General features: G+C 40.1%; 11 protein-coding genes, 2 long non-coding RNA genes and 1 pseudogene across 35 annotated transcripts; 11 read left to right on the forward strand and 3 right to left on the reverse strand.

Moving 5' to 3' along the window:
* The first annotated feature begins 258 nt into the window (after positions 1-258).
* On the forward strand, positions 259-6702 carry ttc8 (tetratricopeptide repeat domain 8). Of its 2 annotated transcripts, XM_077556459.1 has the most exons (15): positions 259-450; positions 681-704; positions 836-956; positions 1028-1091; positions 1166-1325; positions 1412-1501; positions 1583-1627; positions 1713-1798; positions 2463-2550; positions 2736-2846; positions 2910-3049; positions 3137-3311; positions 3385-3507; positions 6080-6163; positions 6239-6702. In XM_077556459.1, exons 1-15 carry the CDS (start codon positions 337-339, stop codon positions 6353-6355), a joined length of 1542 nt encoding a protein of 513 aa, XP_077412585.1. In that variant the 5' UTR covers positions 259-336; the 3' UTR covers positions 6356-6702. The 2 variants fall into 2 exon arrangements, with proteins under 2 accessions (XP_077412585.1, XP_077412595.1); XM_077556469.1 differs by lacking the exon at positions 681-704.
* A 34-nt stretch (positions 6703-6736) lies between these two features.
* Positions 6737-14907, reverse strand: LOC144045010 (uncharacterized). Its single transcript, XM_077559813.1, has 12 exons — positions 14765-14907; positions 14593-14691; positions 14146-14409; positions 13897-14060; positions 12309-12448; positions 12065-12221; positions 10895-11111; positions 10689-10805; positions 8953-9204; positions 7665-7828; positions 7423-7559; positions 6737-6885 (listed from the first exon to the last, which is right to left on the reverse strand). The coding sequence occupies exons 1-12, from the start codon at positions 14874-14876 to the stop codon at positions 6744-6746; spliced, it is 1965 nt and encodes a 654-aa protein (XP_077415939.1). The 5' UTR covers positions 14877-14907; the 3' UTR covers positions 6737-6743.
* Positions 14908-15606: 699 nt separating this feature from the next.
* nek9 (NIMA related kinase 9) lies at positions 15607-27177 on the forward strand. The gene is made up of 24 exons (XM_077556487.1): positions 15607-15753; positions 16327-16535; positions 18462-18639; positions 18712-18767; positions 18841-18911; positions 18988-19093; positions 19648-19779; positions 19863-19973; positions 20093-20157; positions 20244-20294; positions 20376-20568; positions 21536-21680; positions 21763-21963; positions 22771-22817; positions 22893-23054; positions 23191-23299; positions 23370-23531; positions 23607-23774; positions 24136-24195; positions 24281-24468; positions 24606-24761; positions 25190-25294; positions 25365-25418; positions 25854-27177. The coding sequence occupies exons 2-24, from the start codon at positions 16350-16352 to the stop codon at positions 26034-26036; spliced, it is 2889 nt and encodes a 962-aa protein (XP_077412613.1). The 5' UTR covers positions 15607-15753; positions 16327-16349; the 3' UTR covers positions 26037-27177.
* Positions 27178-27245: 68 nt separating this feature from the next.
* acyp1 (acylphosphatase 1, erythrocyte (common) type) lies at positions 27246-29045 on the forward strand. Its single transcript, XM_077556500.1, has 3 exons — positions 27246-27435; positions 27603-27684; positions 28142-29045. Exons 2-3 carry the CDS (start codon positions 27604-27606, stop codon positions 28355-28357), a joined length of 297 nt encoding a protein of 98 aa, XP_077412626.1. The 5' UTR covers positions 27246-27435; position 27603; the 3' UTR covers positions 28358-29045.
* Positions 29046-29349: 304 nt separating this feature from the next.
* mlh3 (mutL homolog 3 (E. coli)) lies at positions 29350-36111 on the forward strand. 4 transcript variants are annotated; one of them, XR_013291066.1, is made up of 12 exons: positions 29350-31755; positions 33409-33510; positions 33611-33690; positions 33805-33909; positions 33972-34041; positions 34105-34173; positions 34267-34375; positions 35100-35259; positions 35363-35386; positions 35461-35539; positions 35625-35805; positions 35887-36111. XR_013291066.1 is itself a non-coding variant. In XM_077556521.1 (12 exons), exons 1-12 carry the CDS (start codon positions 29541-29543, stop codon positions 35956-35958), a joined length of 3237 nt encoding a protein of 1078 aa, XP_077412647.1. In that variant the 5' UTR covers positions 29350-29540; the 3' UTR covers positions 35959-36111. The 4 variants fall into 4 exon arrangements, 3 of the variants coding, with proteins under 3 accessions (XP_077412647.1, XP_077412638.1, XP_077412656.1); XM_077556521.1 differs by having other exon boundaries at positions 35654-35805; XM_077556512.1 differs by having other exon boundaries at positions 33972-34173; positions 35654-35805.
* A 473-nt stretch (positions 36112-36584) lies between these two features.
* On the forward strand, positions 36585-39790 carry fosaa (v-fos FBJ murine osteosarcoma viral oncogene homolog Aa). Of its 3 annotated transcripts, none has more exons than XM_077556550.1 (4): positions 36585-37271; positions 37870-38085; positions 38340-38447; positions 38517-39790. In XM_077556550.1, the coding sequence occupies exons 1-4, from the start codon at positions 37116-37118 to the stop codon at positions 39201-39203; spliced, it is 1167 nt and encodes a 388-aa protein (XP_077412676.1). In that variant the 5' UTR covers positions 36585-37115; the 3' UTR covers positions 39204-39790. The 3 variants fall into 3 exon arrangements, with proteins under 3 accessions (XP_077412676.1, XP_077412686.1, XP_077412695.1); XM_077556560.1 differs by lacking the exon at positions 36585-37271 and adding an exon at positions 37278-37646; XM_077556569.1 differs by lacking the exon at positions 36585-37271 and adding an exon at positions 37278-37463 and having other exon boundaries at positions 37540-38085.
* An 898-nt stretch (positions 39791-40688) lies between these two features.
* Positions 40689-47075, forward strand: LOC144043227 (jun dimerization protein 2-like; annotated as a pseudogene). The gene is made up of 4 exons (XR_013291068.1): positions 40689-40816; positions 43470-43687; positions 45336-45440; positions 45583-47075. The product of XR_013291068.1 is annotated as a jun dimerization protein 2-like (transcript).
* Positions 47076-47518: 443 nt separating this feature from the next.
* flvcr2a (FLVCR choline and putative heme transporter 2a) lies at positions 47519-68065 on the forward strand. Of its 6 annotated transcripts, XM_077556696.1 has the most exons (12): positions 51812-51870; positions 53617-54266; positions 57076-57217; positions 59047-59187; positions 59286-59353; positions 59543-59646; positions 63161-63271; positions 63908-64013; positions 64091-64202; positions 64422-64486; positions 65813-65931; positions 67126-68065. In XM_077556696.1, the coding sequence occupies exons 2-11, from the start codon at positions 53652-53654 to the stop codon at positions 65885-65887; spliced, it is 1539 nt and encodes a 512-aa protein (XP_077412822.1). In that variant the 5' UTR covers positions 51812-51870; positions 53617-53651; the 3' UTR covers positions 65888-65931; positions 67126-68065. The 6 variants fall into 6 exon arrangements, with proteins under 6 accessions (XP_077412801.1, XP_077412792.1, XP_077412822.1 ...); XM_077556687.1 differs by having other exon boundaries at positions 65813-68065; XM_077556703.1 differs by lacking the exon at positions 65813-65931.
* Positions 67792-69445, reverse strand: erg28 (ergosterol biosynthesis 28 homolog). 2 transcript variants are annotated; one of them, XM_077556779.1, is made up of 5 exons: positions 69263-69445; positions 68995-69141; positions 68693-68783; positions 68495-68613; positions 67792-68413 (listed from the first exon to the last, which is right to left on the reverse strand). In XM_077556779.1, the coding sequence occupies exons 2-5, from the start codon at positions 69125-69127 to the stop codon at positions 68325-68327; spliced, it is 432 nt and encodes a 143-aa protein (XP_077412905.1). In that variant the 5' UTR covers positions 69128-69141; positions 69263-69445; the 3' UTR covers positions 67792-68324. The 2 variants fall into 2 exon arrangements, with proteins under 2 accessions (XP_077412905.1, XP_077412896.1); XM_077556770.1 differs by having other exon boundaries at positions 69226-69445.
* On the forward strand, positions 69007-121696 carry ttll5 (tubulin tyrosine ligase-like family, member 5). 6 transcript variants are annotated; one of them, XM_077556605.1, is made up of 31 exons: positions 69007-69160; positions 70260-70378; positions 71048-71154; positions 71370-71452; positions 72136-72242; positions 72957-73087; positions 73246-73328; positions 74725-74794; positions 74898-74982; positions 76268-76369; positions 76757-76848; positions 76939-77046; positions 85070-85151; positions 85348-85409; positions 87868-87959; positions 88904-88996; positions 89086-89177; positions 89608-89670; positions 90233-90460; positions 90553-90849; positions 92060-92177; positions 92591-92737; positions 92823-92911; positions 93002-93150; positions 93421-93945; positions 95052-95242; positions 98418-98548; positions 104444-104642; positions 108353-108534; positions 113441-113523; positions 120172-121696. In XM_077556605.1, exons 2-31 carry the CDS (start codon positions 70320-70322, stop codon positions 120219-120221), a joined length of 3900 nt encoding a protein of 1299 aa, XP_077412731.1. In that variant the 5' UTR covers positions 69007-69160; positions 70260-70319; the 3' UTR covers positions 120222-121696. The 6 variants fall into 6 exon arrangements, with proteins under 6 accessions (XP_077412731.1, XP_077412721.1, XP_077412739.1 ...); XM_077556595.1 differs by lacking the exon at positions 69007-69160 and adding an exon at positions 69804-69915; XM_077556613.1 differs by lacking the exon at positions 69007-69160 and adding an exon at positions 69804-69915 and having other exon boundaries at positions 120175-121696.
* An 84-nt stretch (positions 121697-121780) lies between these two features.
* tgfb3 (transforming growth factor, beta 3) lies at positions 121781-141355 on the reverse strand. The gene is made up of 7 exons (XM_077556715.1): positions 141010-141355; positions 133400-133563; positions 130484-130613; positions 130302-130409; positions 127069-127225; positions 124399-124552; positions 121781-122979 (listed from the first exon to the last, which is right to left on the reverse strand). The coding sequence occupies exons 1-7, from the start codon at positions 141353-141355 to the stop codon at positions 122821-122823; spliced, it is 1218 nt and encodes a 405-aa protein (XP_077412841.1). The 3' UTR covers positions 121781-122820.
* ift43 (intraflagellar transport 43 homolog (Chlamydomonas)) lies at positions 133395-159406 on the forward strand. Of its 5 annotated transcripts, none has more exons than XR_013291078.1 (10): positions 141697-142780; positions 143417-143515; positions 146662-146732; positions 148601-148636; positions 150240-150286; positions 154833-154905; positions 155503-155578; positions 156645-156777; positions 156911-157049; positions 158485-159406. XR_013291078.1 is itself a non-coding variant. In XM_077556757.1 (10 exons), exons 1-9 carry the CDS (start codon positions 142736-142738, stop codon positions 157007-157009), a joined length of 609 nt encoding a protein of 202 aa, XP_077412883.1. In that variant the 5' UTR covers positions 141697-142735; the 3' UTR covers positions 157010-157049; positions 158485-159406. The 5 variants fall into 5 exon arrangements, 4 of the variants coding, with proteins under 4 accessions (XP_077412866.1, XP_077412883.1, XP_077412852.1 ...); XM_077556757.1 differs by having other exon boundaries at positions 156715-156777; XM_077556740.1 differs by lacking the exons at positions 141697-142780; positions 158485-159406 and adding an exon at positions 133395-133532 and having other exon boundaries at positions 156911-157172.
* Positions 159407-164472: 5066 nt separating this feature from the next.
* Positions 164473-172761, forward strand: LOC144054853 (uncharacterized). Its single transcript, XR_013294728.1, has 4 exons — positions 164473-164536; positions 170862-171037; positions 171616-171805; positions 172630-172761. It is a non-coding gene; the product is annotated as an uncharacterized LOC144054853 (long non-coding RNA).
* Positions 172762-178694: 5933 nt separating this feature from the next.
* LOC144049072 (uncharacterized) lies at positions 178695-191081 on the forward strand. The gene is made up of 5 exons (XR_013293476.1): positions 178695-178881; positions 180414-180599; positions 181763-182040; positions 190857-190917; positions 191013-191081. It is a non-coding gene; the product is annotated as an uncharacterized LOC144049072 (long non-coding RNA).
* The last annotated feature ends 12561 nt before the right edge of the window (positions 191082-203642 follow it).

A 203642-nucleotide genomic window follows, 5' to 3' on the forward strand; every position in this document is an offset into this window, starting at 1 on the left:
AAAAAATCTAAATAAAACAGTATAGCTAAAACTTGCCCTCTTCATTTGCACAACAAGGAAAACATAAATAGCGTAAAGGAAAAGAGGAAACATGCATACACAATAAATACATTATCAATTTTAATTTACATTTACATAAATAACGTAAAAAAACTACGTGTGAATACCCCCCAAAAATCTGTCTCCATCTTTAAAGGAAGTTACGTCATGAAGACCCGCCCCAATCTCCCGTCTCCTAGCAACAAAGGAAGCTTTGGCTCCGCCATAATCCTCTCCCTACTAAACTTGTCCTAAAAGAAGCGCTTTGCTGATTTCCACCCCTGACCGACCGAAGCAATGGAGGTGACAATGGACCCTCTGTTTCTGGCGTGGAGTTACTTCAGGAGGCGGAAGCTGCAACAGTGTTCGGAAGTTTGTTCCAAAATATTACAAGATAGCCCGTATGACCAGGTAATGTGTTGCAGTAAGCGGGCTAGCACAATCTGTTAGCTTGATTCTGCTATTCTTTTGTAGCAAATGCGACTAATTAGTCCCAGTCAGTCGACATTGTGTGGGAAATTGCTCACCATCACACTTGTTCACGTTTCACTTTTTTTTTGCTCGCTCTTATTTTTTCTCTCCCCCCTCTTTATTCATGCTTGTCCTCAACACTCTGCTAACCTCTTTGCATGCTCTCTTAGGACTCATCTTTGTCTGTTTCTGAGGTAACAATAACAATAACTGTCTATCTTATCATCGTCATCACCAACATCCCTTTTCTATTGCAGCATAAGTCTAATCAGTGTTTGTTAAAGGAGCTATTAAGTGGTGTTCATGTTTGTTCTCCTTCTCTTAGGCTGCATGGAGCCTAAAAACACGGGCTCTTACAGAGATGGTGTACATTGATGAAATTGAGTTTGATCAAGAGGGGATTGCTGAGATGATGCTGGATGAAAATGCCATTGCTCAGGTTGCACGTGCGTATAAGTCTTTCAGTGCCTGTGTTGTTGACAGTCAACTATTCTTCACTAACGTGGCTCTCTTCTAGGCCCTGGAACTTCCCTGAGACTGCCTGGGACAAGCCAGGGGGGCGGTCCCACACCTGCTGTCAGGTACAAACTAGGCAGCATAAATCAAATTCCTATAAATGAATTTCATGGGTTTAAGTGTTTCCCACTAATTCTAGGCCTATGACTCAGTCCGGACGTCCCATTACGGGATTTGTGAGGCCCAACACGCAGTCGGGGCGTCCTGGCACGATGGAGCAAGCCATTAAGACAGCGCGCACTGCAAGTACGGCCCGGCCCGTCACCAGCGCCTCGGGTCGATTCATTCGTCTGGGAACAGTGGGTTAACGTTGCTGACTCATGTGATATGTGAGAGGGTGGCAGGTCTTGAAATGGTAATATTTGCTTTTTCCTGTTTCCTTCAGGCTTCTATGTTAACCAATCCAGAGGGACCGTTTATAAACCTGTCAAGGCTAAATATGTCAAAGTATTCCCAAAAGCCCAATCTGTCTAGGGTAAGACATGTATTTTGCACATTTGCCTAAAAGCCTTTTTTTTGTGTGCATTGCTTGAGTAACCTTAATTCCCCTTCTCAGACACTTTTTGAGTACATCTTTCATCATGAAAATGATGTAAAAAACGTAAGTGGGGAATTACTGCTAATAAACTGGCAACAAAGTTGTTGTGTTGTGATATTTCTCATGACTTTTTTTTTTTCATTCTCAGGCGCTAGATTTGGCTGCTCAAGCAACAGAGCAGGCCCAGTTCAAAGACTGGTGGTGGAAAGTCCAACTCGGGAAATGTTACTACAGGCAAGTGACCCCAAAACACAGTCAGTCTCGGATGTATTTCAAATTTTGAAGCAGTTCTTCTCATAGGAAATCTTATTTTCCTTTTAGCTTTTCCCTTCAGAAATCATGTACTTAATAATCTGTTCCAGGGACAACATTTTGCCTTCATAAAACCCGTATTTAACTGTACTGGCAATGTTTTAATGCAGTCCTTCTCAAATAGAGGGGCAGGCCCCAATGAGGCGCACATGTGACCTCAGGGAACATGTTATGTTGTTATTTGTAATTGCACATTCCACTACAGTAGGGGGCAGCGGCGCTCACATTGTCGGAGAGTGCAAAAGGAGTATTAACTCCACTGCAGAAGTGTAATAACAACAACTACATAGCCAAATGATTCTATTTATAGTAACACCGGAGATTTTGGGGGCTGGGGGGGTGGCGCGAGACAAAAAATTTTTTAGAAGCACTGCTTTAATGACGGGATGGGTATGATGGGTATTCTGATGCTGGAGTAACTTTCGTCTTAGCCGTCTTTGTTGAGGCTGCAGCTTCTTTTGTATGTTTTGGGCAATTCAAAACGTGGGACTTTAGAGGCGTATCTTCACCCATAATGTCCTTTAACTTCTGAATTGTACATCCTGGCATTCTCGCCTTGTAAGTTTGATGTATCTCACCTCTGCAGGCTTGGTTTGTACCGAGAAGCTGAAAAGCAGTTCCGGTCAGCTCTCACCCACCAAGAGATGGTGGATACGTACCTCTATCTTGCTAAGGTAAATAAAAATGATGTGTAACCTTCAGCCAAGGGTAACTAATGAGTGCAAGTAGTATTATGAAGTATTTTTTTTTAATTGTTCAATTTTTTTTTGTACTTAGGTTTAAAGGAGGTGAATCAGTGATTGTACTTTTACTAGAGTACAGTATTTGTAGTTCTCAGATGTTCTGTTCCACCCATCAGCTGTATCAGCGGCTGGATCAACCAATCTCAGCCCTCAACCTCTTCAAACATGGCTTGGACCACTTTCCTGGCGAGGTCACCCTCCTGACGGGAATCGCTCGCATATACGAGGTAAGGTGTGTGTCGCCGTCAACCTCGGGGTCCACCGGTCTTCATGAGCCGTAATTGTCACAGGAGATGAACAACATGGCATCAGCCATGGAGTACTACAAAGACGTCCTAAAGCAGGACAACACACACGTGGAGGCCATCGCTTGTATAGGCAGCAATCACTTCTACTCGGATCAACCTGAGATTGCGCTGCGCTTCTACAGGTCGGAGGACGAAACCTCTCAGCATCGTGTCGTGCACATTTTATGATGATGATGATGATTGAGGTGACCCACTTCTTTGCTTGCTAGGCGGCTTCTCCAGATGGGGGTGTATAATTGCCAACTATACAACAACCTGGGCCTGTGTTGCTTTTATGCGCAGCAGTATGACATGACGCTGTCGTCTTTCGAGAGAGCGCTGGCCCTGGTGGCCAACGACGAAGAGCAAGCAGACGTGTGGTACAACATCGGACAAGTTGCTGTGGTGAGTAAGGCCAAATGAAATTAATGTCTTATCGCTTGAAACGTGGCAAAACACAAAGTGCTCATGTGTACAGGGTATAGGAGAGCTGACTTTGGCCTACCAGTGTTTTAAACTGACGATGGCTTTTAGTAATGATCATGCTGAAGCCTACAATAACCTTGCCGTGCTGGAGCTCCGCAAAGGTCATGTTGAACAGGTAAACCCAGTCATGGGGCCCGCCACATCTGTACATTGCAATGATTTTGAATATGAAAGGGAAAGTCAGCTCAAACGTTTTCTTTTCAATATGATGTTCTAAACGGCCCCACTAGTCTAAACTAGTGATGTGCTTCTCGGGTCGAATCCCTGAAAGCATGTGCCGACTAATGTAGATGAGTGGTTCATGAACGGCGAGTCGATCCGCGTGTTGATGACGTACGTGGTGACGTTTGAAGTCCCCGCGAAGCGGACGTACCACGTGAACTGATTCAGGAAATGATTCGCTAGGTTTGAGCGTAGTTCGAAATAAAAGCGGCAAAGAAACGCTTCATCAGTACCATGTGAAAGAGTTTTTTCAAAAGCAGGTGAAATTCTCTGCAAAAAAAGAAACCGCCTGAGTCCAAAAAGTTTGGAAAAAATAACCCTTGTTTTTAAATAAAAATGAATAAGCACTTTATTTTACCTCCTTATTTCACATTTTCACTTGTTGCATAAGCACAAACATAGACAAAGTAACACAGAACAATTCATGTTAAAACACTCTTCAAATATAAATTTTTTTGTATTCAGTGCATGATTTACACCCCATCATTTTATTGCATGCACCAAGCATGTTATACATTTTTCTGTCCACATGATGGCGTAGTCGAGGAAATGAATCATCTTGAAGCCCCGACGTGTGTGTGAAGTATTGCCTGCAGGGCTTGGCTGCTTTATGGGGCTTCATTTTGCCATCACTACGACTCTAAACACTGTATTCTGATTAGTACTGCGTTTGTGGAATATGAATTAAGCAGCAAATTCCACACTTTTTTTAATGCATCTCGGGGGCGACCATTTTGCCACTTGTTGTCAACTGGAAATGATATCACTGTTGCTCAAGGATCAGCCTGCCCAGGTCCAGGCTCAGCTTGCGAACGTCACATGGCCAAACTCCGAAAACAAGTGAGCCGTGATTGGTCGTTACCTGAGGAACTTTGATGTCATTTTTAGTCGACAGCAAGTGGCAAAATGGCCGCCGCCTGAGATGGATAAAAACGGGTGGATTTTGCTGCTTAATTCATATCCCGTAAACGCAATATTAATCAGAAAACCTTGTTTAGTCTAGTGGGGCTGCATTATTGTAAAGACAATGTTTTAAATTGACTCTTATTTTTTATCATCTACTAAAATGTGTGAATTTGAGAGAAGTTTTGAATTTCCTTACCTAAAGTAGTCTATCTCAACACTTTTCATGAAATTGAGAAGAACATTATTCGATATTCAATATTGTTTCAACATTTTAGTACTCCCATCTTGTTGCTGCTGTCACTTATGCACATTTGGTGTCAATGTGAAAAAGTTTGACCTATTTTGGACACAAACAGTAGATTGCTTTAAATCAAAAGAAAACTTTATGAATCCGTTTTTATGAGATGTTTGGAAATTCTCTGAGCCCTGCGTTCGGCTATTGCTAAGTCTGCCCTGATCTGGACCCATTGACAATTTCCAAACCTTACTTTTTAAACATATTTTACAATGCAAAAATCTCACAGCGCACCACCAAAGAGAAATGTCCAAAAAAGTGGATGCGCAGGTGAATTATGTACCTTCTGCCATCTATAAAGAATGTTTCTCTTTTAGCTCACATCCCGTAGCTTCATAATGGAGATGTGAATACATGTTTATGGGAATCTCAGACAGCTTTGTGAAATTAAATCTTTTTCATAGCATCAATTAACCCTGGAGAACCCAAGAACCCTTTTCTTCTTTGGAAAATTATTAATTATACATTAAATGACTGCTATAAGTTCACTGAACACCAAAACATATGTTTTTTTCAATTCATTCCCTAATTTAGGATTAGGGCGAAATTTGACCCTTTGAGATTTAGGGGTATCATTTCGAAAAATCAGAATAACAAAAACTGTCAGTAAACTATTTAGAATTTAAGAAAATAATCAATCAAATACACAGCTACATTGAACAATATAATTTTTTTGTTTTATTTGTTGCATTTTAGCCATCTTGTCACCACTACTCTGGCTCATGTAAGTGCAATATTCATCCACTAGATGGCCCCATGCAGGGGTCAGAAGTGGCACTCTGGACTTTTGAAGTTAAATTTGGGTGAATTTTAGGTGAACTGATGAATACACACACGCTCGCACGCACGCACACACACACGCACATACACATACTCACCCACATACAAAAAAAAAATATATATATATATATGTGTGTGTATATGTATATATATATATATATGTGTGTGTATATGTGTATATATATATGTATATGTATTTAAAAAAAAACAACCATTTATTAAATTTTTTTTAATTGATTTGTTGTTGTTTTTTTTGTTGTTTTTAAAAAAGGAGAGCAATGATGATGTCAAATCGAATGAACAATACTGAGCTCTCCTGTAGAAAAAAAAAAAAAGAAGTTAAATTTGTAAAAAAAAAAAAAAAAAAAAGGTCTTTGTTATTTGAGTAGCAGAATTTATAGGGGCCAAATTTGACCCCGTGGGTTATCCAGGGTTAAGATGCTAAAATTGATGTGACTTTATTTTTTCAACCTTCCGCATTTAGTCGAAAGCGTTCCTGCAGACGGCGGCCACCTTATCACCTCACATGTATGAGCCTCACTACAATCTATCCATTCTCTGTGAAAAGGTAATTTATATCCACCTTTTAGTTAAATTGTAAAATGAAAGAACTTAGTAGCTAATCTTTTCTTTGCGTGTGCAGATTGGAGACCTTCAGAGCAGCTACATGGCGGCTCGAAAGTCTGAAGACGCTTTCCCCGAGCATGTCGACACTCAGCAAGTCCTGGTGCAACTTCGCCAGCATTTTGCAGCACTGTGAACTCTTGGCTTGGTTGGACTACTCCACCGAAAGGGTTGTCAAAAACGCTCTTCCTATAATGTTTGGAAACAGAATTTATTGTGTGTAATATGGCAGACGATTCAATTAACTGCCGGCTGTTCACGGACTGTTTTTGCTGCTGTAAATTCTAACTTTATGATGTTTAGAGACATTTGCAAGCGAGGCTGTAAATGCTGGTCTGTGTATAACCATAATGGCTAAATTATATGCGTACGTATTTTTAAACCTGTTAAGCAAATGTGTATGTAGTAAAGAAATGTATTTTATTGATTGTTTATAAAGAGATGGCATTTTGTAGCTTGCACATAAATTGTAACAATTTTTGACTTTCTGTGTTCTTGACAAATTTGAATGTATCAAAAATACCCTAACTGGGTGACATTTCACAAATCCATTCGAGGTTGTAAGTGCATGGGGCATCATTCCAGCCCTTGAAGGGATTGTTTCTGGGGTAGGTGGCTGCACAGTCCTCCTCGCCCTCGTTATTGGGCTCGCCATCATTCCAGTAGCTGAAAAAAAATGACCATATTGTTTAGCATTAAAGCCTATAATTTAATAGCTAGGCATTTTTCATTTTACACTTAAAGTTTATGTTTAGGGATGAATAACTAACAGTAAGAAAATATTAATAAAACAATTTTAATTTGAGCACCTATTAAAAGTCAATGGCTTTCAACTTAAGTCATTCACACATGCCATATTGTATTTTTAGTATGTACATTAATGTGAAATGGGCTGCGATTATACTGCGCTATATTTCACCTCTGCTGTATTCAAATTACATTGTTGCCTTCACACAGTCACACAATTCAATTATATACTCACTGCCACAGTGATGGCACAATATCACACCGTTTTTGTAAAAACAGTATGCCTGACTCGTAGCTTGTGTTTTCAGCGCTACATGTCATCAGGCACGTGCACAGTTAACCCCCTAGAAGTGCTTCAGCGCCAGCCTTTTTACCCCAGATAAGAATGTGCCCTTTGCCCGGAGCCTTTTTTTTTCTTCTTCATTCATCAATATTCAAAAAAAGCAAAAGTATTACCCTTCATTCAGTCTCGTTCCGTCCAGCCACTTCCAGACTCCTTCGCTGTCCACATCTCGCAATCCGATCCAGAAGCCGCTCTGGCTTATGGATGTCCATGGGTCTTGATGAAGATTTATCAGCTGATTTATTCTCAGCTGACAAGCGGATGGCATTTAAAAATACATTTCTGTTACTCCCACAAGTAACAAATGTTGCCCCGATGCACTGATTCGATAAAAGCTGCGGTAGATTTGTCTCACCTGCTTTTCTGAGCTGTCCACCACAGCCAGGTCGCTGCTGTGCTTTTTGCAAAACTCCCTTGCATCCTGCCACGATCTGCGAGAGTATGTTTTAGAGAAGCTAAAGAAGTAACATGCCGAGTTGAAAAAAGTCCATCCTGGCAAACAGTGTCTGCAGCCCTCCTCTGTAGAAAGACACATTTGTGGTGATTAACTCATTCACTGCCATTGACGGCTGTAGACGTCGAAAATTCATTTCATACATTTTTTTCCACTTTTGTTAACGAGTATCAAAACCTGTAAAAAAAAATTATTGTACATATAGAACAGATGTAAAATTTTAGATTAATCTTGACTTTAAATAATTAAGTAATCAAACCAAAAAGAAAATATTATTAAAAAATTAGGGGCGTCAGACGATTACATTTTTTAATTGTAATTAATCGCATGACTTCAATAGTTAACTCACGATTAATCACAAATTTTATATCTGTTCTAAACGTACAATACATTTTTTTCTAGGTTGTCATACTCTTGTTAACAAAAGTGGGAAAAAAAAGTATGAAATTAATTTTTGACGTGACAGAAGAGGAACAAAGGCTGCTCAGGTGAATATTTCTACATGTGCAACACAACAAGCGTCCTGGGACACTTTATTAGGTACACTTGCGCAATGCAATGTGGCCTTAAATATATATATATAATTTTTTTTTTTTTTGTCCACAACAACATTTCCCATTTCAATTGAGGCAAATTAACTCATTCACTGCCATTGACGGGTATGGACGTCAAATATTCATTTGAACTATTTCCATTAGTTTCACATTTTTTTCCACTTTTATTAACAAGAGTATGAAAATCTAAAAAAAAAAAAATTGTACATTTAGAACATATTAAATTTGTGATTAATCTTGAGTTAACTAGTGAAGTCATGTAATTAATTACAATTTTAAAAAAAAGAATCGCCTGATGCCCCTAATTAAAAAAAAAGAAGAAGAAAAGATTATTAAAAATTAGGGGTGTCAGACGATTAAATGTTTTAATTGTAATTAATCGCATGACTTCACTAGTTGACTCACGATTAATCACAAATTTTATATCTGTTCGTAATGTACAATCTAAAAAAAAATCTAGGTTTTCATACTCTTGTTAACAAAAGTGGGAAAAAAAATCTGAAACTAATAGAAATAGTTCAAATGAATTTTTGACGTATATCGCCGTCAATGGCAGTGAATGAGTTAAGAAGATTTTAATGGACCACTATAGCAAGCCATGTACTGTGTAAAAAAAACAAAAAAACAAAACGTACTTATCATTGGTATGTGTGATTTTAAGACACTAATGTCCACTCGGATTTTGTCTGCCTGCTTTTTGAAGTCGCCGCTTCTTTTCGTCTGGTATTCCAGCTGCCACTTGATGACTTGATGCTGCCTGTTCTCTTGCGCCAAACGCATTTCGACCTCAGTTCGTCGTTTTGAGGCGTCGTCGTAGGCTGTGTTGAGTGCGGCCACCTCACGGCTGATGCTCAACATTGCCTGAGACTCGTCTGTGAGGTTGTTGTCTATCGCCAAGGAAAATGTGCAGTCAAACACAAAATACAGTAGCCATTAAATGCATCAGAAATAGTATAAGAATAATAATATCAAGTATAAAGAGTATGAAGTTATCTTACTGAAGAACTTATCAAGGCAACTTTTAATGACCTCTGCCAAGCAGAATTTTTATTCCCGTAATATTTTGGTGTCATATTTTATCTTTTCAAAATATATTGTGTAGAATAAAATGGCAAAACAATGCCTGCAATAGGGACAAATTCAGGTTTTAATGGAAGAAACTTGACAGCAATGCAGGAATACTCTGTAAAATAAATATTGCATTAAATGTTCTATTCTTCTAATTCTAATTTGTAGTTCCTGATTGTTAATATGCCACAATTGCAAGCAGGCCTACCTTGAAATAAAGCCTGGTATTGGTATTGACGTGGCAACTCAATGAATATGATTGAATAAATACATGAACAGCGTGCTATAAAAAACAACAACAACATACTGTTGTGTTCACTTTATTTGGAAATTAGGGTTGTCGCAGGCGATTAAATTTTGGATTCATAATTAATGGCATTATTTAAATAATTAACTCACGATTAATCACAATTTTATACCAGTTCTAAATGTACAATAAAATATTTTAAGTTTCCATACTCTAGTTAACATGAAAGTGGAAAACAATGTTAAACTAAAATAAATATGGCTGCATCTTTTAGTCATTGATAAAGTAATTTCATAATTCATAAAATTGAGTTAAAATGAAAAAGATTTAATGTTAAAAAAACGAATGTGATATTGATTTGCATTGGTCATTTTTCTGCCACTAGATAGCATAATTGCATTGTTGATGTTGGGGCTTTTTTTTTCATATTAAGAGCTAATCTATTTTACTTCTTTCTGTCCCCTTTCATTTCTTTTACAAAAAAAAACAACAAAACAAAAATGTTGCTTTATATTGTCTTTTTTTGTTACAAATGAATGAAATCAATTGAATTGAATTGAATCTTTAACATGAAGTGAATTGAATCTTTAACACGAAGTAGCTTGCAAAATTCTGCACATTTTAAAAATTGTAAAATACAAATTGACCGCAGTCTCCGCAAATATATGCATTATTATTACTATTATTATCTCCACAGATATATGCATTATTATTACACTTCTTACTTACTTATTGGAATCCCTTACTTATTGGAACTTTAAATTAACTCAAAACTAATGCACAAATTTTGACACCCCTATTGGAAATACTTTTCAAGTTCCTATATTGACCAACAAAAATAATTAATTTTAATTCAAATATTCTCTGTAAAATTACAAAAATGAAAGTATCATTTCATTCCAGTTAATTCAAAACAATAACATATGTTATTAAGACTTAAAGTGCTAAGGGGCCTATGCAGTCTGATAATGAAACCTTTATTGCATTACATTTTACTGCTCTGCTTTTACTTTCCTCCCCCTTTATTGTGAACTTAACAGGTTGATAGGGACTCACAATAGACTCCCAGGCCAATATCCACTGCTAGCAGGACAGCGGCAAGCACAGCCAGCGTGATTTCCAGCACTCTGTGAGAAGTCCAGTTGGATGCGGGTCTCACCATTGACAAGGATACTCCACGGAGAAGCAAAGAAAGCGTTAAAGAAATCAAATCGCTAACACAGAAATGGACATTTTTATATGTCGTGTATCCATTAGTATACCTCGAGGTTTCTCCTGGTTCGAGTGCAGCGATTGCTCGTCCACACTCAGGTCCTCCTGGTGTATCAGTTTGTTATAGGCGCTCTCCTCCATGTTGACTGCTCTCATGAGAGTCACAGGAAGGGAGTATTCGGGAAGACATTGCCCCGTGTGTGCAACATTGCAAACAGAAAAGGTTCGTTTGTTAAATATTGACATTGGACACAGCGAAAGGGACTTCTAACTGGAATCCGAAATCTTGCGTTATAGCTACACAATTGACGTTGATGTGTTAGTAATCGAATGAAATCGCAAAATCCTGCAATATAGTTCAATCAAGAGGTCCCAAAAACAAAAAAAAAACAAAAAGAGAGCAATGATGATGACATGTCAAATCGGTAAAATTACCGAATGAACAATACTGAGCTCTCCAGAAAAAAAAAGAAAAAAAAGAGGTCCCAGGTTCAAGACATAACTTGGACCCCTTTGTGTGGAGTTTGCAAGTCACCCACGTGTTTGACCACCTCAGTTACCTCCTGGAAAATAGCAGCGTGGGACTCGGTGGGTGACATTTGAATTCCGTTCGAACTGTTACATTTAGAGCTACTGCACTATTTGAATTGAGAAACACTGCTAATTATGCTATTCTTTTGGTTTGACCCTCCCACGACATGTCATTTTCCAACGGCAAATAAAATTGAAAGTATTGTTTTGTCTGAAATTTAAATGTATAATAAACGTTACAGCTTCACCCCGGCTATGAGGGGCTCCACTCCTCTCGATGTGGCTGCTTCCTCGGTTATGGACAACAATGGTCTGGCTCTCGCACTGGAAGAACCTGATCTGGACAAGGTGGAACTTTCTTTTCTAATACATATCCATCATAATATAGTAAAAAAAAAAAAAAAAAAAAACGCACACACACAGCATATATAACAATTTATAGAACAGAAAACCATTTCCAGCATAAACAGTTATACAGTACAGGTCAACCATTTTGCATGACCTAGCAGGAAAAAAAAGCAAATGTCACTTAAAATGGGTTTGGTTGGCATAGATGGCTTTATTGCATTTCCTTTTGGAGGAAAAGCACTAAGAGAAAATGGATGGTTAACATTTTGGGCCTTTTATTCACTTATGTTTATTGGACATTTTGCATGAGCATGATTTGTAAGCAGGTTGAGTTCATTCTACTCGGGGGGCTTTGCCACCATCTCGCAAATCCAGTTGAAGAGGTGGTCCTGGCAGTTGCCATTGTACCATGTTTTTCTGGTGTCAGCAAAGTAATAAAAAGCTACGCAGTCCCCAGTCTGAAGTCCAATAGTGCTGGGCTGGTTATTCCTCCAGTACCTTGAAATCAGATCATCACATCAATTAACATACGAAATTGCATTGTTGCATGGAATAAACACATTCTCAAGTCAGCAAGGTTCTCACCCTGTTTCATTCAAAGTCCTGTTGTTTATCCATGTCCATGTTCCCCATGACTCAGTGCCTCGTAGACCCATCCAGAACCCGTTCTGCCACCACAAAAGCGAACCGGAGCTCACTTTTGGAAGGTTTTCACTTAGAAGTATCTGGAAAAAAGAAAATTGGAGTTGAATTGAATTGAATTTAATTGTACAATTGCAGGGTGTTTGTAATGTAAAATAGGATGGTACTTGGTCAACCTTATTTATTTTTAATTTTTATTTATTTCTGTTTTATTTTTATTTTTATTAGTTGGCTAAAATGACTTATTAAAAGACTTAAAGATCCTTAAAATTATCTACGATTCTCTTTCTTATTTACTCTGTTAATGTCAGAGCTGTAGAGCTGTTTGTAATAGTTTGGCTCTTTCATTTACTCCACTAGTCTAAACATGGTATTCTGATTAATATTTTGTTTATTTTAAATGAATTAAGCAACCAAATCCACATGTTTTTATCTATCTCGGGGTGGCCATTTTGCATCTTGCTTTCGACTGGAAATGACATCAAAGTTGCTCAGGGCTTAGGTAACGACCAATCACAGCTCACATGTTTGATCGTGACATTCGCAAGCTGAGCCGTGATTGGTCGTTACTTAAGCCCTGAGCAGTGTTGGGCAGTAACTAGTTACTAGTAACGCGTAACTGTAACTTAGTTACTTTTTACAATAACTAATACTCTAACGCATTACTTTTTTTAAACACAGTAACTCAGTTACAGTTACAATATGGTGCATTAGTCAGTTACTTGATAAATTATTTCAATCAATCGCGAGTTAACTACTGAAGTCATGCAATTAATTACAATTAAAACTTTAATCCGCTTGATGCCCCAAATTTTTAATAATATTTTCTTTCTTTTTTTAATTCATTCACTGCCGTTGACGGCTACAAACGTCAAAAAATATTTTTAACTATTTCTATTAGTTAAACATTTTGTTTACAAGAGTATGAAAACCTAGATTTTTTTTATTTTACATTTAGAACAGATATACAATTTGTGATTAATCGTGAATTAACTAGTGAAGTCATGCGTTTATTACAATTTAAAAAATAATAATTGCCTCTTGCCCCTAATTTTTCATCTTTTTTTTTAATGAATTTATGGCAGTGAATGAGTTAATAGTGAATGAGTTAATAGTAATGCATTACACTTTTTTCTTTAAGTAATCATCTGAGTAATTGAGTTACTTTTAAAATAAAGTAACTAGTAACTTAACTAGTTACTATTTTTTTGTAACGAGCACAACACTGGCCCTGAGCAATTTTGAGGTCATTTTCAGTCGACGGAAAGTAGCAAAATGGCCACCCCTGAGATAGATCAAAACATGTGGATTTTGCTGAGTTCTGTGTTAGCAGAACTAGCAGGGGGAGTACATACATTTATTGTAGAGACATTTTTGGGGTTGAGTTTAAAACGGATCTCTAGAATAGCTCTAAAAATAAAAAGAAAGCTTACCATTGATGGGACATTCTGATTTTCTATAGGAATGCTGAAGAAGTCATTATTTGAATATAAATTGTAATGTTAATCGTGATCATTTTTCTTCTTCTGACCTGTTCCTGCAAGTTCTCGATTACTAGAAGGTCTCCGCCTCGACCAATGCAGTCTGCTCTGCTGTCTGGCCAGTTCTTTTTAGCGTTGGGCTCAGGGAGGGAAAAATAATAGCAGGTTGATTGAAGAAAGGTCCATCCTGATGGACACCTATCACAGTTTTGCTCTGTTGCAACAACAGATAAGTCACAGGTTGACCATTAATTAATACAAAGATTCCAAGATTTACTCGACCACAATCTTAGATTTACCAATAATAGCTTTTGTAGCCTCTAGCGTTTTCTTTTCTGTTTGAAGTACTTCAATCTGGCTCTGAAGAGTGTCGCCCAGTCTCATATGCTGCTTTAGTTGCAGCTTCATTTGAACGTGGCTCGTCTGCTCCTTGACTAATGCTGCCTCCGCTTCCTTCTGTGCTTTGACGATGTCACTGTGGTTGCGGAGATAATTACGCTCGATGATAAGGGACGAGAGAGCCGAATGAGGAGTCAGACGGTGATCTTCGTTGGCGTTGGCACCTGAGACTCCAAAAAATCAGATAGGATCAGAAGAGGCTAATTTAGACTGATTGCTTATTCTTTTGGATTTTAAAGAGGTTTGTATTTAGGTTATCATCTGTTTGTTATTGTCACGCACTCTTTTGCCTCATCTCTATCTGACAAACTGATTCCACCTGCTGCATCAAGTGCTATTTTACTCACAGAAAATGGCGAGGACAACAGAAACTATGAAAAGAACAGCATTGAGCAGGCCCAAAAGCGGAAGAGTCACCCTGTGGTGCGGAATCCAAGATCCAGCTCCTGCAATAAACACACACAACTTCATATGAAAATTGCAAAAATAACCAAGAACATCTTGAGAGCTATACTGTACCTTGTTGAAATTTCTGAGAGCGTGAAAGCCCATGTGTGTGAAACTCTTCCAAATTTTTATGATCCGCCGGAGTTTCCGCACTTTGGTCTAGCTGTGACTGAGTGTTCTCCATTGTACTTCAGTGAAAGTGGTGCATATTGATCTGGTCAACTAGTGATAAGGTTTGCGAGTGTATGCGTATGTGTGTGTTAAAGGAACAGTCGGAAGCCGTTTTTGCTCCGGTGTTATAAAAACATAATTTACACCTAATCATGAAAAAATATATATTGTGTAACCAGGTTTCTATAACACACTTAGAGTGGCCCTCGATTAATTTTTAAAATAAATGTTGATTGTAGTGGAGCAGTTTTGAGTTGTAATAACTGTGCTCACCACTAGATGGCAGATATCACTCAAGAGCACCTCCAAATTCAAGACTGTAGTTCTCCATCAGAGAAGAAGAGAGGCCAGGACTAAATCAGGTCAGCAAAATTGCCTTTCAGGTAAAAATAGGAATCCGATTACATGCTCAAAGAAATTAAGCACAAACCTGTCAAAAGTACACAAACAAAAACATGTTTTTATTAATTTTTTTCCACAAGAACCGTTGACAGCTCATTTGAAGTGCATGAGGTGGGGTATTAGTACAGGTGTGTCCTCCAAAAGCATGAATATATTAAACACTTAATAGTGTTACAAATGAATGGATGAAATTCATTGCAATTCAAGACATCATCTATTAGTACAGTGTGCACAACATTTCAGAACATTTCTTTGTACTAATTTTGGTCAACATTTTTGTAAAATTTGCATATTAAAAATGTAGATTTTAGCCGTTCACAGTAAAGTCAAAGGTAGGTGGGACTATTTGTCTGCCCACGGGAATATTTCAGTCTATACTCTTATTTATTTATTTAATTATATTTACTGATGCTTAATAATTGAATTGAATCAGTACTACATTTGCCAGAGTATTTATTTCACAGAATACTTCTACTCAAGTACATAGGGTGAGTAAAGTAATGTACTTTGTCACTTCTCATACCCTCAAATGTAACTTCCGGTTTTGCGAGTAAAGTTGCGTTGTCGCCTCGAGACGAGTGTGAGGCACGCGTCAAACAGCTTTAGCCAAGTGTGAGCTTCAGACACATTGCTTTTCGTTCAGTGTCGAGTAAAAAGACATTGCCACGATTTAAATGTGGTGGCGCTGTCAGTCACGAACCAAGCTATACAAACAGAACTACCTTTACAGGAAATACGTTCCTCTTACTTTCGTCGTAAAATAAACCACACAAAAGTGAACGCGAAGCTTTTATTTTGAAAGTTAAAATGAAGTAGGTCGAACTTACTATTTAATATGTGATGCTTGACGCTTGTGCAACTTCAACGTATTTTTTCCTTCTCGGTTGTTTTCCCCACCAGTATTGTGCATTTTACAAGTATATTAGCTTCCCGATTATACTTGCGTGCACTTAAAGATTTCTTTTAACTGTTAGGCCGCATGTGTGACTGGTGACGCTTTGAGGAAAGGAGTCTTCCGAAAGAGTTTTTGAGTCAGGCCTGTTTGTGTTCTCACCCATCAGCGCAGCTGGTGGCTAACACAGAAATGTCACTGGCTGAGTATGAGAGACATTTCGACTCGCTCAGTTCCGATTTGGCCGGCGGGTCTGGGCTGAGCGAGCGGTCAGCGTCGGCCACGTTTAATGGCGAAGAGGAGAAGTTGCATTACATTCCCATCCGGATCCTCGGGAGGGGGGCGTTCGGTGAAGCGACGCTGTACAGAAGAACCGAGGTGAGCTCATCCCCTCCGCTCCACTTCACTTCAATCTTCTTTCAGAAGAAATGTTAACTGGACAGAGGGATGGCACCTAGTCACCACGTTGCTAGGCAACAATAATCACCTTTTTGTTTTCTAAGACCCTATGGTATATCCTTCTGATTAGCAGGGAAAAAAACAATAAACATTTTCATGTGTCTGTACTTTATATGTACTTTATATGTACTTTATAAAGGCAACTTTAGTTTCTACTCCACTATATTCCCTAAATAAAATGTATACGTTTACACTTTACCAAACTATCCTTGTGACTTGGTTAGTCTAGGGTCAGACCAATTAATCAGCCGATATTCGCTGTTTTGAAATCGGCAAAAATCAGCCGATATATTTTTGGTCTATCTATCTATTTATTTATTTATTTATTTATTTATTTATTTATGACACATTAACACATTACAAGTTAGATAGTGATATTGAACCACCCCCCAACAACTTGGCAATCCATCTATCTGCCGTATACTGCTCCCTGGTGGCTAAAGTGGGCACACCAGAAAGAGTAGCACAATAGCTTCTTCTATTTAATAACTGTATTATCATTTTTTTTATATATATATATATATATATATATATATATATATATATATATATATATAAAGTGTAGTATTAGGGAGTTCATTTTTCCTCATTCAAATACACATAACAACAATTTTAGTTGTTTTTCTGGGGAATGCTGCAAAAGATTAATGTCATTTCTATCCATTGATAGAGGCTAATTATTTGTCCTCTTTTGCGTGTTCCAAAAGATTCAAGATAGCCTTCTTGTGAGAAAAACTCCTTGCAAGGATGATTTATTACAGAGAATCTCCGGTCACACAACACTGAACATCACGTAAAAGGTGGAATTCCAGGGTGCGCGTGTGCCCCCTCTTTTGCGGAATACAGCTTTTAAAGAATCCAAATCAGTAAGAGAACACCTATTTCTCCTCCCATCATGAATAAGTAAAACAGATTTGTTCTCACACAATATGTTACATAATATTATTTTTGTACACAGTTCGCAGCTGTGTTCATCTTTTTAGACAAAATATACTCTCAGGGTACTTTTCGTACTTTTTTCCCAAAACAATATCTCACAAAAAAATTTAACTGGATTTAGAGTGGCCGTGAGTGATGGTGCGAACAGAGAATGTGGGTGTGTTTGTGTGCTCTCTCATAGCAGAATCTGTTCTCACAAAGAGAATGTGTGTGCGCAAAACACTGAGAAGGAATTTTTAGACAAAAACAAGGTTAAGGTCAAATTATACTGAGTTCAACACTATTTCACCTACTCTACACATCTATAAAACATTTCAACATGGTTAATATATGAAATAAAGAATTAAAAATGTTAATAATGTATAACACCATCCAATGGGAAAAGATGATTTGAGATATGTCTTGTGTTACAAGCATGGTCACAGAATGAATTAAGATTATCGCAAGACACCACTGTAATTTACAAGACTGCCATTATGTACACTAGGGTTGAACAATTAATCAAATTCTAATTAACATCAGTATAACATAACGTAAGTACTAGTTTTCAAAATCACAAAGGCTGCAATTTGGGTGGGAAATGCTTCATTTTGGTCAGCTAGTAGGCTTTTTTATTATTATTTGTATCCATTTAGAAAAATTCAGTGCTTAAGAAGGGCAGTCTGCATGTTGTTTACATGTCATTGTTTCATGAAACATGAAAAATTGAAGTTTTATAGCCACAGATATTTTTGCATTAACATTGTAATCTAATTTATGAATTACTGCATCAATCGATGCATCAAAGGGAACTACTTAAAGAAAATGATCATTATCATGCTCAGTGTGACTTTTACGGATAAATAAAGCAAGCAACTGCAAAGAAAATAATTTCTCATTGCTGCTAACTCCCTCTTTGTTTCCCAGGACAACTCCCTAGTTGTATGGAAGGAAGTGGACCTGAACCCGCTCTCTGACCGTGAGCGCAGAGATGTCATGAATGAAATAAGCATACTGTCCATCCTGGAGCACAACAACATCATCGCCTACTTTAATCACTTCATGGATAAAAACACTCTGCTCATTGAACTGGAATACTGCAATGGTAAGAGATGCCAGTCTGCTAATTGATTGACACAGAGTCTGACTGGAGGCTTAAATAACATTGTCGCCACAGGTGGGAATCTTTACGACAAAATCGTCCAACAGAAGGGGAAACTTTTTAATGAGGAGGTAAGAGCAGCTCAAATGCAAATAATCCCCGCACACGCGCACATTTTTATCTCTAGCCATATATTTTCCGCAGGTGGTTATTTGGTACCTGTACCAGATTGCTTCAGCCGTGGCCCATATTCACAAGGCTGGCGTTTTACACAGGTGAGATGCTCATATGACAGTGGCTCCGTCTGTCTTGAGTTGTTTCAGGTCCATCGTCACACTTGTTTCCCCGCAGGGATATCAAAACTCTCAACATTTTCCTGACCAAGACTGACCTCATCAAGCTCGGCGATTATGGGCTCGCAAAGAAACTCGGCTCAGAGTTCTCGATGGCAGAAACGGTACGAGTACTTGCTTATCATGGTTTAGCAGGAAAAAGGGTACTATTGTAAGGTATAGTACCAGGTTTTGTCAGGGTGGCATAATGGCGAACCCTCTTTTATTACATTCTTATTTAGTATGTTACATTGTGTTTTTACCCAATATAGTGTCTATATTCAATACTAAAAAAAATTGCCAACTGTGGCTTTGGTGCCTTGCATAACTTTTGTGTAATTCTTTTTTTCTTTTTTTCTGGAGAGCTCAGTATTGTTCATTCGGTAATTTTACCATCACCGTCATCATCATTGCTCTCCTTTTTTAAAAACATTTTTTTTATATATATATATTTTTTGTATTTTATTTTTTTTTTGTATGTGGGTGAATATGTGTATGTGCATGCGTGCGTGCATTCATTAGTTCACCTAAAACCTATAAAAAATAAAAATCCCATACCGTTTCCCTAAACCGAACACTTCCAGCCAGAGTCGTGAAGGCTGTCAGGAAACCCGAGAAAGGACCAAAGAAAGGAAAGTGAAAGTGACTTTTGTGTAATTCTAATATTCTTTATGTCCAGTGCGTGGGAACTCCATATTATATGTCGCCTGAATTGTGCCAGGGAGCGAAGTACAACTTCAAATCTGACATCTGGGCCATGGGTTGTGTGCTTTCTGAAGTCTTAACCCTTACAAGAACATTTGATGCCACGGTAGGACTCATTTGAATTTCTTTCAATGCTTTACCAATATCGGCGTGTTCTTTGTTGACCAGATGTGGTTTGTGTCCACGCAGAATGCTCTGAACTTGTGTGTAAAAATAGTCCAAGGAAACTGGACTATGGATGTGAACCGCGATGTTTATGGAGCTGGATTGATCAAGCTGGTCTATGAGTGTCTCGATCAAGTGAGTGTTTTCCTTAAAAAGGGGGGGGGGGGGAGTGGCGTTATTGTAAATTAGCAGGGCAAAAAGTCTGCCTCACTTTATTGGTTGTTGTTATAAACTATTTTAATTTTCTTTGGCAGGATCCTGCAAAGAGACCAACAGCGGAGCAAATTTTAGACCAGCCAGTCCTCTCCTGTTGCCGACAGTAAGTTAAAGTCATATTTTATGTAAAAAATAAAATAAAATGCAGTAAATTCACAACAGACATCTACCAACCTTCCAATTTGACAGTGAGCTTGCGGAGCGAGTTGCCCTGCTGAATTCAGCAATGAAGAAACCAAAGTAAGCTCATGTCGTCTTCTGTAATCATTTTACGATCATCCTACCCAAATAGCATCCTATGGATTTGTTCTACGTCTTTAGGTTGAGTACAGCGACCGAGACTCCTGTTGCCGTGGTGACCACACGCTCAAGGGAGGTGTATTTCTGGGGCGGAGGCAAGTTCACGCCCCAGAAACTGGACACCTTTAAAGGGGGCAGCAGTGCCCAACACGTGTGCGCTGGAGAAAGTCACTTTGCAGTGGTGACGGTGGAAAAAGAACTCTACACTTGGGCAGTAAGTTTTAAGAATACAGACGCTCCCCAACTTACGAACGAGTTACGTTCCGAGCGATCGTTCGTAAGGTGAATTTGTTCGTAAGTTGCTTCAGTGCTATATTTTGTATTATAATTTATGTTTAAAGAGAATACGTACAATACTGTACTACGTATGTTAGAGAGAGAGAGCGAGAGACACACACAGTATGTACATGTACGTAATAAGATAAATAAAATGAAGTTTAACTTACTTTTGGAAAATGTACTCGATGCTTAAGGATTTAATGGAGGAAGAGGAGGATTTTATATCATGAGAGGTTCTTCGTCGTCGCTGGAATGGGCTTCAAAAGTTACTTCCTCCTCCGTAACTTCAATGTAGGAAGAAGTTGAGGGTCGAGGAGAAGAAGATGAGGGTTGATGAGTATCTTCCTTGGAGGATTTACTAGAAACTGGCCGAAAGAAGCGATCTAACTACGATTGCACAGTTTTCTTCTTTTTTCATCATAAATGATGCGGTAGCACTGTATGGCATCATTCAATTGGTTTGCAACCTTTGTGCAACGTTCAATATTTGGGTCTTGCTGCTCGAAGAGTGCGATGGCTTTATCTATGAGCGACAGGCGTTTCTTCTTCTTCCTCCTCCTCGACACGTTGCTGAGCCTCCAATGCTGGGTGAGCTCTCACAGCGCCAAGCGTCGGTATTAGCGGCGGAAAGAAGCACTACAGTACTCGGAAAAAGGTGCGCAATAAAAAATCTAACTTACAGCATCTCTTTCCGAACATTTTTTGACATGCGCGCAGACATGTTCGTATGTACCGTTGTTCGTAACTCGAATGTTCGTAAGTAGGGGAGCGTCTGTACAGTAAAGCTCCTTTGATGAGGAGATACGTTTCAGACCGACCCATAATGGGTTAAAATTTTCACTAAAGAGAGACCATATACGATATAGCTTACGTGCATAGGTGATGAAAAACGTGCTCCTCAGAATGTTCAAGGCGGTGCCAAGATGGTTGGTCAACTGGGGCATGGAGATCAAGCTTCCTACCGGCAGCCCAAAAGGGTCGAGAAGCTCCAGGGCAAGGCCATCCGACAGGTGGAGTGCGGTACCGACTTCACCGTCTGCATCACTGGTGAGCCCACAACCTCCTGGTTCAGAAAAAAATAATGACAAATGAACATTCTCGCTTGAATCTAACCGGCTCTCTGCTGCAGATGAGGACCAAATGTACACGTTTGGGTCGGACTATTACGGCTGCATCGGTGTGGAGGGCGCCATGGGCATGCAGATCCTGGAGCCGGTGCTTCTGGAGTTTTTCGAGGAGCGGCCAGTCCGTCAGGTTTCTTGTGGAGACAACCATGTGGTGGTGCTCACTCACAGTGGAGACATCTTCTCCTGGGGTTGTGGAGAGTACGGTATGTGGGCTGGCCAAAATGTGTTTTTGTGATGACACGGTTTACATGGGTCATTAAAAATTATTGAAAGTCATTACATGGATTTTAGTCAAATTAAGGCTTTGAATGGCATTGAAAAGCATGAAGTACGATATCCACAGCTAATAAAAATGTACATACAATTGATGTAAAAACATTGTTTTTCATGCTTTATTTTACAGCATTGTGCAAATCACTCACTGTGGTAAAACGCAATTTAGCAATAGTAGATGTAAAAAAAAAAAATGTGTTTGTGAGGACTGCTAATTTACAATGAACAAAATGGCCACCAGTTGTTTAATGTTCCTAATACCACTTGCTCTGAATTTGACAAGAAAACTGTACTGATCCTGTCACCAACGTCCAACATGAAACACTAATGTCACCTAGTGGCAGAAAGTTATCTCAACACAAATCGCAGTATGACTCAATTAACTAACAGATACAACCACATTGGTATTTGGAAACCATGTTGTCCACTTTTATGTTAACTAAGAGTATGAAAAAGATTGCTTATTGTACATTTAGAACATGTGATTAATTTGCAATTAATCGCAAGTTCACTATGGGAATGTAATCGACTGACTGCCCTAATATATAAACGGTACGTGCATGTGTGTAAATGTGTGTATGCAGTATGACTTGAGCATTAAATTAGTTTATAAATAGCATTACATTAGCTGATACTTGCAGAAATCCTGTATTATTAATCCAACCAGTAGGTGGCGACAGAAGCCTCTTAAAAATACATCATTCTTGCCCTTTCTCTTCAATTTCTTCCATCTGCAGGGCGCCTAGGCTTGGAATGCGAGGATGATTTTTCCTCTCCGATGCAAGTGAGACTTGTTCCTGACATGAGTATATCCCTGATTGTATATTACAAACGTTTACATTTAATCATCTTTCCACAGGTGGAGCTCCCCAAAGGTGCCACCATCTCCTCTGTGTCATGTAGCAGTAATGGAACCTTCTTCTTGACGGACACTGGCAAAGTCCTAGCATGCGGGAACAATGAATCCAACAAGCTAGGTCTGAATCAGGAATTCTCTGGTCTCAAAAACCACCCTGGAGAGGTACTGGCTTGCCAACTGGAAAAGAGAAGTCATCTCACAACTTTTTTTTTTTTACCTGTGCAAAATAAATACAAAAATTAAGATGAGGTCACAGGTGGCGCATTTGTATTTTTAATGTTTGACTGTCACATGTCAGGGTTACCAGGGCATCCCATACATCACAACGCTGACTTTGGCAAAGCAGCTGTCACGCTTCAAGATCCGGACTATAGCTCCAGGGAGGAACCATACAGCTGCCATTGACGGTACTGGAAAAAACAACAACACTCATTTGTCTCTAAAAACTGTTAGTCAGCTGTTGAATCAATTTCACAGAACGTGGTCGCCTCCTCACATTCGGGTGTAACAAGTACGGCCAACTCGGCGTCAAAGACTTTAAGAAGCATCAAGGTGTGCAAGTCCTGGTCGGACCATTTGGGGGGAAAACTGTCACCAAAGTTTCATGTGGGGACGGCTTCACGATCGCTGCCACTGAGGGTAAGAGCACATACGGTACATACACACTCGCATTTCCATGTTATTGACATGAAGCGTGTCTTTTTTTTTTTACAGACAATCAGATCTTTGCATGGGGAAATGCAGGAAACGGGCGACTTGGAATGCCCGCTGACAAAGGATTTGGTTCCGAGGTTTGTCCTGCCATGCCAAGGCCCATTTTTGGGTCACTCCACCATGTGCCCGACCTTTCTTGTCGTGGCTGGCATACCATTATCGTCATGGGTTAGTCATTTCACTTCATTGTATGAACTCATACGTTGCCATTGACGTCTATAAACGTCAAAAATTCATTTGAACTATTTCTATTAGTTTAACATTTTTTTTCACTTTTGTTAACAAGAGTAAGGAAACCAAGGGATTTTTTTTTATTATATATATATACATTTAGGACAGATATAAAATTTGTGATTAATCGTGAGTTAACTAGTGAAGTCATGCGATTAATTACGATTAAACATTTTAATCGCCTGACTCCTTGAATTTTTTTTCAAAAAAAAATTAAATGAATTTCTGACAGTGAATGAGTTAATGTCATAACATAATGGCTTTATAGTCTATCTGATAGTTCCTTGTCTCTTTTCAGAAAAAGTGCTCAACTCCAAGACCATTCGCTCAAACAGCAGTGGGTTGTCAATTGGTAGCGGTAAATATAATTTTTTTGTACTTTACGTTCTCTCTTTAACTTTGGGAGGAAGCATATTTATATCCTGTTTGTGTGTCAATTATAGGGATCGGACAGGATGGTTCCATAGCCACCGTGGATCTGGAAATGGAGCCGGGTTCAGAGACGGAGTGCCAAGACCGGGGCCTCGGAGGCACAGTGGAGGTTGATCTTGACGCTTGCAACTTGGAAACGCCAATGATGTCAATGGCAAGTCAGACTGGAGACAGTTCGTGTCCTTTCTGGCTGAAAAAGGTTTGTTTACAATCCGAAAAGGAGCTTCTACATTTTGTGTGAGTCTTCCCTCTGGTTTCCCCCCAAACTCACATTATTGTTCAAGCTTATCAGACAACGGAATATGAAGAACCATTTGCTGATTATGCCCCATAAAGGAACTTGAGGATGCTGAGTTTATCCCGATGCCTGAGGAGTCAGAGCTTCCTCCAGACCAGCTTCTATCTTTCTCAGAGAGCTCCACTCTACCGTATGATGAGCTGAAGGATCTAAAGGCTGTTGCAGCAGCTGTCAGCAGTGAGCACGACCTATCGGTAATGTCCATTTTCTTTATTCTTGATTTCCATGCGTTTTGCATGCACTCAGTGGGCCTTAACCGCTCTCTGTAACCATTTTGGCCAAAATATATTTACAATAGTCTTTTTATTTGACCATTTATGACTGAAGTGTATCTTCTAATTAGTAGATTGACACTTTAGCTTTTCACTATGAAAATATCTGGCCAATAGTTTTCAGACTGGATTCAGGTTCGATTTCCCACCTTCTGTCTGCGGATGTGACGTCATGTGCGCATTGTGTATGTGACAAAGGGTGGGTGCAGTTTAATTTTTCGTCAACAGGTGGCAGTAGTGATTCCAAATGGAATTTTTCTGCGTTCCGACTCAGCGAATCAAGTTGCTTTGTAAAGTTCCGTTGTGCATTTTGAGGCATCGTAATCTCAAGGTCCATTCTGTTGTCACAGACTACACGAATGAGCGATGACAAACTAAACGGCCTCGAGGACGCAGGCACCTGCGGCCAAGCGGAAGCAATCACGTGCTGCAGAGCAAGTAGCGAGGTGGCGCAGGTAATGCACCAGCCCACTCTAAAGTGTGTCAACAAGGTCACTTTGTCAACACAAGAAATTTATTTCACAGCTGAGAGAGATGGTCACTCAGCAAGAGACGAGGATCCAAATGCTGGAGAAGCAGGTGAGACTGGCGTCCTGTCTCTGCCACAAAATAATTTTTTTATCTGAAAGTCATCCGCAAAGCAGTGGAAGGAAATACCATGTTTTTAAGATGGGACCCAGCGGCAGCAGATATAATGAAAAACGCAGAAGCCCCAGAATTGAACCCTGTGGAACGCCGTGCAACAGTTGGGGCAGTGCGGGCAACCAAGGCTAACACAAAAAATTCTGTCAGCCAAATAGGATCTAAACCACTTAAGAGCACTACCACTAATGCCCACCTGGTGCTGTAAACAAGCTAACAAAACGTGACACACATAGTAATTGTTGGGGACTACACCAAGAAAGACTCCTGTTGATAATGTCATACTCACATAACCAGTATCTGGCCCATACATCTGTGGGAAGCGTCCCACCAGATACTGATTGGTTTTCTTTATTCCCACCACTGTTGTAGGTCAGTGACCAGCAAAAAGACAATGCGAGATTGTTGGCAGCATTCAACCGGCTGTCGTTGCTGGAAGCCAGGTGTGACAATAACGGCAATCACTGCGGCGGTCACGTACCCGAGGATAGGGGAGGAGGACGAGCATCTGGATTCACACAGCATGGAGGCAGACCGGCAGGGTCCAGCTTGTGAAGCTCAACCTGCCGATGCACTTCTCAATGGGAGATGTCACTAAACTCTGCATTTTAGGCTGTGAGAATAGGAAGCCCAGACGGCTGCCTCACACACCTTAACAAGCGTCTTGTGTGGTTACATACAGTATTTAACAGAGCACCGACTTGCATCCTTATTTTATTGCATCTGCACAATTGTTCTCATGCAAATGTTGCTCACAGGCTTCCTACAGACTGAAATGTTGACTGGGTTCAACATGAGGCGTCGGACAATCTTAGTGTTATTCCATCCACAATGTGAATATGAAGTCCCGGTTTTCTGGTGATCATTGTTTACTTCTAGTCATGTCAACCTTGGGGCTTAAGTGCTTGCGCGGTGGGGGTTATCATTCGACAGGCTAAACAAAACCTTTTAAAAACTTTTCAGTAGAAATGTGGGGCCTTGAACGAGATTGGTCGAGTGTGTTTGTTTACGATTAGGCAACAAACAAACAAAAAACTCAACCGATTTCCACAAAACTTTGTGGAGGGGGAGTACGTGGGCAGAGAAAGAAAAATGACATGTTGGTGTAGAACCTGGAATAGGACCTTGGTGGAGTACTGCGCTCATTCTTGATTGCTTGTCAATAGTGAAAATGCCTCACTCCTAAACTGTTAATAGTGTTGTACCCTCTGAATGAAAGCTGAAAGTCAGCACTTTCAAAAATACCAAAGCTGTGTGTCACTCTCGGACTGTCGTGTGTGTGTGTGTGTGTGTATATCTATATATATATATATATATATATATATATATATGTGTATGTGTATCTATATATATATATATATATATATCTTCAGAAATTTGGGATTTTTTTTTTAACTTAATCTCTTATGCAAATATGTGCTTCCAAAATGTGCATGTATCCATCGGTGAAACTACTGACGAGGTAGCAGTAGACAGTTTTTCTCTTAATGCCCTTTTTTGTGTGGCTGTCTGTCAGTATAACACAAACACTTGAATAGTTTTTAAAATTTGATTGTTTTCCTTTGCCATCTGCATTGTTCATTTTTGCTTTGTTTGTTAAAGCAACCTTGTCTAAACAAACTCATGGGATATTGTCTATCTTTATTGCAACATTTGGTCAATAAACTGTCCAATGTTATGCGTTTTCATAGCATAATGCAGTGTCTTAAGCTTTTGAAGCCAAAACTAAACTAGCCTCACGTGTGTTACTATAGAATTGAGATGAAACAAATACGCTTTTTTTTTATAATGCTGTAAAGGTTCTGCCCGACGTGACCATGCTCACGTTTGTTGTTGCTTGGAAAGCATACGTCGCTTTAGTTATACGTCACTGATCGTCACTTCCGGAAGTAGAGTTAACCGAAAATTACAGCATCCTTGATCGTCTTTAAAAATCGATTCAAATAACACTCAGGTGAATATTAATGTCGCCACACACCCATTAGAAATGTGCATCCACATAAAGACTTGTTTAGATTTTAGACGATAAAGCATGCTAGCATATCGCTGAAGTGTAGCCCATGTGTTTTGGTTACAAAATCGTCAATGGCACAGCCGCACAACTTGTGTTTCTATGTGCAGCATGTCAGACGGAGAATTAATTTCTGTGGATTATGAAGTATTTGGAAGAGTGCAAGGTGTCTTTTTTCGGAAATACACACAGGTACGTTTTGCGGTATTATAACCATTTTACGAATGGTTATTAACATTCGTTGCACTAACACCCCCCCCCCCCGAATGCTTGAATGTGATTGGTTAATTCACAACCTCATTAATAACAGCCTGTGCAACCACATTATCTCAATTACTTTTACTTACCCTCTCCAAAAGATTTCATTTGTTTTAATTGAGTTGTACAGGTTATAGGTCACATTAATCGTGGAAAAAGTTGTGAAGTTATTTAAATTTGTATTTTTTATATATATATATATATATATATATATATATATATATATATATATATATATATATATATATTACTAGAACCTGACATTTGGACTTTGCAGGGTGTGTAATTGTGTGTAGTTTTTTGTTGTTAATTTGTTTGTTTTTAACATTTGTTTGCTGTGTCATGTTCTTTGACTGTCAAATGATCTGTGTGTGTCTGTTAAACTTTACAGGCCCAGGCCAAGAAGCTTGGCCTTGTAGGTTGGGTCCAAAACACAGCTGTGGGAACTGTGCAAGGGCAGCTCCTGGGCCCACGCAAAAAGGTGACAGAAATGCAACAATGGCTCAAATCCACTGGGAGTCCCAAATCACAGATTGCCAAGGCAGAGTTCAAGAACGAGAAAACAGTTGCCAGCCTCAAACACTCGTCTTTTGACATTGTAAAATGACATGTACATTATTAGCATGCAAGCACTTATTTATTTTGTCTGTCTTTCCTTAATATTTGTTTAAATGCATCACAGTACCTGTTACTTATTGAAAAAGTGCACATATGTAAATTATTCCTTAACCTCTACAAAAACTGTGCTTTCAAAAATAAAACACCAAAATACTTTTTTTTTTTTTTTTAATTCTCAATTTAAACTTAACCCTTCATCTATTTGGCTTTACCATAAATATGAATGGCTCTAGCTCAGGGGTGGCCAAGTTCGCTCCTCGAGAGCCACCATCCAGCCTGTTTTCCATGTCTCCCTCCTTTAGCGCACCTGAATCTAATGATCAGCTCATCAGCAAGCTTTGCAGAAGCCTGATAACGATCCTGATCATGAATCAGGTGTGTTAGTGGGGAGAAACATGGAAAACAGGCTGGATAGTGGCTCTCCGAACTTGGCCACCCCTGCTCTAGATCATAGGTGTCAAACTCCAGTCCTGGAGGGCCGTAATCCTGCAGGTTTTGGAGGTTTCCCTCTTCCAACACAAGCTGATTCCATTTTTTTTTTTTTTAATGGTTTAAATGTAGGTACAAATTTTATTTTCCTTTTATATGCAATATTGGGATTTTTTGAATAATGTAAAAGTGATCATTTGAAAATGCACATTTGCAAAGTTTTGCAAAAATAAAGTGTTGTATATTGATATTTATCTTTTTCCTAATTAGTGTTGTTTTTTTTAAGTGAGAACTAGTTAACAGAATCACTGTCTTCTCTAATAATAATTTAGGCAGATAATTTATGGAAGTTCATCAGTGAGTGTGTAAAACTGGTATATTTTTATATTAATCAGTACCTAACCCGTGCAGTAGGTTGCGCGCTAGGACGATGAGACCATTGGTTCCTTCCACAACACTAGATGGCAGCACGTTTAGTTGTAACTTCCGGTGTCAACGTTCATATTTTTCGGTTCCTTCCACAACACTAGATGGCAGCACGTTTAGTTGTAACTTCCGGTGTCAACGTTCATATTTTTTCGTTGACTTGGCGCGTCGTTTACTTTGTATGTTTTCATTCATTTTAATGGTTTAACTCGTGACAGCGGCGAGAATGTTCAGCAGTCACAATATGAGGACTCTGGAAGCTAAGCGGCGACGTTAAAATGTCACGTTACGAAACAAAATGAACATGTTCAACCGTTATGATTAAATGTCTGTCTGAAGATGTTCGGTTGAAACTTCGCTCGGGTGTTGCCGTCCCTTCTCTTCAACAATGCGTGGAGGAGCTCGTCCTCAACAGCCTGGACGCCGGGGCGACGTGTGTGGGCGTCCGGATGGACCTGGAGGCGTTCAAGGTGCAGGTTATCGACAACGGCGCCGGGATGAGCGCAGAGGACATGGCGTGTGTTGGAAACAGATACTACACCAGCAAATGTCACTCACTGGGTGACCTGGACGATCTCAGGTATTATGGCTTCAGGGGTGAGGCCATCGCAAGTATAGTTGCTTTAGCCTCGCTTGTAGAAATCTCATCCCGGGCTCGAAACACAGGCAGGACGCTTGTTAGGATGTTCAAGAATGGCAAAGAGATGGATGTGTTCGAAAAGGACATTTGTCGACCAACTGCTGGCACCACAGTTATCATCTGCAACTTATTCCACAACATGCCCGTGCGCAGGAAGAGGATGGATCTCGTCCTGGAGGGTGAGCGGGTCAGACACCGGGTGGAGGCCATGTCGCTGATGCACCCCTCCGTGTCCTTCACCTTGAAGAATGACTGCACAGGTGCCATGATAGTGCAGCTCCCCAAAGCCAGAGACACCTACCACAGGTTCATCCAGATCCACAGCCTGGCCCGAGCTCAGAAACTGGGCGAGATCCAGCACACGCGCGCCCAGTTTGAGGTGACGGGTTACCTTGGCAGAGAGGGCCACTACAACGGTAGCTTGCAGTTCTTGTATGTGAATGGCAGACTGCTTCTAAAGACGCGCATACACACGCTGCTGAACTCTCTTCTTCGCAGACTTAGCAGTCCAGCCACGAGGAATGACAGCCCAGAAAAACAGTCTGCCGTCAGGAGCCCCAAGCAGAAACGATGCCAAGACCTCCACGGAATATATGTCATTAATATTAAATGTTCCTATTCCGAGTATGATATATGTCTCGAGCCTGCCAAAACCCTAATCGAGTTCAAAGACTGGGATGGTGTTTTGCTGTGCATAGAAGAGGCCGTAAAAGCTTTTCTGTGCCGGGAGAACTTGGTCCTCTCCCAAGATGACTTGCAAGATACATCGCCAAGGTTGTTTAAATCCGACAGCGTGCCGCAAGAAGACAACATTCCTGACCAGAGTGTCCATGCAGCCTCCATTTGTGTATCGGCGCCGACACTGGCATCGCAATCCGTTCATCGTAAGCGCAAGACTCTCATTCCATCTGATGCGCTTGAAACTGAAAATGAAGGGCATGTTGATGAGACTAAACTGGATCCTGTTAATGACTTTGAAAAAGAGGCAGAGGCAGCAATTAGCAAAGCTGCGGGCATTGAAAAAGAGGTCACGTTATCTCAAACAACCAGAAATGTCCATTTATCCATCAGTCAAGCAAGTCTAACTCCACATGATGCAGAGGGAGAAAAAAAGACTTTTAGAAGAATCAGCGTATCCTGTCCATTCATTCACAAATGTCTGCACGAGGCTCCCCGCGACGCCAGGACACAATTTCATCGGCAGCATTCAAAACATAAAATCTCCCTTGACGCTCACCGTGATGGATCTTCACTAAGAACGCACAGAAGCGTTTCTCACGCCGTCCCCTCAAAGGTTCCCAAAGTGCTACTTAAAGAGTCCGGATCACTTGACGAGTTCAGACGAGTTTATGGAAAAACTGTGGAAACAAAGATGACCGCACCGGACGGTCCGTTTAACGCTCGACCACTTCAGCCAAACTTTGTAGAGGATGCCCAGACTGATGATGTTCTCTCCCACAACCAGCCACCAAAAAGTGATGTCAAAAAGGACAGACAAGATGGCCCCCAAAGCTCAGCTGCTCGCTTAGGGTACACCAAGCAAGAACTCACTTCAAACAAACAATCATTAGCAGGTAAACTTAACCACCTGAAACAAAATGGGAGAATGGACTCAGAACCACCTAGTTGTGCTTCTCCACATGATTCCAGTCTGATTAGCAACAAAGCCTCTCAAGACGGCATTAACGGTGTTTGCGCCGAGCCCAGCGACGAGGGTACGACCGCAACGTCTACTGACTGGCTCCATCACTTTGATACCCAAACGGGGAAAATGGTGTACGTCAACAAAGTGACCGGGCTTAGCAAATACAACGAGCCGGCAACGGAAGAAACGCAGGCCCGCTGCACATCTGATGTCACCAACATGGCCGTCAGTGTCGTCTCTGAAACAGGTGAGTCAATAGCGGTTACAGATAACATTGCACTTGTCCTTGTCTAGAATGATAGACAGACATATTTGGTGGTTATAAAAAGTATGAAAAGAAAAATGCACGGAGCTGTCTCCAATGTCTTACAAATGCAACTATGCCATCTGGTGGCGGAAGAATGACCTCAGCACAAATCAATATCACCCTCGTTTTTTTACAGTACAGTACATCCTTTTTAATTTTAACTCAATTATATGAATTATTATGACATTTCTTTATCAATGACTAAAAGAAGCAGCCATATTTCTATTATTTTATTTTATTTTTTTACTTTGACACCCTCGTTTTTTTACAGTACAGTACATCCTTTTTAATTTTAACTCAATTTTATGAATTATGATGACATTTCTTTATCAATGACTAAAAGAAGCAGCCATATTTATATTATTTTATTTTATTTTTTTACTTTGACACCCTCGTTTTTTTACAGTACAGTACATCCTTTTTAATTTTAACTCAATTTTATGAATTATGATGACATTTCTTTATCAATGACTAAAAGAAGCAGCCATATTTCTATTATTTTATTTTATTTTTTTACTTTGACACCCTCGTTTTTTTACAGTACAGTACATCCTTTTTAATTTTAACTCAATTTTATGAATTATGATGACATTTCTTTATCAATGACTAAAAGAAGCAGCCATATTTATATTATTTTATTTTATTTTTTTACTTTGACACCCTCGTTTTTTTACAGTACAGTACATCCTTTTTAATTTTAACTCAATTATATGAATTATTGTGACATTTCTTTATCAGTGACTAAAAGAAGCAGCCATATTTCTATTATTTTATTTTATTTTTTTACTTTGACACCCTCGTTTTTTTGCAGTACAGTACATCCTTTTTAATTTTAACTCAATTATATGAATTATTATGACATTTCTTTATCAATAACTAAAAGAAGCAGCCATATTTCTATTAGTTTATTTTATTTTTTTACTTTGATGTTAAGAGTATGAAAAATGATTGTACATTTAGAACCTATCAAATTTGTGATTAATCTTGAGTTAACTATTGAAGTCATGCGATTAATTACGACTTTAATCGCCTGACACCCCTAATTAACTCTTTGACTGCCAAAAAAGTTAAATAACGTTTAGTAAAATCCTATGGAGGAGTGCCAAAGACGTTAAAAGACGTTTGTTTCAAAACAGAGGTGAAACTAACTATTTTATATTGTTGATTATTGAATAACGGAATAAGGTAGAAACAAACTTTTTTTTCTGATGAAAGATGAGAGTCCAATCTTTCATTTGGTAGTATGTGTGTTTCCATAGTCCAAACACATAATTTTCTATGGACCTTGAAAGATCAGTCAAAATGCTTAAAATCGGCTGGCACTGGCGACAACCCGTTTCTGAAAACGTCTGGCAGTCAAAGAGTTAAGATCATGATAATAAAAATAATTCATTGTAATGTAATTGCAACACTTCCTTTCGATGAGATGATTGTCAGACAAGAGAGAGAGGCTTTGCAACTTTAAATGTGCATTTTTTTTTCCAGGCAAAACCAGTTCATTCTAGATTTGAGATCAATCGAAATGTATACGTTTCCACTACATCACTCACATTATATTTCTGTGTATTATTTGATGACTTCATTGTACTGTAGGGACGGAGTACAGGTGTTACCCATTCCAGGCAGAGCTAGTACTGCCTTTCTTGCCTAAAACCAGAGGTGAAAGAGTGCTGAGTGCAGGGACGGATGACGCAGGTACCGAACCACTGAAGGATCTGAGAGAAGGACCGTTGCTCGTATTGTAGAACATTAAGTCAGCCTTTGTTTTTTTTTTGTTTGTTTTTTTTGTTCCCAGGTGACAATGCCGAGACCTGCAACTCCCTCTCGTCTTTGTACTCAAACTGGAACAACCCTGTGTTTGTGCGTCCTCCAGAGGTAAACTGGTGCTCCATTATTGCCTTTTTAAAAAAAATATATTTTTTATGTACACCCATTGTAAAAATTCAGGTTTCATGTATGTCTGTTTTTATGACGGCGTTGTGGTAAAAGGTGGGCGTGGACATATCAGGTGGGCAAAGTGGTGGACTTGCTGTAAAGATCCACAACATCCTGTTTCCGTACCGCTTCTCCAAGGCCATGATACACTCGATGAAGGTAAAAGCTCACTGAAAGGGATATCGGAAATAATCGACAAGCAATTTAATTTGCATTTGCAGGTGATCAATCAAGTTGACAACAAGTTTCTTGCGTGCCTGATCAATACGACGGATGATACGGAAAGTGAAGGTATGGACAATGTGTTTATTTATTTATTTTCTTCTCATTTTTATATTGGATTTAAATGTACAGGAAATCTTTTGGTACTATTGGACCAACATGCTGCACACGAGAGAGTGCGTCTTGAAAACCTAATCGCAGGTACGGAACAGAAAAACAAACAAGGCTGCAGTCAATATTAGTGAAGCGATACTCTTCCAATGCCGCGGTCAAAGCGCCACGTACCGTTACCAGATTCCTTTGAAGAGGATCCAAACGCACCCGGCGAGAGACGCCTGTGTTCATCCACTATTTTACCGCCTCTGCACGTCTGTGTGACCGAAGAGGAACAAAGGCTGCTCAGGTGAATATTTCTACATGTGCAACACAACAAGCGTCCTGGGACACTTTATTAGGTACACTTGCACAATGCAATGTGGCCTTAAATATATATATATATATATATTGTCCACAACAACATTTCCCATTTCAATTGAGGCAAATTAACTCATTCACTGTCATTGACGGCTATAGATGTCAAAAATTCATTTGAACTATTTCTATTAGTTTGACATTTTTTGTAGTATGAAAACCTAAAAAAAAAAAAAATTGTACATTTAGAACATATACAATTTGTGATTAATCTTGAGTTAACTAGTGAAGTCATGTAATTAATTAGAATTAAAAAATAATAATCACCTGATGCCCCTAATTAAAAAAAAGAAGAAGAAAAGATTATTAAAAATTAGGGGTGTCAGACAATTAAATGTTTTAATTGTAATTAATCGCATGACTTCAATAGTTAATTCACGATTAATTAAAATGTTTATATCTGTTCTAAATGTACCCCAAAAAAAATACTCTTGTTAACAAAAGTGGGGGAAAAAAATGTGAAACTAATAGAAATAGTTCAAATGAATTTTTGACATCTATATCCGTCAATGGCAGCGAATGAGTTAATGACAAAGTTACATTTGGTGGCACAAAATTTTGCATAGGAAAAATAATTCCTTTCATTTCCAACTCCACTTGGTCAGGTCGACCCCATGTTACACATGATCGTAATTAGATCCTGTACCCTCAACCAGATCTTGTCAGATTCATTTACGGAGATTAGGCCTGGAAGTGACATTCACACAGAGGCAGGATGACCAGGTGCTCGTAGGCAAGGTTCCCGTTTGTTTCGTGGAAAAAGAAAATAACGAGCTTCGGCGGAAGAGGCCATCTGTTATCAAGCGTGTTGTTGAGGTGGGAATTTGAGACACTCTGACTCTGGTGTTTAAAATCAAATCATTCAAGGTGAGCGACTTTCACCGTTTTTTTCTATTTCCTGTCTGCGATCATACATCAGGATTACCTTCAAGAGCAGATGGAGGTAAGATTATTTATTTATTTTTAATCACCAAATCCTTGCACCTGGAAGAAGCCCCACTGTATCGTTTGTGTTAGTTACTGCGCTCCACCGGTAGAGTGAAAGGAACTCTACCGCTCACCGTGCTGAAGGTCCTCGCCTCGCTGGCGTGCCACGGTAAGTTCAAACGACTCCTTTTCTTCATCATCATCATCATCATCATCATCTTCCTCACCATCATCACTTGGCTTCAAAACGTCAGACCCGAAATGCCCTGCGCGTTTCCGACAGGCGCCATCAAATTCAACGACCGCCTGAATCGAGACGAGTGCCACAGCTTGGTCGCGTCCTTGTCGTCCTGCCAGCTGCCCTTCCAGTGCGCCCACGGACGCCCGTCCATCGCCCCACTCGTCGACGTCCTCCATTTGGAGCCCAACCAGAAGGTACCGCGGAATGCGCAAGTGCTCTTAAGTGTGCCCCGCCAGACGCTTTTGACGATGACTAAGCGTTCTTGTCCTCCACAGGAAACTCAGAAACCCAATCTCGGAAGGTTGAGAGGCATGTACAAAGCGTGGGTATTGTATGGGAAGAGATAATTTTGTGGCAACCTCATGATTTGTATTTTTATTGTGCTGAATTGATCTGTCTATATAAATGGTTGACTTTGTCAAACTGTCTCTTATAGGATGTTGCTTATCTGAAAATATATTCATACAGGGTCCACGTGTCTAATAAAATCCGAAACGAGATGTTTTAATTGTATGTATGAATTACCACAAATTACATCACAATATGTTAGAATTATGAAGATGAACCGAATGTGTTTGATAACTGCACTAACCAGATCTGTTGATCCAGCCATTTTCTATAGCGCTTGTCCTCATTAGGGTTGTGGGTGAGTTTGAAGAGGTGACCAATAGCCATATTTGCATACCCTTCTCATAGTTGCAATCAGGAAGTCTGAGAATGTTATGGTGTGCCAACTACAAATATTGTACATGTTCATCATAGTAGTGGTTGTTTAAAAACATATCAACCTTGTGTGTTTTCTGGCATGTCACCACTCACGCTTTGCCTCCAAAAAAAAACATTAAATGTCTGGTAGATTCTACAGAGAATGAACTCGACGGTTTGTCTGTCCTTGTGGAGGAAGAGGACGCTCGTCTCTGCCTGTTGTCCAGTCACGTGACTCCTTCACCCTCACGTTTTTCTCCTCACCTCCGTACAATTATGATGACGTCTCACTTATTTTTCATTCATAACAAAATAACATGGCAAGCCCATTAGCAAAGAAAATGATGCATATGAAGACTGGCAAACGTGCGGATTGAACATTTAAACAAACGCACACAATCAAATCGCTGAGGAAATGTATGGTCACGTGTGTATTAATAACTCACACGCTGTTCCCCATTAAGCTATCATTTACATTTAGAATGGGCATTAATGTATCTTTTAAATCACCAATTTCAAATTTATGATGAAGCAATTAAGACACAGCTCGAACGCCGAAAACAGCTTGTTTTTGCTCTCAGTCAGAACCCCCCCGCACCTCGAACAATGGTACAGTCCGGGTTCATTCATAAAATTGTAGCAGAGCTCTAAAGGAGGGGCTTGCATCCAGCTCGTCCAGTTACCAGGTAGACTTTATACCTGGACGACTGAACCTCGGCAGGCTCCCAGGAAGCTTTTTCTTCCGTGTTTTTCTTTTCTTTAAACATTATAAAGTCGACGCTTTTTGCGTGTCTTGTTCATGATGCTTCGTAAAGATATAACGCTTGACATGGAAGCCGTGTCCCCCACCTGCCGGGCGGACTCTCCCGCCGGGACAAGGTGCCAGGAGATGGCCGAGGAGGCGAACTCTCCTGCCTCCCCCTCATCCTCCTCTTCCTCGGAGGGCAATGCAAAGGTATGAATGTCTATTTTCAAAAAGCATTTAACACCAAGAGCGTGTTAATTCGCTGTTTTTACTTGAGGCACAAATTCTAGATAAATCATTTCATTTCTGGCACATTTTTATATGTTATTTTTTTTCTATGATCGGAGCGGTGCTTAGGGCACAGTGGGTCGTGCTTTTGTCTTTTTTCGTCTTTCTATTTTGGTACGTACTTCCAAGCTGTGGGCCAGATGCGAGCGTGTCGATGCAGAGGTTCATTGAGAAAAATAAATCCATTCAGGAGACTCCACAGCATCCCTGCGTCAGCGCTGACGTCACCAGCAATGATAAAGTCAAATATTGATCGGGACAGAGGGCTATTTCTGTTTGGCTACATGTCAAGGAACGGTTAGTCCTTCACGTTACACAGTCACATACATGGATGTATTCCAACAGATCAATAAATTTCATTATTGATTATTTCTATTTAAGATCCTTCTCTCCAGATTTTTTTCTGACCGACAATGCATTCTACTCTTGCCCAGATTTTCATTTCCTTTTCCATTAGATTGCAAATTGATTGAAAAAAAAATCCCATTATTGAATATTACAATTTATTTTTCCACCTCAGGACATCTGCAGGGACGCTGCGTTTGTTCCAACCGTCACTGCAATCTCCTCTAGCCCTGATTTCCAGTGGATGGTCCAGCCTACAATCATTACATCTGTCTCCCCGTCTCCGGGTTGCGAGCGAGCCAATGAGCCGCAGAGCTCTCGCCAGGCAACACCCATAAGAGAGAGCAGAAATAAGGGAAAGAATGCGGCGAGGAAGGCGAAAGCAGAGCAGGTATCGGGTCAGCTCACAGCATGCGATCCACATTTCCAGCGAGCGGCGTTGTGCACGCTGTTCCTTATAGGCACTCCATTTATATTCAGGTCACAGCAAGTCTGCAACAATGGCCTATTTTTAGACGTGTAACATGCTTGGTGCGGTTCTCCAGAGGCTGCATTAATTGGCAGTGAGATGTATAGCAGACAGCTGGAGATGCGAGGGGCTGGATTCTTGGAGGTTCTCACTCAATTGTTTTTTCCTCGTGCCAGCTGTCTCCGGAGGAGGAGGAGAAGAAGAGGATCAGGAGGGAGAGGAATAAAATGGCTGCTGCCAAGTGCCGCAACCGACGGAGGGAACTGACGGATACGCTGCAAGCTGTAAGTAAACAAGCGACACGTTTGCTCAGCTGTTATTCGCACCCGCTCATGCTCTGTATCCCCGAAAAGGAGACGGACAAACTGGAGGAGGAAAAAGAATCCTTGGAGACAGAAATCGCCAACCTCCTCAAAGAGAAGGAGCGGCTGGAGTTCATCCTGGCCACGCATAAACCGCTGTGCCAAATGTCTGAGGACATGGAGTTCCAGGAGTCCGCCGGATCCCCAGAAATAATCCCGCCCAGTCCGGAGGAGGACCGGCTCCCGGACGACGGCGTTCAGGAGGCTCCTTCGATCCAAGACATGGACATCCCCAGCGATCCGTCCGTGGCCATCTCGGGGAACTCCAACATCCTGTTGTGCGCCAGCGCCGAAATCAACATCTGCGATCTGGAGCCCTCTCTGGACATTAAAGGGGGGCTCCTGGACGCAATGCTGCCCACTTTGGAGGACAAGCCGCGCATGGAGACGGCCCGGTCCGTCCCGGACATCGACTTGAGCGGCTCCCTTGGGGTCTCAGACTGGGAGACCCTGTACAAGTCCGTCTCGAGTGATATGGAGCCCCTCAGTACTCCCGTAGTGACCTCCACTCCGACCTGCAGCAGCTACCTGTCCGTGTTCACCTTCTCCTGCCCCGAGCTGGACTTGCTCACAGAGGGACTGGACAGCCATAGAGGAGGAGGAGGAGGAGGAGGAGGAGGAGGAGGAAAAGCCGAATCTGTCGATCACCTCAACTCCCCAACTTTGCTGGCCTTATGAAGGAAGTTGATGTGTGTCGTTTGTTTCTCTCTTGCAGGTTCCAGATTTTGGAAAGTGAGCAACTCACATAAGCTAATGTGTAAGCGCTAACGCTTTGAGGATGACTACATTCAAGAAAGACACGTGTGATGATGTAGCATGGCGTTCACTTTGACACGAGCGAGCTCTCCATTGAAATGCATGCGGAGAAGTTTCCAGATCATTTTCAAAACTAATATACTGTACAGCATATCTATCAGTATATGATCTGTTACTAGATCTAGGATGTAATGTGGAATTTAACGTGTCTCTATGGTTTTGTGTTTTGGTGTCCGTTAGATGATTGCTATTTATGCTGTAATCACGCACACACACATTCATCCATGCTTACCTCAATGTTATCGACTGTGGTTTTGACCTCATTGTTGAGAAAGTTTTCCATGAAAACATCCAGTGCGTATATACTATATAATATATATCGATCAAGATGTACCTTATGATTTATTTTTCTACCTGTCAGATTTTGTTAAAGGATGAAGGTATTGAGCATTGAGTGCTTATCTATGCTGCTGAATAATAATAATAAAAAATAAAGTGACTGAGTTGAATGGGATTGTGCTATAATGAGTGGTGAACAATCTCAAAAATATGTAGATTTTTTTTTAATACAATATACAAAAATTCATATGTACTGTCTCTAGATATGATTTGTGACTGACTGGCGACCAGTCCATGGTGTAGTCTGCTGTGTGTAACTCAATTTTATACTCCACTACAACACAGGATAATCTGTCAAATGAGTCCTTTAGGTTAATGTTTTCCAGTAATTATTCTTTCTGTCATTATACGTCGTTGGCATAGACAAAGGAGTAAAGATACATCCTTTGTAGTGAATAAATCATTTCCAGCTGCACACCTAATTGTGAGTTACTGCTTTAACGACAACCAATAATAGGCTAGATGGGTACTGATTGACAGAGTCAGTTAAAGTATGATAGCGGACACACACTAGTCTGTAAGCCTAATAATGTAGGCCCTACACTAACATAATGCTGGCCTCTTGACTTCAAAGTCATCAACTAGTGGACATTTAACTTTTAGTGAACGCTGCGACCTTGGACGAACCCAACATTTGCTGGTGTCGCAAATGTTCGTCCCTGCGATATGGCCAGTGGCGACAATTAAATCTGTATCAATTCACAAAAACTCACAATGTACCTCACAGATACTTGTGTATATAAAAAACAAACAAAAACTTTTTAATGTAGACGAGCTGATTTGATGCTGAAATTTACTTAATTAAAAAGTTTTTTTGTTTTTTTTTGCTGTCTAATATATGCCATTTTTAAGCCATGTTGGACAAAATAATTTGTCAGAAACATACTCAAATAAAGTAACTATATCTTGATTAGGGGAGGAGGAGTGTGCATGACTTCCCCTCCAGTATTTTTATTTTTTTTACATCCCTGTTGCTGGCATAAGTCTCCTCATTTCCGCATTCCCGAATCCTCCCAGATGGGGATCACGTTTAGAGTCGGGCTGATGCAACGGTTTCCACTTTTTAAAATCTACACTCGACCCACGGCCGACCAGAGGAAGAAAGGACTTTTTTTTCAAGCTGGGCTACAAGTCAGGTCAGTCGATATGTTGAAGGACGACTAGTTTGTAAAAAAAAAAAAAAAAAGTGGTCCGCATTCGCGTTGCTCGTTTGAAGGCTGCCATTATTACGGTAGTAGCCTAATTTCACTGGTGGTTAATAGCAACACAAACATCTCGTTGTGTTTTAACACCCAAACATGACATTCTTAAGACGATGTGTGTTGGCCCCTTGCACTGATTTTTAAACGCACAGTGTCGACATTGCAACATTTGATTGGTGCTGCTTTCCTCTTACGAAAACACAAAGAAAGTTGCGTAAAAGCATGAAAACCCGCACTCAAGGGGGGGGAAAAAGAAAGAAAAACGAAAACTTCCGCTTTGCTATCAACTCGTCCAGTAAGGACTTGCTCCATGCAGTCAGTGGTCCACTTTCGATCCGCGTGAGAGCATCACTGCATTGTCAGCATTTTCAGATTTACCAAATTAACGTCAGGGTAAATTCAAGTACGACTACATTTACTAGTAATACTACATTTTGGGGGTTTGTTGTGTCTTCTTAGCAAAGATAGAGACTTAAGTCATTGTGGCTTGGTTGACTGTTTTGATGACTTGACTTCGAGTCATGACTCATGATCCGTGGAGAAGTGGTTATATTCTCAATTTTCACCATTTTTTGAAGTAGTCCAGAAAAACGTCCTCTTTTAGAAACGGTGATTATGTAAGAATTAAAAATCCATCATTTGTACTTGCTCACAATAATAAAATCATTGTGTCCTGTTAAGAACCGTTTTTGTAACACAAGCAGCCTGAAATAATGTAAAATGTATTTATCATGAGGCAAACATAAATATATGTCATAAAACAAGTTATACGCTGAATGGACAATGAACAAAATAATGAAAAACAATCTGGTTAGACTTCAGTATGTTTTGTGCTGAATCTTAAAACTATTTGTCCCCATTCTTGTGTTTTAACTTACCGGTACTTAAAAATCAAGTACCAGCCTAGCTACTATAAAACTTAGCTAGAGCATTCCTGTGTAACCAGCAGCGTCAGGTATCCCATGTACGAGTGCAAATCAGTTCACCTGAGCTAAATTTCTGGTTCGTCAATGGCTCGGTCGGGGGAGCATTTGAAGGATTGTTTTCCTCTGCATGACCCGCCCTACTCTGCCTCTGATTGGCTCATCAGTCTTCATGACAAAGGTTAGCCAATCTAATCAGCGTACCAGCCAATTAGATGCAGAGGAGGGTAGGCCATGGCTGAACGGTGTGCATGAGGGGGAATTTAGAAGTGGGTATACTCAATACTGACTGAAAAAGAAGTGGGTATACTCCGTATACCCGCATATACCCTGGACTACACCACTGGTCATGATGACTTGACAGACTTGTGTTCATTTTCTATATTCAGTTCAAAAATAAATCATATTTGCAAATGCAGCAACTTGTAAAAAGAAAATGACTTATTGAGTTGAGTTTTATAGTTTTTATATAACAAGACACTCAGCCTGGCCTTGAGATAGGTCAAAAGTTTACTCAAAGATGCCATACATTATAACTACATGGGTAGAAAATAAAGCAAAAATATAACTCAAACAACTTTTCAAGTCTTGCATGACAAATGAATAGATAATGACATACTGTCCTAAGTCCAATCTTTTTTGCCGCAATCTACCTCTTTTTTAAATTTTATTTATATATATGGGGTGGGGGATCAAACCAGCACTGCTGCAACCACGCATCCAGTTACTAAGAGGAGATTACCTACATTTTTATTTTACCCCCCCCCCCCCTCCTCCAAAAAAACAACATCAACAAAACAATTAAATGTATTAATAATAATAACATGCCTTCTATATGTACTGCAATGAGAATCTGACATTTTTATTAATTTAGCTGTTTAACTTGGTTAGCAACATTCTGTAAAAACTACTTAAATAATTGTTGTACAATTTTGGAGTGGTGATAACAATTCGTCCATTCATCAATTTTCTATTGTGCTTGTCTTTATCAAGGTCGCAGGTGAATTGGACACAACATTGTAGTTCATTTAAAGAGAGTTAATTTGCTGAAATTATTTGTTGTTGTTTTTTTTAAATTGATTTGAAGTTACAAAAAATGTAGCTAACAAGCTATTTCTCCCTGTTTTTGACATGCAGAGGTCACCTATTTCAGAGCCGCTGACCTTGGATGCTCTTTCTTGAGGGCATTATGTGGTTTTGGGAATTTCCTGTGCCTTTGCCAGGTTATTGTGCTCATACGTAACCTTTTCCCATTGTTTATGGATATATTGAAATATCCGCTTTCAGCACAAATAAGTCTGCCGGTAAATGGTGCGCAAACATGCTACTGCAAGTGTCACCTGCCTTCTTCTGTTTTTACATCACATTACAAAACCCATTTTAAAAGGATGCAGCAGACTAATTTGGACTGCCATGTTGCTTCGCCCGCCCCCGACATGAAATCCAGAAAATAGGTTAATAGGAATTTCTTGGTTGAAGCCGTCTTGAGTTCTTCCTTGGAATCAAGCATAATTTGTTGACAAGGTCATTTGTTGAGTTATTGACATAACGTCTTGGAATTTGCAAATTGCATTTGTTCCAGGAAAAAAATCATCAAAGTGACTAACTCAATAAATAGAATGAGGCAACATCTGAGCCTTGTCTGCCATTTTGTATCTCCCCAGCTGCGGTTACGGCCGAGGGTGATACCATGCCAGGACAAATTCCGGATCCCTCGGTGACGGCGGGTTCCCTGCCCAGTCTGGGCCCTCTGGCTGGCATCTCGGCCACCATGCTGACCGACACGCTCAAGTTTGGTGAGCTCCATGAGTTCAAGATGATGCTGTCGCCCCTGCACTTCATGAGCAGCCTGGGAAAAAGGCCTCTTGTCATCAAAACGGAGGTACCGTGTGTCCGAGAGAAAATAAATATTGCTGCCTCGTGTGTTTTTAGGTGGGTTTTGTCTTTAAGACTACTACTACGACGATGATGAAACAACAAATAACATTAACCCTGGAGAACCCAAGAACCCTTTTCTTCTTTGGAAAATTATGAATTATACATTAAATGACTGCTATAAATTCACTGAACGCCAAAATATGTTTTTTAAATTTTAACCCTTGTTTTCTGAACTAGCTCAGAGTTGCTAATTTATCAATATATATATATATAAAACATACTCCTAGGCATTCTGCAACATGATATGAAATAGATTAACAAAAAAACCCACAATTTTACCATCTGATGGTTTGCTGAGAAGATGGTTTTGTTTGGATTGATTTCCAGCTCAACAAAACAGCATGTTGCCAGCCATCTTGTCACCACCACTCTGGCTCATGTAAGTGCAATATTCATCCTAGATGGCCCCATGCAGGGGTCAGAAGTGGCACTCTGGACTTTTAAAGTTAAATTTGTAAAAAAAGAAGGTCTTTGTTATTTGAGTAGCAAAATTTATAGGGGCCAAATTTGACCCCGTGGGTTCTCCAGGGTTGGATGTAAGTCTAACTACTTTTGAAAAAAATACTGCAAGGCATGCTAGGAAGTTCGGTGTGAAGTCTAATATATGATATACATAAAAAATACTACAGTATGTTATTATGTAGGAAGACCCAAGCATGACACTTTTGATTCTAATTTTCATTTGTGAAATGCAGAATATGGTGTTCTATTTGCTTCCTTAACTATTAGGCTTTGCTGCTGTTGTATTTTTATTTCAAAGAAAAAATCAGGTCCACTCATGTGCGTGCATGCATGCCACCTGTATGAATACTAATAATTGTGCAGTATGCCTTACTTGTAAGACTTACCACACAAATGAAGTATATTTGGATTTCAATATCAGAATATTGTCGAAATTTTAATTTTGTTATGACTTTGTTTTGGATTTGTTCATGTGCTCATTGTGTTTTGATGTTGATGTTGTTAAGTTGCTTAAGTAGTTACTATGTGCCTTATGATAATAATGTATGACAGTGATGTATATTCCTTTATTCTGTTTTATAGAATTGTGCATTGCCCTAGCGAGTTACTAAATAATACTTTTGTCAATACGTTGAAGTTCTTCAGGCGAGATTCTCTATTCGCAAAACAACATATCACATCCACCTGGTGGTCATTCTTGCTGTTCAATATAATTCAGGAGTTAGGCGAAATATCAAGTGATTTTTTTTGGGGGGGCCATCTTTGTACAATAAAATAAAATAAAAAATCTTGTAATATATAAAGTTAAACTTTCACTGTCACTTCCATCATGATATCTGCAACAGTGGTATGGGAACGATTGCTCAGGACATGTCGAGAGAGATTCTTAAAAACAATTTGATTTTGATTATTAATTTTACCCATTATTGAGTTGGGGAAATTTATTCCAATGCCAAAATCCCACTAACAAATATTTTGGACAAATTGTATTTTCTGTGCTTTTAGGGGTGTTCAGCTTGATAGGACTCCATTTTTTGCAAGGCTATTGAACCGTAATGTTATTTCAATATGTACTTAAAGAATTAAAATGGTTGTCCCTAACATTTATGCATACCTTTTGCTCTTTTTAGAGAGGTGGTGAGGATGACAGAAGGAAACGAAGGCGAGAGAAAAACAAGGTGGCTGCAGCACGATGCCGAAACAAGAAGAAAGAGAGGACGGATTATCTACAAAAAGTGGGATCTTTTTTTTTTTCAATCTTTTTAAATCTTTATCCTGATCTTACTCAGTAGGGCACAGGTGTACTTCTGGAATGGAATTGGGAAACTACATAGGCTATGAGCACTCCCTAACACCCTCCCTTTCGTCCTCCCGCAGGAGTCGGAAAGATTAGCGACGTTAAACTCGGACCTGAAAACCCAGATTGAGGAGCTGAAACTTGAACGCCAGCAGCTGATCCACATGCTTAACCGCCATCGTCCCACCTGCATCGTCCGGACGGACAGTGTCCAGACGCCCGAGAGCGAGGAGAAGCTGCTGCTGCTGCAGCAGTTGGAGGCCGAGTGAAGTTGCACTGATGTCTTGCACTAATACGAGAGAACAACAAGCACTTGGCGTTGAGCTGTAAAATGGGGGCGCGGGTGGGGGGGGGAGAAAAGCAGCTGAGTCCTCAGGATGTTGCGCCACGGGGTGTGAACTGGACACTGGCGTCGCACTTAAAACAGACTTTATTTTATATTGTTTAAGCTCTCTCCTCTGTGACTTGATGTTACGTCGCCAAGCAAATACAAACAGCAACTTTTTATACGTTAGAGCTGAGAAAAATATTGTAATTGTCAAAAATACAATCACAGAAATGGCTTGTGAAAGTCTGCCACCTAGTGGCTGTCAGCAGCATAGGTGATGATAGTCTGATTAGACATTTATGCTGCATTCCAGACTTTTGGCAAGTAGGACATTAATTACCCCATGCATAGTTTGCGAGGTCCAGCCACAATAAGCATATTTGTTATTTAACAGATATATTTTACGTTCCCCCCTCTCAATTTAAATCTTATGAGTTTTCTCCAGCTATTCCGGCTTGCTCCCACATTCCAAAAAGACGCATTTTAGGTTCCTTAAAAACTAAATTGCATTTGTGTGAATGGCTCACACGACAGACTATGCTTAGGTCAGGATCAGCAGTATAGAAAATAGATAAATGAATGAATAATATATCTACCCCGTGGTTTTGTTTAATGCCATACATTTAGTTGCTTTTCTTGTCCGTCATTTTCTTCCATATTTTGACGCAGGCGTCGGTTCATGTATTTTACGTATCAAATATACAGTACATATGTACTGTTTACATTGTATGTTACTTAGACTAGGGTTTTTACCAACATTTATAATTTTGTATTTTTTTACAATGTGTAAGCAAAATGCAATGTGTACCGTACCTCTTTAAAAATACTTTTTATTTTTTTTATTAACATTTATTCAGCTTTGTAAATGTGTTGAGATGCTTGTGGTAAACACAGCCATCTAGTGGCCGGATAGAGAAAGACCCAATTAAAATGACTGATATTGTTGCACATGAGTTTAAAAAAAGTGCCATCATCATGTAATTAAAAACAAAAGTTTACTAAAGACAAGAATGCAATGTAATTTTAGAATAGTACCTTTATCAACAAATTAGGGGTGGGCAAATTTGGGTGCCAAACTGTCAAGTTAAATTTTTAAGTAGACATATGGGCCGGTTCTTTGTTAAGGAGGTTAAAATTACATCTTAGATATGTAATATTTTATAATTTTACATGTATTTTGCTCTTGTGATCTAGCTGATTACCGTAATTGAAAAAATTCAAACAATAAATAAATACCTGGGCATATTTTATGTGTAAAATCGTTTATTTTACCAAATGTTTTAAAAATGTATCTACAATGAATAAATTACTTTAGATTAACCACAATTTGGTCGAGGAAAAATGGCAGCAAACATTACAGGATTTGATCATTTTAAAGAGCAGAGCAATTAAGTCGAATACGGCCCGCGGGCTACTTTGCCTATCTGTGACGTCATACTGCCTTCTGGTTGTAGCCACACACACACATCCACGTGTATTGTGCATGTCATACTTGACATTTTGTTTACCGCTGTTCAGACTTTCTCTTCAAATGTCAAATGTAGATATTTTGTCAAATGTGTTGTCTAACTGTATTATACTAAGTCCACCACCAGGTAGGGCAACAACACCAGATGAGCGTTTTTGAAGACGCCTGCCTGGTGGGATGCATTTATATAGCACCCCACACTTCTTTACTTTGAGCTCATTGGAGTTTCTTACCTCAGCAGCGCAGTGGGTTGTAACAAGTCAGTGTAGGCTACTTGCCCGAGATTCTCATTTAGCTCAGATGCTCAGTGAGGTTCTGGAAAGTTGTCGTGTACAGGTTGGAGACCAATTGCTCTGCTGCGGGTGACTGTTTTTTGCGCAGATTTTACACATGGGTGATAGTGTCATGAACGCTCAGGAGGTCGATCCTCCCGTGGAATCGAAAGATCCAAATGTGGGAGCGCAGTCGTGCAGCATCCCGAACGGCGAGAGCGGTCCCGCACCCACGACCCGTGTGTACGGGAAGCGCTGGGCGATCGTGTTCCTGTTCAGCGCGTACTCGCTGAGCAACGCGTACCAGTGGATCCAATACGGCATCATCAGCAACATCATTGTCAAGTTTTACCAGGTGGACTATTTCGCCGTGGACTGGCTGTCCATGATCTACATGCTCACCTACATCCCCTTCATCTTCCCCGTCACGTGGCTGCTGGACCAGAAGGGTTTGCGCGTCACGGCGCTTCTGGCCAACGCGCTCAACTGCGTGGGGACGTGGACGAAAGTGGCCAGCGTCCGGCCCGGTCTCTTCTGGGTCACCATGCTGGGCCAGTTTGCGAGCTCCCTGGCTCAGGTGTTCATCCTCGGGATGCCTTCTCGCTTGGCTTCGGTGTGGTTCGGCGCGCATGAGGTCTCCACCGCTTGCTCCATTGGAGTCTTTGGGAATCAGGTGAGCTCTGGTTCGGGCATCCATGCTGTTGGTCACGTCCGTGGTTTTCTGCTTTGTTGAGGACAATCAAGGGAAGGGTAGGTAGCTTAATCTGTGTTGGTCCTTTTTATTTTGAAAAATATCCGATCAAATAATAATAATAATACTGATCATATACCGATTGCCACCAGAGTGCTTTAAAGGTAGGTCATATATGATCATATCATTTGTACATCAGGGCAGCTTTGGCTAAATGGTTAGTTGCCTGCCGCCCGTGGGGACCTGGGTTCAAGACCTTACCCTGCACATACAGCTGTAGAGCCCGTGAAAAAGACAATACCCCAAAACATCCCCTGGTCGCTTAAGTAGCTTTCATTGCATGCCATTACTGTGATGGGTCAAATGTAGAGGTTACATTTCATCTATATGTGCATGCAGGACTAATAAAGATAATTCCTATCAGATGTTTTTCTTCTATTATCAAGGCTGGACTGGCCATTTTTTTCTCTCTGATTAGTTGGTTAGACTCCTAAACTATTTGCAGACACGTCTGTTGTGATCTGCACACATTAATGCATTTAATAATCAGCAACTGTTGAATTTTATTCATTTTATTTCCCTTTTTTTTTTGTCAAAATATTAGATAAATATTGGTCCTGAACTGCTCTAGATTAGGAAAGTGGCACAGTTGTATGTTGTTTATAGTGCATTTTTATATAGTAATGATGGGTTCTATAAATGCAATGTGATGGCATGAATAATGGCATTGACAAAGGTCACAATGGCCTATGAAGAACTGGTCCAACATAGACGTATTTAGGGTCCTGTTGACATACAGTACACGTCCTAACTATGACCCTGATTTGCCTTGCAAGAGGAGGAACCTTGTTGGTGAAGCAAGATACACAAGATACATACACAACTGAAAATTGTCATCATTTTTTGGGGTCGATTATTTAATGTCATCTTGATTGACATCTTTTCTTTTAGTCTTGTTTTTAGTCACTATTACTTTGCCTCTGTAAATCACTGTCGCCTTGTGTATGAATGCTGCTTTACAAATGACCATTGTCAAAGAAGAGCATAAATCATGGTTGTCGCCAGATTTCAAAGTAGCCATACAAACAGTATGAAAGCTAATCATTGGCTAGTGCAAAAACAAAAATACTGTGGTAAAATAAAAGCATAATTTCAAGTAGTCACCGACACAAATCTGTCATACTAAGTCAGGGGTGCTCAAGTTCGGTCCTCGGGAGCCTCTATCCAGCCTGTTTTCCATGTTTCCCTCCCGCAGCACAACTGAATCTAATGATTGCTAATCAGCAAGCTTTGCAGAAGCCTGATAACGATCCTGATCATGAGTCAGGTGTGTTAGTGGAGAGAAACATGGAAAACAGGCTGGATAGCGGCTCTCGAGGACCGAACTTGAGCACCCCTGTACTAGGTCATAAAAAGTTGTCAAACACACAACATATGCACGGGTGCTGCAAAGTAGGCAAGTTCACTCAGGTAAATGCATTGTAGATATAAAAAAATGGAGCGGAAGAAAACCAAAGCGCTGCTCGGAATTTAAAACTGTGAGAAAAAAAAAAATCACTTTTGGCCTTATCGCTTAAATGCTGCAAATTAAAAATAGAATTTCATAGAAACCCTTCGAATTGTCATCACTTTGCTCCCCAAAAGGGTGCCCCAGATGCCGATAGCAATTAAAAATCCATTTGGAGCGCGAGCTAAGAAAACATTGCGATTTGGACCTTAGCAAAACACATGACTGTCAACACAGTCGGAAGGCGGGGCTTGGATGGCAAACAATTTGCTGCTCTGCTTACCAATGGGTCCACAACGTCAGTGTTAGCCAAATAATGAGAACAAGAGTTGTGACCGTGCCTACCTGTTACCGGGGTCCACCTGCAAGCTTAGAAGATTGAAGAGACTGATTCCTTGGGTGTGTTGTTGTTGTTTTGATTGTTTTGGAAATGCGAGGATTTATCCCGACGCAGATTATATGCGAAATAAAATGAAGTTGACAATATTTGACAACTTTTTTTTTTTACATCTTTAGCAGGCTAAAGTGTTGACACAAGAAGAACTGTTTGCGCTTCTCTTTACTTGATGTCGTCTAAAAGACAAACATCCGTAGTCAGTGGGAGCGTTGTTGGTCTCCATAAATGCCAGAACCTGTTTGGGAGGAATCAGTTGTGGCTTCTTCATGACAATTCACAACTCTTCCCACTCAGGGAGACCAAGTTACTCAATCGACCTCCTCATCTACTGTATGAGCAACGCACTGGTGTGGCAGCAATACAGCATCATCACCTTCAAGCACTTTTTGGAAGTACCATGACTGTCAGCTGGCTTCCTTTGATTGACTTCCTCATCTACATCCTTCTCATTGTGCCTGTTGTGTGGCTGCTGGACAACTGGGGTCTCAAGGAAGTTGTTGTGGTGGGCTCCGCCAATCAATTGCATTGTTTTCTGTGACCTTTCTCGGCCATTTGATGTGTTTGGTAAGCCAATGTTTACATCCTTGGCATCCCAACCAGACTTACTTTTTTTTATGGTTTGGTTTGGGCAACAAGGCATTATGGGAAACCACGGGTGTCGGGCTGAAAATAATTTTCAAGTGTGTGTGGGCGAGAGAATGTGAGCTTTATTATACAGTACAGCTGTAAGAACTTAAAAAGTATCAAGATGCATATTTGGGTAGGATGAATTTAATTCCCTCTGAATTCTTCACCTCTCCAAGACATTTTTGACAACTGAATGTTTCTGAATTTGTGGGAACGTTTTTTTTTTTGTCCCAACATGACCCAGTGCACAAAACAATGTCCATAAAATCAACTCTAGCAAAGGGCATGTGAACCAGGACCCTTCGTGCATATTCATGTTGGTGGCTTTCCTTGCGCATTCTTCTCATGTTCTCTAGCATGTTGTTTGTTTAAACACAAAGTACCCCCATGATGAACGTCTTGTTTATATATATATATTTAAAAAATCCACCAGTGTACTCCTATTTATGACAGTGTATACTGTGTTTGAACACTTTGTTTAAAAAACAATACTCCCATGTCAAAGCCTGTTTCTTCACATTAATTTATATGCAGTATACAGAGTGAATAATAATAATAATAATAATTGTGTGCCAATAAAACAATAGTTTTGATTTTATAGCATTCATTCCTGGGGACATGTTATTTATTTATTATTATTATTTTTTTTTAGATGTCTTTTAAGAATCTAGAAATTCAACCCCAGTTACGTATTTTTATTGATTTGTTTTTACTGTGTTTTCATCTGCAAGAGTAAAAGAGTTTCTGAAAATGACTGGTATTGAATGAATTTTAATTTAGGAGAGATTTTTTTGTATTTTTTTTTTTTACCATATTCCACCAGATTGATCAATTGTACCACCGCTGACTGACTCGTTAAAGTTTAAAATTTTTCTGGTATGTAGAATTAGGACTATTGAATAATTTATGTCATGAACGCAACCAACAACGATTACAGCGTTGAAAATATTCCTTTCGGATTGACTGTCAAATGGGAAATGACGTATTAATGTTTGCACAAGGTCGCCATCTTGTGCCCACTCGACGCTAGTGTAGTGTACAGTATATTAGGCTAAATGAAACAATACCGGCGCTCAAGGTAGGCTAACTGTCATTCATTTGATTAGAACATTTTGCAATGTTTTTAGGGCTATGGGGACGTGGTTAATGTGTTTATAGAGCTCGTGCTACTTTTACATTTACGCAACTTCCAGGAAATTTGATCTTACAGTAAGGCAGTTCAAACGGCAAGAGTTGAAGAACAAAATTTGACTGGCATAAAGTTAATGAGCGGTCTACAGTTAATCCTCTCGTGACAAGTAGCTCGGATTTTCATCACAGAGGAATGAGCTCACAACAAAAATAAGCCTCGACTGGCCGGCGAAGCGTCAAACTTGAGGTTGAAACTTTCCTACTTTACTTTGCTAGCTTGGGTGCGAGACCGTAAATGAAGTAGAACTGTAGCGTGTCAACATCATAAGAACTTATTGCATGCCCATCAGACTGACAAAGTGGTCGTAGCTACACAAAACTACTGTAAAATATCATTTATTTCTTCAAATCAAGCACACTTTGTGACTTCACCATCGCATACATTAAAGTAGAAAATACTGTGTGTGTGTGTGTGCGCGCATCTACGTGCCTTAAATACGTGCTCATTTTCCTCCAAATAGCTTCCGGATTAGAATAAAATGAAATGATACATCGATATAATCTGTTACAATAACTTGTTCAATCCATCTCATTAGTTACGAATCCGGTCAGACCAGAGACCACACCCTGCCTGCTCCAGGCTACCCTCCTCGCTTTACGATGGATCTCTGTTCCTCTTACAGCGACGTAACTCGAATTTGTACGTAACGGCCACTGATCTTTCACCAGTAAATAGTCGGTAAATAGTTGAATGAAGAACATTTCTAAGCTATAAAAAGTAAGTAAGTAAATAAATAAATAAAAATGAGAAAGGTCAGAATGGATGGCTGATTATTTTTATTTTATTTATTTGTCTATTCGTGTTTTTTAAAATGTGGTAGCATGTTAGCAATTATGCCTAAAGGTTTCTAGGTTTGACTGACAACTAGTTCAACATGGACCCACCTTCTAGCCCAAAGTAAGCCGCGACAGACTCCACTCACTGCACCCATGACTTGAATGAGGACAAGTGTCATCGAAAGTACTGAGCATTTATTTACCTACAGGCTTTTATATATTTAAAAGCAGAGCACCATCCACCTTAATGAATTTCCAGTAAACTTGAACAAGAATCAAGATACTTTAGCCTTTGACCTTTAACTTGTAACTGCCCATATTCTGATGAACTTGCAGTATGGGTCATTCTCTATCTGCATGTGTCATGTGCTGTGCTCTAGCAACGCAATTAAACTGAATTCCCAGACAATTGAAGTCCTATAGTGTGAGAGTGAAGCAACCGAAAAGGAGGAGCTTGAGCTAACCAATAAAAAACACATAAAGCGAAAACATTCACATGACCAAAGAGGTAGAATCTTTCCAGTGTTTTCCAGTGCTACTCGTTGAAGACTCAACCTATAACCATCCATTTTGTGTAGTCCTTGTCCTCACCGGGTCGTGGGTGAGTTAGCCAATCTCAGCTGACTTTAGGCGAGAAGGTACACCTTCAACATGTCGGCAGCCAATCGCATCTCAACCTAGAATTCCTCATTCAAAGTCAGCAATGGAAATAAGCAGTCAAGTTTGCCCGAGGCTAACTTTTTTTTTTTTTTTTGAAAAAAAGTGCTGTACTGTACCTGTTGATTGGGTGCGGACTGTCAGGTAAATGACCGCTTTGTTTACACATAAGAGGAGAACTGTTTGCTTTTCTCTCCAGCTGAATATCGAGGCCTGAAAGAGGAGGGGAGCAACATGAGCAGTCAGGAGGAACTCTGTCATGACTGGGTGGACAGCCATGATGGATCCTCTCCGTCGAGAAAAAACAGAGCCAGTTACGGAGGGTTCAATCGGCATATCTCTCTGGGCGACGGCAGACTCATATCAGACTCGGCCGTCCGGGAAAGCACGCAATTCTTCCCGCTCATGGAGACCAAACTCTACAAGCGCCGTTGGGTCATGCTCTTCCTCTTTTGCATCTACTCCATGAGCAACGGCATAATGTGGTTGCAATACGGCATCATCAGCAACATCTTCAAGCGCTTTTACGGTATTGACGACATGGCCATCAACTGGCTGTCTATGATTTATTTCTTTACCTACATCCCTCTCATCGGGGTCATCATGTGGCTGCTGGACAACCGAGGCCTCAGGGAACTCATCGTGGTGGGCTCCGCCTTCAATTGCATCGGCGCTTGGATCAAAACCAGCACGGCTCACCCGGACTCGTTTGCCGTGACCTTCCTCGGCCAGTTTGTGTGTTCAGTGGCGACTGTTTACATCCTCGGCATCCCGTCCAAGCTTTCTTCTCTGTGGTTTGGCCAGCAGGAGGTGTCCACGGCCTGTTCCATTGGCGTTCTGGGAAACCAGGTGTGTCCAGGTTGGCCTGCTGGGTTTCAATAGCAATGGCAGCAGGCGGTCTATGGTGCTGTATGTGAGTGTGTGCGTGAGAGAAAGTGAGCTCTTAGTCACTGGAATTTTTCAGTTCCTCCTGAATTTTTTTTATCTTTTTTTACAGCTGTATGCTTCCAACTTTGTGGCAAGGACCTTTTCTATTCCAACATGTCTAAGCTAGTGATGGGAAAATGAAGCTTCATGAAGCACTTGTGATATTTTTTGACTCCCCTAGATGGTTGTTTTGTGGAAAACACTACTTCACCTTTATATTTTTTATGCAGGATCGTGAGTGGTCGGCGGCTACAATGAATACACAGAGACTTGATATGCTTTGCTAGAATAACCGTGTCTTTTATCCCCCGCAAACAGTAATCAACACCTGCGCTATGCTAGAATGATTATCCCTTTCATTCCCCGCAAACAGCAACAGTCACAACTCGATTTGCTAGAATTGACCTTTTATTCCCCGCAAACAGAAATACTCACAACTTGCTTTGCTAGAATGATTGTACATTTTATTCCCCGCAAACAGCAATCAATACACTACAACGTTAAGCAGCATAATATGATCCTCATCAGCGCTTACCTTGACACTAGACCGGAGAGCCCACGGTCCGGGTAGAACGAGCTGCAAAACGGCTGGGCAATCGTACGCGTTCCACAGCTGACTCTGTCCGGACCATGTGCCGCTCCGTCTTTTAATTAGTTAGCGTGGGAAACCGGGCTAGCCAAGCCCTTTCTCAGACACTTTCGAAAGCATGTTTTGCAAAGCAGGGAAAATTGTAGTATAAACAAGGAAGAGTTCCCAGGCTGATCCCGCCCTTTATTTACAAATTGTTGGGCACCTGGATTCACACAACAGTTCAGGACAACAACATATCCTTATATAAGAGGTTACATGAGGACATATCAAACCATGTTTTTTTCCCCTTCAATGGTGCTCTCGATTTAAATATAAAGGCTAGTGCAAAGGAAATTGATTACATTTCCACTGAATCTTTCACCCAAGAGTGCCATCTAGACGAGTCAAAAAATATCACAAGTGCTTCATGAAGCTTCATTTTCCCATCACTACTCTAAGCCCAAAGTATGAAAGAACTTGAGAGCCAATGGGCATTTGACTTTATTCCCTTGATTGACATTATGGAACCAATTAATTAGTTCATTTTTATTTTCAAAGGGACCTATGGTATCATTTGTCATCTTAAACATTGCGCCAAAATGTACATATGCACTAACCGCCCCCACGTAGGGTCATTTCAGTTCCCTTAAATTCTGAAATAAAGTACTAGACTTCATCTGCGTGGTGAAGGTGAAGATTTTGCAGTGAGAAATTTATTATTTATGTTAGGACTGCCCTCTCAAAACAGGCACATTTCAGTCAGACAAAAACAGGTTTTAGCTCATGCAAACCCAACAACGTATAAATACGCTTTTTAATACTCTGTCCTTCACTCCCCAAAGTTTTTTTTTTTTTTTAATGCTAGAGCATACAGAAGGCTTTGATGCAGCTTCTGACCTGAAGAGGTCGCTTAAAGCAATTGGAGTTATTACCAAAAACGGCCAGCAGGGGGTAGCAGAGATGAAGAGATCAACCAGGGCCATGTTGCAACAAGCTCTTTTTCCCAAACCAACAAGTTTGTGAATAATGATGAAACTTAGCTATATTCTAATGCTAATCACTGCAAAACCGGAAACAGATCCAAATATACCTTCTTTTTTTCCGGATGAAAGAAGAGACTCTCATATTTATTTTGGAAGGTTTCATGTTTTTATAGTAATAGAACACAATATTCTCTGGGCCTTGCTGGGAGTGAAGGGGGTTACTTCAGTGAAAATGCCTGGGAGTGAATTAGTTAAGTATGCTGTAATTCTTGAACCTTGGGGTATTGTGGCATGTCACATACATGCTATAAGGGCACTTGGGAAGAGTTTAAAAAAACAAACATTATATGTGTTTATTTTATATTTTGCGTTATAAGGTGTGTTTCCTGACTAAGCAAAGTAGCTGAGACTCAACAGCACGTCTGCTTGTTGCAAATAGATCAGTAGCTTCAAAATGCTATTTTTTTTTTTAAATTCTTACTGATCAATGAATGGATTATGCACATCACTGGCCCTGTTATGTTATTTTCATACACTATGGGACTATTTTAAAATTTATGATGAATTGAATATGACTATTTTCGTGGATATTGACACATACTGTATTTCTGACCATGTATATGTATAGAGATCTTGTTCATATAAATGGAGATCCTCAAAAGATGCCCAAAACCAAATTTTATTTGAAGTAACAAACACTGCATGCCGGTTATTGTCATGCATGTTTTTGTTTTTTGATTTAGTTTCACAGCCTGCAGAGATGGATGAAAGGATGCATTGTTGCATGTGTTTACTTCCGTTCTATAAACAATATGAAACTTTAAAAAAAACAAAAAAAAAACATCAAGTGTATATTTGTACATCCATCTGAAATGTTTTGAGTGGAAAAACTCCCAGCAAGATAAAAGTGCATTGTGTGTATATATATATATATATATAAGGGATCAGAATGCTTCGACGATGTAGCGCAAACAGGTTACATGCCAAAAGAAACTTGGGTGTGGTTGAGAATGAATTCATTATGTTTGGCAATTTCTGAAAAAAACTGCTGAGAGACATAGAGGCCCTTCTCTTCGCATTTTGTTCCGAAGAAATTGCAAAAAATCCGATATAGGTAACAAATGCCTTTTTTAAGTATTATTATTATTATTTTTAATGTGTCGCTTCTCGCCTGCAGATGGGCATTGCTATTGGGTTTCTGATCCCCCCCATCCTCGTGCCGAATGTCGACGATGTGGAGGAGCTGGCGCACTACATTAAGATCATGTTCTACATCAGTGCTGGCGTGGCCACCATCATTTTCATTCTCGTGGTCATCGGTAAGTAGACCTGTCCAGGATTTTTTGCCATTACATTTTAATGGTCATATTGGAAATGACAACAGAATATTGTCCTTAAGAATTTATTTTTATTTTTTTTATACAATAATACTGCTGGATTTGATATGTGGTGCTGCTCAGACAACACTGCCCAGCGTCCAATGTGGCAGTAACTGAATCGTGCACCTATTTGATAGATGTGCTCTGACACAATGCTAAGCGCAAGCAGGGGGGGGCTCAAGTTATGTAATTGTTGTATGAACTCAACTTCCCACTCCCAACTCAGTGAAGATCTGGGAAGTCCATGACAGTCAGCCTCCCCGCTGATCTTGTTTATTTTAACTCATTCACTGCCATTGACGGCTATAGATGTCAAAAATTCGATGGAACTATTTCTATTAGTTTCACATTTTTTTCCCAATTTTGTTAACAAGAGTATGAAAACCTAGAATTTTTTTTTATTGTACATTTAGAAAAATATTTTTTTTAATCGTCTGACACCCCTCATTTTTTAATAATCCTTTATTTTTTTTAATTAGGGGCATCAGGCGATTATTTTTTTTAAAATTGTTATTAATCACATGACTTCAATAGTTAACTCACGATTAATCACAAATTTTATATCTGTTCTAAATGAACAATAAACATTTTTTTCTAGGTTTTCATACTCTTGTTAGCAAAAGTGAGGGAAAAAAAGTGAAACTAATAAAAATAATTCAAATGAATTTTTGACGTCAATGGCAGAGAATGAGTTAATTTAGTAGTAGTATTTCACATAGCTTAGCAGGATGAAGTCATATTTGTGTATCTATCGTGTATATCTACACTGTGTGTAAGTCTGGTAATAGCAGTTCCCTTTTTAACTGTCACCAGTTTATATAGGACTATTAGAAGGTCATACGGGTTTTTATAGACGATAGCAATTGCAAAAACAACAAAGAGGAAGACAATGACACTTTTTAACTACCGGTAAATGCACTCAACAAATATAATAGTGTTTGATTTGTGAGAATAATCGGAGAGAATGGATGGAAAATTAAATTGTCTTTTTGGGTTATTGACAGATAACCATAGTTGTCATCGCCGGTCCGTCATTTTATTATGGTGCAATAATGTTAAAGCATTTTTATGCACCTAAAGCGTTAGTTTCTCATTAGTCTGTCACCTCCGTTTGTACCTCTGTTCCTTGATCGAAGCACAGTTAGCATCCGATTGATTTAATTGATTTAGGTTGGTTATCTCAGTCAAACCGTTCATCTTTGAATGTCCCGCGATTTGATTCGATTCCGATTTTTGGGTCTACCAATCGATTCAGAATCGATTTTCGATTAAGAACGATGTTTGATTCAAAATGATTTGATTGACAATGATTTTTGCTTCATTCTATCGATGTGCAAGGAATTGTAATGATCGACTCCAGTCTGACTCGCTAATGCTAATTAGCGCGCTACTCGCGGCACTTTTATCACTCAAAAGAACGGCTCCACGCTGCAAAAAAAAAAACTTTTATTGGAATAACTTGATTGTGACTTTTTCCTTCTACTCTCCAATGTGGCTACAACTTAACAGTGTATCAGACAGCGTGGAACCACACTGCCCCTAAGTGGCCAAATCGAGTACAACATGAACAGCGCTCCAAATAAAGGCATACACAGACAGGCAAGACAGTATAAAATTATTTAAATAAAATCGATTTTAGGACATTTAAAATCGATTCTGAATCGTACTAAATGAGAATCGCGATTCTTATAGGAATCAATTTTTTTTTTGGCACACCCCTAGTCAAACCTGTAAAAAAGTACATTAAAACGCCTCCATTGTGTTTCTAGTGTTCCAAGAGAAACCAGAGCTCCCTCCAACACAGGCGCAGGCTCAGGCCAGGTGCATCCCTCCAGAGAGCTATTCCTATCTGGCCTCAATTCAAAGGCTGCTGCGCAACAAGCCCTTCATGCTACTGGTGATCAGCTATGGTGAGGTCCTATCTATCTCTTAGACATGCTTGAAAAAAACAACTTTTTGTTTCTCAATCTGTGCCTTGTTTTACATGTGTTTTTTTTTTCCCCCGTAGGACTAAATGTTGGCTGTTTTTATGCTGTGTCCACGCTTCTGAACCGAATGATCATTGAACACTATCCAGTAAGTGTCACGCTACTGCTGCCACATACATTTCATGGTAATCGGGCTTTTAGTTTCTATTCTGTGCTGTTTTTTCGCCAGCAACATGAGCTTGACAGAATCGTTGCTAAGACCACCATCGGAGCCCTTTAGACAATTGAATGCAGAGTGCAAAATGTAACAAATGTCTAAAAAGAATTTTCTTCTTAGGGTGAGGAGATGAATGCGGGTCGGATTGGGCTGACCATCGTCATCGCAGGCATGGTGGGATCGCTCATTTGTGGAATTTGGCTGGACAAGACTAAAACCTACAAGTATGTTCTCTGAAATGTTGTTTACTATTGCAGGTATGTATTTAGTTGTATTACCGAGTAGTCATTACGTTGTTGTTTTTTTCTGATTTTGCAAAACAAAACAAAACACAGACCATTTTTACGTTTGTCATTGTTAAACTTTGTTTAATTAAAAAATGCTTCAAGGTAGCAGTTTCACCTCTTTGGATGGTGCATGCTAGTTTGTTACCCGTTGATACTTTGCTATGATGTGACATAAATGAAAAAAGAAATAAAAATACATTTGAATAAATAATGCTTAAAAGAAATGACTATCATCTTTATATGTGGCATGGACAAATAGGACATTTAAAATTACAATAACATAATATTAAAACATTTGAAATGTTTTTTATTAAAACATTGTCATCTTGTTCGGAAGCGTATTGCATTCACTTGAAAAAAAACCCTGTTTTTCTGACTAATTTTTGGGGTGAGCTTTGTTTTTTGGAGTATTTTTTTTTAATTTTCTGTTTTTCGGAATATTTTTTTCTGTTAAAAAAAAATTACGAAAAACAGGCAGAAAAAAAAATTCTGAAAAACAGAGAAAACAAATATTTTAAAAAACAGGGAAAAAATTATGTAAAAAAAAAAAAAAATATTCAAAAAAATATTCAAAAAAACTGAAAAAAATTATGTAAAAAACAGAGCTGGTGTTCTGTTTTTCGGAGTATTTTTTATTTTATTTTCTGTTTTTCTGCATATTTTTTTCTGTTTTACTGAATATTTTTTTCTGTCAAAAAATATTCAGAAAAACAGGCTGAAAACAAATATTCAGAAAAAAAGGGAAAACAAATATTAAAAAAAAACGGGAAAAAATTATGCAAAAAAAAAAAAAACTGAAAAAAATATAGAAAAAAAAACTGAAAAAAATTATGTTGAAAAACAGAGCTGGTGTTCTGTTTTTCGGCGTATTTTTTATTTTATTTTCTGTTTTTCTGCATATTTTTTTCTGTTTTACTGAATATTTTTTTCTGTCAAAAAAATATTCAGAAAAACAGGCTGAAAACAAATATTCAGAAAAAAAGGGAAAACAAATATTAAAAAAAAACGGGAAAAAATTATGTAAAAAAAAAAACCTAAAAAAAAAATAGAAAAAAACCCTGAAAAAAATTATGTCGAAAAACAGAGCTGGTGTTCTGTTTTTTTGGAGTATTTTTTCTTTCTTTCTGTTTTTCTGAATATTTTTTTCTGTTTTACTGAATATTTTTTTCTGTTTTACTGAATATTTTTTTCTGTCAAAAAATATTCAGAAAAACAGGCTGAAAACAAATATTCAGAAAAGGAGGGAAGACAAATATTTTTAAAAAAACAGGGAAAAAATTATGTAAAAAAAAAAAAAAACTGAAAAAAATATAGAAAAAAACCCTGAAAAAAATATAGAAAAAAAAACCTAAAAAAAATATAGAAAAAAAAACTGAAAAAAATATGGCGAAAAACAGTGCTGGTGTTCTGTTTTTCGGAGTATTTTTTCTTTCTTTCTGTTTTTCTGAATATTTTTTTCTGTTTTACTGAATATTTTTTTCTGTCAAAAAATATTCAGAAAAACAGGCTGAAAACAAATATTCAGAAAAAGAGGGAAAACAAATATTTAAAAAAAAACTGGGAAAAAAAATATGTAAAAAAAAAATATTAAAAAAAAACTGGAAAAAATTATGTTGAAAAACAGAGCTGGTGTTCTGTTTTTCGGAGTATTTTTTATTTTATTTTTTTTAAACTCTGAACTCCAAGTGACTTGTTCCAGACATGCCAATGCTAACATGCCAATATTGTTTGAGAAAGTTTGCACTTAGCAGAAAGATTTCCAAGTAGAAATTAAGTTCATTCTCAGTTGTCGTGTACATTATTGTCATTGCTTTATTACATCAATATTTGCTGCCAAGACGTTTAAATGGACCAAAAAAAATCTGAGAAAAAAAGGATATTATTTTGAGAATTGAAAATGACCTGATAGTATAATTTTGACACCAAAACATTGTCATCTGGTTTAATTGATTAAAGTGCATATGTGGTAGCAAAAGCACATAAAAGTAAGAGGTTGTGTGTTATTTGCTGTCGTCTCCTTCCGTGGATATTTAGAATGATGTGATCGCAGGGAGCTGAACCAAGAGAAGTCCGTGCAAGTAGAATTGTAGACTGACTTTTTGTTCTGATGTCCAACTCTGCTTATCTAAACTGACAGACGAGTCTAGCGTGGTCCTGCCATGCATCCGCCCAGGGGTTGTTCTTTCCTGCACTAAAATTCCGACCTACGTGTGCATTTTAAAAGGCCATCATTTTTGATCGACATTGATCGTTGTATCTGTTTCTGTTAATCTATTCTTTTATCTATCTAATGACTTGATAAAGGCCTTGGATTCCTCACATGCCGGTTGGATCCTCAGCTGTCAAGACACACCAATGTTGTCTTAAAGTCTGTGTGAGAGAATCAGAGGATAACGCTATTTTAACAAAACCAGTATTTTACGCATGGTTGTACAAAAAACTGCTAGACCAGAATAAGCCTGTTTGTGCAGATGGACCTTGCTTTGACAATAGGTCAATTCAGGGTTTGTTTTGACAGTCTTTGTGGGACATTACCTTTAATTAAAGTTAAATCCAAGTGTGTATAAGATTTATTTTCCCTAGTTGGATATATTTTCAAGATACACTAGGCATTAAAAATCAATATAAATAGTAGGAGTGTGCAAAAAAAAAAAAATTCTCATAAGAATTGTGATTCTCATTTAGTACGATTCAGAATCGATTTTAAATGTCCTAAAATCGATTTTATTTAAATTATTTTATACTGTCTTGCCTGTCTGTATATGCCTTTATTTGGAGCGCTGTTCATGTTGTACTCGATTTGGCCACTTAGGGGCAGTGTGGTTCCACGCGGTCTGATACACTGTTAAGTTGTAGCCACATTGGAGAGTAGAAGGAAAAAGTCACAATCAAGTTATTCTAATAAAAGTATTTTTTTTTGCAGCGTGGAGCCGTTCTTTTGAGTTATAAAAGTGCCGTGAGTAGTGCGCTAATTAGCATTAGCGAGTCAGACTGGAGTAGATCATTACAATTCCTTGCACATCTATAAATTGAAGCAAAAATCATTGTCAAACAAATATTGATTTTTATTAATCGAAAATCGATTCTGAATTGGTAGACCCAAAAATCGGAATCAAATCGAATTGCGGGACATTCAAAGATTCCCACCCCTAATAAATAGTGTAAAAATTGCAGGTGTTTGTTGACATGAAACAGTTCACATTATATACACGGCTAACATTTGAAAAAAGACCGAGGTCATCCGGTTTTCTTTCAAGTGGTTTTGTGGAGGTACGCTTGAGGATTGAGGTCTTCTGAGCAGCTTTTGCTTAAAAAATATAAGCCAGCTCACAAGACTCAGATCTACATTTTTGTCAAATCTGATTAAACTGGATTTCTAATAGAAAAAAAAAAGATTAAAAAAAAGATTTGCTTTTCTAAACCCTAAATATTCCCTCTCCCCTCTCATCAGGCAGACCACGTTGGCCGTGTATGTGCTCTCCCTGATCGGGATGCTGGTGTACGCCTCGACACTCAACCTGGGCCACCTGTGGGTGGTGTTTGTCACAGCTGGAGTTTTAGGGTGGGTGATTATTAGACAGCAAGCAAATGTTACACCTCAAGGTCGATTATGTGGGATTGGTCTAAATGTGTGGTCTATTGTGTTTATTTTTAATGTGCTAATATGTCAGGATTGCAACAATAACACATAAACCTATTTTTAATTCCATTCACATTCCGATGCTTTACATATGGCAAACTATCACCATGAGCGGTCGCTTCTGATTCTTTTAATTCAACTAAACCATTAGTTTAGCCAGTATTTGCATTGAATATTCTAGAAAAAAACTATTTTTTTTTGTCTGTGTGTGCCTTTATTTGGAGCGTTGTTCATGTTGTACTCGATTTGGCCACTTAGGGGCAGTGTGGTTCCACGCGGTCTGATACACTGTTAAATTGTAGCCACATTGGAGAGTAGAAGGAAAAAGTCACGATCAAGTTATTCCAATAAAAGTTGTTGTGTTTTTTGCAGTGTGGAGCCGTTTTTTTGAGTGTGTGATTATTTGGATCTGATATCCAAATAATCACATTTTATGCAGATTTCTCGCATAACATTTTATTTATCCTCAGAAAAATGTTCCTGTGTGAACATGTAGCCTTTTCATAATCCTTACTTTTACAGAAGCGTTATAACGTGAGCGTCTACGTGTTTCTGCAGCTTCTTCATGACTGGTTACCTTCCTTTGGGCTTTGAGTTTGCAGTCGAGCTCACCTACCCAGAATCCGAGGGAACTTCATCTGGTCTCCTCAACTGTTCAGCTCAGGTTGGCAGCTCTTTTTTTTTATTTTTTTTTTTTAGTTAGCACATAACAAACAACTCACCAATCTGATTACATTTCAGATCTTTGGAATCATCTTCACCATCGCCCAGGGAAAGATTATTGACAAATGGGGTACTTTGTCAGGAAACATATTCCTGTGTATCTTCCTTTTGATAGGAGCTGTCATGACTGGTAAGGAAATATTTCGAAACACTAACTCACGGAGATTTTAAATCTCCTTTTACAGGCCACTTGGTCGCATATTCCAAGGGATAAGGTTGCCATCTAGTGGTAGAATCGAAAACTGATTCATCTCTTTTTTTTTTTCTGCTTACCCATATATTGTTAAAGAAGTGTATAAGAAAATATATGGAGACGCACATCTCCTCACTTTTTTTGTCTGTATCACAGGATTCATTAAGTCTGACCTGCGGAGGCAAAAAGCCAACCAACAGACCGCCGGGCAATCCGTCAGTGTAAGTAAATCGGCGACGGCGTCTTCACATCCCGGTAGAGGGATTGCTGCGCCTGACGCCATCTTTGTATTTTGCGCTGCTGCACGCATGAATGAATGCAGGCTAAACTGCACTGCTCTCTCGCCATGCTCAGAACAAACATGGCCTTCGCTTTGTCCGGCTACTAGTTTTTAAAAGCTAACATCACGTGCCAATTTTGGTAAAAAAATCTCCAAAAATGCACTTTTTATACTTTTAAGTTGTGGCGACCTCAGCATGAGAGGTCATGCTAACAGGAATGGAGTTTGCCCCTCTGCTACACGATCATGTGTTGCAAACTTTTTTGTTTGTGTTTCACTGTATTATTATAAAACACCACATATTAACTTGAAGTCAAAAGTGGGGTGCAGGCGTCAATGACTTGCACATTTTCGCTATTCAGGGGAATAAATGACTCGATGTAACTCATTTCAAGTATTTCAGTGAAACGGCAAACAAAATCACTTTTGAATTCCTCGCTGTAATTTTCAAAAGCAATTTATCATATGTTGTTGTCATATTCAAAATAACCTCTACCTTTCTTTTTAATGCCCCTTAACCCTGGAGAACCCAAGAACCCTTTTCTTCTTTGGAAAATTATGAATTATACATTAAATGACTGCTATAAGTTCACTGAACACCAAAATAAATGTTTTTTCAATGTTTTTTCAATTTATTCCCTAATTTAGGATTAGGGCGAAATTTGACCCTTTGGGATATAGGGGTATCGTTTCGAAAAATCTGAATAACAAAAACTGTCAATAAACTATTTCGAATTTAAGAAAATAATCAATCAAATACACAGCTACATTGAACAATATAATTTTTTTGTTTTATTTGTTGCATTTTAGCCATCTTGTCACCACCATTCTGGGTCATGTAAGTGCAATATTCATCCACTAGATGGCCCCATGCAGGGGTCAGAAATGGCACTCTGGACTTTTGAAGTTAAATTTGTAAAAAAAAAAGAAAAAAGGTCTTTGTTATTTGAGTAGCAGAATTTATAGGGGCCAAATTTGACCCCGTGGGTTCTCCAGGGTTAAATGCAAACGCACAAAAAAAATCAAAGAACCACCAATCTCGCGCACACACTCACAGCTTGATTTATTTAAGTTTGTGCTTGTTAAACAGTGGATTGAATACACAAAAAACAAACAATACTTATAAGATCAAGTCAACAGGCAGCACGCTATTATTTGGGTGTGCAGGGGATTCTGGGTTTAGATCTTTGCCAGCGCTAGTGGGTTTTGCATGTAGGGTTCTTACGGGCCCCCTCTCAGGTACATGACACCCAAGCTATTATTCCAGCCTGCAGGCTCAGAGTCATCGATTCAGGACCACGGGGGCACATCGTGCAGCAGCCCCTGGCAGCGGCAGTCCTGACATAAACTTACAAGTTCGCTAAAAACCAAAACACACCTGCCAAGGTAGGGACACGCTCTCTTGAATAATGAACTCCCCACCGACACAACACAATTACTTAGGTATCTTAGAGTGTATATCTTTATTTTTTATTTTTACATCCACCCCTATGGACAACTTAGAGTGAACTTAAAGTGCATGGTAAAATATTATACTGTATACATATTATGACTACACAACACAAATAAATTGCAAGAATTCAGTACATGCAAAAGGTAAGAACACTTTCCTATTTTCACTCCATTGCGTTTGTTTCATTAGTTTAGCGATTCCACTCAAAAATCATTAATACATTTAGCTCTTTAAATAATTGGTTATGTATTGTACATCATAAAAAAATTGTAAAACTAACAATTGTACATTTAAAATGTTAATTAGAAATATAATGTGAACACCCATTTTTTTAATGGTTAATTATAATTAAAGTCATCATAAAAATACATTAAAAATGAGAATGACTTAGAGTAATATTTATGTTGAAGTCTGATAAAATTATTAAAATATAAAATATTTTGGATAAGCGCTATAAATATAAAATGTATTGTATTATTTCATTAATGCAATACAGTAAAAAAATATTTCATAATACAATACAGTAAACTATTTTAGATACAAATGTCAATTTTTTTAATTTATTTTTTTATTCATCTACAAATTTGTGAGTTTAAATGACCAAGCCATCTGGCCCTTTTAAAGATCAAATATTGACAATTAGCACAAACGTGTGCACTCCTCCTCATTAAACAGTTTGGTCGTTGTCTTCTGTTTACACTTAGTTAAGATGATGTTAAAATGTGATTTAAAACACCACCTATAGATTAAATAAAGTTTTTTTTTTTTAAACAGAACTAATTAAATTGCTGCACATTATTTCCTGTTGGCGGAAGAACTATTTAAAAAACATTTTTACTGTTCAGGGTGCAAGTATGTTGCAACCGATTGGGAGCAGCATGTTGGCAAAAAAAAATCTATTATAAGTAGCGTGGCTCTGGTTGCTTTGGCTAGAGGCGCCCTTTCCAGTGGCTATCTTTAAAACAGCAGTGCTATAACAACAATACAAGTTGGACTGAGCCCAGTTTGCATTTCACAGATGATGATGATTATATTTTGAGTGTTTCCTATTCATGAATTGTTGGTGTAAAGGGCTCACATCCTTTTTTAATGTATATAATGATTATAGTTCTTTTCTGTTTTACCAGGACATGACCACGGTTCTAGATGAAAGCCTTCCGACCCTTGAAATGCAGAAAGGAAAGTTTTAAAGAAGGAATACATGAAGAAGTAGCCGCGATGCATTCCGCTGTGAAAGCCTTGGCGAGAATGACAATAATGTGAAACTGTTGTGCCATGAGGACAGCAACACACACACACATTCTCACACGGACCCCAAAACAAGCACGAGGAGTCAAGTCATGCACGAGAACAATGCACTTAGAATCTTAACGTCTTTACCATTCATTGTTTGTAGCGTGACCTTTTCATGTTCGCTTACCTCAGACCTTTCAAACTAGTGATCTACTACTATTACTACTACACAACTACTACAGTACTTCTGTCAATGATCAATACTGTAACTACTTTCAAGTTTTATTTTGAAAAACATTTCATTTAAGTAGTTTTTTTTTTTTGAAGATTAACAGGACTGTGATGTGTTTTCCTGTCATGGCAGATGATTTTCTGCCTGTCATTCCAGATCACGTGGTAGTATTACCTCTGAATTCTACTGAATGCAATAACAGTTGATGCTGTGCGTCTTAAGTATACTTTGGAAGGTCAGTTCCCCCCCGGCCCTCAGACCTGGCAGACACAAACTTGATGACTGACATCTGGGTCATTTTGGAAGACAAGGAGGCGAATCGAATCGATCATTTTGCACAAAAACAACTAATATTTTATTAATTTAAAAATATACTTTGCTTGTACACTCATTACAGAGACAGATATAGTTTGTGATGAACATGTTTCACTCTATATGTTGTGGGTTTTATTGTTGTGGTTTCTCTTTTACAGAATATGTGATTGTTTGGAGGTGCTAATTTATCATGTTGTGGAATTTTAGGACAGTTAACAAAGCTGTGAAGATCTGACAATCCTTTGATATATCGAACATGAAATAAATTATTCTTCTAGGGGACCTCATATGCTGTAACTTGACTGGAGTTCAATATTTTGTATGACACTAAAGTCTAACATGAATGAGGGGGCTCAGTGGAGTTACTGTTCCATTGTTAAATGAATAAATCTTGTGTTTTCCAATCTTAGGACATGTTGAGAGCATGGGAATTCACGTGTAGAGTTTGGAAAAAGGTTGATTCACTGTAGGAAATACTGTAAAATGACATCTGGGGAAGAAGCACCCCATAATCAATCCAAACACGTCTGATGGACTCTCAGAAATTCAGTTCCGTTTCTTCTTCTGCGCTCCTACTTCCTCTGCAGTTTCTGGAAAACACTGGAATCCAATCAGCATTGCTATGATTGAGAAACCTGGGAAAAACAAATGGCGCAATTACACCGAGCTACAGGCTCTGTTCAATATTTACAAATGAGCAAAAGAAGAACACTTACTGGCCACAATAAGAGGTGCCATGACCCCGATGGTGAGAGGTGCAGTTTTATAGATGAAGGCCTCTGACAGAAAATGACCCAGCGCTAGGACAAATGTCCACAAAGTGATGTGATACAACCTGCCAACGACACGCAATGTTATAATGTAATGGGAGGTCAATCACGGAAATGCAATACATAATAAACACACTATCTTACGTTCTGTTCTGTATATCAATGGCACAGGCGCAGCGAATGATGGATGACAGCAGCGTCCAAATGCCAAATGTCCGAGCTTGAAGGCCATTGACTGAATACAAGTATAGACAAATATGCTAATTTACAAAGAAATGAGCATTGTACAATTGTACATACTGCCAGGTCAGCGGAAGTCTCATCACTGTGCTTGCAACACCAAATAGTGTTAAAATACTAATTTCCCTCAATAATGTATACATTTTTCACACAGTTTATTTGGGTTAATGAATAATATATAAACAACATCAATCAAAATTGCTCACCAAACTCAGGCGTGCCGGTATAAAGCTTCTCCGACAGGAAGCTGTGATCTCTGAAGCTTTGCACGGTGTTTCCCATCGCGATGACGGACACCATCACGAGCCAGCTCCGCAGGACGTTTAGGAAGCGACTCATCTCTTCTGTAGCTCCTACAGGGTAGAAATATAGGTAATTGCAATCCATACAAGTGCATGTATCTGCTCATGTTGCAAAGAGGCCGCTAGATGTGTTACCTGTCAAGTGTTTTAACTGAACGCAGGGAAATTGTACCTGTTTATCTGACAAAGAAGACTAATGTCACCGTAAATCTCAACCAAAGTGAAATGGCATTAATGGTGACATTTCCGAGCGGCGTTCATCAGACATCAACGTAAAATGTCATACATGAGGCGAAAAAACATTGTGATAATCTCTTTCACGCGAACCAGGTAGCAGCCAATGACTAACCTGACAGAATGGTTCTATCCAATCGTACCACTGAAATGATTGGTCAGATTGAGCCTTTGGGTTTCGCCTACTTTTTTTTTTTAACCAATCGTATTTAAGACATTCAAGAACATGCGTGTGGTTGGTTGTGTTAAACAAAGAGTTGATATGAAGAACAAGATAGTGATCCTCGAAGACATTAATTATTGTTCAGTCGAATCCTCTCGTCGGAACATATTGTTATGAGTTCTTGGTCTACAATCCTATAAAATGGGGTTTCATACTTGTTTTATTTTCAAGTTTGTATAATAAATTCTCATTACACTGCGTTACATCACACAAAAAATATTGGTGGAGGAAAAATTGACAGGAAATCTGAAAGTGCGCATGCGCTGTATAGTGTTGCTAGATAGTTGTTGTAGTAACAAGGAGGAAGATTAGCAACTCTTCCTGCACAACTAAGCTAGTTAGCTTTAAGCAGCCGCCCTGAAATAAAGGCAAGTTTAATATGTTTTTCTCTGTTTTTCCCACTATAACACACTGCATGCATTATCTTACATTTCTGTAATTTTTGCTTAGCTCACAACGTACATAACAATTGAATATGTTTTGTTTTCTTTATTTAGTTGTGTCAATTTCTCGTAGCTTACATTTATTCGGGTATCTGGATTTACAATTTGTAAAGACACGCACTGTTTAAATGGCAGACTATTTTACAAGTAGAGCTACAAACCATCTGTTATATGTTCGTTCTTATTGTTGTCGCACCATTTTTGGATTCAGACATGGGAAATATAAATAAATAATTCAACCATATTGTGTTTGTCTTGGTTTGCCTCAGGAGGGAGCTACAATGGTTGGCACCTGATCCCTGTAGGATTTGAGCTCTCTCTCTGTGGAGATGCCAGCTGTTGCCCGGGATAAGGAGGGCTCCGATTCCTCCTCTGATGACGCACATGAGTGAGTTCTCGGTCGTTTTGTACCTTTTGTTCAAATGTATAACGTCAAACGCATCGAAGCTTAATCCTCTTAGCTCAGACACACATTTTATCCCTGAAACACAATTATCATCAGCTCTAGTTTGCTACAGAACCCTGACTTGCGAGTTTAATTTGTTTGGTGACCACACTTGTATCTTAATTGTGATGTTTATTTAACAATAGCTTTTTACTCCGGTTGTAGGCTACTATGCGAGGGTATATTAAACTTAACAAGTGACTTATTGTCAGTCTGAAATGTTCTGTCTCTTGACTTCAGTCACACAGCTAGCATATAATATTTCACTGATCTTAATCATGATTTGTCCAAAGTAAACAACAGTGAAGAAGATATCTGGTCTATCGTGTATCAAACCTAAATACCTAAGCTTAGGGCAGCAATTATTTACATGCCTCTCAGCCTTATCAGGAGCAGCCATGGCTGATTGAAGTCTTCCACATCAACATGCTGTCTTATCGTATTTTCAGCTTGATAAGCAAGCTGTCTGGTGCACTCGGATAGTGTAAGATCATTTGTTAGTACAGTGGGTTTTGTTTGTGTCCAGCTTTTCCTCGTGATGATATGGAGAAAATCTGACTTCCTTGGTATGGCATATAAATGTTTTTGTTTTTTTTCCCTCCCCATGACCAGAGACCATCCTTGTGTTGCCTGGAGTGGCCTCAGCAGGACAATCCCAATCTTCTTATTTTCCCCTGAAGCCATTGTTTCAAAGGATGGATCTATGTATGGTGGTGGAGGTACTTGGTAGCATTTTAAAAGATACTGCAGGAATTAAGAAAAATAAAATGTGTCTTTGGTTTCTTGGTGTCACTGTCAGTGAATTGAAGTCTCGTCAGATTTACACGTTTTATGTGGCATCATACATGAAGTTATACCTTCAAGCTTGGCTGATAGAGGCCTTTTTTTGTTGTTGTCCGCTGTCCATTAAATGACAATCTGTTTCACTTTCTAGAGCTATTCAACATGGCCTTCAAGATTGTGCGCACAGAGAGTCGCCTGGTGCGGGGGATACTGACCAATCATGGTTTCCATGAGGTAATGTCCTCCACAAAATGAGCCGAATGTAAAAGATTAGCAATTTTTGCTATTTATGTGAACCTCCTTTGTGTAGGATAGAACAGGGATGCCCCCACACACCCAAATAATAACGATGTCAAAGCCTGGGAACGCATGCATGGAAAGAGCCCAAATGACCTCAAGAGCATTAATCTGGTTTCACAAGGCCACACAATCCCCCTCATTGCTCCTTCCAAGCAGTTACGATTAATTCTCTTTTTATTTCATTTCAATGCTTCTTGACTCCCAGAAACCCCATCATCAAAGGCAGACGAGTGTCTCTACCACAGTGAATGGCCAGAGCCAGACTTTAATAAGGCTTTATTGCAAACATCTGTCTCCTCTAGACATTGAACACTCATGTGAACACAAACCTCCGTCTTAATGAATGGTTGGAATCAAGCAAAACAGATTAAGATAATGAGTATGTGAGCAATCATTTTGTCATAATTTCAGTAGAGCAAGGGTGTATTTCTCCAGTATAGGGTGAGGCATTCTCTTACGTACTATCCAGCTACATGCATCCATGAAAACATTGTCATTTATAAGCATTAGTTTTGCTTCTGTGTGAAGTCGGGTGCGCACCGAATCAGATTGAGTCAATCTCAACTCACGAGCCTGCTCAATGAAAAAAAATTCTGTTATTATTTTTTTTTTTTTAGGTTCACTCAAATAGCAACAACTTTAACCTCATGTGGACAGGAGCCCACCTGAAGCCTTACCTACTGCGAAGCCTTCAAGATTTCCAAAAGGTCAACCACTTTCCTAGGTGGGAGAAAACTCAGTCTATTCTTGACATGTTCAAATTGAGTTCAAACGACCATTTTACACAAAAACAAAGGAACCTCCTAACTCAAACACAACACCTTGCGTGAGACCAATTTCAAAATAAACGTTCTTTTGAAAATAATGGCAAGTCAGGGCTCCATTTTGACATTAAAAGTTGACGCGGAGAAAGTAATGTTTTTCATCAACTCGCACACGTGTGACCGGTAAATTAGCTGATATATATAAATATATTTATTCTTGAATATTTTTTTGCTGCTGAAAAACTAAAAGTTTGTCTGGAACCTTGCAAGTGATTTATTTATTTAACAGTCAAAAGGAAACCAACAAAACTTAATTAACTCTACAGATAATTTTTTTTTTTCCCGAACTGGCACATCAATTTAAAGTTAACCACTGTATATGTTATTTTGCTGAGTCATCACCCTTTTCCTTTTATTAAAATGGCTCACGATGATGTTTGAACTCCAAATTTAGTTGGATTTTTTTGAGTCTGGTTTTCACAAATTTTGGTTAAACGCCAACCTTGGAGGTTCCGTTTTATACTGCACATAATTTTCCGGCTATGCATTATACTTTTCAATGTAGACTTTTACCATTTTTATCCATATCATAACTGAAACCCCCACCACAAGCTCCCTCAGGAGTTTCTCACGCTCCCGAAATAGCCATATTTATCTATCATGTCCATTTGCAGATCTTATGAACTGACCCGCAAAGATCGGCTTTATAAAAACATCCAACGAATGCAGGAGGCCTTTGGCTTCAAAAACTTCCACATAGTTCCACAGACCTTTGTGCTTCCATCGGAATACCAGGAATTCTGCAGTAAGTACCTGCTTGTCTAAGTGGAGCACATTTGTGTCCAATACATGCATTGTGATGTACGTTTATTGCAATTGTGCCAAACTCAAGTCAAATCAATACAGCTTTATTTATTATGCTTCCAATTCTGTATTGTCTTCTAATTCCTGTTTGCATCTCAGATTATTATGCTAAGGACAAGGGCCCGTGGATTATTAAACCAGTAGCATCTTCAAGAGGACGAGGTATCTACTTAGTCAGCAATGTGAGTAACGCTTCCATTTGGATTCTTACTGTTGTGATGGCACTGAATTTAACAAAGTCCTCCAAAATAGACACAATTCTGAAGTCCCAAGTTTTTTTTCCCCAAGCAGTGACAGGGAAAACATTCAATCTCGTCTGTCGTTTTTTTGGCTCTTTTAAAAAAAACATTCACAGTGTGGGAATTTGAGAATGATGGCTCTTAATATTTGTGTTTCACATCCAAATATGAAGCTTACATTTGAGCTGAAATTAATACATGTAATCGTTTTCTTATTCCTTTTTAAACGTATCCAAAAATGACTTTTACAGTACACTATGTTCCTTTTGTTGCGTTTTCATGTGATGATGATTCCTCACAGGCAGCGTAGATTCAATTCCCACTCGGGGATGGTGTGAATGTGAATGGTCATCTGTCTCTATAAGAAGTGCACTGAGATTGACTGGCAACCAGTGCAGGTTGTAGTCTGCATTTCTCACAAAGAAAGCTGGGATAGGCTCCAGCACCTCGCAACCCTCAGCTGGAGAAGTGCTTTAGAAAATGGATGGATGGATTTTCAATCTGTAAGTCATCATTCTTCACCGGTGTGAGAATAGTGTAAGCGAGACTAGTAATTAACATTTTGCAGTTAATTGACAAGAGAGGACGGATCCTGTGTGAGTTTTACAGTACTTAACAGTTGGCTGAACAGATGTTATGTGTGACGGCATGCGCTCTATTTGAAGGAGCTATCAACTTGTGTTTGAAACATGAATTAATTTGGTGGAGTAAATCACACACTTCAAGGTCTTTTGCTTTTTGGAGCGGCTCCACAGGCCTCTCACTGTCTGAAAACATTTGCACAATTCTTCTTCTTTTGTGGCATATTTATGAAAAGAATGTCAGAGTGATGTTTGGAGAAAAGGAAGATATACTGTATGTACACTTTTTGGTGTGTGTTTGCTCTGAAATGGAGCCAGATTTGTGGTTAAACACTTTCCGGCCGAGTCTTTAAAGTCAATTTGGTCAGCTAATGCAGTAGCGTAGGTTTTATTCTGAAAAAAAGAAGAAGATTTAATATTATGTTAATGCACTGCACTTAGACATAGTCAATAAAAAAACAAATATACTCATACAAAATGATTCAATTGAAATGTATTGCACATTAAAGTTAAGCAAAAATTTGATCTAAATGAAAACGGGTAGATGAAAAGCAAATGTGTTATTCTTAAAAGTTAAATATAACTGAACTGTACTTGACAAATGTACATTATTGGAGTAAAAAAAATAAATAAAATGTTGGTTATCTCCAGATTGCACCTTTTAATATTTTGTAAGTGTGATGAGAAAAATATTGCCCAAGTTTTGTAAAATATCGTATTATTGAGTTTTTTTTGGTCATGACTTTCACCCCCTACAGCCAAATCAGATCTCTGTGGATGAGAACATTTTGGTGTCCCGCTATATTCATAACCCTCTACTGATAGATGGTGAGTTGTTTCTAATCTTTTCAATTTGTCTGCCACCGGCACATTTTATTAGGTTTGTAGAGAATCCTTATGATTTGCCTTCATTTTCCATTTTGTTCCACAGATTTCAAGTTTGACGTGCGCTTGTACGTGTTGGTCACATCATATGATCCACTCCTCATCTATGTGTATGAGGAAGGCCTCGCTAGGTGAGTGTAATCTGGATTTATGTTGGGTTAACTAAAAAAGAAGCCCATTAAAAAAAAAAAAAATTATTATCGTAATTAATCACATGACTTCAATAGTTAATTCACGATTAATCGCAAATTTTATATCTGTTCTAAATATACAATAAAATATTTTTTTTCTAGGTTTTCATACTCTTGTTAACATAAAAGTGAATTTTTTTTTAAACTAATAGAAACATGGCTGCATATTTTAGTAATTTGATACAATAATTCATAAAAATTGAGTTGAAATTAAAAAGGTGTACTGTAAAAAAAAAGTCACAAAAAATTTTTATATTGATTTGAGTTGGTCATTTTTCTGCCACTAGATGGCATAATTGTATTAAGACGATAGTTCAGTGCATTTTTCCTTTTATATTAAGAGCTATCTAATCTTTAACATGATGTAACTTGTGAAATTCTGCACATTTTTAAAATTGCAAAATGCAACTTGGCCCCAAGTCTCCACAAATGTATGGATTATTATTAAATTTCTTACTACTAAATTTGGATGTGGATGTATCTGCTGTGTTGCGAGTGGAATTCCCCCAATACAGGCTTTTCAAGCAAGGGGCTGTCATTAATTGTGCATTAAAAAAATAAGTGGCGTTAAAGGAACTTTAAATTAACGCACTAATTTTGACACCCCCTAAAATGAATACATAAATGTCATAATTTGATCTTGGTATACAATTAAACAGTATTAGCAACCCTGACTGTTATACCCTTGATGACCAGCAGAGAGCAGGCGAAACATGCCAGCCCAAATCTGGTCTGAGGTGAGAAGTGGGTTTTGGACTTTGTAACAAAGTTCTCTGTTGTTCAACAGTATGTACAAAGATATAATCACACAATGGACTACTGTATTTGCATCATGAAGTGAATGTGGCTAATAGGGGCTATAATTTTGTTTTTTTTCTGAGCAGAGGCAATCACCAAGTATAGTTGTGTTGTTAATCATGTACAGGTAAAAATATTTTGTAGAAGAACCAATGTCATTTTCACATATGTAAGTGCAGCAAACCAGAAGGTAGTTTTTAGCTCGATTAACAACTGTAAGCGATAAATGGGGCTTAAATTCCTGGTCCCACTTTTATCTCTTGACATTCCTTTGGGTTGTGTTGGAATTCAGGTACATGGTGTGTGCCAAGGAATTCTCATTGTTGCACATGTGGCATCTGTGCCTCTGAAACCCTTCCAGAAAACTAATCTCTATACAAAGTCATTTAGAAAAATGTGATGATGATGATTTTTAATCTACACTCAGATTTGCCACCGTCAAGTATGACAGGACTGCAAAGAATATTAAGAACAACTTCATGCATCTCACCAACTACAGCGTGAACAAAAAGAGCAGCTTTTACGTCAGGTAATCTGAACTTCACTATGTGGTCATAAGTAGGAAGGTGCCTCTTAATTATTTCATGAATCAATCAGGGCTGAGTTTGGATCACAGGTGTCAAATTCAGATCTGGCTATCCACGTCATTTTCTGTTTAAGCAAATCATGTGTGTCTAATTCATGTTTCTGGCTAAAATCTGTAGCAAATTATCTCACTTGTAAAGCGATCTTGGGTGAGTTTGGTATGCATGCTGTTGTAGATGCAAATACTCCATTTTTGTTTTTTTTTGTATTTCCAGTTATCGCTATCGAACCATGTGTCCCAATACTTTTGACCACTGTAGGCTATCATTCATCGGTGCATTTAATAGAACCCTTCATTCATTCATTGTGAGTGCATCTCTTCCACTTACAGTTGTGATGACCCTGAGGTTGAGGACTATGGGAACAAGTGGAGTATGAGTGCAGTGTTGCGCTACTTGAAGGAGGATGGAAAGGACACCACACGTGAGTCCCATCTTTTATTGTCTCCATTCTGTAAGTAACTATGCCCTCTAATGTGTCCCTTCTTCTTTTTTTTTTTTCTTCTTCTCCCAGGGTTGATGAGACAGGTAGAGGATGTGATCATCAAAGCCGTGCTCAGTGCGCAGCTGCAGATCTCCACGGCCTGCAAGACATTCGTTCCCCATGAGACCAACTGCTTTGGTATTCAAATCCTTGTTTCAAACTGCAAGTGACAGAAATAGCAAATGCAAAACTGATGTTTGACTTGGCAGAGGTGGAAAAAAGTACTCACACTTTGTGCCTAAGTAGAAATACAGATACGTATGTAAAATAATGATTTTTTTTTACTGCCAGTCACATATTATGCATGACCCTTTTTTTATAACTTGGAACAATGAAAAAAACTGTACAAAATAACTTCGCTCTTTTATTAACTTAGGTCATGCTCATACTGCGAAGTAGAAAAAAAAAGAATCGTATTGGCTCGACTTTTCTGCTCAATCAAAGCAATGTTGTAATTGCTTTCCTAATGCTGCGAACTGACAAAAATGCTAAATTAGCTGATAATGTCAAAAATACACCTGTGTTCTTAAAGTTTTGTGATTTGTATTTGCCACGCATCATTCTTGGAGCTAACAACGTCAACAAATTTGTTAAATAAGGCCACGTTTGGGGAATATAATCACTGTTAAACCCTGGATTATGTTCCTGCATGTCACTGCTGTCTCCCTTTTTATTTTCCGCTTCGTATAGCCCCAAAATCACAACCACAGTTGATTTGACCGCTCTATTTTAACTGGTGTCGTCTTCCGCAGGCGTTGACAAAACTTAGCAAGAAGCTTATTTTGACAAAATAGTAGAAACTCTATAGGTCTGTTTGAAAAACAACTCCTAAAGTAATATTGTGCTCCCTGCCGTTATGATAGCTTTCTTTTCACACAAGATTTCTCAGACACTTAAACACTCCCCACACTATTTGTAAAGGCATTTATTGATTCAGTGATGTTTGGTCACAGAGCAGGCCTGAGATTGAAGTCTTTGCTGCATGCGGAGCCTGTGATTAGCTGGTGCCCGTTCACTTCATTTTTTGTGTGTGTGTGTGAGCAAGGATGACTGGCTGTGATTAGCAGAGTCTCTTTCTGTTCATATGTTTATAATAGTACCTCTCCTCCCCTCACTGCTGACTACTTCTTAAAAAAAAATAAGGGACTTTACAGAGTTGACTTCAATAGACATAATACAGTAATTTTTGGACTATAAACCGCTACTTTTTTCACTTGCATTCGACCCTGCGGCTAATACAAAGGTGCGGCTTATTCATCAGATCACTAGGGGGCGCACTATAAAGGAAGAGCAAAGCAAAACAAGCAAAGTGAGCCCAAATACAGTAGGAGAGACAGAACGACAATTTGCGCCCTCATTATGGAAAATAAAGTAGTTGGAACCTGGTGCGGAAACATTCAAACACCTGCGGCTTACAGTCTGGTGCGCTTTATATGTGTAACAAAATCGAGTATTCCCCAAATTTAGCTATCACGGCTTATAGTCAGGTGCGCCTTATAGTCCAGAAATTACTGTAATCACTTGGAACCTGGTGCGGAAACATTCAAACACCTGCGGCTTACAGTCTGGTGCGCTTTGTATGTGTAACAAACTCGAGTATTCCCCAAATTTAGCTAGCGCGCCTTATAGTCCAGAAATTACTGTAATCACCGCTTCAGCCTGTTTGTGGGTTTTTGTGCCAACATTGACTTTTTACATGTACAAAATCACGCCTGCACCAAGATGTCATCTTCACGCCAGTGTATGTTAAGAAGCCAGGATGTGAAGGATGGCCATGCTGGTAATAACTTGAAAATAGTTTGCTGAGCATCAGCGTGGCTTCGCATCCATGACACACACCAGCCCATGCAACAGGAAAGTTAGCTTTTTCTCGCAGTCGTTGATTTTGCTTTTAAGAACTCTCCCCAATTTTAGAGCCGAGAAGTGTTTGGACTGAACAAAGTAGTAACTGAGATGCAAATCTCGTTCTTTGACTCAGTTTGAACACATTGAAAAAAGGCGAGGATAATATATACTGGTAATCAAACTTTTTAACATTAGTGTACTGTAGAGTGCTTGACTTGTTCAGCATTCAAACAGCAACACAGTAATTGCTCTGCAGACATGTATGGACATACAGCATATGTACTAAAACAAGGAATTTGTTGTGAAGACACCACTTATCCCTTACTTAAGAGTTTAGTGTCATTCTGTTGGATTCAGATTGCCTCAAGCAAGTCAATTAAAGCAGTCTTGTATACAGGATTATGTTTCCTAAAAAAAAGACATTGAAAGTTTGACGGGACCACCCTCATTGGGACTACCTCAATGAGATCATGTTGTGATAATTGAGGGGCCACACTGACAAGTAGGGATCAAGGTGATAATAAATGATAATGGTGCAACAATGAAATAAGGCACGGGTGTCCAAACTCTTTTGTTAAAACGGAAGGACGCAAGGGCCACTAACTTTAAAATTCATTGACTTTAATTTATTAAACACACTAAAATCAACCAAGTAAGCAATGATATATTGCTTATATTCTCTCGTTAATTTAAAAAGGCAAATAGTTAAGTATTTTTCAAGATCTTGGTGTGGCCAACAGTCATTTATCCTACTAGAATAGAAGACAACAGCAAATTCTAGTAAGCTGAACATTTTTAAAACACTAAACTACTTGACGACCATTTATGTGATATCTTCATAAATTGGACCTTGACATTGAGCAGAAAGTGGAAGAAACTATTTTTGCTTCTAAAATTAGAGGATCTTCTTTCCCGGCATTGTTTTGAAAGGTAATTGTGTTATTTTAGTCATAAATAGTTAATTTGTATCTTTGCATGTTTAGAAAAGCTCTATAGTAGTGGCACCTATTTTTTGACACCCTCTCTTTTCACTCTAACTCCACCCATTTTTTAAATTTATTTTTAACTACACCCATTTTTTTATAATTTTTTTTTACTAGCCCTGGCGGCATGTCAAATGTTACTTCTAGTATATGCCGCCGGCCGCACATGGCCCCGGTCCGTATTTTGGCCACAACTGAAATAAGACAAGAAATTTATGCCGAAGCAAGATTTGAGCTTGCGACCGCTGGATCACAACAAGTGCTAACCCCAAGCCCATGAATGATCACCGAGTGAGGTTGTCATTAAATCAAATCGGTTTCAATGCGAGTTTGATATATCACAGATTCTTAGCTTTTTGACAGACAGAAAAAGTACTGAATAGATTGAGAGCCATGGATACCGGTGCAAGTGTTCACCCAAACCTTTTTTTTTTTTGCTCCAGACTGAGAAACACTGGTTGGCCCTTGCATTTGAGAAATTCTATTCTAGATGGTTTTTTTTTTTTTTTTTTTTTTTTTAAATCTGTCTTTACTTTCTCTCTTGGCATCCTCCATTAGCATTTATCTTTGAGCTGACAGCTGCAATATGCTTTTAAGCAGGTGAAGCATTAGAGCGTGTGGCAGCAAATGCAGACATACAAATGTGTGCAGGCAGCCAGCGAAGGTGCTTATAAAAGCACTTATTGTTATTTTTTTTTTTGTCTTGTCTGGAATGGACCCATGCAAGACTATAAAGAGCATTCTAATATATATATATATTATATTATATTATATATATTTTTTTACTACGTATTGCTCACTCGCTTCAATGCATTGCACTGTTTTGAAAAGGGATTTCTTCCCCCAATTCATTTGGTACTCTCTATCTAAAAGGGAATTTTGTAACAAAATCTTTTTATAGCTCCACAGTGTTTCATGTGGGCCGAAATAAAAACAACAGGTTTTTCGTTTGACATCGCTAAGAATTGCATGCGTGTGGGGTGTGTGTGTCAGTGGTGAGTGGAAAATGCCACCCATGACGCTCCTCACCGCTGCAGTGTGATTAATGGACAAGCTTTTTGCTGAGGGATGCTGATTACGAGATGTTTTGACTAAGATCTGATTAGCCAAGCCAAAGACCTATTTTGTTACACACAAAACATTCCACTTACTGGTCCTGTGTTCCTTGAGCGTCCCCCTCATTAAGTGCCGAGTGTGGTCGGATCCCCTGTCTCCTGGTTTTCAGACACTCCCACGTTTTTGCTGCTGTGATGACACTACTGCTGATCAAGATCAGGCCCAGCTATCATAATAAGGCTGTTAATTTGAACGTTGACGGTGCTTTCATGAGAAAGCAGTAGTCATTTGTCACATAGTTTTTTTTTTTTCCAGGAGATCTCAGTATTGTTCATTTGATTTGACATCATCACTGCTCTCCTTTTTTTAAAAAAAACAAATAAATTAAAAAAATTTAATAATTGTTTTTATTTTTATTTTTTTAAATATATATATACATATACACACATATATATATTATGTGTGTATTCATCAGTTCACCTAAAGCCCATTAAAAAAAATCCCATACTAATAATATAATATAATAATAAATTGCCAAATGCAGAAACATCAATGTAAGTTATCACGATGTAGTGGCTCTCGCTAACAGACAGAATTAAGTAACCATAATTAGGTTAAAAAATTCTATATACGTAGACCATGTTTCTATAAATTTTGATATTTGGTTTTTATTTGAGGCAGATATTTTTTCCATTAAAATGTGATTTATGAGGAGGTTAGACCATTGGTCGATATTCAGAGTTTGTTTATTTTTCCAGTTAACAAGAATTGTTTTTTTAGCGATAGTAAGGGCTTTTTAACTTGTAGATAATGTAAAAAATTTCCGTTTTTTATATTGTATTTTTGGAGCAAGGATGTATATGATATAAACATATTATCTGAGAAGAGATGGTGGAGATGTGTAATTCCTTTCTGCTCCCACACAGCTAAATGAAACGGTTGGTTGTTAAGTTGAAAGTCGGGGTTATGCCATAGGAGAGAGAGTCCACAGGGCTCCACTTGGGCTTTTGTCAATTCTAGTGCCATTTGTCACATAGTGATGCAAGACTACTTCAGTGAAGAAGATGCTCTGTGTTATTGTGACTGCACAGCCAGGGGTGGGGAGTTTTTTATTAATTTTTTTTTTTTCAGGGGTTGTTTTGTCTCTTGTGGTAAAGTTTCCAGCAGTGCCTATCCAATAATAATAATAAAAAACTCTTCATCATCCCTTTTCTCTTTCCCTCCCTCTTTAACGGGCCTGTTTCGGATGTTCGCCGCCTCTCCTCTCCTTGTCTCAGGCCCGTTTAACAGCGGCAGAATGGACGTGTCTGGCTGTGAGTGGCTCAGCGGGCTGGTGGGGCAGGCAGGCGCGGTGTCTGCTCCTAATTGGGGGGGGAAAATGCGTGGCACATGGAGTCGGCGTGTCGGCGGCTGTGAGGTGGTGTAGTGTAACACCTCCCCATTTTCCCCTTCTTGTTGTGGTTCCACCACCAATGAGGCTCTCCAGACTCTCAAAACAGTTAACCAATATTCTGCTCCGTAAGACTAATACATGGTGCCACACACTCTTTTTAATCTCTATGTGCGTTTTGATGAGAAAAAAAGGGGGGATAAGCCTGCAAAGTGGGGGAAAAAAAAAATCTTACTTGTACTCAGTCGTGGGGGTCTTGTCCATCCACAGATGTTAAAGAAAAAATAGGCAACTTATTTTGCAGATTTTGGCTTGAGGAAGATGGCAAAGTTTGTTTTGTTCCATCATGAATATAACAATTTCAGCCTCGTGGCTGTACCACGTTTTCAATATCCAACCAGTTTAATACAATGAATTATGTTGGAAAAATGTTCGATTTTAGATGACACATAGTGAGTAAAGTAGTGGAGCAATTTAAGTAGGAACGGACATTGGACTAAATCTCCTTGATGGACGGTGGGGAAAATGAGCAATAAATCTACTGCTTGAGGGGAGAATAGCTCTCCGAGCTCTTGCTTTGATGCCAGCGTTACATTAAGCAGAATAATGATGCCCGGAGAAGTTGTGGTCTGTGCAGAAGTAGATCAACTTCAGACTGAATAAACAGCCAAATAGTGCGCTCCATTTAGCATCAATTTTCAAGAGACCAGAAATCAGCCAAACAATCTATTATAATTCTGGTTCTCACACTTTTCACTCCAACTACCACGTCAAAAGATTAGTACAGTATCGCCATAATGATCAAAATTTAAATACAGTGATGTAGTGGGCCAAAGTATTTATCAAAAGTGAGCACATATTTTTTTCCCTAAAAAGTATATCTGTATTATTGTGAGCCATTGTAGTAATTAATGCACAGTTTGAAGAATATTAAGTGCTTAGAGGGGAAGTCACCCCCACCCCCAAATTTCTGGAAAAATAATATGCTCTATGCAGCCCCACGAGTCTAAATACGGTATTTTGGTTAATATTGTGTTAGTGGAATATGAGTTGAGCAGCAAAATCCAGCAGTTTTTATCAATATCAGAAGGCGGACACTTTTTGGCACATTTTGCCACTTGCTGTCGACTGAAAATGACATCACAGTTGCTCAGGTAACAATCATAGCTCAGCTTCTCTCAGGGGGCGGCCATTTTGCCACTCTATGTCAAGTGAAAATGACATCACAGTTGCGCAGGTCTCAGGAAACAACCAGTCACAGCTCAGCTTCAGAAAACAGGTGAGCTGTGATTAGACGTTGCCCAAACACTGAGCAACTGCGATGTCATCTTCAGTCGACAGCAAGTGGCAAAATGGCTGCCCCCTGACAGACCTGCCATTTTGACAATTCCCGACCGTCCTTGGGTACCACGTAGCGCTACCACTAATGTTTATTGGTTCAGTTTGCTCTCTATATTGTAAATGGATGAACCTATTTTTCCCAGATCCATCACAATTGTGAATGGCGTGTTGGGTTGCCCCCTTTAAATTGTGGGCTGGTCTCTGGGGGTAAATTGGAGGAAAATAATGATTGAATAGCACCACATCGTCCGCAAAAGACACCGCCCCAACCGGGCAGCCCTGCCCCCTGAGATGGATAAAAATGTCTGGATTTTGCTTCATAACTCATATTTCACAAATATAATATTAATCAGAATGTCGTGTTCAGACGAGTGAGGTCACGTATAACATATTATTGTCAAAAAAAAGTTCAAGGTTGACTTCCCCTTTAATTATAAGAGTAAAATAGAAAACTGTACTTAAGTAATAATTTAGTTAAAATATTCATATTAAAAGTTCAAGAAATTGGTCTTCAATGAGTGTTTAAGGCTTGAAATGTTGCAAATCTGATTTATTTTCTACTACAGAGGTCACTGTATTTCGATTCACATACTTTGTAGTCCTCAAGTGGTTCAGTGACCTTTTTAGAGATGTTCTCCATCTGTATATTGACGAGGCTTTTTAAACATCCAACAGGCTAATCAAAGCAACTAAACCCGCTCAGACTACTATTAAAAAGTGTAAGTCATCACTCCCTGCCCCATAGCTTCTGGTGTGTTTAACACCGGCACTGACCTGAGATGCTTGAACAAACGGCACACGTTACGGCGGCTTTGAAATCTCCATCTCCCCAAGTCTGTTCTCAACACAGTCTGTTCTTTTGAAGTTCCATTAAAGGCTCACATTTTCTCCCCCACTTTCTCTTGCATTTCAGCCGGGCTTTGCCCTAACCTTATAAAATAGTGTGCTTTCCCTGCACTCATGCTGTTGGGTCCACTGTGACACTCCCCAGAGCAGTACACACATGTTTAAGGCATACATTCAAAGGGGGGACGGTGACACTGCACTGTGTATCAGTGTGGGAAACAAGATGGAAAATGGGCTCTTCCCAAATGGACAAGATAGTAAATTTAATGATGAGGTTGAAGCTCCTCTGAGCGCCGCTCTTCTTGTTAATGAGTTTTGACAATATGTAGACGGACATACTGTTCCCAGCCATGAGGACATTTTTGACTGTATCTACAAAACTTCACGACCACAGTTTGTTTTTGATCCCCTGCCTTACATAAGCATTTAACGAGCGATGAAATGTGTATGCACTTAGTTCATGTAATAGAGCCAAAGCCCTCAGTAGCAGTGCTGGATGAGTGTATTCTTTTGAGTGACTGAGTATATAACATGCATGTAATCCATAGCAGAGAGACATCGGCCATGTTGCCAAATGCCACATAATGGGACTTTGATACGCCTCAGCTTTTATTTGCAGCAAACGAACGGGCCTTTATTTTGCCGGTTTTCCAAGTGTGTGGTGAAAAGCTTTTGATTCTTTTTGCCTTTGTCTTTGTAGAACTTTATGGATTTGATGTGCTAATCGACTCCAAGCTCAAACCCTGGTTGTTGGAGGTGAACCTTTCTCCATCCTTGGCTTGGTGAGTGACACTTTCCAAATTTTGAATTTGGATGTTTTAGCGGTATTTGAATTATTTTTAGCGAAACTATCTGGTTATTGTATTTGCTAGTCATGCAGCTGTAATTTTATTTCTCCAAAATTTGCCTATAGAAGGTCTGTTTCTTTGATATTGTATTTAATCTTAATTTGATTGCGTAACTTCTACTGATTTGCAGTGATGCCCCCTTGGATTTGAAGATAAAGGCCAGCATGATTGCAGACATGCTCTCACTTGTTGGTTAGTGCGCAATTTTAACTTATTATTTGAACTAATTTATTATTTTTTGAACTTTCATAGCACATCATGCAATTGGGGGATACATTATATTGGACGACTACAACACTTGACCCTTGCTTGAGCTGGAATGTAATGAAGCTTAATAATATCTTATTATAGTACACTTGCGTGAGAACTAGATTGGAGAAATTATGTTATTTAGGGATCTAATTAGTAGAAACATCACAGTTGTGACTGTGGTGATTGTTGGTGATTGATCACATCCAATTTGTACAGCGTGTAATACAACATCTTTTGCTCAAGAACATACTTTAGTTTATTGTGGTAGTTTATTTCTATTTGCTAAACAGCACACAACACAAAGTACAGCTGCGTTGATGGGTATGTTGTCAATTTTGTGGCCTTAAAGCAAAATCTCGCGAACAAACACGTCAAGAGATCACAAATAAAGATAATCACTTGATGATAAGTCACTCTCGGTAAGACAAGCTGCGATTTCATGGAAATCAATCAATAGTTGTCAAGACTTTTTCGCTCAAAACCACAAATATTAGCTTCACTGAGGCGCCAGTGTCAGTGGAGACACTTGGATGAATTGGCTGTAAAATGTGCCAATCCGTCAAATTGATGTTGATCCACACCGCGATGAAGTCATGGTGTGTTGCTTGTGGTCGAGTGTTTGCTGTTTACGGCGTGCAAGTTTTCTTTTAAATGAAATACCACTGCAATATTTGACATGCCCTGACGCATTTCTGACCATCCGATAACCAAAATTGTTAACTGCTTATAATCGCATTGGGTTTGCGGTGTATGTGCACAGACCGTCTCCCTATTGTGCGTCCTGACAAGATGGATCAGCCTACAAATAAAACGTAATGAATCTTAAGCATGTAGACATAACAAATAGTAGCCTGAAGCGGCATAAACAAGGTTTAAATGTGTTCGAACAAGAGGTCTCCGCCCCTAATAATTGATAGTGCGTGTTTGTTTTTTCCCCATCATTACACACACACACAAAAAATCTAAAAGCGCATCATCATTTTAGAGAATGCTGTAGATTATAACCAAAGCAGTGTATAGAGAGACTACCTATTAATAGGTGTCAATCAAACTGATCTGTTTAATACATCTGTGATTCTTTCCTAATCAAATTGAAGGGGAAATATGCCTTTTGTGCTTGTGCATTCCTATACAGAGGTATGAGTCAACTGTGCCGTGCCTTCTAGCAATGAAATCGGGTCATTAATGAAGGGATGGAATCATATTTGCTTGTGTCTTTGGAATGTGACATTTCACCCAGCCAAGTGAAAATCAGTAGTGGCTTGTAAAACATAGCACATCTATTATGTACCAAATAATCCCAATCAATTTCGACGGATAATACATACTCGGGCTGCCTTTCAAATCTGTAAATGGTAACGACATGCCATTAGCATTTATGTTCTGCCTTTTTTTGTAGCTGGCAGCACGATGGCACCAATATATGTCTTATGTACATCATTTTATTGGACTCTCTAAAGTTCTAAAAGTTCACTACTGTTGTCACCTTTCCCCCTGCATCTGCAAAGTCAACCCGTTTTATAGTAGTTAACAATAAAGCTTTTTTAAAAAATTTTTTTTAAAGAATAGCCCCATGAAAATACATGGACCAGATGTTACATTTTTCAAATGAGTTTGACATATCGCCAAGAGCATATTGCTTGTTATAATGTCCACTGTATTTGTTTACAGAGTAGCTACTGACTAGAGCACAAATGAGTAACATTTCCTGACACTTACCTAATATTAAATGTTGTATATGAGAACTTTTTACATGTCATTTTTTTCACAATTAACTTGATCTTCAACATGCCGTGGCATCAACAATTATGAATTCTTAGACAATATACAGAAATGTGCCTTTTCAAGCAAAGCTCATAATGGTAATACTGTCCTGCTAGCATATCGTCGCGGTCTTGTGAAAAACACTTATGTCAATTTTTGTCATTATTTTACATTTACTTATTGTTTTTTGATGAAACTGAATGCAGACGTCCCAAAAAACGTAAAAAAAAAAAAATAAAAAAAAAATCACAGGACAGCGACAATATGTGATTAAACTCTCCGTCATGACTATAAATAGAATAATTTGTCTCTAAAATTGCTGTCAGTACACCTCTGCAGAGGAGCTAATGCGCACTCCCTGACAATGAGAGCACTACTGCCACCTACAGTAGTGGATGTACAATTGCAATTTATTGTAGTAATGACACATTGAAAAACATGTTCCCTTCAGTTACCCTGCTGCACATACTATTATCAACATACAGTAGTAGCAGAAACATCTCTTTCCAGTTTCTGTGAAGATTTACTGTTGGTTTATAAATAGCAAGTGATGTTTTGATTGTGTCCTAGCAGTGAAATTGAATAGTTGAGATACAATGTCATTGTTATGTAACAGCCCTTTCTGTCACTAAAGGCTTGGTGTGTCAGGACCCCCTGACGAGGAAGCAGCGCTCTGAGCGAGTCATCCTGGATCCCAGCCTCAAGCTGGCCGCCCAAAGATCACAGGTACCGAGCCACATTTCAACCAAGCGGCGCAGGAGTGCACTGAGTCATACTCCCACTTTCACCAGACATGTCAAGCATTGCATGCAGTGTATTCTCATGAGTGCTTAGACACACAATAACTGTTTCATGGTGCCGTGATGAGATGTGAAGGTCACGTCAAGTGTTGCTGATGTCCTCCCATAGCTGACTTTGTCCACCTGTTGCTTCCCAGCCACTTCACATTTTCTTTTCCTGCCCCATCCATACTAATTCCCTTATACTTCTATCCCTTTGCAATTCCCTGATGTTTCCTGCATTACCGGTAAGAAATTGGTTTTGCCCTTTTCCTGATTTGATTACGTTTCTTTTACTGTTATTCACTGTGACAGGCAAATGGCCTGCATGGCTTTCTAATGCAGTATTTTAGGAGATTTCTCATTACATTAGCAAAGTGGCCAGCATAAGTCTGTGTTTGAAATACAGCAATGCGCCACTTGGCTAAAAAGCTCTGCACTTTTCTTTATAGACTCACTGTGACAAACCCAAAAGCCCGACAGTAAATCAGACTTGTCCCAGAGGCTGTTGAAGAACTCTGACCGCCTTGAGAGAACCTGTCGTATTCCTTTACTTTGACTGGGGCAACAGTTGAGCCTTTTATTGAGCGCTTAGGCCTTTTCACTTCTTGGCTGCCTTTGCATCCCCCACAGTCACGTCAGATGAATTAAAAGTAATCCTGTTGCTATTTAGATGACATTCTCTGAATGCGATCCTTTGGGGCGCTGTTCCGCTGTCCTGATCTCCACTCCAAACTGCTTGCCAAAGCTGTCAATCACTCTTTGGTAGTACATGTTAAGAAATGGCAACAAAAATGGGAAAAACTGATTTTTTAAATTTATTTTTTATAGCATGTATTCATGTTAATTTACAATACAGCATGTTTCATATTTTAATTGTTGGTTCTGTAGTGGCAGAAGCCTCCGGCAGCTACTAACGGTGAACCAGTGGAGTTGAAAGCATTGCCAGAAGGGGACCACATTCTGAGTTTGACTGCTGAGCAGGTACAGTCCTGTTATGCGCTGTGTGTTACGCTTTATCGGAAGACCTGCGCGTCTTAAAACATGTGTTTCGTTTCGTTTCACTGTGGTAGATCAAAGTCTTGAGGAGGACGAGGGAGGAGTATGAGAGAAGAGGAGGCTTCATTCGAATATTCCCCACTGAAGACACATGGGAGCTCTATGGGTAAACTGAGCCAAGATGGGAAAAAAAAAAAAAAAGATTATTTATAATTCCAAGATCCCCATCTGTCCATTATGTTACTCATTATGCTTTCCTCAGATGAGTAGGCTCAAATTACTCCCTTAAAGTAGACCATGCAATATATTTAAAAATGTATATTTTTTTCCACTCAAGCCACTGCTTTATGTTAAAATGCCTTCAAAGCCTTTATTAGAAGAGGAAATCCATTTTTAGGCGAACAATTCGTATTGCCATATGAGGATTTGTTGCTTGATTAGATACATGGCTATTTCACTGCATGTATTTTGCGGCATCTTTTAAAACATCTACTGTCATCCCAGCAGCACCATCCTCTTAGCCGCTAATAACACAATTGAAGCTCATTTTCCTTTTATGATCATTCTGATTTTGCTTATTATCTCCCATTTCTCAGTGGATATCTGGAGTCCAAGACATCATTGAACGCAATGTTGGCAAACAGACTTTTCCATGGAAGGTAAGCATTTCCATTGTGGTCAGGATCAGGGGGCTGGATCTCTCCTTCAGTTTATGGAAGCAGTTGGATTCCAGCATGGAGTTTGTTTTGTCTTTCACTTGGGTAGGTGAGAGGAACAGCTGAGAAGAGGATATACGCTCAACTTTTCCAGTGTGCCCACTGTCTATGTGGCATCATTTTGAGAAGAGGGAGAGAGAGGCTGTAAAACAACATCTATTAATAAATGCACAAGTATTGTTTCAGTCAATGACATTTATTGTAGGTACGGCGTTAACTTATTGGCGTTGTCTCAACATTTTTACGCATATCACATTGAAGAGTTTCCCTTTAGAGGTCGTTCAATGCTTTAATGCCTCGTTGACTGTTATTATTTAACATTTCTCCTTTCTCCTTTGGACCATCGCTGTCAGTCATGTCAACATCTGGAAAAACTGCTCAAACCTACTAATCTTTCTCAGAGTTTGCTCTGCAACGTCTTTTTGGAAATGCTAATTTCCATATAAATCATCGGTATTGTTGTTGTCACCACGGTTGTGTTGACATGTCTTCTTCTGTCTCTAAGGAATGCGCAGCTGCAGATGGACACACTTGATGGCTACCACGCCGTCCAGTACGAGAGGAAGCTGCCGTCTCTGGAGGCCCGTAAGAGGAGACGGCACCACCTGAGTCATCGCTCTGCCGCTGGAAAGAAAAAATGGGGTAGGCCTGATGTATGCTACTTCAGCTCGGCAAACGGCAGGCTGGAGTGCACTTTTGGTTCCAATAAAAAACTCCCATGTGTCACACTAAGGTTAGCCAAATATGGCTCTGAATGAGTTGATGTCATTGCAGCAAAAACAAAAAGCCTATTTTGAGTGTACTGTGTGTGTATTTTCGCCAAAGGTTTGGTGATGCAACTGATATATGTCTTCCCCTTGCAATGCTGCATACCTCAGGGAAGGAATCCAAGGCCTCCATGATGGAGATTAGTAGCCTGGAGGGGGAGTACTGCATACGGGAGGAAAGAGGGACGGTGAAACATGTCCCACACAAGGTTTTGGTAGCAGAGCAAAGAAAACAAGTAGCTTCACCAGCGCAGAGTTCTCACAGCGACGCTGTGTCCAGCTCGCAGGCAGCAATACTCAACAGTAGGCCCCGTGTCAGCCTGCTTCACTTCCTCCATCAGGGGTGGGACATCAGGTCAGTGTGTGTTCCGGGTGGCTGCTCACGCTCCTTTGTCATGCTCCCTCGCTTTATTTTCTCACGCTGACCTCCTTGCTAATTGATGTGAAGGACACATTTGCTCCCACCAAAGTAGAGGAGCATAAATTGGAACTATATTGACTTGCAGGCTTCGGTTTTGATGGGACTATTTTAGGGATGTTTGATACCACTTTTTTTTTTGACCCAAAAAGTCACCGATACTAATACACTTCTAGTACGTTTCATAGATGAAATTTCCTCACCAAAAATGACATAATTTCAAAGAAAGACCAAAATATCCAATACAGCATTATTCCTTCAAAATGCATGAAATTAAGGCAATTTTCTATTTTTCAAATTTTGAGTTCCTGATCGTACCAATACCTCGAAATAAGACCGGCTATTGTCACCCAACCCTAGCTGTTTTTGTTGCACCACAGGAAAAAAGTAGAATTGGTGATACTAGTAATGTTAAGTATCCACTCTTCCTTGCTCTCAAATTTGAGGTTTAGAGATGGACATTCAAAGATAATTCAATAAAATGTTTTGTTGTTTGTAATGTATTTACATATTCTATCATTTTTATTTCAAAGTTTCAACAATTCTGTTAGCACTTAGGCTTGAGTGTTAATGGTTGTTTGTCCTAGAGCTTCACTGTTAAGTGTTTTTAGAGGCCGATGACTATTTCCGCTTATGCAGAAAAAGAAATCCAATAACCGATTAATCTGCTGATTAAATGAAAAATAATTAATGAATAAAATAGCTTTTTGCAATAATGAAGATATGAATTGCAGTCATAAGATGTGACTGTTGTAAAGTCTTTTTTGAAAATTGACAAAAATAGGCCAATTTTTTTTAAATAATTTTTGTTTTGTTTTGTTTTGGTGGGAAATAATAAATAAATATTTAAAAAACACAAATTTTCACCCTATGAATCAGGACAGGTCCTAGTTTGTCCACATGCCCTAACCCACATCACTAATTATCCAAATCAACATTCACCAAACTTAGCTGTTTACATTTTTTCCCCCCTATGGGAACATGTTGGTAATGGCACCATTAGCGGTCCAATTCAGTTTTTTTTTTTTATTACACAATATTACATTTGATAGCTCAGATTTTGCCTGACTGACAAAATCATGCCGAAAACTCAATTACCGTTTAATACTAAAATGCAATTCCTTTCCATCTTTTGTGTCCTCTCCAGTAAAGTGCAGGCCCGGATGACCTTTTCCTCTTACCTACAGCGGGTTCAACAAAGACTTTTGGCAGAGAGCAGTGTCAAAGGCATTCCACCTTGGGCAGACAAGGACAATGACCAAATGGTACAACTATTCCAAACATCTCAGTAGTGGAGTCTCTCTAAATTAACAGGAGGGTCATACATTACCCTGGATGGAACATTGTTTTCTATTGATGTATCAACATTATATGCCAGATTTCCCCTTATTATTACTCATCTGTACCCTGGCTGTGGTTGAATTGAAGACATGGAGGAAAATGGGGCCTCTTGAGAAATTTGCCTTATTGGAAAGTTATGTTGCTGTACTGGAATTATGGCATGTATCATCATTATCTTCTTCAGCAGCAACCTCAGACCTTTTAGGAGCATCTTTGGTTGATTTATAAGGCTATCCCAGACTGATGATTTGAAAGTGAAAGCAGAAATATTGTATTCACACCTATGATAATCACTGATTGAAAATGTCCCGTGATGCGTGTGTGTGTGTGTATACAGGAGCTTATTGTTCGCTTCCTGAGAAGGGCCGCCAGTAACCTCCAGCAAGACGTTAATGTGGTTCTGCCCAGTCACCAGCTACCAGTCCAAGACCGCAGACGCATTCTGTCCCACCAACTAGGAGAGTTTATCCAGTGTTACGAAAAGGTGCCTATTCCCAGAGTGTGGTTTCACCGGAACACAAGAGACATTGTGGGATTTCTTTTTCTGTTATGCTTCCTTATCGTCTTAGGAAACTGAGCTTATGCTGAAAAAACAACAGAAGAGTACAGAGAAGTGTGTTGCCGCCAGTGTGTTTCATGACTACATCACGACTGCGAGGTTGGTCAATTGGCAAGCCGCCTTCCAGTGTTTAGTGGAGCGATTGCAATCTGCAAAACACATCTTTCTCCCTTTTTTTTTTTTAAACAGTGAAAGTGATCTGGAGGAAGTACTGACGTTCTACACACAGAAAAATAAATCTGCCACCGTCTTCCTCGGTACAAAAATCAGGCGTGTTAAAAAAGGCTTTCATGAAGTACATGCCTCCGTCGAGCCAGGCAACTGTGAGACTTCCAAAAGTGAGTCCAATCCATGTTTTTTCATGCTTCCCTTACACTTGGTCTGGTTTATGTTTAATATTTTATCATTCAAGCACAGTAAACAAGAATTTTTGCTGTTTCAAGCTGTAAAGCCCCCAAAATAAAGGAAAAAAGATTGAATCATCCAGGGTGAAGTGAGGGTCACTTTCAAAGGAGTAGATCTCATTTGGAGAAAACAAATGTGTGTCAGAGCCATGGAATGGCTCGCTGGTGATAAAGCAGCTCTGGCTTCTTTCTTCTTTTGAACAGCTCTGCCTGTGTCCAAAGACGATTTCAGCTTGTCAGAAGCGACGCCCTCCACAGGAAAAGTCAGCAGTGACGCAGACAGAAAGGCCGCCGAAAGTCAACCCACAGTTTGTTTGTCTGAAGGCCGGCTGACCGGATTTGGATATGCAAAAATCCATCCACAAGTCCAGACTTTGCAACGCCGCTCGAGCTTTCCCGTGACTTTAGACTTCCCCCATATTCATCATCAGAGTTGCTCCATCATCCCTTCGTCCCTGCCTCGTCATCGTCCTCCACCCCTGCCACTTCCCCCGCAGCCTCCATCCTACGCTCAGTCCTTGGCAAAGTGTCAATTCCGCCAGGCTGAGACACTCAACGACGCTCGTGTTTACACCCCTCCCGTTGTGTCTACGGGGCAACCAACCCAGGTTCTTTGGAGGATCCCATCTTCTCCAACGGTCACGTCAAGCTGCGGAGCAACTTCTTCCTTCTCCGGTGCGCTTCACATATATAGCCAGAAGCTCTCTCAACCAGCACCTGCAGGCCAAGGTAAACACTTCTGTCGAGTGGTTTTTGTTTGATTGCTATTCATTGGTTTGATAGTTGGATTCCGTATACAGTAATGTAAAACGAAAATACATTTCCACATTTGCACTCCAATTTTTGTTGTTGTTGAGAAATTTGATGATGGGAGTGTTCCCACCTAGCCTGGCAAGCACGGGAAAGATGATAGATTGTTTCATTCAGTATTAAACGCAGTTTTAAATGACCAGAAACACATATAATAGTCATTAAAGGGGACGTCAACCTCAGCCGTTTTTATCCATCTTAGGGGACGGCCATTTTGCCACTTGCTGTCGACTGAAGATGACATCACAGTTGCTCAGGCAACGACCAATCACAGCTCACCTGTTTTCTGAAGCTGAAGTTGTGACCTGTGCCCCTAGCAACTGTGATGTCATTTTCACTCGACAGCAAGCGGCAAAATGGCCGCCTTCTGATCTTGATGAAAACTGCTGGATTTCTCATATTCCACTAACGTAATATTAACAAGAGTACCGTATTTAGTAGGGGTGTTAGAAAAAAATCGATTTTTAAACATCAATTTTTTATGGGACTATTCAACAAAACGTCTTACTTAGGGTTAGGATTCACACATTAAGCATGGCAGAATGTTATATTAATGGAACATTAAGCCTTAATATTTTATTTCAGTGCTGTTCAAACATGAAACAGATTCTAACCTGTTTGTTAAATGCAGTGGCTCAGTTATAAGCCTGAATTTTCAGATAAATAAATACATTTTCATACAAATCTTACAGTTTACTGATTAGTATTTTCTAAATTTGAGTTAAAAAAAATCACAATAATCAATTTATAGATTCGTATCGGTATCGAATCGTGACCTATGAATTGTGATACGAATTGAATCGCCAGGCACTAGGCAATTCACACCCCTAGTATTTAGACTAGTGGGGGTGCATAGAACATATTATTGTCAATATTTTTTTTTTAGTTGACTTCCCCTTTAAAACCCCAGCAATTAACCAGGAAGTGGCCTGTTTGTGTGCATTCTGTTAATTTTTCAACTATACCGAGTGCCTGTTTTTCTGTCATTTTCCCATGTTGACACATTTCTTCTGTCTGTATCGCAGTGCCTAAAATGTACAGTTCCAATAAGCTAAAGTCAAATTCCGAGGCAGGCCTCCGGGAGTTGAACTCTCTTACCGTCCAGGCCCAAACCAACCAGCAGGCCTTCATCTCGGCCCTCCGGAAGCTGGCAGACAAGCAGGTTGCTCGCAGCAATGCCGCCGGCTCCAATCACATCAACCTTCTAACTCGACATGTGAGTTCACTTGCACTTAATGGTGCCACCTGGGGCAAGGCTATGTTCAAACAAGAATGTATAGTATGTTGGCTTAATAAACAGTCTTTCATGGAAGGAAGACAAATGTGGCCCTTCTGCAGGAGGCCCTCTCTCTGTGAGGTCTTTTATATTTCTCTTTGGCAATGTTTAATTCTTTCCTGACCCCCTGCTGACCGGCGTCATGTAGTTGCTCACTCTTCCAGCAGACCTGTCGGAGCCGGAGGGTCTGCAGCCGCGAGCAACGGCGCACCTTCCCTCCCCCTTTGTTGCGTTTCGACTGTGGCTTTTTGCGGGGGCGGCTTCTGGTTCAAGGTTTGAAAGTGGCTGAGCAGAGCATCACATCCCCGCTCTGTGTGAGGTCTCATTATCAGATACACCATGGGGGTGGGGGGGGGATTTCTGTGGATACTCAACAAGCTGCTATTTTTTGGGGTAATTGATGCTTATAAATACAGGAATGTGACGAAGCAAACGGCGGTTCACATCAGCTTACTCACAAACTGGTTGGTTGGTGCGTGAGCCCATCAGCCTTTGCTCACTCCGGCTCCAGCTGCTCTTCCTCATACTACTTGTCTGCTTCACTGGATGTTTTCTGTCAGAGTTTCTTAGATGACACAAGACCACACAGGCTTCGGCATTATTCAGTCTATTTGAAAGGTGTTTACTGTATTCCCTTTGAGTAGTGAGTCCAGGACATGGCAGCAATTTGTTTTGCAGAGCACAGCAGACCCGTGTGCTTTTTAAAGGCTAAGATTATAAGTTATTAAATCACTAGCTGAAGTAAAAGCAGAACTTTGTAATTGTAAAGAAATCCCTCTTGTACTGCATAACCTCTACGGACTCTGTGATTACTTGCTGTCATGCAAGATTTCATCCCAAAAAATAGTAATACATTTTTTTTTATCTGGCTGCACCTGCTACCCAATTAACAACAGAACAAATACACTCTTGCCCAGCAATGCATAATTATGATGATTAAATTCTTGTAAAGCTGCCTTAAAATATTATGTTAGACGGCCAATTTATCATGGGAGACAAAAACTATACTGTGTGTGTCCTTACCCTAAGTTAGTCGTGTAATGAACTTGACAATTCGTCATGCAAGTGCAGAGGAATAATAAGCCAGTTCACCTAAACGTGAAAGACCTCCAAAGTGGTGTGGCACACTCGTTGTAGTGTTAAAGCTGGCATGGTTCATACATCCTGTAAGACTTGGCATCATCACAAACTTTCATCTTTTTTTTGTGCCAAAGGAGGAGAGTGAAACAAATAACACAGTAGTGTGTGGTGCCGTTTGAGTTTTTCCAGGGAGAGAGCAGCCTGAAGGCCCGGAGGGGTTGTAAATAGATTTGGACTAGCAAGTCATGATAACTGTTTCCTTTATGGAGGGGGTGGGAGTGGGCCACCTGAATTTAGTGCTGAGCAGAGAATAGGTTGGACACGTGCTGTGTGTAAATTTTACATGGCCTCCTTGTCCATGTAAGACTGCATTGGTTGATACTGGAAGCCAACATGGATGTTTGCTACAAGCATTTGAAAGACAGTACAGTACACTATAAAAACAATTGGGTCAAAAATAACCCAACTCTGGGTCAAAAATTGACCAATCCTCTACTTTGGTCTATTTGAACCAACTTTGAGTCACGGAATGGGTCTTTTAGTGTAAAGCAACCCATAAATATGGTCATAAGTTGGGGCATTTTGTATAAAACAACCCAGAAAGTTGGGTTAGATCGTCTACTTGGGTCAATTTGACCCAACTTTCCTTGTTGGTTTGCATTAAAAAAAAAGAAAAGAAAAGAAAAATATTTTGTACAAAACAACCCAGAAAGTTGGGTCAGATCGTCTAATTGGGTACATTTTGACTCAACTTTGGGTCAAAAGTTGGGGCATTTTGTATAAAACATAGAAAGTTGGGTCAGATCATCTACTTGGGTCAAAAAATTGGGTAATCTTGTATAAAACAACCCCAAAAATTGGATCAGATCGTCTACTTGGGTCAATTTGACCCAACTTTCTGGGTTGTTTTGCAAAAAAAAGGTCATTTTGTATAAAACAACCCAGAAAGTTGGGTCAGATCGTCTACTTGGGTAAATTTGACCCAACTTTGGGTCAAAAGTTGGGGCATTTTGTATAAAACATAGAAAGTTGGGTCAGATCATCTACTTGGGTCAAAAAATTAGGTAATCTTGTATAAAACAACCCCAAAAATTGGATCAGATCGTCTACTTGGGTCAATTTGACCCAACTTTCTGGGTTGTTTTGCAAAAAAAAGGTCATTTTGTATAAAACAACCCAGAAAGTTGGGTCAGATCGTCTAATTGGGTACATTTTGACTCAACTTTGGGTCAAAAGTTGGGGCATTTTGTATAATACCCAGAAAGTTGGGTCAGATCGTCTACTTGGGTAAATTTGACCCAACTTTGGGTCAAAAGTTGGGGCATTTTGTATAAAACATAGAAAGTTGGGTCAGATCATCTACTTGGGTCAAAAATTGGGTAATCTTGTATAAAACAACCCCGAAAATTGGGTCAGATCGTCTACTTGGGTACATTTTGACTCAACTTTGGGTCAAAAGTTGGGGCATTTTGTATAATACCCAGAAAGTTGGGTCAGATCGTCTACTTGGGTAAATTTGACCCAACTTTGGGTCAAAAGTTGGGGCATTTTGTATAAAACATAGAAAGTTGGGTCAGATCATCTACTTGGGTCAAAAATTGGGTAATCTTGTATAAAACAACCCCGAAAATTGGATCAGATCGTCTGGTTGTTTTGCAAAAAAAAGGTCATTTTGTATAAAACAACCCAGAAAGTTGGGTCAGATCGTCTAATTGGGTACATTTTGACTCAACTTTGGGTAAAAAGTTGGGGCATTTTGTATAATACCTAGAAAGTTGGGTCAGATCGTCTACTTAGGTAAATTTGACCCAACTTTGGGTCAAAAGTTGGGGCATTTTGTATAAAACTCAGAAAGTTGGGTCAGATCGTCTACTTGGGTTAATTTGACCCATAAAGTGGATTGGTCCATTTTTGCTCTATAATTGGATTACTTTTGACCCAACTGTTGTTAGAGTGTAGTGTATTGTAAATATGGTATAAATGACACATAGTTTTGAATTGTTGAATGTTTTCAACTTCTCTCTGCCCTCCGCAGTTGACCAGGCTAAACCTTGCAAGCCGGATGTTGAGTGAAGAGAGACCAAAGATGCTGACCCCATCTGCCAATGTCCAAGGACCCAGTGGGCTGGAACACTCCACAGCTGATCCTCTTAAAAACAGGACCCAGTAAGTCCAAAGAAATGCTCTCAGTGGCTCTTTCAATATATTCAAGACTGCACAAAATTTGGGTAGTTACTGTATGTCATTTTAATCTAATATTTTTTTGATTAGTTTTTATTTTGCCGGTATTTTTTTATTTTTTTACTGATTAATTAAAACAACATTTGACAACAATTTACTCCTTCATTAAAAAGTCATCAAACTCATATTTAAATAATGGCCTGTTATTTTTTGTTTTTTTCAGACCACACAAAAAACTGAGCCAATTACTAGTTATCTTTATTAACGATTTCATTATAGGGGTAGAATTGAGAGATGCAGAGGTGCCAACACCCTTAGGAGAAATTTTTTTGTGGTCAAAATATGACTTAAGCCATTCTTTTAAGAGGGTGACTATATTTGACACAATTGATTTTGGCATTTTGGTGTGGCCTTTGACAATCGTTCAAGTTTCTCATGTGGCCCCTTCGAAAAAATTAATTGCCCTGACTTGCAGTCTGACTCACAGTCATTTTTGCACCTCGGACCAATTTCAGTGAAGTTATTGATTTTTTTCGACTGGAGCTAGCTCTGACTGCAGTCACACTGAACATATATAGTGTGACAATAAATGTGTCTACCAGACCCAAAACCTCTAAAGTGTTGCATTTGAGCGTTAAACCTTTAAAGATCTTGCTTTTTTAAAATTGTTTTACTATACAGCACAGGCAAGAAAAATGATTCAATGGAGCTTCTCAGGTATCAAATATTGTTCCCTTCCTCCAAATTCCTGTCCCGAGGACATTTTTTTGTGTGATTTACTTCAGACACTTGGAGCCTGTTTGAGCCCATGAGTGCATTTGGTCACACTCAATAGCATCTAAAGTCTCTCTCAGGGGTCTTACATGGACTTGTAAATTGAAAAATGCCAGGGTAATGATGGTGGAGTGGACACCGCCCTCTGGGCAGGCTCGTTTCATTTGACACCTAATCCTGATGTGTTTTTGTCTCGCTTTAATGCTGTTAGAGGATTACGTAAACTGGGGGAAATCAGGAGACTGCCTGCTCTCTACTTTTTTAAATAGTGACAGACAGACAGAAGGTCATTATGTTTCACTGTTCCTGAATGATGAACGCATGACTTCATAATGCACACTGTCTCATTGACTTTATCCTGAAAAGTAGTTGACCATTCATCATCACTCAGTTTCGACCTCATCATGTTGCTCGATCCAGACTGTTTTTCCTGTCCAGCACTTCCTTAGTTTTGGACCTGTGAGGGAATTCCAAGAATGTTTGGCTTTTCCCTTTTTAAAATGTTTTATTTACACAAATCATGAATGAGATTTTTTTTTTTTTTTTACTATGGCAGATAGTTTGCATTTTTTTTTCTTTATTAGGATGTTTTTGGAACCAGTAAAAAAAAAAAAAAAGACAAATGACGCTTCATCCTTAAATTTGCTTTTTAAAAGTAGTAAAAGTGCCACATTGTTGTCTAATTGTGTTGAAAAAGATGACAAGAAAAAAATGTGTTAACTGCGACTATAATTTCTCTAAGAAGGTTTCACTTACTTTATTTAGTTACTAAATATATATATGAACACGTTGTCATTTAACATTGAGCCCATCTTAACCACATTTAGTAAATGAGAGGTTTTAAATTTGATTGAAAAGGCCAAATTCTTCAATTTGGCTTCCTTGTCACAAATCTCAACCAGCACTGCAATACGACAATTTATCTAGAGAACCCGTGTGTGTTGGTCTTTTGGGGAGGTCCTATAGTGTAGTGGTGATCATCACATCTGCTTTACATGTCCCGGGTTTGCTCCGCAGTCGAACCAAACTGCTCTAATGACATGACTCAAGTGGATGCCAGGCAATCAGGAGATTGTTGATTTGACTCCTGCCTTCTCTTTTCGACCATTCAAACGACTAACCTCAGGGAATATATTGACCCTGGTGCCTTTTTTTTTTCCCCCAAAAGGGAATATTTTCACCTTCTAATCCAAGTTGCTGTCGTTTTTTTTTTTGTAATGTACACCACACTGCAAGTTGGTCCTTGAGGTCACTTCGAATGTCCCCAGGTGACACAACGGGCTCATGTTGCCCGTCTACACAAAAGCTCCCTTGTTAGCGAGTCCCCCGACTCCTCGGTTACATATTGGCTTCCTCCCGCTCCGAATAAGTCGAATAAGCCTTAATGAGATATTAGTACCGATTATTAGGATGATTTTGCCTCCCTGCCGCTCAGAATTTCCCGAATCCCTCCCATGACGGTTTGTGCCAAACATACTGAAACGGTTAAGCGCACTGGCTCTTAAGGCAACCACAGGGGTGAATTATGATCTGGTCCAAAGAGCAGTTGTGGGTCTTTGAAGTGCCGCTGCCAGGATCCAGCAGGTATGCTGCATCAGCATTCTTAACAGTGACTGCTTCTTGAGAACACACCGTCAGCTGGCTGGGAAACAACACCGCTTGTCCCGTTACAAGCGCTGTAAACGTTTCCGGCAAGTCTTTTTCACCTGGCACGTTCATGTTGACCTCTTTTGAAATGGTTCAGTACGTAGTATACCTTTTTAAATCACTGGGACGACCACATCAAGCTATGATACCATAAATGTTGTCCAATGTTTCTAACTTAACTTTGAAAATATTAGTATTTTTTTTGCATGTAACAATTATGGTTATATTAAATCAACAGTGGTTTGTAGCTAGTCGTCCCCTTGTGTAATGTTAACACATTTGGGCGTCTCTGGTGGTGTTCGCACCCTCGCCACAGAAACAGACATCTAAACTATTGTCTCTTGTGTGCATGCGGTATTTTTAGTTCGCCTCAGTGCTTTGTCGCACTGTTGTTTGACTTGGTTGAATATTGTCGGGACATTCCAGAGAATTTTATATCAGCCAGTTTGCTGAACTAACAAACCAGCCTAATAAAAAGACTCTGTCTGCCATCAAAGAAGTTCAACATTTTCACCAAAAGTTCCACAAAATTGGCTTGATGTCTCTCCGCCTTTGAATTTAAAAGATGTTTTTATTCGCGACTGATTGGAGCCAGATGTTGTAATGGGAGGGCGGGTGGTTTCATGCTATTCAGCATGCCGTGTTACTACACGCACGTAGCGCCACACTTAATGATTGTTGTCGATATTAGTTTTGTCTTTTTAAATGAGTAAAAGATGCACTTTCTCAAGCTCGTGAGGGGGCTGGCCAGGCGGAACTTTTGAGATGTTGTGGCACAACGTCATCCCCACACGGTCCATTTTCCCCACATTCACACCGAGTTAGATTGATGCCGCACATGTGCTCAACTTACACTGCTGTATTGTTTGACCAGAAGTCATATCAGCGTACTAAAGCCTAGTGAGCACAGCAGGGAGTCAGACAGGAAGTCTTGGATATTTTGCAAGAGCTTGTTCTCTTACCCTGCTTTTTTTTCTTAATCCCTGCTTTGGCAACAATAAAGCTAAAATTAGTAGTTGACGTGACAAACTGTCCGCCCATAGACTAGTAAAATAGTGGCACTGCAGCTCCCTGTGGTCCAATCCAATGTAACTCATTAAAAGAAATGACTGCTGTAAACAAAGAACGGGCTCTTGTTCTGTCTGCTGCCCTCTGACCTTGAAATGTTCGCACACAAGCTTTTGTTTCCAGGAGTGAAAAAAAAATGGAATTGACCTCCACAGCACTTGTTGTTGTAATGGGGGGGTGGGGGGTTGTTTTGTTTTCTTTTGGCAACACAAGGGCAGGAATATGTTTCACTTAGCAACACAAGATTACTATCACGCATTGTTATTCGAAAACTAATTGAACTACTGTACTTGAATTTATTTTCTAGATATACTGTGGCTATTGTGAAAGTCTAGGCCAGTGGAAAAATGAATTCGGGGGAATTCTCAAGAACTTTTTTTTTCCTCAACAAGACCCCTTTGGGATCTAATTTCCTCAACTGGGCTAGTTTCACTCTCTTTTTTTTTTGTCTAATCTCTCCTCACTGCTCCCGATAGTGCTCTTTCGGGCCTTATTTTTAGCTGGGGCCAGCCCAAAGTAGTGCAGCACACCATACACACGGGCTATTTGTCTGTGATGGATTAGGCGTTTCAAAAGCGTTTATTGTCATATAGAAACAGAATCACAATACAAGCACAGTACCGGGGCAGTCTATTCAGAGACCTCAGCTTGATTCCGATTTCAGAATGTCTTGGGTTCAATCCCCAATGGAACTAAACTCTTTCAATGCCTTGTATGAGGTGGTTACAATTGAAAAAGCTATTTGCACACACGCACATACACATACTCACCCACATCCAAAATAAAAAATAGATATAATAAATAAAAAAATTAATTCAAAAAAGAGAGCAATGATGATGACATGTCAAAACGGTAAAATTACCGAATGAACAATACTGAGCTCTCCAGAGAAAAAAAAGAAGACGAAGAAAAAAAGCAATTTGCTCTTTTGATTTGAACAAACCTCCAGCAGGTCCTCATGTCCATTATTGTGACTTTCCCCACTGTGATATTGTAAAACATTTTTTTTAATCCCACTTCCTACATTTGGAGTATACGGCAGAGCATTACTGGTTAGTCAAAGACAGCCTCACTCTAGAGACAAAAGTAGTGTGACACTTGGCCATTTCATTTTTAGGAACTAAGAGTGCTAGAAAAGGGCTTTGATTTCAGGTTTGCCAAACTTTGGGAACATACAATTATTCAAAATCTGTAAACCAATAATTACATATTTTGTATTAAGGTCGTGGTGCATTCTACATCATCTGTCTATTTTTATTTTAAAATATTACATTTAATTACTTTGTCATCAATGGAGCACTTTATTCCTTTCCCTCCCTTCTGTTCAAAAAGACAATGTTGAATGTCCTCCTTTTTTGAGTTGATGTCATCATGCATCCACATATCATGCCTCTAGCGGGCTCCTCAGATGAGGTCAAATGAAATGCAGAAATTTCCTTAAATTAGTTCCATTGCTCCTGGAATCTTTGGGTCATAAGGGAGCAATTGATTCAATATAAGTATGTCTGAGGATGAGGCCGGTCTCCATTCTCCAACAGTGGTTAAAAAAAAAAAAGAGAAAAGAACAGCTTAGGTCTAATAACAGATAATCCAGTTACAAACTCGTGGCACTCGTCAAATGGTTTTCTTTCCACGTTGTGGCTTTGTGATGTGAATGGAACGTGAAGTTCTGGGAGTACTGAAGCAAAGGTTTGGGTTTGCTCTACGGCTGCCACAAGCTTTGCCCTCAACTTTGCCTCTGATTTGCACACTTAAGTCCAATGTCTCTGACCGCATGTTAGAAGCTGCTAGATGTGTCTCTAGATATATATAATAAAAGTTTAGCACAGGGCAAGAGAATCCTCTTAACTCGTTCACTCTCAGCCATTTTTACTGAAGTAACCCCCTTCGCTCCCAGCTGTTTTATTGGATTTTGTGTTGTATGAGTTATTTTGATGTTCTATTGCTATAAAAACATGGAACCTACCAAAAGAAAGATTAGAGTGTCTTCTTTCATCAGGTGGGAAAAAAAAGTATGTTTGTATCTTTTTTCCGTTTTGCAGCAATTAGCATTCAGAATATAGCTAAGCTAGTGAAAACACTGGGGAAAAAAGAGCTTGTTGCAACATGGCCCTGGTTGATCTCTTATACTCTGCTGGCCGTTTTTTGTAATGACTACCGTTGCTTTAAGCAACCTCTTCAGGTCAGAGTCTAAATACACTTTTTGGGAGTAAATGAGTTAATTCCTCACCCATGCCTTTTTTTAAATACAAGTTCAATTTATAATGCGAGCAAGTAAAGGTTAGTTAGGCCCTACTATTTTCATACAGCATTCTTTTAAACACAAAGTCACTGAAAATGTCTTGCTTCTCTACTAATTCTTCTCAATCTTATATCTTTTGCTTTCTTAAGTCACGGGCAGATGAATGACGGAGAGGCTTTCGGGGTCATACAGAGTCACAGCGACTTCAGTTCCGCAATGGTGGCCAATCCTGAGCGGAGCTTTAATCCTGTGAGAGGGAACCCACAGCATCAGTTAGCTGCCCAGCAACTGCAACCCCAAAGAGGTCACCCGCGGCGATTCTTGGACCAGAACCATTATGTACACCAGGTAAATGCATTGGCTGTTGTGAATAGTGAAAAACGGTGTAATTGGTGCACCATCATCACATTTCTCTGAAAAATTCTGTAAATGGCTTACAGACCATTTGGTTGTAAAAAAAGTGACTCGGGGTCCTCCACTACTGTGCACACTCGATATCATACACTAGTCAAAAGGGACCATAGGAAGCTTCACCAGGCCACTAGATTGGGTGCTCTTGAACACAGGGATTTTGTGTGCAATATTTTAGACACATTTTTATTCCCAGGTTGGGATAGTGGGATTTTAACCATCAGTTATTGATGCTCCTTTTAATGCTGAAATCTAAATGTGTTCATATTAGGACTCAATTCACTAAAAAGAAAAAGCTCAGCACGAATGAAATCCCACTGACTTGTCTGTGAACTGCTGAGTTATGACTGCCTCATGTTAAAAACAAAAAAAAAACATTACCTTACCTAAGCACTGTGCTGTCCAAAAAGCGCCCACATGAAGTGGAAGCTTTCATGTTAGCATTTCCAAAGCTATTCAGAGAATCTCCCTCCAAACCACTTGGTCTTACAGTGGGAACATCCCGCCTCATAGAAGCTCATTCCTGGAGAGCCAAGCATGACTCCTCACTCAAAACGACATTGTTTGGCCGTGTTACGTAGCCAGGCTTGTATTTGAAGTAATCAAGGAATGCTACTCATGAGTGCTTGAGATGTTATTTATAAGCGTTTATACATAGACTGTCACCATAAAAACATTTAAGTCATTTTCATACATCTGCTTGCCTGACTTTGACGTAACGGACACTTTCTAAAGATGAGACATTTTACTTATTGGGGGGGGGGAACACGTCCTCACCGCCATGTTTCTGCACAGTGGCTCTGAAAGATGATCCCAAGAAGGAGCGTATTTATTCATTTTCCAGTGGATTTTGTGGAGTCAACACAAGGATGGAGAGAAGTGGAGACAGGAGGGTGCCATGGGACAGCTTACAGTGTGGAATGACTGGAAGCAAGCACTTTTTTCCAAGCTGTTCTCAGTAATGCCGTTTCTCCCACCTCATTGTTTTTTCATCTTCATAGCTGAGTCTTAATTCATGCAATTTTGGTGACGTTTGTCTTGGCTTTCTCCAGCAGCTCCATGAAGGGCTTTTTAATGTGATCTCTCCAGTGGATTACTTTTTTTTTTTTTTTTTTTTTTTTAAGGAATGCCTCATCATTCTCCAAACTAAATGGCCTGAGGAATATCCCACGAAATCATTACAATGGCTCTATGCTCTATGAATGAAGAGCCGGAGAGAATCTGGTTACGAAAGTTTCATCACCGTATTTGATAACCCTCCCTCAAATCTTTGCTTTTGTTTCCTGTTCATTCCGCCCACCTGCGTCTTCCCTGACAGTCTGTCCTGACAACTTATTCACTGCCTGTTAAATCTATTATTTATTTAAAAAAAAAATGGGGGGGGGGGCTGTCCAGTAATATTGTGCAAGACAATCCCATCAACTGCATGACTTCATTCAAAAAAATTTTCAGTGTGTTTTTTAAAATTTGGCTTTTGGCTACTTATGCACACCTTCCTGGCTCTCCCATTGGAAGAGTGAGTGTCCATATATGTAGAGTTTCCGGGGAGGGGGTACTAGTCAAGGGGGGCTGTTGCGACTCTCTACTCAACGTTTCACTTATTGGGTGCAGACTGTGCGGCTCCTCCGTGGGCTTGGCCTGAGGCCACCTGGCAGTCAAACAAAGGTGCCCTTCCTGGCCTTGCTCGAGATGAAATGCTGCCATAGGCCATGCAACCTGGAAACTCCGATTCTCATTTATCAGCACACAAATTACATCAGATTATCTCAATCCCAGTTGCGGCCCTTTGAACGTCCTTGTGTACTGTGAAGCTGGAAGACCATCAACATCTTGGATAACTATATGAAGCTGTAGCAAAAAATAGCACATAAAGAAGATTAAGAAGGAATTTATGCAACATGTCTACCAGCGCTGTAAGGATGGATTGAAGTACAGCCCTAAAATATTACGTCAGAAAACTGTTTTTTCCTCTTCCACCCAAGTCTTTGAAGTAAGCAAACGAATAATGTGGAGAATTTGCTTTTTAGTGCAGCCAATTGCAATAAAAAAAAAAAAGATAATCTTGTTCTCTTTCAATATGGCATGCCATTTTGAACTGTAACATCAGTAGCATCATTCATTATAATGAGCTTACTAAAAGAAAATTCACTCCACCCATGGTTGACTCCCTGAACATCTAGTGTAGTTTTTCTCTGCAGTAGTTGGACGACCCGTACACAGGGCAGGACACTTTCTTGGAAATAGTTGTGAGTAAATCAGAATTTGGCTTTCAACTATTGCCCAGGGTCTCCAGCTTTTAATATGGACTGAGAGAAGTCTGTTAAAATGGCCCCACGGTCCCTCCCTAAGTCAGTGGTTCTTAACCTGGGTTTGGTGAGCCAGTCTCAAGGGTTTGGCAGAGGTCAATTCTGGGGCCCTTTTATTTTGAGTGTAGCAAAATGCAAAACACGTCTAACGATACTGTTCCACCAGTCTCTTTGGTGTATGGAATGCACTTTACAAAATGGCTGCCAATTTCCACACATAGCACAGTACAGAAAAGCTGCAGGGAAATTGATGTGTTTAATAGTCGACGAGTGGCTGTTGTGATTTCTTTATTTTTTTATTGTGATTTCTTTATTTTTGTAATCGCTTCATACTAACTTCGCCAAACAAAAAAAGAAAGTGGTCGGATAAATATATGCAATATGAGTTCCCGTATATACGGTATTAGAACGTGTGGCGTTCTACAGGGTTCAATTCTGGGGCCCTTTTATTTTGAGTGTAGCAAAATGCAAAACACATCTAACGATACTGTTCCACCAGTCTCTTTGGTATATGGAATGCACTTTACAAAATGGCTGCCAATTTCCACACATAGCACAGTACAGAAAAGCTGCAGGGAAATTGATGTGTTTAATAGTCGATGAGTGGCTGTTGTGATTTCGTAATTTTTTATTGTGATTTCGTAATTTTTGTAATCGCTTCATGCTAACTTCGCCAAACAAAAAAAGAAAGTGGTCGGATAAATATATGCAATATGAGCTCCCGTATATACGGTATTAGAACGTGTGGCGTTCTACAGGGTTCAATTCTGGGGCCCTTTTATTTTGAGTGTAGCAAAATACGTCTATTTGACACGGTTGGTGATACTGTTCCACCAGTCTCTTTGGTATATGGAATGCACTTTACAAAATGGCTGCCAATTTCCACACATAGCACAGTACAGAAAAGCTGCAGGGAAATTGATGTGTTTAATAGTCGACGAGTGACTGTTGTGATTTCTTAATTTTTTATTGTGATTTCTTTATTTTTGTAATCGCTTCATGCTAACTTTGCCAAACAAAAAAAGAAAGTGGTCGGATAAATATATGCAATATGAGTTCCCGTATATACGGTATTAGAACGTGTGGCGTTCTACAGGGTTCAATTCTGGGTCCTCTGCATTTTGAGTGTCGCAAAAGTCAAAACACGTCTATGTGACACGATTGTTGATTCTGTTCCACCCCAGAACTCTTAGGTATATGTAATGCACTTTACAAAATGGCTGCCAATTTCCACACTGCAGTTTTAAGTGCATAGGTTAGCTGGGATACTCCCTTCCTGTGCAGCATAATTGATAAACAAAATGGATGACAAGTGTCTAATTTAAACTTCTTGTCTCATAGGATCAACATTCAGACGAAACAAGCGCTCCCCACGCTAAGATTCCCTCAAAGTCTTCCAGCTTTCCAGGATCACTACATCACAGTCACATCCGGATCCGTGATAGTCCCGTTCTATGCCCGAAGCCACCCAGCGAGGCCCGAGAGGGCCCGATCAGGAGACCATCAACGGCACGCCTCGTCAAGTAAGCGCCGCCTATTCAACCGATTCTTGATGTTGCTTCTGGCGCGAGCATGTACGGCGCCGTGGAGTTCAAGAGGACAAGGCTAATTCTAATGAGAGTTCCAACATGTGTGCTGGAACTCCACGTCTTTTGGCTGCAGGGTGGATCTGCCTCTTTGGTAAACAACATCCACACAGGCCCGATTTCTGCCTGAACCGTAAAACACAACGTGGTTCAGTGGAAGGGCCCGGGCTCGGAGCGCCATTTAAATCCTGTTTGGTTTGGAGATAAGCGGAAGAGCATAGAAAGGGAAAATTAAAGGAAAAGAGTGAAACGGTGCTTAACGACGAGTTCCCTCCCACTCACTTTATTACTGCCGAATCGGGCCAAATTACACAACAAAGACAAACCCCTGTGATCAGAGACTACTATTATTTTATTGCTTTCCGCAGGTGCGAGGGCTTTGATCACACTCAACAAGTCTGTCCGTGAGGTTTCAGCTGCGCTCACTCTACAGTTACAGTATATTTTCTTCATGTTTACATTCTGCCTGGATGTTAGCAGACTTGCCGAAAGCCTGACAGGAGAGTGTTAATATTGCGGAGACTGACCCGGAAGTTTGCCAACGTATTTCATTCATACACCTTGCTCGGGCCGCACAAGGCTGCCTTAGGGCTGGTGAGCTAATAGTTAAACGGGCACGGGTGCAGCCAAGGGTTTGTAGTGAAGGTTAGTGCAGCCGGTTAGGTGCCGTGTTTGCTCCTGTATGTGTGTGTGTGTGTCTTCCTGGCAGTTGCCGTGTTTACCCATTGCATGTGGAATTCCAGAGCAACTTTCCCCTCCCCAAAGACGACCCCCCCACCCCACCCCCCTCTTCCCCAACACTCTCCTCCGTCCTGCATTTTTGTGGTCGACCAGTGTGACAGGGGAGAGTGTGGGAAAAACGGAAGCTTCAGGACCAAAAAGCACTGATGGAAACAATGAAATGAAAGAAGAAAGAGAATGGAAAGGAGTGACAGAAAATTCAACTCTGTCCAGGGGAATGGAGATGATTGTTTGCAGAGAATGGTGGGATAATAAGTTGCTTCCCTTCTATCGCTCATTTTAGGGGCAACCCTATCCTTGTGTTATCTGATATTCATCCCGGTGTATGCCTAAGCCTGTCTGGCTTACAATAGAATCACTGTGCTTGGTTTATTCATACAGTTGAAGGTTATCTACCTTCCTCTCACCGGCTGCTGAACTGCACACGGCACCGCGCGGTACAAACGTGCCAGTGATCGGCGTGACACTGGCCCGTTTCATCTGTTTATCGGAGGAATGTTTCAGTTGTGGGATTGTTTCACAAAGGTGCAGTCATTTGTGGGCGATAGGCAAAATAAATGGAGAATGAGCGCAATCCATTATAACAATGTGTTTGACATGGAACAGGATGAGAGGAATAGTGATAGATTTATGGGGGGTTTTCAAGGTTGACACCGATTATTAGCGGTTAAGAAGACTGATGGCCGATATTTCAAGCCGATATTCATTTGCAGTAAAAGAGAAAATATTAGCGTCAAAATTTGAATAAATACTTTTTCACCTATAAAGAATTGACAGCTTTGTTTAAAATTTAATAACAAAAATTTGCAGGGAGCTTCCAGGATCATCAACATGTTTTAAGCTAAATTAAAAACGAAGCAAGTAAATAGTTCTCTAAAGTTTTCTACTGTAAAAATGTTTTTTTTTTTAAAGATAAAAAGTGTAGGGAGTTTCCAGTGTCAGCATTTTTTTTTTTATTAAGTAGAAATTTAAATAAATCCATAAATATGTATCTCACTGTAGCTAGTTTTCATCAAGGTTTGTCAATTTTTTTTAAAAGATTTTCCCAGACAGTGAAAAATGGTCTGAATATGTTCGAAATATCTTTGCAACAAGTAAAAACTGTCTGCGAACATCTTACAAATCCTGATGAAAACCCTAAATTTGCTACGTTCGCAAGCAATCACCGCTCAGTGAGATACCAGCCTTATCGGCTTTCAGATTCGTTAAAAGCCCGATGCCGATAATCGGTCTATCCCTAAAGGAATTGAACACAAGCTGTCAAGCAGCTGAAAAAATCCCCTCACTTTCCTTTTACTACCACAAAGTTTTAATTCAAAATGATCCTGCACCAAACTTGGCTCTTTTCCTGTTTACTTACTCATTTAACACAGCCCATTTATGCAGGAAACTAGATAGGCTTGAATTAATTGCCCTCTTTACTGGTTGTAGACAAATCTAACATTATTCCATTGCGTCAGAATGTCGCAACTCATCTGCTCCTTCAACATCTCGAGGATCGACCCAATGAGTCATGGTTCTAACTCTCATGATTTGTAAGGCTCATTTTTTTTTTTTTACGCCGGATGCCCTCGCTGATGCAATACGCCCATTTATCCGGGCTGTAGATATCCAGTGGCTGAGTGTCGGGGTAGGGAACCGCAAACCGCATCGCCAATTCAGATGTAGTGACAATTAAGCATCAAAACGCCATCAAGTCCAGCCTGATCTGAGTCGAGATGACTTTTGTAGCCGACTTTCCGTCTCAGCCAACATGTGGCACACGCGTGTGCGGCAGACAAGTTGGCATTACATGGGGGTGTAGCGGCTTTCTCTGGCCTATCAACATACCACAGCTGGCAACCAAGAGGCGTTGCAGCGAGGTCTTTCGGCGGGATGACTTCAGTGAAGGATTTGAAAGCGGCAATTTGTAACCCAAATAAATGGGGCCTGTTTGGTATTTTGTTTGCAGGCTTTGGCGAGTCGCAGCTGTAGCTACGGAAACGGCTGGCTGTCGTGTGGCATTACTAATAGGGTGACAATTACAGGAGCGCCATTAATGTCAGCCTCGCTGCCGCTTTCGCTCCCTATTAATCAGCCACGACGGTAGTTATTTGCACAGGGTACTATATACACGCCGGAGCTGCCAAAAGCTTGTTTATGGTTAACTCTTTGACTGCCAAAAACGTTAAATAACGTTTAGTAAAATCCTAGGGAGGGAGTGCCAAAGACGTTTGTTTCAAAACAGAGGTGAAATTAACCATTTTCTATTGTTGATTACTGAAAAACGGAATAAGGTAGAAACAAACTTTTTTTTTTCCTTATCGTTGGTAGTCTGTGTGTTTCCATAGTCCAAACACATAATTTTCCGTGGACCTTGAAAGATCAGTCAAAATGCTTAAATCGGCTGGCGCCCACGGACTCCCTTTTCTGAAAACGTCTGGCAGTCAAAGAGTTAAACTCAATCCCTTTTGGTTAGTCTGAATAACATTACGAAAAGTTACCTGTGCGCACAACAAAGGTGAAGCCACATGCACTGTTTATGGCTGTCTCAAAGTGACAGAATGAGAGATTGTTGACAAAGAAATTGATGTGAAAACCTTGAGGTCAAGCCCCCCCCCCCCCCCCTTCTCCATATGAAAGGAGTTTCTTCCTGTCAAAGTATGCCACGCTTAAAGTGGGCCAATTCTATTTGTGGTTGTGTAATGGTATGAAAGAACAACTGTGCAGCCCCTTACAAGGAGGCAGTGTGTACCCTCATTACCTGCTTAATGCTCTTTTGGCAGGCGTCTGCTGTGGGGTGAGAGGTTAATACCAGCTAAGCTTTATTTATTGTCCCCCAGCTCCACCCCAAACAAAAAATACTTAACAGGCTGAATGTATACAGTTACAGACATGCCTGCTCCTGCTCCACGCCTCGCCGGCTTTTACGATGATTTACTGCTTTTGATATTTGATTTTGTGAGGGAGAGAAGAAAAAAAAAGCCCTTGTAATGTGTCATGCCCGCAATCTGGAGGAATCTTTTGGTGAAACACTTTGATATAAATGTAGCGTGTAAAAGCCCACATATTCACTATTCACACTGTAAAACAGATGCCTGTGTGTGTATTTGCCACTTCATTAGTACTCGCATACGGGCTTGTGACCAAGTACCACTATAGTACTTTTGATACATAAAATTACCCCCCAAAAAAACAACAGGCAATTTTAAAGAAAGACCTATGCATCCCAACCGAGGTTATTTTATTTAACGACAACTAACAAAATAACTAAAAATCTTAAGAAAATAAAAAAAATCTTAATAAAATAAAAACGAAGCTGCTTTAAAAAAACTGCATTTTTCATTTACAAAACTAACTAAAAGTATAACAAAAATATCCTTTGTTTGATGTCTTTGGTAATTAATTTATTACATGAGCCTTTGGGGTTGATTTTAAGTATATTTATTTCAATATTAACCGGACTAAGGACATTTGTAATTGTGTCACACAGAAGTGAACGAAGAAGAAAAATAAATAATAATAAAAAAAGTGACATCATCTAGCAGCAACCAATAGAAAAGCACCTTCAGATGACATCGCTCCTAGGTTACAATTTTGACTTTTAGTACCAATGGCTCATCTTGCCGGCTTTTTCATTTAACTCAGCCGAAATGCAACGCTAAGTAAGAAATACGTTACTTTTTTTCATGTTACCATGGTGTTTATTAAATATTGCGCACAAGTAATACGCTTTAAAAAAAATGTATGTTGTAACTAACTAAACTAAAACTGAGCATTTTTAAATAACTAAAACTAATAAAAACCAACAGAACCGCCCTGAAAACTAATAAAAACTTAAAAAAAAAAATATATATATTTTTAACCTGATCCCAACCAACATAGCATTTTTCCTTCAAATTGCATGATATTAATGGCAGTTTTCTATTCTATTCTAATTAAACCAGTGCAACTCCACACATATGCCATCATTAGGAATGGAATTTGTATGCCTCACTGTGCAAATAGAACTTTAGATTTGCTGACTCAATCACCAGACATTACTTAGTCATAAATTATGTTAAGAAAGCAGCATTGAAGTATTTGTCTCCTCATTCAAATTCTTATCTGCCCTTTGATATAGGCAGACGTCCGCTCAGATGTCGGCCAATGGAAGCGTGACCGGCGGGCAGCATTTGGTCTACGAGGCCTTCTGTGCGAAAACAGGTGGGTTTTATGCTGCGGTTCTGCATTGAAAGTTGTGGTGCCGCTGTGAGTGATCAGAGCCAGGACACGGAGGACGATAAGCAACGCAGGATATTTTTACCTCCGTGTTGCTCTCCCGGTGCTGTGTAAAAGCCGTTAGATAGATTAGAATAACTTAGGCAGAGGTGATGTCATCGTTGAAGGATGAATAAAAGAGGCTGAACAATGATGGCATCTTGAAACAGAGAGGACATTCCCATCTGTTGGACAATTCTCCCCAGTTCCACTTACTCTCCGTTTGCCAGAAGCTTGTTCACTTGCACCGAGAGATTCAAAAATCCAGCTCTGGGTTTATTGCGGCTAATGTGCTGCTGCACTTGTGGGTTTGTGCGCTCACGTGTGTCCCGTCATTTTTCAGGACCTGAGCCGCTGTTTCCATCACGAGCCGGCGGCCTGGTGAAGTGTTGAGGGTATTGCAGCACCGGTGATATTAAGCAGTTTTCACCGACGCACCGCACATCTGTTTGTCTGATCACGGGCCTTTTTTTCCATCGCGGCGTTAGCATTAGCAAATCATGCCATTCATCACTTCATTTGAGTGTCACAGTCAAGCCCAAGCACAGATCAGCCCGCGTTCGTCCAAACTGAGCTGTCGGAAAAATAACGCTAGCAGTGCAACCTCCCCGCAAAATAAAAAACGTGTGCGTTTGGGACCAGAACATTTCTCTTCATTGTCCTCCTTAAAATATCGGAAGGCTGGCTTAAATTAACAAACATCTTATAAAGTCATCAATTACTGTAACTGGATCCGTTGGGAGCAGCTTCTGCATTTCGCAATGCATTTTTTCCGTTATGAGGGGCACAGAGGTCTGGGGGAGATATTGCACTATAAACTTAAAAAAAAGACAGCCAAAAACCTTGACCTTTAAACCAGCACTTTATTGAGCAGTGATACTCACCATTTTTTACACTAGAAGAAAATATAGATTTTTAAAAAATCACCGGACTCACAGACTGGAACACGCTGTGTTGCCATTTTTGACATGTTACCTTCTTTTTGAAAACAACATAATTGAGATGAAAGGAGAGTTATAATGTGGGCAATTGCATCTTAGTTGCATAATGTTTATATGTATGTGGCAGAATATAAAAAAAATGTATTGACTGTGTTTTCATATGTTCTAAGTTGCCACTAGGAATGTGCCAATATTACATTCTGACTGAGCACAAAAATATTGCAGAGTCATGGTATTAAAATTGCAGCTCTAAAATGTGATTTAAAAAAAATATTTGGGTAAATTTAAAAATAGATTTTTTCCCCCATTGAACTCAATCGGTTTAATTAAAAATAAAATAAATTAAAATTAAAATTTAAAATAAATGTTTACAATCTTCTTATGTCTAAATTCTTCTTAGTAAGTCAGTGTCCCATCAATGGTAAGCTATTTTTATAACAGAGCCCAGGTCCTCCGTCAATTATTTCACGCTGGCATCTACACATGTACACGTTTTTATAAAAAAAAAATATATAATTAAAAATAAAATAAATTAAAATTAAAATTTAAAATAAATGTTTACAATCTTCTTATGTCTAAATTCTTCTTAGTAAGTCAGTGTCCCATCAATGGTAAGCTATTTTTATAACAGAGCCCAGGTCCTCCGTCAATTATTTCACGCTGGCATCTACACATGTACACGTTTTTATAAAAAAAAAATATATAATTAAAAATAAAATAAATTAAAATTAAAATTTTAAATAAATGTTTACAATCTTCTTATGTCTAAATTCTTCTTAGTAAGTCAGTGTCCCATCAATGGTAAGCTATTTTTATAACAGAGCCCAGGTCCTCCGTCAATTATTTCACGCTGGCATCTACAAATGTACACGTTTTTATAAAAAAAAAAAAGAAAAAGTTTTTTACTTATTTGCTCCCAAAAACGTATATAAACGTCCAAGATCTCCCTTGTGGAAAAAAAAAAACAATTATCGCTCATTAAAATTGTTAAAACTGTTTTCGGCCCATGCCTGGATCTTGGCATTAGGGCGTGGCTCAGTGGTAGAGTGGTTGTCTCCCATTCGTGAGGTTGTGGGTTCAATCCTCATCCCTGTTGACCATGTCGAAGTGTCCTTGAGCAAGACACTGAACCCCGATTTGCTCCCAGTGGACCTGGCAGCGCCCTGTGTGACAGCAGCTGTGTGAAATTCCTTTTCAGAATCAATATTGAAATGAGATTTGTCAATGTGCACATATTAACATTTCATTTTTGATGCAAATTCATCTGCAGTATTTTTCGGACTGGAAAGTCACATCAGTTAAGAAATGCGTCATGAAGAAGAAAAAACTTGCTGCTCCTGGTCCACTTTGCTCACGCTTTGACGATGAAAGCGGAGTGAAACCGAGACCCGGTGTGGTGTTATGGAGGTAGGGGGGCGGGGTGTTATTAGAAGGGCCACATCCTTTGTGGAGCCTGGTTTACCTTTGCAGTGAGATGACTGCGCTGCACTGATTGACTGTGACAGCCACTGCAAATGGAGAGCATTCTCTGTGATCAGCTGTCAGTCGCCATTAATCACACTTTCCCTTTATCGCTCTCTCTTGTAAACTCTCCTAATCTCTTGCTCGCATTGCTCAGACAACGCTCCTTTTGTGCGCCTTCTTTTGCCCGCCTCTCCGGTGTGTCAATTTTTGTGACATGAAAGCAAAGGCGGGCGTTTTTTTTTTTTTGTATTTTTTTTTGTCGAGCCGCGATCAAAGCGTACAAACCCGTGGGGAATATGAGTCGCATGTGTTGGACAGGCCTCTTCTTGGCCCGCGTCTCCGGCTTCTCAAGCCTCTGCAGCCGCTGACTTGAGAGAAGATTTATTGCCTTCTGTCTGAGGAGGAAATGAGTGAGTGTCGGATCGTGTCAGGGCGAGGACTCTTTATCAGAATCAGGCGGACGTAGCATGTTGCCGGCTGCCATCGCCTCATTCAGGTGCAAGCTACTGAAGGACTGACTGAAAGCGGTGAATGGAAGCCATGTTGACGTGACGTGACGTTCAACTAGCCTTATCTTGCATGCATTGCTGGTGCAGGGTGTTGTTGGAATGTAAATTGACATCATTACAGCACAAAAACATTCAATGACTGTATGAGGATAAATGATTTATGAATCATTTTTTTCCAGTCTTTAAAATTGTTCTAGGATGATTTACATGGTTGTGCAGCTTCACACTTGATGTTTACATACTATGAACCTGCTATATTATAGATTTGTTTGTGTATTGTTTTACATGTCGATTGAAGAAATCTTGCTCTATTCTTTAATCACAGAGATAGTTTTTCATCGATTTACAGTATACTTATTGTGATGCCCTCATATGTAGGAAAGGAAGACCCACAGACGCTGATGTACTTTCAGCCATTTACTGAATGCTGACAGAGCAATAAAACACATAACACAACACTGAGTTAGCTGCTGTAGGCCACAGCTCACGCACAGATGCTCACGTAGACTCCACATGGCTTAAGTTGGCTTTGCCACCACTCCAGGCCCTGCCTTTTCAAGGCCTTTAATTTTTTGCAATTTTTTTCTATATTTAAATATACAGTGTATACAATGTGTTTAAAATGTGTTTTAATGACTTTAAATTTGTGTGTAAGAGGTATTTTATTTAATAATTGTATTTATTTTACAACAGTTTTTTATATGACCTTTCTATATCATGAATTTTCCCCTTTTTGTATATGTATCACATGTGATTGAGGGTTCACTGTATTTGTGTATCTATATTAAATTATAGCCAATTTTCAATAGTATATTTACAAAAAATAGGAAGTTCATTAATGAACAAGAATCTTGAAATATCTCAATCCTTGTCAATATATTTTTAACTCATTCACTGCCATTGATGGCTATTGATGTCAAAAATGTATTTGAACTATTTCTATTAGTTTAATTTTTTTCCGCTTTTCTTAACAAGAGTATGAAAACCTAGGGAAAAAAATATTGTACATATAAAACAGATATAAGATGACGTAAAAAAAAAAAAATATATATATATATAAAAAATTAGGAGCGTCAGGCAATTAGATTTTTTAATCGTAATTAATTGCATCACTTCGCGAGTTAACTCACGATTAATCACAAATTTTATATCTGTTCTAAATGTACAATAAAACAAATTCTAGGTTTTCATACTCTTGTGAACATAAGTGGAAAAAAACGTTAAACTAATAGAAATAGCTCAAATGAATATTTGACGTCTATAACCGTCAATGGCAGTGAATGAGTTAATAGGTACGTTTCTTTGTTGACAAATTGACGGAAGACAATGTGTCTACTAGTTTCGCCCCTTGAGGTATTGTACCACTTGCCACTAAACTTCAATGGATAGATGCCAATCAGTTATTTTGTAAGCTAAATATCTTTTGTTATAGGAAACACAAAACGCACCTCATCTAAATCACACTCAACGGCAATTAAGCTGAAGATAATTGATGACTTAATGTCTGCTGTAGGACTTTGCGACCTGCAAAGATGGACTGTAGAAGTGTTATGAGGTGCACAGAAGGACGGGAAAGGGAATGCTTCTCCTTTATCGCTCTTTCGCTGAGCTACAGGAAGCTGCTTCCAGCTGTCATGTCATCGGCCTGGAAGTCAGTTTTCCATCTCAGTCAGGCCTCGCGGCGTAGACGAGCACCAAAATAAACAGACTGCCGCGGAGAGGGAATGAAAGGGAATACTGTTTGGGAGCACAAATGCACACGGCGGCTCAAACTGTACTCGGAATGCCTTTTCTACTGGACGTGTCTGGCAACGTGCCAGGCCATAGGATGAGGCGCCGAGCGGCCAGCACATCTAGAGGAGGCATCTCGCTCGTATCCCGCACTTGCTAAGCTCTCTTTAGTTCAGCGTCATCGTAAAAACTCCACAGGCAGGAGTGCCATGAGGGGGAGAAATGTGATGAGTCGATTCTAAGGGCCCATGACTAACACTGGCCTTAGTAAATACTGACCTTGAAGTTAAATTTGTTCCATGATCACGCTAGTAAATCAATTTAGCATGCCGTCATTTAAAAAAAAAAGTAAATAAATAACAGTGTATGATATAAAATCCGAATAAAACGTGAATAAATAAACTGGCTTTATTTTTGTGTGTCGATTTGTGCCTTTTAAGGGGTGTGGCCTAGTGAATGACATCAAGCACTGGCGTGGAGTTGGTTGGTTAGATTGCCTGTGAGCATCTGGGTGTGAGCTGTGGCCTACAGCAGCTCCTTGTGAATGTTTTTATCATGTATTTGTGTTTTTGACTGTTTTTACCATTTAATACATGCCTGAAAGTGCATCGGTGATTGTGGTTCTCTTGATCTGCATGGGCATCACATTACTTGAATTGCTCCAGTGTATATAAAAAATAAAAATACAGTCAAATTATTTTCAATGTATGGCACTTAAGTGCTTTGGGCCCAAATTGATGTAATTTTTTCACGAACCCTCAAATTCCAGGCTGTCCCCTTGTCTACAGGTGACGTTTTAATAACATTTGACCATTTCTACTACATTAGTGCTTCACGGTATGCAGGATTATGGGTGTCACTCTGATGGGAAATATAGGAACACTTTCTGGGGGCCTCAAGCATTTTAGGGGTCCCTCTAAAGCCCCCAAACACATTCATTCATAATGTAGTTTCAGAATTTCATACTTATCCAACCCTCCCCCCTATATTGCAAACACAAGCCTTTTTTTTTTGCCAGAAGCGCAAAGGTGAAGTCAGAGGTACTGATTATAATCCCCTAGGCAGTATTGTGACCCGTTTTGGGCTTTTTGATGGTTCTGACGAAGCCATTTCAAAATAAAATACTGCTCACAGGTTTTAAATGTGTGTGTGTGTGGCAGGTTTTGCTGTTGAAGCTTTGGTTGTGATTTTCAACCAATCAGAGGACAGAGAAATGCTGATATCATTGAGAGACAGTAATATAATATATACAATACATGCAAATATCCTAAAGTAGGAAATTGCGTGTGGAAGGTGGTGAAAGGCAAAATAAAATAAAAAACACTGAAGTACTGTATGTGGAATAATTTGGAATGATATTGAATGACATGATATGAGCTGAATATGTTGGAATGGAGTGAATTATATAGAATATGTCATAATGTGGAAAAAATGTTTTGGGGGGGGGTTAAAAAAATTGTTGGTACAGTATGTGCATAAGCAGAATGATTTAAATGTCAAAATCTGTTATTTTTAATGCGACAATGGAAATGAACGGTAAATAAGTATTACGGGAAAATACCCTCAATTGAAATGAATGGAGAATTTTTAGATGAAAAATGTTGAATCATGGGAAAACCATGGAAAAAAAAAGAGAAACCCATAAGGCGTGAATTTTTGGAATATGTTGAAATTGGAATGATGTGAATTGGATAAATCATGTGGAAGGAGAAGCGCGTCACATCGTACAGGTACTGGCCAGATTAGCTTGACATGGTAGCATGTGAAGGCTGCAATATGATTGGACAAAAAAAATCCAACATATGCTGCCTTAGCAAAGAGAAAAACTGTTAAATGAAAACAGTTGGTAAAAGTTTAATACAATAACAATTTGCAATTTACAACTTAACAGAATTTCTGAGGGAATTAAGAGAGAAAATTCAATTTTAATTTCTTGTTTCTTTCCCAAGCAGGACTTTCTGTGTACCACAAGCTGCTACAGACCCAAGAGCCCAGATGACACCAAGGTGACCAGAGGCGCGTCCTGCCACCGTGCTGGCCCGACAGGTGTCTCTGCATGTAACCACACACACACACACACACACCCGCCCTGGCACTCTGGTGTATTCTGGGAAAGAACAACAGCGGGAAGTGTGCCAGCTTCCTATTAATTTGTCCGGCATACCGCCGCGTGCCAGGCACGGAATTCCCATCTTTGACGCAGGTTGGGATTTGGTCGTGCGTCCTAATATCAGATGGCCTTTTCCAGCCCTGCGCTCCTTCTCCGCGCCAACAGTTTCCCTCCCCTCATTCTCTCCGCGCTACCGATGCCACGGAAAGATTTCACAGACGGATAGCTTTCAACAGATGCCCCGCTGGCATTTAGTATGCAAGCTATTCACATGAAGCCACCACAGCCATCAACAGGAGTCATCCCGTGAATGGTAAACACGCAGACAAGTTCCTGGCATTAGACACTGACTTTCAGTCCAGGATGAAAACAAACGGTTACCAAATCCACACTGGCCAAAGGACGAGTTTAATTATAGCAACTTTTGCTTGAAGGTGGATGGACCTACTTTAATATGTTAAGTAAATTATTGTTGTTACGTTGTAAGTAGGCCTTGTTGGGCCAATGTTAGAGTACAAAGAAAAACTTGATGAAGTTAATGGTGCACATGTAGTCCAGCATCCTTGTGGATACATAGAGAAGTCACTCAGGGCGTTTTGTTAATGAAAACATTTTGCTGTATAGTTTTGTGGAAGTCAACCCAAAAATGTTCTATGCAGCCTCACTAGTCTAAACACGGTATTTTGATTACTATTGCCTTTGTGGAAAATGAGTTAAGCAGCAAAATCCACTTGTTTTTATTCATCTCAGGGGGCGGCCATTTTGCCACTTGCTGCCAATTAAAAATGACATCAGGGCTCTGGTAACAACCAATCACAGCTCAGCTGTTCTCTGAAGCTGAGCCGTGATTGGTTGTTACATTTTGATGCTTGATTTATGTTCCACATACGCAATATTAATCACGATAATGTGCTTAGACTAGCGGGGGCTCATATAACATATTGTAAAGAAAATCTTTGGCTTGACTTTCCTTTTTAAATGAAATACTTGAATTTCACACACGTTATTCTCAAATGTTGTCGATGGATGTGTTCAGTACAGTATTCGATTTCGGGTTTATCTTGTAACTTTTGCAGTGCATTGTCGTCACGTGAAACATGTTTTTTTTTTTTTTTTAACACCAGCGGCATGCTTTATTACAAGAATCCAAATCCAATGTGTATGTTCTACTACGCTATTGCAGTTTAGTTCACAGACCATCTTTTCAATTACTGACTGTTTACAACACTCATGCATGGAATTGTTAGCTGTTTTTTTGGGAATCCTTGATGCTGTTAGTAGCGACGTGAGACAGTGAAATACATGCCGATCATATCGAAATGTACACTCATCGTACATTAAATAAAGTGGAATCTGATGACCTCTTTCGCTGGTTTCTATCATACCCTTTAAATTAAAGTGCTCTAAAATTTGTCGTCAACAAAAACAACACATTTCTGTTACTACTAAACAGCTCGACCCAACTGTCATTTTAATGAAAGAAAAAGGTGTTTCCAAGAGTAAGAAGAACATTTACAGTTTGGGACCTAGGAAATGGTTTACTTAGTGTGACATCCATAGTGATGAGTCGTTCGGAATTTGATGATTTGTTTTTGCAATTCGTTGACTATTTGTGATTCAAAGCAGATGAGGCAAAATGGAGTACACTACTGCAACCAACAGAGGCGCTGTTGAGTCAGTCTTGACTGTGGTCTAAAGAACAAAATGATGCAAGTCAAGTCAAGACCTCAGCCATGCTCATTACAACACTGGCATGGAAGCAGGAGTTCAGAGCATCCATGGAGATTCTCCCATTCCAATCCTTAAAATCAATGAAATGGTCATCCATCCGCACCCTCCCCCCTCCCCACAGCCGATCAAGGAAATGTGGCCGAACCTGGCTCTCATACAACAAGATGGCTTCAGTTTCATCTGAAATAATCCCTGGAATCACCATCCCGTTGAGGTATTAACATCGCCATTGAAATACGACTTTGACTAGCTTGGTTTCCAGCATGTTTTACATTTTTTCCTAAAATCATTTTTTTATTTAATCCTAAATACACAGTGTAGCACAGCATCGCTTTCCAGCTCGGACATCCAAGCGTGTCCTATGTGTCCTGTCATGCTGAGTTCAGTCTCTCTTCTCCGGCATTTTTTTTTTCTTTTCCACCCTCTCTTGTCCTTAAGAATGCAGTGGTCATTCCAAGACAATTTTTGTTCCATTCCTCTTTAGGTAAAAAAACAGGATGAGAATACACTGAGGTACGAGCTGTTCAAAAATGCTGGAATATGAAGTAAAAACATAAGAAAGATGGTTTAAAAAAAAAAAAAAAAAAGGGCTGATGGTCATCAAGAGGTCTGTTGGGTTTGAGAGTGCAGCCACATCAGTCAAACTGGACCAGATGCTACCAATGTCTGTAGTAAAGGGGCAGCTGAGGCCCCTCAAACCTCTCTGGACCGATCCTGAGTAGTGCCAGGAAGGTGTCTCTGAGGTCCCCGTTGCCTCTTAGCTACACTTGCACGACTTGACCACCATGTTGGACAGCTGCTCCACTTTAGGCGAGCGGCCCACGTAGTAGAGGATGGTGAGGGGCTCCAGGTCCTGGGGTACACAGCAGGGTGAGGCCGACGCCTCTGGGTTCAAGGTGTTGTACAGGCTCAGCAGCTTTAAGTGGAGAGAACGGGAACATCAGGTTCATGACTTTTGATGATACTTCAATGATTTAGTACGGTTCTTAGATAGTGGCTGGCAATGCATTTAGTACCGGGACCTTCAGTGGGTACTTAGTGGACTTAATCCACCTCTTCATTCATATCAGATTGTTAATAGTCAAGGAGGTTGATAACTGATGCCGATTGTTGTTTGAAATTAAAACGATATACTGAACAGTTGGTAATTTTTTTGCCATTAGGTGGCATTAGGGTTTCATGTTGGACGTTGGTGACAAGAACAGTACATTTTTCTTTTCAAATTCAGAGAAATTGGAACCATAAAGCAACTTGTATATATAATAATACCATAGTTAACTCATGATTAATCAGAAATTAACCGCACATTTTATATCTGTTGTAGCCTAAATGTACAATAAAAATATTTTAACGTTAATCATACTCCTGTAAATTAACAAACGTGTGGAAAAGTATGATTACTAAATACAAATATGGTTGTATCTTTTAGTTCATTGATACAATAATTTTATTATTATTATAGTAAATAATTGAGAAAGTTGTTTGAAATTAAAAAGAAATACTGAACAGTTGGTAATTTTCTGCCATTAGGTGGCATTAGGGTTTTATGTTGGGACGTTGCTGACAAGAACAGTATATTTTTCTTTTCAAATTCAGAGCAATTGGAATTTGGAACCATAAAGCAACTTGTGTAATTAATTGCATAAATACCATAGTTAACTCATGATTAATCAGAAATGAACCGCACATTTTATATCTGTTGTAGCCTAATGTACAATAAAAATATTTTAACATTAATCATGCTCTTGTAAATTAACAAACGTGTGGAAAAGTATGATTACTAAATACAAATATTGTTGTATCTTTTAGTTCATTGATACAATAATTTTATTAATATTTTTATTATTATAATAAGTAATTGAGAAAGTTGTTTGGAATTAAAAATATATACTGAACAGTTGGTAATTTTCTGCCATTAGGTGGCATTAGGGTTTCATGTTGGAACATGGAGCAACTTGTGGACTCTGGGCCATTTTGATGATTGTAAATCACAACTAATCACCAGTCCCCACAAATTCATATATTTTTATCACATTTATTATTGCAAAATTGTGTCATACTGACTCCTTTGCACAACATTAAGTAAAATAAAGCATAAATGAAAATGTTTTTACACCAACTGTATTTAAGTTGTCAATACCTCTGGACATTGTGTTGCTATCCAAACTTGACTTTCTCTGACCAACCAATCATAGGATTTAAAAAAGCTGATGCTACTGTGGGTTAGCAAGGTGGCGATTCGGAGCTAAGATGGGTTCAAGAAGGCCCTAATAAACTGACATGGCAACATCGAAAAATTGAAATGGCCCCTGGCTCGTGATGCTTTTGATCTCACCGTGCTGTGTGTGGTGTCAGCGCTGCGTAGGTAAGGACAAGGACCAGAGCAGAAGTTTGCGTAGTAGCCCTCAGGCTGATGTATCCACCTCCAGCCCAAGTCCTGGCGGAAATTAATATAAAGCGGCCGCACACAGCAATTCTCCTCATAATTGCTGCAGACAAGGAGGGAAGAGGAGATTAGCGCTCTTTAAAACACGACCATGTAACTCAACTATTTCCTCCCTGTGGCCTTACTGCCACAGATGAGAAGTTCCCAAATTCCACTCTTAGGTGTGCCCTTATTTTCCCTTCCCAGTGAGGCCAGGTGTCTGTCAGCCCCGAAAGAGGATATGCGAGGCGAGGAGATGCTTGGCATGTGAGAGTGGCGAGCATTTTCTAGTAGCTGCAGGGACAGATCCCGACATGTATCATGTCATCACGTCTCGCTGATTAACACGCGAGCTCTTCCTGCCTGCCATCCCGCATGTCGGCTCGCCGCTCGTACAACTTGATTGCGATAACGCGCATGCGGCTTATCGTATGCGGGGGGCGGCGATGTGAATAATGGCTTCAAATGATATCATCGTGTGCTTTGTCCAGTAGAGCGTGCTATCTATCGAGACTCCAGAGACATATTGTAATCCTTTGCAAGACAATAATGATATAATTTAAGAAATACTATTCTCAACTGTTTGTTTAACCGAATATTTATGGCCTAGGAGTGTTTTTCATACCAATATTAACTCATTCACTGCCATAAATTCATTAAAAAAATTTTTTTTTTTTTTAGTTCAGGGTGTCAGGCGATTAATTTTTTTAAATTGTAATTAATCGCATGACATCACTAATTAACTCACGATTAATCAAAATTTTTATATCTGTTCTAAATGTACAATATTAAAAAAAATTCTAGGTTTTCATACTCTTAACAAAAGTGGGAAAAAATGGTAAACTAATAGAAATAGTTCAAATGGATTTTTGACGTTTATAGCCGTCAATGGCAGTGAATGAATAAAAAAAAAAAGATGAAAAATTTAGGGAGTCAGGCGATTAATCTAATTGTAATTAATCGGTTTTCATACTCTTGTTAACAATGTCAATGGCAGTGAATGAGTTAAGTGTAATTTTGACTTTACTACTGCAATTGGCGAAGGTTAGTGATATTACGCCACATTTGGCCTTGCGTACCAAATCAGGCTTACGTCGCCTCCATAGGAAGGCAACTCCACTATAAACCGATGACTGATTTTCAATGCACACCCAACGCCCGACCTAATTTTGACCGGCATATGTTGGAAACGTTAATACTTGGGGTGTAACAGTGACTGAATTTATATTGGGTACTTTTCTGTAACATACAGAGTTCCCACATGGAACATATTAGGTAAGGACATTCCTCAAAAGAAGAGCTCAGTGCCAAGATGCAAGTAAAATTTTGTGACTTACATCAGTTGACTGATGTGAAATGTGTAGTTCTATTTAAAAATACGATACAGGTATGTTTTTTTCCCTATTTGTTTTCGACATCTATAAAAATATCTTCAATCAGGATCATTATCAAGCAAGCTGATGTGCTGATTATATAAATCAGGTGGGCGGAAACATCTAAAACCTGCAGGATTCCGGACCTCGAGGACCGGAATTGGTGAACCCTGGCATAAAAGGATATTGATGCAAGTGAAAACTCATGCAAAGTGAAAGCCGTGGAAAAGTGCTGCGGTCTGACGAGCCCACCTCTCAAATCGTTTGTTGATATCATGAAAGGGCTAGAGAGGAAAAGGACTATCCAGAGTATTTTCACCGAAATGTTAGGAAAACAGAATACACAACTGTATGGAAAGGAGGGGAGGGGGGGGGGGGGCATAGTGCCTGTTGTATGGGTAACTTGCACATCTGTAAAGGCACTATTAATACTGAAAGATACATACAGATATTGTCGCAATATACGCTGCCGCCCAACCAATGACTTTTTCAGGGAGCTTATTTCAGCAAGACAATGCCAGGCCGCTTTCTGCACGTGTTACTACAACATGGCTTCAAAGTAAAAGAGCCCGCCAGCAGTCCAGACCTGCCTTCCATTAAAATGTGTGGCAGATTTGGAAGTACTAAATATGGCAATGGAGGCCAGGGCCTGTTGAGTAAATGAAGCAAGAATGGGAAATAATTCTGTAACAATTGGTGTCCTTAGTTCCCAAATGCTTATTGAAAAAGTGTTGTTAAAAAGAAAAGTGATGTAACACAATTGTGTTGCAGGCATCAAATACAAAATGAGTAAAAATTTGCAAAAAACTATGAAATTCATGTTTGAACATGTTGTCATTGTAGTGTATTTAATTCAATATACTGTAGGTTGAAAAGTATTTGCAAATAATTGTATTCTGTTTTTAACATTTTACACAATATCCAAAATCGATTGTAACTGGTATTTGTATTTTATTGAGTACATTTAAAAAATATAATGTTACTATCGGATGATGTACCTTTCTTTTAAAATATATTTTTTAATTTAATTATATATAAATAATATTATTTATAATAATATATATTATATATATATATTAAAATAATAATTTATAATTATAATTTTTTGTTGAATTTTTCCAACCTTTTTTTTCCTTTATCACCACTTCTTTGAAGATTCTGCATTCAAATCCCCCATTTTCAAACACGTTTCCTACTGTGCGCTTACTTGAAGCAGTAATTGGTGTCAAGTGCCCTCTTGCGTCTGCGGGACGAGGAGTGCGTGTCCAGCCTGTGGGGGGGCAGCATCATGAGGATGAGATGGGGGTACAGCTGCTCCCTTTGTTTCTTGGTGCGGCTCTGGTCGTCAAAATCTGGCTCCGTACCTGCGGGATGGGAGGGAGGGAGCGAGCCGGTCACACAAAAGAAAAAAATGGTGGCCCCGCCGCAACTAACCACGCTCATAATCAACTGTCTGCTTTCACGGGCGGGTTGTGTCCAGACTGGGCTTTACTTTTCATCCTTCTTCAATAGCAGTCGCTCAGCGACTTCCTTCTTCCCACCGTCTGCTCGTCCGCTCTCGGGCCTGATGGCTAAAGCAGCTCATATCTCAGGAGAGATGCTGCTGGTGGATATGTTGGCCCCGTTTTAATTAGGGCCAAACGTCTGAGCGCCATGGCAGCACATTCTTTGCGGCCAAGCCCGTTCCGGAGCGTTCCCAGGACCCGGGGGCCCCTTGTACTAAGTGAGATACCAGATCGATGTCATTCCCATGCTCTCGGCCTTTCTTCCTTGGAGGAGGGAGAGCCATTATCTTTATCAAAGGCGCTGTAATGATAAGTATGCAATCATTCATTCATTTATGAATGAACATCAGAGCAGTGACAATTTTTGTGTGTGTGAGTAGAATTTCATTTTCATAGACCATCTGCCCTTTTAGGCAGCATATGGGTCCAATTTACTGATGTGACAACACCGAGGCTCACCACAGAACACTAAAACTACCAACAAATGGCAACATTTCCTTAGAACAACAAATAGTTCATTACGAGCAGATCAAATAGGTCAACAAACGTCGGATGTTTAGACAACTCAAGCCATCTGCTCGTTATCTCGCCGTGGATCTTATAACAAATATAAAAAGCGAGTGTATTTTCTTTTGTCTAGAGCAGAAATAAATCTCTATTATAACACTTCAGGGAAACTAACTTAAGAGTTTGTGTAAAATCATGAGTTGGCAAACATGACATTTTATGGTCTAGGTGTGGTTCTTAACCTTGTTGGAGGTACTGAATCACATCACTTTCCTTCTTTATTGAAAAACAAATCTGATTTTTTTTTTCAAACTCAAGACAAGAACAGGGAGAGTAGCCTTCTCATCAAACCTGGCTCGCTTCACCTTGAATTCAGAACGCGTGTTCTTGTATTCCCCGTCGCTATGCATCTTCAGGAAGTGTTCATTTAGTGTCGTGGCATTGCTAATCATGTAGCGCGCAACCGCCGCTGTCTTGTTAAGATGGAACGAAGAGGCAACAGATACAATGAAATCAGCAGAGGCCCCATAGTTGAACCTTGTGGCACGCCATCAAACCCAGGTTAAGAATGACTACTTTAGGTCATTTTGGGATCAGGTAAAAAAGTCATTAAAAAAATAAACAAAGGAAAATTATTTATCTTTAACACACCCTGGACTGGTAACCAACCAATCACGGGGAACATATAGTATAAACAAACAAATATTCACAACTCAATTCAAAAGTATTCATTTAAGCTAACGTGCATGTTTTTTGGGGATGCAAGACGAGATTCTTAGAGGAGTACCTAGGAAGAAAAAACACACACACAGGAACCTCAGCGCCGAGAGACAGACGTGCTAACTATTATTAAAAAAGCTAATTTACCCAAGGTTCTATACAGATTTGTGAATAATGATGAAACTTAGCTATATTCAAACGCTAATTGCTGCAAAACGGAAACAGATATAAATATATTTTTGTTCCTGATGAAATAGACTCACACAATTTTTATACACAATATTCTGTGGGCCTTTCAAAATCCAGTAAACCAGCCGGGAGCGAAGGGGATTGCTTCAGTGAAAATGGCTGGGAGTGAATAAGTTAATGTTTTTAGTCAGGAGTCCAGAGTTGCTGGCCACCCATCAAGTGTGAAATTCAATCAGTTTGTCTATACAGTGGTACCTTGGCTCACGAACTTAATTGGTTCCCACAGAGAGTATGTGAGCCGAAAAGTTTGTCTTCCAAACAAGTATTTCCCATAGGAAACCATTGAAATGAGAATAATCCGTTCCCAGGTCCCCATAAAACACAATTTTCTACTAAAAAAGCCTTAAAACTACACAAAATATACCTTATTTTATGTATAATAAATGTGCTATTGTATTGTAATTAAAGAAATACACTGTACTGTATAATAAAGTGTTTTCATTTGCAAAACTTGCAACTTGCCTTTGTGATGGTACAGAAGTTGAAGGCTTGATGGAATGGAGTGGGAGGAGGAGGGAGGGAGGGAGTTACTGTTTGGAAGGAGAGTCCTCCGGTGTGGCTTCTCTTCTTTGCTTCTTAGGAGACTCTTTATCCTTGTTGCTGACTAAAAACCTCTTAATTGACACCTGTTGCTTTCTGAGTTGTAAGGTCTTACGAAACTGAGGCATCACATTATCATTCATCATGTTGATGATTCTCATAGTCACAGTCTTTTCTGAATGGTACTGTTCGATAAAAGCCTGCACATCATTCCACTTAGTTAACATGGTCTTGATGATCTCACTTGATGCTGCAGCCATCTCCTCCTCCTCGTCCTCACATGACAACTCCTGAATGGCTTCCTTCTGCTTGTCCTCTTGAAGGCGAATCCAATCCTCTGACACCCTTAGCCACACACGCACCTTTAATAGCTTCCTTGTTCTTAAGGATGGTAGCAATGGTAGACTTAGCGTACTGGTACTGGGACGCTAAGTCACACAAACGCGCACCTCGTTCGTGTTTGTCGATCTCCTTCTTCTGCTCGACCGTAATTTTCTTCAATGTCTTTTTAGGCTTAACACTAGCCTGTGGTGGGGTCTTTTTCGGTCCCATGGTAGCAAAAGTACACTCCAAAAGTACTCCAAAATGTCTACCGAACACAAATCACGTCCGCACTCAAACAAAGGGGGCGACGAACTGGGACGCCGTGAGCGTGCGTCAGCTTCTCGTGATTTCTCGTGTCGCGTGATTTGGTTCGTCCGCCGAAAACTAGTTTGTCAGCCGAGACAAAATGCTCGCGAATTTAATGTTCGTGAGGCGAAAAGTTCGTGAGCCCGAGGTACCACTGTATGTGCCTTGTGATTGGCTGTCGACTAGCCCAGGTTGTACAGCACTCAAAAACCCAAAACCCTTATGATGAGCATAAATGATTATGGAAAAAAAGATAAATACTTCAAGGAAAGGATGTCCACAATCTTACCTTTAAACTTCACCTCGAGCACCTCGTTGGCATTCTCAACAATGTCGCCATTGGGCTTGAAGGTATGACACGGACAGTGCACGCTGATCTCCAGGCCAAGATTGGTTTCTGCGGGAATAGTCAAATCGTATCTATTGAAACATGTCACCTGGCGCAAGAGAGTTCGGCTTCCCCACACTCACGTCTGTACATGAGCCACTCCCTCACTGTCTCCGTCACGTCGAAAGAAACCCACTCGTGCATCCCCTTGGTCAGGACGTTCTTGCCCCCGATGTAGCGCTGTTTGGCTTTCGGGTCGTCTTTCTGGAGGATCTGCAAGGAAAGATTAAAAAAAAAAATGTGACCCAGCTGCATGAAAGTAGCGTACGCACACACAGAAGCAGAGCTGTCTGTTTCAGCCAGACTCTCCGAGGATGCCTCGGGCCAAATGTCTACTCTTCATGGAAAAAGTGACTTGTCTGTGTTGATATCCCCATTTTGCAAGTTAATGCCTGCGTGTTGCCCTCTTGCCAACGGGAACCTGGCCGGCCTTCGCGTCGAGAGGCAGTGCCACACGGACTACCGTGGTAGCGATCGCCACCAAATATGTCATCGTGCTCCACATCGAGAGCCAATGATGGAACTCGACGAGGATGAACTTTTTTGCTTTCAACTGTAGTTCAACTTTGGAACTGTTAATTGCATTTCTTCCCATGGGAAATGTTGCTTTGCTAACTGAACAGATCAGAGGTCGACTAGCATCCTGGAACGGATTGTGTTTCACCTTTAGAGGTCATTAGCATGAGCCGCAGATCCTAACTAGGTCCCTGAACAATGTCAGAATCTAATCTCGCTTCCTGTGGGAACGAGGGGTCCTGCCAGTATCAGGCTTCTGCCAACCAGCTCTGGCGTGAAGACTGCGTGGGCGAACGAGTGACAAGCTCCATTTACTCCCCCGGGGTGGGGTGGGGGGTGGGGGGACCCCGTCTCTATCTCCTGGTGGGCCCCTGGAAACAATCTGCCCGCCTGACAGACTGCATTCAGAGCTGGCCAGAGGCGGGATGCAGTCTGGAGACGCTTGTCTACCCGGCAGGAAACGTCGGAACCCGATCATTATTCCGAGTCTCTCATGGGAGATTAATGAGGAAAATCTTTGACGCTTGACAAACATGCCCCGAAAAGACTACGGTACAGTGAAGCCCTGTTTATCAAAGGGGATACGTTCCAGACCCACCCGCATAAGGTGAAAATCCACAATGAAGCGATATTTAAAGCCGATATTCATTTGCAGTGAACGAGAAAATATTAGCGTCAAAATTTAGCATCTCACTAAGCAACAAATGCATGCGAATGTAGCTAATTTGTGGTTTTCGTCAAGGTTCGTAAAAGGTTTCAAAAGATTGTCGCAGGCAGTGAAAATTTTTCTGAACATGTTCAAAATTTCTTTGTAACAAGTAAAAACTTTCAAAAAACATCTTACAAATCCTGATAAAAACCCAAAATGTGCTACATTCGCAAGCATTCATCGCTTAGTGAGATGCTAGCTTTATCGGCTTTAGGATTCGTAAAATTGTCAAATATTAACCACGATAATCGGCCCGGACAATAATCGGGTCTATTCCCAGTCAGAAACTATTTTTTTTGGGGGGGGGGGGGGGGGGGTGATTGTGTCAGTACGCTTTTCTTTCTTCTTTTTTAAGCAAGAGTGAGAGCAGGTGCTCTGGAGTACCTAAAAAAGAAATCAGTTTTAATAACATTTAAATGTGGGTGGGGTTTAAACCTAAAAAAAATTTTTTTATCGATTATCGTGGTTAATATTTGACAATTTTACGAATCCTAAAGCCGATAAAGCTAGCATCTCACTAAGCGATGAATGCTTGCGAATGTAGCACATTTTGGGTTTTTATCAGGATTTGTAAGATGTTTTTTGAAAGTTTTTACTTGTTACAAAGAAATTTTGAACATGTTCAGAAAAATTTTCACTGCCTGCGACAATCTTTTGAAACCTTTTACGAACCCTGACGAAAACCCCAAATTAGCTACATTCGCATGCATTTGTTGCTTCGTGAGATGCTAAATTTTGACGCTAATATTTTCTCGTTCACTGCAATTGAATATCGCCTTTAAATATCGCTTATCGGCCTCCTTGACTACTAATTGGTATCTGTACTAAAAAAAACATATTGGTATTTATTCACCTAAATGTTCAACCAAACCTTGTAGTTTTGTTTAAGAAAAGTCAGCTAGCTTAATTTGCTAAAGTATAGGACTAAGGAAAACTAGCATAGATGCTACAGTAATTAGAAATCTTCCAATAGCCCTGCTACGATCACTTGAGTTAATTAGTTGGAGTTAATTAGTTAATAGTTAGTTGGAGGACCTTCTCTAGATCTTTGTGCTCTTAATTATGCTGCATCTCTTCCATTAGACCTCACTGATTTAAAAATAAATAAATATATATATTACTTGAAGGAATTTGATATCATTTACTTTTTCTCTGTCTTCTTTATCTGTACCTGCGCTTGATGATTTATGGTTCTGTTCCCAAATATCATGTTTTTTCATGGAATTCTTGCTCAAGTTAAGTGCTAGCTTGTTTTTGTCAAACCAGTATTCCATTTTAATGAATTCTGAAGTGCTAATGTCCAAAGATTGCTAGAAGTTCTCACCTGAACCTCAATGTCAACTGTAAATAAAATGGCTTAGTCAATCAAACAAAAGTAAAATGAAGCTCTACTATATGGAGGGGAAAAAAAAAAAAGGTACAGCAGATTAGTAATATCACCAAAAAATGGACGTGCTCTTCCTAATTGAGCTCTAATTTGGTAAGGAGGCACATGGAATGATGATCGGCATTCGAACCCGGAGTGAGTCGGACGTCCAAATATAATTGTTTTCACCGTTGCCGTCGTTGAGCAACTGGATCGCATTTATTAGTTCGCTGCGTCTTTCACTATAACAAACAAGCTAGTGCACGGCCACCTTTGCACTTCCTGTTAGCCCTTTCAAAATAAAACAGCACGTACTTAAACAGATTACGCCACACTTGTGACAGAGAGAGAGAGAGAGGGGGGGGAGGGAGAGGGAGAGAGCAAGCGGGCATTAGCAAATTAGCACACCTGGTAGAGCTCGATCCGCTGCTCGTTTTTCTTGGCACTGGCGTTCGGGATCCGCAGGGCTCGAAACTCGGCGCGGAACAAATTGGTGGAGTTCTTCTCCATGGTGGAGACGTTGAAGCGGAACACCTTGGAGGTAATTCCCTTTGGGCAGTAGGGGAGGTCATCTGCAGGTAAAATGGAAAAACATGACTCAACGGTAGCTTTTTTTTTTTTTTATTATGTGGGACTCCCATGAATAAATGTTGCTCTTGGCAGAATGTATTGAAGCATAAATTCACTTCTTACCTCATTGGGTAGATTATTATTAAAAGCTATTTTCCTCAGATATTCTTACAGGGATGAACATGATTATCTTGTGATGATTAATGCAATTTTTTCCAGAAGACTTTCTCAGATGTGGCCTTTTTTTGTGTGCTCTTTGGCTTCCCTTTAGCAAGTGCCGTACATCGTGTGGGTTGTCAGCACCCAGCCATGGCTTCAATCATGGATCACTTCCATCACTCAAGTATTGATCCATTTTGTGTTTTCTTTACCCTAATGAGCAACAGTATTTCTAGCTTGAGTCAGCCAAAACAACTCATTACTGTGTCGATGGCACGTTTAAGCGCGCTAAATCTGGCAACTTTCCAAAGCCTCTTGGTGACTTTTTTTTTTTGTCTGTCAAAATGATCAATTATGCAAATTAGGCAAGGACATCATTTAGCGACTTTTAGGATAGCCAATAGCTACTTTCCTTACTGGGGAGTTAGCAACATTGGACCAATCCAAAATGGGTCTTTTTATACATGAAAAAAAATGCTAATGGAATATAAACCCGGTAGGGCTCTGAGGTCTGCAGACTCAGGTCAGTTAGTGGAGCCCAGAGTTCAAAGCAAACATGGTAAAGCAGCATTTAGCTGATATGCTGCAAGCAAATGCAATAAGTTGCCAACAGAAGTTGGAATACTTTTAAATCCATGTTTAAAACGATGCTATACTGTACTGAAGCTGTCAAAATGAATCGGCAAGGAATCGATTATCAAATTAATCGGCAACCATTTTAATAATCGAAAAATCGTTTGTGACAATTTTTAAACCGAGAATTGTCGAAATGATATGATTTCAGCATCAAAATAAAAATGTATCCGATTAATCAACTGGATAATCAATTCTAAAAATAATCTTTGACAGCACTATACTGTGCTATACTTTACTATATTGAGATTTTTTTTAAAATACATTTTGCAAAGTCCTTCTTGGAGTCTTATCGGCTCCTTTAGTAACTTTAGTATGCTAACTTTTGTTTTTAAATGTGTTTAGTTATTATGTTTCACTTTAAATTCTGTGAAACATATTGAGATACCTTGTGTGTGAAATGCAATACAAAAATGAAGCTGCCTAGCGTAATAGCTTTTGCATAGTTGGAGCTGCAATGAAAACCACATTAGCATCCCCCCCCTCCCCCCAATCATCTCTGGACCTCAACAGGTGCTCGGACAGTAGTTCAAATATTGCCAAGAAGCTGTAACATGACGACGAGCAAGGACGTGAGCGACTGCAGGCACCACAGCGGCGTGCGCACGTTTGATCAAATAGCACGCCGGCATTTAGCAAGATATAAATGGCCGCATTGTGCTTGTACCTGAAAAGCTTCCTGTTGCACCCGAGGCTCGCCCTTCTTTTCATTATATCAACGTATAGTTTATTATTTTAACAAGGCAGGCACATGCAGCGCAGAGTTAAACAAGCACATGGCAAACATTTTACGAGCCAAGTGGAAACAGTCATTTACAGCCAAGCCCCGGCTAATTTATTAGCTTCAAAAGGGTTCGAGGCGATCACACCCTCAGCCGATTTCCCACCTTGAGCTGTTTTCACACAATGGAAAGTCATAAATGCAGCTGTGTATCTGTGTCATCATGCAAACATCTCCAATTACTTCATTTGACCCATAATCCGTCTTCAGCGTCCTCCCGGCCATTATCTGATATTTCCACAAACGTTATCCTATTTATAGTTGACCTTTTTTTAGCATTCGTCCCAAGCCGTATATCTGCCCGGTGTTTCCACGCAATCTACAAGGAGGAAACCTCAGTAGCCCCTTTGCTCTACTCACTCATTGGTCCCCACTCGAACCCCCACTGAAGGCCGGAAAGCCCCCCTTTTCGAAAAGCAGATTTGAAATTCTAATCAAGTCTTTGGTTTCCTTTTTGGATGACCTCATTTTTTCCCATTGCAACAGTTTTAAGGTGGATTTCACATTATGGCTTATTTTTGCCAATGGTCTGAAAGGTCATTTGTTCCATGTTGGCGAACGGAGGGGATAGCTTACACAATTATAATGAAGCATATTTACTCATTTGATGACCCAATATTCGAGTGAGTCACATGCTGAGACAAACTTGTAGCTATCAACCAACAAAATCGAAGGAAAAAAAAAAAGCGATTTTAAAGCCAAACAAAACTTGTAAGTTTAAAAAGAAAGTCACCCAAGAATCTTCTTTACGATAATATGTTTTATGCGCCATCACTTATTTAAACGCGGCATTCTGATTCGTATTTGTGGACTATGAATTAACTCATTCACTGCCATTGACTGCTATAAACGTCAAAAATTAATTTGGACTATTTTATTAGTTAAATTTTTTTTTCCACTTTTGTTAACAAGAATATGAAAACCTAGAATTTTTTTAAATTGCACATTTAAAACTGATATGAAATTTGTGATCAACCGCGAGTTAACTAGTGAAGTCATGCGATTAATTACGATTAAAAACTTTAATTGCCTGTCGCCCCGAATTTTTTATCTTTTGTTTTCTTTTAAATTCATTCACTGACATTGATGGCTATAAACGTCAAAAATTTATTTGAACTATTTATTTGAATTTTCCCCCCACTTTTGTAAACAAGAGTATGAAAACCTAGAATTTTTTTATTGTACATTTCGAACCGATATAAAAGTTGTGATTAATCGTGAGTTAACTCGTGAAGTCATGCGATTATTTACAATAAAAAAAAAATTGCGCCTCTAGCCCCTAATTTTTAATAATCTTTTTTTTTTTTTTTTAATGAATTTATGGCAGTGAATGAGTTAAGCACCAACATCTACCCGTTTTTATCCATCCCAGCTGCCGGCCATTTTGTCTCTTGTTGTCAACTGACAATGACATCACAGTTGCTCAGGTAACGACCAATCACGACTCGCCTGTCTACTGAAGCCGAGTCGTGATTGGTTGTTACTTGAGCCACTGTGATGTCATTTTCAAATCGACAGCAAGTCCGCACCCTGAGATGGCGCAAAACGGGTGGATTTTGCTGCTTAACTCATATTCCATAGATGCAATATTAGCTCATTCACTGCCATTGACGGCTATAGACGTCAAAAATTCATTTGAACTATTTCTATTAGTTTAACATTTTTTCCCCACTTTTGTTAACAAGTGTATGAAAACCTACATTTTTTTTTATTGTACATTTGTAACAGATAAAGAATTTGTGATTAATCGTGAGTTAACTAGTGAAGTCATTCGATTAATTACAATAAAAAATGTTAAAACACCTGTCGCCCCTAATTTTTTAATATATATTTTTTTAATGAATTCATGGCAGTGAATGAGTTAATTACAGCTCAGCCTGAGAAAACAGGTGAGCATCTAAAATATTTCTTTATGTGATGCTACCACGGAAGAATATTAGTGATAGCAAAGAAGATAATTATAAATATAAATGAAGAACTGAAATGAAATGTCTGGTTCTGTGACATATGAGCAATGCAATTAATTAAATGGCAATTACTTACAAAAAATTATTGTACCAGTTTGTAACAAGAATACAGTACATTGTAATAAATTACACTGCACTTTAATTCTAGAAATTGGTCATTCCGATCTTACGTCACAAGTCAAAATGGCGGTTTTATGGTGCATTCGAGGAGGGGAAATATAAACAACAAAGATGGCTAATTCCGATAAATCTGTTGTTGTTCTGGTTAACGCAGTCATTCCAAAAAGTCGCGTGAACATATGTTGTATTTTAATTTTTCTCAAACACTTTGAGGTCGGAACTGACACAATCCGAGTGGGATAATTCCGATTTCCCATGTTCCTCGAATGCAACATTTCTCCTCGGCGAAAGGACGCTCTCCGCTCATTGAAAAACATGTTGTGATTTAATTTGTGAAGAATATTTTGATTTGAAAATGTGATCAAATGTTAGACTTCGATAACAATATGCCTGGTTTGTATGCTAGTCACAAACAAAAGCGATACAATACGTCGTGGAAATGAAGCGTTGCATTGTGGGAATAGAAGAAACGCCCGGATGTTTGGAATTGTCAATAGCTATAAAAGGCCACCATGTGGCAGTATCACTCTTCAAATTCCTCGCAATTAGGCAGCGTCCCAAAAGTCATTACTGTATACACATTTTTTTTTTGTCCCCGCTTCCACTTTATTGCCATCACATGATATCCATTCCAAGTTGAAGAATTAACTCATTTATTCACGTTTTAATTCCTATGTGATTAAAAAATAATTTTGAAATCAAAGGATCCTCCTCCTCTCTTCTGTCTGACATCAGTAAAAAATAAAAAAATAATAAAAAAGAACTTGGGAATCTCCTCTCTTTCCCCCCGTCGCCTAGAGGATCGTCTGTGATGTCACTCTCTCCAGAGCTTTGCGAGAGTAAACAAAGGAAAGAGGAAGCACGAGGCTGCAGGTGCACGCCAGCTGCTGAAGTGCCTTGACCTCATAAAAGACAGTGCAGATGTGATTATCCACTCTGTTACACAACCTCCAGTTGTAAAAAATCAGATGCACTTGCATTAAGGCGCTGTGAAAAGATCCAAATAAGCCGCTTGTACTCTGCAAACTTTTTTTTTTTTTCAAATGTCTGAACGGCAAAATGTCGTCGGCGCCAATCTGGACGCATCTGCATATTACTTTTTAAAGCTTTTTGCTTATAAATAGCAAATATTTGATATTGGTAGTCGTGTCTAGGGGAAAATGAAGAATGAGAGAAAAAGTTCTGTTTAACTTTTTAACAGGGCGTGAAAAACTTGACTACATTCCCATATACTCCTACCTTCCAAAAAAGAGCAAATGTAAAAGTCATTATATCCAGTGGGAATGAAAATGAACTGAATTATCAAGATGAGTGACGTTATGTTCTTACATGCCCTGCTTTCTTTAAAATTATCTCGTGGCAAAGAGGAGAAAATTGCTACTTAATGTATGTTGGCACAATTTGCAGTTTTTTACGTCTCAGTGGGTGCCAGTAGTAAGTTAAGCTCATGTCTTGCATTATCACATCCCGTACGAGAACTAGCCATCAGTGGTCCCGCTTTTTGGACCGGTGTTTGTTTTGGAAGCCGTGCTTGTATCTTTGACTAGTGGAGAAACCTCTGAGCTTCATGTTTGGAATGTCCTGATCACTTGGTTGGATGCGCAACGCGGATTTGATTCAAAACGCTCAGTGTTACATAAACACCTGTTGATCTGCAATGAATTGGGCGACACCTTAAAAAAAAAAAAAAACTCCATCTGGACAGAGGTGGTAAATTCAGGTCCAGAAAGTAAAAACCCTGCCACAGTTTGGCTTTAGCCACTTATGCTAGCTAGCTAGCTAGCTCCCTAGCAGGTAAATGAGCACCCGGGGAGCTTGCTAGGTTAGCTCCCTAGCAGGTAAATGAGCACCCGGGGAGCTTGCTAGGTTAGCTCCCTAGCAGGTAAATGAGCACCCGGGGAGCTAGCTAGGTTAGCTCCCTAGCAGGTAAATGAGCACCCGGGGAGCTAGCTAGGTTAGCTCCCTAGCAGGTAAATGAGCACCCGGGGAGCTAGCTAGGTTAGCTCCCTAGCAGGTAAATGAGCACCCGGGGAGCTAGCTAGGTTAGCTCCCTAGCAGGTAAATGAGCACCCGGGGAGCTAGCTAGGTTAGCTCCCTAGCAGGTAAATGAGCACCCGGGGAGCTAGCTAGGTTAGCTCCCTAGCTAGCACAAGTGGCTAAAGCCAAACTGTGGCAGAGTTTTTACTTTCTGGACTTGGATTTGCCACCTCTGCATCTGGAGGATCATATCATGTCGTTGACTTTTGTTCCTGACTGTCAGGAACAATAAATGGAGCGTGTTTTATACAGGAAATACCAGTGTGGATGAACACGGGAATTGGATGAAAACGCTAGGTTAGCTTCAGCTGCTTAATACTACAAGATGAATGGGTTAACAGGAGTGGGGAACTTATAAAGGAGGATGAAAAATATTAGGAAAATGGCAGCCTGAAAATGGAAATGAGGTATTGGAGTTGGCAATGGATAGTAAAAGCTAACTGCCTGAGAACCCCCCCCCCCCCCCCCTTTTTTTTTTTTTTTTTAGGAATGTGTCAGAATTAGGCTGGAGTTCCCATGGCTTTGGTGTGAGGTATGTATGAGGAATGGCGCTCATTCCAATTAGACTGTTTACTTTGGTCTCCCCTTTGCACGCGCGTAAAATCTGCGCTCAAACATATGACAGCATTTTAGTAGATACACTTGAGCCCACAATTATTCATTTGCTGGCCGCATATTTATTTGGTGAATGAATGCCTTCTGGCTTGTAATGGCAAAGGACGAGGAAGTTGTGTTAGTGATCATAATAAAAGTTTTTTTTTTTTTTTTTTTACATCTGGAAAATTGCAACATTGTCAGCTCATAGCCAACCCAAATGTGAAATTTGCTTTCTTCTCAGGATCCATACTTACTCAGATATGAGATGTTTTTATATACCATACATTAATTTATCACACGTCTTTGCGATATGCATATTGCATGTGCTGTTATCGCGCTACATTTTTTTTTCCCGATATATCGTGATGCCCTAAATCTTAACATAAGGTAATGAAAATTGACTGTTAGTTTGGGTAAACCTATATTTGGACCATTAGAATGTACTGTACATTTACAGTAGAACATTATGTATAATGGACTATACTCAAATTTTCACATGCCTTTAATCTTTTGCCACTTTTTCCATCATTCTTTCATCCATATTTTTTTTTTTTACAGTGCTTGCTTGTCTTAATTCGGGTCGCAGGTGAGATGGAGCTGACTTTGGCTGTGAGGAATGTTACTGGTCACCTGTCAATCACAGGGAATATACACTAGACCAGTGTTTCCCAATCTGCATTGACCCCCACCCCCACCAAAAAAAAATAAAATAAAGAAATAAATAAAATTAAATAAATAAACATAAATAAAAAATGAAATCACAAAATGTATATATAATAGGCTAGCTAATTAGAAAATTATATACTGTATAGGAATAATGAACCATTGTTTTTGTACCTATACAATCATGTTCATACCAATTATGAAATTCACACCTATGAATTATTTAGCCTTCACATGGATGTTTTCGAATGTGGGAGGAAGCTAGAGTACCTGGCGAACATGCAAACTCCACCCAGGAGGACTGAGATTCGAACCCAAGACTTTCCGAGTCAGACAAACGTGCTAACCACTTGACAGTCATTCCCAAACAGTGTAGCCTATTGTGTGAAATTATCCAGTTACTTGACACCCCCCCCCCCCCAAAAAAAAAATTGTACGACAAAATGCTCTTTCACTAAATGGCAATTAACTTGTGTACAGTGTCAACTTACTGTTTTCAGGCGGCCCATTGATCATGTTGAACTTGTAAATCTCTTTAGCGTAGTACTCGGTCTCCGTGTTATCCTGTCCACAGCTCTGCTGCCGGTCTCTCCCCAGCTCCTCGATGAGCTCCTTGGTGCTGTTGTAGAGGGCCAGCACCTGGAACGGTACCTGGCTCGGACCCGTGGTCTGGGGCGGACTGGTCAATCGGAGTTTACTGAGGATCTGTCCCCGCACCGCCTCCACTCTCTTCTTCTTGATGTGGTCAATGTCCACGGTGGTGCAAGTGGAGAGCGACAGCACCATCGTCACGCAACTGGAGAGCAGGAGCAACAGAAGCGCTTTGCCCAGATTCATAGTTCACACACACACACTCTGCTCAGCCGCCCAGGTAAAAGAAGGAAAACAAGCGCGCTGAGTACGAATCCCCTTTCCTCTTTTCATTCACGTTGTGAGTGAGTTCGGTTCCTGGAGGTGTCCCATGATCTCGAGCGCTATGTCATCTTTGCAAAGTGCGTCTTTGCGAGAGTGCAAATCCGCGCCATGGCGCCAAATAATCTCAAGACTTCGTGAAAGCTACGCGTCTTATTCTTCATTCCCCCTCGGGGATCGCGCACTGTGCACCGCGGGTCACTCTCTCCATTGCAAAAACGCTCTGTCTTTCCACTCGGGTGAGGAGCCAATGCAGCATATACAGACTTCACCCTCTAGCAAAGTGCAACGAGCACCGCGCTCCCACCAACCTTTTATACGCTCCGGGTGTGACGTCTCTGAAGGAGGGGCGGCGAAGTGTAGACCCAGCTGGGACAGTAATGTCCGTCTCGGTCCCCAATATAAGTGGCATTTTGTCGAACATTTTCGAATCGATTTAACATGCCAGCGGGCACCCTTAAGGTCCTTGCTTTTATTGATACAGCTGTTGGTGTGCCTTATTTGTTCTCTCATCGTTCGACTTGAAGTGTTACTTGGTAATATTCTTGCAAAATCATTCTGGAGGGCCCTGGGCAGGTTTGATTGACATGGCAACACATGAAGGCGGAAATCTGATTGAAACAAATATGCAAGATATACGCTACCAAAGCAGTGCAGCCAAGAGAAACGCTACAAAATCAAGAGAATAGACTCTTAGTAATAAACTAATACAACTTCTTGTACGGTAACAATATAAATTTGGCTGTATATGTAAAGCGTCTGATAGTGCTGAGGTCAGCAGAGAAAGCGTTGCTGGCTCTGCACTCATCACTGGATAAATAAGACCGTTTTAACTAAGAACAGCAAATATCGTATGTAAATCAGTCGCTCTTGTTTGTTCGTTGTGTTGTTTTAAGAGTGACGGCGTGACGCCAATAATATCCAACTTAAAACAAAAGCCAACAAGTGTTTTTGATATGACACTCCAGTCAATGCTGGGAAAGGTAATGCGTGCTCAAAAAAAGCACAATAGTGACACTTTGTGGACATTGGTTGGTACTACATATATCGACCGCTTTATTTTGTTATGATTTTTTTTATTTTTTTTGCGTTGTGGTGATTTAAAAAAAGAGGTCAATGTTACGCAATAGACCCAAACACTAAACAATGATGATAAAAAAATATCTAAAACAAAACAATCAACACAAGCGCTCAGCGCTTGCCACTGTGCGTTACCATGGCGACAGTTGCCCGGATATGAAGCTTGTCGATAAGCTAGCGAATGCGATGATGGCCTAAACCAAACCTAACCAAACCAAGATCGACATGGACGACGGCGTGCAGCTGGGTGAAAGTGGGCCACTTAAAAGCGTGAGTGTTATGGCGTTAGGAAAATAACTTAGTGGGGTTCTTTCGTCTGCAACATGGAAGGACTCTTGTTAGGACTTAGCTAATGCTATTGCTATCCACGTAAGACATGTTGAGGGAAAACAAGCAGTTACAACTTGCATGATAGTTATTTATTTAGTTCAACTCTTGATAACTAAAGAGACAAAATTGTTTGCCTAGTATGATAAACGGCAACTGAAAAAGTCTGTGTTTATGTTTAAGACTCGAAAGCTAAGCTAGCTATGCTAATAGTGTCTGAAATCCCGCAGCCAATCAGCAGACTGAAAGTTGTTAGTATAAAAGTAGTTTTTCTAGCTAGTGGATTTAGAACTTAGCTTCACAATTTTGACAGCACGTGAATGCTGTGTGAATAAAATATCTATCTATCTATTTATCTATCTATCTATCTATCTATCTATCTATCTATCTAATATTAAAGCAACGTATACAAAATAAACTGGATATAAAATTGATGATGGATATCCATGAAAATGACAAAACAAATTATAGAAGTGGAATAGCAAGAGCTGTCCTCAAATCCATTAAGTGGGTCTTGTTGGATGGAATTTTTTTTACCATGTCTTTTATCAAATACTAATTTGCTGCCATCCAATGCAGGTGGCCAAATCTGGCCGAAGATCCCGCCTCGCAGCAGACCAATCACTTGGCGATGCCCGCAACTCCAGGAAGTCCTTCACGTCTGGTTCTGCCGGAGAAGTATGTGATCTCATTATATATGATGATTGTTTGCATGTTCTGCAAGAAGTAATGCTTGCATTAATCACAAAGTGTATTATCTCTCAAATGTATGCGTTAATCAAGGACGACAACGAGGTAGGATGCATGGATATAGTTGTGGTTTTGTACTGCTTCTGTTGCAAACACAATACAATCAGCTTTATACCATACAACAAAGTCATTCCAGGGTCATCTTAAAAGTACAGTTCAACTGCTTAGTTTGATACATTTCCATTTTTAAATTTGCATTTTTTAAATTTTACTGCGCAATTTGAACCCCAGCTTGGCATGATGGTATAAAGTTTTAATGGAGTGATTTATTTACTTTTTGTATGCTTTAAATGTTTTAGTTGCCATATTTTTTTCTGTGCAGATATCAAATGCTTCAAAACCCTCAATATTAGTTGTCCTCTTTATATGTTTTGATGTGTTATCATGCAGGATTTAAAACATGGTTATACATTCAGACCCAGAAACTTCTAGTGTATTTATAAACATTGATTTAAAAATAAACAAATTGGTGGTCAACTAGTAGGCTACTTTGATAAATTTATAAAGTAGGCTATGTAAAAAAAAAAACATAATAAAAAAAAATGTTTTCTGTGTACCTGAACATTGAGCAGACTAACAATTTTATCAAGGATGTCTCAGCTCAGAACATTACAATTTAATGATGCAAAAAATGTGTCTAAATATAGAACAAAAATATGCCAGACAAGTCAGAGCAGCGCAGACGGTTAAAAGAGAGCAATTCCTATCACTTCATAGCTGGCATTTTTGGAATCCGTCACGTCGCCTGGATTGGTAAATTGTCATGCAGCCAGCACTCCCCAAGCAGAAACATCCTAGCAATGCTGTCGCTTTAGGCTAATCTTCCCAAATTAGGCCAACTTCCTGAACGCGGGGACCAATATTCTCGCGCCCCCTCTGACCCACTCTGTAAACGCAATACATTTTTCCAGCATGCCGTGGGTTTATTTACAGTCAACGTTTATCAAGCCTGGCCTCTTCCGCTTGAAATACCTAACTGATTGGTCACATTCCTGGCGTCCTTTTAAACAAAGACGCCACTGCCTTTTGGGCTCATACGGTTTGGACACGACAAGTTCCTTGCCCTGGAGACCATCAAGGAATCTTAATTTAGAAACCACGAGGGCTTAGCTAATTGTTTAAACAGCCCTAACATATTTGGTCATGAGCAATTGGAGGCACACTAATGTGTGGCTGAGGGCATTAACATATTTTTGTTAAGTGAGATGATATCCAAAGAATTCACAAGGTACCTAATGGTTTAGAATGCAGTGGAACATGCAAAATATGGGAGCTAGTTGTTGCCAATTTAGCAATTTTAGAAAAACACAAAACAAAATTAAGCCTACAGTGTAGTTGTTTTGAATCATGGCATTTTCATTTGCTTTTATTACAAGCAAAGAGGAAAAATGGATTGACGTCAGAGGCTCCGATCATTTTGAGAAGTAGCCCTACATTTTTTACACGCTGCTTAAATTGTTTGTTTTATTATTACACTGGATTTCAATGAAAAGCTGGTCAATAACTCTACAAAACTGAACGTGCTTTTTGAGCCCAATTCTTCCTATAAGTGGTCATATCAATTGGTGTGTACGTCGTGTGCGCTCCCCCACCCATCCTGTGCCCAGTAGTGACGCCCAGATTTATAAATAGCTCGGGTAAAAGGGGCCAGCCATGAAAAATTATTTCCTATTTCATCATGAATGAAAAAAAAAATCTTCATGAGCACTTTGTCCTCTGCAGACTCAATTTGGTAATGAGAAATGTTGTGGCCTTTTTTTTTCTTCTTCTTCTTCTTTCCACATTCATTTGTCTCGTGCCCCTGCTCGTGAGCTCAGAGGAATGCGTTCATTCAAGGGCAGTTCTCAGGGTCCCACTCTCAGGATCAAGATGCATACTTGCTTTACTATTTTCAGAATCAAAGAACGATAGGGAGAAGGTCATTTTTTCCCCTGTTAATCTATTTTAAGGTCAGACTTACATAGGGTGCTTGGCTGTTCCCACACTCTGTGCTCCATATGTTGTGGTCTCGGACATGAGGCTATTCAAAACAAAATTAATGCAGCTTAACTATTCCAGTGCTCTCGTGCTTATCACATCCTCGGAACAACATTTCAATTAAGCTTGGAGGTCTGTTCTGTTTCACTGGTGAGGACATCTGGACTCTTGTGTTGCAGACAAGCGCTCCCCCTACTGTTGTTACTGGGAAACCAATGGTTTGGAGTCATGCAGGTCATTCAGAAAATGTCGCCAGCCAATCGCAGGCCTATGTACAAAAAGTCTGCACACCCCTGTTCAAATGCCTTTAAAAAAAAAATAAAATAAAATAATGAGGCAAAGATAAAAAAAAAACTTTTTTTTTTTTTTACCCTTTATGCAGCATGTAAATTTATTTTTATTTAGTTTTTAGACAGGGAAACAATGACAACAACAACAACAACAAAACAGCGAGTGTTAGACCAAAGCAAAATCTAACTTTTTGGTCATAATTCCATAAGGTATGTTTGGTGCAAACACAAAACCCGTTATCACCAAAAGAATACCATAACTTACAGTGAAGTGGTGGCAGCATCATGCTTTCAGTTTTTTTTTTTTCTTCAGCTGGAACCAGAACCTTAGACAAGACCCCACGCTTTTTTCTTGAAATCAGCACAGAAATTGACAGAAAAAGCCTACTAGAACATCTGGAATTTATTTACGTCACATGCAGGTGTGTGCTGTCTCGAATTTAATATGTGACGGTGGGTGTGCTCACTTGTGCAGCCACTTTTCACGTGTAGATGTTTTTTTTTGTCCCCTCTTGAAAAGATTAACAATTGAAACAAACACATTTTCAATGGAGTTGTAGAGGTTATAAGTCATATTAATGATGGAAGTTTTGAAATTATTTATTAACCTGGCCTTTGAGCATGGGTGTGTGTACACTTTTTTATATCTACTCTATAAACAAACAACGATTCACATTCGCACCTATGAATAATTAAACAGTCTTCAATGAACACACGAATACATGAAATTGTCACGACAGTTTAAAGGCCTGTGACTGAAATACGAGCTTTTCCGTCAATCTCACTTGTGTCATTTTCGTCTTGCAGGGCCCCCCTCCCAAACCACCCAGGAGGCAAGGCGGCTGGGCAGAAGAAAGCTCCGGATTCATTTCTGGCAAGTACGTCTCTCCATTGCCCACCACCGGAGGCAGCGAGCTTGCATGTTATTAATGGACTGTGATTCTGTGGAACGAGTTTATTTATCAGTGCATATTTGGGGCCCGGAGCTGTGAATCAACAAGGTTAGAACGAGGCTGTCTGAGCAGGCCGTTCTCCATTTGTCTTCATCTGCTAGCAAGGTGGTAATTGACATGGTTAATACATCAGCCACAGGGGGGCACTGTTAGCCAGCCAGTCCCTCCGTCACAAAGAGGTCCCAGGCACTTTATCACCCCGTGTGAGCTGCTGTACATGGAGACAGTCATTAAATATTTAGGACAGAACATCTATGTTAAGGTGTCAAATTGGTGCAGTGCAAGTTCTGCAGTTAGCATAAGAACTTTGCCGTCAGTGAAAGCAGGCCAACCAACAAACTCCATGGCCCTTCTTTCCTCCTCTTACCAGAAGGTCAGCGTGTCACTTCTGCTTTTTTTTTTTTTGGTGTGTGTGTGTGTGTAACCCAACTTGATTCCCAGCCTCAAAGCCATTGAAATACAGGAGGTGTAAAGGGGTTTTGCACGTGCATTGATCCTCTCTGAAACAAAGTAAGTAATGGCCCCCCCTGGAGCCAGCAAGGACTTTTCCCTTCAATGTCACCCCTCATGCTCAATCACCGCCGCCCTCCTCCCACTAATCCCAGCGCAGAAATCCCGGGATTTGTCGATCTATCACTTCTAATTGACACTAAATGATCTGTCAGTTTATTGATGAACCTTTGAAACCGGGTTGTCACAATATATTTTATCCCTAACAACTTTTTTTTCCAGACAGTTTTACCATGTCTATCGCTTTGCCTTACATGAGTCTTAATCAAGGAGCCAGTAATGTGTCTTAAGTGTGGAAGCGGCACCGCCCACGCCCAGACAGGACACGGTCCAAGGGCAGGCAGGTACTACATGAGGCTCTCCGCTCTTTTCTGCCCTGCCTGGTTGGACATCTGCTTCCTCACTGTTGATTTTGTGATGTCCAATAATTAAGAGATCTGGTAAATAGTAGTAAATACTGCCGGAGGCTTATAATCGATTCTTTATAACATATAAGTCACTTATGTGTGTTCTATTTGGGTTCCAGTAGCATGAGGTGTGCATGGCATCCATTAGGGTCTTCTTTATTGGTGGCAGTGAGCTTTACTTCCAGCATAAATACAAAATGAATAAAAATGTTTTATGTCGCTAATAACAGCAAAAATAAAATGGGACTAAAGGTTGTTCCTGTTGACACAAATTGTCCATCTGTGTTAGTCAGGCTAATATTTAATTGTCTGACAACATAACAACCCTGTGACATGGTTTACAAATTAGGGCCAATGCAGACAAAGCACAAAGTTTTACATACCGTCGATTATAATTGTTGGCATCCTGGAATGATTCAAGTGACATCAGTGGAAAGACTTTTTTCTGGCACAGACGCTCATCTTTTCAACCAATAGGGGGCACTATGCAACCAAGGAAATGAACAACAAACATTTTACAGCTACCTGCTTTTGTGAAAATGTATTATCTTTATAAATGGCCATATGATAAACGGAAACCCCATAAAAATATTCAATGTATTGTCCATTAAACATTTTTCTGAAACAGAAAGCTTACGTTGATAACAGTTATTAAAACATTATGTTTTAGTTTTTGTGCTGTGTAGCACTAGCGATGTCTTACAGCAGGAGATCTGGCAAACAAAAGCAGTGAGACACAACTGTCGCTGACCACAGAAGAGAGAGCAGAATTACTATCATAAGATATATATGAAGACTGTTATTTTACAGAGGGAAATGACACTAGTTAAATGACCAGTGCCTTACAATTTTCTTGTACTTCCTGCATTTACACAGATCTTCAAGAAGAGCCGCCGCTGACGAGCTGGAAGAGTAAGCTGACTCCGCCACATTATCATCCATACTTCTAGCTGCTGATTGAATTCAATGACAGTTGCATTTTTTGTGTGCGGATAAACATAGGTCTTTAAATGTAAATATTCCCCTCGTAGCAAAGTGGAATTGGCGCTCATTGAGGTTGTCCTTGGTTGCACCTAATCCTTACCTTCCAAGAACAATCACTTAACATGATTGAAAAAAACAGCATGACTGAGTTGTCATCACTTTTATTGCCGCGAGGATGCCGAGCTCTGTTGTTATTCTTGGAATAACAGTGAAGCTGTGACAAGAATAGACATGGTCATGTGGAGAGCAGGTAGAGGATGCATGCAGGCATCTATTTTGGAGGCATCGCGGCAGCTGGCGCTCTCTATTTTGGGGGTTTAAAAGGTAGATTGTCCCAGTTAGCAGCCTAACAAGCATGATGCACTGCTTCTGTCTAAACTGTCTTAACACACAAAATTGTTGGTACCATGTTGATTAAACAAAAACTTGCAACTTACAAAAGTAACAAAAGATAAAAAAAAAAAATTCACAATCGAAATCAGCCATTGGAATTATTTATACTTAACATGGACGACAGAAAGCGAAGGAGCGAGTTGTCTCAGGAGATTAGAAAGAACATGATAGACTAGCATGTTAAAGCTAACGGCTGTAAGACCATCTCCAAGCAGCTTGATGTTCATGTGACAACAGCGGCAAATATTATTCAGAAGTTTAGCCTCCCGGGACGTGGCCGCAAGAGGGAAAATAGATGCAAAATTGTAGATAACGGATAGTTTGAATGGTATCCGAAGAGGCCAGAACAACCTCCAAAGAAATGTTTTTCAATCTTTTATAATGGCGCCATCATTTTTGTCCAGGCCTGTTTCTTCATGATGATGATGATGATAATAATAATAATAATAATAATAATTATTATTATTATTAATTCAATTCAATTAATATTTTATTTATTTATTGTTACTTCAGTTTCAAGTGATTTCAATGACCATTTTGGGTTTATCTTTTATTTATTTTATTTATTTTTTCTTTTCTGGAGAGCTCAGTAATGTTCATTCGGTAATTTTACCGATTTGACATATCATTGCTCTCCTTTTTTTTTTCCTTCCTTTTTTTGGTATGTGGGTGAGTATGTGTATGTGTGTGAGTGTGTGTGTGTGTGTGTGTGTGTGTGTGTGTATTCATTAGTTCACCTAAAACCTATTAAAAAATCCCATACCGTTCACCCAAACCAAACACTTCCAACCAGAGTCAGGAGACCCGAGGAAGGACTAAAGAAAAGAAAGGAAAGTGAAAGGGTTTATCTTTTATTAACAGAGCGGTACCAACAATTTTGTTCACTTGTGTATCTTAGTAATATTAAAATATATATATATTTTTAAGAAGCGATCCTTGGTAGCCAATTTGGTCACCCGGAGCGAATAGCAGAATCTCATAGTTAAGCACCAAGCTTTTGAATTTTCCTCACTTGGATAAAATTGAAGGTAACAAAACCAAGCAAGCACGTTTCCCTCTTTATAAGATGACCTCACTATTTAGGCCGCATTTAGAACGTATTCAATAATGAATACTCTCTCGCTCTCTATTTCTACAGCCGCCGGCTGAGACCACAAACTCCCCAAGGATCAGATGATGATGGAGGTAAGTGCCCCTTTACAGTCCCCCACTCGGTGTCTCCCCTCACGGGCAGATAGGAACCCTCTGGTGCCTCCCCAGCACATTTATCCTGAGCAATAGTGCCGATAAGCAGGCCGTCAAGATTGTAGCTGGCGACATTTCTCCTTGGATGCGACGTGAATGTAGAGCACCGACGCCTTCTAAATAACCACTCACCTTTTGATAAACATGAACATGTTCATTAAGCAAAATTAGATCCCTATTTGCCACAGAATTGTGTAGAGGGAATTCATCGGGTGCCCCCTCCTCCCACAATCCCACGAGCGACACAGTTAATCACTGCACACACACACGACAGATCTCTTAGGAACATTTCTGCTTTGACAGACTCACCTGAGGGTCCGATTCTGTGCACAACAAACAATGTCCGGGCTAACCTGTGAAATGACTGAAAAGCCCTGCAACGCATAATTGGGCTCTTTAACCCTGGAGAACCCAAGAACCCTTTTCTTCTTTGGAAAATTATGAATTATACATTAAATGACTGCTATAAGTTCACTGAACACCAAAATATGTTTTTTCAATTTTAACCCTTGTTTTTTGAACTAGCTCAGAGTTGCTAATTTATCAAAATATATATATAAAACATACTCCTAGACATTCTGCAACATGATATGAAATAGATTAACAAAAAAAAACACAATTTTACCATCTGATGGTTTGCTGAGAAGATGGTTTTGTTTGGATTGATTTCCAGCTCAACAAAACAGCATGTTGCCAGCCATCTTGTCACCACCACTCTGGCTCATGTAAGTGCAATATTCATCCACTAGATGGCCCCATGCAGGGGTCAGAAGTGGCACTCTTGACTTTTGAAGTTAAATTAAAAAAAAAAAAAAGGTCTTTGTTATTTGAGTAGCAGAATTTATAGGGGCCAAATTTGACCCCGTGGGTTCTCCAGGGTTTAAAGGGGCACTTAAAATGGGCCTCACGTATTGCCTAAAAATTCCCTCTTTTTTGAATTGTAGAGGTTCACTTCTCTTGCCCTTATGCCGGCAGAAAGAGGATTTCACTGAGTAGGAGCGCTTTTAAAACAGAGCCAGAGGCAGAGGGGGCATTGGAAATTACAGTGCTGAGGGGTAGTGAGATAGCCCCTACGATCTTGATTATGTCCATGACGCTTATCCCATGTGTCCACTGGCTACTAGCTGGGAGAAAGAGGGGGAGCTCGGGTCATGGCTCCCATCGCCCCATCAGCTAAAGCTCTCTGACGGTCACTTAAAATAGCAGCGCTACTGCAAACACAATCATCTGTTTCATGTCTTAAACGGAACCACCCATGTGTTGAATATCATCCCATAACCCTTTTCAAAATGGATTTTACGCTTAGCCGATCGTTTGACTGGACTCCCGCGTCCGTTATGTGGCGAGACGTCCTGTTCAAAGTCGCTGACTGCTGCGTGCCCGCCAGAAGGTCTACATTCGCCGCAAATGATCCCCCCCACTGATATTTACATGCTTCAGCGAAGAAGGTGATCATGTACAAAGCTCTGCCCTGGCCCGCTCGCGACCAGCTCTGATGTGATGCATGTCGATGTCCAGGCGAAGTTGACTATCTTACAATAGGTGGAGAAGAAAGGGCTTCTCATAATCGAGCTTGCTCTTGTCCTGCTTGACCTCCGCTCTAGATTGGACGTGCAGCTCATTTCCAAATGTTGTCCGTTAGCCGTTTGCATAGACAACAGTGTGCTTCGCGTAGTGCATTTTTGGCTGAAGTGGTGTCAAAGTGGGTGTGGACAGAAAGACACGCCAGGATGCTATTTGTAAGGAGCCGGATGGCGAGGCTTTTTGATGTCATTGCACTAAGACCATTAAATTTGATTGGGGGTCCAGGGGGGACGGATTCTGCTGAACGCTGTGCTTTGTAAATGAGAGGACAAAGTGTCACCGGGGCCTCATGAATATGAAATACCCGCGCCTGCATTTATTTGGATATCAGAAACACAGATGAATCTTGTCAGCGGATAAACGAGCGTGGCATTTTTAATTTAGTTTAATTAAAAAAAAGAAAGAAAGAAATTATCAAGGGGGTGGAGGCGTTCTCTTAACTACAAAAAAAAGTTGACGAGGAAACTTTTGAAGTTGTCCTCAGAATTATTCATGTGTGAAATATGAGCACAATGGAAACCGTTGACTTCTTTTGTCGTCGTCACCATCATGCAGTACTAAAACGCAGTGCAGGCCCCCGTGATCCATCTTGCTCCAGTTTGTTTCCTGTGACACACACGTCAAGATACTTCCTCACGTCACTTCCATCTCCTCCCGCTGTTTAGCTCATCTATTGACTTTGCCCTCAGGCTTCAGTACTGTGGCTGGAGATTACCGACAGCCCTCTTTGCGCAGTCCAACTCCACATTTCTCTGTCACCATGTGGCTGTTACTCTCATGCTTGTCTCTCTCGCTGACGACACTCTGCTGCAGAGCTAATAAGCATCTGTAGTCTGATGGCCCATCCAGACAAAACAATGCTCAGCTAAGCACAGGGTTTTCCGCGGTTCATTAAAAAGCATTAAAAGCCATCAAATGGTTTTTAGATCAAATTAAGGCCTTAAATTGTATTAAGAATACAATGTTGAAAGGCATTAAAAAATGTGAAATACAATTGTTGCTTATACTTTATAAATTAGCAATAATAAATAGAATTTAAAAAAAATATTTGTGGGGCAGTCCACGAGGTGCTTCATGTTCCAAATACCAATTGCTCTGAATTTGAAAAGTAGAATGTAGCGTTCCCGTCACCAACGTCCAACATGAAACACTAATGCCACCTCGAGGCAGATAATTGCCTCACCACAAATAAATGGCTCAATGTTTCACACTCCTTTTAACCGGAACTGTTAAACTTTATGAATGACCATAAAATTGCTGTATCAATGAACTAAAAGATACAATCACATTTGTATTTGGTAACCATATTTGTCCGCTTTTATTTTAATTAAAAGTATGTAAAACGTGAAAGACATTTTATTGTAGCTTTAGAACACATATAACGTGTGATTAATCGCAAGTTAACTATGAAAGTGATACGATAATTTCCGATTAAAAAATTATAATTGACTGACAACCCTAATACATAAGTTATGTATGTGTGTATATGCAGTATGATGTGGGCATTAAATTAGCTTTAAATTGCATTTAAAAAGCAGCATTAAATTAAATTAAAATTAAAACATTGAATTAGATTTGATGAAACCCTGTGAGCAACATTTCCCATAGATGTCACCAGGGTTGAAAGTAACTGAACAAGGAGGCACAGGAAGTACTAATTGCCACATACAGCCCACCGGCCACAACATTGGATACATCTGCACAATCTAATTAGCTCCATCGGATGTAAATGTCTGCTTTGACAATGATATGAATGTTCCATTTTTAACCTATGTCAAGTGTTGTCGTTTGCACTGCATAAGCCATAGAGTTGTTCCTAAAATTTTGGTTACTGCCCTTTAGCCACATAAGTGACAAAATGCACAGTTCCACAGCACTTCACTACATTTGAAAGTACAATGATGCATTTGTGGATATTTGCTTAACATTGTCATCGGCACGTAAATAAATAAAATAATATATATATATATTTTCAATGTCTATGGCTGATTTTTTTTCCTTTTTCTTTTCAGTCACTATTTGTCTACACTTCTCTCAAACATGCAAATTTTGGTACAGTATACGTACAGTTGTGTTTTTGGGAAGACCTTATCTATTGGATCTAATCGTAACAGAGGTTAAATAAGGAAGTCTTGACATCGTGAATCATGAACGTGACATGATGCACACAATTATCTTCCCTCCAACCATGAACAAGCTAAGCTTGAATAAACTTTTCAACTGTTTCAAACTTTTTCCCCCAATAATTTTATATCGGACAAGACATTTTTAGCCTACAAATTACTGACAGTTAACAAATTAACCTTTTGATAGTACAAGCATAGACATCTGAACAGCTCATTTCCATCCGTATGTCTCATTATCTGCACTCATTTCAACAAACGTCCAAACGAAATGCTATGAAAGTTTGCCTTGTCCTTCTTGGGAGTGGAGCCATCCTCTCTCCTGTTGCGTTTTGCCAATTAAAGCGGGTTCCCACTGTTTGAGCAGCGGGCTGGCGGCTCACAGCGCCGCAGCCCCTGCCAGGCCGCGCGGTGACATCCGACCCCACACAGATGGGCTCGCCAGCAAACTCTCTTGCACGTGGCTGGACGCCGCCATCCCAGTCGGAGTGGCAGAGCGGACACGGAGGTCGGCCCGCCGGCCACTGCGGGTCCTCGGGGTGGGCAGCGCTGACAGGGCCCAAATGCTAAGGTAGCGGGGGGTGCTTTCTGGGGAGCCCCTGGCCAGAGCCCCTCTCACAGCGGGAAGAGCTGCCGCCTCAACTGCTGAATATTCATGGCCGCATGGCTATTGTGACAGGACCGGGGGTTGAGAGGGAGGGGGAGGAAGTGGCACGCTTGACACACGCTTCCAAAATAAATGCATTTATTTCATATCCATTTTGTTGTTGTGTTTTTAGATATTCCAGTCATTCCGGATTTGGATGAAGTGCAGGAAGAAGATCTCAACATGCAAGTAGCAGCTCCACCGAGGTAGGTCCATCCAGCAGGTTTGCCCTCGTCCCCATGCAGGTCACAAGTGAAGTGGCTTACTGAACAATGAGATGATCCAACTGCCCTCCACACGTGCCATTGCCATTGAGTGTGTCACTTGATCTGGCTGGCGACGGAGGAAAAACTGTTGGGTGTGATTTATGCAACGGCGTTACCGGGGTCCTCACCAAACGGATCCTTTGATTTACAGGGCAGCGAGATGCACGCCGACATGTGTCGAATATGTAGCGAGGCTATGACAGCGGTAGAGGTTATTAGGCTGGGGCTCGCTCTCTGTGCGAGATAATATCCACATTGAACTCATTGCAGGGGCAATGTAGCGTGTAATGTGCAATAAGTAGGACTGGCATGCGCTGCTAGGCCCCGGCCACTTTCAGAGCCCCCTCACTTAATTCCGACCCGCAGATAAGCAGCTGGGTTTCAGTTTGAGGCGTTTGCCACTTGGCAACCGTCTCCTGCTTTCTGTTCTTCTTTGCTTTTGAAGTCTTCGCACCCAACAGCTTCTCTCGGTTTTGCATGAAGGTGATTGAAATAAAGTTCTTGGAATAATGGTCTCTCTTTATGTCCTGTAATTAGCGTTCAAGTCAACCGGGTAATGACCTACAGAGACCTGGACAATGATCTGAAATATTACTCTGCATTCCAGACTCTCGTAAGTCAACTATATATATTTACTATTATCGCAAAAAAAAAAAATGACATAAAAGGTGTTAAATCTAAAAACAAGCTTTTAAAGGGAAAGTCAACCCTAACGTTTTCTTTACAATATGTTGTATGTGCCCCCACTAGTCTAGATGTGATGTGATTAATATTGCGTTTGTGGAATATGAATTAAACAGCAAATTTCAGGGGGCGGCCATTTTGTCACTTGCTTTCAGGGCTCAGCAACCAATTGTGGCCTAGCCTCAGAAAACAGGTGAGCCGTGATTGGTCGTTACCTGAGCCCTGAGCAACTGTGATGTCATTTTGACTCAATAGTAAGTGGCAAAATGGCCGCCTTCTGATATTGATAAAAACTGCTGGATTTAGCTGCTTAACTCATATTCCACTAACACAATATTAACCAGAACACCATATTTCGACTAGTGGGGCTGCATAGAACATATTATTGTCAAGAAAATTTTTAGGGGCTTGACTTCCCTTTAATCCTTATGAATTCCACGTTCTTGACTTTATAAGTGTATTGTTTCTGTTTAGGCGTCATACACAATACAAAAGATAAATATAAACATAAATCGACAATAGAATAGAGACACATGGGCATTAGATATTTTAAATGAGGACCTATCAACGAATCTCTGTTCTAGTTCATCCCAAAACTGTGATGTAATTTTCAGTCGACAGCAAGTGGCAAAAATGGCCGCCCCCTGAGATGGATTCAAAACGGGTGGATTTTGCTTTTAATACATATTCCACAAACACAATATTAATTAGAATCTAGAATAGTGGAGCTGCATAAAACATTTTATTTTTGGGGGGTTGTATTCCTCTTTAATTGGCATAAAAATGTATTAAATCAACCTTTCAAAAGTCTTTAAAAATATATCAATGAATGGTGAGTAGGATTTTTATGATGGCGAATAGTCTCACATTGCTAAATCAATTGACATTCTTAAAAAAAAAAGTAAATTACTAAATGACCCATGGTAATGTCACACAATCACAGTTGTGGAACCCAAAAAACGGTGATGTTGTCTTAGTCGGTCATTTTTTTATAGACTTTCAGGCACCATTTACCGGGGCTGTTTCTTGAAATTCAAGTTCAAATTTCCTGGGTTCCTTCTTCAGGATGGAGAGATCGACTTGAAGCTCCTCACAAAGGTTTTAGCACCAGAGCAGGAAGTGAAGGAGGTGAGTGAATTTGTAGTCAATATCGCCTCTTGTCCACCCTGCCTCCCAGGTAATCAAGATTTATGGTGTGTGTACATTAACACCTTCATCTTCCTTCATCTTCTCTTTCCCTGCCCTCAATTCTACTCCGCAGGAAGATGTGCTCTGGGACTGGGATCATCTGTTTACAGAGGTTTCCTCAGAGCTGCTCATGGAATGGGATCAAGGAGAGAATGACGAGCAGGCTTCATAAGTCCAGACTGAACGGCCCCCAAGCGGGAACTGAGAAGCCGGTGATATGAATCATATCAACTTTTTTGTTACAGTGTGATCTAGATGATATATTTCTTGACTTGCGTATATAAATATTGTACAGTTTGTCACATTTTCTACATAAAGCTCACTGCTGGGGTTGACGCCTTTTGACTTATTGTATAAGTTTTTGGAGTTGTTTCTGCTCTACAGCCGTCTTTATCAACACCCTCGTACAAGTCCAAGGTTGATAATCAGCTAAGCTGGAATCCGGTTGATTGTGTTCAAATTAACATTCCTCATTAAGGCCCCACAACCTTATTGTTATTGACTGCGCCATTGACTTTATCTTGCAGCTCTTCGATAGGAGCAACCCCTTCTTCGCTATTATCTCAAATGCATTGAACACAGTTCCTATTGACAGCAGGTGGATTAGCATACATTATACCTTTATATTGGATGAACAAGAATAGATGTAAGTTGGCTGCCGTTCAAACTGCTCTTTAAAGTGGAAAAAGAGAATATAATGAGGACAGCGCGGGTTCAAGGACGACGCGCTCATGCTGAATTTGTGAAATGCGTTGTGTACCGCGTGTTGAACACGAGCCGGCCGCGCGTATCTATCAGCATTCCGTTTAGTCTTCGGTTGGTTCATGCGTGTGAATTTCAATGCCGGCCTCCAACGTGTGCGCACGTCTATTAGGGAAACAGTTGTAACATTTACAGATTGTGATTAGGTTTATTTCTGAGACGCGCGACGCTCTCCTGACATTTGAAAATGCGCAGCAAAAAACCTGAAGGACACACATAGTCGATGCATCTAACAGCTCAATCACCGCCCATCAAAACAGATTTCTTTTTTTTTCTTCTTTTTTTTGCTGCCCACTTGTTAGGCCTGCTTCATCAAGTGTACCTCTTCCAGATGAAGCTATCACGCAGGATATTTGTGTTCTGAATATTCATATGCTGTGGAATACTTGAGCTCAAATTCAGTGAGTATTTCCCTATTAGACATCCAAACGTTCACTCTTGCCACCTCCACAATTGGCTCATTTTGCTCGACTTAATGAATTCTGCCCATATGTCCCGAGCAGCTGCTACGTTGCCCCTTCCTCCCGCCCCCGCCGAGCTGCGAAGTGCCCATCCATGTAGAGACAACCTCTAGCTGTCTCTCTGGAGAAGGCTAAGCCTGCCACTCCTACGCTGGCAGCCGGCCGCTGCTGTCAGAGGTGGACCGCGGCCGCGGCGAGGGCTCAGATTAGGGCCCGGTGGTCGCCGGTTGCGGCCCGCCTCCAATGACTGCCGCGAACATTGGTGGATCAGAGAGGGGATTATAGAGAGGATGGGGATGGGGGTGAGCGGGGGATGCAGAGATGCTGTTTGGCATGTGCTCTCATCCAGGTTCTCAAAGTGACCTCTCGACTGCCTCATCCTGATGCTCTCCTTTATTCTCCCCATGTTGCTTATTATCTACAGTGTATTGGGATGCTGCGGCAGGACTCGGAATGACCTCCTCTTGTCTGGGTGCGGTGAATTCAATCACATCAAAACAACGATATTTCTTGCGAGGGAGACGGCAGTTATGGCTGAAGCTTTCGGATGAACACGGTGTCACTTGGAGGTGAAGTGAGGATGAGGCCATGTTGGTCGTCACGCGGAAGCAGACGGACCACACATCCTTATATGTGGGTGTTTTTTTTTTTTTTTTTGTTTCCCTTTGTCATGATCTGTTAAAAATAATGGAACACACTAAATGCCCCAATACAGGCCCTGGATTTGGGTAGAATTGACATGACCCAGAAAAACAAGAAAGCCTCATATTTGTTTTACTTCCTCTCACATATTTTGAGATTGAGTGCTAATTGGAAGGCTACATTAGATTTAATATTCTTTGAGCAGTGCTTAATATACCACGGTGTTGACAGACGTTTATGTATCCTATCTGCTCTCAATATCTGGCTTCCATATGAGCCAAAAGCAATATGCTGTTCTGTAATTAAAGAAAATGGGAAGATGTAGTGATTGTTGGAGGCCCTCTCAGATACAGAGTGAGGGGTGAGGACAGACATGCTAAAGCTTGTGCAATATAAGGACCGGTTCTATTCCATCAGGGGCCACGCGCCGGTCACAGGTTCCCTGTCAGTGACCCGGCCAGCAGCGCATCACTCAGGCACTCGGAACCGGCCAAAGCACCAGTCTGTCATGAAGGCATGATTAGTAGTCTAAAAAAGACAAGAATGTCAAGCTTTAGGATGTCAATCCTTTGTACATACTGTAAAATTAATACATAGAGGCTCAATCTGCATTATGAGGAAAAGGACTATTGTACCACAAGAGGGGAGGAAAAAGCACCTCTGTTCTTTTCTTATAATGAGATCAGCTGAATTCATAAATATAATCACCCTTTCCCCTTTATGTTTTTTAGTGGCGGCAGGTAGGAGAGACAAAGGTTTGACCATGAAATACACTCGAGCTCCACATTTGTCTTGTATTTTATTATTCTCCCTTTTCGCCTCTCAGTCCTGTATGCCAGGGCCTTCATTTTTCACATGGCTGCTTTTCTTATCATTGGAGGGCCCCTTTGCGCTGGCCTAGGAGTGACATAAAGGCAATAAAACACCAAACATTCTGTAAAACACAGATGCCTCTCTTGCTTGTGGAAGCCCTGCAATGACTCTCTGGGAAATTATGATAATAACTCAGAGGTGGTAGAAAATGGTTAGGGGGTGCGCGGGGGTGGGTTCTCCGGGACAGGGCTCACCAAGGTCCTCCGTGCGCGGGGAGGTCAAGGTGGCTTGTCGGGCCTCGCTGCCTGCGTCGCCTGTCGTAAACCCTTTCCATCACGCAGGGTGCTGGCTGCTACCTACGTGGTCTACAGTATGGACCTTGTATCTCGGAGAGGCAGAGGAGGGCAATGCAACTCTACTGTTTGACCTGTGAAGGTCAGCAACTCTCACTTCTGCTTGAATATTTTTCCTGTTAAAAGAATAACACAACGCCACGCAGGTGGGAGGTAGTGAGATTTGGCGTGTAGAAACGAGGATGCATGGGCAGATCTGCGGCTGGCTTTCAGGAGGGGCTGGAAGTAGTCCCACAACACCTCTCAAGTGTGTGAATGAGAAGAAGCCGGGACAGGAAGAGAGCACGGGCTCCACCACTGAGGTGCTGACAAAGGGACCAAGGGAGACGAGACTGCACCTGTTCCAACTGGATCCGCCCTACAGGGGGGCTCGCCAAAGTCCCTGCCTTCTCCTGGCATCTGTGATGGGCTGAGGCAAGGCCTGGTCCATCTCTCTCTCTCTCTGTATATATATATATTTTTAAATATTTTGTATGAAAGGAGAAACGATGGAAGCTCCATCTGCTGAGGACTCGCCTTAGACTCCGCAGCCTGCCTGGGGAGAAAAGTTGCTGGGCCTCGGCGACTCTGCCATGGGGGTCTCGCAGTGGTTTGCCACCAAGTGGCACATCAGACGTCAAAGACCAGCTGGCCAGACTCTTCGGCGTAAGCACACACTAATGACCTCTCTACGCACACACACTGTAAAGTTACAAAAGCTCTGATTTGAATAATACTCACTGTGCTGTAGTACATACAGTACGCAAAATCACTGAGCTAGTTGTTCACATTAGACCCCCCAGAGAAAAGCAATATTCGATTTTACACCCTTTTCCAATCAAATTCCATCCATTTTCTTCTGTCATGGACTCTGTGGTTGTAACATGAACAGATAGACGATGAGGAAGTGAAAATAGAGTTTGCACCAGCTAGCTAACAGATAAGCTAGCAGTTAGCCTAGCTTCCTCAAATATACAATACATTCTCACCAGTAGCTACTTAACAAATTTAATCACTATTGACAAATCCGAAATGACGTCACAAGTCAAAATCTTACACATATGTCGTCAACACTGAATTTGTCCGAGTCATGGACTCTGTGATTGTGACATAAACAGATAGATAATAAGGAAGTGAAGAGTTTGCACCAGCTAGCTAGCAGTTAGCCTAGCTTCCTCAAATATACAATACATTCTCACCAGTAGCTACTTAACAAATTTAATCGCTATTGACAAATCCGAAATGACGTCACAAGTCAAAATGGCGGTCTTATGCTATGTTTGAAGTCAGATTTATCCCACTCGGAGTGTCCCATTGCGCTCTCAAAGTGTTTGAGGCAAACGTAAACAATAAAGGTGGCTGATTCCGCAAAATTGTCGTTCTAGTGAACGCAGGCATTCCAAATCACATTGTGTCACGTGAACATATGTCTTGTATTTACATTTGTACGCTTTAAGGGTGGAACTGACACAGTCCGAGTGGGAAAATAGGAAGGAATTTAACTATTAAATACATATATATATACACAGACATATACACCCTCACAATTGGCTTGCTGACTGGACAAAAACAACAACAACCGGAAAACAAAACAAAAAAAACAGCACATTGGATGGGACCTGTAAAACAATGGGACTGGAAAAATCCTCCGGGATCGGGACACAAGTCTCAAAGATACACTTATCTGATCATCTCTTCGCAGGGCAATTGCAAAGAGTGCCTTGAGTAGGGATTATGCTAGTTGCATAATATAATCAGTTTTGTGAACCACTACTACCTAAAGCCATACAAATTCCAGTTATTTTTTCAACACACGTTATTTGGATAACTTAATATTCTTTCTTATCCCATTTGAAGAACCTAATGCATGCATTAAAATGAGGTATAAATAAATGTCATATAAAAATGCAGTTCATGAGTGACATTGAATTAGGTAATAGGAGAGTCACTCAGCTCACTCGGGCCACGCTGGTCCCCAACAATGACTCGGCCTCATCTACAAACTCACAATAAATATCTGGCCATCATTTATTTTAATTCTCTCCTTTCTTGCTCAGATGGAATACATTCTTAACCTTGTAGGACAAGGACACCCACATGCTGCCTGCCTGCTTGCCTGCCTTGCCTTAGCCGCTAAATTATTCTTCATTCTTCAGGGGGAATAAAAAAGGAGGAGGAATAAAAAAAAAGAAGAAAAAAAAAGGGAGTCCGACGTTGCTCAGACTGTCAGCTCCAATGAATAGCACGCCTGAAAACGTTGTCACTGAACCTCTGGACAAGGAAAAAGACGAGAGGGCAGGGAAAGACATAGAAGAGTGAGGAGGGGTGAGAGAGGAAGGCGAGGGGGGGGGGGGGTGGGTAGTCAGCCGCCTCCAGAGTGATTTATTTGCCAAATCAGGACACAATGAGTCGATTATGAGTCCTCTAATAAGAGAGAGTGTTTGGGGACCCGCTAATTGGGCATGATTGAGTTGCAGTCTGGGAGCCGGCGAAAAGGGAACCTCGTCGGCGGCTGTCATGCAATCATCAGCTAATCAGAGCTTTGAAATTAAAACTGCGTGTTTAGGGTAGAGGACAGGATAATGGCGGGGACCTGCATGAGCTGTGCGGCTGCCTGAGGAGGCCTGCCATTCTGTTCCTCTTGTTTGTTTGTGTGGGTGCCAATATTCAGGGTTTTCACAGAGTTGTGGGGCCCACCCGTCCTTGTGGGGCCATTTTGCTGGGCCCCACACGTTTAGACCTCTTTTTGAGGGTCAAGACTTGGTTTTAGAGTTTAGGTTTGAGTTGGGTTATGCTTAAGGTTAGGGTAAGGAATGGGTGTAGGTAATCATTTTTTATGGTTGGGGTTAGGGGAAGGGGCTAGGAAATGTATTATGTTAATGAGATGGCCCCACAAAGATGGTACCGGGTGTGTTTGTGTGTGTCCACAGCTCTGAGGAATTTGATTTGTGTGCATATGTACGTTGAATAATTTAGAAAATCAAATACAATTATTTCATTTAAGTCAGGACAACAACATGCAAATCTATATTCGGTGCGTATGTTAGTGTTCTGTCAAAATCGTTCAAAGAATGTCTTGGCAGCAAAGAATGTACTGGATTTTATTGTTTTGGTTCATGTGACTCAGTGGGAAAACACTATTTAAAGTTTATATGTAGTTTTAATGCTTTTTAATGGGGTGGTCACTCAAGTAAAGTTATATATTTGGGTACACTTTAATCATGTATAGGTTCCATTAAAAAAGAGCGCATATAAACAGTATTAGGCATTTTCAAAGACGATTAGAACAATTAAAAACAAAACAAAAAAACACGTGGATAAAAGGACCGACTCTCAGATCTGTATCAAAAAACTGTGCTGAGATGGACTTTTTACTGGGAGTGGTTCTGTGTACTGGATGCCGCTAGGGGGCAGTGTTTATCTACAATGTGTCGCAAGCAGTAACAAGACGACTAATTACAGTCCTGTGATTAAGGTAAGCTATATGCTGAATAATATTGCTCAAATAAGTGGCATTTGGACCACATTGTAACATTTAAAACAACATAATATTTATTGATTGAAAAAACGAACTTAGTTGATACTACTGGTTGTAATTTTAAACGGTGTCGTTTGTTAGAATGTAGCATAGGCCTACAAATTAAGGCGTTTTTATGTATGAACCTATGACATTATTAAAGGCTACATTGTATTTGTACTTGTTTATTTTATGTGCGTCATCTCAAATTAACTGTTAACTGTTTGACAACTCTGGAGCATCATTTAACCCTATACTCGTTTACACAGTTTAAAGAAATGTCTGTTAAATAAAACACAATGTCATTGTGTCTAAACAATTCAAATTGAATTAATATTTTACCCAGAATAAGTACATTCACAAACAGACACTGAATCCTGGTGTGTTGTGTTTACGTTGTCTGCTATCATGATTTGTCTTTTAATGTATTCTTTCAATATTATATTTATTATATTATCATAAAATTAACGCACAATGTATGTTCTGATCTGTCATTAAATAACAAATTTGACATTTTTAAGTAACCTATGGTTTTGTGAGAATTAGTATTTTAGATTTATATGCCAATATATCTTAATATTATAATAAACAAAAGCCTTAAGTTGCCTTAGTCAAATGTCATTGATCTTGAGATTGGGTGCAGAAGTTTCTCAATGACATTTGATATTTGAAAATAACATTGATTCAGTTTCCTGTCTGTGTCCACAAATGAGTCGCCAAACAAGCCAATGCACACATAGGCTACTTCCCTCCAATTCCCTTAAGGCCTTGTCTAATTGTGAATGCGGTGTACATCTTAAGACGGGCTCACTATAAAAACCGGGAGTGGGTTTAGGCATAAATGGGATTAATTCCCAAAGAATGTCCTTTGCTCTTCCTCCCATAATTTCATTTGCAGGGTCCACAGGATGAATAGCCAAGCAGGCAGCCATGTGGAACCGGAGCACAGGCCTTGCGGGGCCTGTGCTGCTGCACCGCAGCCTTCAGGTTACGTTACCTTGATAATGTCACAGCTGCAGAAGCACACCGCCCACCGTACAGGACACAGGAAATCCAATTATCCATCTCCTAATGTGTGGGAATTTTATGCTCTCATTCCTTAGACTGTGGTTACCGATCTGCCCCCGGGCCAGCCTACCTGAGAGAGATTTTTGGGATTGCTGTTTTTTCAGGTGAGTAAGTTATTTATTTTTCTAAAAATATTATTTTGAAATCAATGTTAAAAGAAGGTTAATACTGCAGAGAGGCGCCTGATGATGTCGTCTTTGTGGATTCAAATTTAACAGAATGAAATTATTGAAATGAGATTTCGTAATTATACAGGCTTTTGATTTGGGAGATTAATGCCAGACGCAATCTGGCAAATCTGACCTGTCCTGTCATCAGATGAACCTTTGTGTTGGTTACACCTACAGTATATCCCCTCCACCTATCCAGAATCCCCAAGTATTTTTGACTTAATTAAACAGGAATGACTGCATCATTTTTAGTTCCATGGCAAAGAGATGACAGGACACAAACTGAACCGAAGTATATTGTTATTAATATTATTAAGATGGAAGACAATGTAACACAATTAGAAACGTGAAAGCAAATGGAAAAAACAATAGCGGGTCATGGCCATCAAGTTGACAAAGTTGCATAGATATCGATGAGTTTAGTAAAGTGGATGACAAGTAGCAAAGTATTTTTCACTCCCTGTAAAAAATATGTAGGCCTAACCCCACCTTAAGACCCCCTCCCCCCCATGAGACCAATTAATAAGTGGTAAAGACAGATGAGCCTCTCTCATGCCAAGCAGGTTGCCTCAATTGGATTAGTGAATCTGACATAGCGATGGATAGCTGTCTATGAGCCAAATGACCGTTAACTGGACCAATATGCCGATAGGACGGCCTCGGGATCCCGCTCCAGCAGTCGGCGGTTGTTTCGAGGGCATTAAAGGTGCACTGACATGCTAATGAGCAATAAACATTTATCAGCAGCAGGCTATGTGATTTAATAGCTGACATCTTTAATACCAAGTGGCACCTGAGCTCTTTTCCCCAATTGCTTTTATTGTTGAAACTACTAATATCGCCCCCTCGGACGAGCAGGGTGTCAATTGCTGTCACGATGCACTTTATGAATGAGAAGAAGCCGCACACTGTTGGCAAGCGTCCGAGCCAATTGTTGTGATACACTGGCTGATGTCATTGTTCTGTGCAAAGCAATGATGGCCGCTGTGGATGTCAGCAGTGAAACCAAATGTACAAATGGGCACGGGTGTGACTAGCCGGTGAAATGTTATCAATCACCACGCGTCCCGGTGGGGGCAGGAGGGAGCTGCTGGCATTTGTGTAGCGACTCCCACTCACGCTGATCCATATAAAAAGCAGTGTGATGTATTAGAGCAGATGAGCAAAAAAAGGGGGTTGGGGGGGGGGGGTTGTTCCTCTGATGCATGACTGACAGCTCATTTGACAAGCCCAGGAAAGTGTGCAGGCAACTTCCAATCTAATCTAATGCTGCCGAAAGAAAGGAATTGTGCTGTGAGATTCAGTTCTCATGTTAGAGCTCCTCCAGGACATGAATGGGCGGAATATGAAGTGGATGCCAGCGGAGTCAGACTGTCATGGAGACCTCCTGACCTGTGAGGCGCCCCTCAATCCACTTAGTTGTAGTGAATCAGGTTTCAAGAGAGATGGGGGAAAAAGACATCAGCCCTCCCTTCAAAGTCATATCTGTGGGTAAACAAAAACATTTCGGTGTCATGCATTATCATTCAGCTGTCTCACGGGGCTTTCCGGACAGGTGATCTTTGCCATTCGCTCACCGGGTCCTTCTGGAATAACATATCCTTGACGACAATATCATGAGCAGAAGAGATCATCTCCTTCACAAGACTGGTGTAGGATTTTTTTTAGTTGGAAATGCAAAGAAAAGTTAAGCACGGCATTCACATCCAAACCTTGGTTTTATGAGTCAAGGGATCGTTTTTCAAATAACCCCCCCAAACACCCGTTTACTAATAATTGCAGTGCACCTTAATTGTATGAAATTCTTTTCAGAACTTTTGTCGACTTTATGAATCTTTATCCTTAATTTAGCTTTCGATTCACATTTCTACATTGTTGTCATCAAATCCAATCTGATTATTGAGCCCAACTGGAGTTAAATGCATTTAAATAATCAAAACTCAGAGTCTGTCGTAATTATACAGCACAAATGTGGAATGATGTCACCAGAAACCTCTTCAAGCCCAGGAGACTCAAAGCGCCCAGTGAGTGATCACACAATGATCAATCACAAATAGCTAATTTGCCATTTCACAGACACTCACTTCATCCTTTTTATTCTGCCTCATCTATTTTTTCAAAATGATGACCCTTTCAATTTTTTTTCTAGTTTTTAGAACAGGACCGAAATACAAAAAGAATGACGTAGGCCTACCATCTAAAAAAAAAAATTTCAACGCGACAATCTTTCTTTCTTTCTTTAATTAGTAAATTAAATTAGAAGAATCAAAAATTGCCAATAATTTTATGCAATTTAAAGGGAAAAGCTATATTGGGATATATATAGCTCTTTAAAATGAACGTTATTAATATATCAAAAGCTGATAGTGGTATTGATAATTGGTATTGGTACAAGTATAAGTGATTACTTAAGAGTTGAGTTCTCGTACTGGTATCAGTCTGGAAAAAAGTGGAATTAAACATCCCTACTAAAAATATTAATATCAAGATTATTGTAAGCCATCATAGCATTACACACAGTTTGAACATTAACATTGTGTGGCTCAAACATATATATAAAAATTTTATATATATATATATATATATATATATATATATATATATATATATATATATATATATATATATATATATATATATATATATATATATATATATATATATGTATGTAAACTCAATTAAAATGTATTGGACATTTGCACATTAAAGTTAAATAAAAATTGTACCCAAAAAATGGGGGGGGGGGACTTAAAAATATACTCAATTAAAATAATTGCACATTGACATTAAATAAATTTTTGATCTAAAAAGGCTTAAAACTAGCAGTTCTTAAAACTGAAATACAAATGTATTTTGCTAAAAAGTTAAATACAACTAAACTGTAATGTTAGGCAGAGAATCTTTGGCATACCTCTAGAGGGAGCCCGCGTACCACTAGCAGTACCACACTGAGAATTACTGCTCTAAAAAATGCAAAACTATCAAAACCACCTGCCATTCCTTTTAACTCTTTGACTGCCAAAAACGTTAAATAACGTTTAGTAAAATCCTATGGAGTGCCAAAGACGTTAAAAGACGTTTGTTTCAAAACAGAGGTGAAACTAACCATTTTCTATTGTTGATTACTGAAGAACGGAATAAGGTAGAAGCAAACTTTTTTTCCTGATAAAAGATGAGAGTCCAATCTTTCATTTGGTAGTATGTGTGTTTCCATAGTCCAAACACATAATTTTCTGTGGACCTTGAAAGATCAGTCAAAATGCTTAAATCGGCTGGCACCCACGGCATCCCTTTTCTGAAAACGTCTGGCAGTCAAAGAGTTAAATAGTCTTATATCAAAACACTCACACTTTGTCAAGTTGAACGCGAACGTAACACAAGCACCTGTTTTAAATTCACCTTTCCCAAACTGGACAATCGCTTGCTTCCACTCGGTCCACATTTGAGTTTTTGCGGCGCTCACATTTTTCGCCGTGGAACCCCCCTAAGAGCGTTAGTATTGTCTAGGTGATCATTAAAATTTATGGCGAGCTGACTTCATCCAGCTTGTGAGGCGGCACTGGCATAAGTCATAATTATGCGATGACACTGTAAGACGGAGTGTCCACACTGGCCTCCTCGCCCAGGCCAGTTAAATGGTATAATTAGCTCAGTAAGAGGCGAACGCTCCAGATTGGATAAGTTATTAAATGTTTGGATGAACCTTAGCTCCATTTCCCTATCTATTGCTGTCTCCCCCCCCCCCCCCTTCTTCCTCCATTAGGCCATTAGCAGTTATATGATACTATATGCTGATGGGGCAGTGGACAGAGAAAGTGGGTAAATTAAGCCTGACCACTGCACGTGTTATGAACTGCTCTTATTAGGAGCCATTGAAGGACACTGCGAGACTTGGAGAATATTACCGAGGTCCGCGCACAGGCCCGTTTGTAAAGATATTTCCGACACAGTGCTTTATAATGATTAGATTCTTTGAGAGCTGCAGTTCCCTCTCGCTATGCCGTGAAACTATGGAAAGTAATTGCACAGTGCCTCAAGCAGGTCAAACCAGCAAACATGTCAAACGTAACCCATCAGATTGCTCAATCTGTCCCCTGTTAAGCTATAATGGAAGGGCGTGCAGTGAGGCTGACAGCGTGCCCGCCGCCGGGCCCTCCAGCCGCCGTGTGTGCGTCTCGCTCCACCAGAGGGTCTCACCAAGCGTGACTGTGTGTTATTCACACTGACGAGTTCCACTGTTCACTGTCACCTCTCATTGCGAGGGGAAATCAGCCTGTGGAGAGAGAGCGGCGTGGCCGGGATATATGGTGGGGAGGCCCCGTCGCAAGGATCAGGTGGAGCCCAGTTGTCACCTGGAACCTCCTGGGTCATAATTTGATCAATTTAATAGTCCACATTTTTGGGTGTTATTTGGACAAATTATTGACCATTCTTAAGTGTTGAAAATGGCGTGCTTTCAAACATGGCGGTTTTTGGTAGAAGGATGAAAAGGGAAGTCAAGTAAAAAAAAAAAATGTTCCTTTCACTAATATGTTATACGCTCCCACTTAGCATTCTGATGAGTATTGTGTTTGTGGAATCTGAATTGAAGAGCAAAATCCACCTGTTTTTATCCATCTCAGCGGGCGGCCATTTTGTCAGTTGCATTCGACTGAAGATGACATCACAGTTGCCCAGGGCTGAGGTAACAACCAATCATGCTCACGGCTCACCGATTTTGTGAGTTTAGTCATGTGATATTCGCATGCTGAGCCGTGATTGGTCATTGCCTTAGACCTGAGCAACTGTGATGTCATATTCAGTTGACAACAAGTGGCAAAATGGCCGCCCTCTGAGATGAATAAAAATGGGTGGATTTTGTTGCTTAATTCATATTGCACAAAGGTAATATTTAAGTCAAGTTTATTTATATAGCCTTTAATCACACAAGAATCTCAAAGGGCTTCACATGCCCACAGTTGACAAATATCAACGACATCCCCTAATCGAACCACAAGAGGACAAGGAAAAAAAATGTAATCCCCTTTCCAGGATGATCAGACTGCAATGGATGCCGAATGGGCAACATTATATAGTTTGTGATACTAAACATAACACAACTAGAATAGTGCGAAAGTCCATTGAAGAAGTTGAAGCAAAGCAAGAAGATGTCAGGGAAGTGGGTCCTCATCCAAATCCAACTCATTCACTCCCAGCCATTTTCACTGAAGCAACCCCCTCCGCTCCCGGCTGTTTTACTGGATTTTGACTGATTTTGCAAGGCCCACATAATATTGTGTTCTATTGCTATAAAAACATGGAACCTACCAAAAGAAAGATTAGAGTCTCTTCTTTCATCAGGAAAAAAAACTAGATTTGTATCTGTTTCGGTTTTTGCAGCAATTAGCATCAGAATATAGCTGAGTTTCATCATTATATATAAAAGAGCTTTTTGCAACATGGCCCTGGTTGATCTTTTATACTCTGCTGCCACCTGCTGGCCGTTTTTTTGTAATAACTACCATTGGTTTAAACGACCTCTTCAGGTCAGAGGCTGCATCAAAGCATTCGGCAAGCTCTAGCATAAAAAAAAAAAAAAATAACAAAACTAACATGAAAAATGTATAAATACGTTTTTGGGACCATGGCAATATTTAAAATAGAACATTTTTATATGTTTTTGGGAGCAAACGAGTTAATCAGAATACAGTTTTTAGACCAGTAGTGCCAAATAGAACATTTTTTACTTTAATTTCCCTTTAAAGATAAGGACAACACATAGAAGCAGGTATTGAGAAAAAAAGAACCTAAATCAGCCATCCCCAGCAATTTTTGCGCCATGGACCGGTTTCACTTAAAGTAATATTTGACAGACCAGCAATAAATGAAAACGAATGATGAAATAAAAAAGATAACTCTCCATCTGGCTGAATGTCATTGTTCTAATTAGTGGGAGCCCTTTGCTTGTTTCTCATCAACAACACATACCGCTGCACACCTAGTGATGTGGTCGAAGCGGCTTGCGGGATTCCGCATACGACACGACAAAACAACTAGTAGACAGTAAAAGTAGTTTTGCCGAGATTCAAAATTTGAATTGCCAGACAGTGAATGACATCACAATATATTTTTTTTAAATGTTGTCAGACGTATAAGGATGTATCTGATTGTTCAAAATGATTGCAGAATTTGAGAACATTACTTGTATACGACCGAGTACAGGTTGGCAGTCTGGTACTAAATGGTCTGCTGGTGTTGGCATGTTTGGATTTGTGTCAAGCCTCCAGCAGCAGGACTCAGCAGCATCCAGGCTGCCTCAGCAGGCCCGCAGAGTGTGACACTTCCTGTCCCTGTCTCGTCCTGCGGAGAACCTCGTGACAGCAAAGACCTGGAGCTGAGGCGCGTCTCTGTTCATCATCACCGCAGCCAAGCACCCTCAGCGGGCAGCGAGACATGGTAAGGGAGTTGGGGGGGGGGGGGGGTGCTACCGGTTAACTGTGTCACACCACTGTACCCACCCTTCCTCGCCCCGCCACCCCCTGCTGCCTTTGGCCTTTCTCCAGAGAGGCTGCTCTCGCTGTCGCGACTCCCTGATGGTTTTTGTTCCTGTGAGCAGACAAATGGAGTTGGGCCCTCTTACAAGAGAAAATGCCTCGGCTCGTCTGATCTCACTGCCCTGAGGAGCAGCTCGCCTCAAGGGCCAGTGATTGGAAAATTACAGTGCAGTACATATTGTCAGCTTGGACAGACTCAGCGTTGGGTTGAATGGGCAATTGTACATTTATAGAACAGCCATCAATATCCAAGTGATTGTTTGGGTTTGTCGGCTTTGATTGCAGCATGTTTGGATACAAATGAAAGTTGAATTAACATGCTATATCAAATTAACAGGTGTGGCACAACTAATTCCTCTGTGTACTCAAGTAGAAGTGCAGATACTTTTCTGAAAATGATTGGTAAAATTATTATTATTTTTTAGAGCGTTGAATGGATCGTAACTAGACTGCTCTGTTTGTCACCTCTCATCCGAAAAGGCTTCATCATGCAACAAGACTTGGTTAGGACTGGCCAGCCTGACTTGCCGTGGAAACCCAACTATTAAGTTGGCGGCACACCCCACCCACCACTGGAATTGGTGTCATTCTTTTGGGATGCAAACAACCATCGTTAAGAAGTCTTGCAGAGAGGCCTCTGTTGGGAAACAAATCATTCAGTTCTAAAAAGGTAGGAATTATGTTTTGTTGTTCACCAGGATGAATGAGAATCCCCATAAGCATGCTAGTAAAATTTAAAGTACTGTTTCAGCTACTACACATAGTGAAAAAGTATGTAATATAATATACTTAGAAAAGTACACTCTAAAAACAGTTGGGTCAAAAGTAACCCAATTATGGATAATAAAAAAAAAAGTGCCAATCCATTTTATGGATCAATCTGACCCAACTTTCTGGGTTATTTTATACAAAGTGACCTAATTTTTTTGACCCTAGTAAAGGATCTGACCAATATTTATGAGTTGTTTCACACTAAAAGACCCATTTCTTGGCTCAAAGTTGGGTCAAATTGACCCAAGTAGAGGTTAGGTTCATTTTTGACCCATAGTCGGGTTATTTTTTGACTGTTTTTAGAGTGTACAAAGAAAACATTAAAAAACGATTTTCGATCAATTTTACACAATACCTGTTTTAGTAACCTGGTACATCAGCAAAACAACCTTACATGTCTCGTTTTTTTTGTTTTCTGTTTGCCTTCTAAGAACCCAAATTCTCAATCAATGAAGACCTCAACATTGGTTGACGTTTGACTTTTCCTCTCTTTACATTTGTAGCATGTCAAACTTATAAAACAAAAAGAAAAAAAAAAGCCTGTTTTGAGAAAGTAAATAGAAAGTACTGATATATGTTTTCAAATGATAGGAGCGAAAGAAATACCCAAGTAAGGTATAGGTGCCCGAATAATCTTCTCAAGTATAGTCAAAAAGTATTTATACTTTGCAATTCATCACCACTACAATTTGCACACGAACAAACTTCTGCTTGTGTTCGTAGACTGCTGTCAGTGATTTGGTCTTTTGTGGGAGAATACCTGTTGCCGCCGCGGAGTGGGACCGCCTGCTTCTGCTACACAAGTGGCTTTGTGATAAGTGATTAGAATTGAAGGAGGGAGAAAGTCAAAACGAGGGCCTTGTCAGCACACGCTCTTCAGATTTGAGGTCAGTCTCGCCCACTGATTGCGTGTTTTTGTGAGGGGGGGGGGGGAGGCGGGCGCGAGTGAGAGTTTACTGTCGCCTCATTGAAGCCTCCATCATCACCTGCTGAGGCTTGAGACCCCTCTGTCTGTTTCATCATACTCCACATCCACCCCTCTGTCATCCCCCTTTTCTCTCCCCTTACCCCCCCCCCCCCCCCCCACCCGCTCGGCCGGCTGCCTGCTCTTTTGCTCTCCCCCCCATGTTCGCAAATCACTTCTTCCCGTGTCAGCAGGTAAATTGTTTTGTCCTCCCGCTCCCTGCTTTCATTACCTTGTGTAAATTAAGCGATATGTCGCCCACCGGTGCGCGCCAGAGCACTCGCCGCGCCAACGCCAAAATCATGAGATTTGGCATAATAAATGAAGACAAACTGGCAGTAGCAGTGCTCCTCTCCATGCGGCTTTGCCTTCATTATTCGCTTAACTTGCCGGAGAAAATGACTTAACCCTGACCTGTGTATTACGTCCCATATTCACTCCAGATAAAAGCCTTTTTACAGCGCACAACAATTTATATTCCAGCAAAGAGGCTGCTTTTCTCTGTCAGTTTTCCAATCTCACCTCCTCAACACACGTCATTAAACTTGTCTTGCCTTCCTGTATTTGTCCATCAGTCCTTCTTTTTACATAAAATCTGGCAGCATTATTCTGGGATTTGATGGCGCCCGCTCATTTTTTTCCCCTCGGAACGTTTGATTGGAAGAAATATAGCCGGGCCTGAGCTATCTCCACTCCTCTGTGGAATCATGCACTTGATGAAATAGTGTTCCCAGCAAGAATAATAAAAACAGACTTGTGCATTACAGGGGGCTCTCAATCTGCCAGCTGGGTTGAGCTGAGCGAGAAAAAAAACCCACCCCGCCTCACGACAGATTTTTATAGTTATCCCTGCAGATAAATGGAAACGGGTGACCAGGCTGGGAAAGGCCACTCACAAGCGAGGGGAGGCTGCAGGTCTGGATAATATGGCTGAGGTGTGCTACTGTTACCACCTGAGACCTCCCATCCTTTCCTATCTTTGCTGTATGGAAAATTGGAGCAACATCTTAACACCCATTTGACACAATTGAAAGAGTTGTAATTTCGGTGTTTGTAGAAAACAAAGTTAAAGTTGGAGCGCCATTGAGAATGAACAGTACGAGATGAAAAGGGTCATTGCGACGATTCACATTTACAGTGTCAAAGAATAATCGATATATGGAAACATCCTGGACTTATATTATATATTATATACTTATTATATTTGTTACTTTAAAACAACACTTTAGGCTTATTCAAGCAATCTACACGAGAAGCATAATGGATGCATTGCACTTGAACGCAGTCATTTTTATATTGGGGCTTCAAAGAGAAGCAAAAGAGGGCAACCAAATGACCACTCTTGATTAATGACGCACTTCTTGATTATACACAAGAAAAGTCCAGAACTTCATACAGAGATGCAAGAAATTAGTTGGGATGAAATCGTCAGTTCTCAAAATGAGCTATGCACCATCCATTGTGGATTATACAAGATGATAATCAGTCGCAAATGGTGCTCATTCTGTGCTAACAGGGCCTGAATAATCAGACAAAATGAGCAGGCTAATCAATTTTCTTCGAGTGCCTTCAACGTCAGGCCTGGGGAGCAACAGTAATTTGGCTCCTCCTCCTCTAGTTTATATTTCTATCCCAAATTAAAATAAACATACATAGGCTGGGTATTTTGTCGTGGTAAAATTTGACTATTGACACCTTCTCCACACCGTCACATCATTTTTTTCTTGAGTAAGTTGTTCATGATTGTTCCACTATTTGAGCTTGAAGCTAACCAGTAGTAAAAGAAAATAATCCAGTTTTTCTTTTCATAGGACTACACTTCTGCTTTCCATAATTTGTACATGATTGATGATTGTAACACAAAGTACGTCTCCAGCTCAACATGCTTTTGTCCTCATGCTAATTAATAATTGCAGTAATTTAATAAAAAATTAGTACAATAGATGTGAAAGCAGACAATAATGAATATGCAATACCAAATCTTTGTGTTAGCAGTTAGCACTCGAACCGTTGTATTGACGTAACAGTATCCCTGCATAGCGTCACTTAACAGTCATTAATTAACGCTTTCAAGGGCCTTCATATATTTTTTTCTATAATATGCAAATACAGTGGATCTAAAAGTCCTCACACCCCTGTTCAAATAACAGGTTTTTGTGATATTAAAAATGAGCCTGAGATATATAATTTATGTGATTTATAAATTATAACCTGTAAAGCTCAATTGAAAAAAAATCATTTAGAGACAAGAAGTAAAAATAATCAACTGAGATGTGGTTGCACAAGTGTGCACACCCTTTTACAACTGGACATGTGGCTGTGTTTAGAATTTTAAACTCAAATTGTGAGTCAGCACACAAATACCACAATTTAGAATCCCTCCTTGTTTAACACCAAATCAAGTTCAGCTGTTCTTTTTTAGGCCCCAGTTCCAGCTAAAGAAAAAGAATCCCCAAAGCATGATGCTGCCACCACCATGCTTCACTTAGATATGATGCTCTTTTGGTGACTACCGGTAATCCTCTTCCGTACCTTTTGGAATTATGGCCAAACTGAATTCTTGTTAATCCCACAAATCCATGTGGTAAAATATGTTCAGGTCCAATGAAACTATGTAGTGAAGGTGGAGGGAGTTTTGAGAAGACTGTACTTCCAAACTTGGATCATAAATAGTTAGGTATTCCACACCGATCTGCTCTAAAAATCTAAGATGTATTGTTCTTAACGTTTAGTATTAGTATTTGTTAAATTAGACAAACAATCAATTGAGTATTGAGATATGTGTCAGATCGCATCATTGGCATGCACAGAGCCCCGAGAGTGAAAGTTTGAGACATGCAGCTTGCACACAAGTTGAGCAGCACCTCTACTTAACAAAGAGAGGGAAAGAACGATATAAACAAAGAAAAAAAAACATCAAGAATCCAACTCATTTTTTTTCCTGTATGAAAGTTTCCCAAGGTCGTTTGCCGAGCGGTGTCAGCACAACAGCGGAATACAAATTTGTTTCCTTGTTCTACAAGTCACGCAGCTTTGAGTCTTTAAGCGATCATTATTACCATACAAATAGACAGATCTATTTAACAGACCCCTTTTTATCGCATAACACTTATTCTTTAGTGTTGCTCCCCTGAAAGGCACTGAAATGCCTCCTCCTCTTTTTGGGAAGGGAAACGGTGCGGCGGTTGATAAAGGCTCAGAGCAATAGAAGAAGCAAGGCTGACATCTTCTTAAGAGATGATAGCAGAGCCAAATCAAATAGGATGGAGCAGTCACTCTTCTCACAGATAGGTAGCTCATTTCTGCTGGCTGAGAGTTTGCATCCCAAGTGGCGCTCTGCCCAGGAAAGATAGCTCACTCTCACCACATTCATTATTTCATTCCCTGCCGCCTCTGTTCACGTCGCAAGCTATAGATGCTTTCCAGGTTTTAATGAGTTGCCAAATTTGCTCAAGTGTTGATGTGGATCTTGGAATTCTGATTTGGAGACAAAAACGGTTAATCACAAAGGGTTTTTCTTCCATTTGTTGGTGAAGAGGCAAAAAATCAATTATTTCTATTAGACAATGGTGATTGCAAATGAATGGGAGCGTTTTGAAACAAAGGCGCCGTGGTATCTAAGATAAGTGACCGTCTTATCCAGAACCCCCTAACAAACACCCTCGCCCTCTCCCCTCCACACCCTCTCCCCCCCACCACCACCGCCCTCTGAGGTAACGTATGTGAGGTGGCTACATAAGCCGCAGCAATACTTCCACTTTTAAATTTGTCACATTCGGACTTGCATGTTGTTAATGGTGACGATAGCCGTTTTTCATATTTGCGAAAAGAACTTCAGAAATAAACTTTGTTATCGGAGGACTGTCTCAACTTTGCTAACTTCCCAAACTTTTCCCCCGGCTGGCCCAGACCTCACAGTACCGTCAACTCTGCACCTGAGGAGCACTTTGCAACGCCGCTCATACCCTGTGCGAGCCCCCTTTCCAAGTGCATTAATAAAAAGTAACTTCTCTTGCAGAGGCCTCATTGAAAAGAGGAATTACACGAAAGATAAAGCACTTTATCACCAGTGAAAGACGAGACAATGGACATTGAGGAATTGGGAAGATGGCAGAAACAATGAATATTAAGTGACCGAGAATCTAAAGCTGCTGACTAAATTGAAACTGTATATCCTGAGGGGGAAAGCTTTCCAAATTGCTAATTACTGCCTCTGAAAGGACTTTGCTTCTGATATGTTTGCTTGTGAAAGGCGCTCGCTTAATGAAGCATTGGCTCAAGTTTATTTTTTATTTTTTATTTTTTTAATACTTCCACTCTCAGGCTTTCAGGGCTCTCTCCGGACTGCCTCCCAGGCCAGAACAATGGAGGGCCCTTGAGCCCGGCTTCCCCACAGGGCCGAGGAGAGAAGGCCCGCGGCTGCGCACTGAGGGAGCAGCTCAGCCCGCTGAAATATGGCGGCGACAGATAAGGTGGCAGCGGCACATCGAGGCTCTCTCCCAGGGGCCCAAGGGGAAATTTGCAGTTATTAAGAGGAAGATGAAAGAGATTAAATGTCTTTTGTAGTCATTTTCACACACTTTTCTTTTTAGATTATTTGCCTGCTCGTCGACTCAGAGATGGGAAAAGTGCTAAATTACTTTTTTTCTCTCTCTTTTGCTTCATTCAGCAATACACTGGCTTTAGAGGCAGTGAGCCGTTGCTGAGAGATGTCATACATGAGTCCTGCTTTTGTTTTAAAAGGTGCAGGGGAAAGAGAATTACTCTAATCTCATAATCTACAGCTAATGACACATTTTACATGGTTTGAGACCATGTTTTACATGTACCCGGAATACTGGCCTTCCTGGTGGTGCATGAACAACTCAAGAGATTGACACTTTACAGTGTTAATTATGTGCCTGCTTAAGGTTTGTTAGTCTCAACTTTGTTCCGTAAAAAGCTTCAGACGACCTCTCTATATCCAGACATACCTCAAATTGGTAAATATGTTCATGAGGCAGCCCGGTGCAAAAAAAAAAAAATCAATGTAAGGGTACAGAAGCAGTAAAATAAATTCTATGGTGTGTGACATAGCTTTATTTTCAGGGTTTGATACATTTGATGATTTTTAGAAGTATTAGATGTATTTTTTTCTCTTAAAATGTGAATCTGATTAAATGACATACTAGGGGGCATCTGCACAAGTTACACGTTATCCAGAAGGGTTGAAGTGAAATGTTGTTTTTTTTAAGAGCCCTGACAGGAACACAGCAAGTAACAGTAAAGTTGAAGTTAAACGTTTATTGTTATCTTTCAGGGCAGACAATTTTGGCCTCTGGATTCCTCTGATTGGCTGAGGAGTGACACTGAAGTGCGTTTCACATCCATAACAAGACGAGCTGCATCCTGTTGGTGACTGTGAGTGCAGAAACGTCATCTCTGACATTTTACACAAACCCACCACCACATTGATGATTAAAAAAAAAAGTTTGTTTTTTTAATCTAACCTGTCGTTTTTGTTTTTTGGCGATCACCACCAGGTTCTTGGTCATCTCTCTAAGGCAATTCTCCCCCAATTGCTCGAGAAAGAGTTCTGTACTTCTTCCATTCTTGAATGAAAGATGATACTGTTAGATCACAAAATGTGAAAAGCACTGTGAATACTTAAGTCAATTATGGCTCGCCTCTTGTATGATTTCAGCCTCATCATTGATTGAGCTGGCACAAGACCTGACGTCTGCCTTGGAGCAAACCTCAGCAGTTCAGGGAGCTCTGGGACAAAATGCTTCTGAGTCCACTAAACTGGAGCCGCCATGTTTGCCAACGCAGAGTCTTCAGGCTATGTTCCCAAGAAAAGACCATGCTGGATGGAAACATCAGATTCCATCTTAGCAGAAGCTCCTCAAAAATTCTGGCAAAACACTTGGTCCTCCTCACCATAGTTGGTAGTCAACTTAACCCATTGATGAGAACGATCTCAGTGGAGTCAATGGAACACAGATATGGTGCAGATGAGATCATGTCAAAGGGTACAGTAATATCAAACTCTTTACATTTACATTTTTTGTTACTTTGTATTTGTTCTTCTGGTAGACATAGCATTTCAGCCTTTGACAAAGTAGTTTAGTAGAGTCGAGTTCACTCCACATTCTGGAGGCCACTATCGCAAAACCTCCCCAAGCAATCAAACAAGGAGATGTAAAGTTGCTCCATAGAGTCGCTTCTTAACTGGCCGCTTGTCAATATTCGCTCTTAAGATTCTAAGATACCGTTCGACCCCTCCAAAAATGTATCACAATCATGCCGCTCCACTTAAGAGTCTGGAGTTGACATTAAAAATGAATGATGAAGCCTTTTCATCCTCATCTCCTACAGCTGAAATGATCACCAGGGAGGGATCTTTGATAGTTGTGCCTCCCGGCATCTGCCAGCTCATTATTCCCTTTTCAGAAATATTGTCACAAATAAATAAGTGACTTGCTATGGTATTGATTTGTTTTGAGATGAAGTCCTTTGCCAGGCTTTGTAATTAAAGCTGTGCCCGTGTCAGTGTCCCAGCATGCACTCTGTTGCGTGAAATTCGTGAATTCTATTTAGTCAAGCCAAATGGCTGCCGAGATCGACAATATGTGATCACATAAAATCCACATCAGGAATAGTTATTGTGTCTTTGTGGCTGCTTGTTTGAATAAAAATCTATATTCATATTTAGTGATACCGAAAAATACGCATAATTCAGTGTTTAGCACTTAAACAGGTTCTGATTAATTTAATGATTAATCAAAATAAATCCTTCCATTTGATATAGCTGATACCAAAGGAAGCAAATCCTCCCTTCCATTTTGTATGGCGACTCAAGCATCAGATCTATGAGACAGACGGGCTAGCCACTATCACACCGTGCTGTTGAGACAGCAAATCATTTTCCATATTATTTAAATATTTTTCAATGTATTGTTTTCATCTATCATAAAATATCTGTTTAAAAGACAGTATATAATGCATCACGATGTATCTATCAAGAGTGTTAGCTTGATGATGTCACAATCCGATTGTTGTCTAAAACATTTTTAGATGAAGTGTTTTTTGGTGCGCCGTAATGGGACAAGGCACAAGGCTTTACATCTTGCGGTTTAATTCGCACTGACCTCCCTAGCCCCTAAACGGTACTTGTTTTCTTACTTTATGGAAAAATCAATAGCCGTCTTGACAGAAAACAGCTCCGGAGAAGAAATAAATGGGACCAGCATAGCCGGCTGTCAATCATTTCTCACTTATACAACGCCAAAGCTCTTGATTGCTGCTCAGTAGACTGCCACGCTGACGTGAGGGTCGAGCAGCCTTAATGGTTACGTCCAGACGGAGGCGAACCGTTTGGAAGAACGCTACAAGCGATGAGGGGTTGACAGTGGTACAACAGCAAAGTATTTATAATCCTACAGTGTACGCTCCATCTGATGCCATTGTGAGAATGCCTTTTGAAGCACTCGGATTCCGTCGGTCTCCGTTCATTCCATTAACCTTTGTTGTGTGCTCTCTTCAAAACGTGCTCCTCCTCAAGGTCACCCCTCTGATGCGCATACAGAGCAGAGCCTTCAGCCACCCGAGTGCAAGGGAAGCAGATGTCGGCAGCTCCGTTTTGGCTCCTTCATTGGAGCGGGCGCAGCCGGCCGGGGCCAAGGGGCCACCTGGCACCCTGGCTGGCCCGCAAGTGGGCCTCACCTGTGGGTCCGACGCCACACATGACGTGAGCACAACAATTGCAGCTGTTTGCGTGCCTCCGCCTCGCTGTCATTTATATTTGGAAAACTCCGCGAGGAGTTTGAAAAGCTGTGCACCGTTTGCTCAAGTTAATTTTCATAAATCTCTGAGTCTAATCCAATTACTGCAGCTTGGGGAAGGAGGGATAACCTTACAATCAGACACCCATGGAAGAGGGCATGGATTTGGGTTGCGGAGGCTTGTTTGAAGAGCCCGCAGATCCATTGTTATCAGCGCTATGTGTTCCCTTCTGTGTGCGCCTCCACTTTATTCCTCAGCAGAATGAGCCCAGCTCAATAAATGGCGGCTAGTCTGTAATCTCTGAGCAAACTAGTCGGCCTCTCCCAGGAGTTGAGGATTATATCCTAATGATTAGTGCTCATCAGGATACTGTGTTTTTGCCTCACTTGTATCGAGACAATGGGGCCATGGGGGGGTGTGGGGTGTTAAGCACCAAAACACTGAGATGCCATTTTCTTCTTTGCCCTTGCCTTTGTTGCTCTGTGGACTTATGGCATTTCGGCTCATTAACACTTATTTGTTTTTATGAGGCATAATCCGTTACGGGGTAATTTAGAACTGGGTGGCTGTCAGTGGATCCTTTCGGATATCCTCTAACTTCTATATGGGACACAGTGCAAGCTATCCTAAAATGTTTGTCAATTCCGCTTCAAAGGTCAAAGAGAGAAAAGGCTTTCCTTTATCCTTAGAAAATGGCCCTGCACTCTAAAAACAGTTGGGTCACAAGTAACCCAATTATGGATTAAAAAAATGGACCGATCCACTTTTACGGGTCAATTTGACCCAACTTTCTGGGTTGTTTTATACAAAATGGCCCATTTTTTTGACCCAAGTAAAAGATCTGACCTATATTCATGAGTTGTTTTACACTAAACGACCCATTTCTTGACTCAAAGTTGGGTCAAATGGACCCAAGTAGAGGATCAGTCCATAGTTGGGTTATTTTTGACACAACTGAGTGTGCAAGTGACACATTACACACATCCTTTGATGTGGATAAAAATGCCTAATGGAAGCTCCAGTAATAAAAAAAAAAGACACAGAAAAATTTAATAAATAGCAGTTAGCACTGTTTGCTAACTTTAGCACTAACTGTGTCCTGTGATGATGCTGTGTACTGTGCTCCAGCTGCCAGCCAGTGCGATGCTTCCAGAGGTGGGGTACAGATGAGCCGTGGCCTGGGGAGTCAGTCTGGAAAGGGCCAGACATGGTCCAGATTCCCCGGAGAGGCCTGGACCCGTTCACATCTGCTTCTTGTGGTGAACATGCGGGACCATCTGGCCAGGAAGATGTGCAGACTGGATGGGCGTTTTTCCCTGATCTCGCCGTTGCTGGCAGGCGTGTGCAATATGGCAATGCAATGTATCAGCACATATAGGACCCTCAATCATCGAGTGCTTTGCAAGGTCAGTGGTGGTGAGCAGAGTGTAAATTGCAAGACGGTAAAGAATAACATCTACTGTGACTTTCAGATTCATGCATGTTGTTGAAGCGTCAGTTGTCAAGAAATAATGAGCTCTCCAACAGTAATGTATAGTAATGTAATGTATATGCCTAAATGAGGGATAATCAAATTTAATTATGGCGTGAAAGAGGTCACAATTTTTCATCAGTGCTTCTTGGGGTCCACATCAGATCACACTCTTCCTAACCAGATGTATGGCAAAAAAATCCATTTTAGATGAGGACAAATGTATGCATATGTGAAAAATCTGATCTCTTAATATGTTAAATTTTTCACAATACATTTCTCAATGCATGTATAGAAACGCCACTATTTTAACCCAACAACAAAGGGTTTGAAGCAAACAACAAAATACTGTAACCACATATTGTCTCCCCCACAAGTGCATAAAAATGAACATTCAAGGACAGCACATAATTGCTGAACAATACGTGCAAAAATGCATTTTGAAGATTTCCCCTCCCACCCCACAAAAATTAACTCACTCAATCGTAATATGATTGAGGTACTATGTTTGTCCTGCATATCAATCCAATCTGCAAAACATTATTCGGCCTACCTGTTGTAGTATAGGGCAATAAAAGACCGGATGGGAAGCGCAACAAAGTCTTGTCTGCCATCTAGTGGTGTATTGGGATATTACCACTTAAAACTGCTGTTGATGCATAATCACTGTTCGGCATTCACACATTTCGCATAAAAAAAAAAGAAGAAAAACTCAGTTTTTCCCGTGTTTTTCCAGCCACATTTACGCCCTGTTTTTCATTAACAAAAAACAAACAAACTATTATGAGTGTGTATCGGCATTTCCTGAATAATTTTGGAGTGCTTATTAGAAAATCAAAAGACAAAAAACAAACAATATTTTTTGTATGTTTAATTAATCAAAAAGCCACTCAGTGTGTGTTCGAGGGCCGCATGCGCTCTGTGGGCCGCCAGTCTCCCATCCCTGGTGTTTTATCAAAATTGATAAACCTGTATTATTGCAGAGGTGTAGGAAAACCAACGCAAGTACAGGGAGAACATGAAAACTCGGCAAGACCAGAGATTCAGATATCAGAACTGTGAGGCAGCCATGCTAACCCCTAGTGCACCGTGTCGACTCAAGTTATGGTACTGAATTTAAAAAAGTAAACCAGTACGAGGGTTTTCTGGTACTCCAGCTTCCGCTTACGTAAAAAAAACAAAACATGATAACTGGGTTAATTGAAGAATTGCAACTGTCCACAGTTGTAAATGTGCCAATGCGATTGGTTGGCAACCAGTTTATAGTTCACAATACAGTGGTCGTTGCGAGTTCTTGTTAACATTAGCTTCATCGCTAGCATCCCTGCTTCCCCCATGACCTTGGAGTGTCTGGAGGTCACAGAGCAAGTCGTCCGAGGTGTGAGTTAGGCGGAGACACCGGGGTTACCCAGAGGCGCGGCGATGAGCAGTCCGGGCAACACGTAGCAGATGTTGGCCAGTTGCTGTGTGTGGAAGCAGCCTCTGCATGTGCGGGGCACACCCAGAGGGGAGGGGCGGTGAAAGCGTTTCACTCTGCTGTCATCTTCCACAACAGCAGCCCGATTTAGATTGGAGCTGACAGCGGAGGATATTCAATTAGATTGTGCATGTCACTCGGTGGCTCGGATCAGAGTCGCTGCTTTTGCCTTTTGTGTTTGCCATCCCGGCGAGGGATCACATGGCACGCTCTGCCTTTTTGTGCCACTTCCATTTATGTCGACCTCCAGCTCCGGACTAGTACTTTATCGCTATTATTGATTGCTACATGTTAAATATTGGCTTGGCAGGGCACAAGTGCTTTTTGAGTTTCTATTGTTTAGTTTTCAGATGCTAAAATATTGTTTGACCTAAGAATCCATTGGGTTTAGAAATAGAGGTTTAAACAAAATCACTGGCCTGTAATGTCAACGATCATTCTCTTTGCAATGAAACAAGCAGTACCTGCAGCAGTGACAAGGGCTTTTTTTCTTTTTTTTTACCAATGAAGAAGGCCAGCACGGTACACAAAAACAACTTCAACTTCCCTTTACACATTTCAGTCGTTCAAATTCCACAACAGAAACCTGCTCATTTCAAATCCAGCAAAAGCGTACCGTTTTGCTCCAACGGGCTGTTTGCCGGGCACCCAGGCGACTCTAATAAGACGTTGTCATGTCGTGTTAATGAGCGCTGAAGCCTTTGCTAATCTCATTAGCTGTGGTGGGGCCAGTCGGCCTCTGATTTAACAGTTGTCACTACACCTTGACTATGAGAGGCATGCTGCCTGTTCCGGCTCTGCTGACTGACAGGTCTGAGAGGAGCCTCCTGTCTGGGGACTAAACTAGTGCTGTCTACTTGGAGGAGTAATTAACTCACAAATGCACAAGGCTCTGTTGTACTTACTAACACATGGGGCTCCAGCAGCTTCATCACAACTTTTTTCTTAACAAAACCCATTTTAAGTAACATCAAATTTAGCAAGGTTTGAAATATGTGGTTTTGCATCGCAGTTTGTGTGAAGCTTTGTGCTACGCAGAAACCGCTCGCTAGCAACATCTTCAGCTGGCTACTAGTGTACCTAAACATATTGCGGAATTCCTCTAAGTTAGTAATCATTGCCTGAGGTGGCAAATAAGCTACAATAATGACAAGTGTCATCATACTCATGAAGAGATGACAACAAAAGACAGAGAAGCCATGCTAAATGCTAAGCTAACCTGAGATTGACGTGGCTTGCGTGTTTAACATGGGAATTAAGTGCTTGGGTGATCAATTATACTTTTCACCAACTTTTGGCCGGAACTGCGTTACAGTGGAGAACATCCAATTTTGAACAGTAAATATTAGCAAGCAAAAAACAACAATAAATAGCAGTAAGATGCCCACTTCTGCAACATTTACCATGTTCAACTGGTTCTTTGAAGGCGACATGCAGAAAGAAGTCTCATCCCGCGTTTGCTACCAGCTACCCAGTCACAATTCCAGAGGTGACTTGACTACCCCTATTATCCCTCGCTCATTTTATGAAGCCCGCATGGCCAACTCAGATAGGTTGTGCAAAAGCTTTGACACCTTTCTCATAATCAGCAATCCAGACAATCACATGTATTTAACGGAATGTTTTCTGTTTTTGTCCTACTTAAATCTTATTCTCTTTAGTTGCAGGCCTCTTTAATTAAAGGTCTAATTCTGGATTATTTCCCCTTACTTTACAATATATAAAGATAACTGACAATTTAAATGTTAATTAGGAGCCTTTGTCCCATTATGCTGTGATGTCCGATTGGCAAGAATTCTCTCCTCTTCGCCCCATCGTGAGCCTCAGCCATCTTGCAGAATGTGGTCGTTGATGACCCGGTCGAATCCTCTCGCAGGCCTATTGGAGAAACAATTCAGTCTTTTCGAACGAAGCTCGGTTTATTGATGAACACAGACTCCCTTAAACGCATCCGATCCAGTGTGCAGGTCACTGTTAATTAGAGAAATCCACCATTACTTTGTTTATCTGCTTTTTCTCATATTTAAAATAACTTAATGGACTACAGAATGTTTTTTTAATATGGTCTGACTTGTCTTTTATTGCTGTGTGACTTTGATAATATATAAGGAAATATATGTTGGAATATAGGCTACTGCTAACAAAGGTTTTGTTATTGTGTGGTGATGTGTGTAATGATGTAGTTTATAAGAGGCCGTAAATGACTTTGACTAAAGCTAAATGATTTAGAAGTAGAAGATTTTAGAAGCAGATGAAGTTAGTTGTGTATTGCAAGTCTAAAGTTGCCATGTAGAGAAACTCTTGGACGAACACACTTTAATTGAAAAGTTTTCAAGGGCAGTGTACCAAAATACAATACGCGTTGTACATGGCATTAATCAGGCTGCATGGTGGAGAAAATACAAAGTTTCTCCTTAAGATGTTTGTGAAAGCATCACATGGCTCGCAGTCATACCCGAAACTGTTGCATGTGTATGGGGGTGCTAGTGGCCCCTTTGGCCTCACAACTGCGGGACTACTGATTGCCTATTTATGGCGAATTCTTAATTTGGTTTGGCACACACACTTTGACACCCTCCTCCCCCCTTCTGGGGTTATTTCCCAAAGCTCCCCTTGATGAGGGGCAAATACACGAGTGCTATGAAAAGCCCCTGACTTCTTAGGGCGTTCTTCTCCAAACAGATTCTTTCTTCTCCACCTGAAAGGTTCCTTCAGATTCCAGTTTGAGCCATTGTGAATACTAATTTCTCTGTGTTAAAAAGCCCTCATATCCCTGCCATGCTCTCATTTGAATGGCAGACTCAGGGGAGACCTCTTAATTCCTTTATAGTGGGATTCAAGACCCTTCACTTCAAAAAGTATAAATCATACTCCCAAATGAACGAGGGAGAAGGAGGGATTGGTGAGAGGGGGCTTGTGATGTGTCCCGCTGGACGGCGCCGGCTAAATCAGTCTCCCCGAGCTGCTGAAATCCACTCTCCAGTGAGGTGGCTTCTTCCATCCTCATGACCCAGCTCTGCACACGTGGAGCCCGTTTACTTCCTTTTGCTTTGGCCCCCAAAACATAACTATGTAGCAAAGCTATAATCACCAACGCCCGCTATAAACAAACTCCAAATGACCTCCTTTTTCAAAAATTTCATTTCTTTTGAGGATCTTTCCCCCGTACACTTGATGGATTTGTCACCCCCGAGGCCAGAGAGAAAAGTGTTTACCCTCTGGGCCGAGTGTACGAATTAATCTTGTACTGCATCCGCGCTGAAACGACATTATATTAATAAAAGCTGTCATCTCCCGTTTGGTGCCAGGTGACGGCAACAATGGGAGATGATGTTAAGCGATGAAGGCTGAGATGAGCTTGCGTGTGCCGCTTATCCTCGCCTCCGAGCGGGACCTGCCTGGGTAATGCTGGGCCCGCAAGGCACGTCCCAATCCCTAAACGCCTCCCACCTAAGCAGCTTCTCGTTATTGACTTATTTCGTGCGCTGAGATAAATCATAGTCCCATGCCCCTCCCTTCCCCATTTTCATTTTAATTGTGAGATCTCGGTGTCAGCAGTTAGTATATTGGTGTGAGTGGCCTATTGATTATTGATTTGGAGCTATTGATTATGTTCCCTGGAGACCCTAATCCTTTCTGATTCATTTGAATAGCTCTATTAATCTTGAGATCCTGCTCACACCTGAAGCGCCGTGTTCCCTGATGAAAATAGATAGCCATTTTGTAACCAGCGCACCTTGCTCCTCTTTTGATTTATTCTTTTTAATTGATATATTTGCTTTTGGATGTGGACGCCAAAATTGCAATTGACCCGCTGTCACCGATCTTTTAGTCAGCACCCTCAGGGACCACTCCTCCTTTAAGAAGTGTCTCATATGACCTCACACACTTTTTTTTTTTTAACTCCATGTCCTTGTTTCTTTGATATAATTTAGCTGTTGTTTAGTTGCCTGTATGACCAGGGGCATTTTAGAAACCCTAGGGGCCCCCAGGCAAGAGGGACCATGAAGACTCCCCGAAAAAATAAATAAACACCCGGACAATGGATGAGGAAAGATATTGTATTTAATAATTCAATAATTATTAATAATTTATCTAATATTTACATAATAATAATAATAATGATTTGATAATAATAATACTTTTATTTATTAAAATATATTTTATTTAATAATTATTACATGAAAAATGAACAACCTAGCTACCAATAGTTACCAGCTACAGCTACCACAGTTACCTGAAAAAGTAACTTATTTACTTTACTGATTACTTCTTTAAAAAGTAACATAGTTACTTTACTAATTATTTTCTTGAAAAAGTAACTCAAATACTTTATTGATTACATTCTTTAAAAATGAACTTGGTTACTGTACTGATGTGATTACTTGCTTTAAAGGTAACTTAGTTACTTTACTGATTACTCGTGTTTCGACTTTACCACTTTGACTGCACTTTTTTCACTTACTTTTTCTAGACATTTTAGGTAAAACTAACTGTCGGCATATGTTATACTCAGAAACAGACCATTGTGAAAGAATGAAGTTATTTGATATTTATAATCAACTGTGCGACATGGATACAAATCCTCTTCACAAAGCCAGCTAATGATTTTCTCCTAGTTTGATTAGCATGATGCTAACTGACAATTTTAGACTGCAGTTGGTCGAGAAGCAATGGTTGTGGACCAGTATTCCATTGCTCCTCTGCATTGGCGGAATAAAAGGAGCGACGGAGGCACAGACCCCTGCATAGTAACACCAAATGCATCTGCATATTTTTCATTTTAATACCTTGGGCGTGCCTTGTGAAATAATGGGACGTTTAAACACAGATCGATTTAAGAATTAAAAAGTTAGTTTGCAGAGATTTACTGCAGGGAGTTCAACGGCTGAGCTCTTTATCAGAGGTGCAAATGGCTGGTTATGTGCTGTCCGACAGAGGTACGATTGAGGGATCGATAGGCGTGTGATTTACTAACTGGAGTACAGGTGATCAATAAGTATAAAAGTAAATGAAATATGCATTAGTGGGATTTTATTAGAGTGGGGTAGCCGAGAGAGAATAACGGTCAGGCCATTTATTTTTATATCTATTGATTATACAACTTAGAGACTCAAAGGGAGCACTTGCACGGCTCCCGACACCATGCGCCTGCGTGCCCGTTATGTGATTCATGGGTGCTGAGGTCGTGGAACATGCTGCTTTCTTTAAATGCTGTCCTTAAAGGGCCTCGTGGTAGCGCATGCCTGGTGGAGATGCTTATGTTGTCATGCGCTCTAAGATGTGCCAAAGGGGTTAACGAGAATGTGTGCCATCAGTCATCTCTTTATTGGTGTTTTTTTATTCTTTAGTACTCCTTAAAATACGGCGTATTATCACAGGGTATACTTTCCAGAAGAACAAAAAAACACATTTTTCAAATAGTTTCCCACATGCATTTAAAGGATCTTTGTGCAGTTTGTCACTTTTTTACTCGCAACTGCCACCTCTGGCCCAAAGCGTAACTGCAGAATCTGTGTCAGGCTCGTTCATGGCGCGCGTGCGAGTACGTGCACGATCTTAAAGCGACAGCCGCAGTTGACTTCAAATGAGGTCAGAAAAACTCTGCCCCTCCTCTCCCCAAAAGAAACTGTGGAGTGGGAGGGCCCGCACACTCCACTATAAAGGGAAGATAAAAGATGATAGGTGCAGTCAGAGTAAAACAGTCAGGGCTCTTCGTACTCTGAGTATTGGTGGAGCATGCATGATGTAGAAAAAGCTTTAACATTACCTTTTTAAACGGCACAATGCACCTTCAATCTTATTCAAACAAACGAATTTGAACATAAAAACATTGCAAGCATAAAATGTATAGAAGATTAGATTAGATTAGATTATATTAGATTAGATTAGCGGTTGTCAAAATTTTTACACCAAGTGCCACCTAAAAAATAGTTGCTACCAGGAATTAGCATGGATGCTCTACCTGCTGGTGAGTCCATTGCTGTTAGCACTCTCGAATCCCTGCTTCTATAGGATGCGCCTTATGACATCACTGTGACGCCTCTCCCGAATAAACCATTTTTCAATTTGAGGTGCGGCCTCCAACGGTATACACAATGAACGGGTTCGTCAACGGTGAGCTCTACTAAGTGCAGTGTGAAAAGGCCCTAATCCATCCTTCCTGAAGCATAACCAGGAGTTTTATCTTCTTCTGAGTGGTCAGAATCTTCCCCTTTCCTTTCTTTGGTCCTTCCTCGGGTCTCCTGACGGCCTCACGACTCTGGCTGGAAGTGTTCGGTTTAGGTGAACGGTATGGGATTTTTTAATAGGTTTTAGGTGAACTAATGAATACACACACACTCACACAGGCACGCACACACGCACATACACATACTCACCCACATACGAAAAAAATAATAATAATTTTAAAAAAAAAGAGAGCAATGATGATGACATGTCAAATCGGTAAAATTACCGAATGAACAATACTGAGCTCTCCAGAAAAAAAAAGGGAAAAAAAAAAAGTATCTTCCCCTTCTTCCGACACTGGATGGCTTTGGGGTTATAATGAAACAAGTGTTCTGTATGAGAACCTGTGATGTTACCAGTTAGCCAATCAGAGCCCAAGAAAATGAAAATCCAACCAAACTGCTTAAATGTTCTTTAGTTTATAATATGCAGATGGACTTTATTCCATGCAATACCGTACATTATTCAAGTAAAAAGATGTAAAGATCAAAGAGATGTAAAGAGCAAAGATCACTGTGTGTTTGGGGGGGAAAAGAAAAAAAACGTGGTTCACTGTAGATGTGTATAAGAATAAACTAATCACTCAGTTTGTGTTTTTGTGCAGCAGCACCCTCACCTTATCCATCCCCCTTCTCCCATACGCAAACATTTATCACAGTTAAGCCCCACTATAACCCTTCTCGGCCCACCCACCCACCTCCACCAGTGATGGAACGGACCTTGACCTTAAGTTTACATCTCAGAAGTCTGGGCTATTAAGCCGTTGGGGTGGGGGGGCTTTTCCTATTTCGGAGCTGCTGACTTATGGCACAGGAAGCGCAGGGCAGGTGTAATTTGTTAATGTGAGTTCTACACGTGCCCGCGACGAGCAGCGTCATTCATATAATATGTTCTCTGTGATCCCAACACTCCTTAATGAAGACAAATGGGACATAATATTTACTTAATGGCAGTAAATTGTGACTTACTAGATTTTTTTCTTTTGTGCGTTGTTTGCTGGGAGCTGCATTTGTTACTAACGTGTGTATTTGTTTGACCCATAGGCACTTTAACATCACTTGGGTGCTGAGGTTGGAAACAGGATTACGTCTATCACATCATCAGGTAACACCTCACACACATGATACACTTGTGGCCTATTTAACTCACTTTGAACATTATTGGAGATTAAAACCAGCAGTTGTAACCTTTTTACACAGCTCAAAGGAAGAATTTAATGCTGCATTTAGCAGGCGTGAAGTGTCTTTTGTAGTTCCACTGCAACAAGACAGTCTTATTTTGGACGCATATTGAATTGGGTGTGTTTGAACCAGTGGACCTGCCTTTTTTCATTAGTCTGATGGCTTAGGGTTCGGTGTATTTGCTGGATTGAATTCAGAATTGGTTTGTCCAGCTTTTCTTCCATGTCGTCTCCCTATGCTTCGTTGCTGTTTGTCATTTGAATAAAAAATGTTGCTAGTTCCTTGATTTAGTGAAGGGTGCAGGCCTCTGATGTTTATTAATATAGCTGCACAGTGCACTGTACCGGGCTCCATCATTCATTTGGAAAAAAGAGGTGGAATTTAAAACCAGCCACTGCTTTACTTGGTTACAGATTGCATCCATTTATTGCACTTGAGTGATGGAATGGCCGGTGACTCTGTCCTTCACCTGCCCAGTTCAGAACCACTTGCTAGCAGCAAAAAAAAAAAAAAATCTCACTATTAATGACACATATGCAATGGAGGACCGATCTGCGTTATGTTGATAAATGTAAGCAAGAGGATGTTACATAAAATATGCTACAGGGGTCTCATGTTTTAATATACAGTATACTGCTGTCCGTTCATAACATTTTAATCGTAATTAACCACATGATTAACTCGCAAATTAATCACACAATTTATATCTGATCTAAATATAATTTTTTTGTAAACGTTTTTCATCCTGTTGTCAATTACCATAAAAATGGACGGATATGTTAAGCTCATACAAATATTGTTGTATATTTTTGTTTATTGACGAGGTAATTATTTGAACTTAGTTAAAAAGTGTGCAAAACATGAGTCATAGATTGGTGTTAATTTTTCTGCCAGTAGGAGACATTAAAGTTCCATGTTGGTTACACTAATTATTTTTATTGTAATTATTATTTTTATCAGCTATGTATTGACTAGGATGCTCACAAGGAGCTGCTGTAGGTCACAACTCACACTCATAAGCTCACACTCACTCAGAGGAACCCTGACCAATGGGATATTAATGACGCTTCCCTACTCTTTAAAGGCACACACAACACACGGTTACTGGAAAACTGAGAGAGTTATTGTGCTTAATTTGTTTTTTTTTTCTTTACGTTCACTATTACAGTCATACTATTCTTTTTTTTCTTTTCTTTTTTAACCTGGGTTGTTTTTTGGATCTATCTAAGGGAAAAAAAACATTTTGATGGATACATTTGTGTTGACATGTATTTTTTTTATTACATTCCAATACATTGCGTTACATAATCATCAAAGTCCCGCAAATAGTGAGTGTTAAGGTGTTTTACAAAGTAGTGTGGTCCTGACTGACACCACCCCTCAGCTGTGTTTATGGCGTGTTCCTGATTCTTAAGTCAAGTGCCCGCTGTCCACTGTGATTTATCAAGCATCTCATGCTGTCCAATGTCAGTTTCTGCAGCTGCAACTGCGCGGTATAAATCTTCACTTTGGCGGCGCGCTGCACGCCGTCGCTCCTCGCCAATCTCAACACTGCCAGGGATGACAGACCTTCATATTTGGTTGTCTCCTTTCTGGTATAAATGTGCAAAAGCAACACCCAATCAAGTGCTGATGTTTTCCATTCAACTCGCCTTTATTTAGTCAAAGGAACAATGGAGCTTCCGGCGTTACTGTTAGTGAACACATTGGCCTGGTCTTTTTTTGGATTGGGCCACAAGAAGTAGATTGTTGTTTGAGTTAGTGCTTGATTTGATCGTCTGTAATCAGGAGTGAAAATGGTCTGCGTCCCGAGGTGTCTTCTTGGCATCCGTGGGGAATTACCTTGGCGGTACCCAGCTGTTGCTTTGTCTTCTTTCTTTACCCTTTTAGCACTTCCACGGCAGGGCTGAAGCTGAATTTTAGGAGGGGGGGACGGACAACAGAAAAGAACATCTAAAGCAGGTATCTGTTTGGATTGGACCACCGCTCCATTTGTCCACCTCAAATTGGCCATTTTCTACTTTTCTCTCACCCTCAATCAGCCTTTCAATTCAATCCGAAAACTCTTTACCAGATATAGAACGAAACGAATGTCAGCATTCCTTCATGTTTTATCTAGTAATATTCCTGCGTTATATCAGTGGTTGCGATTGTGGCCTGTGGCTGAAAGGTTCCTGGTTAGATTCTAGGCATTTATCAGTAATTTTTTGTGCTGGAATGCATGTAAAATGCTTTTAATTATAACAATAACATAATTTTAACACTAATTTCGTAGTAATACTTGTTTATTGAGACACACGTTCTATCTGTCTAAATCAGCCCTGGAGGTGATGCAGTTTTCCATTCCACCTCAATTTTGGGATCAATACACCTCAAAGTAGAAAATAATTGTGTAATATACATATGGCACCGCGATGCTGTAAAAGTTTAATCATAAAAATGAAATAAAACATAATAATGAAATATTTAATCTGTACGGATTCTATATAATGAATTTTTACCAAAACCCCGAATATTACATAATAAACCATCAAAAGGATTTTTAATAGAAATTGTATTTGGCCTGAAAATTGTTTACACTTTTTGAAATTAACTACTTGCATAATAATTAAACTTTTATATCATATTCTAATTCATTGAAGCTAACCTGTATGTATGTTAAGAATCTGAAAATGTTACCTTAAACATTTCCTAATAAAGGTGATTAGGGTGACAGTTTCACCTTTGACCTTGAACAGATGTATTCTATTATTTCCAATGGGAAACATTGGTTCATTCAATCCAAACAAATTTGAAGTCAAATAACGACCCAGGATGGACATGTTTGAATTGAAGGTTTTACTATACCTAAAATGTTTGTTATTGTACTTTGTGTAATTCTGTAAACATGTGCGTTATGTATTTTGACTCCTGCCTGGCTGTCTTCATGTCCTTGCTGGTATAATAAGAAGAACCCCAACTAAATGCATGTGAGAAAGAATTTTGACTTCTGAGTGGAGTCATTTAGTTTGACAGAAGTTATCAGCCTTCTGTTATTTTTGTATAAAGGGCAGTAGCACACGTGCTTGCCAGTGTGGCACAAAGCCCCATCAGTGTGTCCCGCCGCCTCGCCTTCCTTTCATGTGTCTCCCTCCCCGAGCCAGACGGCTGCGTGACAGATCACCCGCGTCGGAGGCGCGTCGTGTTCCTACCGGGCGGTCCGGCCTCCTCTCATTAATGCCCAGGCTGGTGCGAGGGCCGCGTGGCAGCACAAGACAATAACGCTTGCGCTCAGCCATCACTTGTGCTGACAGAAATGCAGCCCACCGCACTATTTTGCCCTCTCCGGCTTCCCCTCAGCACCCTGCCCGCGTCCTTCAACACCGCCTGCGTCTCGACACGCCTTGACAAAGTTTCATGGTGGTTCTGGTTCTGCCTTGGGGACGAGCTCTGCTCTTAGCTTAGCGCACCTCGTGAGGCAGCCAAACATGATTGCACTGAACAATTGTGTAAAAAATTCTGTGCCTCGCATCGCTTCCAGTTTCAGACTCGTTTTTTTTTCTTCATTTTTTTCCATTTTGTTTAAGAATTTTATTTTTTGTATTTTATTTTTTTATTGTTTTATTTATATTTTTTTAGAGCGAAAAAAGAAAAAAATTATTTTTTGTTAGTTTTCGTTAACTATCATAACCTTGCTCTCCACTTACTTGTGGCCTAATCCTCAACCAGTTTTGAGAGAGAGAGAGAGAGAGAGAGAGAGAGAGAGAGAGAGAGAGAGAGAGAGAGAGAGAGAGAGAGAGAGAGAGAGAGAGAGAGAGAGAGAGAGAGAGAGAGAGAGAGAGAGAGAGAGAGAGAGAGAGAGAGAGAGAGAGAGAGAGAGAGAGAGAGAGAGAGAGAGAGAAGAGAGAGAGAGAGAGAGGAGAGATGAGAGAGAGAGAGAAGAGAGAGAGAGAGAGAGAGAGAGAGAGAGAGAGAGAGAGAGAGAGAGAGAGAGAGAGACTTAATCATTAAAGAGCCTTGTTCATTTAAGTGTGGGAATCAGCAAGCCCATGACTGTCAATGTGTAATTAGCTGATTAATAAACAGGGGGAAGGCGAGTGCTCCATGAAGGCCTGTAATGATTGTTTTTAAAGAGCATCACATGAGAGCTTATTAGGATGGTTCCATTCAAGCTCCCATTATCGCCCACAATAAATGCATGTACGGTAATTCTCATCCCACTGACGAAAAACCTTATAATGTCTTCAGTGACCTTGATGTAAAACTAGTTGAGTGTGTAGATAATCTTATTTATTATCGACATTTATCTTTTTAAAGAGCCCAATAATCATCCTCACATGCAAAGGGTTAATTAACTGTTGAATGAGAATCATTTTTATTATTTTCTCAAAATGTCAATACAACCAATGTGTTTAGTGATGCAAAATCAATGTACTTAAAGAAACAGTATGTATTTTCTCTGATTACATGATGTCATGAAATAGCGTACAGTAGTACCATAAGTGGCCATTACATAAAAAAATTAATAAAATCTAATGTTGACTTAATATTAAATGGGTCCACAAGTACGTAGCTCATCATGTCACAGAAGTCATGAGCTTCATTGAAAATCTTGTGCAATTGAATGTGGACATATTCTAGGTTAATTGTGTTTACAGTTTCACTTTTTAACTAAAATGATATGTTTAATTCCAAGCTAACGTCGCTGTCCTGTGAAAAACCATTTTTTGTAATTTTTACGTTTATGGGATGAAACTGAATACAGACATCCCAAAAACGTTCAAAAAATTTTTTTTTAAATGGACTTAAGTGTTTTTCACAGGACAGCGATGCCATATTAATTTTCCATCTGATGTTAAAACTGACTGATCGAACGTGTGCATTTCCAAAATTAAAAAAAGTGCTCCATTTTGATCCAGAGGCTTGACCACGTGAACTTGTTTTGAGCCAAATGTTTGGGTTGAACCTCAGCAACGGTTAGTCATCGTTCCCTCAAGTAATATTAATCAATTATCTTGCCCGCCGGATCGGTTTGGGGGAGAAGTCATCTGGAAAGAGGCACAAGCAAATATAATGGGAGCGAGCACAAGCACATGCCAGTGAACGCTGTAATGCCTAATCCTTTGAGACAGCCCACCGCCACAATGTCACTTCTAGTTCGCTTGTCCTCTGCTCTCCACCTGACTCGCAAATGTCTTGTCTGACCCACGCTAACTTTATTTTTTTGGGGGGAACAGAGCGATCCGTAAAGATTTATCGCCGTGTAGCAGGAGAGCAGGAAGGCAGGTTAGATTCTGCTGAAATTGGCTCTCTTTTGTAGACAGAAGACTTTAAAGGTGAGCGTGAAGAGAGGATGCTGAAAAAGCGAGTGTCAGGGAGACGTGAATGTGTGATGGATGGAGTTGAAAACGCACAGTTCCTTACAAAGCCTAACTACGGGGAGTTAAGCCATGGGCTGCAGTGCAGATTGGTCTTTTAATAACCATGACCCCATGTCATACGGGGCCAAATTGGATTTGGCTCACTTGACCAAAACCTCATTAATACTTAACCTATTAGCAAAGGAGTGCTTCAAAGTATTATTTCAACATACCTAAAGTGTGTGCGGTGGGGGGGAGGCGAGTGAATTCATGATTATATGAAAGGCTGAGCAATGAAATGGTCGAACTGGAAAATGTTCTTTTGTTGTTTTCAAATTGTGATTAATGTAAGGTGACCTGACGTCTTGTTTTGAACAAATTGTTGTTATCGCTTTTACGCAGGTTTAGCACTGTTGAACTGTCAGCCGAGATAGCATTTAGCATGAGCTAAAGTAACAACTCAGCTACCGGTCACCAGATTGACTAGCGATCAAATTAGTCATAAATAGTTTGTGGTGAGAAATATTGAATAGTTAATTTTCAGCAACATTTTTCAACTTTTTCTTCTGAGGGCCACATACAGAAATACTGAAGGATGCAAGGACTACTTTGAATTTCTTTTTAACTTAAATGTTAAGCGCACCAAAATCAGTCAACCAAGCAATTGCATATTATTTATATATTAGTGTTTTTTTTTTTGTTTTTTTTTTTTGCAAAACTGCAGCTTTTTATAAGGCTTTTTACAATATTCTGGGGACCCTGTAACCCACCAGAAAATATCAGCCCCTGCACTGAACAGTACCCGGTTCCCATACCTACATTCATTTATTTATTTATTTTTATTTTTTTCCCATACCCTACATTCATAATAACAACGGGAACAATCTGTCTTAAACTGACCATTTTTAAAGCCGTTTTTTTTTGGAAATCATAAATGTGATATTTTCACAATTTGGACCTTAACGGCAAGTAGAAAGTGGAGGAAACCATTTTTGCTTTTTATTTACTATAGTGTTATGAAGATTTTTTTTTGTCAATAGTTATTTTGCGTATTTAGAAAAACTCTACAATATATAAAAATGTATTAGTAGGATGTATTAATTTTAGTATACACCGCGGGCCATTTAAAAGTAAATGGCAGGCCACAAATGGCCCCCGTGCCTCAGTTTGGATATTGGTCCTTGAATAATGCTTTTGCTTTTTTTTTTTTTTAAATACAATATTATTATGTATTTATTTATTTTTTAGCTTGCGAAGACTTCAACCCTACAGGCGGAGGAGTTTGTCTTTCTGTCATAGGACAAATGGGGACCCTTAAACACGACACTGGAGCCAAGAAAGAATGTGTCAAAATTCAAGCGGCAGCAGTGCCAGAAACGTTTTGGCTGCACTAACTTTACAACAAAGAAGAGACTTAAAGTGCGTAATTACATTTCCAATCAGCAGTCACTTCCAGATTTATTAAGCACAAGAGATGTAAATGCAATCAAGCCTTGATCAGGCCTCGGCATGCTGCGTCTTCGCCGGACTGGAGAGTTTGTGGCTCCACACACTGGGACCCCCTGCTAACACACCTTCTTACAATCATGTCCTTTCTTGTGTCACATCATTTGTCAGCAGGACACTTTCCGGATCCTCCAACGAGGCTGGGTGGTTTGTTTCGAGCACATCAAAATGTTGCTGCAGGGTTGAGAGAGGCGAGAGCGCCACAAAATATACAGGCCTCTTTTTTTTTTAAACAAAGCTGCTCATTAGCACAACACAGACTGGTCCTCGGAGGGCTGCCTCTGTTCTCTTCAGCCTACCTTCCATATTCAAATGTGGCCAAACGTATTTAAGTTCAAGGCCAGCTGCGAATGTGTTTGAACGACCTGTTTTCCAGCAACGCCGGGTTGTTGCTTCTGGAGCTGTGCAGCCCAGGCAAATGAGCCCAAAGGAAAGGAGACATTTTACAGAGGGTATCGTTTCCTTGTCTCCCTCGGCATCGGATGCATTAAAAGATCAATGTGAGCATCCGCTGAGAGGAGACGCAGTCAGAGGCTGGCAAACAAGCAACATACGCTGAAAAATGTACAGCATATCTGCTCAGGAGTCAAACGCAGAACATGGAAGCACGTTGGGATTTTCTTATGGGGAAACCATTTTGTATATGGTCTAAAGTGTTTGGGAAATTGAATTTCGCGAGGCTTTCTGCCGTTTCCTATTACGTACCCCTAGCAGACCTGACAATTTGGTGACAGATGTAAACTAAACTTTAGACCAGGTCTAAGTTGTGGCGCAGGTGGTGTAAAACAAATTTGGTGGAATTTACCCAGGCACAGGCAGACAAATTCTGCATTCCGCTATGTGTGGTCAATGTCATCCTATTTCATTCATAAATCGAACCCTGTGAATCATTGTAGTCAACTCAGTTTTATTTACTGCCTGTTAAGGCCTATAACCTGCAGCCAAACGTAGCCACTGGCGCAAAGATGGACAAACATGGACTATAGGTGGTTTTAGTTTCAGTTTTTCTTGCTTGACGCTGATTGGAGAAATCTCAAGTATAAAATAAAAATTCAAATGATATATTAGTGCAAAATGGCCTGTAAAGCTGATCTCGTTTTGTTCAAAAGTTGTATTTTAAAGGAGAAGAATTCTATTCAATGATCAACGAACGCGATTAGAACTTTGTCTTTGATTCTAAACTTTCTATTTGATGATTTTACATTAATTCCAAGATTTTACTTGAATAAATATCTGTTACAAGTTGCTTTGTAGAAAAAAGTAGAAGCCGAAGTAAATGCAATTAATTGCGATTAATTATGGAAAAATTGTGCGATTAATTAAAAAAAAATGTCGCTTGACAGCACTATCTACTTATTCAAACCCAAAAATGTATGAATAAATTTTGTCCTTCACTCCCAAGAACGTACTTATACATTTGTTATGTTTTTTTTTTAATGCTAGAGCATACAGAAGGCTTTGATACAGCTTCTGACATGAAGAGGTCGCTTAAAGCAATGGTAGTTATTACAAAAAACGGCCAGCAGGTGCCAGCAGAGTAAAAGAGATCAGCCAGGGCCATGTTACAAAAAGCTTTTTTTTTGCCAGTGTTTTCAAAAGATTTGTGAATAATGATGAAACTTAGCTTTATTCTAATGCTAATTGCTGCAAAACGGAAACAGATACAATTTTTTTTTCCTGATGAAAGAAGTCTCTTGAGGTCTCCCGAATATGTTGGAATTTAGATGTTTCTGAGGTTGGTGAAAGATTCTGGTTGGTAACTTGGTGGGTAGTAGGTAATGTCTGGTCGGTGCTGGATTTCACTTTCCTTTCTTTCCTTTGATCCTTCCTCGGGTCTCCTGACAACCTCACGACTCTAGCTGGATTCTGAAGTATTCGGTTTAGGTGAACGGTATGGGATTTTTAATAGGTTTTAGGTGAACTAATGAGTACACACTCACACACAAAAAATAAATAAATAAATAAATAATAAAAAGAGAGCAATGATGAGGACATGTCAAATCGGTAAAATTACCGAATGAACAATACTGAGCTCTCAAAGAAGATTTTTTTTTTTTAAATAAAAGCACCTATCGTAACTGGGGAAGGCATGGGGGATGTCAAACACTGAAACACGATTGGGGGGGTCCAAGAGTTAGCCTTTAGTTGAATGAAATTTGCCAATTAAAATGAGTTACACATCTTGGTGGAGAATCCACCTGTGATGGCTTCACATGAGACACGGATGACATTTATAAATGCTGTGTTGGCACACTCGTCGAAATGGATGCTTCTTGTCGTCCGCCCCTCTCAAACGTCACCTATGACCGTGTAGCGTGTTTGTCATCAAAAAAATGCTTTTGATGAAGACATTAATGGCTGCTGTGCATTGACCGTGTTGTGTTTTAAGCAGAGCCTTCTCATCCTTGTCTTATCGGTCGGTCCGTGTTTGCTGCCAAGACACGGCAGGAAGACACATCGCTTGAGATAAAGTTCCATTAGTAGCAAGAAGGGAATACGTCACCGCCACCATGTTAATTAGCAGTTAAAATAACGACCTCTTTCCCCAAAATGAATTTCCAGCGGGCGGGAAGTGGGGAAATGGCTTCCATGCAGCCTGTCAATTGCCCTGTTACAGTTAAGGAATTCAGCAGGCTGGTACGGCTCATATTTCATCCCAGGTAAAGATTACCTGTCAGGCCCATGGGAGATGTATTGATCTGTTTTCCTTTTTCCGCCAGCAATCACCTGACAAAGGCACCTAGGAGGCGAGTGAATGAGTGATGCCTGCTGTGTCTGCTCCGCCGCCGCCGCCGCCGCCGTTGCTCCTCGCGTCCGTCCACCCGTGGGCGGAAGGCTGATGAGGAAGACGAGAGATCATGCTGTCATAAACTCTGTTTGAACCTCCTCTCTTTGTCCCCGGGGGTCACAGGTCAGGTCAGTGCTTTTTTTTGGGGGGGGGCTGTTTGGCGATGTAGTGCGTCGTGACGCTCGAAGCACATGCAAACGGCGCCCTCTGGTTCCTGCTGACAAATGCATGTTGCGGGTCATCTGGTTCAACTCACTTTGGGTTTCAAAGTGTTGGGCGCCGTAACGTGCAGTTGTTTCGCTCTCTGGAGTTTCCTGTGGCTGCTCCAGCACAAATCAATATACTTTACATTATCTCCTGCTTTCTTGGCAGCCACAACTATTTATATATTTGCCGTGCTCAATGCAATGTCTACATCAATATTAAACATGGCGGTGGATAAGTGTGCTATTAATGAAGTCATGCATTTAGTACCTGTCATTTAACTGAGGATTAGCTCTGAAGACACAACATGAGACATCAGGTGTCTCTCTCTTTTTTAACATTTTAATTTACCAAGATTTAAATAAATCTCCCTGATAGCAGCCACCACAGTTTGATATGGAGTATCTTATCTTATGGCCTCTTATCTTTATATTTAATAGTAGTGAAGGCATGCCTAATTGCTTTGCAAATGATCTACAGAGGATTACGTCTCCCCAGGAAGCCTGCGCAGATGTAAAAAAAAAAAAAAAAAAAGATACAAGAGTGGTAAAATTCAATCACCCTTGCTGTGCACAATTTATGCTTTATTAAGATAATCACGAAGTGTTTGCTCGAAATAACCGTTAGTTTAAGGTGCAAAGTGCTGAATTGAAAAGATATTCCCACCCAGATTTCATCTTCTATGTGTTGACGTATCAATAAAAACTTCCCAGGGCCTTTAGACTTGCTGGATTACTGGTCGCTGCCAAGTAGATATAGTAGAAATTGCTGTTTCTGTTGTTGTTTTTTTAACAAATCCGAACCAATCAGATTTCAGATTCAATAAACAGAGCCTGCTCGTAGGCCCGGGGGGGTGATGCCAACATATTCTGTCCTCTGATTGGTTCGGAGCTACCTGAATGGCATTCCCCTCTATCGCGTGAAGGTGAAGAGTTGACGAACGTGACAAACGCCATGAAAAAATTCATTTTCAAGGAGGAATAAGATATTTTGAGGATTAATCAGGCAAGATATGTGGCTGGCTTGTTTCAACAGGCTAAAAGATTTTATCACTATGCCCAGAGTGACAATAGCTAAAAAAACAACAACTCTGACTATACCCAACACAGTTAGCCAAAGACACTGGATTTTGTCTATAAATAACAAGTTGTGTTCACTCCCACAACGGCGGAAATGCGGCTCTTCTTCTCCACTTGTCTGTTGTAATCTAACATAATTTCATTCTGGAAAAAAGAATCACTCATTTAGAAATAAATAAATAAATAAAAATAACAGCTCAGAGATGAATCCTTGTAACTTATTAGTAAATTAACATTTTATGTATACTGTAATTTAATTTAAAAACAAAAATCCAATTAACTTGTTTTACTTTGTATTTTTATTTAATTTTTATTTATTTATTTTATTTTTTCTTCTTTTCCTGGAGAGCTCAGTATTGTTCATTCGGTAATTTTACCGATTTGACATGTCATCATCATTGCTCTTTTTTTTTTTTTTCTTTGTATTGATGACAGCATCAGGAACCTGAGACCATGTTGAAGTGTCCTTGAGCAAGATCGTGAACCCCAGTAATTTGCTTGTGTTACTTAACAAGAACAAAAATCTGAGGTGTTCATAGTCAAATCAAATATAAGTTTTAAGTTATAATAAGTTGTTTGAGTTACTGTATAAAATTTAAATAAATGATTGCAATTATTTCCTCAAACCATTTGAGCTGAAATAACGCATCAGGTTTTACTGTGAAAATGTGTCAAATCCTGACATACAGTCATTTAGTGCTTAACATTTATGTAGCATTTCCTGCTAAATTATTTTCGCACTTCTCATTTGCAAATCGTACCGAAACACCTTGAGAATTCTGCTTGCATCTGGTTCTGAACTGGCACAATGAGGGCCTCTAGAGTCCGGACTGGAACCTCAAATGCTGCAACATCACACCGGCGGAATTGTCATTATGCTAAAAATGTCCTTTAGATGTAAAATAATACTCCCAATGAGATGAGGCCGTTTTTTGGCAGCAGTGCCTCAGAATACAAATAGGAGCGTCTATTGTCCCTGATCAGTAAATATATACACCCCCCCCCCCCCCCCTCCGTTCATCTCGCCACTCAATGTTGAAGACGTTTGTCTGCGCTTTGCTTTGTGCTCACCGGTGGTCCGCAGTTAAAAAATCACATCATCAGCTGTCTGAGCACCCACAGCCGCCTCTCCTCGTCCAGATTGATGGTGGAATGGAGAGGAAAAATCAATGGCTACCTCTCGTCACAAAGCGCAAAGCTCTGTCATGTTGGGGAGTTTGCTGTTGGACTTGCTCTTCAACGGGAAATTGAAAGCTGAGCGCAAACTAAGTGACAGATGCCAAAGCATCGGAGTCTCTTCAAGACGACGCGTTCACTCGGAAGCTTCAGTTGTCGGATACTTCACGTAGACAGAAGATTTTGGATGAGGTATTGTCGGATTATCGGTTTGACGGTTTACCGTGGTTTTAAAAAGTCAGGTTTTTTTTTTTTGGGAGCGGATGTCTCAGCAGGGAACAATATGATTGGCCGCTTGCAGAGAGGAGTAAATGAGCAATTATACTTTTTTTTCTCCTTCTCTGCATGTAACAGGTGGGTGGGACTAAGATAAAATAATGATTTAAAAAAACAAACTTTTTTTTTAAAGAGGTGCCAGCGGTACTAGTTAGCTCCAAGGATAACATAAGTATGCCATGGGTCCGTCCTAAAAATAGCTCGCCAGTGATGGGACACTGTGACTTACTATCAAGAATTAAAACAGAAAAAATATATATATATTTATGTATTTATTTGA

Source organism: Vanacampus margaritifer, chromosome 1 (assembly GCF_051991255.1).
Source record: "Vanacampus margaritifer isolate UIUO_Vmar chromosome 1, RoL_Vmar_1.0, whole genome shotgun sequence".
NCBI classification, from domain to species: Eukaryota; Metazoa; Chordata; class Actinopteri; order Syngnathiformes; family Syngnathidae; genus Vanacampus; species Vanacampus margaritifer.

Excerpts from the sequence above, each read along its gene's own strand:
- ttc8 (XM_077556459.1), top strand. The coding sequence starts at position 337 with ATGGAGGTGACAATGGACCCTCTGTTTCTGGCGTGGAGTTACTTCAGG. Across the intron at positions 705-835 it reads CATCTTTGTCTGTTTCTGAG|GCTGCATGGAGCCTAAAAAC; the intron begins GTAACAATAACA and ends TCCTTCTCTTAG. Across the intron at positions 3,508-6,079 it reads GCAAAGGTCATGTTGAACAG|TCGAAAGCGTTCCTGCAGAC; the intron begins GTAAACCCAGTC and ends TTCCGCATTTAG.
- LOC144045010 (XM_077559813.1), bottom strand. The coding sequence starts at position 14,876 with ATGGAGAACACTCAGTCACAGCTAGACCAAAGTGCGGAAACTCCGGCG. Across the intron at positions 9,205-10,688 it reads TATTGGCCTGGGAGTCTATT|ACAACAACCTCACAGACGAG; the intron begins GTGAGTCCCTAT and ends CCTTGGCGATAG. Across the intron at positions 6,886-7,422 it reads GGAACGAGACTGAATGAAGG|CTACTGGAATGATGGCGAGC; the intron begins GTAATACTTTTG and ends ATTTTTTTTCAG.
- nek9 (XM_077556487.1), top strand. The coding sequence starts at position 16,350 with ATGTCACTGGCTGAGTATGAGAGACATTTCGACTCGCTCAGTTCCGAT. Across the intron at positions 21,964-22,770 it reads CTGGGGTTGTGGAGAGTACG|GGCGCCTAGGCTTGGAATGC; the intron begins GTATGTGGGCTG and ends TTCCATCTGCAG. Across the intron at positions 24,469-24,605 it reads GTCCTTTCTGGCTGAAAAAG|GAACTTGAGGATGCTGAGTT; the intron begins GTTTGTTTACAA and ends TGCCCCATAAAG.
- acyp1 (XM_077556500.1), top strand. The coding sequence starts at position 27,604 with ATGTCAGACGGAGAATTAATTTCTGTGGATTATGAAGTATTTGGAAGA. Across the intron at positions 27,685-28,141 it reads TTTTTCGGAAATACACACAG|GCCCAGGCCAAGAAGCTTGG; the intron begins GTACGTTTTGCG and ends TAAACTTTACAG.
- mlh3 (XM_077556512.1), top strand. The coding sequence starts at position 29,541 with ATGATTAAATGTCTGTCTGAAGATGTTCGGTTGAAACTTCGCTCGGGT. Across the intron at positions 33,511-33,610 it reads TGCAGGGACGGATGACGCAG|GTGACAATGCCGAGACCTGC; the intron begins GTACCGAACCAC and ends TTTTGTTCCCAG. Across the intron at positions 34,376-35,099 it reads GAGGAACAAAGGCTGCTCAG|ATCTTGTCAGATTCATTTAC; the intron begins GTGAATATTTCT and ends ACCCTCAACCAG.
- fosaa (XM_077556550.1), top strand. The coding sequence starts at position 37,116 with ATGATGCTTCGTAAAGATATAACGCTTGACATGGAAGCCGTGTCCCCC. Across the intron at positions 37,272-37,869 it reads CCTCGGAGGGCAATGCAAAG|GACATCTGCAGGGACGCTGC; the intron begins GTATGAATGTCT and ends TTTCCACCTCAG. Across the intron at positions 38,448-38,516 it reads TGACGGATACGCTGCAAGCT|GAGACGGACAAACTGGAGGA; the intron begins GTAAGTAAACAA and ends ATCCCCGAAAAG.
- flvcr2a (XM_077556666.1), top strand. The coding sequence starts at position 53,652 with ATGAGCAGTCAGGAGGAACTCTGTCATGACTGGGTGGACAGCCATGAT. Across the intron at positions 54,267-57,075 it reads TTGGCGTTCTGGGAAACCAG|ATGGGCATTGCTATTGGGTT; the intron begins GTGTGTCCAGGT and ends TCTCGCCTGCAG. Across the intron at positions 59,647-63,160 it reads GACAAGACTAAAACCTACAA|GCAGACCACGTTGGCCGTGT; the intron begins GTATGTTCTCTG and ends CCCTCTCATCAG.
- erg28 (XM_077556779.1), bottom strand. The coding sequence starts at position 69,127 with ATGAGTCGCTTCCTAAACGTCCTGCGGAGCTGGCTCGTGATGGTGTCC. Across the intron at positions 68,614-68,692 it reads ATTGATATACAGAACAGAAC|GTTGTATCACATCACTTTGT; the intron begins GTAAGATAGTGT and ends TGTCGTTGGCAG. Across the intron at positions 68,414-68,494 it reads GGCACCTCTTATTGTGGCCA|GTTTCTCAATCATAGCAATG; the intron begins GTAAGTGTTCTT and ends TGTTTTTCCCAG.
- ttll5 (XM_077556605.1), top strand. The coding sequence starts at position 70,320 with ATGCCAGCTGTTGCCCGGGATAAGGAGGGCTCCGATTCCTCCTCTGAT. Across the intron at positions 71,155-71,369 it reads ATCTATGTATGGTGGTGGAG|AGCTATTCAACATGGCCTTC; the intron begins GTACTTGGTAGC and ends TTCACTTTCTAG. Across the intron at positions 74,983-76,267 it reads TATGAGGAAGGCCTCGCTAG|ATTTGCCACCGTCAAGTATG; the intron begins GTGAGTGTAATC and ends ATCTACACTCAG.
- tgfb3 (XM_077556715.1), bottom strand. The coding sequence starts at position 141,355 with ATGAATCTGGGCAAAGCGCTTCTGTTGCTCCTGCTCTCCAGTTGCGTG. Across the intron at positions 127,226-130,301 it reads GCTCGAGGTGAAGTTTAAAG|GTACGGAGCCAGATTTTGAC; the intron begins GTAAGATTGTGG and ends CCCATCCCGCAG. Across the intron at positions 124,553-127,068 it reads GACACCAATTACTGCTTCAA|CAATTATGAGGAGAATTGCT; the intron begins GTAAGCGCACAG and ends CCTTGTCTGCAG.
- ift43 (XM_077556726.1), top strand. The coding sequence starts at position 142,736 with ATGGACGACGGCGTGCAGCTGGGTGAAAGTGGGCCACTTAAAAGC. Across the intron at positions 143,516-146,661 it reads CGTCTGGTTCTGCCGGAGAA|GGCCCCCCTCCCAAACCACC; the intron begins GTATGTGATCTC and ends TTCGTCTTGCAG. Across the intron at positions 155,579-156,644 it reads ACTCTGCATTCCAGACTCTC|ACTTTCAGGCACCATTTACC; the intron begins GTAAGTCAACTA and ends ATTTTTTTATAG.